Raw genomic sequence first — 277,106 nt, 5'->3', positions numbered from 1 at the left:
GTAAGAGCCCAGGTCGCTGCTGTTGTCCCTTCCATTTCTCAAAAAGACTTGGGGGGTTTGAGTCCCCGTCAGAGCAAGCTCTGAATGGATCGTGAGGACAGAACCCCAGGGTCGTAGCACCTGAGCGGGCTGCTTCGTCTCCTTTTTCTGGACCTCCTTCTGGGGTTTCTCCCTCCCCATCTTTAAGCTCCTGCCAGCACCAGGAAGGGGAGGCCGGGCGGTGTGGAGTGGGGGTTGTGGCTTCGCTGGAGAGGAGTGGCGGCCCAGGCACGTTGGGTCCAGTGAGGGTGGAGAGCCTGGGAGCCCGCGGCTGTGAAATTACGAGGTGGCAGCGTGATGCACCTTCAGGAGTCCTTGTTAAATAACCGTTCTAATTCGGAAAATACAGAATTGGGTAAAATGGTTATAAAAGTATGAATTAGAATCATTTGACAACAGTGTGGTGGAGTTTATACGAGTTAGTAATCTCTTTGAGTCTGGTGGAAATCACCCTTTAAATGTGTCAGGAACCTCAGTTTCCCTCTGGCTTCTTGAAATTGATCCAGTTTTGACATCTATAAAGGAATTATTAGGGACATTTACAGGAAGATGATCAAAAAGAATTTCATTTTCCAGTTTCTAGTCCTACTGTCCCCTAAAGTTTGGGCTGTTACTGGCGACAGTGTGGGTTCATTGCTAAGCCCAGCTTGCTGTCTGCAGTGTTTCCTCTTGATGATTCGTCATGGTGTGGTCAGATCTGCTATCCAGGTAAAACGAGGCAAGGAAAAATGCATAATCCAAGAGAGTGACTAAAACACCCGTCAATCTATTGGCTTGGAAGTCTGTTTTCCTATTGGCTAAGACTGTTGCTTTTGCACTTCATGGCCCTCTTGGGAGCCCCAGTTTAGGAAAGGCATGTTGGGAAGTGATGGGGTGAGTCAGCCATGGGGGCTGATGCTGATCACATGTGCGGCACTGCGGGCACACAGCCCTCTCTTCCACAGCCTGCATTCTGGTTCAGGGGATAAAATGAACCCACTTAAACAAGGCAAAGATAATTTAGTACTAAAATGTAAGGAATCAAGTTCAGTGGAAGTTAAACAAAGGCCATCATTATGAACTGGAGTTCGGTAAAGCAGAACTTCTGTACAAAGAACCCTGTCATTTTCAGAGTAGAGCTACTACCATGCCTTTCTCAAATTAGGATCAGAGGTTTATGTTCTAACAAAAAAATGCACCTTAATAATTCTAACATGTGATATGAAAAACCATGTTTTGCTCATAGTAAGCGCTCGAATTATTGAGCTCTGATCTATTGGATTTGGTTGCCTTGAAGTCAGATGTGTATTGTGACTTACATATGGATTATTAAAGGGAGTCTGGTTGTTGTGGGGGAAGGGCTACTTAGCAGCATCGAAGCTGCCAGGTGTTGCCCAGGTTGTGGGATCAAGGAGCCGACCTGCAACAGTGATTTTCTGACTGTATCCCTCTGACTGGGTACATCAGTGTCACCGGAAACTTGTTAGAAACGCACATTTGTGGGATCCTTGCGTCACACATTTGTGAGTGAGGCCTGGAAACTTGTGTTCACATGAACCCTCCAGGTGACTCTGATGCACACCAAAGTTGGGGAACCACTGCTCTAAGAAGGCCAGCCAAAAGCTTCATGGATGTTACAAAAAAGAGAACATACATTAGAGGAAAAACAGGCCAGTGTTCCTGAAGCCAGGAATAGGGTGAGCCGGAAACCAAACAGGTGTGTCTTCTGTGAGCTTTACTCTTTGAAATGCGAGGCCATGGCGCTGGCAGCGGCGAGATGAAGATGGCACCGGCAGGCGCTGAGCAGCACTGCTGGGGTTGCCGGTGCAGCGCTATCTCAACTCTTCGGCGTCTCTGGGTCTCTGGAGCAGTTAAACCAGCACTCCAGTTCTGGACATGGTGACCCTCCGTCTGGTGAAAGCCGGGGTAGCTAATTTTATAAACACTAGATGATTCCAGAGCTCAGCTAGGAGTGAGAATCATGACTTGGTTTAGAAATCAGCAGCCAAGGATGAGGGGGAAAGGAGTTGGATGTGTTCTGGCTGTGAAAAATCAGACACGGGAGGCGGAGAGTGGCGAGCGCTTCACTTGAGCAGAGCACACACGGGGAAGGCGGCGGGGGCCTGCGCGTGCACATTCTGGGGTGAGTCCATTTTGTAAAGACCTCAGACTGCAGAAAGAACCTCCCTAATTGGGCTCGTTCTAAATTGTATCCCCTCCGATTCATAGCATTTCCTACAGCTAGAGTGAGGCCGGTGTCGGGGGAAAGAGAAAGTTCATGATTTGGCTTAAAAATAGGAATTTCAGGTTGAATGAGAAGTCAAAAGGAAAATGATGTGGTAAGGTGATGGCCTGATGGGTAGCTTTTTCCTCTGTATTTCATGAATTTTTGGATGATGCATTCTTACTAATTTTATGAAAAAAAGTTGTATTTTTCGTAAAGGCTCAAAGGATAAATAAACCCAGGGTCGTCACATTAACCAGTTAGGTGCAGCTGCAAGAGAACTTGGAGGTGAAACTGACTATCGTGAGGTCGCGCGGGGCGGGGGGGGGGGGGGAGCGCGGAGTACAGATGTACCTTCAGACAATGGAATGTAGACAGGGCAGTGTTGGAACAGGAGACGATGTAGTCTTATATGCTGTTATCTCTTCCTTGGCTGTTACTTAGAATATCCTCAGTTGTGACCTATGATAATGTCTTAATTTGGAGGGATGTATAAAGCAAATACGCTATGAATTCAAGGTAATGCGCTTTGAGAGAAAGTTTTTCTGCAGGAGGTTTAACAGGAGTTCTCTGGTGGAATATATGAATCCAGGATTACGTTATACTCTCTTAAAGACGAGAGGCCTAAGAGGCTTGCCAAAAGTTCAGTGAGTCGGTGACACCAAATATGTTTATATAGACAGTGTTTTCAAAGTTCTGAACCAAGTTAGAGGGACAACGTAAGAACAGAAAGTCTATTATTATAGTTTTGTGACTCACTGTTTCCACATGAGCGCTCATTTCCATCTCGGTGATTCTACTTCTCAGGAAGTGTTCCTTCTCAGGTTTTCTTCTACTGGGCAAGTTTTGTTTGGTTCTACAAAAGGATATATAGACCTCATAATGTACATATTTTACACTGCAAAACATAGAGTAACATAGGTGATGTGTAGGACATAGAAATGAGGCTTGATAAATTTTCTTTTAAAGTTTAAAATTTCTCCTAATTCATATACTTCTAAAAGGTCTGAAATTCAACAAAAAGAGTAAATCTCATGAACATAACAGAATGAGTATCAAGTAGAAGATAACTGTGGCCAATATCTTAGGGCCCTTAACCATGGACCAGGCACTGCTTGAAGCACTTTATCTGCATCGTCTCATTTAATCCTTATTACTTCCTACGAGGTGTGAACTTCTCTTGTCCAAACTAGTAAAAAGCTGAGCTGGAAATTGAACCCAAAGTCTGAATCCAGAGACCTGTTCTTTTTTATTTTTTTTACTTAAAAATTTAAAATATATACAGTAGTAGAGAACATAATAATGACCTGTTCTAACAGTTCACATTGGCTAATCCTGTTTCATTTCATTCGCACCTCCAGTGCCCCCACGGAATTACTTTAATCAATTCTGTGTGTTGGATGTAATACTGCAGTACACATCTAAGATAGAATCGTGTGTATGTGGGTTTGTAGACAACCTGAAATCCTTAACAAGTAATGATCCTGGAACATCCTCTGCCCTGCACTGAATGTGTGTTACCCACTGCCACCCTGCCCCATTCTTACGTTGAACTCTAACCCTCAGTGGGCTATTAGGAGGTGGGGTCTTTGGGAGGTCATGAAGGTGGAGTCCTCATAAATGGAATCAGTGTCTTTATAAAAGAGACCCAGAGAGCTTCGTTAATTGTTTCCACCACTTGAGGACACGACAAGATGACGACCGTCTATCTGTGAACCAGGAAGCAGACGTTCACCAGACACCAGATCTGCCAGTGCCGTGATCTTGGACTTCCCAGCCTCCAGGACTGGGAGAAATAAAGTTCTGTTTAGGAGTCACTCAGTCTGTGTTGTTTTTGTTACAGCAGCCTGAATGGACTCAGAAATCATCGAATAAGATCCAGCAAGTGTTCAAATGTCCCCGAGTTTACGTAAATTTCTTTTTAATATTGATCCATTTGAATCAGGTTTTAAAGTCCACATGTTGCCTTGACTCCTCTGTCTCTTAAATGTTTTTTAACCTGTGCGGGGCCTCCCTCTCTCTATACGTACTTATTTATTTGGGAAAACTGGTAATTCTTCCAGTCTTGTCTTCTAGATTTTGGATTTCATTTCCATGTTAACAATTTCCTCTATTTTCCGTATTTCTTGAAGACTAGGTGCATCTGAGGCTTGATCAGATTCAGGTTCACTTTTTTCCCCATAAAAACACTTTATAGATGGTTCTGTGTATTTCCTACTGAATCTGACTGGAAGGCATGTAAGTGTCTTGGTGAAATGAAGGTGTTTTTTTTTTTTAAGTTTTTATTTATGTATTTGAAAGAGCGAGCATGGAGGGGAGAAGCAGAGGGGGAAGCAGGCTCCCTGCTGAGCAGGGAGCCCAACATAGGGCTCAGTCCCAGGACCCTGAGATCATGACCCGATCCAAAGGCAGATGCTTAACTGACTGAGCCACTAAGGTGCCCCGATTGGCGTTCTTAATGTAGGCATGACCCAGCCATCATAAAGTCCCCACCAACCTTTCATCTGGTGTCTTAGTGACTCCTAAGCCCCGGTTCCAAGATGCCTTATTTCATTAAGGTCTGAAAAATGAGATTTTCCTACCACTTTCTTTTGTATTTATTAGCAAGCATTCTTTATAAAGAAACACTTCCATCAATTGTTTGATTAGGACAGCAGAAGCAGAATAAATGCTTGAATGTTTCCTTTCACCAGTTTCCAGAATAATGTGCTCTGCCCCGGCAGTCTTCAAAGGTGGCCAGTGAAGTCCTGCCTAATCCTGAATATTATTATGAGCTCAGTGATTCTTCAAAGCTATGTTTGATGTGTTTCCATCCATTACAGACATTATTAGTTTTGGCTGATGAACCCCTCCGATTTGGCTCCTGTGTCCCTTCTGACATAACTCTAGTATTCCTTTGTAGCTTCTTTGCCATCTGATGTGGCAAAATGTCTCAGGATCAACTTGAACATTTCCAGACCTACCCTAGACAAATTTTTTTTAATACAGTTTAGATATTTTATACAATATATTTATTAACTAATGTATTGTGACACATTTACTTTTTTCACTTTATTTTCATTTTCACTTGCAATGAAAATTTAGATTTTTAAATCCAAACTTGTGTGATGAAGTCTGCACTCTAGGACCACAGGGCTGAGATCTCATTCTAGAAAGATCCAGTCCTCTGAGTTGAAAGTGTAAATAATGACTGAAGTCAGGGGATGCGCCAGGAGTCAGTCTCTGGGAACCATGGGATCCACACTCTTCTCTCCATGTTCCCAGACTCTGTGATTCAACCTAGTGCAGTGGACAATTGCTGCAGACTTCAAAATGAGACTGTAAGCACTTTCAAGAGAGAGGTACTCAGTGGTGCCCACACTGGAAAGAAGTCCAGCTTGCCAAAGGAAGCCATTTCTCTAAGAAGCTTTGTTCCTTATGGTATTTAGATGCTAAAATCTGGACACTAGGAATCTTTATTGCTAGAGGTTTTAGGCCTTTTTAGAGGACTGAGCTTGAAAATACATCTTGTTTTTGAAAAAAAAAAAAAATGATGCAAGTTTATACTGGTTAATTCCAGTTTTTAAAAATAAGATACTTCTTTGGGTCTATGTTTATGACTCTTTTTGTCCTAAGCTGAAAATCTTGGTTCCTAATGATCAATGTAATTGTTTATTTTCCAAGATTTTATTTATTTGAGAGAGGGGGGTTGTTTGGAGGAGAGGCAGAGGGAGAAGCAGACTCTCTGCTGAGCAGGGAGCCTGATGATGTGGGGCTCAATCCCAGGACCCTGAGATCATGACCTGAATCGAAGGCAGATGCTTAACCTACTGAGCCACCCAGGTGTCTCTGTAATTATTTATGTTTAGAATATTACCGTGATGGTTAATTTTGTGTGTCAACTTGGCTGGACCATGGTGCTCAGGTATTTTGTCAAGGATTATTCTGGATGTTTCTATGGGGGTCTTTTGGGTAAGTTTAACATTCAAATTGTTGGGTTTTGAATAATGCAGATTAGTCTTCACTGTGTAGATGGGCCTTGTCCAATCAGTTGAAGACATTAGTAAAACAAAGACTGACTTCTCTTGGACAAGAAGGATTTCTTGTCTTAACAGATGGCCTTTGAACTTGAATTGCAATATTGGCTCTTCCCTGGGTCTCCAGCCTGCTGGACTACCCTACAGATTTTAGCCTTAACCCGTCCTCACAGGAGTTAATTCCTTAAAGTAAATTTCTACATACGCACATCCTTTTGGTTCTGTTTCTCTGGAGTTTAAGAGAAACTTACTGGAACTTCCATTTCTAATGAAGGATGGAATAAACAGACTAGATTTGCTGCTCCCATCTGGAACAACTGATAAACCAGATAAAATAAATGAAACAGTGGTACTGAAGACATCAGACATCAGGCAATGAAGGTCTGTGATCCCTGGAAGACAGGGTACAAATGGAGTAAGCCCTGTGGTTGTCGTGAGTTGCTTCCTGTAGAGAATTTTTAGGTCATACCGCAACACAGAGGAACCAGGAAATATTTGGCAGTCTCCTTGTGTTGAGAGGATGGAGTTTGGGGAAGCCAAGGTGGCTAGAATTCTTAGGGTATCATAGTAGAGGAGAGAAGTGCTTGAAAAGGCTGGAGGTCTCCAAAAGCACCCCTTAGAATATTCAGTTGAATATGAACTACATATATGTGTGTAAAGAAACTATTTGATTCCACATACAAGTAAAATCATGTGACATTTGTCTTTTTCTGTCTGAATTGTTGAATGACTAAATGGTGCACCTAAAAATGGGATATTGTGTGTCAGCTCTACTTCAATATAAAAACAGAAAATAAATGGTGAAAAGCAAAACACTTGAGGCTGAAGAAAGAACTGTCTGAAAAGACTGAATAGTGTCGGGAGTGGAAAGCCTCATAATTCCCAGGTGTTGGATTAGAGTACCAAGAAGGGACCTGCCTAGACTAAATGCAATTCCTGTCTGACCTAGCGAAGCCTAAGAACAAGACCTGAAAGGATCAAACGGTTTCTGTGTAATTTAATGGTGTCTGTATTATTATTAATATTTTTATTGCTACATACTACACATTTATTTTCTTATGGTTTCTAGGGATTAGTAATCCATGGAATGCTTTAGCTGGATGGTTGTGGCTCAAACTCTCCTGAGGCTGCAAGAACGCAGAAGATTCAGTGCTGTTCAGATGTAAATTCTCCCCAAATGATCTGTAGATTCAACTTAATCCCAATCATTGTCCATCCTAGCAGCCTTTTTTTTTTTTTTTTCCAGAAATGAACAAGATTTTCTTTTTATAAGATTTTATTTATTGGGGCGCCTGGGTGGCTCAGTGGATTAATGCCTCTGCCTTCGGCTCAGGTCATGATCCCAGGGTCCTGGGATCGAGCCCCACATCGGGCTCTCTGCTAGGCAGGGAGCCTGCTTCCCTTCCTCTCTCTGCCTCTCTCTGCCTACCTGTGATCTCTGTCTGTCAAATGAATAAATAAAATCTTTTTTAAAAAGTATAAAAAAAAAGATTTTATTTATTTATTTGACAGAGAGATCACAAGTAGGCAGAGAGGCAGGCAGAGAGAGGGGGGAAAACAGGCTCCTTGCTGAGCAGAGAGCCTGATGTAGGACTCGATCCCAGGACCCTGAGATCATGACCTGAGCCGAAGGCAGAGGCTTAACCCACTAAGCCACCCAGGCGCCCTGAACAAGAAGATTTTAAAGTATATACGGAAATATAAAACCTCAACAACTTTGAAGAGGAAGAATAAAGGTGGAGAATGGGTAACTGACTCTAAGACTTACTCTAAAGCTACAGTAATCAAGACAGTATGGTAATGACGACAAGGTAGACAAATAGTCAATAGGACAGAATAAAGTCTAGAAATAGACTTCATATATAGTCAGTCGATTTCCAATGAAGTGCTGAGGCATTTCAATGGAGAAAGAATAGTCATTTTTTAATAAATCATCCTGGAAAAATTAGTATCCATAAGTCAAAAAGGTGAACTTTCATCTATTCTTCATCCTATATATTAAAATCAACTCAAAATGGATCATAGATCTAAATATAACACCCCAAATTATGAAACTTCTAGAAGAAAACAGAAGGAAATCTTGTGATCTCTGGTTAGACCAAAATTCCTTAGCTATAGTACCAAAAGCATAGTCCATAGAAGAAAAAGATAAAAATTTATTAAAACTAAGAACTTGTGTTCTTTGACAGGCAGAGAATGAAAACACAAACCATAGATCATTAGAGAAGGTTTGCAAGTCACATATCTGGCAAGAACTTGTTCCCAGAATACATAAAGAACTCTCAAAACTCAATAAGAAAACAGCCTAATTTTAAAAATGATAAAAAGCTTGAACAGATACTACTCTAAGATATATTATTGATAGCAAACAAGCACATGAAAAGGTGCTGCGCATCATTAGTTATTAGGCAAGTGGAAATGAAAACCATAATGGGGGCCCATGACACATCTATTAGAATGAGAAGAACTGACCATACCACCAGTTGGCAAGGATGTGGAACCCTTCTACGCTGCTGGTGCCAATATAAATGGTGCCACCATGTTGGAAAACAGTTAAGTAGGTTCTTAAAAATCTACACATAAATTAAGCCTATTGCCTAGGAATAATGTTGGAAGAAAGAAGTCAGACCCAAAGGGTATGCACTATACTGTTCCATTTACCTATGATGATCAAGAATTAGCAAAATTAGTGTGATGAAGAGGGTCAGAAGAGTATTATCTACAGAAGGGATATCTGTTGAGTTAAGAGTACAAGGGAGCCTACTGAGTGCTGGAAATGCTCTATATTTTGACAAGTGGTGGTTATAGATGGGCATGTATTTATAAGAATTCAAGCCGAACCCTTAAGATGTGTTCATTTCACTCTTTGAATTTATACATCAAGAAGAAAAATATTTTTCAAGAAGAAAAATAGGAGAATTTTATTCTCCTGTATATTTTGAAGTTTTAAAATACATTTAAAAATACTCCACTGATCAAAGAGAAAGTTTAAATAACTTCCCTGTGACTCCATAACTTAGTAGGTGGCACAGTAGGGATTAAAATCCCAACTCAATCTGACTCTAAAATCCAGACTTTCACTTACTATGCTCTGCTTCCTGGCCCTCCTCCTCCGGACCACAACAACATTCTGAAAAATGCCGTATCCGCCAGCTATAGCTTTTGAAGGAGAAGAGGAATGACATGGTCGTGTGCTGCGTGTGCTGCGTCTTCCGCTCTTAGGACGGAGGAGGAATGGAAACAGCTGATAGAACAAAGGGGGAGCAGTTGCTTTCAGTGAACTTCACTATTAGCAATTCAAGTGAAAGGCAACTTGGTAGGAGATTGGTTGGGCCGGCAGCCCCAAAGGAGGAAGGGTCATAAGCACCGAGAGAGAGAGAGAAAGAGAGAGAGAGAGAGAGAGAGAGAGAGAGATTGAGCGCCGATGATGATCAGGACCAGATGGTTGTCACCAGGGCCATGCTCAAGGCAGTGTGAGACAAGGGGAATCACAACAAGGTTATGCAACACCAACCCCAAATCAGTCCATGTTCTTGAGCCTATGCTACATTTCCTCTTTATTTATAGGAATGTGTGTGTGTGTGTGTGTGTGTTTGCAGGGAATACCAGAGCAATTCTGGGAATAACTAATCAACAGTTGAATTGGGCTATATTTAGATAAGCATAATTGTTTCAGTGGAAAACTTTTTCTCATACAGTTCTCCCTCCCTGTACTGTGTTCTCAGCACACATCTGTCCACTGTTCATAAAACACAAACTGAGGGCCAGTGCATCTGGCAGGCCGCATTTGGCACTGGTCAGTCCTGGCAGAGAAGGGCCCCGAGGACACTAAATTCTGTTCAATCCCGTTTATTGAGCTGTTGGGAAATGGGGTGGGAATCTTGATAACTTGTCTCTGGGGACTGAAAAGAAAAAGGCACAACCATCGATCTGTGCCTTGGGTGGCAGGTGGGAGTTGAAAACTCCACCGCTGCAGAGAATCAAGCTGTAAGACCAACTGCTGGGCTGGGCGGTCTGTTCTCAGAGAGAGGACAGTATCTGAACCGCGATCAAACGCAAAGACCTGTAGTACTTGGCTCACTTAGCTTCTGCTGGAAAGAGCCGTTTTTTGCCTCACCCTTCTATCCTTGTATCCATACAGTGGCACTCCAGGGGACTTCTTTCTGGAGCCTACTGGAGTCCTTTGGAATGTGGCAGCAGCCCTTGGCCGCCCCGAGCGTCCTACCTTAATCTGCCCTGCTGTCAGGGGGGCTGGGTGAGCAGGACTTGACAGGAACCATGAGGTCATATCTGAAGCCCTGAAGCAGAATGTATTTGCTTAAGCAGATTTTTAGGGCTTGATTTCTCACTTAGTTTCTGAGTGCAGTATAGCTAGTTCCTGTGAGTCAGCTGCCTCCCTGGGGGGCTGTCCTGGCCCGGCTGTAGTTGCTGGAGGCCTTGGTAGCCGCCCTGGTACGCTTATTTCTGTACAGCAGAGGGCAGCAATTTCAAATGCTCAGGCATTCAGACTAAACGGGGAACTGGAGGTTCTAGAATGTTGGGATATGTATGTTTATCCCCGAATGCCAGCTAGAAGGCTCTGTGAGCCCTCTTCCCACTCCAGGTCAACTTTCCCGGGGCGGTCTTGCCTCAACTTAGCCCACACAAACGTGTCTGTGTTGTCATCACCTCCACGTGCAGAAGGCCTCTGCCATCACTTTGCCTGAGCAATTTCAGTTTACAGATGAGGTCGCCGAGGGCCAGAGGGGACTGTCTCAAAGTAAGTCACAGTGCTAGTTAGTAACAAAGGTCAGACTAGATTCTAGGTCGGAGCTGGAGTTAGAATTTAGGGGTCCTTCATTTACTGAGAGTAATTAAAGGTCTAGGTGTGGATAAAATGGTACAGGCCGTAGAGTAAGGTAAGGATGGACAGGGTAGAGCAGGACCCCGGACCACATCCTAGAAATATTGCCAACAGCATGGATTATAGAAATTAGTGAAACTTTCTTCATGTATGTGTGTGTGTGTGTATACCATACACAGTCTTCAGATTTCACACCAACAAAAGCTTTTTAGAAAACAGTGTCTGATAAATTCATTAGTACTAAAATGTTACTTGACGGATTTAATCTTGACCTTGCTTGATGTGTTTAGAAAATTAAGTGATACCCAAAGGATTATTTTTAAAAAATAACAATCCTCAGCCCCACCCATACTCAACCTCTTCCTAGTCCTGTTCTCTGGAAGTGACCACTTCATTTTTATTTATTTATCTGAGAGAGAGAGAGAATGTGCTCACACACGTTGGGTGGGGTCAGGGGTACAGAGAGAGAGAGAGAGAGAAAATCCCAGTCAGGCTCCATGCTCAGAGCAGAGCCCATCATGGGGCCCCATCTCATGACCCCGAGATGGTGACCTGAGCCAAAATCAGGAGTTGGATGCTTAACTGACTGAGCCACCCAAGAACCCCCGAAGTAGCCACTTTAAATTCTTGAAGCTTTTTGAGCGTCACCTTTGGCTCAGATCGTGATCCCAGGCAGGGTCCGGGGCTGGGATCCCGAGATCCGCGACTCCTTTTTCAGCAGGGAACCTGCTTCTCCCTCCCCTGCCCTTCACCCCGTTTGTGCTCTCGCTCTCGCTCTCTCTCTCTCTTTCGGACGGATAAAAAAAATAAAACCTTTAAAGTCTTGTAGCTTCTTCTGGTATCTATTTCCATATTTTCATATATATGTATTTCTATATATAGATACAGTCTTTGATTTATTTGTCAGTTGTAGGCATTGTTAACTTTCTGTATGGCTGTAAGGGATTCGAATACCTTCCCTTACAGTCTCCCTCTGCCCTTCTGATAACCTCTCAGTGTGATTATAGCACAATAGTTCATCACATCAATACTGGCATTTGCAGTATTTTCGTATATAAATACACCCCACAATTGCTTCAGACAGTGAACTATGATTAGGCTTTCTTTGATATACAACTCTCTGGTTTAAATTAGAGTTAATTTCCTCATTTTTTTCTCCTTGCTTAGCTTTCTGTTTACCTGCTGCTATTTTGTGCAAATGCTCCAAAGGATCTGTCAGATGCACAGCAATTGTGTTTTCAAGATGTTTGAACACATCAGACATCCCTTCCAGCCTCGCACACGGACTGGGTCTCTAATCCTGCTTCGTGGCTTTTGTTCGGTTTTGTCTCTGATGGCTTTACTATGTTGATTCTCTGCAGGTCTTCTCTGCCGGCTTACTCCCTTGCAATGACGGAGCGCACACGCCGGGACTTTTGGAAATAAGGGTGCGTGACACATAAATTTATCGAGCCCTTGCATACTTTAAAATATTTCTATTTACCACCACACTTGATAGATGGTTTCGTTGGGTACAGTCTTCTAGGTCGAAAAAGATTTTCCTGCAGATTGGGAAGGCATTGATTTCGTTTTCTAACTTCCCATATGGCTGTTGAGAAACCCAATGCAAGGTGGATCTCTGCGTGTACTGTTTCCTCTCTATAAGCTTTGAGGTTCTTTTATCTCTATTCTGATTTCATGAAAAAATTCTGTAATATGAGACAGTTTTCATTAATTTTTTTGGCTTCTAGGGGATGATATCAAACTTGGGATTCATGTATTTTAACTCTGGGAAATCCTTCATGTTCTTTATTTGATAAATTCCTCCCCTTCATTCTTCTTGCTCTTTTTTTTTTTTTTTTTTTTTTTTTTTGAAAGTCTGGTGAGGTATTGGACCTGTAGAATTTATCCTCTACTATCTAATAAGGTGTACTCCAATATCTAATATCCTCTAATACCTAATTTTTAAAAGAATTTTTATTTATTTTTCAGAGAGGGAGAGAGAGCACAAGCAGGGGGAGCAGCAGGCAGAGGGAGAAGCAGACCTCCTGCTGAGCAGAGAGCCCAGTGCGGGACTCGATCCCAGGATGCTGGGATCCTGACCTGAACCAAAGGCAGCTGCTTACCGACTGAGCCACCCAGGTGTCCCTTATCCTCTAATTTCTTATGTTTCCCAATTTCTTTTTTTCTTTTTATTCTCCTTGCTGGAGGATTTCCTTATATTTAATTTATAACCCCCTTTTCCTGAAGGTTTTTTTTTTTAATCTTGTCTATCACATTTGTAGGAACTCTTCCTTAACCAATTATGTTTCTTTTTAAAATATAGCATCCAGTTCTGACTTTAGGTCTAGTGTCACTCTTCAGCTCTCTTCCACAACAAGAAAATTGATCTTGAGGGTTTTGTGTGTCGTGCAGGAGCCTTTTGTCTCATCCCTGCCTGTCTGGCTCCACAGGGCTTGTTGGTCCTACTTGACGGCCCCATGGGGACAGTGTGGTCCACTTCTCATCCATCTTTCCTGTGCAGGCACTTTATGAAATGAAATTTCATTATGAAATGAAACTTTTGCCCTGCTAAATGAGTTAACAATCCGCAATCTAATTTATCTCGCTAAAGTTTATTGAAATCCTTGTTCACTGTGCTTCCTTTCCCGTGCGGTCAATCCGGCACATTTAATCAGGAAGCATTGTGTTTAATATTTTAGCAGTGGACGGAACTTTAAGTCAGAGAAAGAATTCTTAATCACGCATTTTCAGAAATAATAAGATTTGTGTGTGGGTGGGTGGGTGTGGGGAGTCTGCAAAGAAATATTTATTGAAAACACAAGACAACATAGAACACTTTTGTTTGCTATCTCTTAGTAGTTTAGAAAGAAAAAGAGCATCTTTTCAGAAAAACCAGATGGATGAGTGAGGGCAGTTTGACTCAGAGAGGAATTGGGAATGAATTACATATGAATAATGTCATATGCCACCTTTCTAAGAAAAAAAAAAAACTAAGTACAAACAAAATTTCTTTGTAGAGAAACAGTAAGGGGTAGCAGCTAGTCATAACATTTGAGAAGAAAAGTTAATATTTACACTCATTGGAAAATAGAAAGATATTTAAAAATAGCTTCTCAGTAGCAACTGCAAAGAGCTTGAGGTTGCTATAAGATCTTGAGTGGTCCCAGAATTGAGACAAAGATTAGAGTCTTTTTAAAGCTGTAAAGAAAGCAAATATGTAGGTACATAAAACTTATAAAAGTATAGAAGACCCAGTAGTAATAAGCACACCCAGTTCCCCGATCTTGGTTTCCAAATACGATTTTCTAGGGTTCCTTGGAGCCCCAGGTGCTGTGGCTGGGGCAAGGGAAACAGGAATGAGCCTGAAACATCTTGTGGTACCAGAACGTAAGGAAGTGCCCGACCAACCAAAAGGAGGGGGGCGTATCAAAGGAACAGGAAAGTCAACTTGGAATAATCTGAGTACCTAAATACTGCAGTATTGTATTATAACCTCAGATATGAAATGACAATACATGAGTTCATAGTGATATAAACAAATGAGTAAAGAAATATATAAGTAAGTAAAAAAATGGGGAGAAGAGACAATCTTCCTTGGAGAAGAATTTCAAGTAAAATATATCGATATTCCCTCTTCCGGGAAGTGAAGCTTAATTACCACCCACCTCCTCTTGAATTCCTCGCTCTGTCTTTCCAGACCGTCTTTTAGTTAGATGTTTTCCCTTCTGGACTTTGACTTAAGTATTTATTTATCTTATGTCTCTGCCTTTTGGCTCTGTGTTCACAGTTTCCTTAACTTTAGTATCTATAGTGTTCTCCTACTGAAATATATTTTTAATTTATAAAAGATTTATTCTCATCTCCTTGCCCACTCCTTTCTGCTGTAATATCTATACAAATTATATTGTTATAGACTATAAGTCCCTCAGCACATTTTTGTAATTCTTACTTTATACAGTTGTGTAAATCAGGAAAAGAGAAGTGTTAAAAATAGAAATACATTTATACTGTTTTCATAGATACTTGTGTAGTTAGTTTTACCACTGCTTTTTATTTCTTCATATGGATTCAAGTTTTTATCTAGAGTCCTTTCATTTGAGCATGAAGGACTCCCATCACTATTTCTGGCAGAGAACGTCTGCTAGAAATGAATTTTTTTGTTTAAAAAAAATTTGGCAGTGTCTTAATTTTTTCCTTCATTTTTGCAGGATGGTTTTGCAGGACATAAAATTCTTGGTTGCATTCCCTTTGTTTCAGCACATTAAAGATGTTATCCCACTACCTACTGCCATCTATGGTATCTAGTGGGAAGTCAACATTTAATCTTAATTTAGATCTCTTTTTTAATGTTGGGTCATTATTCTCTTGATGCTTTCAAGATTCTGTTTTAAAAGTCTTAGGCATTCAGTAGTTTGACTGTAATGGAGCCATGTGTAGGTATTTTATGGTTTTTCTCCTTGGAGTTCTTATTTGTCATCAAATTTGGCATCTTTGGGGGCATTATTTGTGCATTTTTCTTTTTGGTCTTTTCTCCCTCCTTTTCTTCCAAGACTGCCATAATGCGTATGCTAGTTCACTTGATAGTGTCCTACAGGTCTGAGGCTTGGTTGCTTTTTCTTTTTGTTTCTCAGACTGGGTTTCACAGTTGATCTATTTTCAAGTTCACCAGTTTTTACGTCTGCCAGCTCTTATCTTCTGTTTAGCCCTTCTAGTGATTTTTTTAATTTCAGTTATTGTACTTTATTTTAACTCCAGAATTTCTACTTCGTTCTTTTTTTTTTTTTTTTTTAATAACTTCTACCTCTTTATTTATATTCTCTGTTTGGGAAGACATTATTCTCATACTTTTAATTCTTTGGGTATGATTTTTTTTTTTTAGTTATTAGAATATATTTATAATAGCTGATTTAAAGTCTTTGTCTAGTAAGTTCAGCATATGGTTTTTCTCAGGGATTGTTTTTATTGCCTGCTTTTTTTCCTTGTGCAAGCTATACTCTCCTGGTTATATGTATGTGTCTTTTTATTTTTTAAAATGGACAACTAATGCAATGTTCCAATCTCAAAATCAGGGTCCTCTCTCCTCCAGGGGCTTGTTGTTGTTTTTTGTTGTTGCTGTTTGTTTGCTTAGTGGTTTTTCTCGACTAATTCTGCAGTCTGTATTCTTTGCATGTATGGCAACTGGAGTCTCTGCTGTATTAACTTAGTGGTCCGTTAATGGTCAGAGAGAGATTTTTAAAAAGTGCAGGGCTTTGTCTTGGGGCAAAGACAAAGCCCTGCACTTTGTTCAATGTTCAATGCATTGCTCGGAGTTTACAAGTCTTCCTAGTCCTCACTTCCTAATTGCTCGGAACTTCAAGATTGGCCATAAGTGAGAGCTTAAATCTTCCTCAGCTCTTTGCTGAGCTTACTTACAGATATGTGTGTGGCCTTCTACATCCCTTGGAACACACTGGGCTTTCCAAAGTCCCCTATTTGCATAGCATACCCCAGTTTTCCTTTTAAGTTTTTTGGCCAGCCTTTTTTTTTGTCCCAGCCGTCATTACTGCTTTATATCACTGCAGCATTAAACCATTGCCATTGATTGTTTTTGACAATTTTCTTAGGAATAGGTGTTTTTTTTTTTTTTTTTTTTTTTCCTGAGTGAGATCTGAGATAAAAGCCTGTGAGTGGACCTTTTTAGAGATTTATCAGATAGGTAAGAATAGCAGCAGTTTTCTGGGGATGTGGCTTGTTGGGAAGCTCTAAACCCCTCTGTCTTATATCATGGTTTTGAAGCTGCTCATTTTATTATTATTTTTTAAAAGTTTATTTAAGTAATCTCTACACCCAATGTGGGCCTCAAACTCACAACCTGAGATCAAGAGTCACATGCTCCTTCAGCAAAGCCAGCCTGGCACCCCAAGGCTATTCGTATTAAAGGCTACTGTAGAGCTCGGCAGAAGAGGATGAGACTAGAGCAAGTTAAAATTCCACAAAGCCCACTTAGTTTCTTACCTAGTTTTAGCTATTTTTCTTCAACAAACACTCTTCAGATGGTTATAAGCCTTTGCTTAATTTCCAGAGTTTTGAGAAAGTTGATTTTGACTATTTTCCCAGTGTTCTTTTGATTTTATGGAAGAGCAGACTTTTGGAGGTGCTAATGATTACTCCACAGGAGAAAGTTTCTCCTTTTGCTAACATTGCCATACAAGCTCAGGTAGAAAGAGATGACGTGCATGTAAATATGTCATCTTGAAACGGCTAAATTGGTTTTTAAAATATTGGCTCTCCACATTACTATTCCTCCTGGCCATAACACATCACAACACATCTCACACAGGCAAATTATTTTATAATTATGTCTCAAGGTTTATGAACATAACCTCAAAATCTGGTTTTAGCTTTAAAAAGAACACATCCCATGACTGATCCAGAGACTTTGATTTTTAGAGAGAATACAAACTAGTGGATGGCGATACCATTTAGAAGATACAAATATATTTCTGCATTGACAGCTCCTTAAACATATACAGACACTGTTTTTACAGGATGCTATTTTTTATTGGTAAAACTGAAGTATCAAATTTCATGGTTCAGGCCAGAATAATTTATAACCAATAGCTAAGGATCATGATTCTTTGAGCCTGTGTTCATCTTAGTTGATTTAGGTGAATGAACCAAAAAAAGGATTTAATGAGTAGTGAAGTTGGACACAGAACTTTGCTTTACTCTATGGGAATGGAAGAGATGAGACCCAGAGGCCCCAATCTCTGCATGTCATTTAAAAATTTCCCATACTCTCTAGAAGATTCTCTGTAGGAAAAAACAAAGCAAAACTATTTAACTCATGGAGCAAAACTTGGCCTAGTATTTACAAATAGACCTTTGACTGAAAGCATAATGAAAATATCAATTTTCAGTTGGCAGGCCAAATAAGAGTTCTATTTTAGACATTTTTTCCTTATTTTTTTAAAATGTGCAATTGAAATGATGATGATAGTTTCACATTTCTATAATCCCTTTCTTTTTTTATATTGGGCTGTTTAGGTCCCCAAACCCAGAACACCAATTTTATTTTGATTTGATTCTTCTTTTCTCTGAAAACTACAAATTAAGTCCCTTTATATTATTCTAAAAACGGACTTCCTTTCTTTTTTCCATCCCTGGTTTCTCAAATAATTGCTCCTTTGTGAAGAACCGAACAATAGCAAACCACTGGTAATCTGTTGCTGGTTTAAGTCCTATATTTAACCAGCAAGTTGTTTAATCAGAAACATAATCTGACATATTGGGTTACCAAATTTTGTTTAATATATCTGAGAATGATTTATCCCAATCTCTGAGACAGTCTCATCTAGCTTTCCATAGACAACAGAGACTTTAGTACAAAATAGGACACACTGAAATCATATCATTTGATGAAATTTGAAAGTGGAAAATTAAAAGCTTAGCTAATATTTTATTTTATTTTTATAATTCCACAGTGAGTGTGGTTTCTTTTTTAACTTTTTTTTTTTCATTTTCTTTGAGACATTATTTCCAAATGTACATTTTAGGATATGATCATGATTATACAATATTGTATTTCAGATTTGGGTACTTTGTCAGTGGTTTCTAGAGACAGTGTCTTTTTTTTTTTGGTAAAGATTTTATTTATTTATTTGACAGACAAAGATCACAAGTAGGCGGAGAGGCAGGCAGAGAGAGAGAGAGAAGAGGAAGCAGGCTCCCTGCCTAGCAGTGAGCCCGATGTGGGGCTTGATCCTGGGACCCTGAGATCATAACTTGAGCCGAAGGCAGAGGCTTAACCCACTGAGCCACCCAGGTGCCCCCTAGAGACAGTGTCTTTAATCCAATTTCAAAACAGAAATAAAAATGCTGGAGAACTGAGACAGAGAGTTCAGTGCAGTTGGTCCTCAAGAAGTTTCACCCCTTAACTTCTCTGGGTCTCCCTCTTATTCTTTTGATAAATCACTTCAGATTTTGATCAGATGGTTGGGTCAACTTTACAGCATTTTTTATGAGATGGTTTTCTTCCCCGAATTGGGTCCTCATTCTGTCTTGTTATTGACAAGAGTAACTTGGGACCAGACTACTTATTCTTTCTGAATCTCAGGTTTCCTCCTCTATAGATTGGAACAGTGTGTGAGTGTGTGTGTGTGTGTGTGTGTGTGTGTGTGTGTGTGTAGGGGGGAAGATATTGAGCTCAATGAATTTCAGGTATATTTTTGTATAACTCAAAAGAGAAATATTTATGGTTTTGCAATAAGTCTTAATTGTGCAGTGCTTTTTTTTTTTTTTAAGATTTTTATTTATTTATTTGACAGACAGAGATCACAAGTAGGCACAGAAGCAGGCAGAGAGAGAGGAGGGGAAGCAGGCTCCCTGCAGGTGGAGAGCCCAATGTAGGGCTCGATCCCAGAACCCTGAGACCATGACCCGAGCCGAAGGCAGAGGTTTTAATCCACTGAGCCACCCAGGTGCTCCTATGCAGTGCTTTTGACTTTTCCTAGTTTTCTTGATAGTCAGTCATTTTCTATGTATAGGTGTGCTCTACCTGAGAGCATTCCTATGAAATCTTCTTCAAATTGAAGTGGTGTAAAGTGAAGAGGCAAACGCCATCAATTTATATGAAAAAAATTTCGAGCATTCTCAGATGCAAAAAATAACCTCTCTTTGGCTTTTCCGATACCTTAGTACACATCTTGCCAATGAACGCAGAAGATAACTTGACGTAAAGCACAAATGCTCACACACACACATTTCCAAGCTATGGCTGTTTGATGCTGAGATCCTAAGTAATTCTGGGGGAAAGGGCTTGGCCATGCCACTCTTGCTGCTCAGGGTGTGTACTTCTCTGTAGTGCCCTCCTGCATGACAAGTGCTGATTGCTATTTTCACTTATTATTATTATTTTTTTTTTTTTTGTAAAAGCAAAAATCCTTTTTGGATTTTTTTCAGTTAGCAAAAATAGGTATTAATTTAGATCTTTCTTAAAAGTGAAGTGGTATAATGGAAACTTTTGAAGCAGAGGATACCTGTATTTCCATACATATACATGGAATAGAATATATATGAAAAAAATATATATATATATTACACTCATATGCACATGTTCAGTCTTCTATATTCTAGCTAGTTAACATTTATTGAGTTCGTTAGTATAAGCTAGATACTGTTGTAACCGCTTTACATTTCTTAGCTCATTTATTCCTCACTACAACCATCTGAGTGAGCTACATATTAAGGAAATGGGGCACAGAGAGGTTAAATAAGTTGTTCAAGATCACTCTGATAGCAAGTAGTTGAAGTAAGATTAAACTCTAGCAGCCAGATACCAGGGTCAGACACCACACTAAACCATTTCTGTGTAAAAATTCTATATTCCAACGTAATAGAACCTTAAGCTACTATCATTTTATTCTTTGCTTCTCACTGCAAAATTGTATAAAACATTCTTTATTCACCATTTTACTTTTTTCTGTATACTTATTCCTCAACACCTTGCAAACTGACTCTTCATTCCCATCTTTAAGTACTGTAGCACCTACGGGTGCCTGGGTGGCTCAGTCAGTTAGGTGTTTTCCTTCAGCCCAGGTCATGATCCTCGGGTCCTGGGCTCAAGCCCTGTGTCAGGCTCTCTGCTCAGCATTGAGTCTGCCTCTTCCTCTCCCTCTGTGATGTCTCTCACTTTCGATCTCTCTCAAATAAATAAAATCTTGAGAGAGAGAGAGAATTGTAGCACCTAGCTCAATATCTCTCTCTTCCACCTCCTCCTATTATCTTCTCTGATCACAGGGAGATCTCTGGTTCTTACTTTTGCCCTGCCTTACCAACTATAATTGGCTTTCTCTCTGTTCTGTTTCAGATGCACACAGGTACCAACATTTGGGATCCTGTCACCTTTTCTTTACCCTTCTAGGATGTGGTATTCATTTTCTGGCCTTGATACATTTGCTGGCTTGGTTCTAAGTTCCTAGAATTCCAAATTGTATTAGTTCTCCAAGACCTTGAAAAATGCTGTTTTTTTCCATGGAGCCTTTGTGATCCATCCAACAGGATGTCCTCTTTCCCCTAGAATATTATAACATTTGTTCTAGACCTTACTGATGGCATATATTTTCTACCATGTACTATATAATTTTGCTGTCATGGATTTAATTCTGCTGGCATATATAGGATGTTCTATCCAACAGCAGCAGAATATAGATTCTTCTCAAGTCACACAGATCAGTCTCTATGAATGAGCTCTCCTTCTCTGAGCTGAAGACACTGGAGCTGCAAAAATGGCTAGGGCATAATACCAACTTTCAAGAGGTTTTAAGGCTGGTGGAGGAGATACTCACGTGAATATTCAGTGTGGAGAGGTGGGAGGAAGGGGGCAGGAACTATGTTAGTCAGAGGCACTGGAACAAGCTTCACTGTAAATGTACCTCTGTGGGAGGGTTTCCTGGAGAGACTGGTGGATTCCAGTTAGTCATCATGCTCTGTGACTGTACAGAAGGCCTCTCTTTTCTTTCTTGAGAAATTTCTGGAAGAGGCACTTGAGGCTTATTGGAAAGTAATTGTTAATAGTTTCCAGGTGGGAGCAGTTAACACTTGGGAGAGAATTAAGACACTCTGATGAACTTAGATATGTGTAGGACTGAAATAAATGGTAGATGGGAGCCTGGAGTGAGCAGAGAGACCACTTAAGGGAATTGGTCAAGCCTGCACTCAAGAATAGTAATTATAAAGGTAACATATAATGGCATAATTATGATGATAATGATGGCTAATGGTGAGGAATACCAACACAATTATAAACTCTTAAAGTATACTGACTCATATATTCTTATTAATGTTTCACAGGATAGATACTATTAACATATCCATTTTACAGATGAGAAAACCGAGGCACCAAAAGTCTAGGTCATTGGTGGAATGGCTTCTTCTTAAGTTACGTTGCATGGGATCCTAGAATGGAAACTCGCCTTGCTTATTGTGAGAATTTTGATAAAATTCTTGTCCAAATGTCATGGTTAGTATGTGACAGAGTGCGGAGGAGGAAATAGGTCAAGGAGAACAAAATTTCAATAATGTAAGATTTGAGTTCTGGAGATCTAATTTATAGTAATGTGAATATAGTTAACAATACTGTATAATATAGTTCAGATTTGCTAAAGCATATATCCTAATTGTCTCATGGCGTACATACACAGAAGTAACTATGTGAGGTGATGGATATGTTAATTAGCTTGATTGTGGTATTTTCTAATGCGTATATGTATCAACACATACATCATATATCTAAATATATACATTTCAAAAATTTATCAATTATACCTCAATAAAGTTTGAGGGGAAATGGCAGAAATCAGATTTAAACTATGGAGGTGAAGAATGCAGTGACTTCAGTAGAGAGTTTGAACAGCAGACTTAATCATGCCAAAGAAAGAATCAGCAAATTTGAAGACTAGTTATTTGAAATTATCCAGCTGGGGGAACATACAGAAAAAAAGAGTAGAAAAGAGAAGAAAGCCTACATGACTTATGAGACACCATCAAAAGAACTAATCTATGCATTATGGGAATCCCAGAAGGAGCAGGGAATGAGAAAGGTACAGAAAGCTTATTTAAATCAATAGTGTCAGAGAAATAACAAATGTTGGCAAGGATATAGAGAAAGAAGGAATCCTCATGCACTCTTGGTGGGGATATAAATTGGGTAACCACTGTGGAAACAGAATGGAGTTTCCTTAAAAAAATTGGAAACAGCAATACCATATGATCTAGTATTTCCACTACTGGCTATTTACCCAAAGAAAATCAAAACACTAATTTGGAAAGATATATGCACCCCATGTTTATTGCATTATTTAGAAGTGTCAAGATATAGAAGCAATCTAAGTGTCCACTGGCGAACAGATAAAAAAGACGTGATATGTATATTAATATATGTATTATGGAATATTATGGAGTATATATCTTCCATAATATTCCATAACACATATATTAAAAAACAATGAGATTGTGTCATTTGTGACAACATTGTTGGACCTAGAGTGGACCTAGAGGGTATTATGCTAAGTGAAATAAGTCAGAGAAATACAACTACTATATGATTTCACTTATTTGTAGAATTTAAAGAACAAAACAAACAAATAAAAAAAAGTAGAAACAAATCCATACATAAAGAGAACAAACTGTTTTACCAGAGGGGAATGGGTAAGGGGATGGGCAAAGTGGGTAAAAGGTGTGGGAGGTACAGGTTCCCAGTTGTGAAATGAATAAGTCACAGGTATGAAAGGTACAGTATAGGGAATATAGTCAATGGTATTGTAAAAACATTGTGTGGTGACAGATGGTAGCTACATTTGTGGTGAGCATAGCATAATGTTTAGACATGTTGAATCACCATGTACTCCTGAGCCAAAGGCAGTCGTCCAACCAACTGAGCCACCCAGGCGCCCCCAGAATCACCATGTACTCCTGAAACTAATGTAACATTGTGTGTCAAATATACTTCAATAAAAGAAAGAAGGAAGAAAGAAAGAAGGAAAGAAAAAAAGAAAGAAATGAAACAAAAAGAAAAGAAAAGAAGAAAACTTCCCAGATCTGAAGAGAGAAATGGCTCATGATGTTCAAAGAACCCAAAATAGACTGGCCATCAAGAAGTCTTCATTGAGATATTTTGTAATTAAATTGTCAAAAGTCAAAGACAAAGAGAATATTGAAAGCAACAAGAGAAAAGCAACTTATCACATAGAAGGGAACCCCATAAGACTATCAGTGGATTTCTCAGCAGAAACCTTGCAAGATAGGAGAGAGTAAGATGATATGGTCAAAGGGCTGGGAAAAAAAAAAAAGTCCACCAAGAATAATATTCCTAGCAAACCTGGCTTTCAGAAATGAAAGGGAGATAAAGAGTTTCCCATTCAAACAAAAGTGGAGGAAGTTCATTCCCTCTAGATCTGGTAGGAATAAAAGTAGGAATAAAAGGACCCTAATTAGCAACATGAACACATATGAAAGTATAAAACTCACTGGTAAAGGAAAGTATATAGTTAGATTCAGAATATCATCATACTGTAATTGTGATGTGTAAATCAATTTTATCACTAGTATAAAGATTAAAAGACAAGAGCATTAAAATAATTATAGCTAAGTTGGGTACGCATCTGCTTTTGGCTCAGGTCATGAAACCAGGGTCCTGGGACTGAGTCTCATGTCGGGCCTTCTGCTCAGCAGGGTGCCTGCTTCTCCCTCTCCTCCCCACCTGTGCTCTTTCTCACTATCTCTGTCTCTCCCTCTTTCAAATAAATAAAATCTTTAAAAAAATAAAGTAATTATAGCTACAGTAATTTATTAATGGATACACAATATAAAAGGTGTAAATTGTGACATAAATTATGTAAAAATATGGAAGGGAGAGAAGTAAAAGTATAGAGTTTTTTTATGCTTATATTAAAATTAAGTTGCTACCAACTTAAAATAGACTGTTATAAATAGATGTATCATGGAAGCTTCATATGGTAATCACAAAGAAAAATATCTGTAGTACATATACAAAAGAGAAAGATAAAGGAATCAAAGAAAACTACAAAATTATCAAATCACAAAGGAAAACAAATTAAGAAAAGAGCAGAGGAACTACAAAAGAGTCAGAAAACAAAACAATGACAGTAATTCCTTAACTGTCAGTAATGATTTTAAATGTAAGTGTATTAAATTCTCAAATCAAAATACAGAGTGACCGATGGGTAAAAAAACAAGACCCAGCTATATGTTGTCTACAAGAAACTCACCTAGCTGAAAGTGAAGGGATGAAAAAAGATATTTCATGCAAACTGTAACCAAAAAAGAGCATGGGTGGCTGTATTTATATCAGACAAAGTAGACTTTAAGTCAAAACTGTCACAAGAGACAAATGAGTTTCAAAGAATGATGAAAGGTTATAAATACCCTAAATAGATATTAACAGAAAAGAAAGGAGAAATCCATAGAATTACAATAGTACTAGGAAACACTAACACCCCATTTTCAACAATGGCTAGATCATCCAGACAGAAAATCAATATGAAAACGGCAGACTTGAACACCATCATGGACTAAATGGGCCTATCAGGCATGTATAAGACATTTCATCCAATAGCGGGAGGATATACATTCTTCTTAGAGTCATACAGATCATTCTCCAGGATAGATCATATGTTAGGTTACAAAACAAGTCTTAATGATATAAGAAGATCAAAGTTGTGTCAAGTATCTTCCCTGATTGAAATAAATGGAACTAGAAATCAGTAACAAGAGGAGAATTGGAAAATGCACAAACATGTGGAAATTAAATAACATATTCTTGAACAATAAATAATGGCTCAAAGAAGAAACCAAGAATGAAAGAAGTATCCTGAGACAAACAAAAATGGAAATATAACATACCAAAATTTTATGGGATACAGCAAAAGCAGTTCTAAGAGGGAAGTTTATAGTAATAAATACCTTCATTAAGAAAAAAGAAAGATCTCAAATAAACAACCAAACTTTGTACTTCAAAGAACTAGAAAAAAAAAAAGAGAACAAACTAAACAGGAGGAATGATATAACAAAAATCAGAGCATAAAATAAGAGAAATAATGAATAGGAAAGCAATTAAAAAGTTAAATGAAACTAAGAAAAATTTTGAAAAGTTAAAATTGACAAACCAACTAGACTAAGAAAAGAGGCAAATAAAATTATAAATGAAAGTGAAGACATTCCAACTGATACTATGGAAATAAGACAGAAATGAGTCTATGATGAATGAATCATGAAGATACAGAAAATTTGAACAAATTAATAACAAGAAAGGACATTGAATCCGTGCTCAAGGCCTCCCTTCCCCTATGTTCATCTGTTTTTTTTTTTCTTAAATTTCAATTCTCAAATGAGTGAAATCGCATGATATTTGTCTTTCTCTGACTGACTTATTTCACTTAGCGTAATACCCTCTAGTTCCACCCACATCATTGCAAATGGCAAGATTTCATTCTTTTTGAGGGCTGAGTAGTATTCCTGTGTGTGTGTGTGTGTGTGTGTGTGTGTGTGTGTGTGTGTGTGTGTACCACATCTTCTTTTTCCATTTGTCTGGTTCTTTCCATATTTTGGTTATTGTGGACATTTTGCTGTTATTATTTCTGATTAGTCAGCCATCCAAAACCTGTGGAACCAGTTCCTTACATTAAATCTCCCCATTGAAGTACCTAGTGTGGGTTCTGTTTTCCTGACTGGATCCTAGACGGATATAAGAGTAGATCTCAGCACACAGAACTTGAGAGGGAACTATTACTCAGGAATCCGGGCAAGGAAGTAGTCGGTTAAGAGATAGCTACAGTTACTGCGCATGTCTGAGTCTCTGAGCTGGTTTCCTTGTCTGTTGTAATTGGAATAAGGATAACTACTTCCTGTTAATTTACCAGAAGAAGAACCTGTACAGAACCCTGAAAGGAGTGTGATTTCAAGTTACAGAAGCCCACCTGACATAGTTTAAAGAAAACATGGGAACACATTAGAAGGATGCAGAGTGTCTTATGGGATCCAAAAAGAGGCATGGTGACCTTGGGAAGACCTTAGGATTGGGAACTAGAAAACGGTCAGGATTCTCACTTGCTTTTGCATTTTCTGGATGTCACATTGACTTCATTCTTTTCTTCCACAGACCAGTTTTCCTTGCACTGATGGTCCATGTTATGCAGAGAAATCACCCCTTACTGTTTTAGAGTCTATAGCTCCTCTTTCCATGAAACTAGCCTACACTGGACTTGCAACCCTTTGCTCCAATTTCAAATGTTATGAAACAGTTTCTTGCAATCTATGAAGTAGAATTCAAAAAAAACTTGAATCAGCTGTCTAATCCTGGTCCCTTCAATGATGGCCATGGAAGTGGAGATTATGTAATATAAACACAGATTCTGGTAGTTCCAACCCTTTAAGGGAGGGGCCATACTGAGGTCATTGTGGGTTGAGCAGACCTATAAGTATTTACTACCTTGGGCCTTGGGAGTGTTGATAAAACTTGGCATGGGGGCCATGACCAGATGTAAGTCTTTAATCCTAGACAGACTAGCCAGATCCTCCCACCTCTGGCTGGGATTGATTCTAACAGGGTGGGGGAGGGGAGTGAGACTGAGTTGGCAGGTGAGGATCCAGGGGCCTCCACTGGAGGGAGTGGGAAGGATGCAGACTCAAGACCCATTTCTCCATCCTCCTTTGCCAGATGTCAAGTATATTCCAGCTTTCTCATGCAGGGAAAAAATTCTACCTCTAACCCTCATTCTTTTGAAGAAATGGTCATCCCTGTAGGCTAAGTGAAGAATGAGAGGTTGGAAGGACTTGATCTGCATTCTCAGAGCCAGCTGACATCCCACGGGGTGATCTTCTGCACGCTCCATTACCAGCTGGCCACTCCCCGAACCCTCTGTTGGTTTGGGGATGCTTTGCCTATTTTTTCCCGTTTATTTTGTTGGCCTCAAATCTCTTAAATATTTAAAATAAAAAGCATTTAGTGCAACTGCATGACCTTTGGGGAAGACCAATGGATAGAGGCTCAAGAGAGATGGGTTTGATGCGTGCTTTCCCTTCCTGTGTTGTGTGACCTCAGACAAGTCACTTAATGGTGTTGAGACTGAGCCATCAGACCAGGGAGCTGGGCTGGTTGACCTCCACAGCTCCTTGCAGCTTACAATGCACCTGAGGTCAGGGTAGAAGGACTTGCCCTTGCATTCTGTTGCACGGGTCCCCAAACTGAAGCTTGCCCCACTGGCCGTGAGGACGCTGGCCAGAGGCCACTGCAGGATTCTGATGGAGCCTGGCTTGGTACTAGTGGTTCCTCTTGAGGCGTGAAGGTCCCTGGAGAATGCAGACTCCATCCAGAAGACTAGCATCTGAGCCTTTCCAGAAGCACACAAGGATTACATTGAATCAGGATCTGGTCTTTATCTTGAAAGGCAATTTGAACACTGCTGGACGTTCCAAACTGGAATTGTACATGGAAAAATAACATTGGCGCTATAAATTCCTTTCTGCTTTGAAATATGTTGTGTATTAGAAACAGAGAGGTGGTGTTTATGGTGTAACTCAGGGCAATGGGATACAGTTATGCATTGAGAGCTGAATGATAGGACATGAAGCAAACAAAGTCTCTAAAGTGAGATGTTTTAGAAGATAAAATAATATTTAATAATCACATAGTGGCTCCTTCCCAAGAGGAGCTCACAGATATTAACCCTTCAGACTTCCCAATGCCCTCGAGACACATAAGGAAAGGAGGATGAATCCCTAAAAGCAAGACACACATAACCAAAAATCCTTTGATTTTCCAAGTTTCTTGGATCCATAACAGGACAGGCCATGCAGATTATGTTGTTTCTCTCCCAGACGCTGGAAAAGCCCCAGCCCGGAAGTGAGGCAGCTGAGGGTCTTCTGATTTCACGAGGCCGGTTATCATTATGTATGGGATGGTTGCTCCAAACTGGATCTTAGCGTGAAAGCATCGCCCTGCTGATCCAAGTCCACTGCGTCTGAAGCAGTGCAGGTTCGTGTATGGGCGGGCGGTGTTTTCACGCAGGGCCAGCAGGGCTGTGGTACCAGGGGGAGCAGGCGGGATGCAGGGCAGACACAAAGCAGAACTTCCGACACCATGTGTTGATACACACTCGGGCTGTCGAGAGATCCTGCTCCCTGGGGGCACTTGAAAGCAGGTTGCTTTCTTGTCTGACAAGCACAGTTTAGGTGTCCAGGCTCTAGCCTGGAGGAGCGTCCCAGTCCAAGGAGGAGGCTGTGAGCGTCCTTGTTTTAGACGCCCTTCTGGTGGCCCTGACTCTCCTCGGGGAATGGAAGCCGGGCTACGCTTCTGAGTTTTCTCTCCATGCATCTCAGAATTTCTGCCCCGGCGAGGGTTTGCGGCTCTTGCTCCGCGGTGCAGAAGGAACTGGAAGAACCACGAGGCGGACAGGGAGAGCAGATAACCTAGTTCACTAGAGGCGGCGCCCAGCGAGTGTAGAAGCTCCGAGGTCTGTCGCTGTGCCAAGTGGACGGAAAGAGCAGCGAGACGCGGCAGACGTGGGTTCAAACTCGGGTTCTGCCGTTCACCAGCAAAAACCCTCAAGGAAATGACTCCTTCCCCGAGCTTGGTTCTCCTTATTTGTAAAATGAGGATATTCATATCCGCACTGAGTACATACTAGGGCTGTCTGCGGACCAGATGAAGTCATGTCTGTTGCTCCAACCGTGAACGATGATGTGCGGCATCGTTAACAACACAGGCAGGGAAGAGCCTGCCTTTGGCCGTTAACCTCAACTTCCTCTTCACTGGACGAGGCAGAGTGATTTTGGTTTTTTTAAATTTCTCCTTTCTTTCCTCGTGGCTACGCTAAGAAACAGTGACACAAAGGTGGGCTTCAGGGGATAAAGGATGGGAAGGAAAATGACGTAGGTGACCCCCCTGGTGGATAACAAGACTTCCGGCCCCGAAAACCTGAGAACTGACTCCTTCTTCCTTCCTTCCTTCCAGAGAGAGCATGAGCGGGGGTGGGGTGGGGAGGGGCAGGGGGAGAGAGAATCTTAAGCAGACTCCATGCTCAGCTCAGAACCTGACGCGGGGCTCGCTCTCACAACCCCGAAATCCTGACCTGAGTGGAAATCAAGAGTTGGACACTCTACCGGCTGATCCACCCAGGCGCCCCGAGAGAACCCACTCTTGTCCCCACTCGCGTCTGACAATGCACACACGTCTTCTGGCGCCCCCTGCTATGACCTTGGGCACATTAACTTTTTTGTGCCTCAGTTTCCTTGTAAAGAAATTATAGTACAGGGGCGCCTGGGTGGCTCAGTCGGTTAAAGCCTCTGCCTTCGGCTCAGGTCATGATCCCAGGGTCCTGGGATCGAGCCCCGCATCGGGCTCTCTGCTCAGTATGGAGCCTGCTTCCCCCTATCTCTGCCTGCCTCTCTGTCTACTTGTGATCTCTCTCTGTCAAATAAATAAATAAAATCTTAAAAAAAAAAAAAGAAAGAAATCACAATACACCCCCCACCCCCGCCACTGCCACTTCATAAAGTTCTCATGAGAAATGAAAAGGGAAAGTTCTTAGAAGAGTACCTGGCTTATAGTAAAAAGGCAACAAATTATTCTCCCCCGTTTTCATTTGATCCTGACGACCCTGCGAGTTGTCAGTGGTGTCATTCCCCATCTCACAGAAGGAAGGATTAATGATTTGTCCCAGGTCAGGCGTTTGAACTTGGATCATCGTTTACTAATGTCTGTCGCAGAAGAGCAGCGTCTGGTATAGATGGGTTAAGATGGTCTTTGAAAGACCTTCAAATCACTCACCAAGACAGTATTCATGCTTCTGTGGACGCAGCTTCATAGGATAAATCTTAAGCACAATTAAGATTTTCAAATAATGACCTAAACTTAGGGGGGAAAAAAGGAAACTGTATATGCAGCTGTCCGGACATTCAGACCGTTCTGCTTTAAAGAAAACCAAAGTATTTCTATTGCCCCCAAGATTTCTACCGTATCGACTTAAAAAATTAAGCTTTTATACCTTCATATATGGCAGTGGGTTGGTCTATTGGGCACAGATTAACCAGTAATAAGACATCTCATTTTAAGGATTAGGTTCTAAAATTGGTACTTAAATACCATGTGACTCCATTGTATATAGTGTTCTCTGGTATTGGTTGATGAGGTACAATACTTTAAACCCAGGGATTGTCAGGCTTTGTTAATTACTGATGCTGCAGATACTTTGACTTGTCTACTAACATATGTCACCCTTTTTCTGAGAACTGACCCCCTTGTGAGCGGGATGGAGCGATATTCATATGTCATGACCCATGGCCCTCCAGCTTAGAAATAGTGTGAGTGCAAGAAGCACACCTGACCAACCATATTCGTCCTCTCAAGGTTCTGGATCTGGGCTTTAATAAAACAGTCATTCTCTCCTATTCACTTAAAATAAAGAGCTATACGGGCACCTGGGTGGCTCAGTGGGTTAAGCTTCTGCCTTCGGCTCAGGGCATGATCTCAGGGTCTTGGGATTGAGTCCTGCATCAGGCTCCCTGCTCAGGGGAGAGACTGCCTCTCCCTCTCCCTCTGCCCTTCCCTCCTACTTGTGCTCTGTCGCTCTCTCAAATAAATAAATAAATAAAATCTTATAAAAATAAAGTAAGGAGCTATGCATTTGAGAGCTAAGGCATCATTTTAGGGTAACCATCTTCAATAGCATGTGAAAAGAATCAGAAAACCCTGATCTGCTGAAAAAAAAAAAAAAGTTAAAGGAAGATGTATACAGATAAGCAGGAGAGAGAAAGGTGAGGAGAGAAAGCGGTTAACTAGGAACGAGGTTGCAGGGGGCTAACTTGTTGCTTTTAATTCCTTGTGAAATTTAAATGTACCAGTTGGGTTTGGTTTCTGTTAATACTCCTACAGTCTTGTAAGGTGTGTGTGTGTACGTGTGTGTGTGTGTGTACGTGTGTGCCTTTAAACTAAACCAGTGACACTCCTTACTTACATCTTCTATTTTATTTTCTAAGGCAACACACAGGTGTCCAACCCTTGGCCATTTGGAAGCAGGAATACCATAGTTATTTCAATTTTTAACACTTCTATTTACTTGAACCTTGGCTTGTAGACTAGAAAAGATCTTGAAAAGTCCTCTTGTGCATTTCCTTACTTCTAATTAATACTGCATCTTGCCCATTCCAGATAGATCTCTCCTATTTTTAGTAAAGTCCAGGTAGCGGAATTCTATACTGTCTGGCAGTAATTCATTTTTAGTGTAAAACAGCCCCCATAACTAAGATGCATGACCTTCCCGTGCAACATAAGTAATTCTGATTGCAATGACTCATGCTTCCCCAGCCAAACCAGGGGGCAAAATCTGTTCACACAAGAGTAAAAAAATGGTATTTCTGCACATCTGTTCCCACAATTTTAAGAATTTCAGCTTTACTTAAAACTCTATCAAATAGTTCTGAGAGTCTCCAAGAATTTTTTTTCTGTGTATTCCATGAATTACCCCTCTCAGCTTTGAAGTGGCCTGTGTCTTTGCCTTCCTTCAGCTGTGACTTCCGGTAGCGATGGCTGTCAGGCTTGAGGAAACACACCCTTCTCCCCCAACCTGAAGGCAATCCTCCAGAAAAGGAGGCTTCAATCTGATAATTCCTCTTAGTGCTTTAAATGTCCCCCAAATATTTTGGTAAAACATCACTTTCAGCCCCCCCCCCCTTTTCTTTTTGGTAACATCTTAGAGTTCAAGGTTAGAGCCCAGATTTGGCTGAGAATAACCCGAGTGATAGACATGCTATTTTCCTTAGAGCTCCTCCTTACTTTTGACACAGCTCTGTAGCATTTGGGACTTTCGTCCCTCTGTGCTCTCTTCACTCAGAGTATTAATTCTTCCCAGGAGTCTGCTTGGCCCGCAGGCCAATAGACACTTGACAGAGCTGCCCGTCCTTCCTCAACACAGACGGCTATGTGTCTGGGTTCTGGAATCAACGTCACTGGCTCAAGCTAGAATCCTAGTTAGACACACATGGACAAAAAATCCTGCCAAGTACCTTAGACACTGGTGATTGGGGATATATCCTTATAGGTAGTTCTTCTTTATTAGGGTCCCGGTTTATGAAATTATTACACTGTTTTCCACATTTGACCTGTGGTCTCACCACATCTGTGAAATTATAGATCATCGTATGGGTGCGTTCTTTACAGTAATGCCAAAGACGGAAGGTACTATAGACAGAGTTATTTGGGGAGGATTCTAGGACCATTTCTATAACCAGATGTCTGGAGTTGTCTCAGTCAAGCACCCAGCCAAGGGTCGGTAAATGCTCAGTATACATTTACTGAGTTGAGCCGAGTGTCCTGGCCTGAGTCACCCTCAGACCTGATCTCAGATTTTCAAAGTTAACTGAAGAGCTTCCTTACGAGGTTGACCTTGCCTCTTTGTAAAATAGCCCTGGTTCTAGTTTTTTCTCTTAGGTCTTGTTTTCTGCCCTTGGCCCTCTCTGTGGCTGCCCTCTGAGTCACCTCCAGCTTCTCCATGTCCTTTTCTATGTGAGGCACAGCCACGAACAGCCACCTTCTGACTGAGCATAGTAGCGTGGTGAGGACCTACCATGGACAGCTTGGCTCTTCCTGGCCATCCCGGCGGAGGTCTTCTCCATCCCCATCCCTCTTATGAATTATCTGCAGCTCCACGCTTACTGGGGGAATGTCCTTCCACAGTTGCCCTCCCCTCTCCTTTTCCTGGGCGCCTTTCTTCTCGCTCATCTTGGGGGCTATGCAATCCCAGAGTGGCTGCCTATGTGCCGGCAGACAAGAGATGGTCATAGCTTGAGAGCCCAGAGGAAGGCAGTCTCTCTGCGAGGGGGCCGTCTCTCAAGGGTGGATTAGGTCTACATCACCTCTCTGTTGCCACCTTCCTTCCTCCACGGATCTCCCAACCTTGAGTCTCTGCTTTGCTCACAGACAACCAGGATCTCCAGGATGGCCCAAGCCTGGGTTTGGTCAGAAGTGATCCAGGCTCAGAAGGGTTAAGGACAGGAGCCTTGATGGATGGAGAAGATTCTTAGGTATCAATGAGAGAGCCGAGGAAGGGCTTTTCCTTGTGGCCTACAGTCCCCTTTCACATGATCTCTGGCTCTGGCCACTGACAGGAGAGGGGGGAAAAAAAGAGGAAAAAGGTAAAAAAAAAAAAAAAAGTTTTCAAAATAATTTTGAAAGTCCTTTTACATGCTTGTGTTTTCATCCAGCAGCACAAATCCCAGACAGCAGTAGACCCTCAGAGGCAACAACCCATTGGGAATTTGAATGGAAAAGTAGGAATCCTAGACCCCCAAACTGTCCAGTTTGTTTGGTGGGAGAGGGAGTGAGGGGAGGGATTGAGTCCAATCTTTTTGGGGGAGAGCTCAGCTCTGGGCTTTCATGGATAAAACACTGAAGATCAACTCCATGTGTGTGACCCGACTGTCCTGGAAACTTCAACTGGAAGAGAATCCAAACCTTAAGTTGTGCTTATAACTTCAGCCCAAGTAAGAAAAACGAGGTTGGGGGGGGCACAGGGTGGGGACCAAGTCTTGGGTGGTGGGGGAGGGCTTGGGGATGGATGCGGTGGGGACAAGGCGGAAGAGAGCTATGTCTTTAATTCTGTCCTATGGTTATACATATTTTTTCTTCTATGAATGGGTTTTGCTGTAAATTATAGCTTTGCCCGTGGTCCCTTGGGTCAAAAGAAATAGTCTCTAAACAGAAAACAGCTCTGATTGGTGCCTTTCCTTCTTCCCTCCCCAACCCCCTTCCTAATTGAAACCAAATGTGCAATATATTGGATCCCTGGCGCTGCCCCAGGAATCCTCAGAATGTGAGGTTTCTCTCAAAGCATCTTGCATCAGCCTGTGGATGTATGCCTACCGCCGGGCTCCTTCACCGGCAAAGTGGAAAAAGAAGCGTTTCACAACAAATTCTTTTTTTGGGGGGGAGGGTTGGGGGGAACGTAGTGGATTATAACTCTGTTCTTCTTTCCAAATCTGTGTACTCCTGGATGCACGTAAGTAATGTTTTTGTTTTTCTTTCCTTTTTCTTCTTTTCTGAAAACGAAAGCTCTGAATATGCTTCTGATGTCTCGAGAAAAGTTTTAAAAAGGAGGCAGAAGGGGGTTTCAAGGCAGCGCAGAAGAGAAGGAAATGGGGCACCATAGACTTGAGAAATCGAAGATCTCTCGTTTTTTGGGGGGGGTGGGAGAGCGTCCTGGACTTAACACTTACGGAAGGAAGAATAAACACTAAACCCAAGAAGACAGGAGCAAAACAGGAATCCGTACAGCTGTGAGATCCAAGAAACAGCGTTAGCAGGGTCGGAACCGTTGGCAGGCGGGACAGGCCGATTGCAGAGAAAGCGGAGCGGGGGAGCTGGGGGTCTAGGTGTTTAGTAGTGGTGTTGGAGGGTCCCGAGGCTTGGAGAGGACAATTTCTGTACTTTCGTTTTCTCGCGGTGTCGCAAACTTCCTTGTGAGAAGGGCATCTTGGGGCGGAGGGTGCCTTCCCCGTGAGGTTTGGGGTGGCTGTGAGGGGCCCTGTGTGGAGGGGGCACTTCCCACCCTGCCTGGCTGGCCTGGGGAGCCTTTCCCTTTGTTATCCAACGACTTGGGACCGTTTGCAGTTGGGACCTCTGCGTCCTGGCTGAGGTTCAAGAGTCCCATCCAGGGAGAAAGAGAATTTTTCCGAGTGGCTGAAACTCTGGCCGGCCGGTGGTTTGAGGCGGGAGCTTGCACCCTTTCAAGCCGGCGGGGAGGGGGTCAGCACCATTTTGCCGACTGTTTTCTGCGTCCACTCCCTAGGGGAACAGGGAGTTGGAGCCCCGGGAAGAGCCTGAGAGATCCATCTGGCCCTTCATTCCGCAGATGTCGGAAATGGTAGCAAAGAGTTGACATGATCAGGGACGCAGAGCGTGATGGTGAGGCTCCAGAGGCCGGGCTGGGAATGAAACTGGGGCTTGCTTTGCTGCGAACCAAGTGCTCCTTCCACTCCCTGCCTCTACTATCTTGTTCATTTCGCGGCTGAGATCAGGGAGACACTGAAATGAACAAGTCCCCGCAAGGACCTTGGTTACCAGAGGGGAGGATGGGAATGGTGGCCCGTCAGCTCACGGCATCTCTGGTCGAACAGTGGAACTTGGAACTACGGGGCTCGGGGCGCCGAGCCCTCTGCAGACAAAAATTCACGCATAACTTTTGACTCCCCCAAAACTTAACTACGAAGAGCCCGCTGTGGACCAGAGACCTTGCCAATAACAAGTAGTCAATTAGCACATAGGTTGTGTGTTACGTGTATGGGTGTGTGTACATTAATGCTGTATTCCTACAATAGAGGAAGCTGGAGAGAAAAAAATTTTATCAAGAAAATCATAAGGAGGAGAAAAAAAACATTAGCAGTGTTGTACTGTAGTTATTAGGGAAAAATCCAAATTAGCAGACCCACGCAGTTCAAATCCGTGTTTTTTCGAGGGTCAACTCTCTCTGGTTGAGTGTGTGTGGAAATTAAAGCGGCAGACCTCTGAGTACATGCTGTGCACCAGGCTCCACGTTCAGGGTCTCTATGCAATGTTTGATGAGTGGTCCCAGTTCTGGAAGACAGCTCGACTTTTATAAGGGAGAATATTACGGTTTAGCAGAGTGGAGTGAGTTACTCAAGGAAATGCAGCTAATCAGCTTGAAATTCATGTGCGCCCGACTCTAAAACCTGCCCCCCCCCCTTTTAAAGTCATTTGTATTTTATTTTTTTAAATTGAGGCCTACAGCATAATGCCTGGGTATTTGTATACATGGCCAAGCGATTAGCACACGGAGTTGGGTCACCGTCTGTCTCCTCACATGGTTACACAAGACCATCGTCTCCTTGCGATGAGAGTAAAATCCGTTGCTTCCGGCTTGGGGCTGTCGTGCTCCCCTCGCTCCTCCACACATGCACTTGGTTATTTCCCAAGTCCATTTCCATGTCTCCCTCCATGAGCAGGAGGTGAGAGTGGCGGGTTAGGGGTGGGGTAGCTCCAAAGAGTGTCCTGCCGGGACCACGTCTGTGCACATGGTTGAGTATCTGGGTCCCAGAAGGGGGCTGCTGCGAGTGGGCACCTCTGTGGGCTGATTTCTGCGCCCCTGGAAATGCTTCCCTCTGTTACACAAGGAGCCTGGGATTTAGCGTCCGAAGAACCAGGTTCCGCTTTTCTGGCTCTGCGTTTTACTACCTGGCAGTGTGGCTTTCCCCTCCTGCACCTTGGCCTCTGTATTTATTACATGGGAATAATGGCAATACTCTCCAGCATCCTTGTTTGCAGAGATACTGGACACGAATGTGTTCTGGAGGCTGCGAAAGGCTGAGCCCATACCGTGGGGATAATGACGATCATCCCGAACACGGGGACGCAGCGGCTATGCGGGCCAGAGCTGGTGCCGGCAGGAGGGCGGCTGCATTGGCTGTGTACACAGCTCTGAAATGGGAGGCCCCAGTCCCCGCGCCCATCTCCTTTGGATGGAAGCCATCCCTCGTCCCGGGGACTATTTCCAGGGTTTCTCTCTGGAGCTCCCCTCTGGTGGCCTGGCTTGGTCGTCGCCCCTCACCCGAGGAAAGCAGCGGGGGCTGGAGGACCCCACGTTGGTTGGCGTCCCCTGCTTCGGTCCCAGCCTCTCTGACCAAGAGGGGTGTGCAGTCAGGAACCGTCCCTTGGTTTCTCCTCGAAGGAGATGGGCTTTTGAGGAGCTTCGCGTCTCGCTGAGAGTAGATCCTTGACCCAAAACTTTCTTGTCCTGGGTAGGCCCACCTCACCCTGTCTTTTACCTCACGTTCCCCCTTCTGTGCCTTTGGTCAGAAGGAAAGCAGCTGCTCCTGGGGCTGGGGCTGGGCTGGCAGGCCGGCGGGCGGCGGGGAGGCCCCTGCCTCTGCTTCGGGTTCAGATCTGTTTGCTTTATAAACACCAAAGGTAAGGGAAGCAGGGGAAGGTATTTTCAGAATCTTGGACTAAGAATCCTCAAACTGAAACTCCCAGCAGCATCTGCCTCTGTGAGATAATAGAAAATATATGGACTGGTCTCTGCCCCCGGGTCTTGGCACAGGATTCGTAAAATCCTCCTCGTTTTCTAAGTGATAGGAGCCCTGGGGACATTTTCATTCCCGTCTTTGGTCTCTGACTCTGGTTCCTGACACAGAATTCCTTAACCCCTCAGAATTTCCTGGGTGATGGGAGTGTCCTTTGTTCTGGAAAGTTGACTCCAGGTGGGCTCCTGAAGGGGGCCGGTCACCAGAAAGACTGAGCCCTGATTAGAAGCCTGGAATTTTCAGGAAAGGGGGAAAGCCTGCTGTCTTCCAGGAAAGGGGGAAAAGCTGGAGGGTGAGTTAATGACCCATCATGCCTACGTGGTGAGGCTTCCATGAAGATCCCCGAAGTGTGTGGTCTGCGGAGCTTCCGGGTCAGTGAACTCGTCTATGTACTGGGAGGCTGGCACACCGCAGTCCCACAGGGACAGAGGCTCCCGTTCTCGGGTCCCTCCCAGACCTCACCTCTGTGTCTCTTCTTCCGGCTGTTCATCTGTACCTCTTTTCATGTCCTTCCTTATATAATAAACTGTTAAGTGTAAGTAAGCATTTCCCTGAGTTCTGGGAGCTGTTCGAACAAATGATCAAATTCAAGGAGGGGCTGGTGGGAACCTCTGATCTGTAGCCAAGTCAGACCAACATTGCTGACCTACTGTTTGCAATTGATGTCTGCATCAGGAGGGGGCGGTCCTGTGGGACTGAGCCCTTCACCTGTGGGATCTGCACCAACTCCAGGTGGTTTGTGTTGGAGTTTCTGGGTGTGGAAAACACACAGAGTTGGTGTCAGGAGGATTGTGAGTGCACACGTGGTGGGAACTGAGTTTTTCCTTGACGACGTCTGAGCACAGACCGGGAGCATCTTCTAAAGGAGCCCCATCACCCCCTGATCTCCTCCAGCCTCTCTGTGAGCTGTCTTCTTCTGCACTCCCTCCCTAGACTTTAAGTCGGATGAATTACCCATCACACATAAAGAAGATAGTTCAGACCTTTCCATATGATTGCATTTCTAAAAGACACACTTAGAAATGAGAGTGGTCGCCCCCCCCTTTGGTTAACGTCACACCATTTTAAAATTAGCATTCATTCTCAGACATACTTCCCAAGCTCCTTTATGAGATCCACTGTCAGGAACTTTACATCACCCACACCTCAAACACGCAACCCAAACACATGTCTCACTGGCATCCAGAAAGCTCACCCCCATCTAAAAATGGACCTCCACAGCCATGCTGAAGTCCCGTGCCAACTCACATAAATGGTGACCATCCGAGCGCAGACACACTGGGTTCTTTATGTCCCTCACCCTGTTGGAAGCCGTGCACCATATGACTCGACTCTCTCCCAGCGATGACGACTCAGTCCAGAAATGTGCCCAACGTCCCCAGGCATCCAAGAGCATCTCTGAGTTCAGCAACCATCCACGGGAAGGGCTGCTTCCCAGTAAATTAGAAACCTCAGAGGATGGGCGCCTGGGTGGCTCAGTGGGTTAAGCCGCTGCCTTCGGCTCAGGTCATGATCTCAGGGTCCTGGGATCGAGGCCCGCATCGGGCTCTCTGCTCAGCAGGGAACCTGCTTCCCTCTCTCTCTCTCTGCCTGCCTCTCCATCTACTTGTGATCTCTCTCTCTGTCAAATAAATAAATAAAATATTTAAAAAAAAAAAAAAAAAAAAAAAAGAAACCTCAGAGGAACTCACAGACCTCCAGACCTATTCTGTCAGAATATCTCCCAGTGGGGACTGGGAACCAGTACTTTGAAGTGTTCCCAAAGTGGTTCTACTGTGAACCTTTGGTAAAGATCCACATCTGTCACCTCAGCCACTCCTCAGCATGGACGAAGGGCAGGCTGGGGAGAGAAATCAGCCTGGACCACATCCCCTTTGGCCGTGGTCCTATGAAGAATCTAACTCTTAGTGCTTTCCTTCTCTGGTTGGCACACCTCCCTCCTGTCGCCTCCTGTGAGCTTCCTGCAGACCTCCTCATGATGTCTATAGCCTTGCTTTTCCCCTGAGGTGGAATCTTGTCCAGGCCTCCACTCTCTCCAGTGTGAAGTCACACAGACCTGACTTCCAATCCCAGTCCGAGCCCACCCACTCTGGGACCCTGCACAAACTGCTCAAAGCCCCAAAGTCTCAGTTTCCCACTCATTGAAATCAGGGTTATCATTCCCATTTAACGGCCATTACTGACGCCACCTGGGTGCACTCGGCATGGTGTTGCACATGTAGTCACTAGACGAGGTCTATGTGGATGATTTATATTAACGGTTCAGTGTGGCTGCTTGGTCCTCCTTGTTTTTCCATGACCCATTCCTCAATGAACAGTGTTCACCTGCCCAAGTCCACTTCTGCCAGCAATACCACCCGAAGTGCTCTCTCAGTGCACAGGACATGGGTTCAAGTTCTGGCTTGGCCACCACTTATTAGCTGTGTCACCAGGACAAGATCTCCTTTTTCTCATCTCTTGGGTTTTTAGGAAAAACAGGGGCCGTTAGATAGGCAGAGAGGCCAGCGCAAAGCCTCACAGCCTCCGAAAAAGTGAATGTTCAGTAAATGATGCCTCTCTTACTTGTTTTGACATGATCATCGGGTCCTCACGGGCTACAGGCCCACCATGTGTGGACCTTGGGGACCTCTATCTTGGATTGATTCCTTTCATTTGAACACCTTGGTAAGATCATGGATGTGATTTGCTAGAAATTGGCCTTTTTGGATTTGAAATAACAGCCAGCATGACATCTCCTCACCCCTGACCTTCCCTCCCCCACTGTACCTTTACCGTTACCCAACCTTTCGCCTAATACTCGAGACACACCTGTACCCAATACCATCTTGTTACAGAGAACTGATCACAAGAGTGGATTACTTGGCTGAGGGTCTACACGACACCAGAAGAGAAAAGAATGGGCAGTTTGGGGCAGGTAGGGAAGAAGGGATACTAGATGTTATCCATTGGGCAAGTTAATCCCATTATAGTGAAATGGTTTAGATGCCATTTCAAGGAAAAGAGAATCCCACTACAGTGAGAAGTATGAGTCACAGTGAGGACTGCTGTTGTAACTGAACACCAAAGGCATTCAGGAAAGGGAGGGATGAGCTAACAAAAGAGAAATTCATGTTTTGTGCTTCTCTGGAATCATCCAATGACGGATTGGTCCCACCAAGGGTTCCAAGCTGGAGGGACCATGGTGGGGCGGGGGAGGGAGGCAAACTGGCCTTGGCTTGTTCATGTTCATCTGTTTTCCCCTCCTTCTCCTCACATCCAAGTCTCATCCTCCCTTCTCCATCTGGCTACACTTCTCAGAAATTTCATATTGTTTCTCTCTGATTCTGGGTTCCCTCGGCAATTCCATTTTATTTTATTTGGTTTTATTCTATTCTGTGAGCATTTATTCACTGCCTATTAGTGTAAGACACTCTGTTTAACATTTTTAAATAACCGTAGCTTTATAAGGGAATTAAGATGTCTAGATGCCTCTCTGGGGACATTCACCAGAACACCCATAATCTAATGGCTAAAGTGATGGTCTCTCTCAACTTTCTCTGTCTCTTTTCATTTCATGTGTATGCCTTTGGATTTGTTGTGATTGAGCCTGTGTTATTCAGACATGACTTGGTTGAAAGTAATTCTCTTCTTATTTTGATTTCCTTTCTTATTTTTGCTTTCTGTCCTTTCTGTTTTGCATGGAACTATTTGATGTTTCCAAGTTTCTGTAATTATCCAACCAATGGAGAATCCCAGCTTTTGGCAGGTCATATACTTGGAATCTCTCTGGAATCTCACCTTGGCCTCCCAGCACTGAGAAAGATCAGGTCTGACCCAGCCCAAGAGTCCATGAGTCCTGGAGGAGCAATGAAAAGCCAAAGAAGTTCTAAAATTGGCTAGGCTCACTCCAAAGCCCCTATGTTCAGCTGGGCTTCTCCTCAGCAAGGTCTGCGGTAGGTCACTGATTTGTGGGTTGCGTTTCATTCCTAGACAGACACCAACGAAATGTCGAAGGAGTCCCTTGGACCTACTGCTCAGAGATTAATGCTACCTCATTGTGGTGTGTGGGTTGACGGGGAGAGCGTGTGAAGAATAGAACCTCATGTGCAAAAGGTAGTGAGGGAGAAGAAAATGTTGTAAGGTTTGGGTCCCAGCACCATCATTTTCCAGATTTTTGACCTCGGACCTCATCTGTCTCCCTCATGAGTTTTTATCCCCTCCTTTTTAGGTTCAGATAAAATAATGTGTAAGAAACTTTTTATATACTGGGAAGCGCCATGCCTATGAAGATGGTAGGTGGCATGCCCCTTGGGATGCATTTCATGGGTAGCTAATCCAGCAGAATTTACCGGATGCAAGATTACCTTTAGGGTCTTCATGGCTTAGGCAGCCAAAAGTAAATTGAGATGGGAGATGGGTTAAAAAGAAGAACGAAGAGTATGTGAAAGAGAGTTAATGCCTACAATTTGAAAGTAAAGGAGTAGTAAGGGGGGGGGATTGCTATTTTTCTAAATAAACATGTGAGTATATATAACTTCAATAAAAATATGTCCTAAATACAAAATAATTCTTTTGCCATATATACATGTGTGTGTAAATTTAAAGTTTATTGCTTGTATCTTGATTATAAATTTTTATGTAGTCATTAAAAAAAGGTGGGCAAGTAAATTTTTTTTCATTTCTTCTTTTAAAAATTTGAACACTGAATGAATTCAGAATAATCAAACAACAATTAAAATCTTGGCGAGCTCTCATATCAAAGAGAAACAGTTTCTCACTGATGTAATGTCTTTACTCCAATGGAGCTGATTTTTCAAAAAAATCAGATTTTTTATCCATGATCAGTTTTACAGCATTCTGGGAAGCTCTGTTATAACTCTGTTTTTGCTGAATTCATTTATTTATTTCTTAGCAAATAGTTATTATGTGTTGGCTCTCTGCTAGGTGCTATTCTAGGTTTTAGTGATCAAGAAGATCAATAAGATTTTAGATGTTTACAATCATTCATTACCTTAGACAATCACTCCTTTACAGTCTATGGAGCAATAGTATGAATTCAGACTAAATTCAACTTGGAAAATTGGTATCCAGGATTGGGTTAATAAGATTTTACTGTTTAAATTTTCACTGTAATTCAAAAATAGTTCTTGTGCCGGGGGTATCAGCAGAACCAAATGTTATAAAAAAAATAAGGTACAAAGTTTGATATTTTATTTTTCTTATTTTCTTTTTTTAATTAATAGGCTTTCTGTTTTAGAGCAGTTTTAGCTTTACAGAAAAATGAGAAGAAAGCACAGAGTTCTCACACACTCCCTCTCCCTTTGCACATAGCTTCCCTATTAACATCTTGTATTAGTATTACATTTCACTTTTCAATCAATCACTCAATAAGTATTTATTAAACACCCACTATATGTTCTGTGCTAGTTATGATGGAGGTAGAAAAGAGTAAATCATATTTATACCCCTCAAGTTGTTTATAATGTTGTATATCTACAGATTGGAGTCCCTCATTCATTAAAAAATTTTTCATCGTGCAATTAGTGCCTGCCTGATTCAGGCTAAGGTTTAGTATAACGCTTGGACATAGTAGACATCAATAATTATCTGTTGAATATATGAAAAATGAGAATGAAGGATCTAGAAGTAGAAGACATTGTTCCTATCCTTAGGAGCCTGGGGAACAACTGACACTTATGACAGAGACTAGTGAAAATTTCAAAAATAGGTAGATAGTACTGGATCTCTAGTAAAAGTGACATTGGTGTCGGCAAATAAGACATAAGCCGGTCAGCGACAGTCCCAGCTTCTTTACTGGGATTGTCTTCCTAACCAGAGGCATACAGAGCTTAAGAGGAGTGGTGAAGGTTACTAGGTTGCTGCCCTTGTCCTTGAGGACATACCCTCTTGAGATTCTGGGGAACAAGCTGATCTGAAGAAGAGAGCAGCAGGAGTTATGTACACTCAAGAGCAGATAGTTGTTCCTAGGACAACTATCTAGGACAACTATCGTAGGACAGAGGTAGTTCTTCTTTAAGGATGTTTACATTGTGTAGAGTTTGTGAGGGAGAGAATATTAAAATAACATCACAGGAAATGAAATCGAAATCCTAATCCTAGTAAATCCCAGCAAGTTATTTTGTGGATATGGACAAACTGATACTAAAGTTTATATAGAGAGGCAGGAGACCCGGAACAGCCAGCTCAATACTGAAGGAAAAGAACAAAGACAATGGACAGCCCATTTCCAGGCTTACTCTGTTACCATATCTTATAATACCAGTTTCAGGTGTGCATTATAATGCTTAACACTTCCATACATTGCCCGGTGCTCATCACAACAAATGTGCTCCTTCATCCCCGTCACCTATCAAAGATGTGATTCTTGAAAGAATTGATAACCTGCGCTTCATTAAAATGAGAAACTGCTGCTTTGTGAAAGACAATGTCTAGACAATGAGAATACAAAACACAGACTGGCAGCAAATATTTGCAAAAAACAACATCTGATAAGGAATGGTTATCCAAAATATGAAGAGAACTCTTAAAATTCAGTGATAAGAAAAGGAACAATCTGATTAAAAAATGGGCAAAAGACATGAACAGACATCTCACTAAAGAAGAACACAGATAGTAAATAAACATACAAAAAGATGTTCAATATGATGTCATTAGAAAATTTCAAATTCAAATTGGGATCATGATCTGAGCCAAAGGCAGACACTTAATGGACTGAGCCATCAGGTGCCCCATGATAAGCATTTCTATTTAAAAATTATTATTATTTAAAAATTGTTTTCATTTTTCAGATAACTATTGCTATTGTACCCTAACTTTAGTCACATCTTATTTATTAAAGATAATAGGGGCAAAATCCTGGCTATCAATTGTTAAAGTGATTGATAAAGACTAATTTAACAGGTTGATAGCAGATATTTGGGAAATCTATTTGTCACATCATTCAAATTATAATAACTATCACCTGGAAGGATAGTCATTTGTTTTAACTAATGTAACATACAAATATTCTCACTTAAAATTATGGTGATAGAAAGAGTGAGATAGAAAGAGTGAGTTAAAAGAGTAGTAAGTTTTTCTTTTTTTAAAGATTTTATTTATTTGTTGGAGAGAAAGCTAGTGACAGAGAGAAATTGCAGGCTCGTGCGTGTGCATGAACGTGGGAGGGGAGGGGCAGAGGTAGAAGCAGATGCCCTGCTGAGTAGGGAACCCCATGCGGGGCTTGATCCCAGGACTCCAGAGTCATGATCTAAGCCAAAGGCAGATGATTAACTGACTGAGCCACCTAGGTGCCCCAAGAGTAAGCCTTTTTTTAAAAAAAGTTTTAATTTAAATTCCAGTTAACAAACAGTGTAATATTAAATTCAGGTGTACACTATAGTGACTCAGAACTTCCACACAGCTCCCAGTGCCCTCCTTAATCCCCATCACCTGTCTTACCCATCCCTCCCACCCCCACCCCCTCTGGTGACCAGTAGTGTGTTCTCTGTAGTACAGAGTCTGTTTCTTGGTTTTTCTTTCCCTCTCTTCCTCTTTTACAACCACCCCCCTCACCAGCTTATTTGTTTTGTTTCTTAAATTCCACATCTGAGTGAAATCATGTGTATTTGTCTTTTTCTGACTGACTTATTTCACCTAGCATTGTACTTTCTAGTTCTATCCACGTCATTGTAAATGGAAAGATTTCATTCTTTTTCATAGCTGAGAAGAATTCCATTGTATACATATACCACATCTTCTTTATTCATTTCAGCAATCAATGGATATTTGGGCTGATTCAATAGTTTGGCCACTGTAGACAATGCTGCTATAAACATCAGGGTGCATGTGTCCCCTTGAATTAGTATTTTTGTATTCTTTGGGTAAATACTAGTAGTGCAATCTCTGGGTTGTAGGGTAGCTCTAGTTTTAACTCTGTGAGGAACCTCCATACTGTTTTCCAGAGTGGCCACACCAGTTTGCATTCCCATCAACAGCACGCAAGGGTTCCCTTTTCCCCATCCTCGCTAACACGTTTCTTGTGTTGTTGATTTTAGCCATCCTGACAGGCGTGAGGCGATACCTTGTTGTGGATTTGATTTGCATATCCCTGATGATGAGTGATGTTGAGCATCTTATCGTATCTGTTGGCCATCTGCATGTCTATTCATGTCTCCTGCCCATTTTTAAATTGGGTTATTCATTTTTGGGGTGTTGTATTTTTAATTTTAATTGCTGCCTATTAGCACTCGGACTTTGCGCAAGTATATTTTTCAAACCTATCTGTATTTCAATGTTCTCTATAAGGGGCAATATGAAATTTCCCTTCCTTCTAGTTCAATTATGTTGCTGTCCATACCTGCACCCAATCCCCCAGTTTCAGCTTTATAGCTAAGTCTTCAATCACTACAGTGTCCCTGTGGTTCTCACCCAAACGCATGTGCTCTGAATATCTTCCTCTGTCCTCTCATGTGTGCTCAATTCTGCCCTTCTCTAAAGGCCAGCTTGGGTTTCAGATCCTCTGGCCAACTCAGATCTTGCTTCTTGGAATCCCAGTTCTTTTGGTCACAATCACATCTAGCAAGGAACATGAATTAGGCAATCTCTATAACTCACCTCGTAGCATAATCTGTAAGTATTTGCTGAGTTCTCCATATGTAGTCTATTAAGGTCTTATGATTTGCCTAGCACGGTGTTATTTGTTGCTGGGAAATTCTTCAAGAACTGTAATTGAAGCCTCATCTACTGTAGTCTTTGAGGGTGTAAAGGAGCTCAGTAGATTTCACTTATTTTGTTATTCTGTAAGATCAGGATGACCAGAGGGCCAGGTTATAAAGAAATGCTGTAAGCACTGGGCTTGTCATCAGTAGTACTGGGCTCAGTTTCTGCTTCTCATTAGCTGTGAAAACTGAAGAAATGAACTAGTTAATGTCTTCATGAGTACAGACGAGGAGGAATAAACTCACATGTGAACACTTGGTACCCTGGGCATATGATGTACACAGGGATAATTTTTATAAAAGAGCATTAAGTAGAGAATGGTTATTCCCAGAGACTCATCAGGTTTCAGGATACGGCACCAGGTTAGGCTTCTCCTGGCTTGATGATGGGCAGAGCTGGTGTCTTTGTTCTGACCATGCTGCTTCTTCTCTCATGGGTTTGCTCAGACCTCTGGGAATAGAAGCGCTTACCTTTCACCTTCCCCTGGCGTACTAATGCTCAGTCTTCCCTGAAACCCCTTTCATTTAAAAACTTATTTAAAAATTCTCATTTGAACATTTAGTGTCATATAAACAGCAAATTAACTCTTGCTTATTATCATGTTTGGAGGTGAAAAAAATTTTAAACATTTTGTTCAGCCATTCATTATCAAAGGGACGTCAAGCTAGGATATACATTCTAGACTTATGTGGGCCCCTCAAAGGAGTGTGAAAAGTTACTTTCGAATCCCTTTGCTGTGCTTTTGGTGATAAAATTTGTTTTTGCAGGAGAGAAGGTGGTCAATGGTCTTCCTATGATCTCTTCACAATTTTCTTCAGCCCCTCTAACCAGGTCTATAGGCACTCCACTTTCTCCAGAAAAAAGGGGGGGGGGGTCCTTCTGTGCTGTATGCTTAGCTACAGGAAGTTCCAGCTCCAGGATCCCAGGTCTCCTGACTTTCATTTTCTATTTGATCATGCAGTTGCCAGCATTACGATAGATAATCAAAGACGGGGTGTCTAAAGTTACCCTGTGAATCATACACAAACTTGAAATGATTGTACATCTCTGGATGATCCTATTCCTGGGAGCTTTGGGCCTTGAGCAGATAATCTGGGAGACAACAGGAGCCTTGAAATAGGCAGAAAGTCTCATTTCCAGGTCCAGCTTCCCAAGTAGTATGGATCTTATAAGGAATTTCAGTGTTTAAGATCTAAGTCTTCTTTTGAGTTGGTCAGGGCAAGGAAAAGTCTGGTGAAGAGTCTGACACTTTACAAATGACCTCACACTGGTCATCTGCAGACTATGCGTAACACACGAGTCCTGGTTTTGAGGGAGACGGTGCATGTGAAAAATCTAGATACACTCACGATGTTACTTTGCACAAAGGTGATTAAGGCTCGAACTGCCAGTTTCTTTTGAAAATAAGCTGATATTCTGTTTTCCAAAGAAGTATTGAAAAAGTCATAATGAAGAAAATGGAAACTTTATTGAATGTTCTTACACTTAATGCTATATTTTAGTGGTGTTTTTTGTAACAAAGTACTTGCTGGGGGGAGTGGGGAAGGTGCTATGACTTCAGTGTTTGAAGCCTCTAAAGGTTCTTAATCGGCTCCGTTTGCAGGAACATAAGCCGTAACAGTCCCCCCGGATTTGTCTCAAATTTACCCAGCCACAGTCCTCAGGGCTGTTGGAGAAGTGCTTATGGAACTGTTCAAAAATACATCCAGGAGCGCCTGGGTGGCTCAGTCAGTTAAGCATCTGCCTTCGGCTCAGGTCATGACCCCAAGGTCCTGGGATTGAGCCCGGGATCAGATTGGGCTCCCTGCTCAGCAGGGGGGTTGCTTCTCCCTCTCCCTCTGCCCCTCCCCCTGCTTGCTCACTTTCTCTCTGTCTCTCAAATAAATAAATAAATAAATAATCTTAAAAACAACAGCAACAACATAACCCAAACGCGCATTCACATCCAGCCCTATGATGAGGTAATTCTAGTTTCCACTGAGCGATCCGGCAACAAGCATTAGGGAAGCACATCCACTCCCCTGATCGTGGGGTCTTAAAACACTTTCTTTTGAATAAATGAGGGTTGGATGACGGTGGTGACAAAGCATGGTGACACCTAGACCCACGTCCCTTGCTTTGATCAGAATTCAGCAATTCCCAGCCCTACCAGTAGCCACAACTCTTAGGGCCAGGCAAGTGGCTTCCAGTGTGAGGTGAACTGTGTTCTGTTTTCAAAGACTTATTCTCTTGGCCACCCCTCCCCCACCCCCCCCACCCCCACGTAATAACTTTGCTGATGCTGATGTAAGGGCTTTGGGAAGTTAAAGAAATGGTACTGAAGGCGGTATGCAACAGACATCCTGCAGGGGTGGCTTTGGTTGTGGGTTTCCGAAGGAGCAGAGTCTCTGCTGTTTACCTTGGTGAAAAAGCGGAAGCAGTCCTCACAGGAGGCAGGAGCTGCAGGATAGACTCAGCATCTTCCCCGGGGCTTATCTGGTCTGATGTTACTCAAACCTGAACAGGAGGTAGACATATTTTATACAAAAAATTTTTTTCAGCTCCTCAGGGTAATTGATCATTTAGATGTTCTTAAAATATGTACAAACCTAAAACAAACATAACTATAAACTCGATTAAATAAATTAAAAACATCATTTTACTGCGTTAAATGATGTGGTCTGTTGAGACTAACCACTAGTGTGGAGGGTAAAGATTGAGTGGAGCCGTGTGGTCTCAGGGCCTGGTCCGTGTCTCATCTGGGTCTGTTATGTAAATGTAATTAATGTGCATGCAGAAAACGGCCTGTTGGTGTCTGTATGTTAAGCAGATTGCTAATAAGGGCCTCAAGGGTTTATCAGTTCAGGAAAATCAAATTTCATACTTAACCAAACTCTGTAAGCAGGAAATGGTCAAATGGCAGTTTTTATTTATTTAATAATTTATCTCAGAGAGAGAGAGAGAGCATGCAAGTGAGGGGGGAGGGCAGAGCAGAGAGAGAGAGGGACAAGCAGACTCCGCTGAGTGCAGAGCCTGATGTGGGGCTCCATCCTAGCACCCTGAGATCATGACCTGAGCTGAAATCAGCATCATGATCAGACGCTTAATTGACCAAGATACCGAGGTGTCTCCAAAAGACAGTTTTAATGAGGTATCATTTGGATAAGTTGTTAAATATTCTCTTCTCTTGAAGGTCAGATTAGCCTGGTGGTGATTTGAAATTGCTACAAAGAAGTATCTCTTGCAGTTGCTAATAAGATTAGAGACAGAAGCATTCTGCTTTGTGTATTTATGCCTCGGGTTTCTGCTTATAAATCGGTAGGTGTTGGTATGTAAGAAGAGTCCACATCACGCGTCTGCTGGCAGCATGAACTGGTGGCCATGGTCTATGGCCAGCAGACTGAACTGCCCCATGCCGTCGGGTGACTCTGCTGTCCCGCCGTGTCCTGTTTGTGGATTGGCTCTTGACTTGATGTGGCTCTCACTTGGCATTTGTACAGTCGTGAACACAAGTGAAAAGGCAGGCATTGAGATTGCACGACAGCGCTTGGCTCCCACCCATATTAGGAGTTTCAGACTGGGGCGCCTGGGTGGCTCAGTCAGTTAAAAATCTGTCATGATCCCAGGGTCCTGGGATTGAGCCCCACGTCGGGCTTCCCACTCAGCAGAGACCCTCCTTCTCTCTCTCTGCCGCTCTGACTGCTTGTGCACTCTCTGTCAAATAAACAAACAAAATCTTAAAAGAAGAAGGGTTTCCAACTATAGAATCATAGTTATAAAATTTCAGAAATTCTAGAAATTTTATAGGTGTCAAGAACACTTCTACACTCGAGGGTGTTGCTTTTAAACTGAATTCCGACTCCGCTGCTTCTGAGGAAAGACTTTCTGATCTCCCCGCTCTCTTCTAAATGTTTTCATAACTAAAAATAACAATCGTGATGAATTCAGAGTGATGTGTTTATTGTGCACCAAGATTTGGGTGTAGCCCTCTGGATACATAATCTCACCGAAGTCTTGTGAGAGTTGTGTGAGGCGGGTGTTTTTCTTGTTTTGTGTAGGCGGACACAGCACAAATCACACAGCGGTTTGCACACGGGTCTCCCTCATGGTCACACCTGACTTCTCCCCACTGCATAGTTGTTCTCCATGCGTGAAATTCCATTCTGCATCGGGAACTAACCTTGTGCTGGAAGCAGGCCCCACTGTTCTATAACGATCTCCTTAGAAGCCTGCCTTTTCTGCTGGCCAGTGAATCACTCACCTGAGTACAGTCAGGATCACCTGGAGGGATTAAAAAAAAAATTATTTATGTATTTATTTGTCAGAGAGAGAGAGAGAGAACGCAGAAGCAGGGGAAGCAGCAGGCAGAGAGAGAAGCAGGCTCCCTGTTGAGCAAGGAGCCCTAGGTGGGACTCAATCCCAGGACCCTGGGATCATGACTCAGCCTAAGGCAGACGCTTAACCCACTGAGCCACCCACCTGGAGGGATTTTTAAAAATGCAGCTCCCAGGCTCTACCACAGGCTTGACTGAATAAGGCATTTTCTGCACAGCGTCCAGGGACCCCGCATTTTTCTTTTAAATAGCCCCCCCCCCCCCCCCCCGCTGATTTTGTGGCAGGTGTTCCTCAGATGCACTCTGAGTAAAAGTATGTCTGACCGTGCTTGTCTTCTAACCCCCGCTGCAACCCCGGGACTTGCTCACTCAATGTTTGTTGAATAATTCAGAGAATGAATGAAGAAACGATTGTCCAGAGAAAATACGTTCTTGAGAAGAGCACCCTTCTAGCCAGACCTTTGGGAAAATGTAGAGATATGTGTGCAAATGTCACGTAATGTACTCAGGCTAGACGTCCCCCTGGAGGCCACACGTGAAGTGGCCTGCAAGAAGTGGCGGGAAGCACAGCTCTGTCTTCCAGAAGAAAGAACAAAAACTCGCCGGGACCTTCAGCATGGGATAGAATCTGTCTTCCTCCCTTTTAATAAAGCCAAGATCAATTGAACTAGAAAAACTTGAATGCCTGTGAAGCCTAGGAAGAGGTTCATGTCCCTAGTGTTTTATAGACGTGAAGTTTTCTGCTGGGCGTATGGTTCTGAGATCAGTGTGGATTGATCCCTTTATTCAGCAAGGGTGGTTTTGAACACTTAGTAAGTGCTTTGAATGTAATAAGGCATGGTCCTTTTTCTTCCCGAGTTTATGACCCATCAGAAGATTGAGGAAACAGTAAAGCCACATGAGTGCTTGAGGGGCTAGGGGCTCAGGGTCTTCAGGTGCAAGAACTCATGGAAGGGCTGGTATAGCCGGGACCCTGGAGCTGGGGGTTGCATGAGGCTGGTTAGTATCAGAGAGGCAGGAGGGGAAGAGCAGGCCAAGGGGGGCCTTGGCCGTCAGTCAGCTATGGACAGTTCAGTTAACAGCAAGCATGCACGCCTGGGGCTGTAGAAATTTGCACTGGGGAGCACAGAGACCTACCAGTGCACAGATGTGTTTTCTTACATTAAGGGTTGCTGATGTTGTGGAGTCTGGAACATTCTTTTTTTATCTTGAAGCAGGTGAACAGTTGTTTTAAGAAGATTCATATGACCGTAGCCTGGAAGGTGTGTGGCAGGGGAGAAGGGGCTGAGTCAGGAGACTCATTAAAAGGCTGCTCTTGGTCATCCAGATGTGGTTGGGTTTGGGGACGTAGCGTGAGCAAGGGAAAGCCCGACTGGCTGTGGGAGATACTCAAAGGACACGAGGAGAGAGGATTGCTGGTAAGGGTGTTGGCAGAGCTGACATATCAGAGGACGCTGGGACAGTCTGCCATTTCGCTCTCCTTCTCTGCCTCCCGTTGCTTCCTTGCCTGGTTCCCGCACTGAGGACCTCTCAGTCCTGACACTTACTTCTACGTGGGACCTTCTCAGGAATCTGGCTAATTAGACAAAAGTGGCATCTCCCAAAATACAATCCTTGGAAACCTGTGGGTTTTTAAATAGACAACAGCAGGGGTACGGGCAAGGGCCAGAGTTCTGTGGTCAAACAAATTTGGGAAATATTCTTCGAGAATGACCCACGTTTCTTCCCTGCAGGACCTGCCAAGGTCTTTAATACGGTAATAAGCATTTTGGCTGTCCAAGAGAGGGGTAGCTTATAGCACTCCACAAACCTTTTGGACCATGGAACTCTTTTCTTCAAGAAGCGTCTTCAGGGGAGAGAGCTTCGTAACATACATTTGGAGAAATCAGAGACTAGAGAGCTTGTCTTTAGAGCAAGTCTTTTGAGGGACGCCTTGAGGGTGGCTCAGTTGGTTAAGCATCAGACTCCTGATTTCGGCTCAGACCATGACCTCAGGGTCCTGGGTTTAGGCTTCGTGCTCAGCCCAGAGTTTGTTGAAGATTCTATCTCTCCAAAAAAAACAAAAACAAAAACAAAAACTACTAAAAAAAAAAAGTAAGTCTTGAATCAAATTAAATTCACTTCCCATTCATTAAATAAAAAAAAATATTCTCTCTCTCCCTCTGCCCTCCCCCGACTCTCTCTCTCTCTCTCCTTCCCTCCCTCCTAATAAATAAGTAAATAAATAAGTAAATCTTTAAGACTAAGTCTCTTTCAAGGAAGGTTGGTGGTGACATGGAAAGAAAGGAGACTGGAATTTCGGTCTGGGTTCTACTATTAACTGCTTATCTGGTCACTGGACTTCCCTGGGTCTGTTTCCACAGAGGCTACACTAATACGGGTCTTTCAACTCCAGAAGTCCATGATCATGTGCACTATCAGAAGAACATCATTGGTGATTTTCTACTCTGTAATAACACTGGTGGCAGAGACAGTGGTGGAGAAAGTTGAGGGCAGAGGGGCCGTGACAACAAGATGAGTAAGATGTGGTTTGAACCCTGAGCTGATAATGTGGTCGGGCACAGTTACAGGGCTGGACTGATGTAGCAGAGATAAAAGAAGTTTCCAGTTTTTGCTCAGGCCTCCCTGAATCCAGCCGTGTCAGCTGGTGCACACAGAAGACCCAGTCGCCAAGGCAGTGCTAATTCCCAGTGGTCACTCAACCATCTAGTTGCAGTTTTGCAGCTGTGAGGCCTTAGATAAGTTACTTGGTCCTCTAGACCTGAAGGAGATGACTTCTTCATCTGTGAGGTAAGGGAGTTGGGTTAGATCAGAGGCTTCTGATGTTTTAGGAGGAGGAACTGTTTTGAGTCGTTCTGGTTCTTACCTGGGATGTTCATCTTCTTCCACCCACTCAAGGCAGATGGGTCCGGAGGTTTTGTCTTCATTTTTCTTCTCTCAGATCATTTTATCTGCCTTAGACTTCACTTACTGCTTTTATGTATTTGATGTTCAAATATGTGTCTCTAACCCCGAACTCTCTCTTGAATGCCAGGCTCTCTTCTGTGCTCAAGAGTTTACCTGTTTCCATCTTAAGAAAACAATCTTTTTTTTTTTTTTTACTGGGCAGGGGATGGGAAAGGTGGAGAGAGAGAGGGAGAGAATCTTAAGCAGACTCCACACCCAGCGCGGAGCCCGACGTGGGACTCTATCCCACAACCTTGAGATCATGACCTGATCTCACAGCCGAAATCAAGAGTCAGACACTTAACTGACTGAGACACCCAGGAGCCCCTTAAGGAACCCAATTCTTTATGTTCAGAACCAAACTCACCATCTTCCCTTACATACCAGTTTTCCCAGGGTTTGTTAATAATGACGTGTTCCTGGTCATGTGCAGGTTGGAAACCCACGCTTCTCTGATTCCTCCTTTCTTCCCTGCTGTAGCCAGTTACTGGTCAACCCTCAGTTCTCTCCGCATTATCATTTCTTTCTTTTCCCTTCCTGATGTCGTTATTCTAGATCAGGATCTGGTGGGTCCCTCTGCCCCTTGGCAGGATCCCCCTCTGCAGCATCCCCCATGCCAGGTTAAGCCTGTAGCTTAAGCCTGGAGTCTCTAGAGCTACCTGCCTCTCTTCCAAGGCTGACAAAATCTGATTTCTACTTCAAGAGGCAGCTGCGCGATGCCTCCTCACTCCTTCAGACCTTCCCTGAACACCCCACTGGCCACATTTCTCCTTTTAGCACCTTATTCTTGTCTACCTTATTACCCCCGAACCCTATATGTATATGTTTATATCCTTTATATCTTATGATATATGTTATATACCTTCTTGGAGGCCAAGAGACATGTTTCTTTAATCTGCACACCTGACATGCACTAGGAGCTAGAATTGTCTTTAGAGAAATTAATATTACATTATTTACCCATTATTCAAAATAATCGTCTGTAATTGAAGCCACCCATTCTTCTTAATAACAACCCTAATCAAACACTGATTAAATAAATAATCTCTAAATCCCAAACTAACTAAATCTTGGCTTTGGTGTCCTGCCATTCTTTCTTTTCTGTCTAGCATAGCGATGATTTTCTGAAGAATTTTGATTTTGATTACAGTCACGGTATTGGGTTAGTAAAATCATTAATTTACAGCTAAAGATAACGTATCTCTCTTGTGAGACCATTGCTAGGAGGCCCCCGGCTTTGCGGTTTCATTCCCCCCAGGGCTGCTTTCCTTTCTAGCTGAACATCACATGATGGTGCAGTTCAGTGCCTGGGCTTTGGAGTAGGACAGACCTGGTTCTGAATTCTGACTCTGACTTTGCTCGCTGTGCTGCCCTGGCAGTTACTCCTGGGCATGTTCAGGAGCAAACCTCCTGAAGAACCAGCCCAGTCCAGGACATAGGATCGGTCTCATGTTATTTCTGTTCATAGAACAACAAAGGAAGGAGGCTACCAACTGCCAAGCATTGAACACTTGCTATGTGGTCAGCAGAGCTTATAGATTATTACGATTACTCTTTTTTTTTTTAAGATTTTATTTATTTGAGAGAGAGAGAGAGAGGGTGTCTGAGTGAATGGTGGGGGGAGAGGGAGTGAGAATCTCAAGCAGATTTGGCCCTGAGTGTGGAGCTGAGGGGGGCCTGGTTGGGGAGGGACACAGGAAATGACTCGATCTCATGACCCTGAGATCATGACCTGAGCCACTGACTGAGCCACGAGGTGCCCCTAGTTAATTACAATTATTCTTAACAACTTCACGAGATAGGTATCATTACTTCCACTGCTAAGATTCTATAGCTAGTAAATCTCGGAGAGAGGCAGTGAACCCTCATTGGTCAGCATCATTTTGAGTATTCAAAACCTGCAGTGTAATGTGACCAGATTACCCCACCGAGGGGAGGGTTTCCTGCAGGTGAGGGGCATTCTGTTTCCACATCCGGCAAATTGTGACCCAAGAGGGTTAATCTCGGTTCACTTGGTCACAGGGAAATAGTTTTCAGGAATACTTTCTGGGGATGCTGGGACGCTGATCCTGCCTTCTGGCCTCACGATGACAGTGAATGTGTTTCCAGACAGGTTGTTTGCAAACATTCCTATAAAAATAGGCACAGAGATTGTTAACATAAGTCTTTCTGGTACAGTGAGGTAAGTCCCAAGCATAACACTGGGTGAGCCCCCAGTAGTATGGCAAAAAATTGGGTTATCTTCTCAAATTTTGAATACTTGGGCCACATGCCTTCTTAGGGAAACAGAAGCAGGAGGAAAGCTGTACTAATATGTGTGACATCTGTTCTTGCTCCGTGTGGCCCCTTTATTCCCATGAAGCCCTGTGTCCTTCCCTGAAGAAAGTGGCAAGTCCCACGCTGTTGAGCAGCCCGCCTTTGTACTGTGGTGCTGTGCGGACCTGGGTGGTGTTATATCCCACCAGGATATCCGTAAGGATAGGACAAGGAGGACAAGATATCCGCAGAAATGACGTAACCACACGCTCAAATGCAACGCCGCCCAACACGTGTGACAGAAAACCTGAGGAGAATGTATAGAGTGCTCATACGTGATTGTTAAAAATTGATACAAACTCTACATCCCTATGTTTTCATTTATGTGCAGAAGGTTCTAGAAGACTGCTCAGGTAACTGATAACTTGCGGTGTCAAAGGAAGACAGCGATATTGCATAGAATGGTGGGTCCAGGGCTCAGGATATCCCAGGGGATCAAGAAGAACAAGACCATTTTCACAATAATCCTAAAATGTTTTGCTTGGTTTTTTTGTTTTTGTTTTTGTTTGTTTGTTTGTTTGTTTTTTACTCTCAGTCTCCCACGATTACATGGTGGAGTTTTTGAGAGGTTAAGTGATAGGTGATATTGCAACAGACCGAATTCAGAAGCAGATGCAAGAATCTGTGTTGGATCAAGCCAGATACCAAAGGGATTCTTTAAAATGTGAAATAATGCCACTCTTCTCATTATTTTTTGAAAATAGCTATTTTTATTAAAATATCATGATTTAAGCTGACACATAATCATCACAATAATTTAATAATAATGTGTAAGAAATTAAACATGAATTATAAAATTTTATAATTATTTTAAATAAATACTAAACTTAAATTCTGCTTTAGTTTCTTTTTTTAAAAAGATTTTATTTATTTATTTGACAGAGAGAGAGATCACAAGTAGGCAGAGAGGCAGGCAGATAGCAGGAGAGGGGGAAGCAGGCTCCCCGCTGAGTAGAGAACCCAATGCAGGGCTCAATCCCAGGACCCCGAGATCATGACCTGAGCCGAAGGCAGAGGCTTAACCCACTGAGCCACCCAGTGCCCCTCTGTATTAGTTTCTAAACTGATAAATATCAGCAGGTATAAGAACCCTCAGAAACAAAATGTCTTGGAGATCCTTTTGGTACCCTGGGCACTTGGGGGGGTTTCTGTTTGTTAGTCACATGCCCTAATGTCAAGTAGGAAAGAAAATGTGAAGGAAGCAAACATCTGTAACATGATACTGCTTTCCCTTTCTTCCTCCCCCATAAAGGGATATCTACAAGTGGTCTGGAGTTCCATGCTCTAGAAAGTTCCAAGGCTTGTGGCTTGCAGCGAGGACGCTGTGACAGTTGAAGAGACGCAGAGGCCAGCTGTCGTGGAGGATCCTGCTGTCGGAGAATGTTCTGCACCCATGGATGTAAGTAGGGCCCGTTGCTGAAGCTGTCACCCCATGAGCCGGGGGGGGGGGGCGGTGACGACAGGACCTGTACCCTGAAGCCGTTCACTCACCTGGCTGGTGTCACAGGGACCATCAAGCGCACGCGTTCTGTGCTGAGAGCTGGTATCGGAGGAGATCGTGTGTTTGACTGTAGGGAAAGCCGATGTTGAACGTCAGCTCACACTTGACTGAGCCTGGTCAGGGGCCGATCCCGCGGTGTCCTGGCTCAGGGCTTCCTCCCTGACTCTGAGTGGCCCAGGCTATCTCGACCTTCCCTGTCCCTACAGAACCCACTGGAATCTCAGGGTTCCCACATTGATCTGGATCTGTCCTAATCTCATTCGTTTATTTATTTATTTAAGTTGCCTTCTTGCAATAATTTGAGGTGGCTTAGAGAAAAATCATAATTCACAGTACTACTGAAACCAGGGTCCTTGTAGCTGAGTGTCGTGATAAGGTTTGGAGGACTTACCCGTACCAGAGAACCGAGCTGGAGGTTCTCACTTAGTCCCGGGCCTCCAGGTAGTAAGAAGCGCGTGGTGCATCTCAGCGTCTGCAGGTTAGCCAGGAAGCGTTTGCCCGTGTCGAGGTGCTCTGCTCTGGGTGCATTTTGGTCTCGAGGGGACTTTCGGTTCATCCTTCAGCAGACTCAGATCCCGCTAACGAGTCTAGAATGGTAGTCATGCACCTGTCTGCCTGGGGCTTGCAGAAGGCAGAAACCGTGTGTCCTTCATGCCTGTAGAGCCGGCTTCCAGCTCGGGTCTGACGGGCACCAGGTGACCCGGGGGAGCCCGCGGATTTGACCGAGACTAGCTCTCCTCATGGCTTCGACTTTCCTCACTGCTTCGTCGAACTTGCGAAGGAATGGGCGGCGGAGCGAGTAACGTGGCCCCTGCGTCCTGGGGAGGGTCGCCGCCTCCCAGAGATCTCCTCTCCGGGCCGGGATGCTCAGCGGGTCGTACGCGCCGCCGGTTGGTTGTCTGCGCATTTCTCCTTCACCTCCTTGTGGTGATAAAGCACCCTGGGTCCCTTTCTTCCCGCAGCTTGCCTTGGAACGAATTTATTTCCCTCCTCCCTCGCTCGCTTCCTTCCAGTCGGCTCCCAAGAGACTCCTGATACTGGAGACTGGACAGGTCTTAACCAGGCCCCTCACGGGGCGCCGTTACCAGTGAATAATTCAGGGCTACGCTTAACCACCAACCAGAAGCTGCTGCAGATTTTCTCTATTACACGAGATTCCTCCAACATGATTTCTCTGTGGCTCCCACTGCTTTATTTTCCAGAAATGGTCCCTGCAGACCTCTCTTCCCCCGCCACCCAAGCCAGAGTGACTATGTCCAGAAATCAGTATTTCAGCACCCCGGGCGTGTGCCGCATATCGATGGCCTTGTCCTGTGAAGCCTCCTCGGCGCCTCTCCCTGCCTCCACGGTCCCCCCGAGAGCTCCCTCAGGCACTTCTGCCCCCAGGGAAGATGCCTTCTGCTCTCTCCTGGTTGCCAGTCCGGGCTTCCTCCTCTTCGGAGAATGACCCCACTATTTCCTTCTGTTCAGAGACTCGTCTCCATTTCCTGTGTCTCCTCTTCATAGGAGGACCAAGCTATTTAGCATCTGAACGGGAAGCCACGTGAGGGAAGGGGGTATTAAGAACAGACGTTCTGGCACGCGGGGCTCACCGGATTGCGGGGTCCCCTGCTTCTCAGAGCTCCGGCTTCACTCACCGATACTGAGAGCAGAGGCTACCGAGGGCCTTTGGAGAGAGATGCTGCCGGTTCTGTTTGGTTGTTGGTTTGCCCCCCGCCCCAACCCCAACCCCAACCTCTGGTGTAGATTCCACTCAGGGGAGAGCTTGTCCCCTCTGGGAGGTTAGAGCTCCCAGGGACACTGTCACGCTTGTCCCCGAACGGGTAGTCTGTGGGCGAGCCGGCAGAGCCGAGGGCCTGTCTTCTCGGCCTTTTCTTTCCTCTTCGACCCCCCTCTGCCCTCCCCCTGCTGTTCCTCTGTGGGTCTTCCCTTTCCCACTCCGCCGCCCACCTGCCTCTCCCTCGTGCCTCCTTCCTCTCGGCTTTGCTCGCTCTTCTCCTGTCCACTTGTCATTCACACTGTCTTCCTTTCCCTCTCTCTCCCCAGATGGCTCTTCCAGAGGCACTGGAGTGCGGCTGCCAACGTTAGCTTCTCCTTTAAAGGAAAAGTTTGTATTTCCAACTGGAATTTGACTGTCCTTCATGAGCGAGACGCTGTCTTTTTCCCGTTCCCATTGCCTAGGCCTGGTCTGTTTCACAGGAGTATCTCGGATGGGAGGTCGGGCTGTCCTGTGTCCTGGAGGACAAGTGTCTTGGGGACGGCACAGCCTGGGTGTTGGAGGTGGGGGTGGCGGTGGGGAGGGGTGGCATTTGGAGCTGTGACCAGAACACCCGTGGTCGAACGCAGAGTGTGTTACGGTGGAGATGACTGAGGCGCTGAGACCACATGGCTGCCTAGGCCTCGAGGTCTGAGACTTTGGAACATGGCGGTGCCAGGATTATTTTAGAAAAGGCAAGATCAGGGTCAGAGTCTAACTAATGAGAGAGCCACGGCTAGTGTGCCACGCAGGAGAGGATACACCAGTTAGAAACCGAGGAACCAAGCCTGCCTAGGGGAAGGGAGGTCAGGGGAGCCAGAGGCTGGCTTAGATGTTTCTGGATGAACTGGGCTCCAGCAACATTCTGAAAAGAGAACCATGCTCAGTGTGGAGGTGGCGGGGGGGGGGGGGGGGGGCGGGCAGGAAGGGAGGCGCCCCGGAGGTGGTCTGGTGATGAGTGGTGATGGAGGAGACGAGCACTTGTGGCTGGGTGGTCCTCCACTGTGGGGGGGGGGGTGAGGCTGGGGCCCAGCCTGGGGGCCCGGGCAGCAGTGCAGTATGCAGAGGGGGTGAGATGGGGTCGGTCATTATTGGTGGAGCTGACCTCAGCAGCAAAGCCACAGAGTGACCAGTGAACGAGGGCTGCCCTGGACGCAGGGTCAGGGCTTGGGGGGAGGGAGCAAGGGCAATCTACGGGGGCAGCGGGTTGAGGACGGGTGGAAGAGAGAGCTGGAAAGGAAGGCGGCTGCCAGATTGGGGAGAGCTCTGACCGCTGGCTGGGCTGTGACATCTGGACGCCGTCTCAGCGTGGGCCTGGTCCGTGCCCCTCTTGCCGAGTGTGAGTGCAGCTCTGAAGCAGGTTTAAGGGGGAACTAGTCAGGGCTCTAAAAATAGACATGCATGAAACCCTCAGAGCCAGCGTTTTCTATGGTGTCAGCCTCTTGTTTTTGCTTTGATCTTCATAGTTTATAAGACTGGATTGAAGGGTCAGCCACAGACCACATCACCCAACCTAGGGCTGCTAGCAAGAATCTTATTTCCATTGTTTCAAGGTTCATTGCCTTCTAATTTCTCATATTATGTTAATGACCTTAGCCTGAGACTGTGGGCTGCAGGAATGATGTTAAGTTTCCCAACAGGCAGCATTTGCTGAATTTCCTTCTGCACTTGAACCTACTCAAAATTCCTGCTTCGTGATATGCGGAGCCCCTGGTTCCTCCTTCTGTGGTGGATGAGAGGGGTGGCGTGACCCTTCTAGACATTCAAGCGTTGGTCAGGATTTTCTCGCTGATGTCTCCTTGTCTTAGAAATTCCTATGACCTCCTATACTGATTTTTTTCAATGTGTATGAGCTCCCCTCTCTCACTTTCCACACTCCTCCACCGCCCCCCTTGATAAAGAGATTGTAAGAACCTCTTAGCCAAGGTCTGAGTTTCCATGAGGAATTTTTGCGTTTATTTACCAACCAGCCTAGTACAACACATGCATTCTCTGTTTGGGAGTAGAGAAACTGGGTAGGTGGGGGTGAGGTGGGAGCAGGACCCACCTGCTCCCCTGTTTCACCCTGGAACTGGGTTTTGTGGAGGATATTCCCAAAGAGATCTTGCTTAATTGAAGCGCCACCCATGGACCACCTCCATGTCATCAGGAGCTGTCAGAAGTACAGAGTCTCAGGCCTCAGAACTCAGAGTCTGTAATTTGACTGGTGTTTGAGACACGCTGGTCTCCAGATTAATGGATACAGACCACCTGGGGATCATGTTAAAAAATGCCATTTCTGAAATTATTTGAGGTTACTTAGGTAATGGTAGAACAAGGAGGTCTCAAAGTTTTCTTGTACCAAAGCAGCAACTTCCTTTCTAAGGGTGTCAGTGAATATCATTCTTCCTCACACTGACACTCCTGCACAGAACAGTTTATGTCAGGGGTTCGCAGACTATAGCCTGTGGTCCAAATGTAGCCTGCTGCTTATTTTTGTCAATAAAGTTTTATTAGCACAAAGCGCTGCTCATGTATTTACACATTGCCTGTGGCTTCTTTTGAGTCATACAGCCCAAGTCGAATAGTTCTGACAGAGACCTTTTGGCCCACAAAGCCTAAAATATTGACTTTCTGGGCCTTTACAGGAAAAAAAAAAAAAAAAAGGAGAAGAAGAAGTTACTGGTGCTGGCTTATGCGATGAACCCAAAATATTTCCTTGAAGTAAAGGAAATAGCTATCATCATTTGCCCCAGCTCCAAAATTTGCAAGCCCTTAATCCATCATGGAGAGCCAGAATCATAAAATGTAATTCCCAGGTGGGCAATGAAGTATCTCGAGTCCCAAATCGATCCAGATAATGGTACCAAAGAGTCTGTGACTTGCCAAGACCCCTTTCATAACAACCTCCTTAAAAAAATGATTTTGTTGAACTGACTCCTTCCTCCACAAATTGATTCCATTAATTGTTCAAAGTAAGCTTGACTTTCCTCAGGAAGTAGGAGGAGCCTAGAGGACATTCTGAGTCGATGTGTTTGGGACCAAGGAATCAAAGAGTATGGAAAGGATTGGGTAGAACCTCCTGAAACAGTGGCCTCAGCCCAGCTCCACCTCTGGGCTGTTCCCTGGGCAGCCAGACTCAGACGGTGTGGGCTTAGAGTCCGTCTTTAAATTCTCTGGGAGAATCCCACCACCTGTCTCTTATTTGGGGTTTTTGAATTGTGAAATGATGGCACACTCCAGCTCTAAGCTTGCTGCGTGCATACGCCAAGCCTACAGAGACAGGAGGCAGAGGCTTGGGCCGGGGAACAGGAAGTATGGAAAAGGTTTGCTGGTGGAGGGCATCTGCTCTGCAAACCCAGAGGAGCAGGGAGGTGTGGGCGGACAGAGGCAATCCGTGGGATGGCTGGAGGATGTGGGCCCCCTGCTCTGATCTTTAAGTCTCAGAAATCCTGGCTCTCCTCCTGCCAGAGCAGAATTTCAGGGGAGGTGGGTGTAGGAGAATTACGATCTTTTTCCTTGTCCAGAGAGACCTGGGGCAGGCGTGGTTTAGTACAGGCTTCTGTGGGAGGGGTGGGGGAGAGGCTCTTGGCTATAGTTCTGGGTGCTTTAGGCTTACCAAGTTTCTCTTCCCCTTGTCTGCATTGCCTGGGACACCAGCAGGGTTTTTCTGAGGAAGTGGAGTGGATGAAAAATAGGGAGTCCCCCCCCATTAATTCCGGACTATCTTAGCTTGAGTCAGTTCCATAAGGTCGTAGGAGCGAATTAGCCCCTCCTATGCTGACAGGGGGGCTCTGCCCTGTTGCAGGAATTCCCTGAGGTTCATCAGCTGATTAGCTCAGCTGGTCGGAACGTGGGGGGTTTCAAAGCCAAAGTTACTATTAGGGCATTTCTTCTTTCATTCAGTGACCATCCACTGAAAGCCTACCAGGTAACAAGATGGCGGGAACGTGGGCTGGAGAGTCAGACGAACCTGGGTTCAAATTCTAGTTGCCCCACTATGAAACGACTGCTCCTCACTCATGTTCCAGTTGGCAGGTTTCCCTCATTCTCAAGCTACTTCTCCTGTACCTCCCTGAATCTGCATTTGGGCTGGATGATCCCTTCTCATGGCATTGGCTGCAATGCCTGCACGGTCTGGCCATACACCATATTATGTGGCAATGATCTGTTTCGGGTCAGTCTCCCCCCCACCCACTGGTTATAAAGTCATCAATGGTGGGGTATTATACCCATGGGTATTATGGTCGTTCTGAAATCTGCATCAGTTGGGGTTCGGTAGAAGACAAGCACAGGAGAATCATGAAAATACGTGGGGGTATCCTAGTCCACTTTTCTGGAAGTGAATGGTTGAGCTGGAGGTGGCTCTGGAGACCCAGGCTTGGGAGGCACAGTTTGGGTAAACGAGTTGGCAGTGGACAGGAAGCTCTGTCTCCCTCACTATGTTCCATGCTCATGACAGTGGGGGCACGTCTGATTAGTTTTTGTGCCCTTTATTCTTAAGCACAAGTGAGGAAGTGAATAAATAGATAAGTAGATTTTGATCCGCACTACAAGTCCAAGATCTGCCCTCAAATCTCCCCATTATTCCCAGGCTCCTGTGGGGCTCAGTCAGTGAAGTGTCTGCCTTTGGCTCAGGTCGTGATCCCAGAGTCCTGGGATCAAATCTCACATCAGGCTCCCTGCTCAACGGAAAATCTGCTTCTCCATCTCCCACTGCCCTACCCCCACCGTGCTCTCTTTCTCCCTCAAATAAATAAAATCTTAAAAAACAAAAAAACCAACAAAAAACAAACCTCCCCATATTCCTGACATGGATCTCTCTTGTCTTCAGAGCCTGGATAGTGGAACCATTGTACAAAGAGCATAGATCTGGGGAGAAGAGAGCAAGTTAGTCAGAAACATGTCAAGTGTGAGCCCTTCCTGTCGCACAGGCAAGACTGGAGAACTGGAGGGAGATGGGGACCAGAGCCCTGTGACTTCTCATGTGTCTGTGTTAGCTCCCTGAGCTAGACACAGAGCTCATGGTAGAGCCCCTGTGGTGCTTAATGGCCCCGTGAAAGGGCCCATGGTACATGTTTATTGATCCATTCCAAAATAGTGGACTTCCCATGTAAGTAACAGAGATCTGCTGTGGAGCCTCGAGCAGGGCTGTAAGACGATACGAAGTTTGCTCCAGGAAGGCCTGGTTTTGCTGTGGTCTACGAGGAGGACTGTAAGGGGAATGAGGCGGGCGTGGGGGAGCTCGTTCGGGGGCCAGCACAGGGGCAGCTGGGGCGTGAAGGCGTCTGAGCAGAGCCGTGCCGAGCGGAAGACAGAAGAGGGGGTTTTGACTGCATGAGAGCCTGGTGGCTTTGCTCGCCCCACGGCATTAGCTCTAGAGAAGTCTTCCTTGCTCTGGGAGGAGCAGGGACCGGCCTTGTGTGGCTTTGGAACAAAAGCGGACGACTGCATCCAAGGGAAGATAATGAGAAACACACAGGCCGGGAAGATCAGGAAAGCACCATCCATCTTTTCATTGCAAACTGTACTTTCCAAAGCGCTGGGCAAGGGTGCCGACGCCTCTGTGTGTGGACTTGGGCCCTTTACTAGGAAATTCAAGACGGAATCATCCCCCTTAATCAACCCAGAACAGACAACATCCCAGAATCTGAGAGGCTGGGAGGAGAGGATGGGGTAGGTAGTGAGGAAGTCTTCTTCCTGGAGAAGACAGGAGAAAGCCCATGTGGTCCAGGGTGCGTGGACATTAAATTCCGGGGAAGCTGTATCCTCCCCCACCCCACCACGGTCTAATTTTATGGGGTATTTTTTTCTTCTTCAAATATGAAATACTTTTGTAATTAAAGACAAGCCATCCAAACAAAGAAACTGCTTTCATTCAACAAAAACTCTAGTTTTTTTAGTTATTTGTTGTATGTATTAAGAACCCCTCCACCCCCGAATTATAAATCAATATGACGAGGTGTGTGAATGACCTTAAAAACCGTCCATACTATTGACTGTAGGAATTTCACTTTTGTGAGTTTACTCCAAGGAAGTACTCTGAAGGGGACAAACACTACCCACAACAACTTAGCGTTTAGGGAGGAGAAAGGAAAGACCTGAATGGCTCCTGGAGGGTGTGGTTAAGGACACAGATCATATGCCTGTAAAATGGTGGTTTTGAGACTCTTTGATGACATTAAAAGGTATTTATGGTTTTATATTAAGTGAAATTCGAAATTATAAAGTTATGGGGCTTCTGGGTGACTCAGTCGCTGAAACATCTGCCTTCGGCTCAGATCATGGTCTTGGGGTCCTGGGATCGAGCCCACCATCGGGCTCCTTGCTCAATGGGGAGTCAGCTTCTCCCTCTCCCTCTGCCCCTCCCCCGGCTCGGGCCGTCTCTCGCTCTCTCTCTGTGTCAAATAAATAAATAAAATCTTAAAAAAATAAGTTCTAAAGTTATATAGTTATATAGTGGTATTTAATATAAATATTAATTATTAAATTTAAAAAATTAAATTTAAAAATATTAAATATTTTTTAGTTCCTTGGATATTATTTTTTATATTATATTTTGTTCCTTGGATTTTACATACTAAAAAATATTAAATATTTTTTAGTATGCAAAATCCAAAGAACAAAATCTCTGATGAAAAGTCATGAAATCAGAACATTGACGGGGTTTGATTTTTGGTGAGGAGACTGTGGGAGCCATTTTGGTTCTTCATCACGTTGGAAGTTCACAAATGGGCATGCGTGGCTTTTATATTAGAAAAGAAAAGACATTGTGTAATTTTTTTTTGTAAAAAAGTACTGTTATAAAGGAGTATTTGTAGCTTTCAGAGAGAAAATATGAGAAATCTCGGTGAGCTTTTTCCTTCCTGGAACTCTGAAGGTCTTGCGTCTCCCCCAGTCAGATGTCCTCACACGTTGCTGGGGACGAAAAGCAGTGTGCCGTCTGAGCTCTGCTCCAGCGCACATGTAGTTCCCTGTCTTCTACATGGACAAAGGACCCAAACCCGTGGGTCTCGTATTGAACGCCTTTCAGAAGCAAATCCCAACCAATCTCTCCTCCTTCTCTTCCCCTCAGTTCCCTACGTGTATTTTCTCCTCAAGTCAGAGTCCTGTTCCCTGCCTCAGACTTGCTATTTCTTGTACGTGTCGCAGCTTCCTGTTTCAGAATGCCTGCTCTTCCTGGGGACAGCACGTTCAGGGAGCGAGGCCAGGGGATGGGTCGTGCTACGTGGTCTTGGCAGCCATGTCCCTCTCTGGTTCTCAAACGGCTCACCTCTGACATGCAGAAGGTAACAGATGGTGGCCAAGTGTCCTTGCAGCTTCAAAGCTGGGGGAGCCGTGTTCCTTCAGAGTCTTAGCTGGGCTTACTCCTCTGTCCCTTGCCCCACATGCACCTGCTGCCTTAAGTGTCCCTCCCTCCCCTCCTGTCCACCTGTCCGAGTCGGTGCTTCCTAGCTCCCGTTCCTTTTCCTTCATGATGTGTCCCTCAAGGTTCCAGTGACGATGACTGCATGTGTCCGTCCTTTGGCTACTCATGCATACCGCCTCTTGCCAAATTCATGGCTCATGCTGAGGATACAACAGATACTCCCATCTGAATAAGAATTCAACTCCACGGGGGAAAAAAAAAACAAATTGCGTGAACTTTTGAGAGGAAGGTGCACACTTCCCTACACCCTTTGTTTCTGGTCCAGACAGAGCCCAGCCTGTGATCCCCACAGAATTCAGGGGAGAGGGGCAGTTAGACTTTTAACAGTATTCCCCCAAATCCTAAGAACAATCACACAAGGGCCCACAGCAAGTCTGTGCTTATTTTGAGTCAGAAGAATTATTTTCTTCTTTGGCCAGCATACAAATGTGAACTTCACAGCTCCGTTCTGCCAACCACGGGTTTGACCTCCTGTCCCCGTGTGGCCCCCACCATGACCACGGGCCCTCCCTTCCTTCGGATTTCTGTAAATGCCTTACTCCCCTCCTTTCTCTCCATACCCATACCCACTCACGCCAGGCAAAATGAAGAGGGGGGTTGGGCAGACTGAGGTGTACCAAAACGCACAGGGCATCTTTGCCACGTTCCACTCACGAAGAAGGGGCTCAGAGTCATCCTCTGACTCAGCCTCATTAAGAGTAGCCAGAGCGGCTGGGCCGTCCCCAGTTCTTACTGTCTCTGCCCATAGAGCATTCTGTTTCCTTCTGTTTCTTATTAACAGCACAAGAGACTGTGAGCTGCTTAAGGGCAGAAATCTTGCCTTATTCATCTTTGCAGCTCTTTCTAGAGCCAAGTATGGTGCTAAACACAGGACAGGCCTTAGTATTAGTGGACTGAACGAATGAGCATAGGAAGGACAGACATACTCTAATGGCACAGGCCAGTGTGAACTATGGACAGCCGAATGGACCATGGGTCCTTGCTCTGACTTAGTGGTTCTGGAACCCTGGGCACGTCTTTTTAGTACCGTGGGATTAGCTCCCCACCGCTGTTGAAAAAGTAAGTGTGTGTGTGTGTGTGTGTGTGTGTGTGTGTGTGTGAGAAGCGGCAAATGATTAAAAAGTTTACCTTAAGGAGAGTGCACATAAAATCACCCGGCACAGGGTTGCAGTTGAAGAGGGGATTTATATAACACTGCTTTCCCTAAATATTCATAAAATTAAAAAAACCTGAAAATCACTGCATGAAAATCACCCATAATCCCAACATTTAAAAATGATATAAAATGAGAAGTAAAATTACCCTCCTGGCCATCTCTTTTAACTCTCCAGAGACAACTGCTTTCTTTAAGACCTAAGGGCTTGATGTTTATTCCTCCTGATGTGTTTCCAAAGTTGCACAGGCCTACGTATGTGCACACACACCCACATTTTCCAAAGGGAGCCAGTCGCGTCTATCTGTCCATCAATTATCTACCTATCTACACACCTATCTACCATCTCTGAGTCGATTATTTTTTGAATGTTTACAGAATTATCCATCATGGCATATCCTGTAATGCACCCTAGTCCCACAGTTCCAGGGTTTTCTGATTACAGACAGCACCGCCTCTCACATACGCATTGGTAAGCTTTCGCACAGCTCTTACTTCAGCCACACCAAACGCCTCACCATCTACCATTGTCCCGACTCATAACCACCATGACAAGGAAGGACGGATATTGTTAGCCCATTTTACAGCTGGAGAAACAGAGGGTGTGAGGGAACAAGTGCTTTGCTGGAGACCCACAGCAGGACCGCGACGGAGCTGGGGTTTGCCAGTGCTTACATTCTGGTGCCCAGCCCACTTAGCGCGGTAGCCAAGTGCGATATGGAGCTTAAATAAGACACTGGACTGAGGGGCGCCCGCGGAGTGCATTCGGTTAAGCGTCTACCTCTTGGTTTTGGCTCAGTTTGTGATCTTGGGGTCATGGCATGGAGCCCCCCCACTGAGCCCTGTGTGGAGCCCCATGATGGGGTCTGTGCTCCGCAGGGCATCTGCTGGAGAGATTCTCTCTCTCTCCCTCTCCCACTTGCGCTTGCGTGCTCTCTCTCTCAAAAAAAAAAAAAAAAAAAAAAAGAGTGGATCATAAGCAGGCAGCTGTATTATTGTATTTAGAAAAACCCCAGAAGGATACAAAAAAGAAAAACAATTCTACAAAAAACTCAAGGCCAAACACATTTAAAAGCCGTTGTATGGAAGAAATGCACCAGGAACTAGGGAAGGGCGGCCCAAAGGTGAGTCATTTTGATCTAGCTGCCACCTCTTTCAAAGGCGGAGGCTGGCTCAGGCGGCGTGAGTGTGGCAGGAGAATTACCAAGGCCACCGCAACCGTCCCAACCGTGACACGGACTCCCCCAGGCCATCACAGGGCAGCGTCTGGTAGGGGCCTGTCGGCATCGGGTTAAGAGTGGCCTTAACTGACATCTTCCTCAATTATCTGCAGGAAATCATCAACTTTTGGTAAAATATGAAAAGAAATAAAAATAACAACAGGTGCCACTTGGGGCAGAGTCTCTGGAGACCAGGAGTTACTGCACAGGCATCGGAGAGGGCCTGGCCGGAAGGAGAGCAATTCGGCCTGGAAAGATGCGGACTAATGAAGAGAGCGCAGAAAGTCTGAGAGAAACAGGGCCAGGCCTGGGCTGAGACAGGGAGGCACATGCCTCCAGTGGAAACTGTACAGGGACACCCAAAGACCCAGTAATCAAGATCAATAAAACTCTTTCTGGGTGGCTCAGTCGGTTCAGTGACTGCCTTCAGCTCAGGTCATGATCCCAGGGTCCTGGGATCGAGCCCCATGTTGGGCTCTCTGCTCAGCAGGGAATCTGCTTTCCCCTTTCCCCCACCCTACCCCCTGCTTGAGAACTCTCTCTCAAATGCATAAATACAATCTTTTTTTAAAAGATGAATAAAACTCTAATGTAATATTAAAATAGTCAACTTGGCAAACTATACCCCATGGGCTGGTGGCCCATTTATAAAAAACAGTTTTGTTGGAAAGCCACTGGAAGTGAACCCAGGACAGCAAGGGGACTCCAGGCTGTTTCTGACCTGTGGAAACCCAGGTTGAACATGAGACTGCTGGTGACACATCAGACCTTACTTCGTCTGTGATTTATGGGGCAGATCCTTCCAATGAAGAAGAGTGAATGGATTTTAGTATTTTTATTACTTACCTAGGGTCACCTTCACAAATTCTCACAAACTGGCTGGCTCAAGACAAGAGAAACGCACTGTCTCACCGTTCTGGAGACTGGAAGGCCCAAATCACTATGTTGGCAGGGTCAGACTCCCTTGCAAGTTTCCAGGAAGCATCCTTCCTCACCTGTTCTCCCTCCAGGGGCTCCTGTGGTCATTCCAACCCCTGCTTCTCTTGTCCCGGAGCTTTCTTCCCTGTGTGTGTGTCTCTGGGTCTCTGTGTCCCTGAAGGCAGGGAGTCAGATGCTGTGGGAATATCTCCTGACAAAGCTGGAGGTCTGGCACTGGCGTCACGAGGCGGCAGCTCCCCACCTGTCTTTGTTCTACTCTCTTTCATCTCCGCCATCTAGAACAGCAAACACTCCAGTAGTTACTGACTGGATGCATGCTTCCAGGGGCCGTCCTGTGTTGTCTCATTCAGGGTCCAACCAGAGAAGCAGAACCGGCAGGAGATATAGGTCAAGAGGGTGATCACGAGGACTTGGCATAGGCGACCACGGGGGCTGTGTCGGCAAGTCCCCAGCCCTCAGGGTCACTGGAGATGGCAACCTGGGGGTCTTGGGGATGGGCCAAAGCTGTTGTCCCCAGTGGAACTTCTGCAGGGGAGTCTCAGCTCGCTTTTGTGGCCTTCAATGGATGGAGTTGGTTCCGTCCAGATTATCCAGGATAGTCTCTTCTGTAGAGTCAACGGAGTATGGGTTGTAGTCCCACCTACAAAACCCGTTCCCAGGAACACCCGGATTAGGGTTTGAATGGCTGGGGACTAGCGCCTTGCCAAGCTGACAGATCAAAGACTACGGCCCCCATGATTAAAGAAACTGCCGCCCCGCTAGTGTCCTCCTGGGCATTGACCATGACGCTAATATCAGCCCCAACTCTTTTGATGATACTGACTGAACTCAGCTCTGCAGCCAACCCCGAGCTGCATCTGTCGGCTGATGATACTTGAGGGCTCAGGCCGTGTGGAAGGGCAAGTGTCTCCTCTTGGATTTGCCAGAAGCAAGTGGTTATGTTAGCTGAGGAGCTGGAACATTCATTTCATAGATTTGACTCTGGTACAAGTTCTGTGGGACCAGAGGCTGGGGTGATGCTTTTCCCCTTTGGCCCTGGTAAACATCCTATGCTTGTTACGCTGGTTGGTATGCTGGATTTGATGTTTTCTTCTCGAGCCAGGAGGTTCACAGTAAATTAGGGGTGTGGTCTGCTGGGGGAGAGTGGCTGTGGCCTGGCCTCTGCTTGCTGTCAGCACACACAAGCTCCAGGACATGTGAAGGCATCTTGTGGGGGCGGCCCCGAGAGACTGCGGCCGGTGGTCTGGCGGAAGGGGAGGTGCTGGGGCGCTGGACAGACAGCGCTGGACCGGGAATGAGTTTCTTCTACTGACTTCTCACCAGGGGAGTCCCGCCAGACCCCTGTCCCGCTCCTCCTTACTCAGGACGTAGTTTAGTCAGTGCCAGGCTAAGCAGGAGGCTTTTAGGACTGAGCGGCGTGCAGGACTGACGCTCTCCCTGACCCTTCAGGCTTCCTGTTGAGTCATTTCAAAGAGCAATAATGATCAGATCTTGGTTTGTTTTTTTAACTCAAAAATAGCCCACATGCAACGCAATGTGAGTTTCGGGTGTGTAACACAGGGATTCGACGATTCTGCGCGTTCCGCCCTGCTCACGGCACGTGGGCCGCCATCGGCCGCATGCAGCAGTCTCCAGTGTCAGTGTGTTCCGGGGGCTGCGCCTTTCCTCCCTGTGGCTTACCCCGTCCCCAGCTGGAAGAACGGCCGTGTCTTTAGCGCTTCCTGAAGGTTGTCGTTTCCCAAGGAGGTGGGGGTCGCAGATGCAGAAGTAGGGGGTTGTTGTAGGTCAGGGCCGGGGAGCCTCTGGTAGCCGAGGATTGATTATTAACGCCTTTCCTGCTGGGAGTCAAGCCTTTTTTTCTGACCCTCTTTTCCTCTCCTGTGAATCCCCTCTCTTGGATCTCAGGAGGTCCCCTGGTCTGGGTCTCCCCTCCTCAGAGACCTCTCTCCAGTGAGCCTCTCCAGCCTGACCTTTTCTCCAAGCTCTTGTCTTGACTCTCCAACTGCCTGATGGACACCTCCTCCTGGAGAGCCTCGAGGCTTTTCAAAAGCATAGCGTCTGGTAAGAATTTAATGTTTCCATTATATTCTTCCTTCCCTTTCTTATCTCTGGTAATTTTATCACAATCTTTCCTTCCTTCCTTCCTTCCTTTACTGCATTTAGGTTAAAAACTTAGTCATTTTTAGTCATCTTTGATCTACCTTTCTTTTTTTATTTTATTTTATTTTTTTTTAAGATTTTTTTTTTATTCATTTATTTGACAGACAGAAATCACAAGTAGGCAGAGAGGCAGGCAGAGAGAGAGAGAGGAGGAAGCAGGCTCCCTGCTGAGCAGAGAGCCCTATGTGGGGCTTGATCCCAGAACCCTGGGATCATGACCTGAGCCAAAGGCAGAGGCTTCAGCCCACTGAGTCCCCCGGGCGCCCCTGATCTACCTTTCTGATCATACCTGTTGGTCCCATGGCCCCGCCCTCTGTGTTCCCTTATATCTCTTCCCTCTGTTTATTTGCCACCCCCAATGCCCAGTCAGACTGTCTGGACCACTTTCCCCTACAGCCTCTCTACTGCAGCTTTCCCCCTGTGTTGGTCTATCCTTTCCGGAGTAACCAGAGCACATGATCTTGATAGTCCTTGTGAGGTCGCTTTGCTGCTTGGAAGCCTTCAGTGGATCCCTGCTGGGCTCTGCATCCAGATGCCGGGGTTCTACCCCGATTCTGCAAGTTAGGGGAAGGACTACCCACCCTGTGCTGTAGCTACGTCATCTGCAGAAGAGTCGGGCCCATCTCACTCGATTGTGATGCAGCTTCTGTGAGCACGCCGGTGCGTGCTTGTGGAAGTCCCTGACACTGTATTGGCATTCCATGCCGGTAGACCCTCTGGCCTCTTGTTTCGCCATGTTTCCTCTCTTGTACCTTGACTTTGCTTTTCTAACTCATTGTCTGTTATGTTCCTGAATCTTTGTTTGCCAAGTAGTCCACATAACTGGCCGGACCTCTATGGAATGCGCGATAGAGGATGTATTTGTCTCTCTTCAGTTCCCCTAAAAACTGTATGTGTGTGGGCGCGCGTGTGTGTGTGTGTCTGCACTAAACTATACACATGTATAGATACACACATATGCATAATATACTAAACTGTGTAAACACACACATAAACATATAGATTCACATACACTCTCTTCTTGTTTCTTAACTGACTCAATGTTCCCATGATGCTTCCAAATTGAAAACACTTAGGCAAATCCCTACCTTTCACGTGATGGTGAAAGAGTAATTTTTTAGAACTATCCAGAGGACAGCTTCCCATCACCCTAATCATGAGTGAGATCTATTTTCCAGTGTACCAGTCTTTCTGATAAGGGTGCACTGTGCTGGCTGGTCTCCGGGAAGGGTACCCAGAAACACACTCAGGGACCCTCCATCCCTGTGGAAGAGATCCACGTAGAGACACTGAAAACCTCTGAGATGAGCTCATGTAGATGGTTTCTGTGATGAAAATAGCAGTGTGAGGCAGTGCCAGGGATGTCAGGTTCCCAGAGTATAATTAGGATTTTTCCCGACTCATTGCACACTGTAATTTCATCGTTATGTGCATCCTTTAATTATGGGCTCTAATTGTCCATTTTAGTTCTGTAATTAGATATAAAGATGTTAATTTTGTAGATATTATAATCAACTCTGATATACTTCCAGATTCTTTCCCTTACCCTACCTTTCAAAGAAAATTAATACATCATTAAAAAGTTTGTACACGGAAGGAGCCTCTCAGAGGGCACCTTTTGGGAACCGGTAGTCCCTGGTTCAGGAAGGCTATGGGAGCGCTATCCTCCCTACACTCCCCACAGACTGCATGACTTCATGTCCTAGAGATAGTACTGGGTCCAGAACACTGAAGACCTCCTTTGACTCATCTCGAAAAAATGTCTCTTGACTAGAAAATTTAAAGGAGACGCCAATGCTTTGTGAATCTTCAGAGAAGAAAGAACTAATGTTAGGGCAACTCTGACTTTTTGTCTCTCTCGTGACGTATTAAAGATGAAAATATGAGTCATTTTAGATTCATGGAGTTTGTATTTTTATTTATGTATGGGCAGCAGATTATCTATCTGTCTGTCTGTCTGTCTCTCATCTACCATTGTCAGGGAGAGAGAGAGGGAGAAGGGGGTTGCTTTACTTAAAAAAAAAAAAAACAACCCACAAGCCTTAATTAAATTAGAATTCGTTTTACAAGTATTCTCAATAATTCAGATCTCTCTTCATTTTTTCCTCTATAACACTCAAAGGAAAAAAAAAAAAGACAAACTCTGAGGTTTTAACCAAGGGACTATGCCGTGCCCATTTCATCTTATGTATTCTATATATATCATAGAAATTCTGCAGATTTACCTTCTTTCTGCCCCCATTGATAAATCCAAGCAAAAGAGACAGTATAGTAGAAGGGGCCTCACTCAGTCTTCCTCTTCTGCATTATGCAAATACACTGTGTGATTCTGCTCATCTCAGACTTCACGGGCTGCCTTTATGCTTCTGTCTCTCAAATTTGTCTCCAGTTCCACCTCTCCCCTGAGCTCCAGATGCAGATAACAATCAGAACTCTTGATATTTCCTCTTGAGTGACTCATAGGTATTTTAAGCTTGGTGTGTCCCAGACTGAACTGACTTTTCCTCCAAAGCCTTTGCTCTTTTCTTCCCAAACTTGATCAATGGTGACATGTCCACTCGGCCAGCCAAGCCAGAATGCTCAGCCATCCTTGATGGTTCCTCTTTCCACCTGTGAGCCATCGGCAAGGCATGTTTTGCACTTCAGGGCACACCCCAGATCTGCCCAGCAACTACCCTCGCCAGGGCCATTGTCCTAGCTCAGGCTGCCATCATGAACTGCCTTGTGACTGCAACCCATATAGCTTCTTGCTGCCCTCCACCCCCCACCTTGGTTGTCCTTCCCCACCTTTCTCCCCAATGCCAACAAACACAAAGGCCATAAAAAAAGTATATTAGTTGATGTCACTCCCTTGTTTAAACTTTTTCACTGATTTCCATTATATAAAACTCAAACCTCTTACCATGGTGTATGTGTCAGCTTGGGCTGCTGTAACAAATATGCCATAGACTACATGGCTTACACGACTGAAGTTTACTTCCTCATACTTCTGAAAGCTAGAGGGTCCAAGATTGAGGTCCTGCAGGGTCTGGCTTCTGGAGAAAGCTGGCTTCCTGGCTGGTCTCCTTCTTGCAATGTCCCCATGTGGCACACGGGGAGAGCAAGTGAGCTCTCTGGTTTCTCTTCTTTTAAGAACACTAATCTTATAGGATCTGGCCCCCACCCTATGACCTCATTTAACCTTAATTACCTCTTTATAAACCCTGTCTCCGGATACAGTCACGATAGAGGTTAAGGCTTTAACCTATGAATTGTGTGTGTGGGGGGGGGGCAGAGGGCAGTGGAGCCCAATTCAGTCCATAGCACATAGTTGTGAAGCTCTGTGGGGTGTGGGGCTCTTCCCACTGGCTCTGGTCGTCTCCAGTCTGGCCATTTGGAGTTCTTTTTGGTTTGAACCAGTCAAACTCTTTCCTGCTTAGGACTTTCTCTCAGACTATTTTATTTGCTGGGAGCACCCAACAACTTTTCTCCTGGTGACTCATCCTTCTGGTCTGGGCTGTCACCTTCTCCCTGATTCTGCAGGCCCCCACCTGCAGAGACCATTCTCATTCTCAGTCGCTGTGTTCTGGCTGTTTCTGTCATGGGACTCAGTGTGCTCCAATAATTTAGAGACCCTTGATTCACCAATAGGGTATCCAGCATTTAACATGGAACTTGGAACATGTTAGATGCTCAGTAATAGACCCTGAAGAATGAATGAAGGAGAAATAGGGATGTGTCTGATAGGAATTAACAATTCAGAGCAGGACTGACACACTTTCATATGAAATCGATGAATAAGATAAAGGGCGACGTTTATCTTTCGGTGAAAACGGACTCTCCCTTTGCTGTACTGTTTCATCAACAAATCTCCCCTTTCTCCTCCATTTTTTTTTTTTTAATTTTTTTTTTTTTTTTTTTTTTTTTTTTTATTTATCAGAGAGAGAGAGGGGGAGAGAGCAAGCACAGGCAGACAGAATGGCAGGCAGAGGCAGAGGGAGAAGCAGGCTCCCTGCTGAGCAAAGAGCCCGATGTGGGACTCGATCCCAGGACGCTGGGATCATGACCTGAGCCGAAGGCAGCTGCTTAACCAACTGAGCCACCCAGGCGTCCCCATTTTTTTTTTTTTTAATCATGGTAAAATCCATGTAAAATTTTGTGTTAACCATTTTTAAGGATATCGTTTAGTTATATTAAATATAGAGTTGACCCTTGAGCAATACAAGGGCTAGGGACATTGACCCCTTGTGCAGTCAAAAATCTGTGTATAGCTTTTGATGCCCCAAAATCTTAACTACTAATAGCCTTCTGTTGACCAGAAGCCCTAACATATGGGTCAGTTAACGTATTTTGTACGTTATATGTATCACATACTATACGTTTACAATAAAGTCAGCTAGAGAAGAGGATTTGTTATTATTCTTAATAACAAATAATGAAGAGAAAATACATTTTACAGTATTATGCCATCTTCATGGAAAACCATCCATATAAAAGTGGACCCATGCAGTTCAAACCCATGTTGTTCAAGGGTTAACTGTATTCATGATAGGCAGCTATTACCACCATCTTTCTCCATAGTTCTTTTCATCTTGGAAAGCTGAAACTCTACACGCATCAAGCAGGAGCTCTCCATTCCCCCCCTGCCCAGCCCTTGGCTGCCAACTTTGTACTTTCTGTCTCTGTCAGGAATGCTTTCTATGAATACTCATCTACTTGGCCTAAAGGCTCATGAAGCACTCCTTATCCCTTCTGTCCTGAACACAGAGTTCAGTCGGAAGTCTGAGTCTGAGTGGTGCAGTACACTGTATAAAACTTATTTTACCATTTGCTAATTACATTGTAATTGTTGATAAAGCTAATACCAACATTGGAGACCCTCGTAGAGCTTCCTTTCTAGAACTGCTTGCTCGGGGAAGAATAAAGGATGCAAACCATTTTCACAATTGGGAACCACGCAGCAACATGGCTTCACTCTGCATGCCTCTCCTGAGAGCTTCTCATGGTCCAGGGACATGGAAGTGCCTGGTACAGAGCTCACCGGATAGTGGGTGTGGGGCAGGTGGACAAGGACTGGAAGGAAGAGGCACTGTCGCTGGTACAGCTCCCACCACAGTTTGGGTGGGACCCCAGAGGCCTGCAGTCAGTTCTGTAGGGCAATGAATATGGGAAGGGGAAAGCTGGTAATCGTGTCACTTTCATGGTTCGCTGACTTGTTAGAATGTACTGACCAATGGGCAAAGGCCTGGAGAATAGGGAAAGTCTGGGGGCATTTAGGGAGCAGAAAATCTGGGGGCATTTCTGATGCAGAAATTTCAAAGAGAATGTGCTTGGCCCAAAGGCTTGCACACAGTAGGCACTGTGTGGGTAACAGGGGCATGGGTGGTGGGACTAGAGAATTCAAGAAAGAGGCAAGATGACAGAGGGCCTTGTGTTCTGTGCTGGGACCACGATGGGGTGGAAAGGTAGCCCTTGGGGTTTTATCTAAGCAGTACAGAGGGAGAAATAGGCAGGGGAAAGGCCACCATTTGGGCACTGATTGGAATGTGTGAGTATGATTAAGTGGCAAGTATGTGTTGGATAAAGTTGGGAAGTGTGGGGGGGGGGGCACATGAGTTGGAATATGTATGTGTATGTTTGTGTGATTGAGTTGGAATGTAGGTGTGTGAGTGTGTATGTGTGGTATGTTGGAATGCTATATATTCTAGTGCATTGGAATGTGTGTGTGTGTGTGTGTGTGTGTGTGTGTGTACAAACTTCCCTAAGTGCAAGTGAGCAGAGTCAGGAATGCTTTCAAATACTCATTTATTCAGCCTGAAGGCATGTGAAGTACTCCCTATGCCTTACTCCTGATCACATGGTCCAACTCACAAGCAGAAATGGGCAGAAGAGCTCAGACCAGTACTTCCGTCCTGACTCATCCGAAGCTGCTTTCAGCCAAGTTCATTAATTGCTCCTTCCTCATTGCTCACACAGCATTTTCCTCTATAACAGTTATCACACCACTATTCTTAAGAGTTTATATAATAGTTTCCTTGCTAGCCTGTGAAATCCTTAAGGCTGGGAAAGTGTATCATTTATCTCTCTTGTCCCCAGAGCCTAACTTACTCAGAAATATAGTAGGTTCTCAGCTAATGTTTGTTGAATAAACTAAAGGACAACTTATTTAGCCAAAATTGGCTGGTTACATAGAAAATCTCATTGTTGCCTCCTGTGTTTTGGAAACAACAGTAATAATGGTTACTAATTTTTAAGAACCTACTATGTGCTAAGTACAATACCAAGTATATTATGTGCAATGTTTTTTTAAAGTCCCTGGAGTTTCAAAAATACTAGGCGGTCAGTATCATCAACTGCCTTCTACAGATGACAGGAGGAGGCCCAGTAGGATTAAGTCACTTGCAAGGTCACAGCTGGAAAGCAGAGAGCTATGACTGGAACCAAAGCCTATGCCCTTGACTCATGTGTTCTCAATCCCGCCATTCCCCGTGGTGCCCTATCCCCAGCTCTCTCTTTCCTGCACAGTGGGAAAAGTCACTGCTTTCCTGTGAGAAATAAAAGGGTTTAATTTGGTCAAAAGGAAGCAGTGTTTCCTCTGTGCTTAAGGGGGCTTGGCCAATCACAGAAAGGGAACCAAAAACAATATTATCCCAGAGACACGGCCAGTTTGGGTGAGATCCAGTTCTGGATGCTATGAGCTGGTTCCCAGGAGTACAGGAAGAATGATAATCATTCAGTTGAGAGCCAAGCTCATGGTGGGTTGGGGATAGAGATTCCCCTTCCCTCAAATGTTTGCCTTTTTCTTTTCTTTCCCAAGGATCCAGGCAGGACGCTGTCTACCCGCTGGGGAGCCACTTCCCAATTCTACTGTTACTGGGGTGAAAACTTCTAATTTATTGTGGGTTTTCTTTGTCCAACTCTTTGTTGGTTACTGTGGTAGATTTAAACAAAATGACAAGGACTTTCTATCTCCAGATTTCCTTGCATATATAGTTGGTATTCTATTAATATTCTATTTGTTGATGGCTTCTCATTGTCTGGTAACTCTTTGCAAGGCTCCATTCATGGATAAATTGCGGTTGATCTTTGCAGGCTCTTCAGCTCTTTTCCCAGTGGGTTTCCTCATTGTCATGGGCAACCCAGTGAAATGGAGTGAGCACAGAGGAGCTTCCTACAGGGACAGGTGGGAATATCCCAGGGACGTCTTATAGCTCTTTCTTCCTTCCTGACTTTTCCATACTCTCCAGCTTGGATGATTCATCCACACAGTTCTTTCTATTTAACATCTTTGGGCTGAACAGCACCTCCCAGGCAGCCTTCCACCATGAGAACCAGGCAGAAGTGAACATGGGGGTTATGAATTTTGGGGAAGTCAATGATTTCAGCACTCCAAGAAGGTGTCCTTCTTCTGAAAACCACTTCGTGGATATTATCTTTATTCTCTCAGCTTTAGGCTTACATCTGTAGATATGCTGTTCCTCACCTCTCTCATTTCACATTATTTATACTTGTGTTCTGGGGCATGGGCAAAGGTTTTTTTTGTTTTTTTTTTTTTTTTTTTTTTTTTTTTTATCTTTTAAAAATATTTAGAAGGGAGATGATGAAGAGTTTGGTCAACCTGCAGGGATGGGGGAATGAATTTGGTTTGACCTGAAGTTAGTAAAGTCCACTCACTGGGGAAACACTCAGTTCTGTAGACAGATCTTTCCATGCAGAATAGCCCTTAAACACATGGTTCTGACGCCAAACCAACTGAGTTCATGAATCAACTCTGCTACCTACTAGTTGTTGACCTTGGCAGGTTAATTAGTTTCTCTGAGCCTTAGTTTACTCGGGCACAAATTGGTGATAAGAATCATTCATACCTCATGGAGTTGTTGTGGGCATTAAATGGAGCAGTATACATAGAACCCTAAAAATAGTACATGACACATAGTAAACACTCATTAAAAAGCTATTATTAATGTTTAGTGGCTAAAGGCCTGTCCTACTTGGTGTGTCAACCTCTCTCAAATAAACAAACCCTCTGTGATTTAGTATTAGGAACCTAGGCTTAGAGAACGTTAGGATGGGGAGGAACCTTAGAGATTGTCCAACCTGAACACCAAACAGGAATGGAGGGCCTGGGGTCACAGACTGAGTGACTGAGGCATGAGAAAAGAGTGTCCAGACTGCTGCCCAGAACACGTTCCCCACAAAGCTGTCTGCTTTCCCGGTGTGTCCTCTCATCTCCTTGTAAATCCATCTCCCATCAAGCACTGGTACAATTTCTGCGAGAGTCTCTCAGATAACCATTGGTTATGTTCAAAGACCAGTGAAGTGAAGAAACTGTTGGTCTCCAACTTGGCTTTGGTGAGGGGAGCTCTGTGGAGTCTGAGAATCCTGCAGACCCTTGAGTAAAGGAGAGGTCCTGGGGTAATTTGACTTGGAATGAGAAATATACAAATTCTCAAAGACACATATGAACATCCTATTTTTAATTCAAAGACTTGGGTAAACTGTTGTCATGATGCTCAGGTGTGCTCTTAACAAAAGCAACACTTCCTAGCTAGTTTCTTTCTTGCCAAAGGCTTCAGTTCATTGGCCTCAGACATCATTACAATGACATTGGGGAAAATGGACTCCTTTGGGAAAAAGTGTAAAAATAATACAACCCAGCCTTAAAGAAGGTTCCCTTTCTGGGGGAGAGAACTTGACTCATCCATTCAGCTTGAATACACCCCAATCTTCTTCTGTCAACACAAAATTTTATTAAAATTATAGAGTTAGACATTTCTGAGAAAACTCTAGTCCTGTCCTTGGTTCAGTCAGGGAGTTGCTGACTATTCTCTGAGAAGTCAGTCTGGCTTCTTTTGTGGGAGGAGTGTTGCATCCCTACAAATGTGAGCATTGGAATCTACTTCTGTAGATGAAGAAGATTGGGATTCTGTAGATTGGAATTCTACTTCTGTGATGGAGTATGGTAGAATGGAGAGAACATCACGCTGAAGCCAACAGGTCTGGCTAGAAACCAGACTTTAAGACTGAACTCTGCTTACCCATGTACTGGATGACCTTGAAGAAGTGTCTTAACCTTTCTGGATCAATTTTCTAGCTTTTTTAAAATAGATTACTGCCACACAGCAGTAGCATAGGCTGTTTAATGTGCACTGTGCTCAGCCTTGATGAAGGCAGAAGATTTCTAGGGGCCCAAGCTAAAATCACATCTATATGGTCTTTAATAACTGCAGTTTGGTTGATTGATTTATATAGTTTACAGTTGTTGATTGATTGAGAGTCTTTGTTGTTTCTCTTTATGCTGGTTCCTCAGGTCTTCTCCTCTCTGTGGTGACAGGGGTCACTTACCAGATCACTTTATCCTACTTTTATTTATCAAGTCATTGGAGCCCACCCAGATCCCAGGAGACCGTGTGTAGATGATGGGGGTGGTAGGAGTGTGAATGTTCCTGGCCCAGGGATGTTCACAGCTGAAGGAAGCCATGACTTGTGTGCAGAGCTCTGCTTCTCTGCGCTGAGTCATCCCATTAGCTGCTTCATTTCAAGGGAGAAAAGTTAATTTTGGGTCCTCTCTGGAACATTCAGGGAACTCTTGCCATATTCAGAATAGCCTCGAGCTATAACCTCATGCGGTCCCTGATGTGTCTTTGTGTCTTCTTTGGATCAAACCCAAGGTGCTGCCCTGTATTTTATCCACAGTGAGGGTGGAGGGTGGGGAAGGTCAATGTTTATCTTGTGGGCCTCACTTAAGCTGGACACTGCTGCTTTGTTGGCTCAGGCTGAAGTATGCTTCTCCTCTTTTAATTGCTTAGGGACTCTCCCCAGGCAATTGGTCTGCCAATGATTTTGGCCCCTGCATCTCAGGCCCTCTGGGATCATAAGGAGAGCACTATTTACCCCTGCCTGCCCCAACCCTGCAGCACTCAGTTATGAGGGGCATGCGCGGTTGCAAGAACTATCAGACCAAACATCTAGCCCATGAACTGGAGTTATACATCTCACCTTAATGAGCAGGTGGACCTGTTAGAACATTTACAGCCCATGCCAAACAACTCCAGGGGCAAGAATCAGGCAGCGTGCTTGCTGGCTAGCCCAGGGTGGTGAAGCATAGTGGGTTTAAGCAAGTGCACTGGAGCCAGATTGGGTTTAAATTCCAACTTCGCTGTTGCTTGGATGTGTTAATTGGGGAAAATGTATCTCAGCTTTCTAATTTGTAAAATAGGTATATATTGAAGGTTTTGAGGATATTATGTTAAAGATTAGACAAATTAATACTTTAGATTGAAACACATATTTCAAAAAACATATTTCACACATTGCTGATATTTTAACTGTTTGGAATCTAGGACATAACAAAGAACACAGAATGCTCTAAAAATATGACTCAACTATATGCTGTCTGTAAGAAATTCACATCAAATGTAATGATACAGTCATGCTGAAAGGAAAAAAAAATTATGTCATGCAAATACTGACCAAAAGGAAGCAGGAGTGGCTGCATTAATAGATATGAAAATCCTCAATAAAATTAGCAAATATAATTCAACAATGTTTAAAAACAATCATATGCTATGACCAAGTGGGATTTACTCCAGGTAGGCAAGTGTGGTTCAATGTGAAAAATCATATGGTCATATTAATTGATATAGAAATAGCAAAAACCCCTCATGATAAGACCTCTTAACAGTTTAGGAGTAGAAGGGACTAATGTCAACTTGATTCAAAGCATTTATAAAAAGTCTACAGCTAACAGTACACTCAACAGTGAAAGACCAAATAGTGAAAGATAATGCCATTTCTAATAACTCAAAAACACTAAAGTGTAAATTGAATAAAGCTTGCACAGAACTTGTATGCTAAAATTTATAAAGCACGAGGAAAGAAATCAAAAGAAGAGTTAAATAAATGGAGAGACATACTATGTTCATGAATTAAAAACTCAATATAGCCAAGATTCCAATTCTTCCCAAAGGACATACAGGTTTAACACAACTTCTATCAAAATTTTAACAGTTTTTAAAAGTCAAGGTAGACTAGATTATCCTAAAATTTAGATGAAAAGAGCAAGAAACAATAATAACTAGAATAATTTTGAAAAAGAAAAATGAAGTGGGAGAAATCAGTCTGTCTTATTTGAAGAGATATATATAACTATAGTAATCAAGACTGACTGGTACTGGCAGAAGAGTGGGCACATAATTCAAAGGAACACAACAGAGAATATAGAAATAAACCACAAAATAGGCCTCTGTGTAGCTTTATTTTGCAAAAAAGCTCTAGGCTCAGAGTCAGGAGGCCCATGTTTGGGTACCAGGACTAGTATTCACCCGCAGCATGGCCTTTGGTGAATGACTTCTTCCAGTGGTAAGTCTTTGATTCTGAGTCTACATCACTTTACTTTTTTTGTTTCAGTTTCCTGTTCTATTTAATAGGGAGAATCTGCCCTCTCTTGCTTCCAGCTTTCTGTTTGACAAGAGATGACAAAATACTTCCCAATTTTTACTTGTATAAAGAACTCTATAAGCAAAAGAACTGCTACATTGACTGTTGTAAACAGTACATCTCAATGAGATCTCTACTATATGAAGCCAAATACCAAGCCATTTAATGTGTAATATGTCGATGTGGTTTTTTTCCTTCCCACCTAACACCATCTGCTCTTCATTTGGACTTATTAAGGAGCACAAGGAACAGGGCTCACACTCGAGGAGGTGTGATTAGAGTTCTCTAAGGCCCAAAGTTCTGATTTGGTAATGTGAACCTCTGAGAGTGTCTGTGAATAAGAGATTTTATAGCAGTTATGAGAGCTTCAGAGGGGCACCTAGCTGACTCAGTCAGTTAAGCCTCTGACTCTTAATCTCAGGGTCATGAGTTCAAGCCCTGCACTGGGCTCCATGATGGGTGTGGAGCCTACTTAAAAAAAAGAAGAAGGAGAAGACAAGGAGGGGGAAGGAGAGAAAGAAAGGTGTTCAGGGATAGATGATATGTTTCCCAGTAAACTGCTTTTGCTTATGGGGACAGAACAGTCTTGAAATGATTCACCAAACCAACAATCAACCACCCAAAGAGGATTATATGTAAATTCGTGTTGTGTGGGTACTGGGAGGTTTGCAAGCCACGTATGTGGAATAAAGACACACAGATACACACACATACTCTCAAACACACAGACTAATAGCATCCATAGTACCAATGCTACCTTATGTGATTATTGTCATAAATATTCATGGTTAAAAGCAAGCAATAAAATTTAAGACACATATGATGTTAATAACAACCAAATTGAACTGGGCCACAGAACTTTTCCCTCTCAAACTAAATACATTGAGAATAGAATGAAGCAGAAATAGTTGGGTTCTTTCACATAATATATAATAACAGTGGGACAATGGGGGTCCACCTCCTTAAAATAATTTCTCCTTGTATCTTGTCATGGTGTGGTCACTATGATACTCTTATCAACAATACATTTCTTTGTTTGAGTCACTAAAAAACAAATATGTTCTGAGGAGGGTCAACAGAATTATGTATAAACCACCTTCTTAGACTGGGAGGCAGTTTGCAGACCTGGGGGAAGGGTCTGACTCAAGGCTTATTCTTACTTGTATGACTTGTATGCTGAGGAAGCCGAAATGTGTGTATGATTTCTGCAGTCCTTTCCAGATTTTATATCTGAAGAGACAGGATGGTCTGTAGAGGAAGAGACTGTCTTCTCAAAATCAATACTGTGGAATTCTACAGGGGTCATTTTTCTTAGCCTTCAACCCTTGCAGCCATCCTATAAAAGAAGGCTTTAGTAATGCCCCCATTTAGGGAGAAAGATTTTGTTTATTTATTTGAGAGAAAGAGCAGTGAAAGGGAGAGAGCATGAGCTGGAGTGGAGGGAAAGGGGCAGAGGGAGAAGCAGACTCTCTGGTGAGCAGGGAGCCTGATGTGGGACTTGATCCCAGGACTCTGGGATTATGACCTGAGCTGAAGGCAGACACTCAACTGACTGAGCCATCCAGGTGCCCCTATAACCCTTGTTTTTCAGATAAAGAAACTGAAGCAGAGAGATGCTATGACTTGCCCAGGGTCACATGGCTATAAAGTGGCACAGCTGGGTTTCATGTCCCTATAGTGTAGGGCACACATCACAGACATTCATTTCAGTCCCAGGAATTCTGGACAAGCAAAAAAGAAAGAGAGGCCAGGTATTCCTCATCCTCTTCGCCCCACAGAGCCGTAAGAGCGCCTAGAGCTTTGTACAGGTCCTCAGTAAACATCCATCACTCTTGTTGATGATGACATGTTTGTGGGGTTGTGTTCATTTCAGCCTCCTGGGTTGCTGCGAGTGTAGCAAAGCTGACCATGTTCAGCTTCATTTTTTGTTGTTGTTGAAATTATCCACACAAAGTGAAGGTTCTGGTTAAGGGCACAGGGAGGCTCCTGGCAGGGTAGAAAGTGGGAATACCCAGAGCAAGAGGAAGACAATGAGATTGCCAGGCCTTGAGCTAGTCTGTCCTCTCTTCTGCCTGCCATTGTCTTCATTCCCTGACTGGTAAAGTGGTCCTGCTGGGTTCCTGTGAGACCGAGTTGTACCTCTCTCATGTCCCTCCAAGGCGCTCGCTGTGAATGTGGTAGAAGGAAGAGGAGACAAGTCATTACCTAGACCAGGAATACTGACAATGGTTTGCTTGATTCCTGTTTGACTAGTACACTTGTCTCAAGCCTAAGAACGAGTGTGGCCACCAAGGCCATAAAATGGCACCACTGTTTGACTCGCTTTCCCTCCCGTTGGTACGTTGGCAGCTAATGACTCCCTAGCAATGTTGAAAGCTCATTTATTATTTCCCAATGTGACCATGATAGAATAGCATTGTTGCTTTGCTTTGAACTTCTACTTGAGTTTTGTTTTATTCATTTTATTTTAGTTTTTTAGTTATGCGTATTGTTGAAAGGATATAATCTTTAGAGGTGTTTTCCCAGCTGTCTTAGGAAAAGAGCTCTGATGTTGGAGCCAGTAGACCTGGGTGTTCTAGTCTCAGTTTTAGTTTTAACTGACTGTCATCCTCTAATCATACTCTGACCTGTGTTCTCTTGTGACCCAGATTTCTGGTGTGGATAGAGGAAATGCCAGATGCACTGAGGCAGAGGACATGCTATCTGCGCCATGGAGGGGTTGGGGAGAGGTTGAATTCTAAGACCTCGACCTTGTTAATTCTGGCCAAATTGCAGTTACACACCTTATCCCACAATGAATAATGAGTATTCGAGATACACATGCCAAGCATTCGTGGGATAGGAAGGTGGATCCTTTTTGTGGGTACCCTTTAATATTTTGATACAATCAGAGAAGCAAAACATGATGTAGGTAAGCATCTGGTGTTTTCACTCACAGCTTTTTGAAACTGCAACCCAATCTAGTAAAAGTTTCCAGGCTGACTCAGTGCAAAGGTGATTGTTTTGGAAAATTTGAATGAGATTGGTTTGGGCAACTTCAGTGTTATGCAAGTAAAGGGATGGGGGCACTTGAAAGGATCTTTGCTTTGGACTCAAGCAATGGGAATATTTGAGCTTTGGACTCAAGCAATGGGAATATTTGAGCATGGGTCAAGAGGGAGGTAAGGGAGATGAACATATTTCTCCAGTGCAAGCACCAGCACATGCAAATGGGCACAGTCTTTTGTTCTGTTCAGTGTGAGACTTCTTTTTAAATCCTTCCCCCACTTTGCACAGATACCTTTACTGCCTAGCGTAAGTGGTGTGTTAATCATAGCTAACTGTGTATGTTGCTTCCTAGTCATCAGATAAATTACCCATGTTCTCTCGTTTAGTCTCACGGAAGCCATGTGCGGGAGATATCATTGTTATATTGTACTGATAAGGCAACTGAGGCACAGAGAGGTCAAGTGTCTCACTCAGGGTAAATGAGTGGGTCAGCTGAGATTTGAACTCAGGTAGGGCCAGTCTGTAGAGACTAACCTCATAAATACAGCGCTACACTAGCTCTATAAAATACACACGTTTATTGATTTTCAGCCCTGTTCGTTGAAAAGTGTTTATACACCACCCCTATTAAAAATCTGAGCTGTGTGTTATGAATCTGTCCGTAAGAAAGACTCTGCCATGACTCACAAAGGAGGGGCGTCTGGGGGGTGCGTCAGGAGACACTATCATCCGAAAGCTGTCCTGGGTTGAACTGAGCCATTGGGGCTGCCAGAACACTGGCTGGAGAAGGTCCAGGGAAGTGCAAAGCGGTGGAAGGTAACTCGAGAGTGCTCAGCTCCCAGCGTGTTCCTGGCACCCAGCACCTGTGGCTCTGCTGATTCTGGCTGAGAACCAGCCTGGTGGTGTGGGCTCTCCTCAGACTTTTGCCGGTGGATGGGTACCTTGGTGGCTTTGTGTCCACCCATGATGGAGACCCAGACCCTTGGGTCCATTCACAGTGTTCTGCCAGAAAATTGCCTCCATTCTTGTTGAGTGACCCAAGTCTTTAAAATCAGTCCAGTTGACTGGGCTTTGTTCCAGTCATCAGTGCTGAATTTATGTGCTGTTCTGTGCATCTCTTTAGGCTGGTGTCAGGGCCGGACCGTGGGCTGGGACCATGGCTCTGGGGCCACTTGCAATGCAGTTAAGTGCTGCAAGGATAGTCAATGGAAAGATAACAATACATGGTCATTTCGCCAAGTCCATGACTTTGCACATCTATTCACGTGGGCACCCACCACACATGGTGATGGCCAACATTTGCAGTGCCGTCCAAGTGCCCTGTTGGGGGGTGCAGTCACTAAACTCATTGCTGGGCACCTGGGAGGTTCAGTCAGTTATGCAACTGCCTTCTGCTCAGATCATGATCTCAGGGTCCTGGGACTGAGTCCCGCATCGGGCTCCCTGCTCAGCCTGCTTCTCCCTCTCCCTCTGCTCCTCCCCTCAGCTCAGGGTGTCTCTCTCTTTCACAAAAATAAATAAATAAAATCTTTAAAAAAAACAAAAAAACAAAATTCATTGTAAATTGAAGAAGTGTAGGCATAGAGAGTAAATAAATTATCCCAGGTCATCCAGTAAACAAGCGGAGGAAGGAGGATTGAAATCTCAGCCGCTAAGACCCAGCATCTGTGCTCTCTGGCCACCAGGCTATCCCACCTCACTTCCACTTGGCTTTCTATGGGATAAAGTGATAAATAACAGAGGACCTTCCCTCAAAGACTGTCTCACTGACTTGGGTTTTTGGTGGTCTTTGAGTAGACTTTAAGTTGATGGACTTCTGGAAAAGATGTGAAGTGTCATTTATAAGTAAAGCTTCAGGTATGGCCTCAGGTTCATTTTCCAAAGAGCTTACTGACCATGAACACAGTTGATGATGCTGAGCCATTAGGCAGCAAGGTCATTTAGACCCATCTCATCATTTGTGGTGTAATAATAGCGGCCCCTGCAGAGCGGACACGTCCTGTGAGCCGGGCACTTGCAAAAACCTTCACATTTTCTTCCTTGCTTGCTCCTGATTGCCCCTGGGGAGTGGACCCTGATTATCCCCACTTTGTGGAGGAGGAAACTGAGTTCCAGGAATGGTATATAACCTACCCAAGGTCCCACCATTAGTAACTGGTAAGGCTGGCTCAGGCTCCCAAGCAGTCTGATTCCAAAGCCCCATGTTCTTAATTAGCCACTGCTCCAGGGTAGAAAGATTGCTGGGTTTGGGGTTAGGACACTCACAGTGGCCCTGCCAAAATGTCGACATGCCCAATGCTGACCAAGTCACATCTTTTCTTTGGTTCTCATTCATTCATTCATTCATTCAACAATTACTTCCAGCTTACCTACTGGTATGTCCCAGTGAGTAAGACAGACTTGGTCCACGCTCATGTAGAGCTTAGGGTGAAATGTTCAGTTTTCTTATCTGTAAAAGGTGAGAATTAAAATATGTTAAAATAGTTCTCATCCCTTTGAAATCCCATGCCTCTTTTTATAAAACATTATTCCTTCCTTCGTGTTCTTTGAAATTTCTGAGTAAGTGAATTACCATGACTAAAAATAAGTTAAATCAATTATAATCTTGAGTAATTTTTGTTTGAATCGCGCTGGTCATCATCCCTACCCCAAGGGTGACTCTGATACACTGCCGACCCTCTGCCGACCCTCTGCCGACCCTCTGCCGACCCTCTGCCCCCCGCCACCCTCCAAGCCTGGGCAGTCTTTCAGGGAAGAATCATGGGGATGGTATTTTCACTTTAACAACAAAGGGATCTACAGTTAATTTTTTAATTGCTTGGAAATGCCGAGGGTTGTGTCTTTTTTATTTGTTTTCATTCTTTTGCTAGGTTTTGGCCCTTGGGTGTGCGCAGCAAATGAAACTTCACTCATTCCTTTTACTGAAAACCCCCTTACCCCCACCAGGCATTGTTGTGAGTCATGAATTGTCTCACCAACGGACATTTCCTCATCCTGTTTGTAGGAGGAACACGAAGGGACGTGCCCGTGCGTCTGACACGGGGACCCACAAGCTCCTCCTCATTTGGGGGCCTTGTGAGGGAGATGAACTTTTGGCTCTGCAAAGTGTCTGGGCAGTTTTTACTGAGATTTGCGTAGGAGGCCATACTTCACAGACCTCTTAGGAGCTCCATCTGGCTCAGAATGCCTCCCGAGGCTGGGCTTCTCCAGCACCCCTCCTCGCCCTTGACTATACACAAACCATGTGTTGTTCTCTTGTCATTTCATGGACGCGTAAGCTCCTGGGGACAGTGTCACCACACAGAGTAAATGAGCACCACATACTTGCTAGCTGGACTGAGGAGTGGAGAGCAGGATTCTTTAAAAAGCTTTTTTATTTTGGTAAGAACACGTAACATGAGAACCACCCTCTTAAAAATTTTTAGTGTACAGTACGTTATTATGTACAGTACACAGTGCTGGACAGCAGATCATTAAAGAGTGTTCATCCTACTTAACTGAAGCATTATGCCTGTTGATTAGTAACTCCCCCTTCCCCTCCTTGCCTGGCTTCCAACAACCACCATTCCAGGCTCTGATTTTACGGATTTGACTGTTTTAGATTCCTCCTGTAAATGGATTCATGCCGTACTTGTGTTTCTGCTTTGGGCTTATTTCATGTAGCATGATGTTATTTATAACGGGAAGAGTTCATTTACTTATGTTCTCAAAGGAGTGATAGGTATGAAAAAAATGCAGTTTAATTCAACAGCCATTGGTGTGGGCATGAGATTCAGCGCTGTCGTCTAGAGACGGAGACCCGTGTCTAGCAATGTGCAGGCAGGTGTTTAATGGGGGGGGGGGGGGCTCTGTGGGGCTCTGTAGCCTTGCTGATTTCCATAGCATGAAAAACATCTCACCGTGGTTAATTTCCCACCGCCCACATGATGTCAGACTGGCTCGCAGAGTTCTCCAATGTGTAAGAGTTCTCCTGAGGCCCTACAGTCTCGTCCTGCCCCTACCACCACTGTTTTCAAAAAGTTGTCAGTTTAGACTCTGACATAGGTAAGAGGCAGGTGCAGCGTGATAAGGCAGAGGAGGGGCAGAATGTACCAGGTAGGTAGGAAAGCATCAGGAGGACAGAGATTCCATTTTGTGGTGGAGACATCCACGCGGAGAGCTGCAGGGACAGGAAGGATGTGTGGAAAGGCCCACAGGTAGGTGGGGCTGGGGACCTTCAGGGCCCCTCCACTGGGATCAGGTCAAGGGGAAGTGCCTTGGAGGTCCCTCATGACCTAGGTTCACCTCACCGGGCTCACTTTTCTCCCATGTTGAGCGGCACAAACTTGTTCCTCCAGCCGGTCCAGCCCAGGCTTAGGAACACAGCCGTGCCTTGGCTCACACTGGTCTTCCCATCTGGAAAGCAGTTTCCCATCATCCCCATCTCCTGACTTTCCTCCTGCTCCTTTACCACTCTTCCAGATTACAGAAAACTCCAACCAGCAGGGAAAAGGCGTAGAAAGTGGCTTCCATCAAACTTAGGAATTTATGTTCTCCAACAGTCACTGGGAGAAGGTGAAAGGCAGACAACAGAGGCAGAAAAAAATATTTGCAGCCTTTGTAAGCACTGACGGGCTTTTACTAGAACGGGGAGGCAATGCAGGAAGAGAAAGACAGAAAGCAGGGGCGAGGCGGGAGCTCACAAGAGTGGGTGTCCCAGTGGCACGGATGAGAAGGTGCTCGTCTGTATGAGTTAGTCCCTAGCAGGTGAGACACCACAACACACCCACCCAAATGGCCAAAACGAATTAAGCCTGCACTGCCTAATGTCGTGGAGGATTTGGACACGTGGAAAGTAACGTATATTGCAGCTGAGAGTTGTATTTGCTACAATCATTTCAAAAACTTTTGGGCTGTGTTTACTAACATTGAACATATGCGTACCCTGTGACCCAGCAATGAGTGTTCTAGATATATAGCCAAAATCCACACACATAGCTCACCCGCAGGCAGGTACTGGAAGGTTGATAGAGAATATCAGTAGCAACGGCTCCCAGTGGGGAATACCCAGATGCTATCAAGAGTAGAAAGTAATGGGGCACCTAGGTGGCTCAGTGGGTTAAAGCCTCTGCCTTCGGCTCGGGTCATGATCTCAGGGTCCTGGGATCGAGCCTCGCATCAGGCTCTCTGCTCCGCGGGGAGCCTGCTTCCTCCTCTCTCTCTCTGCCTGCCTCTCTGCCTACTTGTGATCTCTGTCTGTCAAATAAATAAATAAAATCTTTAAAAACAAAAACAAAAACAGTAGAAAGTAAGTTATGATTCCACTCCCACGGCGGAATCCTATACAGCCACAAAAAAGAATGAAGTGTTGTTTGAACAACAGTGGAGATGAAACTCACAAACCTAATCTGAATGAAAGGGGCCAGACACGAGAGGATACAAATGGAATTATTCTGTTTTATAGAAAGTTCAAAACCAGGCAAAACTCTTTATGGAGTTAGAAGTCAGTCTCCTGGGAACTCGGGGGAAGAGTAAGGTGGGTGGTGTCTGGGAGGGTCAAGTTGGAAGACTTTGATGGTGTTTTATTTCTGGCCCTTAGCTACCTGCATAGGGTTTGTGTACCTCTCTGTATATCTTACATTTTCATTAACTGAAAAAAAAAGGAGCTGCTGAATGGAAGTGTTAGAAATAGAGGGCAGTGTGTGTTTTTCTAGACTGCTTCTGTGTTTTCTCTTTTAGCATTTTCTATTTTTACAAATTTAATCTTTAGACAAAATATATTGAGAATGACTCCGTGCCAGGAACTATGTGAGATACCGAGGATAAAAAAGGGAACAAAATAGAAGAAAAAAAACCAAAACTGCTGCTCTCAGGGAGCTCCCATTCCCATGGGGCCAGGAAGGCAATTGAATAAACAAATCATAAAATGTGAGGTGGTGATGAGTGCTACGAACTAATATGGGGGATAAGGGGATAGGGAGTCATGAGCTGCGGTGAGGATTTGGGCACCAATTAGGTATCGTTTCATATCCAGTAGATGAAGACACTGTGATAGGGCAGCATTTGAGCAGGGACCTGAATGTGGTGACAGAAGGAGCCCAACAGGAATGTGGGGAAAGAGCACTGTGGGCAGAGAGAACAGCAAGTGCAAAGGCCCTGTGGTGGGATCCCTGGCTTCCCCCATCAGAAAACTGGGTCCCACTTTTGTCTTCTCTCTTTCCTCTGGCCCCATATTCAAACCAGAACACTAATCCATTTGCTTCCCTACCTAAATATCTCTTAATTTTTCCACTTTTTCTCCATCTTCACTGTTGTTGCCTGTTTGGGGAATAGTTTCTTAACTCTGTCTTCCATTCTCCCACTTTTTTTTTTTTTTTTTTTGGTTTGAAAGTAGAAAGGGCTCCCCTTTATACTTATACTTACTCCCCTATATACTTATACTTACTGCCCTTTATACTTAGATTAAATGCCCTACTTTCCTCTCTGGTGTCCTTTCTTGCTGCTCATGCCTTGCTGCCCACGCTCAAGTCATGCCAAAACGATAACCTTCCTCAGCTTCCCGTTGAGCCCTCTGGACTCTGAGCCTTTCCCTCTTGAGAATGCCTCTGCTTATAGCAATCCTTCCCCTCCTCACCTGCTCATTCCGAGTTTTGCCCATCAGACACATCTTAACTTAGATGTTATTGATGCTGGGACTTTTTCCTGCCCCTTAACCCTGGCCACGTGTCCATCCCACTGGTGTCTCCCCATCATGGCTGGCTTAGATCATTCTGTACCTGCCTTTATTTTCCTGAACTTCCCACTAAACTCCATGACACAGGAGGGAGGGAACTCTACTTTGTATCTCACTGCTTAGCATAGGTCCTGACCTTTAGACATTGTTCAATAAATGTTAAATGAATGAATGCATGTTGACGTAGATCCCTATGATACTAAACAAGTCTTGTAGTACTTTTATGGTAATCGATGAAACGGTTTTACAGTTAACACAATCTTTGTCAAGACACAAAAGCCAGACCTGCTGGGTTTAGATTCTTATTCCTGGTAATTCTGTGTTCCATAATTTCCCAAACACAGAAATATTATCCATCAACTTTTAACGTTACCTTATTTCACTCAGTCATACGTAAAACATCAATTCAGAGAACTTTGAATCTGTGAAAACATTCAAATGCAGAGACCCAAATGTGTTTCTCCGGCAGCAAAGCAATATGATTATTGTGACTTATTTCTAGAGCTGAAACTTAATTTCTAGAAAACAAAATCAGGGTTAGACTTTATTAGTCTTGTCGGGTTTGGGGCATTCTAGGTGGAGTTCTTTCCAATATATCACAGCTCCTTCATATGGAAATGAAAGCTTTTAACATGAAGAGAGAGTGGGAGGCACAAGAAGGATTGAGTAGCCCTTTTTATACCCACATCTCACCCACGTGAGAGGGGATGCTCTTGATTGCTCTTGGCATGAGGGTCAGAAGAGAGCTGAGCAAGGACTTCAGCTGGGCTTGGGGCACTGAGCCAGAGTCTCTCAAACTGACTTTTAAAAATTGTATCAACAGGATGATTTAGAGAATTATAAATGTTTAAGCATCAGATACATCTGTAGCTCCTGTCTGTTAAGCACTTGCTGTGTTCCAGGCCCTGTAATTGTTTCAAAAAGACCATCTTATTTAATTTTAATCCAGTCATATGGGATCAATACCATTTATTCCCATCCTGCAGATGAGGAAAGTAGGTCTAGAGAGACTGAGTGATTTGCCCTAGGTCACACAACAGATCGGTGGTAGTACTGAACTATGAACCCATTCCTTATTTTATTTTATTTTATTATTTATTTTAAATTCAGTATAGCTAACATACAGTGTCATATAAGTTTCAGTTGTGCAATGTAGTGATACGACCATTCTGTACATCACCCAGCTGCTCATCACAAGTGCCCACCTTCAACCCCATCACCTGTTTTCACCCATTCCCCCACCACCTCCCTTCTGGTGACCTTCAGTTTGTTCTCAATAGTTAAGAATCTGCTTCCTGGGGCACCTGCCACCTGGGTGGCTCAGTGGATTAAGCATCTGCCTTTGGCACAGGTCATGATCTCAGGGTCCTAGGATTGAGACCTGCGTTGGGCTCCCTGCTCAGCAAGGAGCCTGCTTCCTTCTCTCTTTCTGCCCGCTTCTCTGCCTAGTTGTGATCTCTCTCTCTCTCTCTCTCTCTCTGTCAGATAAATAAATAAAATCTTAAAAAAAAAAAAAAAAAAGAATCTGCTTCTTGGCTTGTTCCTCTTTCTCTTTTTCCCTTTGGTTGTTTTTTTCATTTGTTGCTTTGTTTCTTAAATTCCACATATGAGTGAAATCATGTGGTGTTTGTCTTTTTCTGACTGACTTATTGTACTTAGCATTACACACTCTAGCTCCATTCACGTCATTGCAAATGGCAGTATTTTATTCTTTTTATGGTTCAATAATATTCCGTTGTGTACACATCTCATCTTCATCCGTTCATCAGTGGATGGACACTTGTGCTGCTTCTCTATCTTGGCTGTTATAAAAAAAATGAAGTTATAAACATGAATTCATGTTTTTGTATTTTTGGGGTAAAAAATACAGTAGTATGATTACTAGATCATAGAGTTGTTCAAGTTTTAACTTTGTGAGGAGGCTCCATACTGTTTTCCAGAGTGGCTGCATCAGTTTGCATTCCCACTAGCAGTGTAAGAGGGTTCCCTTTTCCCCACATCCTCACCAACACCTGTTGTTTCTTGTGTTGTTGATTTTAGGCAACAGGGGTGAGATGGTATCTCATTATAGTTTTGATCTGCACTTCCTTGATGCTGAATGATGTTGAGTATCTTCTCATGTGTCCATTGGCCATCTAGGCATTTTCTTTAGAGAAATATCTGTTTATTTCTTCTGCCCATTTTCATTTATTTATTTATTTTAAATATTTTTATTTATTTATTTGAGAGAGAGAGAGAGAGAATGAGAGAACATGAGAGGGGAGAGGTCAGAAGAAGAAGCAAGCAGACTCCCCTCTGAGCAGGGACCCCCCCCTCCTTGTGGGACTCTATCCCAGGACTCCAGGATCATGACTTGATCCAAAGGCAGTTGCTTAACCAACTGAGCCACCCAGGTGCCCACTTCTGCCCATTTTTAAATTGGACCATTTGGTTTTTGTTGTTGAGTTGTATTAGCTCTTTATATATTTTGGATACCAACCCTTTATCAGATATGTCATTTGCAGATATCTCCTCTAATGCCATAGGTCGCCTTTTAGTTTTGTTGATTGTTTCCTTTGCTGTGCAGAGGCTTTTTATCTTGTTGAAGTCCCAGTAGTCTATTTTTGCTTTTGTTTCCCTTTCCTCCGGAGACATATCTAGAAAAATATTGCTGTGGCCAATGTCAGAGACCTGACTGCCTGTGTCCTTTTCTAGGATTTTTATGATTTCAGGTCTCATGTTTAGGTCATCGATTTTGAGGGTTTTTGTGTGTGTGGTGAAAGAAAGTGGTCCAGCTTCATTCTTTTGCATGGAGCTGCCTGGTTCCCCCAACACTATTTCTTAAAGAGACCCTTCCCCGTTTCCTGCTTTGTTGAAGATGAACGGACTGTATAATTGCCGGTTTATTTCTCTATTTTCTATTCCATTCCATTGATCTATGTGTCTATTTTTATGCCAGTGCCATACTCTTTTGATTACCACAGCTTTATAGTATAACTTGAAATCTGGGATTGTGATGCCTACAGTTTTGCTTTTCTTTTTGAAGATTCCTTTGGCTATTTGGGGATCTTTTGTGGTTCCATACAAATTTTTGAATTGTTTGTTCTAGTTCTGTGAAAAATGCTGTTGGTATTTTGATAAGGATTGCATTAAATGTGTAGATTCCTTTTGGTGCTATAGACTTTTTTTTTTCAAGATTTTATTTATTTATTTGATAGATAGAGCAACTGTGAGAGAGAGAACACAAGCAGGGGGGAATGAGAGAGGAAGAAGCAGACTTTCCACCAAGCAGGGAGCCCCATGCAGGGCTCGATCCCGGGACGCTGGGATCTTGACGTGAGATGAAGGCAGATGCTTAACCACTGAGCCACCCAGGTGCCCTGGTGCTATAGACATTTTAACAATATTTGTTCTTCTGATCCATGAACATGGAATGACTTTCCATTTCTTTGTGTGGTCTTCAATTTCTTTCACCATTTCCTCTTTCTAATCATTAGGTTGCATGGCCTCCCATATTGAAAAATAAACCAACTAATTCTAGAGATAAATACATCTGATTTTAGGGTGTCTGTTGCTGTGGATTATTCATGGCCTAATCCACATGTTATGCTCCAGTACTGGTTAAAAGATAAGAGAGTCGTGATAGCAAATTCCCTGCAAATGTGGGCATCTGACCTACAGAAGACACTTTTTCACCACGTAGCTCCAAAATAAGCTTCACTCAGCAAGGGTTCATAACAGAAGATCCTTCAATTGTGGGCAGGGTGGGTAAGTGTAATCTTTGAACAAAAAGAGTCTCCGCTCTGGAGAAATTGTGATCCTGGAGAGAAGGAGGGAGCGAGTAGCTGGCCCTCCTTCCCTCTCTGGCCCCTGGGCTCCGCTCTGGCCAAGGGTGTGTTTGTTTGGCTGTGATTCTTTTCCTTCAGTCTCCCTCTCTAGGTGTCATGTTTCATGAGCTCCAGGCTCCCGCCTGTGTCCGCCTCAGCCTCTGGCTTTAATCGCTGCTCCTTGGCCAAAGCTGAGTGAGGGTCTGCAAACCGACACTGATTGGATGCATATTTGCTGGGGGCGATTGCTGGACGCGCACCTCACCAATCCCTAGCCCCCAGTAGCACTGACAGCGACAGCCTCCTGGTTGGAGCCCAAAGCACTGCCTTATTAAGAGAGGCCCCTTTCCTCTCTGCTGCCCCCCCCACACCCTTGCTGCTGGCCCACGCTTCCTGCGGCAGTCAGAGGTAGGCCTTGCCCCTCACAGCTTTCTTCCCGGCCCTGCTCTCCACCCGCAGCCAGTCTCCTTGCACAGAAAGTACCAGAGGTTCCAGAATTCACTTCCCTACCTCTGGGCCTTGGGTTCCCGTCCTCAGCAGGTCAGAATCTGCACTGCCTGCTGAGGTTTCCCTCGAACCGGTGCCCCCTTCCTTCTTTGGAGTCTCCTGTCCCCAGTCTGGCTGTGGGGTGGGGTGGGAGGACAGGTACATCTGATTCTGGTTATCGTGTCAGGCGGAGAACATAAGGGAGAAGTAATGACCTGTTAATAAGCGACTCTCTTGGTTCCCTTGTTTGTCGAGGTCATAGGGTTCGTGGATCAGGAATTTGGTGAGAGTGTATGCCTCTTACAAGAGATGGAATTAAAGACAGGTTTTTTAAAAAGGGTTTTATTTATTTATTTATCTGTTTAGTTAGAGGGTGAGAGCAGGGGGAGGGGAAAGGGAAGAGGGAGAATCCCAAGCAGACCCCGTGCCCTGCATGGAGCCCAACACGAGGCTTGATCTCAGGAATCCCAAGATCATGACCTGAGCCGAGATCAAGGGTTGTACGTTTAACCAGCTAAGCTACCCAGGGACTCCTTAAAGATGGTTTTTAAGAAGAATCAAGGACTGCCTCCCGGAAGGGCACAAAACAGCTCCCCGACTGGACCGAAAGTAGCGTCCTAGGTAGGTCGTCAAATCCAGATCCGAAGAACCTCCTGGCAAGGAGAAATTGAGACTGCAGAATCTCACAAATGTGCTGAATGCAAAGAATCCCCCCAAAGTTTACGACTCAGACAGCATCAGGATGTATGCAGAGGAACGTGTTCTGGGGAGAGATGGGCTCTGACAATGTTGCGTGCTAACCCAGACTGCCTCTTGTTGGAGTGAGGGAGAGGGGCTCTTTGTTTTGGGGATGTTTGGTTTTGCTGCCAAGGTCTTGTCATGTCATGAGTGTTTAATTTATATGAGCCCAAGCCAGGTACTATGGGGAGTCAAATATCTTTACTGCGAAATGAGACAAACTCCAATTCTTTAAACAGTGCCAGTTGTAATAGTAAGACTTGAGGCTAGACACTGTTCTACATATTAACTTGTTTCTCTTTCCTGATGCTCCTCTGGGACGGTATTGTGCTTAGCGTCCAGTTCTTAGATAAGGAAACTGAGGCACGAGCGCTCTGTGACTCACTTAAACTCACCCAGCTAGTAAAGGTCCGCGTTGAGATTTAAAGCCGTGCTGGGCTGCCTGCTCAGGATGTTGAAGGGGGAGATGGTAGCATCGATCAGGCTTGGGTTATCTGTTCCCAATCCCAAGAATCTCCACTTCCTAATAATAAAGACAACAGCCAGCTACAGAGACCCTATTGAGAATAGAACCTACTAATTTGTTGGTGACCGATATTTACAGTTTATCTTGTCTATGTGCACGAGAACTGTCACAGGGCACTGTTCTGAATGAAAATTGACCACTGTGGGGGTGTGTGGGGGGGGGACTGAGAAGCAGGGGGGACAGCTGGGAGTCAGGGAGATGGGACAAATGGCAAAGCTCTGTGGGGTACTGTGGCCAGGGATCTGGTTCTCAGAAGCTGTCCAGCTAGACACTCTGCTTATCAGAGGGGATCAACCCCTGGCCATGAACATGCTTGTTCAAAACGTTGGGAGAGGCACGGTCTGAGACTCATACAAGATGCCTAACCCCCTGCTCCCTTAGGCCTGCCTGGTACAGAGAATATATTTAATCCACCCTTCCTTGTCCTTCACTCTAGTTGTGCCATGGGGTTTGTTTTCCGGGGGAGAGGGAGGAATAGCGCCTCCCAAGGTGGGTTGAGATCCAGCCCTATGATAGGGTCAAGCTGTCCTCTGCCTGCTTCTCTCCTGCCTCCTGCCATGTGGACATGGCTCCTTCACAGCTGGGAGAAGGTCATGGCTATGAACGTTCCCACCTGCCGAAGCTGGGATCTGGGAAGCTCGTAGGTACTCTGACACTCACAACGCCTTTCCAGACTGTAAAGGAGCTCTGAGGGGTCGGTGAGAGGTTCCTCCCTGATTGTCCCTTTGCTAGTTTTGGAGGGCTTCTCTTACCATTTGAGGCCTTGAAGAACATGCTTCATCTCTAAAGGCCATCCTGAGGGTTTTCAGAGGAGAAGGAGGAGAGATTAGATTTCCCCAAGCCTGGAATTGCTCTGTTTGATTTATAGGGTGAGGAGTTTTCAATCTGTAATGCTTTCGGGGTTTTCTGTGCTGCAAGAATATCCCCTGGGGCTTTCCAGACCCTTATTTAACCCAGATTAACTGCCATAGGATGCGCTCAGGGCAGGCCGTGCTGCAGGAGGCCAGCATGGCCTGCTGACTTACATCACTGCGCCGTGACGCAGTGACACAAACATGGCGGGTGGGAAGGAGATTTCAAGAACCCATTAGAGGCATTTGGAGTTTTCAGTGCCTCCTCAAAAACTGTGCGCAGAACTGAATTGAAACCTGTCATGTTAGCATTATAATTCTAAACGCTGGCCTAGCTGGGCCAGAATGATTTAATAGTTGCCTTCATGAGATCTGTACTGGTTCCACTCACATTCTTTTATATCCCATTGTTCTGTTTCTGCGTTCGCTCTGGATGCTTCTCCCCCTTCCCCACTATTCCTCATTGGCTTTATCTCGCGCTGCACATTCAGATTTTTGTAAAAAAAATGGACTGTAGTGGTTGCTGTAATTTGGGGTCGCTCCCTTCTATGAACATTGGCTTTAGAGCATGGAGAATGGTTTGCGGCTAGATGTGGTTATGTCGTCTGGTCCCTCCAGGCCGCCCAGCTGGTGGCTGGACCCTGTGGTGCCATTCTCTGTTCCTTGTTTGGTTTGTTCAGAGCATGAGCAAATAAAAGCAAAATGTAGAATTTTTCAATGTATTCAACGTAAGTTTGTTTTCATTTCCTTTCTGTAGGAATCGCTCATTATTTCTACAAATGCCCTCAGTTTTATCCAAGTGAAAACTCAGTGTTAGCTCCATAACACTATGGATAGAAGCTCAATTGCTGAGGCTCCCTGGGAACATTCTTAGGCATAAAATGCCAAGATTTTTGGATGTGCAAACAAATAGTTTAGATAATGCTCAGAAAGATCTCTGCATCTTTATTAGCTTCTTTTCTCACCTGCCCTGTTTTATGAGCTGGGATGGGGCTGAATTAGTTAGGGAAGCGATAGCCCACACATGCCCTGACTATAACCATAAGCATCTTTGAACAAGTGTTGTTACTTCTGAGAGAGCTTCTTTAAACTACTGCGGACCATATAGAGGTGTGTGTCCCGCACTTTCACAGTGACTATGACTTTACCCAGAGATTCTTCACCATGTTTCTTGTTTCCAGGATTGCAGGATTCTGGCCTTGGGATTTGCTTTCCTGTTTTCAACCTTAGCTCACCCCATACTTGATGTTCAGCAGCAATATCCTGGCTTCCCCTGGCAACACTATATTCTGCCACTTCGGGTAAATGTGCTCCTGTCTTTTCAGCCCTGGACTTTATACGCAGGCTTGGGACCCTGTGAATGCTATGCCTCGGGCTTTGGTGGACTCCACGGCCATGACCTAGGTACTTTTGTATGTCATGACCCTTCTCAGGGAGCTCAGCCAAGGATCTCATGTAACATATTTGAACACCATATTGTAGATTCACACCCAGGGGACTGTTTTGTCCCTGGGAAGCCTGAGACTTCGGGACTCCAGGATTGCAGGAGTGGTGCTGATCTTTCGGGATTTTTATCACATGCTGTCAGCTTTGGGATCCTGGTGTCCGTGCAGACTGCTACACAACAGGAAGTACTTGAGTAGAGGGATGAGCATGCTTAGGTTGGGTCATTCTTTTACTAAATGGACAATAAATATATGTCTGTTAAAACGTACATTCAAACCAAAATTTTGGAAACCCTGGGGCTGTAGGACTCTGATATTGAGATTTGAGGCTATGACAAGCTGTTAGAGGAGATGGTTCTGAAGGGCTGTGGGCTATGAGATGTTGATCAGTCATTAGTCATCTGCAGGGCATTGGGGGGACATGCAGAGTCCAGACCCCCAAACAGCTTAGAGCTACTGAGACAGAAAAGGAAACCGTATACACTGTGTGATCCTAACCCGTGTTTTCTTTCCTATAGTCTCTCTTCTATGTGTGTTGTGGTGAAACCAAGTAAGACAAACACTGAGAGTATTGGCTTTCACTTCTGTGGTATTCAAGACCCTGATAAATAATTTAGGGTTTGGGGAGATCAGGACACAAGAAGTGGAACTGAAAAACAGAGGTAATTTACTAACGTATGTTTATAGATTCAAACACTTCAATAACTGGGATTTTATGACTGAGCCCAGTAGATCTAATTATTCTTTCTAACTGTTAAGTGGCCTTAAATAAGTTTACCACATTTTCTTGGAAAAGTGACCAATACTACTCTCCAGATCTCACTTCTGACTGAAGCTCAAGTTTACTTTAAACGATTTAGCTGTAGCAGAGCAAGGTCCTGATATGTCACTTTTGCCACAGAATCTGGGCCAGGTAGCCGATGATGGAAGGTGACAAGGACCAGCTGCGGTGTCTGCTTGTAGAGGCGGTGTGAGCATGCGAGGGTTCACATGTCTACAAATCAGATATTTCTTGGGCCATAAGTTATCATTATGTGTGAAGCTTCACATCTCCATTGGCGTGAAGAAGGAGTTCTTTCATGGTCCTCTGTGTTGGACTGGTGTCCGCTTACCCAGTTGTGGTCTCTAACGAACGGACACATTGATTATTAAAAATAGGAAGGGTTTTAGAAGTTAGCTGGCCCAGTCTTTTGCACAGAGAAGGATTCTTCCCTACAGTCTTCTAAATCAGATGATTATCCAGCCTCTACTTGAACACTTCCTGTAACAGGGGGCTTGTACCCCCACACAGAAACATACCCCAGTTTTGGATGCCTCTAATTCTTAGGATGTTCCCCACCCCCCTTATGTTCAGTTGAGATCTGCCCCTCTGGAACTTCCTTAATTTAGGACTCTGAAGCTCTGTTGTGTGATCTGAATGTCTCTACTTCAGGAGAGTGTGTCAATCACATATTTGAAGAACATCAACTTCTAGTGGAATCTTTTTTTTTTTCCTTCGGACAGGTGAAACATTCCAAGGTCCTTCAATGAATTCTCTTGTTTTCTTTATAGGGAAGCCACGCCTCCCCTTTTCCCACTTGAACCTGTGGACTCTGGAGACTCGGCTCCCTTGTCACAGGGTTCACTACCCCCTGCCTGAGGAAAGTCTCATTCTTCTTATGGCTCTGGGGGTATAGTTTGGAGTTCTTCTTTCTCCTCTTTTCTGAGTTTCTTCCCAGCATGCTTGCCCCAGGCATCATTGGGCACAAAGTATTGAATCACATTCCTTGCTTTTGCTTTTTTGCCAACATGGTCACCCTTCCTTCCTTCCTTGTTGGATGACTTCTGCCATTTTCCTTTGAAAATTTTTAATGTCTCCCATCGGCCGGGACAAAGAGATACACTCTATTACGTTCTTTTCTTTCTCCTCCAACTAGAATACCAGATTGTATTTATAGCTCACGGAACCGGTGAGTTCAAAAAGGCCAAGAACAATATAAAGCCTTATATTCACTCTTGTTTTGTGTAGAAGTTGGGTGCCCAGCTGGACTCACAGGTGTCACTTTAAGTATAGCCCAGTCACTGAAAGTCCATTGCTACTGAAGTCTCTGGGTATGGGCTTTGTTGATGTGGTCTTAAAAGTGGCTGCTTCTGGTTACAGAATCATTTTTTTCTAGGTCTGTCTCCTCGGGCAGTAGGTGAAGGGGATCGACAAGTACAAACTTCAGTTCTAAGACAAGTCACAGGGATGAAAAGTGCAGCCCAGGGAATAGAATCAATGATGCTGTATTAACGTTGCTCAGTGACAGATGGTGACTGCGTTTATTGTGGTGAACACTGAGTAATGTACAGAATTGTCGAGTCATACATAACCTTGTACACCTAAAACTGATACACACTGTGTGTTAATTATAATTTAAAAAGTAGCTGCTTAGATTTTATCTCCAAACTATTTCAATCTTGTGCCTCTCACTCTCCTCTCAATAGCTACAGCTTTTTAAAAATGATTTATTTACTTGAGAGGGAGAACAAGTTGGGGGAGGGACAGAGGGAGCGAGAAAGGGGAAGCGGACTCCTTGCTGAGCAGGGAGCCCAACGCGGGACTCGATCCCAGGACCCTGAGATCATGACCTGAGCAAAACCAAGAGTCAGACACTCAGTCAACTGAGCCATCCAGGTGCCCCAGCTTTGGCTCTTTTATTTTCCACTATAGACTGTGGTCACATGCACTTTGCAACCACTCACCACCCACCAGGAACAGAGTAGGAGAGAGGGAACGTCCTTTGTTTTACAGACTGAGAGACGGAATCTCAGGGAGAATACTGGTCTCTCCAAGGCTACACCGTTAGTTGAGGAGCCAGTTCGGGCACCATTTCTCTTGAACCACTCAGCTGGCTCACTCTCTTGGCTTTTGTAGAAAAAGAGGCTTAACCAGAGGCATTTCTGGTCTATGCTCTGTGTGTGTGTGTGTGTGTGTGTGTGTGTGTGTGTGTGTGTACACACAGGCACACCTCACTTCATTGTTCTTTGCTTTTATCGCTCTTGGTAGATACATACTGTTTTTTAACAGATGGAAGGCTTGTGGCACCCCTGCATCGAGCAAGTGTATTGATGCCATTTTCCCAACAGGTTTTGCTCACTTCATGTCTCTGGGCCACATTTTAGTAATTCTCACAGTATTTCAAACTTTCTCATTGTTACCATATTTGTCGTGGAGATCCGGGCTCAGTGATCGTGACCCCTGAAAGCTCAGATAGTGGTTAGCATTTCTTAGCAATAAGTTATTTCTAGTTAAGATCTGTACTTTTTTAGGGCACAGTGCAATCGCACACTTAACAGACTACAATACAATGTAAACAACTTCTATGCCCTTGGAAATCAGTGAATTCATTTGACTCACCTTATTGTGATGTTAGCTTTATTGTGGTGATCTCTAAGACCTACAATATCTCTAAGATATGCCTCTGTATAGCTTTCCCTCTTTCCCACACAGCACACTGTGTGGTATGTGATAAGCATCCATAAATGCTGGTTAAGGAAAGTTTGGAGCCTTTTATCCTTTTAAAAGTTGGGATTACATTTAAGGGAAAAGGCTCAGGGGGAACCATGAGGAATACAGTATACCTGAGGAAGTCTGGGCTTTGGAGACAGTCGGCAAAGTTTGGAAATTTAAAGCATGGTGCAGAGTGCCATGGTGTGTACCACAGATCTATAACTTAGTCCCTGATCTCAGTGAGTTTACAATCAGGTAATATAGCCAGCCCTATACAAATGGGATAAAAACTGTGACAAGACTGAATCATATGAAAAAAATGAACTTCCAGTCCAAGACAGAAGGTCATCAGCGTCAGCGAGGAGTTCAGGGAGGGGAAGGGAATGGAGAGCTCGCTGTCGTGTTCCTGTTCTTGGTGGAAGGGAGATGGTGGGGGAGGGCCAGGGGAGGCCAGAGGGAAAGGAGGAACAGGGAGGTGTGCTCTAGGACGGTCTTGTCCACTTAGTACCAGCCACAAGTGGCAAAAGGGCCACAGATCCGTAGTCCACTTAAGTTCCTGAGAGTAACTGAGAAGGAAAGGCAAGAAATGCTTATGGACACCGACTGTGCGTTTGGTCAACAAGTATGTCCTGAGAGTCTGCTCCATGACAGGAACTGTGTTTGGTGTTGGGGTTTCAACAGTGGCCAACAGAGAAAGGCTTCCCCTCATGGAGCCTAAATTCACATGCAGGCTGGGCCATGTGGTCCAAACCAGACACTCCAGTTCCTGGAGTGTCTGGTTTTCATAGTTCAATGGATTTTTTTTTAGCAGTTTCCACAAGCCCAGCCCCCAACCCCAGCCTTTTCTGAAGACTAACTTCCACTGGCCTGACTCTGTCCTCTGTGAGCACGTGGGGATCCCCATCAGATTGGTGATGCCCTTTCTGGCAGGAGCTGCGGGGCAGGCTCCAGGGGAAAGGACCTCCATCCTTCGCTGGACTTCAGACCTTCCACTTGCCTTTAAAGATGTCTGACTGACATGACTTGCCCATGGGTGTCTGCTTTCAAACACAAATTACTGGCAAATCTCCTTTCAACTTCCTTTTCTGGTGGAGGCACCACCTGTTGGGGTCAGGTGGTCTGGACTGGCATGGTGACGAAAGAGCATCTGTCTGCCCCTAGCCCCTACCTGTCCTGACAATATGTGTCCACTACTTTCCCTAATCACTAGGGGGCGCCTTGGAGCAGCAGAGTCAGCCAGCCAGAGAGAGGACAGGGAGAAGGAGCCAGGTTTGTGGGCTGAGGGTCTGCGTATGGCCCTGCTCGTTGCCTATGTGCAGGATTGCTCAGTGTGCAAGCCCTTCATCCTGACTTGGTCCATTCCAACACCAAATAACTATATGATAAGGCCTCTGAACCACCACAGGGCATTTTACAGAATATGAACTTAGTAGGGCCCCTGTGTGGTGAGCTGAACAGCAGAGCTCTTGCTTCTAGATCCTCTAGGGTCTGCCAGATCCCCTTGTGGCTTTGGGGAAGTCCAGAGGGACAAAGAATCCGGCTCCAGGCCTCTCCACATTGCCCACCGGCTCCTTCCCAACTGATGAATGCTTATTGTTCTGCTTTGTGGGCGCCTCCTGGGACCTGGGGGAGGCTCGCCTCATTTCTGTGGAGACCTTTGGCTGGACTTCTCTGCCTCTCCCAGAGGTGAGAGACCGCGGTTCCGACAGCCTCAGGCTTGGCACCAACTCCTCTCTGGTGGATCCAGGACCCAGGCTCCGATCTCACTACGGCTAGGGCCTCTTTGTCCCAGAGTGACCTCGCGGGCTCTCCCTCTGACTGGCCCTTCACAGCCCCTGCTATTGGTGATTTTCATTCCAGATACGAGCCAATGGATTCCTGAAAGGGATTCTGCGGGCTTCTCTCGCCATCTCTGCTCTGGCCTCGGTCTGGCGGCGCTCTCCTCTGTGGTCTGGACAGGGGATGATGATGGACGCAGGCTGCCCGTTGTTTTTGTTTTGTGATATTTAAAGCAACCAAAGCTCTCATTACTGTAATACAGTATGTGCCCGGGCTGGAGGGAGGAGCAGAATCCCTCCTGGACCAGGGGCCGGTTGTGTTAGGTTGTGCTGAGCCTGGGGATGTGTCTGGCATCATGCCTGAGAGAATTCAGTGTGTCAGGGCTGAGCGGGGCCTCCGAGCAGCTCCACTCTTCCTCAGGAACTCGGATCCTGAGGCGCATTTGCCGTCAGATAGTGACGTTTCTGCGCCTGCCCCTCCTCACTTGTTCTGAGGCCTCCTTCCGAGGCCCTGCACCTAATTTCGTATTGGTAGTTTGAGTGTGAGGGGAATAGGCAGGTGTGAACCCTGAACTGTCCTGGTGTTGGGATGCCAGACCCAGCTCGGAGGTGCAGTACCTGAGAGGCTCCTGCTGGTCAGTGGGAAACAGCGAGCACCATGGCGGAGTCAGGTGGGAATTCCCTCAAGCCAGAGTCACACACTGGCAGTTTGATGGAAACCTTGCAGATAGAGCAGAGGTGGCCACACCTTTGTGCCTGATGAGAACGTCCTGTCGGACTGGTGGTAGGGCTGGTGGGGGAAAACATGGCGGGCACCACTGCAGAACCATGGAACCATCCCATAAGTGATGGGAGATCAAAGGCCATTGCGTTTGCTACCTGGGTGATCTCGGGCACATTATCTCTTCTCAGTCTTTCCATCAGTACCTTGAGGATAATAATAGTAATAACCTCAGAGAGCTACTACGGGGGCCGAGTGGGGAAGTTCAGGTAAAACGTAGCATGTTGCCTGGTATAGAATCTGTGCTCCATAAATGTCATCATGCTCTCAAAAGCCCTGACAGTTTGCAAAATATATTTTCCCTGTAGGAGCTCATAGTCTTATTGAGGAGACAAGATGTTCACGCCATGTTTAAGCACAATTAGGGAGCGGTAGAAACCCCTCTATGGCATCTGCTAAGTTATGGGGTCTTGATATCATGGAGGTGAGTCAAGGGAAGAGACTCCTTTAGGCTTGGAAGGAGTGCTGAACAGGAGTAGGGACTAGAGGAGAAAGCCTGTGTACTCATCTTCTCAGCCATGAGCAGGCCAACAGGCACTCCTAGACATTCCAGGATACTGCGGACCCCGCCAGTCCCCCATTCATCCTGCCAGCACCTTCCCTGCCCATCTCCAGACTCTGCTCTGCACTGAGGGTTGAAAGAAGCCCTTGACAAGGTCCCTCCCTTGGGGGAGGAACTCACTGCCTCACTTGTATAGACCTACTTGGTGAAAACGGACAGCTCAAAAGCCATGAGCTTTTGTCCAAGGGAGCTGGTGGGTGTGAGCCTTCTGCTGAAGGAGTGGGGTTGCTTGCTTTGAAGAAGAGCGTTATCTGACTACATGGAGAAGTCTCCAAGGCCAGGATGGGGGCAGGCCCTTGGTTCCACACTCAGCCCTGGTGATGTGGCGTCTTTGAGCCAGGCTGGGAAGTGCGGGGAGTGGACCTGCTGGAGTGGGGAGGGGCTTTTTAGATGTCAGGGGTAAATGCAAGGCATTGGTGACTCAATAGGGAAGTACTGAAGGCAGATGGAGTCTGCAGATGTCTTGTACTCTTAAATCAACTTGTATTTTCTGCACCTTTTGCTTCAGAGGCTGCCAGCTAAAGTAGCAGAGGAGGGAGGGTCTAGTGAACCACGTGAAGGAAGCCTGAAATGGAAAGTGTGAGAAGCGGAACTCTTCTTGGTGTGCGCCAGGAGGGTTTTGGCAAGTACTGCAGAAGCTGCAGGCACCGAGGGCGTGACTTGTTGAAGGAAGGCCTGGGGACCAGCAAAGGAGCCCCAGACACTTGGTTCAAACCCAGCTGCTGAATGAGGCCTTCGGGCTCTGTGATTTGGGCCAAACTCCTGGCCCATGTTTGGCCAAGGTGGCGGGCCCATGAGCTTTGGTGTCTTTGTGTCCCTGGGCCCCCGGTTGTGTAACACCCCGGGTTTCACATTGCCCCGCCAGCCCGAGAGTCAGGGCAAGATGGGGGCTCACTCCCCCGCTATCTGTTTGTTTTTCCACACATTTCTGGGCACCAGGCGTGTGCACCATTCTCCTCCTAATCCCACCACAAAATAATAACTAAATGTTAAAAAGCACCTACCATCTCCCAGGCACTGTGCTGGGACCCCTTTACAGGCCTCAGCCCGTCTCATGGTCACAGTGACATCATTTTCAACTCGTACCCATATCTCGTACTTCCTGATCTCCAGGAGATGCCTTTCAACCGAGAGCTGAATTGGCATTTGGTTGTTTAAACAGTCTGACCTGGGGGACCTAGCTGGCTCAGTTGGGAGAGCATGTGACTCTTGAGGTTAGGGTCATGAGTTCAAACCTCACCCTGGGTGTGGAGCCTACTTAAAAAAATAAAATAAATACATGGTCTGACCTCTATTATGGCTGAAGTTTTCACCATGAAATATGGTTGCGAGGGCCTAGTAGGTGAAATCCTCCCTGCCCGGGTCCTTCGGAGGACGGTCTCAGGAAAGGAGAGGAGGCCCTGAGGGTGTGAAGGGAAAGACACTTGGATTACTTTGCTGAAAGGGGAGGTACCGGCTGGTGTCTGGGAGAGAGGATCCACGTCTCTCTATGGAGAGACTCCGGCTGAACAGAAAGCAGGGTTCGCTAGTGTCACACGAATCTCTTCCAGGGTTCCGCAGAGTCCCCTCTGGCTGGATGAGATGGGAGCTCCTCACGGCCTGGAGATGCTGCAAGCCCATGTAGATGGGGCCCCTGTAGACGGGGCCCATGCAGGGGCCAAGCAGCCCGAGAGCTCTGCCTTATTCAGGGGCCAGCACGACCAAGGACCCCAAGAGTGGGGCACAACCAGCACAAGTTCTCAGCCTTGAGGCTTTGCGTGGCCTGTTGGAAGCTGTTGAGACATGGGTGCGATCCCACACAGGGATAGACCAGCCTTCCCCCGAGCAGCGTCCACGTCACTGTCCCCATAGAGGTGGCCACCGCTCAGCCCTCCTCAGCCCCAGGCTGGTTCACGTTAAGCACGTGGGTCTGTTGTGACTTTCAAATGACTGCAGAGAAATGCCCAAGTCATTGCTCCAGAAGCAGCATCCCCCCGCCCCCCCCCCCCCCCCCCAGGCAAGGCACGGAGTCTGTGGTGTGGTGGTCGCCTGTTTTATTACCCTGAGATGACCCGTCAGTCGCGCCGCAGTGTTCTCCGAGCACCCACCATGGAGCTGTCAGCCGATTCCAAAAATAAAGGCATGGAAGAGGGAAATGTGCTTCTTGCCTCTAACTTGCAAGTTTACTGAGGAGACAGCGCAGAGGCACAGTTAAAGTAAAACAAAACACAAATACACATGAGCATTTTGGATCTGGGCAGTGTTCTCAGCACTTCCCCGCTGCTCCCAGATGCACCGTCGTGCCCTCCCCGGGAAAGGCGTCTCATAGGTAGACCCTGTCTTTAAGGCCGCTCCTGGGATTCGGGAGGGATTGGCCTCTCCTCCTCCCCATCATTCATCACGTTACCCCTTTACTATGTGGCCTACATCTTCTTTCGGGGCATTTGAGGTGATGGGAAGATTGGCCATAAGGAAAAACGAGGCGACATTTAAAAACCAAAACTTACGTTTGTGGGAGGCCAGGCCTCACTCAAGGAGGTTTTTCCCTGTTCCTTCGTGCTGTGTAGTCACCTCACAACGTAAAGTAAGCCCTGCACCACTGTCACCATCCCTCGTGCTCCTGAGGGCACTGGGCTCAGCGAGGTCGTGCTTGCAGCAGAGGGCCCCGGGGGCCTCCAAGTCACCAGTGAGCCCTCCTCGCTCACGGCGGGAGAGCAGTCTGCGCTCTTGGGGACCTCAGCAAGGACCGTGGGCCCCAACACCTGCAGGCTGTGGCTTCCCATGGGGCCTGGGTCCCCTCACGGCCTCGCAGCTGGGTTCCCCTGGCTATTCGGAGAGAGAGAGAGAGAGCCAAGTGGAGGTCTATCTCCTTCCGGGACCCAGCTCTGAAGTTCCATGACCATCAGGTTTCCTGCAATTCTTTCGTTAGGGGCAAGTCACTCCCTCGAGCCTGTTGGAGAGGAGGGAAGTGAGGTACCAGCCCTCGCTGGGAGAGGGAGACAAAAATCTGTGGATGCACTGGCAAACCACCGCAGAGATTTTCCAACTAACCTCACTCTGGTTCAAAGAAATCGGTTATCCCAGACAGGGCCCAAGGAAGGCGTGCATGCTCTGAGTCTGGGAAGGAAAAAGAAGAGGTAAGGCTGGGACAGGCAGGGCTGACTGGAGAGCAAAGCTGGAGAGAGAGTCTGGACGATCAGGGGCCGGGGCCCTGCCTCTGACCTGTGGTTGTTTGTGACCAGGCCTCCCTGCTTCTGGAGCAGCCCTACTTTCCTCACCTTTAACCAGGGGGGATCGAGACAGGTGAGTTCTCGGGTCTCCTGAGCTCCCACTGCTGTGGGTCCATCATTCGGGGACTAGTCTCTTTTTTTTTGTAACCTCCAACCCCCTTGGACCCTAGTCCCTCATGCCAACCTTCCTGTGCCCAGCAACACAGGCAGACAGCCCTCTGCTCCCCAGCACGCACACTGGGGGTGTGCAGAGCCCGGGACAGAGCGGGAGATGGGGGAAGGCATGGAGGCTGGGTGGGGAAATGCTCAGGGTCGGCTGGTGGAAGTCAGGGTGGCAGGGACCTATCTAAACGAAGAACCAGGGATTGCCGGAGCTCAGTGAGGCCAGGTGAGCTGCCCAAGGACTCAGCAGGCCCAGGGGTACTGGGTCACAGGTCTTTCTGCGTCTGGAAAAGGCTTTGCCTTCACTATGTATTTCTTCTCCTTCTTCCTCCTGCTAATCGCGTGAAGGCATTAGATCGGATGTCCTGAGCGCTTCTGATCTAGACCGTGACACAGATGATGCCGCACAGTCAGGGTTCTTTGCTCTATTCTGTCCCTGGGGAGGGGGGAGTGTCTTCGATGGCAGGGACATCATTCAGCATCGTCTCCCCTCCAGAGAGCGACAGCTACCTGGCTTTCTCCTCACTTCAGGGACAGAGGTTGTCCTGTTGTTTCCAATTTATAACCCGGGGAGTGAGGAGTAGGTGGGGAGCGACGTGTGCTTCTAACCAAGGCAGGGGGACCCGGGCTCGCTGTCTCGCCGCCTCTGGGCTGGGAGGGTCACCTCGGGTCCTGCATGTGACTGCTCACAGATGTGGCCATTCGGGGCCTCTGGCTGAGCACTGCTGGCTGCACTTTGAGAAGCACGAGCCTGGGCTTCCCAGGGGCAGGATGCGAGTGAGGAAGACTTCAGTAAATCTTTGGGACCCAGACAACCGGGGCTGGCTGGTGTGTCAGTGGACACGGGCATACGCGCACGCGTGTGTGTGTGTGTGTGTGTGTGTGTGTGTGTGTGTGTTTGGGGGCCCATCTCTTGCCAAAACCAGGCTCATTTCTGCATATTTGTTTGCTGAGTATTAAACACTCCGAAGATTACTCTTGCGATTTGTTGAATCTGAAATGAAAATGAGTCAGCACAGAGGAAAAACAAGCCCGAAGACCCCGAATGGCCCCTGAATGAAAATACACAGCCCTGAAGCGAGTGGGTTTCTCCCCCCTGCCCCCCTCCCCGCCCCCAGGTCGGAATCTTACACACACAGATGCCAGTACCAGGCACAGCTGTGTGCACCAGGCCCCCTGCGTCTGCTCCGGCCTGACCTGGGGACTTGATCTCTGTGCCCTTCCCACCCCTGCCTGTCCGAGCCCCTCCCTTTCCTGCAGGAAAGGCCTGTCCTTAGGTGGAGGGGCGCAGGCTGGAGGCTCTAGATAATTTTCTGGGAGGGCAGGCACTTCCTCTCAGACCTTATCACAGGCTCAGCAGGAAGATGTCCGCAGGAAATCTGTGACTTTTTATTCCTCCCGCCGCTCCAAGGGGTGGTCATCTCACATTGCCTCTAGCTTTTGGATCTGGGAAGACAGTATCTGGGGAGAGGCCCGTCTGCCAAAGCAGATGCTCCTCGCTTCCGACCCAGGCCCTGTTCCCGCAAACTCTGTTATGAACTGGATTGAAGTTGTACGGAATCATGTTTTGAATGTACCAGAGGGATTTGCCGTTCAAGGGAACCCAGCCTTGTGGAAAGTGGAGAGCTATTCTGTAACGTGGAGCCTCAGCCAGCGATTTATGAGCTCAGTAAGTAGTCGGAACATTGCTGTGCGCTGAATGTTAGCTTCATCCTACGCGGTGGAAACTTGTTATTCAAAGGTATAACAGTGTGGTGCAAAGAATTATTCTGTAATGTGGATAACATTTCATGACTGATGAGCTTGGCAAGTTTAGGCACTTCTTAAAGTGGGGTGTACCTCTAGTGCTGCTTCAGAGAAAAAGATGGTTTGTGCTAATATTCAGACTTGGGGGAAGAAGGTAGCTTGACTGTCTGAAAGTTAGGGTCCCTCCAAAGGCGCTTGGAAGGAAAGAGGCGCTCAAAGTTTCCATCCAGTTCAGGCAAGAGGTCCCAAGGGTTGCCTGCTCTCACTACCTTGCCACAGAGTGGAAATGATGGTGCTTCCCCCTCCCCCCAATATATGAAGTTACCTATGCTAGCTACATTTCTAAAATTATTTCTCTTTATGTCTCAATATGTGTCATATCTATCTATCACCTATCTATCATCTATCATGTGTATTGAATTCCATAGTAAAAGAAGGGACAAGCCATAGGGCTCATGTTTCAGAGCCCTGAAAGGCTGTTGCTTGATCTGTATGGAGTAAGAGACTTGACCTTACCACTCACCCTTCCTCACTCAGCAGCCCAAAGGCATTTCAGACCCCTCTCCTCTGTGCTCTCTCCTCGCATACCACCATGTTTGGACCCTAGAATAGAGCCTGTTACTAGGGATACAGTCTGACCTTTCAAGGTGGCTGGAGAAGAGGACTGTGTTTGTCCCTAGGTGTGTCTGACCCGGAGCTGTGGGTGAGCTGGGACTGACCAGCGGCAAGCCCTCCCTGGGAGCACAAACTCTCTGTGGGACAGGATCGTGTCAGGCAGAATGTGCTGAAGACTTGCTTTTTCACCATGATGTGACCCTGACTATGTTTCAGGAAGAGACTTTTGGAAATTCATGCAATTAGTGAGATAGCTTGTAAGAAGTTTGACCTTCTAGATTCTTGTGTGTTTTATTCTTGCTGATTTCTAGTCATGGCTGCTATACTTCCATTCACCTTCCACTTACTTCCGGGTTGTCCTGATGGCTTTTGCCCACAGCCTGTGCAGATTCAGGTGTGGGCAGACCTGACACGGAGAGCCAACGGTCTCCCATCAGGCCTGGGGAGTCCTGAGCCATGGCTCCCTCTGGAGGCAGTCTGGAGTGTTCATCCCACTTGGCTAGGGGAGGGGGTTTTGACTGGGAGGAGGAAGTGGGTTCTTCATTAGAAGGGACACATTCTCTCTGAGCTACATATCCATTGATATCTTTTGGAAAATACTGGGCCATGAGCGGGTCAAGTGACTCAGGTCCTTACTTTCCTACTTTATAAAGGGAGATGGTAATCTTTCTCCACAGGGTTATTGTAAGGCTCAGTAATAATGATGCATTTATTAGCACCTATTGAAGTGCAAGAGTTCTAAAAACACCAAGTAAGGTATAAGCAGCAATTCTCAACAGGTTTTTTTTTGCTTCTACTTTATTCATGTGCAAGATATACTGATCAAGAATTCTGCTCCTTGCTACAAATGATTGGTCAGACACAAGATGATTTCCCCACCTACCTCGGACCTCCAGGATATACATGGTTTGGTTGGAAAGCACCCTCCAAATTCTGATAGACTGCCCCCGGGAAATTGCTTTTTGTCAGAAAAAACAATATATAAGACATTAAAAAGGAGCATATTTTCCATGTTAAGAATCAAAACGTGACCAAAAAGGCTAGAGTTTCCTTTTGATCACCATTCCCAGTCTCCTCTGCCAAGATATCCAGTCATTGAGAGACTTACTGTTATCAGTACTGTCTCCTGAGGGGCCTCACTCTGTCTCTAGTTACCTCTTACTTGAGCACTGGAGTGAGCACAAGAGTGAAGCTTGTTATTAGCATGAGGTTTATCCTTCTAGAGCTTCTGTGTATATATAAATGTGTATGAGTGTGTATGTGTGCGCTTACCCATAAAGATACACAGTGTGCTTTATGTAAATCTTGTAACCTGTTGGTTCATCCAAAAACATGTCGTGAACACATAACCATGTAATTACTGCCTATATTCTTTAGGATTTTGATAGAATTCTGTCTCACGTTGAGGTCTTTAATCCATTTCGAGTTTATCTTTGTGTATGGTATAAGAGAATGGTTGAGTTTCATTCTTCTACACATAGCTGTCCAATTTTCCCAGCACCATTTATTAAAGAGACTGTCTTTTTTCCAGTGTACGTTCTTTCCTGCTTTGTCGAAGATGAGTTGACCATAGAGTTGAGGGTCCATATCTGGGCTCTCTACTGTGTTCCAATGGTCTATGTGTCTGTTTCTGTGCCAGTACCATGCTGTCTTGGTGATCAAAGCTTTGTAGTAAAGCTTGAAATCAGGCAATGTGATGCCCCCAGTTTTGTTTTTCTTTTCAACATTTCCTTAGCAATCTGGGGTCTTTTCTGGTTCCATACAAATGTTAGGATTGTTTGTTCCAGCTCTTTGAAAAATGCTGGTGAAATTTTGATTGGGATGACATTGAAAGTATAGATGGTATAGGCAGTATAGACATTTTAACAATGTTTATTCTTCCAATCCATGAGCATGGAATGGTCTTTCATCTTTTTGTGTCTTCTTCAATTTCTTTCAGAGTGTTCTGTAGTTCCTCGAGTACAGATCCTTTACCTCTTTGGTTAGGTTTATTCCCAGGTATCTTATGGTTCTTGATGCTATAGTAAATGAAATCAATTCTCTAATTTCCCTTTCTGTATTTTCATTGTTAGTGTGTTAAGAAGCAACTGATTTCTGTACATTGATTTTGTATCCTGCCACATTACTGAATTGCTATATGAGTTCTAGTAGTTTGGGGGTGGAGTCTTTTGGATTTTCCATATAAAGTATCATGTCATCTGGGAAGAGAGAGAGTTTGACTTCTTTTCCAATTTGAACACCTTTTATTTCTTTTTGTTGTCTGATTGCTGTTGCTAGGACTTCTACTACTATGTTGAAAAACAGTGGCAAGAGTGGACATCCTTTGGAAATAGAGGGTATCATGCTTAGCGAAATAAGTCAATGGGAGAAAGACAACTATCATATGATCTCTTTGATATGGGGAATTGGAGATGTAACGTGGGAGGTTTGGGGAGTAGGAAAAGAATAAATGAAACAAGATGGGATCGGGAGGGAGACAAATCATAAGAGACTCTTAATCTCACAAAACAAACTGAGGGTTGCCGGGGTGGGAGTGGTAGGGAGAGGGTGGTGGGGTTATGGTCATTGGGGAGGGTATGTGCTATGATGAGTGCTGTGAAGTGTGTAAACCTAATGATTCATAGACCTGTACCCCTGGGACTAATAATATATTATATGTTTTAAAAAATTAAAAAATTATTAAAAAAAAAAAAAAAGAATGGACATCCTTGTCATGTTCCTGATCTCAAAGGGAAGGCTGTCAGCTTTTCCCTATTGAGGATGATATTTGCTGGTTTTTCATGGATAGATTTTATGAAGTTGAGGAGTGTCCCCTCTATCCCTATACTTTGAATTGTTTTAATCAGGAATGGATGTTGTATTTTGTCAAATGCTTTTTCTGCATCAATTGAGAGGACCATATAGTTCTTTTCTCTTCTCTTATTGATTTGTTCTATCACATTGATGAATGTGGATGCCAAGATTCTCAACAAGATCCTAGCTAATAGGATCCAACAGTACATTAAAAAGAGTATCCACCATGACCAGGTTATTCATGGGATGCAAGGGTGGTTCAACATTCACTAACCATGAAATTATACAGATCATGCTTTTAGAGTCTCAGATAGTATTTCACAGTAGAAATATATCATAGTCTCTAGTATTCTCCTATTCATAGAAATTTCCCCAAGTTTTTGTTATTTAAAAAAAAATTGTGTCAACGTTGTCTTCACATCCTTGAGAACACATTTCTCTCTCTCTCTCTCTCTCTCTTTGATACTAGCCCTCCTGACAGGTGTGGAATGATACCTCATTGTGGTTTTTTATTTGTATTTCCCTGGTGATTAGTGATGTTATACTTTTTTTTTCTTTTGGTCATATAGCTGTTGGCCATTTGTCTTCTTTGCAGAGATGTCTACTCAAGTCCTTAACCCATTTTAAAATTTGGTTATTAATCCCTTACCAGATGTATGGTTTAAAAATATTTTCTTCCATTGTAAAGGTTGCCTTTCACTCCATTGAAGGTTTCCTTTGCTGCGCAGAAGCTTCTTAGTTTGGTGTACTCTTGCTTGCTTATTTTTGTTGTTGTTGCCTGTGCTTTTGGTGTCATATCTGTGAATCATTGCCAAGACCAATGTCATGAAGCTTTTCTTCCCATGTTTTCTCCCATGTTCAGAGCTTACCTTCAACTCTTCAATCCATTTTGAGTTGATCTTTGTGTGTGGTGTAAGATAATGGCCCAATTCCAGTCCTTTACATGTGGGTATCTGCTTTTCTTAATACCATTTTTTGAAGACACTATCCTTTCCCCAGTGTGTATTCATGGCACCCTTCTTGAAGATAAGTTGTCTACAGCCATTATGGAAACCAGTATGGAATTTCCTTTAAAAATTTAAAAATAGAACTACCGTATAATTCAGCAATCCTACTTCTGGCTATTTTTTCAGAAGAATTGAAATCATGATCTTGAAGAGGCATTAGCAATCCCACACTCATTGTGGTACTGTTCACAATAGCTAAGATGTGGAGACAATCTAGGTATCTACCCATACATGAGTGAATAAAAAATGTGGCATAAACACACAATGGAATATCATTCAACCTTTAAAAAGGACATTCTTTATTATGCAACAACACTGATAAACCTTTAGGACATTAGGCTAAATGAAATAAACCAGTCACAGAAGGACAAATACTGCATAATTCTACTATAGTAAGGATCTAAAATAGTCAAATTTGGGACACCTGGGTGGCTCAGTTGGTTGGGCGGCTGCCTTCGGCTTGGGTCATGATCCCGGTGTCCTGGGATTGGGTCCCGCATCGGGCTCCTTGCTCGACGGGGAGACTGCTTCTCTCTCTGTCTCTGCTTGCCACTCTGCATGTGCGTGCTATCACTCTCTCTCTCTCTGACAAATAAATAAATTAAAAAATATATTAAAAAAATAAAATAGAATAGTCACATTTATCTAATGGAAGAGTGGAATGGTGGCTACCAGGGAAATGGGGAGCTACTAATCAATAGGCATAAAATTAAGATTAAACAAGATGAATAAATTCTAGAAATCTGATGTACAACTTCGTACCTACACTCAAAATAATATATTGAATACTAAAAGCTTTTAAGAATAGATCTCATGTTTAGTATTCTTACCACAATGAAATAAAGTAAAATTTAAAAAATATTGCAAAGCACTTCTTTGTGCATACCTCATTGTGCAGATACATAAGTCTTTCTCTAGGGTAACTAATAATAAGTGGAATATATGGATCATAGGATATTACTTTGTTACAAAATGTCAAATATCTATGTTAGCCTGTTGCTTGTCTCTTAAGCATATGATGCTTTTGGTCTCAAAGACCTGTAGCATTTTGATGGAGATTTTTGTCTTTCTTTTTTTGTTTTTGGATTTTGTTTTCTGTCTCATTTGTGCAGGCCTTCCTTACAAATGTTTCTAACAAATGTTCCTATACTTTCTTGAACTACTTTAAGAGTTCTACTTCTACATTATGGGCTTTCTCTTTTCTGTATGAGTTATGGATATATTTTTACTTGTTTCTGAGTTAAAATGAACTGTTCCACTGATTTTAAATACCCCTTGTATAGTAGGTTCCCATTTACATGTGAGTCTTTTCTGGGTCCCTATTCTCTTTGTTGTTCTCTTTATGTATTTCTGTGCCAACCCCATACTCAGGGCTTTCCCAGCCACCTTATCTGAAGTAGCCCTCATTCACTCTCTACCACCTAACCCCACTGTATTTTCTTCATGGCACATACATCTCTTTAGAATTCTTATTTATTTACTTGTTTGCTTGTAGATTACATGCTCCATGAGGACAGCTCCAAACTGCCTTTTTTAGCATGTGGAGTAGCACCCATAGACATTTAGAGAATAGTTACTGGAGGAGGAATGAAAGAACACCTTCGACTAGGGATATTTGCAGTTTGAGCTTTATTTTCAAAACTTCAATAAATTGTCAAAGGAATTTGTACTATTGACCAAAAAAAATGGATACAGAAGGGCCTTTCTACCTCCCTGAAGTTCTTCCATGTATGTTTGTGGGTTTTGTTCACATGTCATATGGTTTAAATATGGAACCCTTGGAAAAACTCACTCAAGGGGGCAGAAAAGGGTGATGTATGCTTATCGTAAACCTTGGGTGCACTTCTTTTTAGAGAATGGAATTTAGTATGGCTGGATGTAGTCACTGAATAACATGGTTCAAGGCAATCATTAATTCACGCTGCAAATATTTATCCAGCACCCTGGTGGGTGTTGAAAAAGCAATGGCGAGTAGAATAAACATGGAACTTATGGCAGGAGGGGGTGGAGAAGACCCTAATGAGACATGACAGCAATGAACACATAATTAGAGGCTAGGATCATTTCTATGCAGAAAAATAATAAGATTTTAGTGCATGTAACAAGAGGGCCAGAGAGGCCATGGAGGAAGTGACTATTGAACAGAGGTTTGATCCAGATGAAGAGAGCGTGAAGCGTTTTGGCAGAGGTCCTGCGGCATGTAGCTCTGGTGATGTTGGCAGAGGCCAGATCAAAGGAGAGTGCAGTATGATGACAAAGACAAAACAAACAACAGAACCTGTGTGGATATGGGAGTAATACAAACCCTGGGTTCACATGAGTTTTGGCACCTGTCAACTGTGTAACCAGTTTTAACCTCGTCCTCCTCAGTTACCTTGCTGATGAAAACTAACCTCATTGGGTCACCTGCATATTACATGAGAGTCTTAGGCACAGGTTAGAGATCTGTGGTGTGGTTAGAGCACTTTGTTCTTCTGTGTTTGTTAGCTGCCAACACCTCACTTTACAGCAAGCAAAGCAGAAATGATCACTTGCTTTGTAGATTCACAGCCTGAAACCAAGGAACAGTTTCCAAAAGGAAATTCAGTCTAATTTTTTTGAGCATCCCATGAGTTCTGCTTCATTCAGTTAAAAACCATTTTTGAGTCCCTGCTTTGTACAAAATAGAAAGTACTCTTTTGGAGATAGAAGAATGAGCTGTTTTGAAGGTAATGACTCCATGGATCACTTTGTAACTGTGTTATAGAGGACGTAATAGAGGCAAAATTGGTGTGTATTTTAGTGAAGGGAGTGAGGTGTAAGAGACAGTCCTCGTAGAAGGAAATCCTGGGGAAGGTTCTAAAGGGGAGGAAACTTATGGCCCACAACTCCTGAGAAAGGTGCCATAAGAGAGAATTATAGGACTCCTCTACAAAGGGAGAAGGTGGTTAGCTAAGGCAGGGTTTGCACGGCCAAATGGTTGCATGTAAGGAGCTTGGGTCCTTGTGGAAGGACATCATGGATCATGGCATGGGCAGTGCTGGTTTACAGCCATGACCAATGTCTCCAAGATCTGCCCATTCTTTGGGCATATTAGTCTGGGGACTCATTTATGGAAACACAGTGTTCCTGCTGCTGACAGTGATGCAGCACACCAAGACACATATTTTAGCCCATCCAAATCATGCCATGAAACCATGCTTATCATCCTTCTGAGGTCTGTGGATCACCCACCCCTTATCTTCACCATTAGCCGACTTTGATCTTGTGTGTTTGATTAGTTTTTGTTCAATCCTTTTTGGGCATCTGAACATCTGCCTTTTTTTTTTTTTTTACCACTTTTTTTGAGGAGAGCAGGTCTGAGTTCTGCCTAGAAAACATCATAGAAAGCTTCTGTTTCACCGAAAGGCGTCTTGGCTCCATTAGCAGATTATTTACTCTATTCCCGTTACAGCCCATTATAATCCTACTCAGCCTTCAAGACCCTGATCAGATCAGATTTCTCCATGAAATCAACCCAGTTGAATGGAATTTTGTCTCCCTTTATAATTATGCATTATTTATAATAGTAGATCCAATGTTTGGTTGATGATTAGTGTTACCTGGTGGAAACTTTTGAATAAAATTTTTATTCTAGAACAGTTTTATACTTACAGAATCAATACAAAGATAGTGCCGAGAATTCCTGTCTACCCAATACCAAGTTTCTCCTATTATTAACATCTTACATTAGTACAGTACCTTTGCTACAGTGAAAGAGCCAATGTTGATATACTATTATTAACTTTTTTTTTTTTAAAGATTTTATTCATTCACTTGACAGACAGAAATCACAAGTAGGCAGAGAGAGCGAGGAGGAAGCAGGCTCCCCGCTGAGCAGAGAGCCCGACGCGGGGCTCGATCCCAGGACCCTGGGACCATGACCCGAGCTGAAGGCAGAGGCTTTAACCCACTGAGTCACCCAGGCGCCCCTTAACTTTTTTTTTTTTTTGTCAGAGAGAGTGAGCACAGGCAGACAGAGGGGCAGGCAGTGGGAGAGGGAGAAGCAGGCTTCTTGCTGAGCAAGGAGCCCAATGTGGGACTCGATCCCAGGATGCTGGGATCATGACCTGAGCCAAAGGCAGCCACTTAACCACTGAGCCACTCAGGTGTCCCTATTATTAACTATTATTAACTAAAATCTATACTTCATTCACATGTCCTCAGTTTTCCCCTGATGTCCTTTATCTGTTCAATGATCATCACCCAAGATGCCCTTACATGTGGTTGTTATGTCTCCTTAGGCTCCCTTAGCTGGGGCAGTTTCTTGGGACTTTCTTGTCTCTTGTGATCTTGACAGGTTGGGGGATGACTCAATAGGAATTCTGTAGAGTGTCCCTAAATTGGGATGGGTCTGATGTTTTTCTCATGATTATACAGAGGTAATGAGTTTTTAGCAGGAAGACCATGGAGGCTAAGTGCCATTCTCATCATATCATATCATATCATATCAAGGAGATGTAGTATCAATATGACTTATCAAAGGTGAGATTAACCTCAATCACCTGGCTTGAGGTAGTGTTCATCAAGTTTCTCTACTGAAAAATTCACTGAAAAGGCCACTGTGTGCCATTCACCCTAAGGGGTGAGGTTATTTGCCGCCTCTTTAAGAGCAGAGTGTCTGCATAAATCATTTAGAATTCTTTTGAATGGGAAATTTTTCTTTTCTCCCCCATTTGTTTATTCAATCACTTATTTATATAAACATGGACTTGCAGATATTTATCTTATTATACCTTGAGTTATAGTCCAATGGTACTTGGTTTATTTTGTCACATTATTTCAGCTTTGGCCACTGGGAACTCTTTCAAGTGTTTCCTGTGTCCCTTTGGTACATCCCAATCATTTTTGGGGTATATACTTTCTCAATTTCTGTCACTAAAAGATTCTGTATGTGTTATGACCCAGGGGTCAGATCAGCCACTTCTCCAGGGAGCTTTGATTCCATTTACTGGAAAATAGTATTCAAAACCAAGGTGGCGGCACCAGACTTATTTGTTGCTATTGTGGTATCTGGCTTCTAGCCCCTCTAGAGACACATGTGTATATACTAACCTGTAATTATGCTATATCTTTAAATGCTCCATATGTAACTGTATGTATCTCTATTAAGCCGAACTTGAGTTCAAACTAATGTCTCAACTCTAAGCCCTTACCACATAGGTCATTTGGGGAAATTTAAAGATAGAGAATCCCAGGCACCTCCCACTCCAGAGCCAGTATATCAGGATAAATACTTACCTTAGATCTTTTGAAAGGCAAACACATTAAGATCACTGACTATTTTTCTTGGTTTAATATTGGAATGAGTATCAAAGTTATGAAAACTTCATGAATTTAAGTTTTAGTTTATCACCATTCACAATTTGGATAAGTATGTATCTTAGCAAAACTTTGTTACCTGCCTATAATTTTTATAATTTTAATTCCATGATCTAATAAGAGTTTGGAAATTCTTACATTATGTGATCATTGAATGTCCCACCTGATTCTCAGGCTATGATTTGAAGTCCCAGATACAGAAATAAAGACTCTAAGAACAACAAATATAATCATGCAAATTGTATTCATCAATGTTGATAGTATTTATCTCACTCATTTCCTCTCCTTTCTCTTGTTTTCTCACCTTTTTTGGTGGGCTCCAGGCTCCAGTTCCAGCACCATCTTCTGAGCTGACCCCCGTTCCCAGGATGCCCTTGGTGCTGCTCCTGCTGCTGCCCCTCTTGAGTTCTGCGAAAGCTCAGGTTAATCCAGGTAAGACAGCCATTGCTCAGCCACATGCTAGAAGACCAGCTGGATATTCAAGTCAATCAGTGTTCATCTTGGGAAAGGCCCTGCCAAGGGTATCCACAGGGATTTTTTTTCCCCTCCCCTTTCTTTCATCTCTTCTCTTTTCTTTTCTTTTCTTTCTTTCTTTCTTTCTTTCTTTCTTTCTTTCTTTCTTTCTTTCTTTCTTCTTCTCTCTCTCTTTCCTTCCTTCCTTTCTTTCTTTCTCTCTTTCCTCCCCCTTTCCTTTCCTTCTTTTTCCTTCCTTCCTTCCTCTCTCTCCCTCCCTTCCTTCCCTTTCCTTCCTTCCCTCGTGTCTTTCTTTTCTTTTCCTTCCTTCCTTCCCTTTTTCCCTTCCTTCCTCCATCCCTCCCTTCCTCCTTTACTCCCTTCCTTCCTTTTACTTTCAAGATGAAACATGTCCAAAGCAGAATCAGAAACCAAAGTCCTGTATCTGTATAACATCTTAACTATTGTGAAAGGGCTCCTGATATCAAGTAGAGTGGAGTGAATGGGAATTTAAAAAAAAAAAAAAAAAAAAGGAAATGGAAGAAGTAGCCATTTGCTTCTGCATCTTCTAGGAAATAGAAGGAGAGAACTTCATAGGTGCCTTCTAGAACCTCTGTAGGTTGGGTTTCCAGTTATTTTTCGCTGGTTCAGGCCTGTGTTTTATTGGATGTCATGTTGTGCTTTTGGGACCCTGGTCTTGCAGGATCTTGGCAGTCTCTCCTAGCCAGTGTGGCCATACTCAAAAATAGATGTGTGAAGAGAAATCTTTTTGTTTTCCCCAATTTTTAAAAATTAGATGTCTATTTTAACTTTACATTGATGTAAGTGATTTTATCACTTGTCTATTACACAACAGTGCCTCTTAACAACCTGTGTAGTGCTGGTGATTTAGTCTGGGCTTGGTTGAACTATTGTTCTGATCTCTGGGTTCATGCACATATCTGGGAATCGGCTGGTTATTGGTTCATCTAGGATGCCCTTGGCTCCGACGACTGGGCACATTGGCAGTGCTCTTCTCGAGCAGACTAGCGTGGGTATGTTTTCATGGAAATTGCACAGGAACAAGAGCGGAAGCAGAAACATGTGGCATTTTTCAGGATTACATTGGCGTGGCCACGCCCAGAGTCAGAGTGGGCAGGCGTAAAGAGTTACCTGGGGAAGATCTGGGTATAGGGAAGGGGGATGGACTGCTGTCCATTTTTCATGTACACACAAATGTAAATATAGGAAAATACCCATAGTGTAAGTGCTCAGTGGGATGAATTTTACAAATGGAATACATCCATCAGCAGGATCCAGGTTAAGAAACAGAATTTCACCAGACTTCAGAGGCTCTCCTCCTTTCTAGCCACTTCTCCCCACCCTCACCCCAAGCTAATTGTTATCCTGCTTTCTAACAATATAGGTTAATTTTGTCTGTTTTTGTACTTTGTGTAAGTGGAAGCAGATGATGCCTAAATGTGCTTTTGTGTCTGTCTTCCTTCATTCAGTGTGGTGTTGGTGATGGTCTTCTGTAGGGTTGCTTAGAATTGGCAGCTGTGGTGTTGGTGATGGTCTTCTGTAGGGTTGCATGGAGTCGGCAGCTGTTTGTTTTCATTATATAACATTACTTTGTGTGACTATTTTATTTATCCAGTCTTCTGTGGTTGGGAATTGGGATCGTTTCCAGTTTGCATTCATTATGAGTAAATCTGCCATAATCATTCTCGTAAAGGTCTTTGGTTGAAGTATGTGCGCAGCCTTTTGGGGGTAGACCCCTAGAAGTGGAATTGCTGGGTTATATGTCACATGCAATATGCTTTTCTACATACTGCCAAAGAGTTTTCCATAGGGCTTTCACCCATTTGCCCCTCCACAGTCGTGTTGGAGAGTTCCACTCACTGCGTGCTATATTTGGATTTTTTAGAACGTTTTATTTTGTCCTTTTCCTATAACTTGAGGGTACATTGTGAACATTCTCATCTCTTCCCCTCACAAGAATTCCCTCTTCATGGGATATTATTCATACCTGAAAAGGAAGATCAAAGATTTATTGGTTTAATAAACGCACTCTCTTACTACTTTCTTGTAATGATCTTTCTTGGTACATCTGAACTCAGATCTGAACTCGGCCTTACCATTCTTTCATTTTTCACCTCTGTGTTCCTTTGTGCCCTGTTGAAGTGTGGTTGCCTCCTGCTCCATGTAACAAGCCCAATGTCACCTGCCTGATTGGCTGTCCAAGGAAGAATCACTATATGAGCGCATAATGGTAGAAAGTTTTGGTGCCAGACACATTCACAGAGACTGGAATGACATGAGGGCATTTCCATGGATACACCTAAAGAGATAGCCATCTGTTTGGAGAACACTGCTGTAGCCCTCTGACAGGAAATGAGCTGTTTGAAGACAGCAAACAGTTATCTTTAGAGCATTTTCTTCCTATGCCTGCTTTCAACTATTTCTGTTGGCTCTTTCTGCCACAGAAAAAAGAAATAAAGTTCTTGACTTGCAAAGCTCTTTATAGAAATATAACATGTTTGAGTTGAAGAACTAATCCTTCTCTTGTCCATGCCTTCTATTTTATCAAGGTAAGCTGGAGACACGCAGTGGGAAAATGTAATCCATGTTAAAGGCTATGGTCACAAGGCTTGAGGTTCATGGAGTCCTAGGGCATGCACACTGATGAACACAGGGTAGGTAGGTATATAATAATACGTGTGTTTATGGATTTCTGGATGACTTTCTAGAAGTCCTTATTGATGTCTCTTCAAAGATGGAAATTCTTGGCCAGCTAAGTTTTCTCCATAGGTTGGTCACATGGTATAAGTAGATGGCAACTTGGACTTAAGTCAGGAGAACTAGGTCATAAAGAGATCTGCTATAGAGCCAATTGTTAAAATATTGACATATATTTTGATAGATTATTTTATATAAAATATTGGCTGGCAAATAGTAACTGGATTAAGCATCAGACTTAACCAATAATATAATTAATCTCAAACAAGCTCATTCATTTAAGCCCACTTTGGAGACTTCATCATGACTGCTGGCATCACCCTGGAGGAGTGGTGCTAGGGTGATAATGGGTAGTAGGTTGTGACATGATGGCGGGGGGCTGTCAGCCTCCTGCTGTACAGCACCAGAGCTCTGACAATGGCAGCAAAGTAGGTGATGGGGCAGGTGGCCATGGTGGCATTTCTGGTAGTGGCAGTGTTGAAGGTACCATTGTAGGCAGTAGAAGCTGGGTCCCCATGGGAAATGCTGAGCTGTAGGCCTACAACCCGGTTCTAAAGTGTGGGCAGTGTGCTGAGCCATCTTCTAGTTCTAACAGTGCAGCAGGAACCAGGTCCCAATGACTATTGATTCCATTGGGAAGCCACTGAAAAAGTCCGAGGCAGTTTCCTCTGTCAAAATCCTGGCTCAGGTGTATCAGTTAGCTGTGGCATCTCAACCATGACAAACAATCATACCAACACTTTCTGAAAAGCATTTCTACAAATCAACAGATGACTTGGATGTTATTAGGACATTCTGGTGAATGATTTGCAGCTCACTTAGAAAATACTATTTAATGCACTTAATAAGCTATTTTGAGGAAAAACCTGGTTAGGATCCTGGCTTGGTCTTAAATCAGCTATATGACACATAGCATACCATTGTACTTCTCTTCACACTTCCTTAATCCTTTCACCTGTAATGAGATAAAGTTGGATTAGAGGATCTGTGAGAGCCTTTCTGTCAGAAACTTACCATGCTTTTATTGTGTGGGAGCTTTAGTGCCTGTATTAAAATATAAACTGTAATATTTATATTAATAATATTTGTATTATTTATATTATAATTATGCTAATTATAATATAATATATTATGTTTATATTAAAACCCTCATGACAGGTTGGGTACAGAAAACCTGCCCCAGTCTACCCTGCAGGAGTTTCATAGTACTAGAAACCTTTTGCAGGGCTTTTATTCTCTGGAGGTGGGTCCAAGAAGAAGTCTTTCAAGAAGAGGGAATAGCATACACAGTGGCTGGAAGGCAAGGAGAGGTACACATGGGCTGCCTAGTGGAGGGTACTGAGTGAGGGACCCAAAGGGCAGCTTTTCTATTCTCTTGCAGGTCCTTGGGTCAAGTTTCCCCTCCTTCCCAGCTTGGGCTGGGCTACAGGACTTAAGTGGAGAGCTTGGGAGTACCTCCAGGAGATAGGGAAGTCTTTGGCCCTTCACAATGAAGCATAATACTCTGGGCTGGAGTGGTTGTTTGATCAGCCACCAAGGTCAGACTCCTCCAGGCTTCTCCTTCTCCTTTGATGATCAGAATCTTGTGGATTTCTAGGTAGGAGGGTGAGTAGAAGTGACCTGATTGCCTTGGACACAGAGCCCGTGGGTCTGAGGTCCTAAAGACCCACCCTACCAACCAGATAATTGCTATATGTGAAGAGCACAGAGGTGATTGGTCCCAACCTCTGACTTGGCCTGTGACAACTGCTTTTACTTGGAAATGGGAGAAACAGCTCTTTTCCCTAACAGGCCACCCTGGCACTAGGGCTCCATGGTGTGGAGCCAGGGCAGGGCAGAGCTGGGGCTTCCTGTTTCCATTCCACACTTTCCCCTCATAAGAAGCAGGCAACTTACTAGAAGTTCAGAGCCCTGGGGTAGGAGAATCCTCCTTTGGTGTCTAGAATGTTCTACTTTCAGGGGAGGGGCAAAGACTTTAGCGGGTTGGGATTTTGGGAGCAGGAATTCTTCTCCTATAGATTCCACATTTGTTTTAGGTTCATCACTGTGGTTTTATTATTTCCAGCATCCCTCCTACCTTGCAGTGAGTTCTTCAGGTCCAGGCAACTAGCACCCTAGGCTATTTGTATTGCAATAGACCATAATAATATCCAAGTCCCTCTTCCTCATTTTATAGGTAAAGGAAGTTGTGTCAAAGGGGGTGAGTGGTTTGTCCATGAGCACACATCTAGCTAATTGTAAAGCAGGAACCCATGACTCCCGTCTCCTGGCCCCAAGTTCGTTCCACTAAAACCACCCAGCCCCATGAGGGAACCAGTAAGGAAAGGACCTTTCATGGTTTCCTTTTTGTGATTGCCAGTGTGTGTTCATGGGGGTGAGAGGTTACTGGCGTTGGAGGCACCACCTGAAGTGGAAGAATGGAAGAAGACTAACAGGATCATACAGGGCGTCTGGGAGTCTTGGTCTCATTCACATGCCCGACAAGCAAGGCTGGAGCTAGAAGCCCTTCAGGACTAACTCAGCTTCAAAAAGAAACTGAAGCACTAGAAATGCACTGGCTCCCTTCTGCACAGGTTCTCCCCTTCTCCTCACCCTCTTGTCTCCCACCAAAGCTGATACATGTTAAGTTATGTACACACATTTCCAAATTGGAGAATCATTTTTGCTTCCTTGGGTTCTCATCATTCATGTCCCCAGAGACATGTGAGAGGGTTTGTGGGGCCTCATCTAATGAGACTGTAGTACTAGTTTCAGGTTTCTGAAACCAGACCTGAGGTACTAGTGCTGTGCCTGTGTGTGGGGGTGTGTGTATGTGTGTGTGTGTGTGTGTGTGTGTGAGAGAGAGAGAGAGAGAGAGAGATTGGTTGCTTGCTTTATTCTGCTTGAGCAGAGCCCTAGAGGGAGATAAAAAGGCTAGGAAGAGACCTCCCTGCTTGCATTTCTCTTAAGCAAGCAATGCCTGATGCTGCCCAGATTGGCTCTTTCTTGCTTGTGTGTTTGTTTGTCAAGTCTAGCTTAAGGGTGGCCTTTGATATCCTTCCTGCCAGTAAAAGGATCTTTCTCTGGGGACAACAGAGACTCATCTGCCCCTCAAATATCCTTGGTTGTGCCAAATAGGAAAAAGAGAACACAGAGTCCAAAGGAGAGTAACAACTAATATCCAGTGAGCACTTACTGTAGTCCTGGTGCCATTCTAAGTGGGTGTCAGCAAATTTAATCTTCATAATAATTTATGGGATATAATCTTAGGTAGTATTATTGTTCCAGTTTTAGAAAGGAGAAACTGAGGCCCAGATACGTTAGGTAACTCATTCAAGATTACAGAGCTAGCTAAGGGGCAGAGCGTACTCTTGACCTCTGTGCTTTACTGCCTCCTGGAGTGTCAGACTTCACAGAATGTTCATACGCTACCCAACTAGGTCAGGTCTCCAGTGTCCTGTTGGTTGAAATACTGAAGGTGTGAGCATGAGCTGGACATGAAGGCATTTGTGAGGCTAGGTGAAAAGAGGAAAGGAGAACATTTGAGCTTAAGGAAAGGCACAGAGCACAAATAGAAAAGTAAGAATATGGAGATGTTTGTCATCGAGTACTCATGAGGGCAAAAGTGAGGTTAGGGTGGTACCCAGAGCAGCAACCACATAATTGTGGCATCCTCAGTATGTGACAGGTGCTTTCTGATTACAGGCTTTGTCTTTACCCTGTGATAACAAAATGCTATGCCATGTCCGTCCTCCCAGGATGCAGGTTCTTTCCACTACCCGCCCCCAACAGTTAGATTCCTTATTTTACTTTTTAATAAATTTATATCCCCTTTACCGATTTCTCCCACCCTCTACCCCATGCCTCAGGCAACCATCAATCTGTTCTCTATATCCGTGAGCTTGTTTTTTTTGTTTTTTTGTTTTTTGTTTTTTTTTAGATTCTGCATATAAGAGATCATAGAGTATTTGTCTCTCTCTGTCTGACTTATTTCACTTTGTGTAATGCCCTCTAGTTTTATTCATGTTGTCACAAATGGCAGAATTTCCTTCTTTCTCATGACTATGATTCTGTTGTGTGATATATCATAATTTCTTCATCCATTCACCCATTGATAGACACTTTGGTTGTTTCTGTATCTCTTATAAATAATGCCACAGTAAACATGGGGGTGCATACTCACTAGTTCAAAAAGATTTTTGAATTAGTGTTTTCACTGTCTTCAGATTGTCCAAAAGTAGAATTTCTGGGTCACATGGTACTCCTTTTTTTTTTTTAAGATTTTATTTATTTATTTGAGAGAAAGAGTGCTTGCGTGAGAAAGCAAGCAGGAGGCAGTGCAGGGTTACATGAGGAGAGAGCAGAGGGAGAGGGAGAAGCAGGTGCCCCTCTGAGGGGGGAGCCTGACCTGGGGCTTGATCCTAGGACCCTGGGATCATGACATGAGCTGAAGGAAGATACTTAACTAACTGAGCACCAGGAGCTCCCATGGTAGTTCTTTTTTTTTTTTTTTTTTAAAGATTTTATTTATTTATTTGACAGAGAGAAATTACAAGTACACTGAGAGGCAGGCAGAGAGAGAGAGAGAAGGAAGCAGGCTCCCCGCTGAGCAGAGAGCCCGATGCGGGACTCGATCCCAGGACCCTGAGATCATGACCTGAGCCGAAGGCAGCGGCTTAACCCACTGAGCCACCCAGGCGCCCCCTTTTTTTTTTTTTTAAGATTTTATTTACTTTTTTGAGAGAGCATGAGGAAGCATGGGGAACAACAGAGGGAGAGGGAGAAATAGATTTCCCAGAGAGCAGGAAGCTGGATGCAGTGCTCAGTCCCAGGACCCTGAGATCATAACCTGAGCTGAAGGCAGATGCTTAACAGACTGAACTACCCTGGTGTCCCCATAGCAGTTCTATTCTTAATCTTTTGAGGGAACTCCACATTTGGTTCCTTTGTTGTAAATTAACTGACCATGTATATGTGGATCTATTTCTAAGCTCTTTATTCCATTGATCTATATGTCTTTTTATGCCAATACTGTTTTAATTACTATAGCTACAATTTGTAATGTATCTTGCAGATGAGGAGCATGATGCCTTCAGCTTTGTTCTTTTTTTTCAAGGTCACTTTGACTATTCAGAGCCTTTTGTGGTTTCATACAAGTCTTAGGATTATTTATTCTATCTCTTTGAAAAGCAAAGGGGATTTGGGATTTTGATAGGGATTGCATTGAATCTGTAGATTTCTTTGGGTAATATGGACATTTCAACAATATTGATTCTTTCATCCAAAAGCATGGAATATATTTCTATTTATTTGTATCTTCTTTGATTTCTTTTATTAATGTCTTATAGTTTTTGGTATACAGGTCTCTCACCTGCTTGTTTAAATGGTTTCTAGGTATTTTATTATTTTTATATAATTATAAAGGGATTATTTTCTTTATTTCTCTTTCTGATACTTCATTTTTAGTGTATAGAAATGCAATGGATTTTTTTATGTATTGATTTTATATCCTGTAACCAGGAAGAAGATTCCTGTTGCTATCATGTTTTTTTAAAGGCTTTATTTACTTATTTGAAAGAGAGAGAGCATGAGCACAAGGAAGGACAGAGAGCGAAGATCTCAAGCAGACTCTGTATTGAGCATGGAGCCCAACATGGGCTTGATCTCACAACTCTGAGATCATGCATGACCTGAGCTGAAATCAAGAGTTAGATGCTTAACCAACTGAGCCACTCAGGTGCCCCTTGCTATGGTATTTCAACAAATCTGAGACCAAGATGTTCTAAGACATAGATGGGCAGTAAGCCCTCCTGAGTCCTCTGTCTAGATTGTTCCCCAGATTGGTGGCTCCTCTTGACCCTAAGGTTTCATGACAGATAGTGTGCAGAGTGAGTGCTGACATAGAGTGTTATGCTGATGTGGTTGATGAATAGACCATGGCAATGGAAATCAGGAGACCTAGAGTCTGGGTCCAGCTCTGTCACTATCTAGTTTTGTGACTTCAGGTGAAACTCTGTATCTCACTTTGCTCACTTATAAAACGGGCAGAATTAACTCCACTCTCTACACTTCACATGGCTACTCTAGGGGGCCCAAATGAGATAAGTGAAGTTAATGGGCTCTGGAAAGTTATATGCAAATATTGAGGGTTGTGATTTGTTACTTTTGGAAGAAAAGGAAAATAAAATAAACCAAATACCATAAAACAATGGCTTCTATTTAGCAGATGCTGGGGGAGGAAAGAGAAAAAGAGTTCATTAGTGACCATTATGGTCCATTGTGGTTTCCAAGAAAGACTCAAGTTACCTTTGGGAATTGGGGATTCTAACAACCCTGAATTCTGGCCATCAAACTCCAAGGGAACACAGGGCCCTGTACCCAGCCGAGCTTATCCATGGCAGTGTATTTTTCTGGGGGAGAATAGTGCGATTGTTGACTTAGCTTTTGGTCCTAGCCAGCAGGCCTCTGAAGAGCATGGATGTGGCAAGATAGGCCTCCCAGCAATTTTTGTGGTTTGGATGCGTACACAGTAAAGTAAAGTAAAAGTTAAGACATTCAAAACAGTGAGGTTGGGGCGCCTGGGTGGCTCAGTCATTAAGTTTCTGCCTTTGGCTCAGGTCATGATCCCAGGTTCCTGGGATCCATTCCCACATCAGGCCCCCTGCTCAGCAGGAAGCCTGCTTCTCCCTCTCCCTCTCCCCCTGCTTGTGTTCCTCCTCTCACTGTCTCTCTCTCTCTCTCTCTCTGTCAAATAAATAAAATCTTAAAACAAAATAAAACAAAACAAACAACAACAACAACAACAAAAATCAACGAGGTTTTGGGGGGCTTTAGGAGGTGGTGATGAGTTGTTTAAAAATATGCAATTCCCCCCCCCACCCCTGCGTGTCACAGATGTTATGACTTTGGTCTTCGTTTTATTTGGGATGGCAATGATCTCTTACGTATTCACAAGCAACACCTATCACAGTCCTTGGCTTATGCAGGCAATCAACAGAAACTTGAGGAGTAAGGAGAAGGCGGGAAGGAAGTAAGTCAAGGGTACCCCAGGCTTTTCTCTATTTTTCTGCAAAAAAAAAAAAAAGTCCAAATTATGCCATTTGAGACTTGATTTCACAAAGATATGAGGAACCTGAGAAGGAGTTCATTGGAAGATCATCTCTTTGAAGGATAGGGATGCTAAGTACAGAGAGAGTGAGCCAGAGGTAGGATGAGGGACCAAAGTTCTAGCTATAGCTGCTAGGGGTCAGCCTCCTGGTAGTAGAGGTCCAGCCTCTGGTATCAGGGGTCCAGCCTTCTGGTATCTGAGGGCCGGGGGAGCTACAGCCTATGCAGAGAGAGAGCAGCCCCTATGCCTTTCCCCAAATGCTAACAGTGTCCCTGCTTTGGCCTAGCAGCAGAGCATTTTAGTGCTTGTAAATGGAGGGAAACATGCTTTAATTTACCCAAATATGTGTAAAGCTCTTACTTTTGGCATTATGGGAGAGGAATTCAGTCTTTTGGGTGCCATAGCCTTTTTTCAAGATATCAGGCCAAGCAATGAATTATATTTTCTATGGATAAAGCCTGGTTAATGTAAGAAATGATTCATCCTGGCATTGGAGAAGCCCTGGCTATCGGGGTAGGGCAGATCTACCTTGGGAAAGCGGTCATTTAAATTCATTTGGCTTTCAGTAGGTTAGACCAATATTTAGGACTTTGTTGGGGCTTTTCTTATTGAGAAACTTGCTCACTAGTGATAGATAGCTATGCTTTTGGCATATGTGCTCAGGAAGAAAAATGCTGTTAGCTAGTGAGATCCCTGGTCTTGTTCAAGGGCTCTGGGATTTTGCTCCCTGGGAACATTCCGCCTGTGCAAAGCCCAGAGCCAGCCCTCTATCCCTGCTCCAAACTGAGGACTGGCTAAATGTGGCTGCAGGAGTTACAGGGCCTCTCAGATTCGCCCTTCTCTGAAGTCCTAGTCCCCTGTGCTCACAATCTCTTTGGAAAAACAGCTGCTTTTATATTCTGCTCATTTTTAACTTTTTTAACCTCAGGCAGCCAGCAGGTGCTTTCAAATAGATGCTTTATGAATTTTATCTATGTCTTCCAGATATGCTCAGGGGGAGCACTGGCTACTGCAAGCTACTCCATCCCACCTGGAAACAGAACAAAAAAGTTCCGTTGCCATTGTGATTCATGTTAACTCATTATCTTGTGCTCTTTGCGTTGGCTCCTGGGAAGTTCAGAGCCAAGTTTGAGAGGCCCATCACCAGCAAAGGTCTAGATCCACATGTAATATATTTCTGATATTCACCTTGGCTCTCTGGCTTATCTTATTGTCGCTATCCTCTTTCCCATTAGCATACCTTTGATCGTTGGTTTGTTTGTTTATTATCTTACACAATTTCGGAAGCCAATTCCAATCTTTGTTTTAGAAGGAGTCAGAGTCAAAATACCTAAAAAATACATCACATCCAACCTTTGTTATTACTGGTCTAAGCTTTACTCTAAACCATACAAAGTACTTGATATATGTTAACTCCTATTTCCTGACAGCATTCCTATAAACAAATATTATTATTACCATTAAGCTGAGAGGTTGAAAGTGAAGTAATCCTCCTAAGACCATAAAACCTCGAAATTGCTTAAGAAGAGTGAATGTAATGTTTAAAACAAATAATCCCCTCTCTTCCTCTTTCTGGATGTCGTTCCTGGAGCCCGATTCTATTTCATGAAGCCCTTTGTATTCATTGTGTTAAATCTCTGTAACAACCGTCTTGGTCATATTATTAATGATGAGGAGATTCGGGTTCAGAGAGGTTTAGTAACTTGTCTTGGAGTCCCATGATCTGGAAGCAGTGGACTCCAGTTTTCAGCTTCCAGACCATGTCCTGGTTTTCTTCTCAATTCCTGGCCTTCATGGCAACCCTGCTATCCCTTCAACTCACCTCCTCGTGGGAGAGAGGGACATACGATTTCACTGTGAAGCCTTCACTGACTTTGTGAGCCTGGATGAAGAATATTTCTCGGCAGACTCTCACTTTATTACCCTGGAGTCCCATACAGCCTGGGGACCCCTCTTCTGCAATAACTGTTTCTGGGAAGTATTTTGGGCTTCTAGGAAAGCTGCAATTTGAAAGGACTAATCCTAAGGGGAATTTCAACTTCAGCAAAAAGGGTGTTGGCAAAATAGCCCCCTGTATCTTGAAGAACCCAGATAATCTTCCTTGAGTCCTAGCAGCATCCCATTGTGCAGATTTACCTGAATAGTGAGCCAGTCTGCAGTAGCCTCCAGTGTGGAGCTTGTGGCGAGCTTGTGGCGAGCATCTTGTCCTTTCTGGAATTGGAAGAATTCTATCAAGGTAGCCACGGGTTGAAGAAAGAGGAACCAGGGATCAGGAGACCTGAATGTCAGTCCTCATTACACTCTTAGCAGTACATCCTTGAGTAAGTCAGTTCACTTTGGTGGGTAGGGGGCTCAGAGTTTCTCATATTTAACATGGAGCCATTGGAAGGGTTAGTTCCTGAAATTCCTTCCTGGGTTTAAAGTTTATGATTGCAGATGTTTTTTTAGACCATAGATTGCCTTGGGTCCCCTGGTTGACCCCAGTAACCCTGCTCCCAGTCAGTCTCATCTTCCCAGTGTCCAGCGAGGCCCAGGTGTCAGCTCACCATGCCCCAGGCCTCACATGTGCTCTGTGTGTGTGTGTGTGTGTGTGTGTTCCTGGAAGCGGCATATAGGACACTCATTGATGGGTAAGCCCGTGGTCTGGAGCTAGCAGTGAGATGGTAAACATCACGGAACAAGCAGCCCTTTCAGGCTTTCCACCTTGGCAGCATGGTGTGAAAATAATTCTTGGGAAGCTGGGGCCAGTGGCAGCTGCATCTCCTCAGCCTGCCTGCCAGGCACTACCAGCACTCAGGACAGATCGAGCTCTGCCTGGGCATGTGGGCAGCTGGTGCTGGTAGTTTTCCACTCTGGGAAACTGGAAAGTGAATTGGCTTCTCTGGCCAGGAGATTGGCAGGTAGTGGAAGCATCAAGAACCACCAAGACAACTCAGCAGGCAAAATCAGGACACATTTCTGTGCTGCTGGATCTCTTGCTTCTCTTACTGTTCTCTGCCTTTTCATGCTCCCCTGTCTTTCATAATGTGGAGTACAGAGACAGATGGAGGGGCTCTGATAAAAAATGAAGTGGGCTTGGGGAAAGGCAAGGGGGACTGACATTTAGGACTTGGCATTCTGTGTCTTTGCTATTGGCTGGGATCCCTTCCACAGAAGGAGTTTACCAAAAATAGGCATACTCAATAGGAAAACCACAGTGGTACTGCTGAGAAGTGCCACGTTGGTTGCTCTGGGCCAAGGCTTATCCCGGTTCCAAAGACCCACTAGGATGCGAAAGGCCATCCAAGATCAGCTTGTCTATTTTCCTATGCCCTTTCTCTGAGGCCCCTGGGGATACTGATTCACCAAGAAACTTTGCCTAATGGCTGCTTTTCTAGCTCTTATCTCTGAATTCTCTATCCTTATCCTTATATTCTTTGGTCCCAACATCTAGACCTCCAGGCCCACTGCCATTGCCTAAAGAAGGTTTATGACACCAGTGGCTCAGAGCCTTGTTCTGGCATTGAGCTGGGGATCCTCATCAAGGCATATGGTGGGATTCCCACCTCTTTTCCTCATCTTCTGTGCTTCTTGTCACCAACACTTGGGATCCCTCCTTAGTACAGCTTGTTGGACAGTTATCCAGTGTCCATTGACTAATATCCTTGCCAGAGCTGCTCTTCCTCTCATGCAAATGGCCACAAAGCCCTTGAAACAGCATCCTTACTGCTTGCTGTTGTTTGGAGATGGTTGAGAAAGAATCATTTCTGGAGACATGAACCAGTCACAGCAGCTGTCCTCTAGAGTTCAACCCATGTGAATTCTCCTTCGTTCAGTCTTGCATCCATCCATCCACCCATCCATCCATCCACCCATCCATCCACCCATCCACCCATCCATCCACCCATCCATCCATCCACCCACCCACCCATCCACCCATCCATCCATCCAACCATCTCTCCATCCCTCTACATTTTTGCTTACCTATTTATTTGCCAAATATGTATTGAGCATCTAATGGGCACCATGTGCTGGCAGTTGCTAAGGAGGAAAAGGAAGAGTCTGACCTGGCTACTATTCTCAAAATTGCTTACAGCTTCAATAAGAAGGTAAACAGGCACTAGGGAACTAGAAAATATCTGGTGAGGATTACCTCAAAGAACACACTGACCGTCTCTGTTAAACCCTGTCATATTTTAGTGTTTTTCCATAGTTCTGTCATACCGTCTGAAATAGTACCTACTGATAAAAGCTGTGGTCAAATAGACAATTTGACAATAAGCAGGAACTTATTTGTTCAGTAAATTCATGAACACTAAATAAATTTACACTAAATACATACATTCATTAAATTAATATGTGAACGAAAAGATGGGTTGCCATAGATACGTAATGACCCCCCAAACCAAGGAAGTCTTATATGTCTACTGGCTAGTTAAAGATCACTGTTCAAGGCTACCTTCTGATCTCCCAGGTCTCTGTTTTTAAGCCCTATAATTATGAATAACAGAAAACTCCTCCTTTATTGCTTTTTTTTTTTAAGCAGATATTTACCAAGCCCTCAGTTAATGCCAGACACCCTGCTAGAAATTAGGGAAACAAGAGAGAGAAAGAAAGACAGGCTCCCTGGCCATATGCCACTTAACTGTTTAGTGGAGAGAACCAAACTAACCAAATAACTATTTGTATTACAAGTGTGAGGAACACTAAGAAGGGAACCAGTGCGTTTTAAGAGTATGTACTTTCCCCAAGGGCTCAGAGGAATTCCCTGAGAGCTGGAGGATGAGAGGGAGTCAGCAGATAAGGGAGGGGAGGGGAAGCACATTCCAGATAAAGGAAACAGGACACACAGAGAGACCTTGAGGTCGGAAGGTACTTCGGGCATTTATGAAGTAGGGATGAGACCAGTGTGCTGGGATCTAGAGAGTGGAGATGTGGGGAGAGCCCAGGGTGAGGCTGGGGAGGTAGGCAGAGGTCCGATCCTGCAGACCTCATGGGCCACACGGTCCCAGAAAGTCCCTAAGGCTGTTGGAAGGTTCTTATCAGAATAAGGTTTTAGGAAGCTCTCATGGGCTGCCATGTGGACACGGGCTGGCGGAGGAGGCAGGAAGAAGAGCTAGATGGCATGAGAGAGGTTCAGCTGCGAGAAGACAAACAGGAGGACTCCCGAAATTTGCAGGAAGTAGGATTGTGGGATCTGCTAATAGACCTGATGACAGACTCCCAAAGGACAGGTTTACTTCTCACTCCTTGGCTGCCTCCTCCCAGGAATAAATGTGTTGTCTGTCCTTCCTGTCCTGGTCCCCAGGTGTGCTGTGTCTCGGGGAGACCTGCCAGTTTTTGTCCTGGCGTTGCCACTGCTGTCTACCCGTGCTTGGGTGAGGGAAGGCCTGGAGGGGATAAGAAGTCGGACACGCCGACAGAGTTAAAATTGTGGTGGGTTTTTTATTTTTTTTCCCATGTGGAGAACTAAAGTCTCCTTTTGTACCCCAGTCCTTCTAGTTATGAAACTGGGGCCGCGTCTGAGTCCTTGGAGGGCTGGTGACCGCATAGTTGGTTAGGCTCCCCCTCAGAGTGATTCTGTTAGGCTGGGGTGGGGAATGAGGCTTTGCATTTATAGCAAATTCCCAGGTGGGGGTGGGGCTGCTGGTCCCCGAGCAACTTGGAGGCTAGGCCCGAACACAGTCATAGATAAGGGAGCAAAGAGCCTTGGGACAGGGGTGAGGGACGGAGGGGGAGGGCAGGGGAAGTGGTACACCTCTGACACCGAACAGGTGGGATCTCTGTCCCTCTTTCTCTTCCTTTCTTTGTTAACTATGGAAAGTACCTACATAGTTACAGTCAGAACACAAAATAGACAGGATTCCTGAACCCAGGAAGCATCGACACACGTTTCGTAATGATGGCTCAGCTACAAGCAGCTCTGTTAAAACTCCCTGGTTGCTGTTCCCAGGATAAGCAGTACTTGGTGGAGAAGTTATTTGCAACAATATCATGACTCACCCCACGCGACCCTCTTTCCCCATTTCTGGTTTACTTTAGATGTTCCGAGAAACAGAAGTTCTTACTACACTTGTGGCCCAGGGACTGGAGATGCATGAGAGTCAGGAGTGAGAGCCCAGTGGGACTGTGAATGTGGATGTCTCTGGACTTCGGAGTGACCCCAGAAAGTCACCATGTGTCCAGGCTGGAAGGGACTTAGGAGCAGTGATTCCTTAGCCTGAATGCACAGCAGGATCACCTGGGAAATTTTTTAGATCTGCAGGTTCCTGGGCAGTTTCAGATGTCCCGAAGTCTCTAAGATGGGGTTCTTACCGGATGTTCTACAACCTTCCCAAGCAAGTCTAGAGCTAGTGATTGGTCCATGGACCAGCTTTTGGGAACCCCTGCCTTGGAAAACATCTGATGCAGCCCTTGCTTTTCACATGAAAAAACTGAGGCCCAGAAAAGATGTGAACTTTGCTCAGATCCTGGAGTGGATTTGAAATCTTCTTTATTTTCAGAGGTTGTATAACCGAGAGGGCTGTCTTTAGAGTCAGATTCTAAAAGTGACTTAGTATCTACTCAATGAATGGACTTGGGCAGGTTTTTAAAAAGATTTATTTATTTATTTTGGAGGGGGAGCATGAGCAGGAGGAGCAAGGAAGAGGGAGAGAGAATTCCAAGCAGACTCTACGCTCAGCACGGACCCTACATGGGGCTTGATCTCATGACCCTGGGATCACGACCTGAGCCGAAACTAAAAGTTGGTCTCTTAACCAACTGTGCCACGCAGGCACCCCCTTGGGCTATTGTTTAAACTCTTACCCAGGGGCGCCTGGGTGGCTCAGTGGGTTAAGCTGCTGCCTTCGGCTCAGGTCATGATCTCAGGGTCCTGGGATCGAGTCCCACATCGGGCTCTCTGCTCGGCAGGGAGCCTGCTTCCTTCTCTCTCTCTCTCTGCCTGCCTCTCAGTGTACTTGTAATTTCTCTCTGTCAAATAAATAAATAAAATCTTTAAAAAAAAAAATAAAAAAAAAAATAAATAAACTCTTACCCATAGCTGGGTAATTGGTGAGAAATATGAAGTAATAAGTGAGAAAATACCACACTGTTTGACACTTGACGAATGCTTTTATTTTATCTTATTTTATTTAAATTCAGTTAATTAACATATAAGGTATTATTGGTTTCAGAGGTAGAGGCCAGTGATTCATCAGTCTTACATAACACCCAGTGCTCATTACATCGTGTGTCCTCCTAGACGCCCATCCCCCCAGTTACCCCCTCCCCCTTTCCCCCACGAATGCTTTTAAATGGATGCTATTATTACTGTACTTCATCAAATGTAAGACACTCCTGACTGTACCATGCCTCACTGTTTTGTGTAGCTCTAAGAAAAAAACCCCAGACAGTTGAGCTCTGACTCACCATTTGCTTGTAAGATGCATTCCGATTTCGGATATGTTAACGTGAAAAATAACAGGAAATGCAGTCTTTCACTTCTCTTTCCTCAACCTGTACAGATTATTCCCATCACTAAATTAAATACTTTGATGCGGGAAAGAGAAGCATACTTAGTGTGTTTGCGGAACAGCAAGGAAGCTAGAGTGGCTAGACAGCGGTGATGGGTGTGCTGGATGGGGGTCCAGGACAGCTGAAGACCAACTCTGCAGATTCCTGGAGACCACACATGGCATTTTAAATATCATTTTGAGTGAAGTGGGAAATTCCTGGAGGGTGATGAGCAGAAGAGTTACATGGTCTGACTTACATTTTCACAGATACATTAGGCAAGGTGGAGAAAAGGAAGTCTGGCAGGGTGGGGAGATTGTTGTTCTTTTCCTGTTGATAAGAGGTAGTGGTTTGACCTAGAGTGGTAGCAGCGTAAGTGGGAAGTAAATGGGCTATGGGAACTTTTTAGGGTGGCTAACAGGATTTCTCATCAGCTGATGGGGTGGATAGGGAGTATGAAAAGAGTCAAGGGTGGCCTCAAGATTTTTGGCTCAAGTAATTGGCAGAATGGAGTTGTTTGAAATGGAATAGTCTGGGGGGGGGGTAAGGTTTGCAGGGAGACATATTTTACTCAATTTTATCCTTATTCCTAATCCATATTATCTCTTTTTTTCAATCAATATTATGAGCATCTTTTGTCTCCCCAGATGTGCAGTGAGAAATAAAGTTGAAGAAGATATTATCCCCCTTTTTCCCTCCAAGAAGTTTGCCATCTGAGGGGGACATCAGACTTTCACACAAATAATTATATGACAAAGTACTATGTACCTAAGGCTACAAAACAGATATTAAAAATGTTGGAAATTGGAGGAAGGAGAATTTAACCAAAATTGGTACTATTCTTTCCCAAAACCATTTGGTTTAGCTTTGTCCAAGTTTGTTACAGGGCAATGGGACAATGCTGGATAATAATTTAAGCTAGTCTATCCACTTCGGATGTGTGACCTCTGTGCTGATCTGAAACAACCAAGAAGACCTTTTTCTTGTTTTCCTGTCCCTTTTCCATGAAGCATCCGCCCTCTAAGAGTCACTGGGCTCACTGTCTTCCTCCACTCAGGCCTCTGCTCAAAGTACCTCATCTGAGAGACCTTCCTTATCTCTTTATAGGAAAGTGCACTTATTTCCTTTCCACACTTGTTTTTCTTCACAGCACTTACCATCTTCTCTCATCTTACATTTGCCTGTTGTCTGTTTCCCTACACTAGAATGCAAACTCTGACACAAGGCACTTGTTTTGTTTATGGCTATATCCCCATAGTGGTCCAAAAAATCACTGAATGAATGAATGAATGAATAAATGAATGAATGAGAATAGGAACTCAAGGATTGCATGGACTCGAAACGTAATAAGCAAATATGCAGAATGTCATGCTGGGGATGGAGATAGGACTGGATTCATGAACAAAGCTTTGGTTTCAGAAAGGAGGGACAAATGCTCTTACTAATCTGCAAGACTCTGCCTCGGCTTGACGTGTTGGGAGGAAAGGCCTGCATCATGCTGCGGCTGTGGTAAAAGCAGAGCGGGAGATGGACCACAAGAGACTATGGACTCTGAAAAACAATCTGAGGGTTTTGAAGGGGCAGGGGATGGGAGGTTAGGTGAGCCTGGTGGTGGGTATTATGGAGGGCACGTATTGCATGGAGCACTGGGTGTGGTGCATAAACAAAGAATTCTGGTATACTGAAAAGAAATTAAAAAAATAAAAATTTAAAAAAGCAGAGGGGGACTGTCTAGTACATTGGGACTCATTTTGGATTTGGACTGCTTAATAGGTGTGGGACTTTAACTGTTTGTTTCCTCGTGTAAAATCTGAGAATAATAACACAGACCCTGTCTACCATGTAGGGTTATTGTAGGGGTCAACAGGTAGAAATAATGGGATACAACTTTGAAAACTGTGAAGAGCTGTATTTTAGGAGTCAAGATAGCAATTGGGGGCACCAGGACATGAATGATAGCCAAAGGAGCAGGGGTTTCCTGCCTTGGCTAGCCAAGCTCCCTCCCCAGAAAGTCCTTGAGGGAATTATACACATAGAGAACAATAACAAAGGGAAAGCAAAGGTCTAGTTTATTAGTAGCTGGCTTGTGTCCCAAATGCCAATGTAAGTGTTCTGGCAAACTGGACTGGGTCACGTGGCATGTGGGATAAAGGTGTCGAGAAACTTCTCCTTGCCATTAAGTCACTGATACTAAGAGGCACTAAGTACCAGGGTTAAAACACTTAGCATAGGCTTTGAATCAGGGTATGGCCTTCACGGCATGGAGGGGTGGACCACAAGAGAGGGCACACCCTGTGAGTGATTTCTGAAATGTTCATTGACCTCACTCACTGGTAATTTGGGCCTCACTGGTGTCCTGTATCAATATTTCGTCATCCTTACTCCTCCCTTCAATTTCACATTCCAGAGGGTTTAGAATTTGAGAATTTGATGCTTCATTCCTGAACAGCCCAGAATTACACTTGAGATTCAGGCATAATTATTATTTGTAGAACCTGTCACCTCAGATGGAGAAATTATACATCTGACCAGATTAGACAAAATGATACTAGATCCCACGTTCCTCCCTTGACTCAAATTTGACTTGGAAAATGCAGTGGTCAGGAACCCTAGAAGTGTTTCAGTGGGTAGATGGTCATGACTCTTGCCAAAGCAGCTGTATATGGTTTTGCTTCATCATACTGTTTCTGAAAGTATCAAATGACATCATGGATGTTGTACATTGTCAAAGGCTCTTTCTGCATCTGTTGAAATGATCAGATGGTTTTTATCCTTTCTCTTATTGATGCAATATAGCATGTTGATTGTATTGTGGGTATTAAACCACCCTTGCATCCTGGGAATAAATCCCATATGATTGTGGTGTGTGATTTTTAAAAGTATATTGTTGGATTACATTTGCTAATATTTTGTTGGGGATTTTGCATCTATGTTCATGAGAGAGTATATTCATGAGAAATATTGGTCTGTAGTTCTCTTTTTTTGTGGTGTCCTTATCCAGTTTTGGTGTCAGGATGATTCCTTCCTCTTGTGTTTTTTGAAGTGGTTTAAGAAGAATATGTATTAATTCTTCTTTAAATGTTTGGTGGAATTTTCCTGTGAAACTGTCTTTTGTACTCATTGGACTTCGTTGCTGGTGATTGGTCTGTTCAAATTTTCTGTTTCTTCCTGCTTTACTTTTGGTAGTTTACATCTTTCTAGGAATTTATCCATTTCTTCTAAGTTGTTCTATTTTTTTTCTAAGTTCATTTTTTTGGCATATGGCTTTTTATAATCTGTTACATGTGTTTGTATTGAGGAAGTTCCTTTCTTTCTTTTTTTTTTTTTTAAAGAGCAAGCAAGCGAGAGACAACAGGGGAGTGGGAGCAGAGGGAGAGAGAGAGAGAAAGAGAGAGAGAGACTCTTTTTAAAAAAAAATTATTTATTTATTTGATAGAGAGAGAGAGAACACAAGTAAGCAAAAGGAAGGCAGAGAAAGAGGGGGACACAGGCTCCCTGCTGAGCAATGTGGGGCTCAATTCCAGGACCCTGAGATCATGACCTGAGCCAAAGGCAGTGGCTTAACCCACTGAGCCACCTAGACACCCCGAGAGAGAGAGAGAGACTTAAGAAAACTCCATACTTAGCGTGGAGTCTAACTCGGGGCTGGATCTCACAACCCTGAGCCCATGACCTGAGCCAAAATCAAGACTCAGATGCTTAATGACTGAGCCATCCAGGTACCCTGAGGAAGTTCCTTTCTATTTCTAGTTTGCTGACAGGGTTTATCAGGAAAGGATGTTTGATTTTATCAAATGCTTTTCTGTACCTATTGAAGTGATGCTACAGTTTCACTTTTTAGGTTTGTGATGAATTTCACTGAAAGATTTGTGAACGTCAAACCAGCCTTGCATTCCTAGAATAAACTCCACTTCGTCATGATGTATTATCCTTTCTATATATTTTTGACTCAATTTACTAAAAGTTTGTTTTTGCATCTATGTTGATAACGGTTATTAATCTATAGTTTTCTTATAATGTTTCTGTTTGGTTTTTATATAAGAGTAATGCTGATTTCATAGAATGAATGAGGAAATATCCTCTCTGATTTTCTGGAAGAGTTTGTTAGTGCTTGCTATTTTTTTCTTTCTGAAATATTTGGTTGAATTCAAGAGTAAAATCATCTTGTGCTAGAGGGTTTTTTTGTAGGAAGGTTATTGACCATATATTTAATTTTTTTAGAACATACAGGGATATTCTGGTTATCTATTTCCTTATAAGTGAGATTTGGTAGTTTGTATTTTCTTTTTTTTTAAGATTTTATTTATTTATTTGACAGACAGAGATCACGAGTAGGCAGAGAGGCAGGCAGAGAGAGAGGAAGGGAAGTAGGCTCCCTGCTGAGTGGAGAGCCCTACTCGGGGCTTGATCCCAGGACCCTGGGATCATGACCTGAGCTGAAGGCAGAGGCCTTAACCCACTGAGCCACCCAGAGGCCCCGGTAGTTTGTATTTTCAAGAAATTTGACTATTTTATCTAAGTTGTTAAAATTGTTGGCATAAAACTGCTTACAGTTTTAACTGTATATTTTCAACATCTATAGTATCTGTTCCTCGGTAACTTCTCACATTCTCTATATTTGTAGTGTATTCTTTTTTCTTTCCCAATCAGTCTGGCTTGAAATTCTTTTTTGCTTTTTCTTTTTAAATCTTGTCAAAGAACCAACTTTTGGTTTTAAGGAACTTTTCTGTTTTCTATTTCATTGATTTCTACTAATATATCTATTATTTTCTTTTTGTAATTACTTTGTATTTTTTTGTTGTTGTTCTACTTTTTCTAGTTTCTAATGGTGAAAACTGAGGTCATAGTTTCAAGATCTTTCTTCCTTTCTAATGTAGGCTTTTACTCTGGTAATTTTCCCCATAAGTACTTCTCAAGTGGTATCCACAAATTTTGTTATGTTCTTTTTTCTTTATCTTATAGTACAGAATACTTTCTAGTTTCCCATTTGGTTTCTCATTTGACCCATGGCGTATTCAGAAGAGTTCTATTTAGTTTGCAAATATTTGGGGATTTTCCAGATACTTTTCCATTATTTATTTTTCTAAATAGTAATTACTTTGTGACAGAGAACATACTTTGTATGACTTGAATATTTAAAATTTATTGCAGCTTGTTTTATGATTCAGAATATGGTCTATCTTGGTAAATATTGCATATGCACTTTAAAAGAATGTATTCTCTGTTGTTGGGTAGAGTTCTATAAATGTCAGTTATATAAAACTAGTGGATAATGTTGTTCCAATCTTCAATATCCTTACTGATTTTTCTGTTCACTTATTTTCCAATTATCGAGATGTAAGTATTGAAATCTCCATATATAATTGTGGTTTTGTTCAATTTTCCCTGCAGTCTTTTTTTTTTTTTTTCTTGCTTCATTTGTTGTAAAGTTCTGTTATGTGCATATTTAGGACTGTCATGTGTTCTTGATGAACTAACACCATTATCATTGTGAAATACCATCTTTATTTATTCTGTTAAAATCTGCTATGTCTGGTATTAATATATGACAACTCAAGCTTTTTTTTTAAATAAAGTTTTTATGGTATATCTTTTTCATCCTTTTACTTGTAATTTGTCTGTGGTTTTCTGCTTTCTTTTAATGAATTGTATTTTTTTATTCCATTTTATCTCTTGTTGATTTACTAGCTATAAATCTTTTTGAAAACATTATTTTAGGAGCACCTGGGTGGCTCACTTGGTTAAGCATCTGCATTTGGCTCAGGCCATAATCTGGGGATCCTGGGATTGAGCCCCACATCAGGCTTCATGCTCAGCAGAGAACCTGCTTCTCTCTTTCCATCTGCCTGCTGCTCTCCCTGCTTATGCACTCTCCCTCACTCAGTCAAATAAATAAAAATCTTAAAAAAAAAAAGAAAATGCTATTTTCCACTTGCTTTTGGATTTGTCATATACATCTTTAATTAAATAAAGTCTATCTTTAAGTGATATTATATCCCTTCATATAGTATAAAAATCTTCCAACAAGATAACGTCCATTTTTCCCTTTTCAGCCCTATGCTATTGTTTACATGCATTTTATTTTTGTATATATTGTAAACCCCACAGTATATTGTTACTGTTTCTGTTTAAATAGTCAATTACCACTTAAAGATATGTAAATAACATGAAAACCCATCTTATATGTTTACTATATAATTACTGTTTCCCGTGGGACATTTGCTGTCATTTTTATCTTTGGTCCTCTTTTCATAACATGTTCTTTTATTCTGGCTGCTTAAAAACTTTTCTCCTTATCACCTGTTTTAAGCAGTTGGATTATGATGTACTCTAGTGTAATTTTCTTCATGTTTCTCATGCTTCAGGTCATTGAACATCTTGGGTTTACACTTTCATCAAATTTGAAAAAAATTTCCACCATGTTTTATTTAAATACTTTGTTTTCCTTTCTCCTCTTCTTTAAGAGGTCCATTTACATGTGTATGAGGATATTTGAAATTGTTCCAGAACTTACTAACGTTCTGGTTTTTTGTTGCTTGATTGATTATTTGATTGATTTCTGTCATTGTTTCATTTTGGATAATTTCTATATCTGTCTTTAAGTTCACCAATCTTTTCTTTAATGTGTGATCTTCCTTTCATGTTATCCAGTGTCTTTTCTCACACAGTCAAGTTTCTTCTCTAGAAATTTGGTTTATATCCTTTCTATATCACCTATAGCTTTCTTTATTTTTGTTGTTGTTGTTATTTTTATTTAAGTATAATTAACATTCAGTGTTATATTAGTTTCAGGTGTGCAATATAATGATCAAATAGTTCGACATTTCTCAGTTTTCAAGATTAACTGTACTCTTGATTCTCTTTATCTGTTTCACCCATCTTCACCATGTACCTTCCCTCTGGCAACCACCACTTTGTTCTCTGTATTTAAGAGACTGGGTTTTTTTTGTTTCTTTCTCTCTTTCTCTGTTTTTGTTGTTTGTTCATTTGTTTTGTTTCTTAAACTCCACATGTGAGTGAAATTATATCGTATTTGCCTTTTCCCTGACTTATTTCTCTTAGCACTATACACTGTAGGTCCATCCATGTTGCTGCAAGTGGCAAGATCTTCTTATTTCACGACTGACCAATATTCCGTGTGTGTGTGTGTGTACCACTTCTTCCTTATCCATTCTTCTGTCGTTAGGCACTTTGGCTGCTTTCATATCTTTTCTGTAAGTAATGCTGCAATAAACATACGTATGCATATATCTCTTCAAATTAGCATTTGTGTATTCTTTTGGTAAATACCTAGTAGTGGGTCATATGGTAATTCTTTTTAAAATTTTTTAAGGAACCTCCAAACTGTTTCCCACGGTGGCTGACCTTGTATTTTTGGACATGTACAATATAGTTATAACTGTTTGAATAGTCTTCTTCTTAAACTCTAACTTTTATATAAATTCTGAATCAGTTTCAGTTGATTGATTTTTTTCTCATTAAAAGTTCTATTTTTCTGCTTCTATACATGCCTGCTATTTTTAAAATTGCATCGTACATATTTACACTAAAAATGATTCGTTATTTATCTGAAATTTAAGTTTAGCTAGGAATCCTGTATTTCCCTGGCAGCCCTAGATCCCTGTGGCCTCTCCAAACTCTTCTCTTTGTCTCCTTGATTTGGGGAATCCTCTAGACTGTGCCTGAGTTCTCACTTACTGTGCTGCAACCTGACTCTGTCACAGCAGCAAGCTGGTGCCACTGTAGGACTCATGTTCTTTGTCCCCAGTCTCTCAGGGATGTCGTTGTATTGAAACCCAGTCTTTTGTATACTTTGTCCATTTTTTTGGTTGTTTCACCCAGGAGAGTAAGTCTGATTCCTGTTACTCTGTCTTGGCTGAAGGTAGAAGTCTCTCTCCAGAGGTTATTATTATTAGCCAGAGGCCAAAACATGGTGCTGATGAGGGCCAAAGCTGTGTGTTTAGTCCCTTCATAGGAGAGTTTGTTGGCTTCACACCATAATTTTGTGCTATCAGCTACCTAGGAAAAGAGAATGCTTTGGATCACAAGTGGTACCTAGTGACTGTGAAGATGATTCAGCACAGTTGGGAAACTGGTTAGAAGTGCACATCTTCTAATAGGGAAATGGGGGGGGGGGCATGAGCTTATTACCAAATAAAAGCATAAATCAGCACACTGAATTATGTTACATTACTTGTCAGATTTTGAACCAAAAGATAGGTCAGTGCTCAAGGGATTGGATGCTAATAAGTTTGGAGGCAGGGTCAGGGAGAAAAGCCTGAGAGAGTCAGGGTAATCAAACTGGGGTCATAGAAAGGCTGTGAAAAATCTAAGCCCCCTGTTTCCCTGTCCGGCAATCAATTATGTTATTCCTAAAAGGGGCAGGGGATCTTCAGAAATAAGAAGAAAAGTATTTCCTCTCTTTTTTTCTTTGGTTTCTCTTGGTCTAGCCATATGCCGCTATCCTCTGGGCATGTCAGGAGGCCACATTCCAGATGAGGACATCACAGCTTCCAGTCAGTGGTCAGAATCCACAGCTGCCAAATATGGAAGGTGAGGATGGATACCCCAAGAAAGCCTAAATCCTGAGTTGGGTACATTTTCTGACTCAAGGGACTCGGGAAGAAGGGTGGTATTTAATGGGACCTGGGAGGTGTGAGAGAAGAACATCAAGTGGGCCTGTCCTGTTCTGTATGTTTTCAGAAAGAGAATTCAGGGCTGGGTGCCATGTGCTGGTCTGGCAACCCCATCCTAGTCACAGGGCCTTGCATGGCACTACCCACAACAGATGGGTTCATTGATATGCAGTGGATTTGCTTTACTCACCTTCTCACTGTGAGCAACTGCAGGAAGCTGGTGACAGTGGTAGGTAGGGGAAAATGAAGATGAGATGGGACACTGGGAACTAGGAGACTCAGTCCTCCTCTCAGTGGGTGTCTGTGAAACATCACTCACAGTGCAAAACATGAAGGCTTTCAGCATATGATGAGGCCTCCAATAAATTCTTCCCTTCTCTTAAGGGAAGAATTGGCCCTTATAGAAGGGCCATCCTCATCCATAAAGATTATGGTGGGTTCCTAGTGGCCTAAGCAGGGGTCCTCTAAAGCAATGAACTCCCTTGTCAAAAACTAGTCTGCTTGTTAGGGCATAATCCTCCTCTTCCTGGAATCTAATTCTTTTGGTGTAAAGTGTTGATTTCTGTTAAAATGGAATTACCCATAAGAAAAGCAACCTCAATAAACCTTCCCCATAATTTCTTGGTATGTGAAAGAGGAGAGTGATGGTTGGTGGGGTTGGAAGAGAACAGTAATGAGTAGGTGACATCTGTGAGAAAAGGGACATTTTAGGGAAGAGGGAAAGTGGTAAGAGGCTCCCAAAATAAACCTTATACTGATTTCACAATTTTGTTCACTGGTAGCTCAGCTTGGAGGTAATAAAATGAAAGCAAATTATTTACTGCTCCCCTGACACACTCCTGCCCCTCACTCTCATCATGGGTTCCCATGGCTTTTTGCTGGGCTGCCGTGCCCATCCCGTTGGTTAAAATTCCACTGCATTACATAACCCACACTGGGGATCTTATGATCCCTCCCTCCTCCTTCCTATAACTTGATATCCAAGCAAGGAGTGGCCACCCTTGTTATGCTGGGACTGAAAGTGGAAGGGGGTGGTAAAATGACTCATGGGGGAGTATAGGGTAGAAAGGGTTTCATTTCCCTTGAGGTCTTTAAATCAGGATGAGAAATAAAGACTAAATCTGATCTGAAGGCCTCTAGGCCCTGATGGTAAGCGTCTTTCTCAGTTTCATAGTGCCCCAGGGCCAGGGGACTGACCACAGGTGGTAGCAGTCAGGCTTGAGGGGAGACCCGAAGAATCTTTTTAAAGTGGGGCTGCAGCCTTTTCTCTCCCCTCAGGACAGGGCAGCTGCTTGCTGTGGATTGGTAAACAACCCTGGTTTCATGGTTTCTCTTTGTCTTCCCTACCCTGTGTCTCAAGGCTGGACTCAGAAGAAGGGGATGGAGCCTGGTGCCCTGAGATTCCGGTGGAACCCGATGACCTGAAGGAGTTCCTACAGATTGACTTGCACACCCTGCACTTTATTACTCTGGTGGGGACCCAAGGGCGCCATGCCGGGGGCCATGGCATTGAATTTGCCCCCATGTACAAGATCAATTACAGTCGGGATGGCACTCGCTGGATCTCTTGGCGGAATCGGCATGGGAAACAGGTAGGAAGAAGAGACATCCAGACCCTGAGATGTCCAGGACCATATTTTGACTTAGGCTAGAAGAGGAAGTACACAGGCTGTCTTGTAGGTATGTGCACACACAGACCTGGCATGCCCTTGTCCATGTGGGACCGAGGATGAGGGAGGGCAAGGTGGGAGGACCAGGAGGAATATCACGGTTGCTGAGAAAACTGAAAGGACACATTCTGCTCCTTCAGTTCAAAAGAGAGGGTCCCTGAAAGGGTTGATGAGGGAGAGTCAGCATAACCTGATAGCATTTTCCCCCCCTTTCTCTTCTCTTTCCTCAGGTGCTGGATGGGAATAGTAACCCCTATGACATTTTCCTAAAGGACTTGGAGCCACCCATCGTGGCTAGATTTGTCCGCTTCATTCCAGTCACTGACCACTCCATGAATGTGTGCATGCGGGTGGAGCTCTATGGCTGTGTCTGGCTAGGTAGGTTTCCAGAGAGAGAGAAAGCTTATAGATCTTATTAAAAACCCCAACCCCTAGAAAATAAAGGCAAACAAGTCAGAAAGGTATGGGATTAGTCATCTCTGGAGTGAAGTGATTCCTCTAGGCTCGAGCCAAGAAAGGACATTGTTCCTTCACCAGCGTCCGGTGCTCTATACATTAAATGATGCAATCTGAGTCATTTCAGTGACTGCCACTGAGGAGTGCTCCTTGGCAGTGCTCCCTTTGTGCCCAGATTGAGTTCTGTGCAGATGCATTGAACAAGATTTCACCCATGAAGTCTTGTGTAGCTCCCTGGGATAGTTGGTCTAAGCAGTGGGTGCCTTTCCTTCCTAAGGCACTGACACACCTGTTTCCTTGGCAGATGGCTTGGTGTCTTACAGTGCTCCAGCGGGACAGCAGTTCGTACTCCCTGGAGGCTCCATCATTTACCTCAATGATTCTGTCTATGATGGAGCTGTTGGGTACAGGTAAATTCTGGGAAACTTTGGTTATCAGAATGGAAAAGTGGCCACTAGAAGAGAATAGCATTTTATTATGGTTTTGGATTAATAATTAATCAACTGGTCAACCAGCTGGTGTTTATTTAGACTCTGTATTAGGCATTGTGAGATAATTTAGATGAAGTAAAATAGGGACTCTTTATTTGCAAGGAACTGAGGTCTTAGTTTGGGAAGACAGGGGAAACAACAAATTACACAAAGTGAGAACTGAAATTGTGGTATAGTTCTAAGAATGGATATATATATATATATCTCCTTAAAACAGGACATATGGTCTGACACAAATAATGGCCTACTTATAGAGATGAAAGACCAGAAGAACTGAAGTTATAAGTATACTAAATTGGACAGGTCAAGAGGTTCAAGAAGACTGTACCCCATAAATGGAAATGCTTTGGAAGTCATGAAAAGGAGACTCGTAAGGCTTATGATAGACAAGGAGAGTTTCTAGGATGATGTGATTTAGAGCAGAGGACGTGGGCAGAAAAGTGCAGAGGAAGGGGAACAAGGCTGAGGACAGAAATGGTCTGACTGCAGCAGAAGCTCGAGCTGGGAGCAGTGAAGACGGCCAGTGTAGTCCTGAAATGGGCCTAGGGAGGGCCATGGTGGAGGAGTCGGACACAGTAATAGGGTTGGATGAGAGATGTTCCTCCTATATCACTTCACTCTGAGCCTTGCCACTCTTATTCTAGTCCACTTTGGCACTTTTCTCTCTCTTAGCTTGGTCTTTGTCTGCAAAGATTGCGCCTGGAAGAGAGATTAAGTCCAGACTAGAGAATGGAGATTTCTAGTGGTTGAGAGAGGAAGAAATTAGTCTCTGGAAGGGGAGTGAGGGATTCCAGGACGTCCATTGTTTAAGGTGTGAAGAATAAACTCCTGTCCTCCATGCCTCCCCCTACCCCCCGCAGCGCCCCGGCAACTGCCATCCCCTCAGTGAAGAACTGACTCACCCAGTATTTGATTTCCAGCTACTTCCTTTCCATCTGCTTAGTCACTGTTGTTTTCTGTTCACTTAAACTGTATGGGCATCATTTCATTCAGCCACTCCCCAACTGACATTTACTCAAGGTATAGAGGACATTGAGATCAATTGAATCCATTTTAGATTCCTAAATCTTTGCTAATCCACTCTTGCTACCTACAACGAATTTGGCCAGACTTGGTAGGGATTCAAAAATATAAGGAAGTCCTGGATCCTACCTTAAAGAAGCTCCCAGTTAGGAATGGGGACTAGGGCAGGAAAGTACAGCACTAGGAGTGAAAATACCTGGATTCATGGCATGAAAGTTATTTCCATTTGCTTAAGTTATAAAAATGTATAAGAAAAGCATTTTTTAAAGGTAAAGTGCTAAATACATGTAAATTTTATCTGATTTGGAAAACCAGCAAAGATATGATGGAATTGCTGAAACTAAAGTGGGTCCCAAAGGATGGGTAGAACTTTCATAGGTAAAGAATCTTGAAATGGCATTTGAGGCAGAGTGCATAGCATAGGAACAAAAGAATCACACTTAAAGTTTGGGGAAATGTCGGCTAAAGATCAATCATTAAGTTAATCATCAGCGATACTTATATAGCAAAATAATAGATGAGAAGCATGACTGGGCAGATGATGTCGTATTTTGGAGGAACTTTAATGTCAGGGCCAGGAAGAGAGGAGGGGGGGGGGAGTTGGTTTTTCTTCATAAATATAACTATCGACAGGACAAGTCATTGAAGATTTTTAAAGCTGGAGAAGGACAAGATTGGAACTGTGCTTTAAACAGATTAATCAAGCAGCTCACAAAGGTTAGATTTGAGTCAAAAGAGGAGGTGATGGGGGACATTTTCTAATTGTGAACTCTGTCCAATGAAAAGAATGAAGGACTAAGGCCAAAATGGTGACTGTGGGAATGGGAGGAGGAGACATTCACATAGGGACCATTTGCAATCTGACTGGGTTTAAGTGTGAGACAGTTGGGTGAGGAAAAGAGGTAGATGAAACCTTGGGTGGGCATTTATTCATCAACAGTCATACTTTGGTACATATGGTCTCCTAGGCACTTTCACTGAGCCATTGGGTGTGAACGATTATAATGGGCAGAAATGGGAAACTTAGGTGAAAGATTTAGTTTAGAAAGGGGTGGTGATGGATCTAGTTTGGGATATAAATTTAAGGGAATAGCAGGACATTCAAATGGATAAATAAGGCACTGTTAACAGGGAAGGTAAAGAGGAACTGCAGAGATTTCAACACAGTCACTTTCCACTTGTTAACTGAGATAGTGAGGTTATCTCTATGGAGTGTGCCTGGGTGATGAGGTGTAAGCTACCTGATTCAGAATCTCGGGAATAGATAGTTTTAATAGTAAAAGTTACCTTTTTACAGAAGTAATACATGCTTGTTGTAGGAATTCTAACAATCTAAAGGATATGAAGTAAACCGGGAAAGTTTCTTTCCTTACCCATCCCCATTTGATTTAATTTTGACTAAAAGAAATTAATTTTTCATTTGTGGTGCTTTTCTTAAGTTTCATGGGGATTTTTTATTATGGGGACAATGGGAAATATATTTATTGCAAGTAAACTTATGTTCTCCTAGCCTTCTGATCTGTAGAGAGAAGAAAAAGATGGCAAATCCTTGGAAGGGAGATCCAGGCTCTGGTCACTGTGGATAAGGCCAGTCAAATTTTATAATTTGCCCAACATTTTTCAATGAATAAATAAATTTAAAAGTGCATCTGTAAGGCTGGCATAATCACTCAATTTTTCTTTTGTGAATCCACAACTTATACATAAACTCAAGGGGCACATGTATTATTGCTTGAGGGTGAGTATCCCAATCTCTTCATTTGAGAGACTCCTGACTTAACCGTTTGAACTTGGCAATGCAGAGCATGAGGACAGTGAAGTCACAGTGGATGAGTTCTTGCTCTGTCTCTCCATAAAAAGAAGGCCAAATAGAAACAGAAAGCTAAAAATAATAGCCAAATTAACATAAATACACAATCATCCCACATACCAATCAAGCAGAGCCTTACAATCAGAAGTGGAAAGCATGCCAATCTAGAAAACAAGACTAAATCCAATGCCTTAAACCCTCATGTAATTCATGTGTTCTATTCTATGAATCTGTATCCTACCAATTTAATTAAAATTACATATAAATTAGTATTTAAGTTTGGCATTGATGACTTTTCCCCCCTTTAGTTTGACATCAAATTGGAATGTTGGATGTGGGGTAGAAGAGGGCATGGATGGCTTCTGTGGAATTGATTCACTGAAAAATGACAACATACAGTCAAAGGAGAGTCAGAAAAATTTCCAACAAGCTCTGGGACTATTTATTGAGTGATGGTCAAGTGCTACTACCTACTGTCGTGTTCATTCTATGCATCTATCCATCCATTCACTCATTTACTTGTTAATGGATTAATTAATCAAATGCATTTGATAATACTGAGTTAGTATATAAAAACATTACATTCAGTCTACAAGAATAGGTAAGGATGCAATAGGTTATAGAAAGCTTTTCTTATAAAATGATAAAATATTGTTTAAAGCTTGGTTACTAAAGCAGTAAGCATTAAGTATTTTGTAAAATTCATTTATATGAAATTCTTTGTTCTCCATTGATGCAGGATAAATGCATTAATGCTATAAAATATACTGGATTTTTCATAATTCTTCAACCTTCAAGATAATCAACTCTTACAAAACCCAGGGTGAAGAAGCTGGGTATAAAAGCTCTTCCATGAATATGCAATTAATTCCAGGTTCCTCTCTCCCTTTCCCTTCTCTTCCTTTGGCTTGAGCAGCATGACTGAAGGGTTGGGCCAGCTGACAGATGGGGTATCTGGCTTGGATGACTTCACTCAGACCCACGAATACCACGTGTGGCCGGGCTATGACTACGTGGGCTGGAGGAATGAAAGTGCTCCCAGTGGTTACATTGAGATCATGTTTGAATTTGACCGAATCAGGAATTTCACGACCATGAAGGTCAGTGGTGTTAGGTATGGTGGAACGTGTACAAAGAAGCAAAGATAATGGTGTAGTGAAAAGGCATGCTAGAAAGAACCTTGGGTGGTGTCAGCAGAACTGGATTCAAATTGTTATTTTGCCACTAATGAGCTACATGCATTTCCAAATCACTTCATCTCTGGGCTTCTTGCTTCATTTATTAATAAGGGGGTTAGACTGGGTCACTATTGCTCAATGTTTTCTGTTATTGTTCCAACATCAACGTCTACATACCATTAGGCACAGTGGGTCTAGTGTCTAGAGCCCACAATACTTTGAAGGCCTATGGAAATGTTTTAACTTCTTTTAATGTCAGGGGGAAAAAAAGAGCTTTTAGGGTCAAACATAATTTTCATCTGTTTTAACGACACAATTTCAAAATACAATTTTAATTTTTTATGGAGGGAGGGGCTCACAAAAGCAAAAGTAAATAGAACCCATGGAAATCATTTTATGGCCCTGCCCAGTGCTCCTGAGGGACATGCTTTTATCAGTAAGGATGGCTCATTGCCACTCTAATTTTCAGTGGAAGAATTGAGTATTTTGTATCTTGTCCTTGAAATGACTTTCCACATCTACCCTGTTTCTTCTATTCCGTGGTCACTGAGACGTCATGACAGAAGGCTCCACACTCTTCTGTTTCCAGAGTTCTTTGTTTCCTATCTCTTGCAACAGCATATCTTCTGTCTGGTTGTCCTACCAGATTTCATGCTCCTCCAACCGGAACTCTAAGCTTGAGGAAAACTGGGGCTTAACAGTGGAAAGTCCTTTTGTTGAGTGTAAGGGAGACCCCTGAAGCTTTTGTGGTCCATGTATAACTCTTACTGGTTTATTGAGGAGCATGAGAGGACACCAGGATAAGGCCCAAGAGAGTGGGCATGTGAATTTGACCTCACACATGGACCCCTGTTCATCTGTTATTTCCCCTCTTCATAGACGGGTACAGAATATTAATGGCCAACAGATTGGTGATGCTGCCTCTGACTAAATCCTCTTGGGATGATTTGCCATTCAGTGGGGGGAAGACACCATTTATTTGCAAATGGAGATATGTAGGATGAGATGAGGACCCAGAAGAAGCAAATCTTTGATATCATTAAAATTTGTTACTCTTGGCACAAACTTGGAGTCAAAGAGGAAATCCATGTCTGTTATATTACCCTCATATGTTAATGTGATAATATCTCCTAACTGGTTTAATAGCTATTAGTTAAATGAGCAAACGTTTAGGTTGAGAACAGAAGGATCAACACGAGCCCATCTACCCTTATATTGTTCAAGGATGGCTTCTTAGCAGTTGTAAAAATGTAAGTGTGTGCAGTTGTGTGTCTAACACTTATCCTTCAGAGGGTTTTCTGGAGGGTGGAGGGGAATATACATAGTGTTAAATATCTAGCTCCAGGGAAAATTTATTTCTATCGCTGAATAGTGAGATACCCACATGCATCTAAGAACAAATGTATCAATTCACAAAAATATATCATTGGGGTAATTTTTAGTCTCACAAATAATAAAATGTATTTTAAACTCTCCACAAAGTTTTAATATTTAGTCAATAGACCTTGATCTCCTGAGTCCCCTGTAGCTCTGTCTAATTAGTTTATCACAGGTCAGAATTATTCAAAAGCGTATTCTGCAGTAAGCAGGTACCAGAATCTTCTCTATCTTAGAGTCTGTCCTCTTGAAGCCAAACAAGTCTCTAGTGTATTTTAATTTTTCTGAGACAAATAAAATACAAAAAATGACTTACAGGTTGCTAACATCTTCTAGAAAGTAGTTATTGGTTTCTAGGCAAATTACTGTCATTTCCCGTGCCCCTTAAATACAGTCAAAATATTCTATTGAAGTATATTACTGTCCTTTTAAAATGTATCATATTTATTAAATAAATGTGTTAAGTCCACAGGGGAATGAAATTCTATACTATTTATTTGCATTCCAGGAGAATTCCCAAAACATCTGTAGGAGAGATTATTACCTCCCCGACAGGCTACTTATCCAACATTTTGCAGATTGCAAAAAAATCTGAAAAATCTATTGAAGCTGTAGATGGTATTTTTTTAAGATTCTTTTTTCTTAGCTTTGCTCCATTGACTTGCGCTCAGTAAACTGGAACAGCTAATTCATCCCAAGGAAGATACTAACAGATGTTTTCATCGTTAAAACATTTACAGGAAAATCCAAATGGAGAAGTTAAGGTGACTTGTTCCATTTCTGTGTGGTGTGGTATTGGTGAGGGCAATGGACTAGGAGTCTAGGGTTCTAGACTCCACTCTGTTTTTGACTGGCCACAGGCAGGTCATACCTACCTGAGCACTAGCTCATTAAGAAATAGAGAGTCTGAGTAGGTGATTTTATTCTATTCTTTCAGAGTATCTCTGCTCATTTCTTCAATCATAACATTTCTACAATCTTTGCTGCTGTTTCTTTAGCTAAACATAAATTCTGAATGGTAGTCCTCCAGTTGCCCTCCAGAACACAGTCGAAGGCTTACAATGCAGGCAGGGCCTAACCAAGACATTAAAATGCAAATAGCAAATATCTTCCCAGAATGGCAATGAGACATTTCCAGCCTATGAAGTCTTTTAATTCAGGGGTTTGAGATCAGCACAGCTCCATTTTCCATGTACAACTGAGCCAGAGGAAATGTCAGTGAACAACCACGAGGGACCTGACCTAGTTACAAATATGCACATTCCATTTCTGAAGGATGTTGGGCACACCAAGGTGCTCCAGAGGAACTGTTGTGGGATCTTTGTTTCTTAGGACCCTTTTACAAGCCATACAGATATCCTGGTGAAAGTGTCAGGGCAGCGGGGAAGAGAATGCAAGCTACTTTCTGTAAGACCTTCTTTTATCATCTCAGAAAATATCCCTGAGGAAGCTTCCATGTCCTCATCAGAATGGCATTACCTAAACTGAACTTCGTCAAGACAGATTATGAAGTCTTGCGTCTCTGGCTGAAAAATGCTAATACGCGGCCCTTGACATGAGATTTTTAAAGAGAGAGATGAAATCATTTTTGGAATGTGTACTATTTCAGGTGTCTCAGTTAAACCTGTTGGAAGGAGTGGACTGGTTTAGAATGTACCTGGGAAGAAGAAAGTTGGAGGGTGTCCCCTTACCTCAGTTCAGAACAGTGTGTTTCTGAGTGAACAGCCAGTAAGTGCTAGGGAGGGTTAGAGACTTGGGAGTGTTAAGGGCAAGGAAGGCCCCTGAGAAGATGCTGGTCTGACCCTCACTTAACAGATGAGGTGACAGGAAATGAGGTGGCTGGGGGCACACAGTTGCAGAAAGGTGACTGGGGAAGCCACACCATTTTTAGGGGGCCAGACCAACGTCTCACAACTGCTGTGAAGAGGATGGAAGAGCAAGTCCGAGAGACTGCAGAGCTAGTCACCAAGAGCGGAGCTCAGAGAAACGGGCAGATGGAGGATTTTACCAGATTAGGTTGCCCTGTGTCCCTGCACCACTTGTTGGTGTCAGCCTATCCCTCACATGCCTCCTTCTCTGCCAGGTCCACTGCAACAACATGTTTGCCAAAGGTGTGAAGATTTTTAAGGAGGTGCAGTGTTACTTCCGCTCAGAGGCCAACGAGTGGGAACCGAACGCTGTGTCCTTCCCCCTCGTCCTGGACGACGTCAACCCCAGTGCTCGCTTCGTCACGGTGCCCCTCCACCACCGCATGGCCAGCGCCATCAAGTGCCAATACCATTTTGCTGATACCTGGATGATGTTCAGTGAGATCACCTTCCAATCAGGTTGGGAGCTGGGGGGCCTCCTGCGGAGGTGGGAGTGGGGTGGCGTGGTGAAGGAGGCAGGTGCACCCTGGAGCTGCCCAGTGGGTGGGTGTCTGAAGAAGAGGGTTGCACAGTGGCTTCTCACTGGTGAATAGAGAAATCTGCATGACTAGAATATTTACTGGGCTCTCACATATTTATTTAAAAGGCATGTAAATTAAAGGATGAAAACATGAGAGCACAATGAGTTAAAACTGTATAAATTAAGCCAGTTAAGGGGAATCACACTATTAAAATATTTAAATGAAAATTTCCAAATATACACAAAAGTAGAGAACAATGAGCCTTACCAACCACTCTCAGCTTTCCAACTACTGATGTTGTGACTGTCTTTCATTATTTCTCCATTTTCACTATAATATTTTAAACAAATTTGAGACATTATTTGAGTTTATTACTAAAAATTTGAGAATACATCAAAGAAAATAGCATCTTCTTCATAAGCATCATGCCTTGCAAGCATAAAGCAATATAAAATCTAACAACATTTATTAATAATTAATTCCTTAATATTATCTAATAGGCTGTTCATGTTCAAGTATCCCTGATTGTCTAATATCCAAAGAGTTGGCTTGATCAAATTCAGATCCAAATAAGACCCTCTTTGGGGATTTCCTTTATTATATTCCTAAGTGTCTCTTTTAATATAAGACAGTCCTTTAAAAAAAACCAATCTGTTCTGGTTTGGCTGATTGCTTTTTGTGATGTCATTTTTTAGAGCTTGTATCTTTTGTCATTCCTGTAGATGGGCAGTTATATCTACATGCTAACTTGATTCAAGTTCAATACTTATTTCTGTAAAGAATTTTCATAGATAATGCTGTATCCTTTAAAAAAAATTTTTAACATATTTAATTTAGCTGTGTCCTTTGAACATCATCATAGATAATGCTATTGAACCTCATCGTGGGGATGTAGTGTTATATCCTCTCACCTTTTGTGATGCTAAGATTGATTTCTGGGCTCAGGTTATCACCACAAACTGGTGACAACTGCTTGAGTTATTTATTTTATTAGGGCTTGCTAAATAGTGATTTTCTAGCTCTTGCATTCCTTCTGCATTTATCAGCTGAATTTCTTCTGACTAGTAGAACTGTTCCTCATGCACTTGCTTACTCTGAGATAGAGTTCACATCGGAAGGGCAGGATACATGATTAAATTTTTTCTCTTCATCGATTTTCAGAGTTGATGCCCTAGCAATCTTCAGTAATGTCTAAAGAGGTTTTTCGTGTGTTTGCTTTTCATACTTGTTTTGCTTTTTAGTATCATTATGGACTCATTGCTTTTAAAAAAAAATTCTGTATGTTTAATCAGTTGCAATTATTAATTCTTTCTGGTGCTCACACTGTCTTACATTTGATCAGAACACACACCTTTAAGTTGGCTCTGTGTTCTTTGGATCTGATCCTATAAGCCTTTGATGAATATTTTATTTTCTGGAAGAACAAAATTACCCAAGTTCTTTTTGAACGTTTGTGTTCCAGAAATGAAGCCAACCATTTCCTTAAGAAGTCGTGGTTCCTTTTAGCAGAGAATGGTCCTTAGAGACCACAAATTTGGCAGTAAGGATTATATTGATTGCTGTAAAGTTAAAAGGCATTTGGGGCATTGTCTATACCATTGCAGTGTAGATGGGGTACAAAACCCACACAATGATTTTTAGAAAGATGCTCAAAGTGATACCAACAATAAGTGACCAAGAAAGAGGTCAGTAGAGAGTGGCTTTTTAACAATCAAAAGAGTGAGCCTTGCACTGGACCTGGGCAAAAGTATAGGTGAAAAAAAATGCAAAAGAGACTAGTATAAAGATAAAGCAGAAGACCCCATGTTTCCGATTTAACTTTTATTTTTTTTAATTTTTATTTATGTATTTGTTTATTTATGAGAGAGAGAGGAAGATAAGCAGAGGGTAGAGAACAAGCAGACTCCATGCTCAGTGTGGAGCCCAATATGGGGCTCGATCCCTGACTCTGAGGTTATGACCTGAGCTGAAACCAAGAGTCATATGCTCAACTGACTAAGCCACCCAGGCGCTCCTGATTTAATTTCTAAAAGAAGAAAATTTAAATATGGTTTGCTCATAACATGTCCTGACAAGGAAATAGAACATCAGTTTAGAAAAACATGTTTGCTGCCTCAGTGTCTTCTGTTATAAAGATTTAATTTAAGAATAAATGGATTGATTATTTTATATGGAGCATTTATTAAGATCAGAGATTTAGATGTTCAAAATCAGTGTCATTACATTGTCTTAACCAGAAGACCACAGATTCTCATCCAGTCTCAGGGATCCTATTCCCTTGGCAGAGTAATTAGTATACTTACCTCGTTATATCCAATTGCCACTATGGACTACAGTTCTTGACTCCTTGGATCTCTTGAGTTTTAAATCTGATGTCATGATAATGTTCATTTCCACTGGAGCCTGAGAACCCAACACAGAAAATTACATGTGGATGTAAGCTACCTCCCAATCTGCATAATTTAGTTCTAAGAAGAAGAAAAACTAGGACTTATGGAGAACATGCCCCTTAAAGGGAAATGCATATTCTAATTCTTGACCTCCTTGGTTACACAAATCAAAGGGTGAAATGAGTTGCCAACGTCAATATAGCAAATACATTTTGGGGGTCTAGTTTTAGAACATGTATCAATAATCTACCTATAAGGGTGAAGTCTTGGTTTATAAATTAAAGGGCTGGGTCAATGAGCATAGTGAAAACAACTTAATTTCCTTGAAGGAAAGAACCTCTTAGCACTATGTCTGTCCCATGCCTGCATACCCATCATGTTCTCTCCATTTTACATGTCTGACTTCCTGTGTATGTTTTATGCTAATGTGTGGTCCCAGCCCATTGAACCACCATTTCTTAAACTTTCTTATACCATCCCACCTTGTACCATTTAAACAAATACTTTACAGAAGAAGAATTGCCCTTACTGTCTAGATGAAGGGTGATTTTTTTTTTTTTTTTTTTGTATTTAGAATATTCTATGAGTTCATTTTTAAGAAAGGCTGATGGCAACCCACTAGATTGATTTCACAGTGTTCTGGGTCACAATCTATGACCAGAAAAGCAATACTTAGTTGTCTTCTCCCCAGCTCTGACTCATGCTTGTTTTACAACAGATGCTGCAATGTACAACAACTCTGGAGCCCTGCCCACCTCACCTGTGGCACCCACAACCTATGGTATGTGTGATATCTAGTTATAGAAGTTAAAATTGAAGGGACCTTCTACAGGATGAAAAAAAGTGGGGATTTTGCAAGGATCCGACTGTGTGGGAGGCTTTATACCAGGTGGCTTTGGATAAAGGGTGGTTCTGGAAAGGTAGGCTTCAAAGTAAACGGCCCAAACTCACTCTCCTTACTGCCGGCTCATGTGATTCTTCAGCTAAAGCAGAGTCTGGAGTTGTTCCAATTGTTTCATGGAATTTAGGCAGCTTAGAATGGAAACAAGGAAAGGGACATTTTCTAGGTAAGACCCATAGTGGGGATCTCAATGAATGGATGGAAGCCCATTAAATGAAATGGTATTCTCTCTAATTGGAGATATATGCAGAAGTGTACCCTGTACTTCAGATGGTCACTGGCCATATGAGTCAGCAATCTGGGAAACACACAATATTAAGTGTCTCCAAAGGAGATTCCTCACCTATTTATCATGAGGTGTGATTGTGAGCCAGTAGCCCTAGGCTGTGGAATAAAGGAGCAAAATTTGGGCATGAATGGAAAACCTCTCCATTATCCAGTCTGATACACGAGGAGAAGGAGGCATGTACAGTGGAGGAGCAAAGGCATACAAGAGTAGCAAGACCGAAACTAAGCAGAAGTATTAAGGTGGCATCTTGTGGAATTATCTTGGAAGGAAAATGTTCTACCTTTCTGTCTCTAGTCCAGTCTGTCATGCTTTCCTTGCCTCATGAGATGATGGTGTTCTCCCTCTTTCTTTTCCTGGTCACAGATCCAATGCTTAAAGTCGATGACAGCAACACACGGATCCTGATTGGCTGCTTGGTGGCCATCATCTTCATCCTCCTGGCCATCATTGTCATCATCCTCTGGAGGCAGTTCTGGCAGAAAATGCTGGAGAAGGTGAGGAAGTGCAGAACAGTCATGGTATAGGAAGCCGCTTCACCCTTGCCTAAGCTACTGTTACCCAAGGAGAAAAAGGCAAATATAAGACCTTGTAAATACTTAGAGTGTTAACTGAGGCCACCAAGAAGCATGGGAGTGGTGAAGCTTGGTGCTAAAGGGAGTCAGAATAGAATAAGCTAAGCCCATTTTCTCATGTTTAGAATGGGGATTTTGGAAGCTCCCTAGAAAACTCAGAAAACTATTCCTAATCCATTCAATCTCAACTCAAACATCTCGCTTGAAGGTTTTGATCCACTTTGGAGGATCAAAGTTCATCTTTGCACTTTGGAGGGGAGTACATGCATCTGTTTTTTTTTTTTGTTTTTTTTTTTCCTGTTTGCCATTGAATTTTATTTTGTCTACATTATTTGGAAAACCCCAAGCTAAGAAATTTTTATAAAAAGCTATTTTCTGAGTGTCCTGGCAGAAGCAAACATAAAACTGGTATGATGGGATGACCCCTTAATCTGGATCTCTCAGGATTCCTACATATAAATACCTGCTGAACATGAGCTCTTGACACATAGTTGCAAAATACACAAGAAAGCAATCTACCACGAGTGCACATTAATAGACATAAAAAAAGGACATTAGAATTATACGGTTTCCAGTAATTTAAAATAGTAGAGTTTTGTTTTTGTTTTTGTTTTTGTTTTTTAATTTTTTATTTTTTATAAACATATATTTTTATCCCCAGGGGTACAGGTCTGTGAATTACCAGGTTTACACACTTCACAGCACTCACCAAAGCACATACCCTCCCCAATGTCCATAATCCCACCCCGTTCTCCCAAACCCCCTCCCCCCAGCAACCCTCAGTTTGTTTTGTGAGATTAAGAGTCACTTATGGTTTGTCTCCCTCCCAATCCCATCTTGTTTCATTGATTCTTCTCCTACCCACTTAAGCCCCCATGTTGCATCACCACTTCCTCATATCAGGGAGATCATATGATAGTTGTCTTTCTCTGCTTGACTTATTTCGCTAAGCATGATACGCTCTAGTTCCATCCATGTTGTCGCAAATGGCAAGATTTCATTTCTTTTGATGGCTGCATAGTATTCCATTGTGTATATATACCACATCTTCTTGATCCATTCATCTGTTGATGGACATCTAGGTTCTTTCCATAATTTGGCTATTGTGGACATTGCTGCTATAAACATTTGGGTGCATGTGTCCCTTTGGATCACTACATTTGTATCTTTAGGGTAAATACCCAATAGTGCAATTGCTGGGTCATAGGGCAGTTCTATTTTCAACATTTTGAGGAACCTCCATGCTGTTTTCCAGAGTGGCTGCACCAGCTTGCATTCCCACCAACAGTGTAGGAGGGTTCCCCTTTCTCCGCATCGTCGCCAGCATCTGTCATTTCCTGACTTGTTGATTTTAGCCATTCTGATTGGTGTGAGGTGATATCGCATTGTGGTTTTGATTTGTATTTCCCTGATGCATCTGTATTTTTTGAAAAAATTAACAGATGAACAACTCATACATATCTGATAATGCTGTTCCTTCTCTTCTGTTACTATTTGCGTGTGTGTGTGTGTGTGTGTGTGTGCGCACACACGCACAGAAAAACATTCAACCTCATCAATATCCAAGCCAACTTTTTCATAGTCCTATTTCTACTTCTTTATGTATTTGGAGTTATGATTATGCATCTTTCTGGGCCCCTCCTCAGATTTGCTTTGTCCAGTCTAACTTACCTGAGTAATATTTACACATTTGTCTAACATTTGACAACCTGCAAGGCCTTTTTTCACATGTATTATTTTACTTGGACCGTATTGAATAACAGTGAGCTGGGCCCAGTGGTTGTATTTAATGCTTTTTCTGTTGAGAAAATGTCATTTGTGCAAGGTCATACAACTGGTATCCTATTTTCTATGCTCATTCCAATTGTCAGTCTTGAAATTTGTAAACTTTTTTTCCTTCCAATATATATCTATTCCACCAAAGATAGAGTATGTATGACTTTTCTTGGCTTCTTAAGCTAGATAGCAATTCTCTGGGCACTTCTGCTAAGTATCTGATGATTTGGGGTCTGCTGATGGTTGAGTGTTTCTAGAGTTGACCATGGAGATCTGCACTGATCGATGAGTTCAAATGGATGTGGGACTGAGAGGTTTTAGAAACTCTGAACTGTGAGGCTGTTCAAAACCTTTCTTCTAGAATGCTGGAGCACACTGGGTATCTAAATTCAGGGTGAGGGACAACGAAGAGTGCTGGTGGTAGTAGAAGCTGGTGGACTGAAGGTTCATGGGATGGCTTGAAGCTGATGTGTGTCTTACTGAGTATCTTGTTATGACTCCATTTTAATTGGGAAGAGGGAATCTGTGTTATTTATTCTACGACTGTTTTTCTCTTCATTGGAGCCAGAATTTGCCATACTTCTCTGGGTCTTTCTTCAGAGTCTGATTAGAATATTTCCATGGGCTGGAAGAGGAGTGTTGGATTGGAGACCCTTCAAATAAAAGGGAGGGCAACAATTTTGCCTTGAAATACTTAACTTGGTCCTTCAAGAAATTCTTTCTACCCTGCATATCCTAGTAATAAAACTCCAGATGCTCTGGAATGGCACAAGATTTTTTCCCCAGGGACAGATGTGTGTGTGTGTGTGTGTGTGTGTGTGTGTGTAAAACCCTTAAGCGTATCTATATATTTCAAGAAACATTACTCAGAATAGCTTTAGAGTAATCAATATTTGTAGGATCATTTTGGTAGTGTCCTTAACATTTTTCCTTTGCGAGAGTTAACCCATATTTATTGAGTACCTACAATGTGCTGGGTTCCATGCTCAGTATTGGGGGTATTACTGCAACAAAGGACTTTTCAGTCCAGAGAACAAAGTAGATATCTAGGTCTCTCCATTGAGCATTCAAAGTGTGTTTGTTGGAGTGGGATATTTTACACGTTCAAATCCAAGTAGTCACATGTATTCAGATTCTGGCATTTTCCTCTGGAAGGAGCAGGTATGTCACATTGGATAGGATGCCAGAACAATTTGTTATTTTATTCTTTTTCTTCCTTTATTAGGAATAATTCACCTCATTATTTCCAGGGATTTCCTTTCCCATTTTTATAGCCATTTTATTTTTGATTAGTAAAAATGCTGGATCGAGGGCATATTACCCTAACCTGCAGTGCCAGACTATTGATCCACCATGTAACAGTGAATTTGTTGAATGAATGAGCATTTTAATGTGTCTACACAAGATCAAACCAATTAAGGGATAAGTCTGCCAAAGCCTATTATTTAATAGAACGTTGAAAACTCTGCAAGATTGAGAAGATCTTTCATTGGTAACTGATAGGTTCTCATAGTGTCAGGTAAATAATGCTTATATTGCTTCAATAAAAGTTAATGAATATTGGCAACATGGAAGTTAGGGGCGTCAATTTCTGCCTTGAAGCAATCAATGAAGGATTATTCTAAGTTTCTATGACCCAGGCATTTGGGGAGCCAGACTACACCCCTGTCACTCGCGACACTTGCCGAGTTGAAGAGTAATAGAGAGGCATTCCACCCAAGTGGAAGGCCTGGGTCTCAGAAGAGGAGGAAACCCCATCCCCTTTGTGCCAATATGCCTTCCCCATCCTTCTCATTCAGGCTTCCCGGAGGATGCTAGATGATGAAATGACAGTCAGCCTCTCCCTGCCCAGCGAGTCCAGCATGTTCAACAATAACCGCTCCTCGTCGCCAAGTGAGCAGGAGTCCAATTCCACTTATGATCGCATCTTTCCCCTTCGCCCTGACTACCAGGAGCCATCGCGGTTGATACGAAAACTCCCAGAGTTTGCTCCAGGGGAAGAAGAGTCAGGTGAGGATGACATCGTGGCAGAGAATGAGGGAGATGTCTTGACAGGCATTATGAAGGCGTGACACTTGACTCCTACTCAACCAAATCTGGTTTTTGTCACGAGCAGTCCACGTTTCCCTGAGAAGTCCACGCTCTCTTTCTAGATTGATCTGCTATTGCTCCTACCTCAATCTGAGTGCTAAGGTGTTTAATCACATAGTCGGTGTTTAAAGGGACTCTCAGGTCAGAAGAGAAAGAAAATAAATAAAGGGTGTCACTAAAGTGCTATGCCAGACTGGTCCAGCTAGTCTGGTATCCTCATTGTCCATAAGAAGAAGCTGAGGAGGCCCAGATAGGCCACTCACCCAATACCAAACATCATTAGTGGTAGATTCAGGACTAGCATTTCACCTGGAGAAAAGAAACTAATGAAGCTAAAGACATCCTAGAATTCCCAATTTTCTGGCCCTCAAGAGTTTATCTAATTTTTGTTTATTTCTCTTTGGTGGAAATTTATTTGACTAATACAAGATCTCTTACAACAGCAAATATTTCTTGCCTTTCTTCAGGAAAAGTACTGCTTTGGTAAAACAGGGACAACTGATTCACTTCCAGTGGTTTTCTTTTTCTTTTTTTTTTTTTTTTTTAACGTGCTGCAGAATGACATCAGAAGGGATTCTGGGGTCATCACTGAGGCTCAGAGCAGCTTTTCCATAAGGTCAGCAACTGACGAGTGATGCAAGTCAGTAAAAGAACTTGTGTTCAGGGGAGAGCCAGTTGGAGGAGCAGACAGGACAGACTGGGAGCGCATAAGCTTTTCAAGGGGTCTTTCCAAAGGAAGCGAGGAAGCTCACATGTATTCATGGCTCAGTGGAAAGCAAACATTGAAGAAGCACACTGAACTCAGGGAGTTGTAGGAAGATAGCAAGATAGCAAGAATAAACTAATTTATTTTAGGCTAGACTAAAGTAATTTACCTGTTTTCTAAAGTCTTAAAACATCTCCCCCCTCATATTTTAATTTTTTGTAAGGAAAGGTGTGCTTTAAACTAGATCGTCAGAACGTTGTCTAATCTCTAAAGTAGGTTGTTAAACCAATGATAGTATCTTAAAGAAACATGAGATGAAGTCTTCCAACTTTAATACTACTGCCCTTATGTAACACGAACTGTCCTCTAGTTTCACCATGATCCCCTCAAATTAGTCAAGGAGGTGGTTAATGATCACACAGTTTGAGAAGAAGAGAGAAAATGATGTTCCACATTCTGAAGGCCACAAGAAAGAGTCTCTAGGGGAACCCTTCTCTGAGTGAGAATGGCGTGGAGTAGCATAGGCTGTCTTTGGGGCATGTCCTAGCCTTCCTCTCAGATTTTCTTCCTGGAAGGATCTCCAAAGATGGCCCTTGGAGTCAGACTCACTGCAGGTGTCTTCCCAGGCTGCAGTGGCATTGTGAAGCCTGCCCAGCCCAGCGGGCCGGAGGGAGCGCCCCACTACGCAGAGGCTGACATCGTGAACCTGCAGGGGGTGACCGGAGGCAACACCTACTCAGTGCCTGCTGTCACCATGGACCTGCTTTCAGGGAAGGATGTGGCCGTGGAAGAGTTCCCCAGGAAACTCCTGACATTCAAGGAGAAGCTGGGAGAAGGCCAGTTCGGGGAGGTAAGTTGAATCTCCTCGTGGGGTCTTTAGTTCTTGGTATCCCAAAGATAGTAGTTGAATAAAAATGGCCAGGAGAGCAGGAAAGTACCCCTTCCAAAGTGGATTTGTACCAGAATGTCTCCTTCCCTCATCTGTCCTTGCCTTGTCCTCTAGAAGGCTGGGACTGGGTCCACCTCGCTCTTGTGAAAGAACTCACAAAGGTTCCTGGGTCTTCTGACTTCTGTATAGGAGTTTTTAAAGCCAGCAAGTCACTAGACTTCAGATATCATGAAAAACACTCAGTATTTTCAATTTTTTTTTTTTACAATAAGTTACAGAGAGGGTGGGGACGAGTAAGATGTGATCATCTTTGATAAACTGTCCAAGAACATCCCGCTACTTGATAGCCACTTTGTTTTCCTCCTTTCCATGGGAGTTACGTGTAAAGTGGTCAAAAACAACCTCGCCCCTGACTTGAGTCCCAGACTCAGCCACGAGGGGATGAATTGCCAATTGAGATAAGGAGGAGCACTCTTCCCGGTCACCCTCTGAGCGATGCATGTCATAGTGACTTTGCACTCTTACGTCAGTCACGTGAACCTTCTGAGAATCCAAAGCCATGATTTAAGTGGCAACAGGAGCCCTTCAACGGTGCCATCTGAACTCCAGATGAAATAGAAGAACGTGTTCTCGGTTTTCAGTGTGGGTGGCACGCTTTGCCCTTGCATGGGTTTGGTGTTGGTGGAAGGGTTCATGGCATCTTTTCGTGATGTCATTCCGTTCCCGGGGTTGAAAACACATGCTCATTATTCTGTTACTCATACGTAGGGGTTACTTGTAGTCCTAACGCCACACTAAGGGACTACCTTAGAGAAGAAATTGCCATCTGTTTCATATGAACCACTAACTAAACTTCCTTGAATCAAAATGGGAGCATTTATGCTGAGCAACATTTTATAGTGGACTCTACTGGAATAAAACGCTATGTTGTAGATTTGTTCACATATTTAATGTTCCAATCAATGTATATATCTTTTATAAAGTAGTAACATGTCATACTAGCTGGGTTTTACCCCCTGTTTGTCTCGGCTATTTGAAGTAAAGGTATGCTATATGTATCTTAACAGTTTTTGATGATTTTGCTTGAGTTGTAAGAGTTAGTTTATCTCCCGAAAATGCCCAGCAAGAGTACTGAGCCATCTTCAGGAGAAACGATGATGCTGAGACTAGATGACTTTTGTCTAGGTTCATCTCTGTGAAGTGGAGGGGATGGAAAAATTCAAAGACAAAGATTTTGCCCTAGATGTCAGTGCCAACCAGCCTGTCCTGGTGGCCGTGAAAATGCTCCGAGCAGATGCCAACAAGAATGCCAGGTCTGTGGTCCGCATTTTGAATTTTCCTTTATGTATTTCACCTTCAGGATCAGGAACAGTCCTGGAAACCTGTGAGCAACTTTTTTCTTTTGAGATGGGAAGGTCTGTGAGCTGCCTCACCTTTCGCTCTTGTGCTCTCATTTTCTGATGGGCCTGTAGTCCTCATCTGTCTTCACTATCTCTGGCAAACGCAGATGTCCGCTTTCCATTGAATTAGCTACATGTTGACTTCCAAATTCCCTTTGTACAGAGCTGTACTTCCCAACACACACAACAGCCCGAATATGTGCTCCTTTGACCATGACACACAGACGTTCTCCTGAATGTCTTTACCGCCTCCTGGCTGACTTCCTTGTTCACACACAACTTTCTTGCTAAGTCTCCTCTGTTCTCCTTTATTTGCGTCTCTATTTACTTTCTTATTCCTTTTTTTTTTTTTCTCTTTTGCTCTTATGCTCCTTTTCCTCAATGCCCAGCAACCCCCAAAATGAAGCTACCTCTACTTGGCAAAGTATCCATGGACCTCAAAGCAAAAGGATCCTACAGTCTTTTAGCAGTGCCCCAAACTGGCTAATAGTCTCTTGGATCCTTTACTACGTAAATTGCAGTTTCCAGCCACACTCTGTTGTCTAACAGCCTTTCCATTCCAGTAATGGTGAGTTAATCCTCACCCAGAGAAGCATGCTGGTTGAAAGCTGGTTGTCTCTGTCTCAGAAAAGTTTGTACATTGGGGTAACTTATGTATTTCCCCATTTGTGTTTACTTGATTTGTCTCACTGATATTCAGAGTGAAAGAAAGCTTACTATCCCTCTTCCCCAAATTATTGGAAATTCCAAGAATGGTGGTAGTTTCCACTGTCTTGCAGAGGACAGGATGTGGAATGAAGAAGAAAGAAAGTTGAGAGAACAGAACTGGAATTTTAACTGTGAGAACCTCAATCTTAAAGACTTTAGTATGCATGAAAAATGACGTCCTCTGACTCCTTTAGAGAGTGGACACAGAATTGAAGAGAGTGGCAAGAAGAGAAAACATAGGATATAACAAAGCCTTTGCCCATTATTTTGGTTGGTGAAGTTTGGTGTCACTTCACCTATGCTTACTGCAATTTAGCTGTGAAGGATGACCTAGACTCTGGGCTCCCAAAACTGTGGAAATCCCTGATTTTGAGTAGAGGGGGGAATGAAAGAGGGGGCATATCACATCAGGAATGCATTGATTTCAAGGGTTTTATATTGATACAGTATGACTCCCAGTTCAGGGTTGCTAGAAAACTCACAGGAGATTACTAACTGATCTGCTCTGATAGTTTTAAGAATGTGGGCTAGTGGTCTTACTTACAAATATTGTTCTTGGGAAGGTGAGAGCCCATTTTTTTGACTGAAGGGAGTGGTCACTAGGTACTCAAATGGCTCCAGTCTTGGCCAAGTGAGTACTGTTTTTGAAATGATACCATACTGCCACCGTGAGCTTTGAAAAGCTCTGCTTTGACCAGACTGCTCAGAGTGTGTTGTGATGGACTGCTGGTATGTCCTGTACTATGAACAGTCAGTATGAGAAAAATAAAGATGCATGAGATAAGGGGCCCCTGGGTGGCTCAGTGGACTAAAGCCTCTGCCTTCGGCTCAGGTCCTGATCCCAGGGTGCTGGGATAGAGCCCCGCATTGGGCTCTCTGCTCAGCAGGGAGCCTACTTCCTACTTTCTCTCTGCCTGCCTCTGCCTACTTGTGATCTCTATCTGTCAAATAAATTTTTAAAATATCTTAAAAAAAAGGATGCACCAGATAAAACCAGAGGATGATTATTCACTTTATAAAAGATTTATTTGCTCTATTAGTAGAGAGGAGTCCATGGCTTTTAAAAAGGTAAATACCCCAGTGCACTTAAGATAGCATATCCAGGGAAAAGTTTCATTTTGCAGACTTGTTTTTAGCAGCATATATTTGATTCAGCAAATGGTAATCACTTTCTATATGGTGGTCCTTTTGTTGGATTCTAGGGATGCATATGTGAGCAGGTCATGGTTCATGTTCTCAAAAAGATTGCAGTTGAATAAGGGTGCATCCTATTCCAGGGTATGTAGAATAAGATAGTTTCTAGGTACCAACTTCTCTGTCCTCTCAAAGGTTATCCAAAGGGAAACAAGCCTCGGGATAATGGGTAGGACTAGGCTTTGCTGTGTCTTCTTCCCCCTCTTTTCTCTAACCCTGGCAACCTCTGGGTTTACCTATGTCTGTGTCCTTTAAGGAATGATTTTCTTAAGGAGATAAAGATCATGTCCCGGCTCAAGGACCCAAACATTATCCGCCTCTTAGCCGTCTGCATCACCGACGACCCTCTATGCATGATCACTGAGTACATGGAGAATGGAGATCTCAATCAGTTTCTTTCCCGCCACGAGCCCCCCAGTTCTGCCTCCAGCAATGCACCCACTGTCAGGTAAATATGCCAAGTCTCCTAGCTCTACCCTGTGTTTGTGGCACTAAACTGGGCTTTGAAGACAGGGAGCCTCAAACATTCAAGTTTGTCAGTATTCTGGCCTGGTGGGGAATAATGGCACCACTGTCCTCTGGGGGAAAGCACAAAGATTCACTGAGAACAGAGAAGGGATGTTGAGGTCAAAACTCCAGTTCATTGGTACCACCTGTAGAACGTATGCCTCTCATGGCTTTCTCTTCCCATAGGCCACTTTCCTCTTTTTTATTCCTCAGTTATGCCAACCTAAAGTTTATGGCTACACAGATTGCCTCCGGCATGAAGTACCTTTCCTCCCTTAATTTTGTCCACCGAGATCTGGCCACACGAAACTGCTTAGTGGGTAAGAACTATACCATCAAGATAGCTGACTTTGGAATGAGCAGAAACCTGTACAGCGGTGATTACTACCGAATCCAGGGCCGGGCAGTGCTCCCCATCCGCTGGATGTCTTGGGAGAGTATCTTGCTGGTGAGTCCATCACTTTTTTTTTTTAAGATTTTATTAATTTATTTGAGAGAAAGAGCAGAACTAGAGAGAGGAAGCATGAGTTGGGGGGAGGGGAAGAAGGAGAGGGAGATGCAGACTCCCTGCTGAGCAGGGAGCCGGACACGGGGCTTGATCACAGGACCCTGAGGTCATGACCTCAGCCAAAGGCAGACGCCTAACCGACTGAGCCACCCAGGTGTCCTAGAGTTCCTCACATTTTTAAGCACTACCTCAGCAACTGACATGTAGGCTGGTGCACGTGGCACATAGAGACAAATGTGAGACAGTAGGAAGCAAAGAATACACGTTGATACTTTCTGACTTGAGATGATTCACTTTGGTGAGTTAATTACTATTTCTTTTTTTAATTACTATTTCTTAACACTTGCCTATTTCTGCTGATAAAATGTAACATGCTTACTATAGAAAATTTGGGGAAAAGATTAAAAACATACCTATCATCATAAGGGATTTAGTATCATTTTTTTCTCTATATATCTTTTTGACATACCAATTGGTCTTCATTAATTTATTAAAAAAACCTTATCACTTAAAGAAATATTATCCACAAAAAATATTTTTCTTCTGTATTAACTTCATAACTATATTTCTAATGAATTATTTAGACTGATGTCTATGTGTTTATTTTAATCAGTATTACTATTTATTTTTTATTTTAAGTTCATCATTCTTTCCTTTATAATTATTATTCAACTCTTGGTATTCTGGACCAAGAGTGCATGATTTTTTTCCAGATGTCTCTCTTGGAGGTATTTTTTCTGACCTTGCATATTTGAGACACTTTATTGTTGGTTTTATACCACTTAGCTGATTTGTGGAATTATTAGACTTTAAACATTTACTTCCTACAATGACGTGTACCTGTAATTTTGTCTTTTGTCATTTAACATGGCAGAGAAAAGCCCAAGAGCAATCTAGCTTTGTTCATTTATAGTTAATCTGTGTATTTCTTGTTCATATTCTTAAGGGATTCATTAATTAACAAAGTGAAAAAATATATATAGTTATCCCCTTTCTCTCAGTAAGATAACCATTATTAATATTTTGGCATATTTCCTTTGTGGGTTGTTTTCTATACATATGTTTGTGTGTGTGTGTATATGTCTATGTATGTGTGCATATGTACATACATGTATGTGTGTGTATATGTGTATATGTGTGTGTTTATGTGTGTATATACAGTAGTCTCCCCCTTATTTGTGGGGGATATGTTCCAGGACCCCCAGTGGACACCTGAAACTGAAGACTTTTTTCCCCATATATACATATCTATGATAAAGGTGTAATATATATATTTTAATGTTTTAATATAGAAATCAGGCGCAGCAAGGGATTAAAAACAGTAGCTAGTAATAAAATAGAACAATTATAACATAATGTCCAAAGTTACATAAATATGGTTTCTCTCTCCAAAATATTGTCGTGTACTCACCCTTCCTCTTGTGACACTGTAAGATGACTCAATGCCCACGTGACGAGATAAAGTGGGTGCATTGTGCAGATGTCGTGATGGGGGGTGAAGCTACTGCTGACCTTCTGATGGCACATCAAGAGGACACTGCTCTGCTTCTGGATTGCTGTTGAATGTGGGGGACCGAAATCATGGAAAGGGGAACTGCAGATACGGAGGACTGCTGGGCACCAACAATTACGTTACAGAACTGGGACAGCACTGTGCGCATATAATTCTATATCGTTAGTATTTCCTATGTCATTAAATTTCTTCAAAACACATGATTTTAGTGGCCGCATCATATCCCATTGGGTGGCCCTGCCCAGTAATTTATTAACGTCTCTGTAATTTGATACATAAGCGCATTCCAGTTTCCCACTGTTACGCCTGATGCTGTGATATATCCCAGTTTACGTGAGTCCTCACAAGGATCTTTATCATCTGTGTATGTGAATCAGTACTTCACCCATTTCTAATGTCATCAGTGGGCATTGCTCCCTTTAGAGATATTCTATAGTGTTGGAAAAGCAGATCAACATGAGAGCCATAGGATCCTGTTCCAAATCTTAGTTTTTCCGTTACTCATGGCCTTGTTCTCGAGATTTTAGTAAACCTCCCTTGTCTCACTTTCCTGATCTGAAAAACTAAGGATAAGTAACATCATGAACTTGAGCATTGTATTTATGGAACAGGAAACGTGCACGATTTTACACGTGCTGATGGCACCTGACTCCCATTGCTGTCACGTGTGGGTCTCCCCTTCAAGATGGTGACTTTTACTGATCTGGGGAGCCAGAGCCCTGGATTCTTCAAGAGACCTCTCCCAGCCCTTAAACTAGGTTCCTCTGTCTCTAACATAAAAATGATTGATTTCCCATTCATCTATTGCCATTCCCACAGGCATTTTCCCATGGGCATTGAAGTTTGAGCTTCTGACACTCAGTGGGAGAGTCAGATAGCTTACGGCTGCACCTCTGGGGTCTCATCTGCAGGAGAAGCAGACCTAAGAGACCAGGAGGGCAAGAGAGCGGCCTCCATAGCTTGATGTCAAAACAATTTGACTTTGTCCTTTTAGATTCTCCATATACATCATGGCAGTTTCAGTGTTCTGTGACCCGGGTAGTGGACGGGGTACCCAGGTCCTACGGATCTTACCTGCTGTTGTCACGTACACGCCACTCCTGTGCCCTCTCCTTTTCCTTGTGTAAACAGGGCAAATTCACAACAGCGAGCGACGTGTGGGCCTTTGGGGTGACTCTGTGGGAGACGTTCACCTTTTGCCAGGAGCAGCCCTATTCCCAGCTGTCAGATGAGCAGGTCATCGAGAATACTGGAGAGTTCTTCCGGGACCAAGGGAGGCAGGTGAGAACTGCTGGGGTTGGCCAGGTATGGGTTTGGGTGCTCTGGAAGGTGAGAGGAAGAAAGCCCTGCCTTAGCAGGTTAGCCTAAGTTGGAAGGTAAGTCACCTGGGTGGCAGCCTTTGGTCACTAATGATCCAGATGATGCGAAAGACTGAGAATTACCCCTGCCCCTGCCCCACCAGCCATACACTCAACCTTATCCACACAGCAACCCATGATCATTGGACAACACAAGGGGTTAGTTACGCCAGGTTCTTTCCCAGCTCCAAGATAGCAGGAAATAAGATTCTCTTTCTCACGTTTGCTCTGTTTCTTGATCTAGACTGTGCAGTTTTCCCTCCTATAAGTTTAAAAGTGAATAAGGGATTTATTTACTGGCAGGCGTTAACAATTCGGTTTGGACTAAATATTTAGCCACGTTTCTAGACGTATATGCCCAGAGACCATCAGGTGCCTGGACCGTGGCTTCTCAGAACTTGGGAAAAGCTAGATTCGCACGCTGACAAGGATACCATTTCCCGGCCAGGATACTCTACGATTTCTTTGGCTGGCTTGGTTTGTAAGATCCCTGTGAGATGCAGGACCTAAGGCTAGCTGATGCAGTTGGAGCACTGAATCTCCCCAGAGTGGCCTGGCCACAGCACCCTCAAGCACGGCAGCTCAATCTAATGGCCAGGGATGGGGAGAAGGCTCTTGTGCAAAATAAAATTTTGATTCTCTGAAGGCTTAAATACATCAAAGCAAGCAACAGATAAGGGAGTGACAAGCGGTAAGACAATATGCAGGTTGGAAATAAGAGGAAGAGATCCTGGAATTTCATTTTATCTTGACACTCTAGAGATTTTGGGAAGAGGGGATCCAAATGATCTTTGTTAGTTATAAAAATAATTGCTTTCTTACCATGACAAAGGGCAAATTTACTCCTGTGTGCAGAGATAAGTGAGTGGACTGAGGGATAAGATGGTTTTTTCGCTGGACAAACCTGTCATGACCCCAGGTTGACCTAGTTTTGTTTTAATTTCTAACAATCTCCAGTATTTTATGTTTCTTATTTAGTTTTGAATACTCAGCTTAAAAGGGCCCACTGTTTTATCTTCACTAAACACTAGTAGTGAACCAAATATATTTTCACCGACCACCAAACGGTCGAATAGCAAAGTTAAGTATTTGATTGAGGCCTCCATCAAAATCAAGTATTACCATTATATGCTGAGTAAACTTCTCACCTATAGGTGTAAGTTTAAATTGTCAATAAAAATTTATTAAACTGAATACATTAATTATGAAACATAATTTATCAAATTTATACTTGATTACCTTTTACAACATTTAATTACTTTTTAAGTTTTATTACTAACATTTCAGGATTCACATTTTGAACGTTTGACATTTTGAACGTTTGACAGGGACAGTCATTTCTCAATCCTATCAGCTGCGAGGTGGGCTCTGTGGTCAGCAGACTCCTCTCCACGGTCCGGTCTGGGGGAGGGGGTCACAGAGAACATGACAGTAGGAGCGACACAGGTACATCCCAGGACCTGGATACACTGCAGTGTCTGTGTCTGGCCGGGGTCCTCTTCCAGGGGAGGAGCTGAGACAACCAACACACTTGCCACCCCCACCCCACCATGACTGGCTCGGCCAAGATCAACCTCCACACGCGTGGGTCATAAGCAGAGGGTTTCATAGTCTAACCACATGCTTTCCAGCCTGAGTCCTCATTCTGCTTCAGGTTCATCTTTGGCATGATGGTCGGGACCTCAGAGTGGTCCATCAGGAGATCCTGGTCCAGACAATGAGGCACAAGGGAAGGGGACAGGGACCCAGCTGGGAGTGGGAAAGACAGACATCACACCTGTTTCAGTGATCAAGCTCAAGCACTGGGGGAGGCAGATAACACCACCGTGCAGCTACACTTCCTTTTTGCCCTTCTTAACACTCTGGGGTTTTGTGGACTTTTGTTTTCCAAGACGTACCTCCCGCAGCCTGCCGTGTGCCCAGACTCTGTGTACAAGCTGATGCTCAGCTGCTGGAGAAGAGATACCAAGCACCGTCCGTCGTTCCAGGAAATCCACCTTCTGCTCCTTCAGCAAGGGGACGAATGATGCGCTCACTGCCTGGCCACATCCCGATGGCCCGGGTCCTTCTCGCGAGACCTGCCACTCGCTCACCCACGCCTAAGCCACTCCATCTGGACATTGAATGGGCTCGGGAGATGGAGGCTTGTTGGCTTCTCTCTCTCTGTCCCTGGGCTCCCTTCACTCCACTCCCTCACTCTCTACCCCTGACCCATATTTACTCTTTTTTTTTTTTTACATTAAAAAACTAAAAAAAGAAAAAAAAAGCCTAGGGCAGATAAAATCTAGTAAAGAAATCTTACTTAATATACCAAAGTGTTGGATAGCGGGCTAGACAATTTAGATAATTTATAAAGGTTAAATATGCTATGTTTATAAATGTGCAGATGCTACAGTGTTTTTCCCATGTCACCTTTTAAAACGTATTTTCAGAATGAAAAACTTGAAGAATACTAATGTCTTAGGAAACATGATGAGGCTTAGGGAAAACACTCGGTAAGAGTGGAGAATCGGATGGAATGGTTGGTATTCAGCAACTGGTCATGGATTTCTTGGTTTCCTAATTTGGCCCTCTGGACATGTCTACCCTCTGCGTTTCTCTCCCTGTCAAAGCAGATGATATGTGCTTGAAAAACCCCTGCTTCTCGGAGTGGGTGTTTTGTTTACTCATGGACAGGGGTCAAGGGTAAGGTCTATGTGGTCTATTTGCGAAGACAATACAAAGGATGTGCATAAGAGAGAATGTCCGTCCAAGGCTGTATGAAGGGGAATTGTCACTTGCCAAAAAAGTACCTCATGCACGGAAGGATTCTTGAACAGAGAATGGACATGGGAAAAGAGGTCTGTGGGGGACAGGCAATAGGTATACTATTCACCTGTGATTTCTGCAGAAGGTCCTCTTCTCGTTCAGATGTTTCCAGGTGTGTGTTTCGCTGAAACCCTGGTTTTGAATCCATAAAGCCTGGTGTTTTGATGTCTGAATCACGGGCCCTTAGGTTCATCTTCTGTAAGTCTTCCAGCTCTTTTGGCAGATGTATCCCCTAGAGGACCCCTCTCTGAAGGCCACGTATTGTAGGGAGTAGATCTGCGTGTTTGCAGAATGTTGACCAAAGAGGGCCGAGGAGGGAAAGTTACAAGCAGATGGACTTCCACTCCTTATTCGAGAAAGCCTAGTCCTCAGAACACACAGGGCAGTCGGGCCACCTCCAGAGGGCGGGGGACGGGGATGGGAGAGTCCTTTGTCCCTGAAGAGCTTCAGATGTAGGCTTTCAAACACAAGGTCATATGAGATGGTATTTAATGTCTTTGTCTCCCTAAGAGTCCTTGATTTTAGAGAGACACGGGGTGAGCACAATAGAGAAGTCATTCCCTGTTCCTGCTTCGTACACACTCGGGGTTGGTGTGGACAGGAGAAGAGAATCGTGAAAGTCTGGGTTCAGAACTCGTGGAGACTGATACGTTGTCGAATGAGTTCCCTCAGAACAGATTGGGAGCTCTGTGCTCCACAACGGCTCAGATTTTAATGGGAAGCCAGAAAGGAGGCCTCTCCGCTCCTGCTGAGGAGAAATCAGAAAAACTTACAGAATAAACTTCCCCAGCTCAGAAGAAGTAGTCTTGAGTTGTCCTTCCTTGGGTCTGCTGCTGGAGCCCTCACCTGGTCCCCCTTGTGCACAGTTGCTCAGGGACTTGACTATTCTCCCTTGGTCAGCCTTCAGCAGCGCTCCAGGCTACCGCAGAAGTGAACTTCCCAAATCTGCAGATGCTCTTGTGACCCTGGCATATACCCTATCGCTGTCCTTTGACTCTGGGCTTCAGCCTCTCCCAGGACTAATTCTGTGGAGATTGTAGGTTTGGGAGTCAGGAGAGCGTTAGTTTGGAAATTGGTCCTACTCTGCCCCAGGCCAAGTGTGTCACCTTGGATAAGTCACTTCACCTTTCTGGATGCCCATTTCCCTCGCTGTAAAATGAGGACATTGGATTAGAGGGTCTTAAAGCCTCTCCCATCCTGAAATGTGCAGGGGTGGTTGGATAACTGGATGGACAGTTGATACGGATTCCCTTATCTGGTCCTCTCCTGCTCTGAAAATCGTGGTCAGCGGAAGGAGTCGTGCAGGGAACTTACTATAGCAGTAACGGTCATGGCTGCCACGGGTACAGTGCTCTGAAGTGTCATCAGGTGTTTCCACAGACCCAGTCTCAGTTCATATGTGCGGGGCCAGACATCTCCTTATCCCCTCTGTTCTGACCAGGACAACTTCATGTATTAGAGAGCTCTCTAAAGAAACAGAACCAATAGGATATCTATACCTAGATATACAGAATTTATTATAAGGGACTGGCCCACATGGTTATGGGGCTTCAGGGTCTCACCATCTGCCTCCTGCAAGCTGGAGACCCGGGAAAGGTTTTGAGAAACAGAGGGCAGGAGATGTTCTAGCTCAGCGGTCAGGCAGAGAGCATGAATTCCCCCTTCCTCCATCTTTTTTCATCTACTTCCCCCTGCTCTCAGAAGATTTGATGAGCCCCCCGCAACACACACACACATGCACGCATGCACACACGCACGCACTGGCACGCGCGGGAGAGGGCAATGTGTTTCACTCAGTGCACCCATTCAAATGCTAACATCGTCTGGGAACACCCTCACCGACCCATCCAGAAGTAGTGTTTCATCTGGGCACCCCCTGCCCCTGTCCCAGAGACACATAAACATAATCATCTCACTGCAGTAGAATCAAAGGGCCTTGAAATCAGGACTGGCAGCCTATTCTCCATCCTCCTGCTTCTGGGAGGGCTCCATGAACACGGTGCCCACGATGTCATGTGTGGCAAGAGAAGACAACACCATTTCCCCATCTTTGCCTCATCTCTCTGCTTCTTTCTTTTTCCCTTTCTGCCTCAACTCACCGCATTCCATCATCCCGTTTAAAAAAAAAAAAAATCATATTGAAAATCAACTTAGTGTGTCTGGATTTTCCTGGCCTTGAGTCACAGAGTGATCTGTTTCAAGTGGCTGGCAAGGAAGTGTTGTCCCGTACAGTGACCCTCTCCTGGGAAGAGGGCGCACATTTTCCGGCTTTGAGCCTCCTCTGTCACAGACACAGGTCTTGCGTCTAGCCTGGTCAGACCCACAGAGCCTCGCTGCACAGACCCAAGAGACCCAACAGAGGACACGGTGAAGGATTAGTACCTTGAATTTAGAAGTAGCTCCAACCTCGACGAGAAGAATGTAGCTGGGAAGCTTTAGAAAGGGACACAGAAAAAGGGACAGCCAACCTCGGGGCCCTGCTACTGTGTAGTGAGTTGTCCTCTTCATGACACACGTGAAATAGTTTATGTCCAGATTGTGTTTGTGGAATGGCGGATTTAAATTTATACTTTTGCGGTGAATGGGCTGACCACTAGGTCCACATCTTGATGTGCCGTCTGGACACAGATGTGATTAGGCGAGATCTGGAGTGGGAAGGGGCACTGGGTAGAGAATGTGGTTTTTGTGCTGTGGAAAGGTCACTTGCAAGTGCAAGAGACAGTGTAACAATGAGCATTGTATGGACGTGGCGTCAAAAATGAAGCAGTGAAAGTGCACGTGGCTGAGTGGGGGAGGCGGGGGGAGGGTGACCAGAGAGGAGGCAACACAAAAAGAGGTAAGGGAGGGTACGGGACACAGGGCAGGGCAGGGCAGGGCAGGGAGGAGCAGGTGGCACAGGCAGGAGTCTGCGCTGAAGCAGGAGCGCGCATCTCTGAAGAGAGGTCCGAGGGAGGGCAGAAAAGCAAGTGTCTTGAAGATAAAGGGTAACTACAATAGAGAAAGGAATTCTGGATGATAGAGATTATGGAAGTATTTATTAAGAAATGAAAAGGCAGGTGCCGCGTATGGAAAGGAAGGGAGCTTTTCAGAGTCTTCAGGAAGAGCAAGTCCTAACAGAAACACGTAAGCAACCATCAGGGAAGGGTCTTCTAGGTTTGGAGGGGGTCCCAGGCTGAAGTTAGGCAAGACTAAGTCTTGTTTGATATCTGTGCAAAGAGGTACGTGCCACGTTGGAACCATGTGTTTTTCTAGTCCCATCCAGACTTCCCACAAGAAAGCCATGATGTGGGGCTAAGCCATGTGTTTTGAGTAATGGGGAACAGAAGAAGGGGTGTGTCGGCAAGAGGGAGAGAGGAAGATGTTCCAAGGAAATATTCTAAAATGGAACAGCATCTGTTTTGCCCAAAACCGAAAAAAAAAAATGAAGAAACTTACAGTTAGGGCTTAGATTACTCCAACATATGGCTATTAATCTTTGATCCGAGCTTGAATTTATATACCTGCCATCTTGTTCTCTTCAGCAAGACCTCTGACTTCTGGCTGAGCATATGGTAGGTCTCTAAATATTTCTGGAAGTTGCAGATCCTGATCTATGCTGGGAAATCCTTCTGAATTGAAATTTAACATTTTTATAGAAACAGACGAATGTCTTTTCCACTTGGTAAGTGTCTTGGAATGCTGAATCAACATGGAAAGAGACCAGAATGGTTAACGGTGATCGGATTGCTGGCATTTTGAGTTCCCTGACACAATTAGCTGTATTGCTTGGTGGCAGACAAGTGGTGGGTAATTATTTACTTGCCATATCTTCCTTTTTTTAATTTGTTATTTTGAAATACTTTTAAGACTCACAAGAAGTTGGGAAAATAGAGTAGTTTTATCCTAACACCAGGCTTTCCCCCATTGATAACATCTTCCATAACCATTGTCTATTTTCAAACCCAGAAGGTTCACATTTGTAATGCTATTAGCCAGACTACAGACCTTATGCAGATTTCACTGTTCTTTTTTTTTTTTTTTTTTTTTAACATGTATTTATTTAGTTTCTGGACACTTCATCCCTTTCTGATTTGGAACCTGGCCTTGCTTGGATGCATCAGGAAAAACACTATCTGGATACGATTCTACAAAATTCTAAAGAGAATATAACAAATTGTCTGTAACTTTATCACCAAGCAATATCCTGCCTAGACTGCTTCCACATTTTCTGACTAGTTTGGCTATTTAGCAACTGGAACAATCCAGGAACAACTTAGAAGGATTTGGAAACACAGGGGCAATGAGATCTGCATGGATCTTGCTGACAAGAGAATCAGATGGTTCTCTGCGGTTCCTATAAGTGAGTAGGGTTTGTAATGGTGTCAGGCAGGGGACTTAGGGTTAAAACCAGTATTTTGGTCAAGAGCTGGGTGGCACTTAGTTAATGGCATCAGGGCCGGCTTGTGGAAGGAATAGATACAATGGCATAGAGTCCTTTAGTGTGTGATGAGACACAAAGGTCAGAATGGTAGAGACGTTTCATTTGCCTGAATATCAGTTCTTAAGTGGAATAACAGCTATATTGGACCAAATTAAATGTAAACACAGAAATGACCTGAGGGTAGGGACTTGAAACAGCTGTGAGTTTTGTGATGGTATCTTTCACCTGCCCTATTTGTGGGTCACAGGACGGTTACTGGGTTCACACTGCTTTCTGCATGTCCTGTCAAGTTCCAAGCACGTAGTGAGCACTCAACAAATATTCATGGAGTGTTGTTTTTGGAATAAATAAAAGAAACTGAAACTTGTCACCCAACATAACTGGGGTGAATTTAGGGAGAACTGCTTTGCTATAATGCAGAGAGTTTATTTTTCAATGAAGAAGGAGAGAAAAGTTGCCAGGCTCGTACCTGGTGCAGTACATACTTCATTCGTGTATTTTCTGAGGATGAAATAGATCTATGGAGATCTGTATCATTCTTTGGAGTTGTTAGATCTGTATCATTCTTTGGAGTCCTTAGGCAGCAGCAAGGCAGTTCTCTCAAGGCACCCCATCAAGAGCAGGGAGGGACTCTGGCCCCAAACACAGCCCATTTTGAAACAAGCTTTCTGGTTTCTTGAGCAAACACCTGTCAAGAACCCTTAAAGGGGAAGGATCAGAGTCCCAAGCCAGCTTAACCCACATCTCCAAAAGCATATGAGGGAGGAATTTGCAAAGAGACTCAAGGGAAAGCACAATGCAATGAGGCAATCACCTGTTTTCTTGAAAAGAGGCTTAGAAATGGTTGGAATTGGGTAGGATTCCTGCAAACACACCCAAGAGTTTGTAACCCAGCCTATTCATTTTATGTCCTTTACTACTCATGATATCCTGTTCTTCTACCCTGTTGTCTGCTATCTTTTTCTGAGGACTGAGTTTCTGAACCAGCATGGCTCACTCTTCCTGTGAGGAAGGAATCTCTGGGCCTTGTTTTGTAGGCTTTTGGAGGACAATGTGTCTTATCAAGGGGTAGAGCAAACCGATTGATCTCTGCTTGAAACTATCATAGTCATCCCAAAATAGAATACGTAAAAGTTCTCTGTATTAGAAAAAGAAACAAGATACCCATTGTATATTTTCTTTTCTTTATTTATTCTCTGTACGTCTGTCAGATGATAAATTGTAAATAACAATGATTAAAGAAATATGCTACTGATGGGTCCTTCTTTCTGTATCAACAGCACCAGTTCTGGGCTTGGTTATCTTACAGTCTTTCTGGACACCTGAAGGGGCCCCGGGACAGAGCCAGAGAAGTGTGCTGTGTGCGTGTTGGGCATGCCTGTTTGTGGGGGGACATCCGACAGAGGGTTACATACACAGCCCTCTTGCAATTGCTTGACTGTCTATTGGAGGAAAAGCATCTTGGTCTCTGGCACATCCAAACATACTAGAGATTGGGATTCTGGGTTGTCACATTAGTTCTGGAGAAGCCAGTCCAGAATTAATTGCAGATGCTTTATTGTTGTTGCTACGAAGTGGTCTTGTTTGACACATAGAAATCCCTTCTAAATCCACATGTCATCTGGCTCGAGACCACACAAGCATACAAAAAGCAACAAGAACTCTGAACAGCCAGAATACAGACTTGGTCTTCATAAAAGAAATTCAGATGAACCACCCTCTTCCCCAAAGAAAAAAGAACGTGTTTCTTACTTGGTCTCTGAAGAATATATTTATACTTTTATTTTTCTGAATGATTACATATTTTTTCAGCAACAGCTAGGATAGATAAGAGAATGGATACAAATTCTCAGAGAATACTCAGAGGGCAAAAATAATTCACGAAGGCACACTCTGATCCGCAGAGTGTTTGGTTTGATTCTGGGGCTAAGGGCCAGGGATTCACATATCCATGCGATGGGAGTGGGGTTGGAGGCAAAGAAGAAAAAAGTAAACAGGAACAGCAGAGATACTCAGAGATACAATTATATTGTCAACACTGTTGTCAAGCTTTAAAGGAAGGTATGTGTGATATGTATTCGTACACCATATGGCATCTATAGGCTATGCATTTATCTGAGCATATAATTTGTTACTGATTTATTGCTACTTAGAATTTTATGTTCATTTTGTATTTGAAAAAGAAGTATACACACTTACCTTCCGGTCCTTGAGAGGCACCCAGTAACTCCTTATGTATAAGCAACATATCTTTCTCTTCCTATTGAGTGAAATGAGTAAAATTCCTCTGTCAGAGTAGGTTTGGGCCAGACTGAAGGACTAGTGATTTGAAGAGGAGAAGGATGAAAGATACCCACGAGAAAAGCTACGTGGCCCCTTGGCAGCTGTTCTTTTGCCCCTGTTTTTAAACCAGAGACAAGTCCATTCTGGAGAAGTTTCTAAAGATGCCGAGTAGAGCTCTGTCCCAGGTGTTAAAGCTACCTTTGCTCATCTCTGTCTACCTAAGGACTGTTTCAGACACCAGCAAAGGAACCAGAGATGGGTTTCTGCATTTCGAGTAGAGGCAAACTTACTTTATAAGGTAATAAGTAGTCAAAGGTAGGAGTGCTCCATTTACGATTCTGTTCTAGGGGCCAAGGTTTACTGGAGATAAATGGAATGTCGCGTACTAGGTTCTTCTGGTTTCCAGGAAAACAGCCCATGAACAGTATAAACTCAAGATGACTAGTTTGATTTGATGAAAGCCATACTTACTCACCTATCACTGAACTATATATTATAACCATTACTGAGGTGTCCTACATCTGATTAGATATTTTTAAAATATAAAATGTAATGCCAACTGTTTTAATAGATTTCTGTTCTCCTGGTTTCTCTGGCACCTCTAGTGGTTCACCCATCCTGAGAAGGTTACAGAAACTTGAAAGGTCCAACTGAATAGAAAGAGGGAAGCAAGGAACAAGGCTTTCTAACTTGGACTGGATGGATATCACACTAGTAGGAGATGGAAGCTCTGGTCGTCCTGTCTTCACTTAACTCACAGTGGGTCCTGTACTGGCTGGCATCCCCAAATTGTGGGGATGCTGAATCTCCAGAGCCTGGGCCCTCCCCCTTCTCTGGAGGAATGAGTTTTTCACAGGACAACCCCACAACTCTATTCCTTCTACATGCCACTTCTGAGCCCTAGGACATCTTAAAAGGAAACTTTGGGTCTAAACTTAAAGATTGGGGTTAATTTTATTCTAGGACTCCCAGAAAATATTGTTAAAATATGGTCTCTTTAGAATATTTGAAAATAGCAGAAGGGTAGGAGCTGAGTTCCACCCAGAGAACAATATAGATGTTTGAATGATTTAGGAATCTAATATTCAAACAATTGGATTTATTTTTTGGATATAATTTTATTGGTATAAGATAAAGTATTACTAAACTAGTTGATATTGTTCCTGGACAGAGAACCAGTTTTGAACTCAGCTTCGGCTGCTTGCCCCTGGAAATCAACACTCGAGAGACAAGTGATGGTGGGAAAGCAAAGGAAGCTTTATTCAGGAAGCTGGCAACCTGGGAAGGCAGTGGAGTAGCTTCTCAAAGACCATCTTCCCCAATTGGGTCAAGGTGGAAAGTTTTAAAGAAGGCATGGGATAAGGGGGTGGGGTGGCTGCATGGGGGAGAAGCAGGTGCCCAGGTGCTTAGTCGTCTGTTGACATGACCCTGAACAGACATGCTGGCTGGTATCTGTGGTAGCTGTTTCTAAATGTAGTCAGACCTTATATTCTGGGAAAGTTTGCTTCTTCACTCCTTAAGGCCAGTGGTCTGCAAACCTAAGGAAAGTAGGTTATTCTGTTGCAAACCAAGGGTGCAAGCAAGGAGAGCATAAACTTGAAGCAAGTTGGAGTGCCCTTACAGTATCAATTAACCAAGACCTCTATGATTTCAAAAGCCAGTATAAATTATATCAGTCTCACATTGCTCATGGATCATTGCTGTGCATAAATAATTGAAACTTTGAAAGAGGCCAGGAAGTAGATTAAAGCATGTTCCCCAGAGTTAGGCACATGAGGTGTGGAGTTACTTAGTGTGAACCTAGACTAGTGATGGTCACCTTGTTACCAATACAAGGTACATACAGAAAGCTAGAGTAAGCCTCAGAAACTTTCATAGCAGTTTGGCAGAATATTCTTTTATGTGTTGTATCTAATAATAAATATTGAGGACTTGTATTTTGTATACTTCGCTTTTTATTTCATTTTTCTAAAATGCATTGTTACTGTATTTTCCAAAAGTACCCATCTGGGATGTCTTGGAAAAACAAAACGGGTCCTTTACCACCACTGAGTTGGAGGAACACTGAAGTAGGAGCTTACAGTATGCGGCTCACAATGTCCTATGAAGTTCTTAGATACTCTGATTCATACCACACTCCAAATTTTGAAAATTGGTATTTCATGCAAGATTCTACATAAAATTTTTAATGAAAGCAATGTTCATTTCTCCAAAGATGATTTTTTTAAGGAGAAAGAGCAGGTCTGGGATCAGAAGCTGGTCTGTAAAGGGGCACAGTGCCTGCAGCTACACTTCCTAAAAGAAGCGAAAAGCAAAGTAGATGATAATACCCAAACTTGAATTCCTAGACCCAAAACTTGCCGCTAAAATTAAGGCGTTCTTGCGCAACTATCCTGAGGCCTTCCTGCAACAGAGTGGCAGGCTGATAGCCCCTGCGTGTCACGACTCTACACCCAAGTCCTTCTTCGGGGGACCCCGCGGGTCTGAAGGAGCGTGGCCGGTCCTCCCGCACTCGGGCGCCGCCTAGGGACGAGAAGAGTCCGGATTGGCTCGGGCCCGACTCCGCCCCTCGGCCTACCTCACCCCACCCTCGGCCCCCCGCTCTCCGGGAGCGCACCGCGTGCTGCGATTGGAGGGCCCGGCGCGGAGTCGATGACGCAAGGAGGCGGGTCCGCCGGGCTCTGATTGGGCCGCGGCGGCGTGGGCGTGGCCGCGGCGGACGGCCGGATTGCTCCGCTCGGGCGGCGGTGGCGGTTCCCGGCGGCGCGGCGCGGCGGTGGGAGGGAGACCATGCGGAAGGTGGTGCTGGTCACCGGGGCCAGCAGGTGAGGCGACTTCGGCGGCCGCGGCGGCGGGTCGGGGGTCGCGGGGAGCAGGAAGAGCAGGGCCGGACCACCGCCGGCGCCCGTCCCCGGGAGGGCGCGTCCCCGGCCTTGCCCCGCGGGGCCTCGCGCGAGCCCCGGTCCCTGTGTCCCCGGGTTCCCGCCGCGCCCGATGCGGGCGTCCGGCGGCCCGAGCCGCTCAGTGGCCCGAGCCGCTCAGTGACCCGTGCTGGAATTACACGTGACGGCGGAAAGGCAAGCGGGAGCGTCGCGGGGGTCCCGCTGGGATCCGGGACCAGGGCGCTTCCCACGCGGACCCCGCCTCCGCCGGCTGGTCGGTGTGGACCTCAGTGCCCCGCGCTTAGCGTCGCGGCCACGCTGTGCTCCGGGCGCCGTATCTGTGCAGGACTTTGCGCCCCGGACAAGTTTCAACACCCAGGAGCGGTGGGGCGGGCTGGGGGTGGGGGGCGGAGTTGTCCACCCAGGACGCAGCTAGACACCCAGACTCGCTCTTAAAAAGTCACCCTCTACCTGGCGAGACGTGGCAGGAGCGCAGACAGCCGTTCCCCCGTTCCTAGTTATTCCAGGGCTGCCCCTGTGGACCTTTGGCCTCTTCTGTCCCCTGCTCTGACTTCTCATCTGCACTTCTCTTTCGTTCTTGCTTTTTTTTTTTTTTAAAGATTTTGTTTATTTATTTGGCAGACAGAGATCACAAGTAGGCAGAGAGAGAGAGAGAGAGAGAGGAGGAAGCAGGCTCCCCGCTGAGCAGAGAGCCCGATGTGGGGCTCGATCCCAGGACCCCGAGACCATGACCTGAGCCGAAAGCGGAGGCTTTAACCCACTGAGCCACCCAGGCGCCCCTCATCCGCACTTCTTGAAGAGTGGGGAGGATGACACCAACCAGGCCTCTCTTCTGCCTGTTGCAGTGGGCGGTTTTGAGGGATGAAGGCAGAAGACATGTCAAACGTCATCTAAAATCGCCCCCTTTCAGTGACCTAGTCACATCTGTCTTAGCCCAGCCAGTGTGGCAGGGGTATGTGAGTGCCCTCACTGGTCGACAAGGTACTTCCTAAGCTGGACTCTTGTCAACGAGTCACATATGGTGATATTATGCACTTGGATATTTATTGGAAAGACCTGCTATTATCCAGTGAGAAAGCATAAATGTAAATACTTTTGGTGCTGTGCCGGCAAGGCCCAGGCTTTGGTTGCACTCAGCCCCGCCTATCGGAGTGGTGTCCTCACTTACTGTGCAGTTTCGCAAGTAGTTTATCTGTCTTTGACTTGTGCCCTCATCCTCCTGCTCTTTCCTGGGGCCCATCTCATGTTTCCTCTTCTTACCTGCTGCTTAGTCATGTGAAGTTTGTTCTCTTCCTGCGGGTTATTCGATCATAGTGGTTGAGAGGGACTTGGCTCATGCTGTGTTACTGAAAGATCCATCTGTTCCTTATTGGGAAGTTTGCAAGCTCTGGATGGTGGCAGTGATGCCAATGGGTAGTAGAGCCCTTGTCCTTGAGGGACAGAGACAGCAAAGCAAAACAGGCACACGGGAAACGGCTAGAGCTAGAACTAGCTCTTCTCAGCTCTTGCTGGTGATATACTGACTCCCTTTCACCAGTGTCCTAGCCAGTACAGAATGCAAACCGCCGGATGAAAAGTCAGCTCCCATGTGCAGTGTGCTTAATTGTGTGTTCGAGCTTTTGCAAAATAGGAGAAAGGCAAACTGGGCAGCATCCTGAGCGAGTAACTGACTATTCAGGTTTGGGGTGGGGGGGCGGGTGTCCCTTCTTCTTTGCAATTTTTGAGTCTTTTTTCCTCTGCTGGGGCTCCTCATGGGAGCTTATCTGGGTAGAGGCAGTTTTCTGAACCAGAGAGCAATGCCTCCTATGTGGCACCATCTGAACGAACGCATGTTCGGTCTCCAAATTGTCCTGGCAGTGGCGTTGGCCTCGCACTCTGCAAGCGGCTGCTGGAGGAGGACGATGAGCTGCACGTGTGTCTGGCGTGCAGGAACGTGGGCAAGGCGGAGGCTGTCCGCGGGGCGCTGCTGGCCTCTCACCCCGCCGCCGAGGTCAGCGTCGTGCAGGTGGATGTCTGCAGCCTCCAGTCAGTCCTCCGGGCCACCGGGGAGCTCAAGCAAAGGTACGCTTCTGGGTGACAGGTTTTCTCGCGTGATTGCATGAGACGGCCGTGAACAGAATGAGAAGGAAGAAAACCTAAAAAGGCACAGGTGCAGTGTAAGACATTATGCTGGCGAGATCCGTACAGAGTGACCTGTGGTGTCTCAGGAGCACATTTTCAGGCTCAGTCATAATCGTGATTATTTCATGAGGATGAATTTGAGTACACCTTGATGTATGGCTAGTTGTGTGGACATTCTGGTAACTCCTTTCTCAATACAGTTTCTGCATCTCTCCTCCATGTAACAACTTCGTTAAGTTGGACAGGTGCCTAAGAATGTTATAGGACTTGATGTTGGTTGAGTTGGTCTGAGAACCCACATCTGCACCCTGTTTCTTCAGAGATTTCCATACCCACCCCCCAGGCCCATAAAGATTTGTTCACATCTACATGATAATTGGCATGTAATAGGCGGTTGAGAAATACTTGGTATAGGAAGGAATAGAGTCCTTGGATGTACAACTCCGTGGAAAGTGTACACAGAATTGCATATAGGTGCAGAATGCATTTTTTTTTCCTGGGAAAAGAGGGCATGCTTTATTTTTATTTATAAATTCTAGGAGGAATTTATGATCCAAAAAGGTGGGGAGCCCCATACTAGTCCATATTCAGCCTTAAAGATATGCAGAATAATTGATTTTTAAACTTTTTTAAAAAATATTTTGTTTATTTATTTGAGAGACAGAGAGAGCATGAGGGGGAGAGGGTCAGAGGGAGAAGCATATCCCTGCAGAGCAGGCAACCCAATGTGGGACTCAGTCCTGGGATTCCAGGATCATGACCCGAGCTGAAGGCAGTCGCCCAACCAACTGAGCCACCCAGGTACCCCTTCAAACATTTTTGTCATTGAGGTCCTTAAGAAAGGAGAGCTGCTTTATTTCCTTGGACAGTAAAAGGAAGTACAGTAGAAACACAGAAGGCCTTTTTGGTAAAGGCATTTGCTGAAGACTACGGCTCTGTGTTTTATGTTTGGGGGTTGCCAGCCCGTTTGCATTTCCCTGTTGCGAATGCACAAGTTACAGAGTGAAGGTAAAGCTGGTTTTCTTTATCCTGCTCTTCTAGTAACCTCTTGTGAAATGTCCTTTCTCCTAGAATTTTCTGCCACAACATCTTTCTGAAAAACTGAGGAGGTTTTCTGGTTCCATATGCCCTGCTCTTCCATAACCTTGAGTTTTCAAGCCTTTGAAGCTGCAAAAGAAATATCCTTACTGAGTTAGAGACCCTGGAGTCAGTACAGCAGTTTTGGGCTCAAAATCAGGCTTCGGGCATTCCTTTCCCCAAACCTTCTCGACCAGTTCTTTGCTTTGTAAGGATTTAGCTATATTTCCTCATTTAGCAGGAAAGAACCTTTCATCCTCAGTGAAGATAGCTCATTCCAGGCCTACAGACAAATGAAAAAATGTTCCACGTCCCTCGGCATCAGGGAGATACAAATGAAAATCTCAGTGAGAGCCCACCCCACAATGTCAGAATGGCTAAAATCAACAGTCAGGAAAAGACGGGTGTTGACGAGGATGAGGAGGAAAAAAATCTCCACTGTTGATGGGAATGCAAGTTGGTGCAGCCCCTCTGGAAAACAGTACAGAGGTTCCTCAAAGAGTTGACAATACGACCCAGGATAGCACTACTGGGTATTTACCCCAAAGATACCACTGCAGTGATCCAAAGGGGCACGTGCACCCCAGTTATCATCATGCACTGAAAGTTCTCAGACAAGGATCTAAGGGAATGTGCAGGACTGCCGCTGGGAGAGAGAGCAGCCGCTGGCTTCTGTGCTTGGCTTTTGTTCTGTTTTTTATTAAAACAGCAAGGACAGATGTGGCACCCTCTGAACGAATGCATGTTCTGTCTCCGAAGTGTGGGAAAGGGGTGGAAAGGAGCAGCGGTCATCCTGAAGATGCAAAGGACGCCCGCACCTTTCCCTGCACGTAGGCACGCAGGGAGGCAGGCATGGGGAAGGGGCAGCAGGATGTTTGCGCTAGCTCTCTCCGGAGGCAGCAAGGGATTGAGGTTAATGGTGTTTCATAGCTCATGACCTGTGTCCTGCCCCAGGAGATCATGGGATCCTGGTCATACCGGGCTGTTGAGTTCAGTAGCCCAAGACCAGCAATGGCCCTGATGGCTTCAGTTGCTTCCACAGTCACCCCTGAAGGCTGAGAATACATTTTCTAAGAATAATTCCACACGAATGTTTATAGCAGTGATGTCTGCAATAGCCGAACTTGGAAAGAGCCCAGATGTCCACTGACAGATGAATTGATAAAGAGGACGTGTGCATGTATAGATCTACACACACGCGCGTGCGCGCACGCACACACACACACACACACACACACACGCAGGAATACTATTCAGCCATCAAAAAGAATGAAATCTTGCCATCTGCAATGGTGTGGATGAAGCCAGAGGGTATTATGTGAGCAAAATACATCAGAGAAAGACAAGTACCTTATGATCTCACTCATATGCGGAATTTAAGAAACAAAATAGTGTCATGGGGAAGGGAGGAAAACACAAAACAAGATGAAATCGGAGAGAGGGAGGCAAACTGGACGAGACTCAACAGAAGGAACAATCTGAGGGTTGCTGGAGGGGTGGAGGGACGGGGTAACTGGGTGATGGACATTAAGGAGGGCACGGGATGGACCACGCAGTGTTATATAAGACTGAGGAATCACTGACTTCTGCTTCTGCAACTAAGAATACACTACATGTTAATTAATTAAATTAAAAAAAGAAAAAAAGAAGAGCCCTTTCCAGTACAACGACTTTCAAGATTTTTGGTTGTAACATTCATAGTATTAACTCTTCTCAGTTGCCTTCAAAGTTCCAAGATATTTATCATCACAAACTTAGTAACTTTGTATTTAGTATATTAGGTCACTTAGCAGGGACTTGAGGCAGCAGGGCTGTGACGTGGGAGGGCGCACGGAGGTGCGGGGCCCCTGCTGGAAGGAGCTTTGATTTAACTTCAAAACCCATTGCAGTTCCCCAGATTCTGTTTGAAGCCACTGTCAAGGAAAGAGTACTCAAATATTTACTGTGGCTGGAGAAACACCATTGAGAAAGAAGTGGTGTGACCCTCATGTGTTATGTGTCCCCTCCGGAAAGCATCTTCTGTCCTTCGTGGGTTTTCTTTGTTTCATTTGCTCTAGAGAAGATGAACAATCTTGTCTTGGTGTTTTCCTTGCAGGTTTCAGAGATTAGACTATGTCTATCTGAATGCTGGGATCATGCCCAACCCACAGCTAAACATCAAAGCACTTTTCTCCAGCCTCTTTTCAAGGTAATGTCCATTTTCTAGATGAACCGAGTGGAAGAAATCAGTGGTTTTGCCCTTGGTAGGTGAGGTGAAGGGACTGAGGGCCGGTGGAGAAGACACAGACAGGAAGTATTGCATCCGTGTTGTGTTGGAGGGGTGCCGCAGGTCCTGGGTCTCAGGTCGCTCTAGGTCTCCAGGACATCCCAAGTGGCCAGATGCCTCGGAAGGTCCATGTCTGATCTGCCGGGACGTGACCAGTAACAGGAACATTTCAGAGCTGGGCAGAGTTGTCAGTGAGATTGTTGGAGCAGTCGGCTTGTCCAGCTCTGCAGCAGGGGCGCTGGCCCACAGGTGGGGACAGTGCGCAGAACTGAAGGTCTCCCCTGGGAGGTTCTCAAGTAACACAGTAACACAATAACAGTGTTCTCACACAGTATTGTGTTCTCACACAGTAACACAGTGACTGCCAAGAATGTCTGCCCACAACCTACAGTGAGAAATAAATCTTATCTTCACCTTAGTATACATAGATATTTGCTCTCTTCCTACGGTGCTACTTTTGTTCCATTACACCCCCCCCCCCCCCCCACACACACACAGATCTTGACCGACTCAGTGGATCTCAGGACAAATCACAAGTTTATGTGTTGTGTTTGGTGCTTTAAGAATTCCCAGTAAAAAAAAAAAAAAAAAAAACAACCTGTGTGACCTGGGCAGCTAACCATCCGTTTGCACAGAGTCTGGTGTGGCTATTACTTCCCCAGAGCAGTTCACCTGCAACCTGATGCCGAGAAAAGGTGAAGCGAGTTTTAGCAGCAGGTTTTTTTGAGTCAGGGCCCAGTGGGTGCTGTGAGTTACAACGTAAGCACTTCCCTGAATTGGGGGAAAGGAAGAGTTTTTGGTTTTTGCATCTTATTTATATCCGCACGTGAACACAGTCTGAGAAATGGGTGTTTTTGTAGGAGCAAGGAAATGCAGTTTCGGGGCAGGGCAGGGCAGCAGGGAGTGTTTTCCAGTATCTTCAGTTAAAGATGCTTTTAAAAGGCATACAACTGTCTTCTCCTGTTTCAGAAAAGTGATTCATATATTCTCCACAGCTGAAGGACTGCTGACCCAGGAGGACAGAGTCACTGCCGACGGGCTCCAAGAGGTGTTCGAAACCAACGTCTTTGGCCACTTTATTCTGGTAAAAAGACTTTGGGCTCAAGATGCTCTCGTTATTACTATAATCCTAAAAGCTTGCGTGGCCACATCCCAGGCCTGTTTGTTAAGCCCATCGATCATGGCTCGCATAAAATCCTGGAGTATTGAAATAGGGTTGTTACGGCACTCTATGAAAACATGGCTTCCGTGCTCGCTTCGGCAGCACATATACTAAAATTGGAACGATACAGAGAAGATTAGCATGGCCCCTGCGCAAGGATGACACGCAAATTCGTGAAGCGTTCCATATTTTTGTATTTGACCAGAGTGCACTTTCAACCGAGGCTAAAGAAGAAATGTACAAACTGTATCCTAATGCCCGGAGGGCTCACCTTAAAACAGGAGGCAATTTCCCATACCTGTGCAGAAGTGCAGAGGTGAATCTTTATGTACAGATCCATTTGCTGCAATTCCACGGAACCAAATACGCAGCCATTGACCCGTCAATGGTCAGCGCCGAGGAACTGGAGGTGCAGAAAGGCAGCCTTAGCCTCAGTCAGGAGGAGCAGTAGCTGCGGCGTCACCTGTTGATGACGAGCGGTCCAGAGAGTTCTTGTACAATCAGCGGTGTGAGTGCCTGCTGGGCAGCCACCCCGTTCCGTGGTCAGGTTCGCCGGTGATCACTGTGTTTGGAAGTAGGACTGTTTGTCATCTTTGTGACAGGCGGCAGCTCTTCTGAGCCAGTGTAACTGTTTTGTTTTTTTTAGCTTTTGAATTTGAGGAAGTACTTTTGAAGACTCCCATTTTAAGAATTGTGAAAATTTTGCTACCAAAAGTCTTCTCACCACCATGTTCTTAAGGGAATGTTAATTTCTGAGGTTTGGGGTTTTGTGAGGTTATTTTTTTTCTTTTTCCTTTTACTTTCTTTCCTCCTCTCTTTTTATGTTATTTGCTGTAAATGCTGCAGATTGTGTATTGGAAGGACATTGGTTATTTTTATGCTTTCTTGGTCATAACCATTATCACAAGTGCCAAGGCTCTCTGTCACCCTACCGTTTGCTCTCCTGCAAAATCAACTACTTCTAATTTCCGGTTAAGCAGATCATTTTCAGTTTTATCTGTTGTCTTTCTAGCCATTACAGTCATTTGGAATAAAAATTCAATTTCAAAAAAAAAAAAAAAAAAAAGAAAACATGGCTTCCCTAAAGCATTCGATTGATATATCATCTTTCTTTTGACATCAACTTAGAGAGCAGAGACAAAGTGAGAAAGAAACACACAGGGGCCTTCAGAAACAATGTACAGAAGTGAGGAAGTGTGCCGGTCCTGTTCGGAACGTTCTTTGAAACTGGGCTTGGTGCTAGATAGGATAGGGGGTGGGCAGGCCTCTATTAAGCAAGAATCCACAATTCGTCTCTTACTGTTTTGATCTCTGATTCTTCAGCATCTGTACCGTGTGTTATAGTTCTAGGCACACGTGTAAATGTGAGTGAGAGATGTGACACTTGTTCTCGCCTGTTCTGCACTCTTGCTCGGGCATAATCCCCAAGGACAGCTCTACTGTCTAGAGGAAGTAGTGCCCAACTGTGTCGCTGGTGGCCTGTCATTCCCTGGTGTTGGGGGAACTCCGAGGCTGGGTGTGTCTGGTGCCTGCCTCTTCACCCCCATTCTTCTTCACCTTCAGCCTCATTCCCCTCGGTGCTGGAACTCTTCGAGCTCTCACCTGTATTTACGGTAAATGAAGATGTAGGCAAATGTTGGGATATTATGGACCCACGAAAAGAAATGAGATAAATGTTTTGCACTTACGTGGAACAGCCTCTTGTATTTTATTATGAAGAAGGAATAGCAGGGTGCTGTATGTGTAGCATGATCTCATTTGCGGAAACAGAAGATCTGTCTTCACGTAGTGTGTGTAAATGTACATAATATTTCTAGAATGTTATAGATGAAATGAGGAGCACTGGTTGACTTGATGAAGTAGGTTCCAGGATATCAGGGATGAGGGGGAGCTTTGCGTGTCGTTCTACAACCATTAGTGCTATTTATTTAGTGTGACATGGTGTCACTTTTTCAATGACAAAAGTTCATTAAAATGTAGAGTTAAAATGGGATTGAATTCTTGTCTGGTCTTTATACCTTTACACAGATCCATTATCTAATATTGCCTCTATCTTTTTATAATACTCATTCTTTGCCTTCTTTTTGAATTATTCATTGTTAATACTAGAAGATCATTATAGTCTATTAATTTTGTGACAACCTAGTGTTTAAAAATTAAGTTGTTCAGAAAAAAAAAAATTAAGTTGTTTAGAAGATCAGGTGTTTGAGTCATCTGGGTTGGGGGAATAGCAGAGGAGAGCCATGGCCATGGGCACAACGATCGCAGGTGTCCTGATGACATGGCCTATCCTTGTGTATCCTTGTAGAAGGAGGCATATCAGCAGGGGTTTTGGAATGGATTTATCAAGTAAAATCATCAGAAGGCTTAGAATGCTTCCCACTGTCTTCATATTAGGTTTAAGAATCTTACCACTTCCTATGGAACACAAGCTTAGATTCTAGGTTCAGGTTTAAATGCATTGGATAAACAGATCATCCCTCCCCAATTTGGTTACGTGTAACATGACCAAACTTTGAGGGCTGTTATAAAGAGTAGAGGTGGTTTTGTGATGTTCTAAGCGCAGTGTAGTATTATAGTCCAGGAACCAGGTAACTGCTTTAATCTCATGTGTATCAGTTATATCTTGATTGCATTTGACTGACTTGTTCACTGCAAATGTGGAGCACATCTGGGAACTTTCCTAGATTTTTCTTTAATACAGTTTTTGTTTTAGCATAGCTTTAGATTGACAGAATTTTGGCAAAGCTAGTACAGAGAGCTCTGTGTTCCCCCCCACCCCCATTCTCTCTACCACACTATTTATGGCAGTCGGAGAACCAACACTGATACTTATTCATGGAAGTCCGAACTTTATTCAGCTTTCTTCCGTTCTGCCTGATGTCCCCTTGTCAGTTCTATGACCCCTCCTGGGATACCGCAGTACACACAGTGGTGATCTCCTCAGGCTGCCCTTGGCTGGGACGGTTTCTCAGACTTCCCTTGTTTCTCATGATCTTGATGGTTTAGAGGATTCTGGCTGAGCTCTTTGTCCTCAGTTGGGATTTGTCCAAAATGCTTCTCAGGGTGAGACTTGAGTGTTCTGTTTGCGGGAGGAGGACCACGAGGTGATGTACCGTTCTGGTCACCTCACAGTCCCGGTGTGAGCTGTCACTGTGACGTTCTCTTTGATCACCTGGTGAGGTAGTGTTTGTCAGGTTTTTCATCGTAGTCTCTCTTTTTGTTTTTCTCTCCCTTAACTTATTGTATTCTTTGGAAGAGATGGACTATGTGTAGCTCTCCCTGAAGGGGTTGTGTTTGATGCCCTGAAGGGTTGATTAGCTGCATAAATTATTTAGAATTTTCCTGCAAGAGAGATTGTCTGTTCTCCATCTACGGCTTTACCCCACCATTTCTTGGTCAAGTATACCTCAATACAGCAGCAAAAATCACGTATTTTATTCCTCTGGGCTTGTGGATGTGTATTTTCTACTTTGAGATGGAAATACTACTTTATTTTCTTGCCCAGAATATTTCAGTTTGCCATTGGGCCTCTTTGTGATGGATCCTGCATATCTCTGTTGATAGCCTCATTGGTGTGCTTTTCTGTTTTGAGCGTATCCTTTCTGGCACTAGAAGATGGTTCAGAGTCATTGGATATATTCCTGCTCCAGTCATAGAATCAACTATCTCCCTAAGGAGATCTGGTTCTGCTTTTTTTTTTTTTCTTTTTTCTTTAAGATATATTTATTTTAGGGAGAGAGAGAGCTTGAACGGGGGAGGAAAAGAGGGAGAGAATCCTCAAGCAGACTCCCTGCCAAGCGTGGAACCTGACGTGGGGCTCCATCCCAGGACCTGAGGTCACAACCTGAGCCTAAATCAAGGGTCAGACACTTAACTGACTGAGCCACGCAGGCGCTCCAAGATCTGGCTCCTCTTACTAGACAATGATGTTAGAAACCAAGATCTGGTGCTTGCTGCTGATGCTGGAGCAGTGGCTTCCGGCCTGACAGAGCAGGGGGATACACGTGCATGGTAACCCACGGGCACCTGAGTACCTGTACGTATTTTTATATGTGACCATTTGTATCTTCATGAAGCTAAACGTCCGTTCATACTGTCTCTAACTGGTCTCTACGGGGGTGGCTGTAGCCTCCCCTGTCGTGTGTCTGGAGTCGCCCCTCCAGCAGTGACACTCCCGGTCACAGTGGTGTCCCAGCTGTCCTGCTGTGCTCCTCCAGTAGACCTCAATCCGTTTGGTGGTTCCTTTTTATCTCACTCAGATTCGGGAACTGGAACCCCTCCTCTGTCACAGCGACCATCCTTCCCGGCTCATCTGGACGTCATCTCGCAATGCAAGGAGGTCTAATTTCCACCTTGAGGACATCCAGCACCGCCGAGGCCAGGAGCCCTACAGCTCCTCCAAGTACGCCATTGACCTGTTGAGTGTGGCGCTGAACCGGAACTTCAACCCGCGGGTGAGGCCCGGCTCGGTGAGACGGGGGCAGCCGGGCGGTGGTTTCCCAAGTACGGCTGACTTCCTGTAACAGGGCTGGTGTTCTGTAAAGTGTTGTCCTTTAGAAGATGTGGTGTCGTTTCTTGAGCAGCAAGATTTCTTCTTGCTGTGCGGACAAGAGAAGACGTGTAATCACAGTTGGTGTGCATAAAAGTTTTTGGGCAGAGATAATTAGCTCCTGACCTTTAGGTACATGGGGGTTCCTTCACCATTCTGTATCTCTTCAAGAGCTATAACTTATGGACAACACCACCAACAATGCCAGTACTTACTGTTAAGCACATACTATGTCTGAGGGGCTGTACCCCTTACGTGTGTGTCATTCAGTGCCTTTCCTGTTACGGTGAGTGTAGGTCTGAGTATTCCTATTTTCATGTGGAGACACCACACTTTGGAGAGGTTGGGTGGCTTACCCAGAGGTCACACAACTAGGTAATGGTGAGTTGAGCCCGCGACTGTCTGACCGTGGCTTGGAATCTTCCCCCTAAACCATACTGTGTCCCACTGTTTGTCACAGACTGTCAGTCGTTACAAAGCCCTCTGGATAGTGGCAATCTTTGGTGAGATGCAGAGCTCTCTCTGAGGACTCCGGGTGTCGGGGGTCTGTCTTTGGAGAAGGCAGCCCTTGCAGGTCATGCCAGCTTCCTGTGGCCTCTGGTCTGGAGCCTGCTGTTCTCTGGATGTCTCTCTTGCTCAGGTCTGAGACCTTCACTGAAAATCTCCAGTCTTTCTTACCGCATATTCCTTTGTTGCTTTAACTCTGCTGTTTGAGTGTGGGACTGGAGAAATTTAATTCCACTAATATTTACCAAAGAGCTACCATGTTTAGGGCACTGGGCCAGGCTTAGGACTGAGGAGAAAGGAGAAAAAAAAAGATGACCAAGAAGCTGTCTGCCCTTGCGGGAACTTCTCTGGTGATATGTCAGACGCAGAGCCTCCTGTGATGGTCCTGACTGGGTTTATCCTGGAGTGGACGTCTTACCAGATAGAACTCTCTCTCCTGGAACCCTGTCTCTTAGGGGAGAGGATGGCCTAAGAACAGAAGCTGAGAGCATCTCCTAGAACTGGATTTGAATCCTTGGACAGATTATTTCATCTCCCAATGCCTCAGTTTCCTCATCTGAAAAATAGGGATAAAAATAGTGCCTGCTTCACAGATTTGTTGGGAGGGTTGAAGAGGGAGATGGTGTGAAGCACTCACAGTAGCTCTCAGCGGCAGAATGTGTTGTGTGTGTGTGCGCGTGCGCGCGTGTTCGCACGCACATATGTGTGCATATGTGAGTGAATGAGTGGGGGGAGTGTCTGGACGTGGCACATGTTGGGTTGTGGGTGTGCATGTGGTATGTGCATGTGTGTGGGTGTCTTGTGTGGACGGAAGGTGTGTGGTCTATGCTGTGCCTGTGTGTGTTTATGTTGGCTGTCGTTGTTGTTATGTTTATTATTACTATTATTGTTTTTATTTGAGTTCAGTGTGTTGGTCCAGTGGTCAGCCTCCTTCTGAGGTTCTTGAGATGTTTCAAAAGTTGTCACAACTGCTTGTTCTCTGGAAGTTTCCTTTTGGGGACAAGGTCAGAGTGGATTAGCATCTCTTCTCATAAAATGCTTTGGGATTTCACTTAGGTTTTTAATTGTCAGAAGCTTTGGGACTTCATCTTTTACAAAAAAAAAAAAAAGAGATTTAGCTAATACTGCTGCTTCCTAAAATCTGTATGATTGGTTTTCAGCCCACGGCTTTTTCTCCTCGGCTTTTAGGAAGAGAGAACCACGTTCTCTTGAAGTGAAGGCTTGTGTCCCTGGAAATGCTGCCGGTGCATGCGGGCCACCTGCTAGAGTTTAATCAGCGCCCCTCGTCCACGTCTCATAGCAGCGCTCCGGTTGCCTGTAACCGCTGAGCCTTGTGACGTGTGGGGGGACCGGGTTCTCAGATGAGGCTGCCTCCTTGTTTATTTCTTGTGTCGCTCAACATCAGGATGTCACAGGTGTCAGAGACCCTGGATTTCAGGTCACAGATGTCTTCACTTAGGATTGCAGAGTCCCTGACTTCCTAGCTGGCCCCAGAATAAGCAAGTCCCCGGAGCTGTCACTGGGGGAAAATGTGCTACTCCCTTGGGGAGAAGTTTTGGTCTCTAATGAGTCCAGGCTCTTAACTCTTTTCAGGGGACCTTTGGTAAATCAAGGGGACCCCCTGGGATTGGGTAATCTGTCAGGTTCTACGGCACCTCTGCAGCACTAGATAAAAGAGAAATGCTCCAGCTTCCGCTCAGGGTGCTCTCTGCCCACTGAACTGCTGTGTTGCACTGGGGCACAGTGAAAAAGAAAATTGAAAGTAATAAAAAGCAGAGTTAAAATGGTCAATGGCTACATAAGGTAAAAGGTAGTAAAAACTGAATTAAGTCAACTAGTAGAACCAATCCCTGTGCTCCCAGGTCGAGTAAAGCCCACCCAGGCCCCTCCTGGCAGCACAGGCTCTGTGTTAACTGGGCTCTCTTTCAAGGGCAGATCTTTCTAGATTGGCAGGTCCTGGGCTAAGGTCCTGATGCAGAACTGCAGGTGTGGGGGAGGGGCTTCGTGGAACCACACGCAGCCCTTCATTCACCTCTCCTGGCAGGAGTGTGCGGTTTCTGTACCTGCAGGGGAGCAGACACAAGCTTTAGGTTTAGCTGTCTGTTCCCTACCAGACCAGAAACTTCTGGAAGGCAGAGACTGTATCGTGGATGTCTTTTTTTATCTGAAGTGCTTATCATGACCGATGAGCTGCTCTTCAATTAAGCCAATCCCCGGCAAACTCCGGTAACCAGATGCGCCTTTCCTCCTCCAGCCTGAAGCTGGGTTGCTCTTTATTCTGTGAGTTTCTGGAGAGCAGAGACCGCGTCTTACTCATCGTTGCATCCTGTGCGCCCTCCTCCCGAGTCCTCCAGACATGAATCCTCTGAAACGGTTTGCCCAGATTCAGGGGCAGCTCAGAGCATCAGTCTCCGTGTCCCAGCTTCCCGGCTCGTTTGCAGATCTCCCTTACTCGCAAGGCCCTGGACGGGCTGCGTCCGTAGTCGCTGAATCTGAATCTTACTCCGCTCCTCCCTGTGCTGCCAGGGTCTGTATTCCAGCGTGGTGTGCCCAGGGACAATGGTGACCAATTTGACCTGTGGAATCCTCCCTCCCTTTTTGTGGACTCTGCTGCTGCCCATCATATGGCTGGTAAGTGACAACACTTTGTCTACTTCAGCTCTTTGATGGGGACCAAACAGATGGGCTTAAGGGTTGGGAAATGACTTAAGAATTAGTTGAACCATCTATACTATGGAGTGTGATGCCTTGTCAGCAAGGATGAATACCCAACTTTTGTATCAACATGGACGGGACTGGGGGAGACGATGCTGAGTGAAATAAGTCAAGCAGAGAGAGTCAATTATCATATGGTTTCACTTACTTGTGGAGCATAAGGAATAACACAGAGGACACGGGGAGATGGAGAGGAGAAGGGAGTTGGGGGAAATTGGAGGGGAGACGAACCATGAGGGACTGTGGACTCTGAGAAACAAACTGAAGATTTCGAAAGGGCGGGGGGTGGGAGGTTGGGTGAGCCACGCGGTGGGTATCATGGAGGGCACGGATTGCATGGAGCACTGGGTGTGGTGCATAAACAGTGAATTCTGGAACACTGGAAAGAAATTTTAAAAAAAAGAAATTTTTAAAAATTAATTAATTAATTTTTTTAAAAAAAGAATTAGTTGAACCAGAAGGTGGCAGAGTTTCATTTCATTTGAGGTTTTTGACGCTCCTCAGTGTGTAAGCTCTGCTTCAAACAACCTCAGTCCTCACTGCCTCACTGTCCGAGTGTCTTCTTCTCTGCAGGGGCCTGTGTCTCTGATCACGCCCTGAAGCTCCCGAGAGTTCTAGGGTGACGTCACTTTGAGAAACCCGGGTTACGTGATATTAAACTGGATTTCTCCGAGCTCTCAATGTGGTCAGATGTGTTAAAAGTCCCCAGGAAGGGGATGGTTGTGCATTGTGTGGCCACGGAACTGTGTTCTTGCGTGTTTATGTTGCATTTCTTGGAGGACCAGTATCCCTTCAGCACATCTTAGGAAATGCTGCTTGTAGGAAATGTTTCTCTCTTGCCCTGGGGAGCCCTGGGGGGAAAAATGCCCCTCCATTCTGACAGGTGTAAGTAAAAGAGGAGAAGGAATTATGCCTTCACGTTAAAAAGTGGTTGGCTCAGAGTGGTGGAGATTAAGTGATACTTCTTTTTTAGACTTTTTTCTCTACTTTCAGTACTTAAAAAATGTCCTGTGATAAGAAATGCAGGTTATCTTTTTTAATATATAAATGAATAATGCTTCTGTTCTACCCTGCCACAGAATGACGCTTCTTTTCTTTTCCTTAGATTCGCTTTTTTGCAAATGCTTTCACTTTGACGCCAGAGAATGGAACGGAAGCCCTGGTACGTTGGCTAGAGCTGCCGTCACTTGTACGGTTGCTTAGCGGATGTGAACTGAAGTTCACTGGGAGTGGAAGCTGACTCAACAGAGGAGACCAGCTCTGTAATAATCAAGGTCCTGTTCTGGACTACAGGGGACCAGGAGCCCAAGGACAGAGTATGAGGAGTGAAATTTAAAAGTAGTATGTATCATAGTGCTGGATACCGTGTGGTATGGACAGCATTTCTGCCAAAGCTAGATGCACATCAGCTAAGCACAGAGCCCCTACTGCAGGCAAAGCAAGATGGTAGCCAGGCCAGCGGTTCCTATGGAGAAGGTGCATCTTGTAGGCCAAGAAGACAGGTGACACAGTCCAACTCCATTTCCTTATATGAAGATTTCTCTTTCCTCTGTTTATATATTAGAGAATCAAGCTGTTACTTTATTAGAAAGGCAGTGCATGTTCTTAAGTCCCACGTGGCAAACAGATTACATGGGTTTCCTCATTAGTGGCAGACATTACTAATTATGCAAACGATGTCTCTGATGATTCGTCAACCCAGGGCCCCAAAGTCACCTTCTGCTCATGGATCAGAATTGTCACATCAGAGGAAACTTATTTGTCCTGTGTCACTCTAGTGCTTATACGGAGTAGGCTCTTAAATCTTGGCTGAATTGAAATTAACCAAGGAAAACATTGAGGGAATCGGTTGGCACTCTTATTTTGGTAAACGTTGCAGAAATAAATGTGTTTGTCATAGGAACACAAATGGATTGTCAAAGCAAGTACTTTTAAACGTTTTAATTAGTCCTTCATGTATTTGCCAAAGCATTAGAAATAGCACGTGTCCTTCAGAGATTATGGACTCGAACATCTCAGATACTGAAAACCAGGTGTGGCGGTCAAGTATGTATTGAGTACTGGTGGTGTGACGAGGAGTTATTAGAAGACAAGATCTCCAGTTACTAAGGAGCGTAGGGTCATGTTTCGGGGGGAAAATAAAAAGGAATGTAGAAGGTAGGCAAGAAAATAAGTCATTTTGTCATCGGGTGGTGAGTAGTCGGAGTGATCCGAAAGGAGGACCACTGGAAGCCGAGCTGGTGGGAGCAGGCTTTGCTCACTAAGTAGGCCTTGATCTGGGCTCTCAAGGATGAACCGGATCTGGATGGGACAGCATGACCCATGTCACAGTTTAAAAAATTTGTGACCCTGCTGTAAGCTCCTAAAATGTGGATGAATGCCTCCGACTGCCACTTAGTAATGGTTGTAGACCCTGGAAGATATGGACCCATGAGGGTTTGGGCCTAGCGCACATGTGGTAGGAAGCCTCTGCGGCCCTGGTCCTCAGGCTCTTTCTGTGGACTCGGCTGTGGACAAGGCACCGAGGTTCAGCATGTGGACTCTGGAGCTGGACTGGTTCTCTTCAAATCCCACTTCTCCAGCTTCCGGCTATGAAGTACTTGTTTAAGCCTGTTATTATCTGTAAAACAGGAATTATGGTAAAACATTAGAGGAGGCTTACCATAAAGGATTTTGTGTATTTCAGAATTTAAAATTTTAAAGAAAACGATGTAAATGAAAGCAGTATAGTGCTGGCATGTGACTCGACAGATGAGTGGAACAGAAGAGAAAGTTCAGGACAGGCCCGCAGCACACAGGGGTCTGGTGTAAGATAGTGCTGGCCTTCCGGATTAGTGGGGAGAGGGCTACTCAGCAAATGCTGCTGAAAAAGAGAAGAGGATCTTTCTTTAGATCACACACCCAAATAAAATTCTAGATAAATTAAAAGATTTACACATAAAAGTTAAAATATACAATGACTAGAAGGAAACATGGGGACATGTTTAAATAGTTTAAGAACGTGGGTGCTTAGCTACTCCCAGAACTGCAAGAAAAAATACTGAATATATTTTTTAAAGATTTTATTTATTTACTTATTTTTAAAGATTTTATTTATTTATTTGACACGGAGAGAGAGATCACAAGTAGGCGGAGAGGCAGGCAGAGAGAGAGGAGGAAGCAAGCTCCCCACTGAGCAGAGAGCCCGATGTGGGTCTTGATCCCAGGACCCTGGGATCATGACCTGAGCCCAAGGCAGAGGCTTTAACCCACTGAGCCACCCAGGCACCCCTTTAAGATTTTACTTATTAGAGAGAGAGAGAGAGCACGCATAAGCAGGGTAAGGGGGTAGGCAGAGAGGGAGGGAGAAGCAGTCTCCCCACTGAGCAGGGAGCCCGACCTAGGACTGTATCCCAGGACCCTGAGATCATGACTTGAGCCAAAAGCAGACTCTTAACTGACTGAGTCACCTATGTGGCCCTGAACATTTTGATTACATGAAGATAATAAAATTTTGCATGACCAGAATCCTCACTATATAAATACACTCCAAAGACTAACCATGATGTGGAAGAAGAGTAGCTGCCACTCGTATCCTAGGAAAGGGTTCGTTTTCATACGAGTTAAGGAGCTTCAGCTAATCGAGAAAAACAGCCTTTCGGAACAGTGGGCAAAGGGTATGAACAGAGAGTCTTTAAAAAAAGGCACTCAACCTCACTCATGCTAAGAGACATGGAAATCAAAACTGTAACGAAAGACTGTTTTTCAGCTGTTTAGCAGAGATGAGGAGGTTCGGCACACAGGGTTGTGGCAGGACCGTTGGGAGCGAGCATTCTCCTGCACTGCCTCGGGGAGGGTGGACTGATGTAGCCTGTGTCTGGGACCATTTAGCGATGTCATTCAAGGTGACACGTGCCCAGCCCCTTGACCCAGCATTTCCATCTTTGGTGTTTGTCTTATAGATGTAGTCAGATTCACATGAGGTGACGGATGGATGCATCATTTACTGCAGTGTGGTTTGTGAAAGCAAAGACTAGAAACAACTTGTATGTCCGTCATTGGAAATTGATTGCATAAATGATGGTCCATCCACAAGATGCAGTATACTGGGCTTCTTTAGCAATGAGTGAAACAGCCCTCTATTTGCTGACTCGAACCTATCTTGAAGGTCCTCTTGTTCAAGAGAAAAATGCAAAGTATGCAATAATGTGTATATTTTGCTGCCATTTGAGTAGGAGAAGAGGACATACATGTTTTTAAAGACACAGATTTTCTTCAGAAGAATATGTTAAGATACCAGCAAGAGTGCTTGCTTCCGGAGAGGACCGGTGGGTGGCTGGAACATCGGGGCGACAGGGAGACTCGCCTTTTTCCGCGTACGTCCTCTGAACAGGGCGTGTTCAGGCTTACCTAATCAAATGAAAGATTATGTCAGTGACCTGTACTTACTGTGGCGTGGACCAAGCAGCAGCTCTGAAAAAGCTAGTCAGTGCTGTGCACTCTGATTTGGGGATTAAGGGAAGAGAGCTTAAACATGAGGGTTTTTCTGCTTTAAATAAGCGTTCAAAGGGTACTACGAAGCAGGTTGCCCTGGTGGTTCACGAAGACGTCAGCGATAGCTGGTGCTGGTCAGGAGAATGTGTAGAGCTCGGTAAGGTGCTGGTCGGCGGTCCCCCCAGCCTCACTCACCTGGGGCTGAAGAAGAGAAAATCATTGACATCGTCTTCCTTTCCAGGTATGGCTTTTCCACCAAAAGCCGGAGTCTCTCAACCCTCTGACCAAGTATCTGAGCGCCACCACTGGCTTTGGAAGCAATTACGTAACGACCCAGAAGGTAAGCGTGTTTGCACGATCGCGTGGAGGCGGTTCACTGCTCTGCCGCTGAACTGGTCCCCGGGTCCCGGCTGCCCTCTCTGGTCTCCCTCTGGTCGCTGCCATCACACCAGCCTGTTTTCAACCTGGTCTGCTCTGTCCTACCTCCGCGCCGCGCGTGTCTTCTGTCCACCCGAACGGCTCTGACCCTTCTGCTTTCTACCCGCTGATTGCTTCCTGGGCCTCAGACGTCCGCTTGTATCCCGGCCTTCTGTGACCCGTCAGGCCGTCCGGAGCCTCCATCGTAGGCTTTCTTGACATCTCGTAACTCTTCTGTGTAGGATTCACTCAGTGTTGGACTCCTGTGTCCGAGTATAAGCTCTATGAGGGGGAGGATTTTACCCCTTCCCTTGTGCGTTGCCTCGCACACGGTGGGTGCACAAGAAGCGGGTTGCCAAGTGGATGACGTAGGAAGTGTCTTTCTGGGTGAAGTTCACATCCCTTTGAGTGTTCATTTCTGCTTGTGACGATTATTAGCTCCAATCGATTGGTATTTTCAAGAGACAAGGGATGAAGTATGGAAAAATGAATCCTTGGTGCTGTGGTTTTTAGACTCAGTATAGCCTTCTTAAAAGAAGCTAAATGTGGAGTTACATATAAGAAAATGAGAAAGTTTATTTGGAACTTATAAAGCTATATTTCTTGTATTTTTGTCATGAGTTAAGATTTATTTCAGCCTCCTGTTTTCCATTGCCTAGTTTATGTGGGAGACATTGCCATAAAATAAAATTAGATTGAGACAAATAAATTCTCTCAATGTCAGGTAATCAGCAGTGGTCTTGTCTGTGTCAGTAGCTTGAGGTCTAAGGGGAACAATTATCTTGCTTCCCATGGTGTCTCTTTACTAAAAAGGAACCTATGAACCTCCAGTGTTCTCCAGAATATGTTCTGTGAGATTCTGGTTCCTTGAGAAGATTGGCAAAGAGCTGTTTATTGGCCAAGTAAATTTGAGAAATGCTTCATATTTGACTCCCCATTTTCAGAGACTTCACAAAACACATTTGTTCCCAGAAAGCTCTGAGAAGGTGCCGTAGTTCACGGTGTGAGCGTGCGTGCATGTGTGCAGTCTCATCCTACCATTTTCAATTTTTTCTTCACTACATGATTTTTTTCCCTTCACATTTTTTGTAATACTGAATAACAACGCAGAGAACACACCTTGGGAACTCTGTTATAAATTAATAAGCTTCCTTTTAAAAGGGCCCTCAGAGTTTGTTGAACATACTGTCAATTAATCTCAAGAGACTGACTTGTTTATCATAGGAAGAAAACGCTTCATTCTATAAACTAAAATATTGCATTAGCATTTTATGGAAATGGGTTGAAGAAAGCATTTTAAAAACTTTGATTCATTTGGGCAAGTCACCTTTCTCTTCTGTTCCAAGGTGGGGTTGAACGAGATTTCTAATATCTCCTCCAGTCCCAGTATGGGAATATTCTGATGAGATTTATAATAAACCTAAGTGTCAGTTAAAAATGCTAAAAAAAATCTTAATTTTCAGCCTTTCAGCCTTGTGAAGAAGAGCTTTTTTTTTTTTTATTTTTTTTTTTTTTTACGTTTAGGCTCTGTTGACCAGAAAAGAGATACTGCTTTTTTTATAGGGCTTGAGAGTTTGCATTTACATACAGTGTGTGAGTTAAAATTAGATTTTCTACATGAAACAGAAGGGTGTGAACTAGCAGCAGACTAAACTGGATGGGAGCTCAGGTTTCCTGAGGGTAAAAACAGTTTGAAGAGAGGTCGCCTCAGGCTGGTGGGACAGCTCCCCAAGTTGCCAGGCACCAGGGTCCTTCAGTCACCCCTCTTCCTCCCTGGCGTGTGAGCCTCATTCTGGTGCCTCAGGAGAGCAGGATGGAAGGAGAGGAAAGAAGAGGGTGCCCAGGCCTTCCAAGCGGACTCGTGGCAGGACCACCCACTTCCACGCAGATCTCACTGGCCAGAGCAGAGTAACTTCCCGTGGAGCCTGGCAACGTGGGCTTTAATCTGGAGGCGGGTGAACCTGGCTAACGCTTGGCTCTTTATGAAAGAAGGTGGCCATTAAGTGGACGGCAGTTCAATTTCAAAAAAACTTTTTTCCCTTTGGTCCTTACATCTCAGTGGGCTGGGGTCCCCTGTGCCTGGACACGCAGGTGTCAGGGGAGAGAGCGAAGCCCGCAGTCTTCCAGGCTTGCCGTGTAAGGGCAGCCTGCAGAGCTTTGCCGAGGCGGGAGTTTGGACTGAACACGTCCTCGGGATCTGAGGCAGGGACCCAGCCTGACCTACCAGGCCTGTTCGTTTTCTTTTCTTACTTGTTTTTTTCGTTCTCTCATGTACGTTGAGTGCCTTTGTTTTACACAAATGCCATTTGTTTTATTTTTTGCTTTCTGTTCATCCCTATCTTTGCTTCTTTTCCAGATGGACCTAGATGAAGACACTGCTGAAAAATTTTACCAAAACTTACTGGAACTGGAAAAGCAAGTTAGGGTCACCATTCAAAAAAACAAATAATCAGAGCTGACGATGGCACCCCCTGAAACACCGCATACCTACCGTGAGCTCTGGGTTTCCGTTGAGTTGGGTGATGTGTCTGTGTGGCAATCGCTGAGCTGTTTCAGGATTATCTCTAAGGCTGTTTATGTGTGCACGTGTGTGTATACATGAGGAAAAGATTGATAAGTAAAATAGGAGTTAGATGTTCTCCAAAATGGTGTCACATCAAACTTGTGCTCGAGTCACCCAACCAAGCAACCGACTAGAGCCCAAGCTCCGCTTGGTGGGATGAGATGTGGTCTCGAGTGGTTGTGACAGAGGCACTCACCGGTCCGCCTTTTGGCCTTCCCGAGCAGGAGGAAGTACTGTCCACTCCCTGAGAGGTCATCTGAGCTTTGTTTCTTTTCTTATGGACAGTTTTCTTACATCTTATACCTAATTTCTTCTTCCATGTGCTGCTTCTAGAAATCCTGAGATTGTGGGGCATCTGGGTGGTTCAGTCAGTTAGGCATCCGACTCTTGATTTCAGCTCAGGCCATGATCTCAGGGTGAGAGATTGAGCCCTGAATTGGCCTCCATGCTCAGTGTGGGGTCTGCTTGGGATTCTCTCTCACCCTCTCTCCCTCCCGCACTCACATACACATGCTCTGTCTCTCTCACTTAGATAAGTAAAATTTTTTAAAATCTGAGATTGTTAGAATCCTAACAGTCCTAATACGGATACCCATGTAGTTAATTGCAGGAACAAAAGTGTGTGTGTTTGGGCACTTGAATTATTTCTTCTCTTGGAAGTGTCTTTCATGGGTGTCGAGGTAGTCTGTGTTAATATTGGGCCTGACCTTTAACACTGTTGACAGATTTGTTCATTGCTAACCAACCTGTTTTTCATGATTATATTTTAATGTGTGCAAACATGCAGCAAAAAATTATTTAATCAGATTTTTCAAAAAACTTTTTCTAATTGAATAATTGCAGGTGGGATATTTGCTGGTATCAACAATGGTTGCAAGTGGTTTGCATATGAAGACAAAAATGCTAAAATGTCCACAGACGTTTTTACCCTACCTATAACCACTATCCCTGGAAGATAGTAAAGTGAGCAAAATTTTGAATGACTAATAAAAATGAAAATTTATACAAAAATATAGTTTCTACACATTCTAAATATGAATTTTTGGTTACTGTTTCTCTTATTTTGTTCGTAAAGATATTTTTAATAAAGTTAAGCATCCTGTATGTGAACACGAGGGCTAACGCTTCTGCACACTCCCCGCTGTCTCTAAGAAGGAAGAGTAGGGCTGGAGAGCCGAGAGCAGTGCTCTTGGGATCGCTCACACTGCGATTGTGCGAGAAGTGCATACTTGTGAATCTCAGGTTCCTCCTCTGTGAAGTGAAGTGGTTCTCTTTGTGCTTCCTCCGCTCGGGGGTGTGGAGGAACGTTAAAGGCAATAATATGTATAGTGCATAACGAGCATCTTTGAGGATGATGACGATACAGTTCTTCTCGGAGATGGAGAAGCCAAAATGTTGTGGTTCCGATGATGGGGTATAAGGCGCTTGGCGACACTGACCTAATCTGACTGAAAGCGGGTTCGATTTTCTGAGTATAGGATCTGCACTGAGGAGGCAGCATCTGGACAAGCAAGAAGGCACCAGGGACAAGTGAGGGCACTGGGATGGGGAGGACACTGGATAAATCTGGGTCTCGTTATTAACTAACTTGATAACTTATGGCAAATTACTTCAATTTGTCCCTTGATTTAGTTACAAAAATACTGCGACCAGTGCTCATCTTGAAGATCTGTAAGACTGTGTTCTAGTAGATATGTAGTCAGTACAAACTTAATTACTTCTGTTCTGTACTAAGTGCGCAAAAGGAGACTTGAAGAGGGAACTAAATCCTGGTATCGTGCCATTTGTGATGTCAGGTTGGTGCTCTGTGTATTTTCTGACCCATTTTATCAAATTTCCTTGAAATGGAGAACAAATCACAGTCGCCCATCCCTTTGCCCCTCCCAAAGTACGTACACCAAGTGGCATATGTCAACAGTTGGTTCTTGTCATTAAATCATCCCAAGTTCCAGTTTTTATACCTGAATTTGGCTACTAGGTTGAAGATTCGCCTACTAGGAGTTGGGCTCCAGGAGATGCCCGAGTTTTGTCTTATAAATGGCTAATCTGATTTCTTTGGGCTGCTGCACATATTCTTTTTTTTTTTTTTTAAGATTTTATTTATTTATTGGACAGAGAGAGAGATCACAAGTAGGCAGAGAGGCAGGCAAAGAGAGAGGGGAAAGCGGCTCCCTACTGAGCAGAGAGCCCAATGTGGGACTTGATCCCAGGACTCCAGGATCGTGACCTGAGCCGAAGGCAGACCCTTAACCCACTGAGCCACCCAGGTGCCACATGCTGCACGTATTCTTATTTCCATGATGGATTTAGTGTAAGTCATTCATTCTACAGATATGTTTCAGGCACTGGCTCTAAGCCCAGCACTCTCGGATTTTGAGGATAGAGAGTGGACATGTTAAGATAGAATGGGATGTTTCAAAGTGCATTTATTAGGTGTTCCAGAAAGAAGGAATTGAGAAATGTGAAAAAGGCATGATTTGAAGAGATAAAACCGAGCATTTGTCGGTGTCGATGGCAGCCGTGATCATCAGGTTGAGGAAACATGACAAGTCTCAAACACAAGCTCAGATATGGGGAAACTGCAGAGAGCCCGAGAAGCTGACTTGCCAGTCAGAGGAAAGAGATCACTAATGGGAGTTCTTGAGACTAACTGCAGGTTTCTTCCTGTGTTACCTTTGAGAAGACAAGAAAAAAGTAAGTGTAGAGTGAAGTCGAACCCATCTGAGCCGTAACTTCAGAGTGAAGCTGAAATAAACTTTTGAGACAAAGTTCCAAGTTTATCTCTAACCCTCACTGACAGAGGTTACCTCTAACATTCCTTTTTTGAAAAAGATTCCTTGGGGGTGCCTGGGTGGCTTTGTGGGGTAAAACCTCTGCCTTCGGCTCAGGTCATGATCCCAGGATCCTGGGATGGAGCCCCACATTGGGCTCTCTGCTCAGCAGGGAGCCTGCTTCCTCCTCTCTCTCTACCTGCCTCTCTGCCTACTTTTGATCGTTAAATGAATAAATAAAATCTTAAAATAATAATAATAATAAGAAGAAAACTGGAAGAGATATTTGAATAAGAAAATTGAAACCTGCAAGGGAGGAGTGAGATACAAAAGGAATAAGGACCAAAGATATTTGCAAATATGTAGATAAGCCTTAAACTCTGACTTTATAAAATAATAATAAAAACGGCTGGTTTCAGAAGGAGAAAAGGCAAAGTGTCAGCAGGTAAGCTGGGGGAGTTGACTAAAGATATTCAAGACTCAGGGTGCCTGGGTGGCTCAGTCGGTTAGGCAGCTGCCTCTTGGTTTTGGCTCAGGTCATGATCTCAGGGTCCTGGGATCGAGCCCCGCATCAGGCTCCCTGCTCAGCGGGGGGGCCCGCCTGAGATTCTCTCCCCATCGTCTCTTCCCCTTCCCCTACTCATGCACGCTCTTTCTCTGTCTCTCAAAGAATCAACAAATAAATCTTTAAAAAGGATATTCAAGATAACACTCAGAAGAAAAAGATTTTGGTGAACTTTTTTTTTTTAAGATTTTATTTATTTGAGAGAGAGAGAGTGAGCACAAACAAGGAGACGGAGAAACGGACCCCCCGCTGAGCAGGGAGCCTGACTCAGTTTTGATCCTAGGACTCTGATATCATGATGTGAGCCAAAGGCAGATGATTAACCATCTGAGCCAGGCGCCCCTTTGGTAAACTTTAGGCGTTAATATGTTTAAGGTACCTATTAGACTTTTAACGGCAACCTTATGGTACACAAATAGGATATACAATTTCCAAATCAAAAGCGGTTTTAAAAAAAGGAATAAACAAGGTATCTAAAAAGAATGGAATAGGGGAGAAGGGGAAGATACTCAGAAAAAAGAATTAGCAAATTAGATCTTTAAAATATAAACAGGTCAAAATGAATATAATTGGGATAAACATTGAAGATATTAAAAGATATTAAAAGATTAATTACCAGAGTGGGTTGAAAAAATTTTTTTTACAATGACAACTTCTAAAACATGAGAGTATATAAGGTTGAAAGTAGGAAGTTGAGAGCATGTATGCCCAGCAAATCTAATGAAAGCTAGTGAGGCATTTGCATAGGGATACAAATACCAGAAAAATAAGACTTTGAAGTGAAAGCATTTTTAAGGACTAAGTGAGTTCTTGCCAAATGATGAGATAAAGCACCATGAAGGTATTGTAATTATAAAACTGTGTGTGCCTTTAATGCTTCAAATGTAAAAGGCAGAAGTTTACAGAATTACAGGAGAAGTTGGTAATTTCACAATTTTAATAACTTCCATAGACCTCACTTAATGGGTTTTTAATCATACAAAAATTTCAGTAGGCATATAGAAGGTAAGAACACAGTGAACTTGTTCTGATGAATATGTATAAGGAACTCACCATTGCAGAGAACCTTATTATTTTCAAATCCACATGGGACAGTATAAGAACTAATCAAATATTAAGACGTCAAAGTAAGTCTCCACAAATATTCAAAAATGTATATTATACGGACCGTGTTCTGTAATCACAGTGCATTGATAAGGTAACAAAAAAAGAATAAAGAAACCCGCTTTAGGGGCGCCTGGGTGGCTCAGTGGGTTAAGCCGCTGCCTTCGGCTCAGGTCATGATCTCGGGGTCCTGGGATCGAGTCCCGCATCGGGCTCTCTCTGCTCAGCAGGGAGCCTGCTTCCTCCTCTCTCTCTCTGCCTCTCTGCCCACTTGTGATTTCTCTCTGTCAAATAAATAAATAAAATCTTTAAAAAAAAAAAAAAAAGAAAGAAACCCGCTTTAAAACTCATGGGTCAAGGAAGAATTCATATTGGAATTTAGAAAATATGTGATTAAACAATGAAAATTCTACATGCTGATGAATAAAACTCATCTAAGAATTACTAAGAGAGAGACTTATAGATGAATAGGTTATAAAAAGACTGAAAATTAATGACTTCATTCTTAAGAAGTTAGAGGGGAAATACACAAATTGTAAGAAAGCAGAAGGAAGGAAAAGATAAAAGCAGAAGATAATGAATTAACAATACAGTGAAGAAGAATAATTAAATGAGAGTTGATTCTTTGAAAAGAAAAATAGGGAAATTTCTGATGAGATGACTATATGAAAAGAGAATAGGTACTAATAAAAATGTAGGACCAGAAGGGGGACATCACTACAGAAGTAGAGATTTTTTAAATGGGAGCAAATTAAGAAACTGTTCATACCTTTTTGGCAAAACGTTTATGAGAAAACAAATGTACTTTACCAAAATGGACACAAGCAGAAGCGGAAAACCTGAGTGACTTCCAACCATTGAAGAAATAGCATTAAGAACATGCTTTTCTTCTTTGCGGTTACAAGAGGACTGTCCAAAGATCCTTGTGATTATGGGACTGTCTGTATCTTGGTGGTGGTAGCAGATACACAAACCTGTAAGTGTGATAAATTGTATAGAACAAAATAAACACAAACTTACAAAGATGTGCAAGAAAACTGAGGAAATCTGGAGAAGATTTATCACTGTTGCTGGCCTCCTGATGGTCACTTTGTGTTATAGTTTGGCAAAATGTTACCCATGGAGGAAGCTAGAGAAAAGGCACATGGAATCTTTCTGATTTCTTACTCCTGTGTGTGAATCTACAATAATTTCAGTAAAAATTTCAATGAAAAAATATGCATCATCCCCCCATGCCAGATAGGATTACTGACAAATTCCTCCAAATATCAAAAAAACAAATCTCAGTTGTATACAGACTCTTCCAGATCTTTGAAAAGGAGGGCCTATTATGAAGATCATCTTATGAAGCCAGCATCTTTACTAAAACCAGATAAACACAAGACCTTAAAGGAAAATTGTGAACTAAATTCACTTGACATAGATACAAAGATGTTGTAACTAAATGTAGCGATATGTTAATAAACAAAACTAAGCATGACCAAGCTGTGTTTATTCTAGGACTACAGGTCAGCACCAGAAGAGCCAATGATGTTATTCACCAGAGAGAGCTTGAGCGGAGGGAGGGGAAGATGGAGAGGGAGAGAATCGCCAAGCAGACTCCCCGCTGAACACAGAGCCCCCCGCGGGCTCCATCCCAGGATATTGAGATCATGACCTGAATCGAAACCAAGAGTTGGACACTTAACCCATTACAGGCACCCCTGTAATTCATTATGTTAAAAGAATAAGAAGGAAAAGTAATATGCTTCTCTTGGTAGATCCAGAAATAGATTTAATAACTCTCAACACTCATGCTATGATAAAAACATCTCAAGTAATCCATGATACAAGGGAAGTTCTGTAACTGGATACAGCTAGCAAATACCGTATTACCACAGTCAGTGAAGATTGAGAGCATTTTTTTAAGACAGTCACAAAGTGTGTATGTCTCCTATTCCTGTTTCTTTTCAACAATGTACTAGAAGTTTGAACCAGAGGATAAAACAAGACAAAGAAATACTGTGTAAGGATCAGAGAACAAGAAACAGAATAGCTATTATTTGCAGATGAGGGAAATGTGTAAAGGATCAACCAAAGAGAGATACAAGTTAATTTAAAAAAAAAAAAAAGTCAATTGCATTCCTGTACTTCAAAAAGAAATAGTTAAATGACCATTAACAAGAGAATAGATGGTTCTACAATAAAGTACTGTAGAGTAATTTAAAACTAATGACCTAGAGATATTTTTATCAATAGGGATAAATCTAAAAATATAGAATATTGAATAAAGGCAAACTTCAGAAAGATGTATGCAGTTTGGTTCCGCTCATAAGTTAGGAATACATTCATATGTATGAAGAGTAAACATTACGTCAACTTAAGGATGCTGGTCACTCCTGAATGGGAGGCAAGAGAAAGCAGTGGATGAACAACCCGTGGGGTTCTGCCTTGGTTTCTGTAACATTTTATTTCCCAAGCTAGGTTGTGTGCACGTACATATAGTTCAACTTAGATAGTGTGTTTTGTTGGTCTCTCTTGTTCCTGTGGGGTTGTGCGGGGTAGAGAGGGTAATTGAAATTGTTAGTTGATGTGTTTGCTTATTTTGTATTTTACCTTCCCAGGGGGCTCCTTTCCAATCTCCTCATCTAGAATTTCATCACGCCTATCGGGTTTCCTCATCTCCCCCCCTTTTTTTTCTTTTTTTACCACTCAACTACCATCTTTAGTATGCATTTAACTTGTCTTGTTTATTTCTTTTTAACACCATCAAAATGTAAGCTTCAAAAGGGGTGGAACATTGGGAGATTTTTTTATTCTTGTTCATTACTGCATCTCCAACACTAAATCAATGCCGGGCACATAGTAGCCTCTTGATAAATACTCGTTGCTTACATATATGTATGAACAATTGATTGAACAAAAGTTAATTTGAATAAAAATATCTTGCTCTTTGAAAGTTCTCTAGGATGAAAGTTTTATAGCCTTAATCAACCCTTTTATTGTAGCCATATTAAAAAGGAAGCAGCAGCTAGATGACAGTGCACACTCTGGTTTGGAATGGTGTTGGGAGTACCAGGCCAGAGTTAATTGGCTGAGGCTCTGTCTGCTGTTACTATTCTCTTAGAAATCGCCTTGCGCTAATACAGATAATTACTTCTCAAGGAAAAGACTTAAAAAGTACTAAGAACAACCTGAATGTAGAATGAGTCTTATTCCTAGTAATGAAACTCCACCAAAAAAAAAAAAAAAAAAAAAATTCCATGTTTTTTATTTGGCACCTGAAAACCTGAGTTATTTCCATTATCTGATGTCACATGTTTTTATAGTTATGAAATAGAGACAAGGGTTGGTTGATGATGGAAAGTAACATACTGGATTAGAGTGAGCCTGTCTCACCATTCCTTGGGGTTATTGCTTGCTATCTAATTTGACTCCGGCTTCAAGGACAGTGATTCTGGGAGGTTTTATGGAGGATTTGCAGTGGGAAAGAAAAGTCCCAGAGACTCAAGAAACACATATTTTTGTTACTGTTTTTGTTGTTGTTAGTGATTCATAAACAGCTTTAATGTGGATAGGTGTCCTAGGTTCAGCTTTAGATAGAGGCGGTGCATAAATTTCTTTCTTCCTTCGGCCAGGAAGTACTTCTCTCCCATTCTTTTCTACTTAACAACTGGAACGATGCTATATTTTCTATGTCTTTGGTTGCAAAATGATTTCCATTTGTAACTACCATTTACATTCTGTTGTTGAAAAGAAAGCATATTAGCAAGCACACGTTTTCTCACTTCTGAGATTTTTAGAAAGGAAAAATGATTTTTTTTTTTTTTAATTTGTGGCCCATGAGTAAGAATATAAAGTATTTTAAAAAAAACAATAAATAAAAAATAATACCAACAATCCTATCACACGCATTAGTTCTGAGCCAGGCTGCATGTATGAGGACTTGAAAAGGACAGACAGGAGAGATGGGGGATAGGGATAGACAGGGTAGGAGGGAAGAAAAGGAGAAGAGACAGTAGTTGATTTCAAGGCTGTACTTCTTCCCCTCCCCTGCTTACTACTGGAGGTTAAGCTCATTCCAGAGAGATTTACAGAGAAGGGGATATTCTCTGTTATAAAGAGCTAAGGAGAAGTCATTTTATTCTTAGCCACCTACGACAATTCAGGCACTTGAAGGGAATCAGAGCTAGATTTTATTTTATTTTTTTAAAAAGATTTAGTTTATTTTTTTGACAGAGAGAGAGAGAGAGAGAGATCACAAGTAGGCAGAGAGGCAGGCAGAGAGGGAGGAGGAAGCAGGCTCCCTGCTGAGCAGAGGGCCTGATGCGGGGCTCGATCCCAGGACCCTGAGACCATGACCTGAGCTGAAGGCAGAGGCTTAACCCACTGAGCCACCCAGGCGCCCCTCAGAGCTAGATTTTAAAGCTCCTAGTAGAAATGGCTGAGAAAAACAGCACATCACCAGCCAGAGACAGCTGGCAGATGAAGTCGTAAGGAACTGGATCAAACATTGTACAGGCATCGGGTTATCCTGACCAAGCTGTTCTTCTGAGTGTCCAGAAACTTAAATATCTACAACAATGAAACAAAAATCAAGATGAAAACACTGGAGTTGTTGAAAGCACAACAGAGACCTGGACAAAAGGATAATATTATGACAACTATGCTTTATGTCATGCAACAATTTAATGGCATAAATAAATGACATTGCAATCATCCCAAGTTCTGTCCTGGCTCCTCTGCCACTTTCAAGTTGAAGTTGAAGCCAAGTCTCTGGAAATACAAGCAACTAGGTCTTTCTTACCTGGCATGGGTGGGCATATGATGGGAGGGAGAAGCTGCTGACTGGGGTCCAAAACCCTGAGGCTTCCTGGAGCTCAGTTTTCTCTGGCTGTCATCCCCATAGTATTATGAGCATCGAACCTACAAGATCCATACCCTTCCCTCCACTGTACAGGGTTGAGCTCTTCAGGGAACAGCCACACCCCCGAGTTGTACTCTTTCTTCCCTCACATGGCACCACTGAGTCCTGGACCTTTCATATCAAGTCTATGGGACTGGCCCCCGAATGGGACTATTCTGATTTCCAGAATTTTTAGAGCTGTCAAATACAAATCTCTTACCCCCAGAGGAGTTGAATGGCAGAAAGGTAGGGGCTGAGTTCCACTCATCTCTGAATGGTCCAGCGATCCGAATTTCAAACAACCAAACAAATTGGTATCAGTGGTTTATTCAAATTAATTTTGGGACAACCTGCTAGTAACCAAAAGAAGTTGGAGTCTTCCTTACTTCCTTCGTGGGCAGAATTCATATGTGCCCCGTGATCTTTGCCTGGAGTTTCTCTCATGTTTGTGTTGTCTTTGTGACACAGTTGACCTTAAGATAGGAAGATTATCCCAGATTTTTGAAATGGGCCCAGTGTAATCACATGAGCCTTTAAAAGCAGAAGAGAGATAGCAGAGCGCAGGTCAGAGAAATTTGAAGCTGCAGTAGATGCTGTCTTGTGGCCTTTCAAGAAACAAGTCACTATACTGTGGAAAGGCCATGTGACCAGAGAGGATGGGGGTCCTCTAGACGCTGACAAACAGCAAGGAAACAGGGAGCTCTCATCTACTGTGCAAGGACCTGGAATCCTGCCTGGCCAATACCTTCATTTTACCCCAGTGAGACTCTGAGCAGCGGATCTAATTAGGCTGTGCTGGACGTACAACACACACAACCTAGAGAATACATTTGTATTGTTTTAAATCACGATGTTTGTGACAGCTTGTTATGGCATGCAGACAATTCCTTCCATCAAAATAAATTCCAGATGGATCAAAGAGGAACGAATATAATTACAAAAGAATTAAAACTTCTGTTCTATAAATTATAAATAAAGCCAAAACAAAATACAAACAACAAGCTGGGAAAAAATATCTGGAACACAGGTTAATTACCTAATACTTAAAGAATGCACATAAATCAGTGGTAAATTCTAAAGATGCTTAATCTCACCTGTAAACAAATGAATTCAAAACTACATGGATTATCACCTTTCACTGATCACATTAGCAAACATCAAAAAGTTTTGTTTGCATGTGAAAGAACAGGCGAACAGGCATTTTTAAAATAAAGATTGTGTTTATTTATTAGTGAGAGAGAGAGCGCACGAGTGCCTGGGGTGGGGGTAGGGCGGGCAGAGGGAAAGGGACAAGCAGATTCCTCGCCGAGCAGGGAGCTGATGTGGGGCTGGATCCCAGAGGTTCTGGGAGCATGACCTGAGTTGAAGGTAGACACTTAACCAACTGAGCCACACAGGTGCCCCAGAACAAGCATTTTTATTTAATATTGCTTGTGATATAAATCGTTTACCCCTTTGAAAAGCAATTTGACAGTATCTGTCAAAGTTTAACATGAACATTTTTATTAGCAACTCTACTCTTCCAAATTTATCCTAAAGTACAACTCATAACTATGTACAAAGTTATCTATCCAGGGCTCCCATCACTGCGCTAAAACCATTAGTGCTGAATGTGCTTCAGAACTTAAAATTGCATGCAGTTTAGAAAGATAAGTCCTTGCATACAACACAGTATTTTTTGTTAACAACTCTAGTGGGAGTTGTGATAACAACCCGAAATCAAACCCAGTAATATGTCAGCAAAAAGATATATGAATTCACATTAAGTAGTATAAAGACTATAAATAGCTTCACATTCGTTCCGCTACAGTTTAGCTGCCAAATGACTGTGCCAAAAATTTGAAAAGACTTTCAGTTTTTAAAGCTGTTTGAGCTTTAGAATTTCAGACAAGGGATTTTAGACAAGAACATTTATTGCAGGGTTTTTTTTTTTTTTTTTTTGGTCCTGCAACCGCAAAAGAGTACAAAGGACTTAAACATCTTTATCCAGCTGCAGGAGTACTGGATAAAGAACGACGTCATAGACATAAAAATGTTAGAAAAATATTTAAAGTCATAAATAAAAAATTTATTTATTAAAAAGAATTAAATAAAAAGAATGTAAGTAGGTACATGTGGGTTGAAGTTATTAAGTGAATAAAAACAAGATGCTGTGGAGTATGTCTGGTTTTGTTTCATTTGTGTCACACACACACACACACACACACACACACACACAGAGAATCTCCAAGCACCTAAACAAAGCGAGGTTTTACCACAGTAACGGGTTGTTCTGGGAAGCTGAAATAGACAAGGGCTTTCCTCTGTATTTCTCTTGCTCTGAATTTGGAGTTTATATATTTTATTTTATTTTTAATTGTCAGCATGCGTTACTCAAAAAAAAAAAAAAAAAAATCTCTAGGACATTAAAATGGTTCGTTCAGATTGCGCAGCCTCCAGGCGTCCGACCTCCGCGTGGCCGCCTCCTCTGGCGCGGGATATTTGGGAAGACGGCCCTGCAAAGCCCAGAAACAGGGACAGGGGATGTGGGGAAATGGACTGAAATGTTTTCTAGAGGTTCCGTGTCAGCTGCGCGCTGTGGAAGTGGATCACCTCTTCTACACCATGAAATTATATTTCGTGTTACGGTAGGTGCCACGGCACACAGTTCCTTACCGAAACCCAGATTACCTCCCGCTTCAGCCTGGCAACACAGAAACCCAGACAAATGGAGGCCGACTGCGATTAGGAGGGTCGTGGCCACGGAGGGAAGGCGGAGGAGATGCGCGACTGGAACGTGAACCCGAAAGTGCCACTGGCGGGCTGGACGTGTCCATGCAGCACGGAGCGGGAGAACACGTGGAATAAGGAAGGATTCAACCTGTTACTCGTGGGAACGCGGGCGGTGGGACGCGCGGAGGCCGCGGGAGGCTCTGGGCACCCGGGTCAGACTCGGGCGCCCCGTGGCAGGAGGGGCCCCCCCGCGGCGCGTCTGGGCCAGCAGGGGTCGCCCTCCCGCCGGGGGCGGCGCGGGGCGCGTGGGGCGCGTGGGGCGCAGGTGCGGGAGGCGGGGAGGACCCCGGGCTGCGCAGTGGGCGGGGCCGCAGGGCCGTCGAGGTGGAAATGAACTCCGGGAAACCGCACCGTGGGGTCCTGCCGCTGCGCGCTCGCTCGCTCTTCCCGCCCCGCCGATGAGGAGATCTGGGTCACGGGGCGAGCCGGTGAGCCCTCCCCGCGGGCCCCACCGGAGGCACCTGCGGGTTGCACCCCGGACGGCTGCCAACCGGCCCCCTAGCGCGGCCTCCCCCGACGGCGCCCCCCTTGGGGGTTCAGGGAGCGCGCAGCCCAGTCGAGCCCGATGCAGCCGCTGCCCGAGCGCCGCCACCGCGCGGATCCGAGCCGTGATCGGGTGTGACCGGCGAGCGGCCACCCTCTCTGACTGCGCTCGGAGCGCGAGCCCGTGGGCCTGACCCCCGAGGTCGGGTGATGGCTTCCGCTGGGGGCGGTGTGTGTGCGGCTTCTCTCCCAACTGGGTCTCATTATCAAGCGGGATAGGAGCTGGGGGAGCGTGTGCGGAGCGCTCGGTGGTACTCGTCCGCTCTTGTTCCATGGCTAACCCGCCGGAGGGAAGAACCCTTCACCTTTTCAGTAGGGACTGGGTCAAAGACAACCAGCCCGCCAGTGCCTCGTCCTGCTGGCTGTTCCCGGACGTTTCTCCTACTGGCCTTTCCAGCGCAGGGGCCTGCGGAGAAGGGGATTTAGACACCAAACAATACATTCTGCAACTTTGGAAATCTGCGCTTTACCGTCTCCGCGGGCGCTAGATTTAAAGGGTTCCAGAGCCATCACACATCACTGATGGGATTTCCCTACACTCCGTATTCCCTGGAACAGCTCGTTGTGCACAAGAGCGCCTGAGTCACGCCCGGTGAACCATCGACCTTCCCTCCTGTCCCACGTGCCCCCCAACTCCTGTCACATTGCCTTCCTCCCAGCAGCACCAGAACCGCCTGCTCTAAGTGTGTGATGCATGCTTGTGTTGTGATTTTAATGCTGTGGGGCAGGCACATCGTGGTCCTCGCTTTACCCATGAGGCAAAGAGTCCCCTGCCCAAGGTCCAGCGCTAGTAAGCCATAGAGTCAGGGGTCAAACCCAGCCGTCTAGTTCCAGATACTGTAGTCCTAACGAGGACACTCAGAAATCTTTTCTCATGACAGCATAATATGTGCAGTTGATCCACGTGCGCGCGCGCGCGCGCGCGTGTCTGTGAATGAATGGGAAAGAAAGGCGTTGGCCTGGGGGCTTGCTACATAGTTGCTGAAGGGTTTTGTAGGAGCCTATGTAGCCAGAGCGACTCCATCTCCGTTAAACAGCCATTTTGTTGTTTATGCAGTAAAAAAACTGACACTGCCCCCTCGCCCCCCCAGGGGAACTTACTAAGTCTGGGAAACCAGTAAAATATGGTCAACCAGTCCCTGATAACAGAACCCAAATAAAAGAAGGGGTCAGGTCAGGTGGAGATAACAGAGCCCAGAAGACGAGTCAGGCCAGGTGGAGACATCCAATCAGTAAAGCACACATGCTATCTCCCCGACCACCAAAGAATGTAAACCCCGCCTTTTGGGTGCCAAACTAGTGTACCAGTTCTGACCAGAGTGATAGGCTAGTTCAAACAGCTACTGTAGGGTAAATTGTAATTCGATTGGTCACCCGTGTCTGACCTAGCGTAACCATGCAACTTTCTCTGTGTGTTACAATCTCATTGGCCAGGCTCAACCACATGGCTTTTGCTCTATAAAAGTTAGTCTGTGAGGCTGGGGGTTGTTGCTCTCTCTGTAAGAGATGGCTCTGGCTGGTCGGTTTGATTCTCGGTGCTGGCGTGAAATAAAGCTTTGCTGGACCTTCACTTTGTGTCAGTCTCGCTCCTTTGATCACAGACCCCATCAGGTTTGTTTGACAGCATGTGTCAGAACACGTTTAAACATTTGTCACCGTGTGGGAGCGAGAAGCAGAAAATATATTTAACTAGTCATGGCTATTGTCATTTAAACACACAGTCCAGTTTGCACCCTCTGGGAGCCTGTATCCTTGGGCACGCACTCTTCCTGGTGTCTCCTTCCTGGTCCCTATTTTGTATTTCCTTCATCCTTCCTTCAATAATTCCAATAGGTTCAAAGAAAATAGAGTGTCACAAAGCCAAGTATACACTTAATTGCACTGAGCTCCTCTTCTGAACATCAGCTGTTTGCTCATACTGACAGAAATGAACTCGTTTTCCGTGCAGAAAACGTAGCTTGTTCCCTCCTGTCATTACACTTAGTTATGATACTAAACTTGCCCCTAAAGGACTCCAAAACTGCTTGAGAAAATAAAAAGCAGGTAACGTGATTCAGGAGGCTGCTCTCTTTACCCCTACGATTGATGGGTTTAACACCCTCGGTTATCTGTTCTCCGTTCTCAGTTCTGGGTTCTCAGTTGCACAACGAGTGCAAGAGGAGAACTTGCCTCAGGATAAACTCCATGAGAAATGGGACCAGAAGAGAACTCAATATCCCAAGGAGATGCTTATTAGAGTCTGGGCTCCTGCCTGCCTTTCCCTAACGGATTTCTCATTCGGCTTAACTCTCTCATTCGGCTCCTCAGTGGAGCCCAAATGGTCAAAGTCAGGCTTTAAACCTGAGAAAAATGCCCCTACCTGACACCAACCGGAAGTGAGGGTGTAAAAAGTCAGGCGGGGCGGAGGGGTGAGTCCGGGGGAGGAGTCAGGGCGAGGGAGTAGCAAGGGCCCGTACCAGGAAGGTGGTAACCTCAAGATTGATGGGAAGTCCTCAAGGGTCTTCCCTTCCAGAAAGGTCCCTGCAACAGGTTGTTGCAAATGCATCTAGACGGAAGGTAGATTGTGGAACCTGGAAGGTAGATTGTGGAACCTGCCGATCCTGGGCACCACCTGTTTTGGCCATCTTCTGAAAAGAACCATGCTTCTCCCTCGTTAGGGAGGGGGACATAATCTTGTCTTTTCTAGTTGGAGCTGTCGATACCACACACCATGTCAGTGTTTTATCTACAACTTGGAGATTACACAAGATACATCTCAATGCTGGAATTTGCTTAATCCTCCACTAAACCCGAAAGCATTTTTTTCTGATCTTTTCTCAAAGTAACTCTGATATTCTAGATGTTTTCATTGGCGTGAAGTCCGCCCGTTCTGCTTAAGTTTTGTCTTTGAAGTATGAAATAGTGGTGGCAAAACACAAGGGGACACGGAATAGGATGAATAGGTAGAAACTGGAATTGCATATTATGAAAGGAAATTTTCTATCATGAGAAATGCTGCTGGGTGTGGAGGTTTTAATAGGATTCAGAGTCTCTGGGATGCTACAGAAATTGGATTGTTTTCAAGATGGAATAGGAAATTAGTCAGACTTGAAATGAATGAATGTGTCAGGGTCTTCCTTCTCTACAAAAATCAGTCAAACAAACAAACAAAAAAACTCTATTACTCCATTGCCCCAAGCCATGGGCTATTATGGTGTTTTGCTCTGCTCTGTAGCAAAACTCTGAAGATCTGTCTTGAGCATCTGTCTTCAATGATCCTCCTCTCTTCCTCTCTTAAATCCACTGCAATCGGACTTTTGCTCTCACCTGTGCACTAGAACAGCTCTAGGAATCACAACAAAGACCTTCACTGCTATTTGGAATATCTTCACCTTAATTGAGCCATCAGTAGCAGCTGACACTGTGGGTCCCTTCTACCTTATTGAAACGTGTTCTCACATAGCTTCCTGCTTGGCCTCCTAACTTTCCAGGCATTCCTTCTCAAGCTGCTTTCCCCCTTGACATCCAGATTACAGTGGTTGTGGTCTAAGTGTTGGGTTCTCTGGGGTCCAATCCTTGGTCCTTGTGGTTTGTGTACACCTCTAGATCCACTCTGCAGAGGGCTGGAGACACTGTCATTATCAATGATCAAGCACACTCCCCTGCCATCTTGACTTCTAGTTGGTTTTAGCCATTGGAAGGAGGAGGTAGATATGGCAAGATGGGAGCAAAGGTAGGTTGGAGTATTTCCTTCCTGGGTCCCTCCCTGCTGGGCCAAAGTTTGGAAGAAGGCTGCAGTGCTAGCCAGGGACTCGCTTAGAATTATAGCTGCAATGTTGGAGGCCACCGCACAGTTGGAGTCGTGGATCAAACCAGGTCCTGACTTGTGTCTCCTTTAAAGTCCAGACGCCTTGATTAGGGGTTAAGGACAGGAAAGTTGAGTAACCCTGATAAAGGGTCTGTGCTATGTGCCGTGTGCTCGCCTACATGACTTCCCATACGCTCTCCCTATCGAAGGGAACAACTGTGGTCAGGGTCCTGAATTCTTTGTTGGTCCTTGTTGTTCCTGTACTTCCCATAACCCATTCCCTGGTTGATTGTAATTCTTGTATCAATAGTAGCTAATGGTATTAGCCATGATTACCTGGCATCATGAGCTTTGTTTGTAGTTAATGTAAAATTTGTTATAGGAACTTGCAGTTATCTGACTAGATACGGATGCATTACTCCTTCTCTTGTGGTCTGCCTTATAAATGCTTGTAAGATGTGGAGTAAAATCAGCACTGTTGGACATCCTCCTCAGGGCTCCTCCTGCCCCCATCTCTCTGCTTCTCGAGTTCTTTTCTTCATCCTCTTACCCTCACGTTCCTGGTCGATTTGTTGCGCTGGTTGTGACACTGCAACCATGTCTCTCTCTCTCTCTCTAGATTCTGTTATTTATTCTTGCCTTTTATTTAGGAAATTCTGAGGACTTTAGCTCTGTGCCAAGAGTGGGGGATGAAGGGCAAATGTGTATGTCTTATTATTAATCACAGTATCACCTTACTATGTCCACAAATGAGCTGGTTTTCAAGATCCAGTTTTGTTTGTTGTGTGTCCTCGGTTCAAGAGCTGGGACATGTCCTCTGTGACCCTGACCATCCATCTCACCTCACCCGGACATCATCCTGCGGCACCTTGAAATCTCACTTCCATCTTGGGGATCTCCCGCACAGCCAAGGCCACGAAGGAGCCTTACAGCTCTTCCACACACGCCGCTGACTGAGTGTGGCTTTCAACAAGGACTTGGGCCAAGAGGTGTAGCCTGTTTTGGTGATACAGAAATGGCAGGGAGAGTCTCTTTATTACTGTTGAATTCCTGATTATGAGACCGACCACCTGATAATCACCCTGGTTTCAGAAAGAACATTACAGACACTGGAGCAGAATTGCTGTGAGGACTGGGTAGAATCCAAGTGTGTCTAGTTGGCCCAAAGGAACTTTCTGGAGCAGTGAATAGTTCATGGGTCTCTGCTTACATGGAACTCATTTTTGGGCATTCCAAAGCTCTTCAGGGCATCTCATTTATCTAATGGTGACAAAGCAGGCTCTCTGTGATGGCACTGTTCTGGATTCTTCCTCTGTAATTAGCTCGTAAGCCGGCGAGGCCAGTTTTGACTATCTCGGACCAAGGTGCGGAGAGGACACCACTAACCTAAGGTCACACGTTGGGGTCTGATGCATAAATCAGCCACTGCACACGTTGGGATCTGATGCATACATCAGCCACTGCACACGTTGGGGTCTGATGCATAAATCAGCCACTGCACACGTTGGGGTCTGATGCATAAATCAGCCACTGCACACGTTGGGGTCTGATGCATAAATCAGCCACTGCACACGTTGGGGTCTGATGCATAAATCAGCCACTGCTCACCTTCCCTTGCAGTTCATGCCTTGTTTGAGTAACAGGCACACGGAGATTCCCAGATTAATTTTATTTCTGGCAAAACTGGATCTGAGGCTAAAAGTAGCTGTTCGGAGTCCTTTCTCTGGGAACTAAGGTTACCCTATGTGGATGCGGGTCTTCAGCCTTGCCCCGGTGGCAGAGCCTGCCTTACAGATGCGCGCAGGAACGAGAACAATTCATCCTTCCTGTGGGCAAGCGAGCTCTGAAGGAGCCGAATATCGCCCTCGCCCCGCAAGGACGACAAGAACCCTGGTTCGGATGCATCTTCTCTCTCTTCTCTCCCTTTATTTCCGCAAGTCTACACACTTATATATGCTTACATGACCCATCAGCGAGCAGGGTACAGGAGGGAGCGAATCAGGCTGTGCACCTAAATGAACAACTTCGCTAGCAACCAATGCTGTTTACTTCCTCTTTAGGCGTTCTGCTTAGTCTCACGAGGCAATCCTAACCTGGCAACTAGCCAGGCGCCATCTTTTAATGGCGGAGGCCGCCCTGGCCAGGGGCCTGCCTCCGACAGCCGAACACACCTGCTCATTCCCTTTGCTTGGTCTCACCTAGGAGTCACCCCTCCTTCCACAGGGAGGGCTGCTGGAGGCGGCCAGAGGTCTGGAAACTTCTGAGCAATGTCATGGAGACTTTGGAAACTTTGGGTACACACGTGCGAGAGAAAAGAGTGGAAAAGGCCATAATGTATTCCTATGGAAATAGTTTTGACCTCTGAGGCTCTGTGAATGAGTTTCCCGAATCAACAGAGTAATTGTTCCATTCCTTCAAGAACCGTTGTTCTATCACCAACTATTCCTTCTCGGTGTTTTCCCTAGGTTCACCAGGGAAACTTTTGCTCCCAGAAAGTTCTGGACGAGGTCAGAACAGTGGGTGTAATTAAATTATAATGAGGGGCCCAACGAGGTTGGGACATCCCGCTTCGTTCTTTTTCATCCAATATTGACTGATCTGTTGGAGATCCTGAGTTTTAGTTCTGAGATTTCCTCACCTGGGGACTTCGTGTGTTAGTTCTAAAAATAAGAGAGAAACACAGCCCTCTCAGCTCTTCTGAGAGCTCCTTGAGATAGGGCTCATTACTCTTTTGGGGGGAAGTTCTGGGTCAATATTTATAAAATGCTTAGGACAGTATCCAGCATCCCATAACTACTGCGGTATTAGTGCTTATTAAAATAAGTAATAAATAAATAATGAGTGCCAAGGGCCATGATGTTGAGCAGGCTATCTACCTGATCTTCCCCAGAGGATATTATGGGCTGCTTACTTAACCACATAAGGAGCTCACTAGGACTTGCGCTGTAAGGGATAAAGGACTTCTTTCTGTCCTGCTGACCGGGGTAAGAAAGGCAGTAGGCCTCTTTTATTTGGGGCGTGAGCCAAACATGGGGTCCTTTCCCTACATTGGCATTTTCTAGTTCTCGTTTAAATGAATAAAATTAAGATAAAAAAAATAAGATGAAAATCATTCATTATTGAAAATAATTATTGTAAGTTTACATATAATTAATAATGTAATTGTGTAGAATCCTATAACATATTAGTCTATAACAAGATTATCCTAATTGTTAAAAATTAAGATTAAGTTTTAACAGAAATTAAAATTAAGACTGCAAGTAATTAAGGATTCTTAAGAGAGATTATCCATAGTTAAAATAAATCACCAAAAGTTAAACCAGATAAAATTGCAAAACAGTTCTGCTGTAAGTAACAGTCATGGAAGATCAAGCAGTACCTTCATATGAAATAAAGTAAGTAGAAGCCAGCGTAAATTTTGTGCAGACCGAGATGCTCATCACAGGGGCAGAATTTTCTGGAGTGAAGGTGAAGAGGGAACAGAAGGCTGGCCGAGGACAAAGCAAAAGCTGACACCCTCCAACCTTCCCCCACGGCCACTCCTGAGAGGACATCCCCTCTGGGACAGTCTTTAGGAATCTCCCAACCATCTTAATGTTAACACCTTGCTAATGGGGAAAAAAACTTTACAAAGACAAGGTCTCAATGCCTCGGGTATCTCGAAGGTCCTCTTTAGCATAAGAAAGCTCTTTTAAAACCTCCCTTTTTCCTTACCCCCAACCAAGACTTCCCAGCACAAGGCTTGTCTGGAGCGGGAAGCTCCTACCTCAAGCTAGAGGTGACTCCAATCCCTCTGGGTCCTAGTGATGAAGTTCCAGAACAGAGGTGAGGTTCAGTGGGGTGAGGTCTGGAGCTGATGACCAAGAAAGAATTCTTGAGACGTCTTTGGTGCAAGATGGTGGTTTATTAAAGCACAAGGACAGGACCCGTGGGCAGAAAGAGCTGCTGCCCCGGGGCTGTGAGGGGTGGCTGTTCCTGTACCTTGGGGAGTGGGGGAAGGAAAAGGGAGGTTTCAATAGAACTTTCATATGCTAAAGAGGACCCAGAGACCTTGCCGTTGTCAAGGTCACTTTTCCCTCTAGCAAGGTGTTAACATTAAGATGGTTGGGAGATTCCTAAAGAATGTCCCACAGGGCACATCCCCCTCAGGAGTGGGGGGGGGGGATTGGAGGGTGTCAGCTTTTGCTTTGTCCTCGGCCAGCCTCTTCTGTTCCTCATCCCTAGGGCCTGTCTTACCCCGCAGTCTGCCCAGGGGACAGCGACACCCAACCTGACATTTGGGATTCTGCCTCCTTTCAAGTGGATGTTGCCGGAGCCTATCATACCGTGGGCGGTAAGAGCTACGTCTTAATCCTAAAAAGACATTCACTTTGGATCATAGAAGACGCATTTCAGTTCTAGGAAAGGAAGAAAGTAGATCTTTATGGAAATTGAAAGTTTCAAGAGTTTTCCAAGTCTATTGGTTTTTCACTTTGACTTTATCCTACCAATTCCAGTGGGTGCTGCCTGGCAGGGATCTTACTGCGCGGGGTTTCTATCTTGTGCGGCCCCCGGGGGATTTTCTGAGGCCGTGTTCCAGAGGCCTGCCAGCATCTTAGCAGTTCTGTCTTAGGAGCTAGGCCTGCTTGGCTCTGGGAAGACTATAAATGTGGGAATGGGGAAGGTCCACGGAGGAACTATTTCCCAGGTGTGTTCCATCGGGATGTGACTCTGCCGCCGGACGCTAGTTGGTAGTAAAAGCAAGTGAGCAGGACAGAGGATGGAGAGCGGAGAGGGGGGAAGGGAGAGGGTGGGAGCAAGGGAAGAAGCCGGAAAGGGAGAAAAAGGAGAATTTTCGCAGGAATTTGTTTGTTTACTGTGGAACCTCCCAAGGTCTTTGTTATGCTAATAGAGTCACCGCGGTCCCCCCCTGGCCCCAGGACACAGGTGTATCCCAAATGCACTTAAACACAGATACTTTTTTGAGAGCATCTTGTGGCCAGAATGACCTGTGGCTACACCTTGGGACCTGTTGTCCATCCTTGAACAGAAACCAGAAGGTAGCTGGCTTCTCTGCATTTTTATTGTTGTTGTAATTTTCTCCTTTCTGACAATGCTTAGAAAAAAAATTTGGAAAGAAATATGCTACTATGTTAACAGTGTTGCCTCTTCCTGGTGGCTGGGTATGTAACTTAATACCCTCCCAGCACCGCCCCCCCCCACCGCAGTAAACATTTTTTTTTTGTATTTTGTAAAAATCTACAGTTAACATACATGATTCAACCACAAAATGATTAAATAAAAACGAGGCCTTTATGACCTGGGCTAAACCACCCAAATATGGCAAGTTGTTCGTGAGTGACTTACCTCTCTCTGCTTAGCTGTGCATTTTGTGAATTTCTTCCCAGTGACACGTTCTGGCGGTACAGATGGCGTTGGTAACCGCTAGGACCTCAGAAACCTTCTTAACACTGTCATCCAAAAGCAGCTGTATTACGGCCCATGAAAAAAGAACGTACTTGCCAAGGCTTTCCTGTGTCACGTGAGAACACAACGGTGCATCCAGCTTGAGTGTTGGTGTGTCTGTCCCCTGCCACAGGCTCCCTGGGAGCAGCCCCAGGCCCCCATCGGGCACAGGGTGAGTGCTATGCGAGTTTGAAATCATACACTGATTTTCTTTCTTTCTTACTTTCTTTCTTTCTTTTTAAAGATTTTTTTGTTGTTGTTGTTTATTTGAGACAGATCACAAGTAGGCAGAGAGAGAGAGGAGGAAGCAGGCTCCCTGCTGAGCAGAGAGGACCTTGGGATCATGACCTGAGCCGAAGGCAGAGGCTTAACCCACCAAGTCACCCAGGTGCCCCCATACACTGATTTTCTTATGAGGCTTTCTCTCCTTTTGGAAATTGCCGGGAATACTAATAAGCATCCTATTGGGAATGCTCACATTTTGCATTTTAGAGCACTGGGAGAGTAAGTCAAGAGCATGGGTATAATGGTCGTGCTTGCGGAAGCTGGGGTGGGGGTGGGGGATGGTAGATAGAAATCCTGGTCCCCAGCGACCCCCTCTCTCACACACACACTAAAGGGACTTTTATCCTGAAACTCCACTGAAATACAGAAATGGTGACAGGTGAAAACGAGGCTTTCTGTATTGAGTTTCGGATGGCGGCGTACAGGGCAGGTGTTCTAGCGGTGATGGGAAGGGAGATCAGTACGGAAAGGCTTCATGTGTCCCGTGGGACTTCAGCAGGAATAAAGGGATTTCAGCATAATCTAAGTGTGTAGCTAATGTGCTCTTTTCCTGATTTCTTATGATTCGAGCACCAGGAGACTATCAGCCCTTATTGGATTCTACCGTGATGTTTGGTTGTTTGCAGGTGACAGACATGAGAAAAAGTAGGTGTGTGCCACGCACACAGTATACACCCTCAGATAACCTTGTTTCTTCCGTTCTAAAATTTACATTTTCATATTTAAACTTCTTTGAAATTGTGATGCATCTTCTAGTCGACAGCATGTCAGTTTAATTGGCAGCATGTTTTTCTTTCTTACTAGAAAATAATGGTGCGTGTCATAAAATATGGTATCCCGGGTCAGATGAAATATGGTAATGAATATTCATGTGCCCATTTCCATATGTATAAACGTACACGCTTGCGCATATGTTTGTCGTACTCGCATCAGTGTTTGAGCTTGTGTGAGAGGTGCAGATGAGCTGCTCTAGTGGGCATGAAGCTTAGCCCTTTGTTGTCTGTCTAACCCGGGTTTGGATGTGTCTGGTCTCCAGTTTTATTAGGAAAACTAGATGAAGAATAATTCTGTGCCAAACGATGTCTAGAACACATGTTGAATTACTGTGGTTGAGGAGTCTGTTCAGATCCATGTCTTACCAACCCCTGTTCAAGTCCCAGGAGATTGGGGACTTGGATCTTGGGTTGACACAGGGCGTGCTAAGTTAAACTCCATAAAGCCTCAGGAAGGAGATCGATGTAATGGAACTTTGTTTCATTGAAATAATTTGCAAGGACACTGCTCATCCGTGCGTCCTACTTCCTTCCTCTGGCTTCCTTTTCAGGTCATGCAGTCCCTGGAGGAATAACAAATAGAAGAATAAGGGACTTGTAAGGTTGTTCAGTGTCCACGAAGAGTGCCACAGCCTCCCTCGGCTTGGTAGGTTTGAGCCACACACATTCCTCTTCCTCCTCCTCCTCTTGTGCCTGTTCCAGGGAAAGCTGCAGAGTCTCCTGGTCCACTCACCAACATCACAGCACTATTGCAGGCCTTTGAAACAATGATATCAACCCCCCAGGAGTACCATTGACCCTTGAACAAACAATACGTGGTTAGGGGCATCGACCGACCCCCATCTTGCCCCGAGCTGTCGAAAATCTGTAACTTTGGACTCCCCCACAATGTGACTTCCAATACCTACGGCAGACAGAAAGCCCTACCCATAACTGAAACATGCGATGAACACATATTTGGTATGTTCTGTGTATTATATACTGCATTCTTACAATAAAGTAAGCTAGAGAAAAGAAAATGTTAAGAATATCATAAGGAAGAGAAAATCCATTTATAGTATTTTTTTTTTTTTTTTAAGAAAATCCCCTTGTAAGGGAACCCAGGCAGTTCAAACCTGTGCTGTTCAAGGATCAGCTGTAAGTTTTGTGAACACTGTTCAACTGAAAACTCTTAGTAGCAAAGCCCCTGCCTCTTCTACAGGCCTTCCTGGGCCTTTCTCTGCCTCTTCTCTCTCAGCTCCAGCCACACCCCTCCTCCTTCAGGACCCCCGAGCCCTGGGCTTCCTCTCGTCTAAGGACCTCTGCTCAGGCCCGTCTTCCTGCCAGAAGCTCACCTCACCCCTCCCCTTTCACCTTGCTGATGTCTCCTTTGCCCTCAGGTCTCTGCTTAACCGGTGGCCCTCTGGCACGCCTCCCTGTCTCTTCAGACGAGGTCAGACTCTCTGTTCTAGGCTTTCTCAGCCCTTGGAAGGTGGTAGCACTCATTATTGCGATTCAAAAATTAATTGAATAATTATTTTCTTATTGTTTGGCTCCCCTGATAAAGTAAAAATGCTCCAAGAGGGAGGGTTATATATGCGTGCTTTCTGCGTTCCCAACACCTGGGACAGGAACTTTATATCGAGTAGACAATAAATACACATGGAATGAATGCCAAATGAGGAGAGCTCTGATCAGCTGCAAGTGCTTTTCCCTTAAGAGGTGAACTACTTTTGTCCTTTTTTTTTTAAAGAGGTGAACTACTTTTGAAGTCATCCTAAAGCTGTTCTGACTTTGAACACCACTAGCTCTAGCTGTTTGGAATAGACGCTGTGGGTTTGAAGGCACCGAAGATGGGGTCCAGCAAGAGGGAAGGTCGTCTTAGACTCAGAACTCAAAAATGTTCTATAATAAGAAAGAACTCACTGTTAGCCTGCAAAACCTGTGTGTTATTTTATTGTGGTCCTACTCATGGCTCACATCAGTTAGCGTCTTCATATTTTGCTCTTTTTGGCTCTCGTAAGGTATGCGGCGAGGTCATGGATTTGGAAGGGAAATTTTGGGAGGAGAGAGAGAGTGGTGTGTTTTCCGGACAAACAGTCCCCCATCTGATGTCTTTATTGGATTAGATTCATAGGCATCGACAAATGGCCTGGAAGTCGGCGGTGCACGCACTGACCATGCCTGGTGTCCTCTTCTTTTGTAAGAAGGGATGGACCTAACATCATGGCGCTCAGGAGGGATCTTTGTTAGATGAATGAATTACTGAATTCTCAAGCAATAGGGCAAGGGGTGTTTCGTCCCCTGGACAGCAACCACCCCCTTGCATCTATTATCTTGGCTGGATGTTGGAATGCTTCCTAAATGTCAGTCCCCCTAGTTGTATTAACACTGGTAAGATCACAAGGAGGGAGAATGAGGGAGAGAGGTGGCTTCTTGGGAGAAAGAGAACGATTGGGCGGGAGCCACAGCATGGCTGTGATCTAAAATCCAGGCACGGGGCCAGGCTTTGTCTCCTTGATGTGTCCTGGGCCACGGACTCATGGCAGTATGTTACTCAATCTTTTCTTGTTGATGGTCTGATAGATGAGGGATTCTCTTCCCTCAAATTTTTCTCTCTTTCTTAAAATTTGCCAGAATAAACAATCCCCTCCACCCCTAATTTCCTACCAACAATTCCCATCAAGATGCCGTCTCACCCATAAGCATATTCAGTGAGTCCAACTGAGCTCAGTCTCCCCCGGGCTTCAGATATTGGTCACCTGGGCTTTTCCCAGGGTGAGGTGAGGTCTGTACCCTTTGTGCTGCCCCAGTCCTGGGAAGTCGCACCATCTTTTTTTTTTTTTTTTTTTTAACTTAATTTTTTAAAAAAGATTTTATTTACCTGAGAGAGAGAATGAGAGAGAGCATGAGAGGGGAGAGGGTCAGAGGGAGAAGCATATCCCTGCCGAGCAGGGAGCCCGATGTGGGACTTGATCCCAGGACTCCAGGATTATGACCTGAGCTGAAGGCAGTCGCTTAACCAACTGAGCCGCCCAGGCACCCAGGTGGCACCACCTTTCGTGTATATGTCCAAGCCAGAAACTGGTGTCCATCTCAGTCCTGTCTCGCTTCCTCCCCGCACACCTACTCAGCCACCAGGTTCTCCTCTTTTCCTCCTAAACATTTTGCATCCTCTTCATCTCTACAACCTTGGCTCAGCCAGTTCTTTAACCTCTCTCATATGGACCATGCCTCCAGTTTTATCCCAGTTCTCGTCCTGTCCTGTGAACCTCTTCTTGCCACTGTGGCCAGAAAGGCGTATCTAAGCTGCTGATGGGCTACAGCATTTCTCTCCTTCAAAGTCGTGAAGTGGGGGGACTCAGGCAAAGCCCATACTCTTTAGCATGGGATGTAAGAAGATCTCCATTTTGTGTCTGTTAACTCAACATATGCATTAGTAGCATCCCCTCTTGTTCTCAGAAGCGCTCCAGGTTGGAGGGTAGTTTACCTAGTCACCCCAAACACAAAGCCGTTAATGACCTCCCCTCTACCTACTTCTCCAGCTCTGCCTCCAGCTCCTCACTGCCCGGGCTTCCTCCTCAGTCTGCAGCAGGATTATTACAGGTCAGGGAAGCGCAGGTAGATAGGACAGTGTCTAAAAGATGACTGCAACCATTTTCTCTGTGTTGATTTCTTGGGAATGGGAAGCCCTGCCCTGGAGATCCTTGGTTGACTTCTCATGTCTGCTTGTCAACTGCTGAGGCAGATGCCCTTTCCTGAATGAGTTCCTGGAAGGTGGAATAGAATTACTGGGACTAGTTTTATTTGACCGTTTGGGGTAGAATAGATGTTAGAGAATAGACAGCCTTTAATTTAATTTTATTGATTTATTTTAGAGAGGGGTGGAGAGGAGCAGAGGGAGAGGGAGAGAGAAACTTAACCAGACTCCATGCTGAACATGGGGCTTGATCCCACGACCCCGTGATCACAACCCAAGCTAAAACCAAGAAAGTTGGACGTTCAATCAACTGCATCCCCAGGCGCCCCTACAACGTCAACTTGAACTGAGTTCATCCTTGGCTCTGTTTCTTCCCCTCAATAGCAAACCCCTTGAGATGAGAGCCCGCGCTGGAGCCCTTTGCCCAGTGCTTGGCGTTGGCAATTTTTGTTGTTGTTGAACTTTTTGGATGAAAGTAAGCAGGGTGTGTGATGTGGAGCAAGGAGGGGCTTTGGAGGTAGACAGAAGTAGGCTTGATCCCAGCTCTGTATTTATTGCCTCTGTAGGATCCGTCTGGACTTCTGAATGCAGATTTCTCTTCTGTGAGATGAGGCACAGATTACCTCCCAGCACATGTAACCTATTTAAAGTGGCTGAAAGAGCCACAAACATTACCTCACCTTTTACCATTTTTGTCAATTTGCCCTGAGAAAATTTTTGAATGAGGCTGTTGTCATGTGTGGGGAGTGGGGGGGGGGGGGGGGTGCATGTGGGAACCCTTAATAGGAAAATGAGGAAAATATTCTCTATGAAAAGTGTCTTCCTGCTATTGCCATCTGGAATTTGTAAGATCTTTTCTGACTATTTGACCTACATGAGGAAAAAAAAAAAAACCTTTTCCTACTCTAGTTTTTATTCCAAGACAGTGTTTCTAAGGTGTATGATTAGTGAATTATCATAGCTTCTGAAGATGATTCCTGTGCAAAAATGTCATGGTCACATCATTTAGGGGAATTCAGCATGACATAATTTCTCCCCAGACATTCGTCATAAACTTAGTGTATTAAACATTTAGAGAGTCCCCAGGAGAGAGATTAGTTTTCCTATTTAACCCATGTTTCCCCAAACTTATTATTTTTTTATTATTATTAAATTCAATGTAGTTAACATATAGTGAGTTATTAGTTTCAGGGGTAGAATTTATGATTCATCAGTCTTATATCACACCCCGTGCCCGTTATATCACGTGCCTTCCTTAATGCCCATCCCCCAGTTACCCATCCCCCCAAACTTCTCCCCTCTGACAACAGCCTATGATTAAGAATCTCTTATGGTTTGCCTCCTTCTCTATTTCCATCTCTTTTTTTAAAGGTTTTATTTATTTATTTGACAGACAAAGATCACAAGTAGGCAGAGAGGCAGGCAGAAAGAGAGAGGGGGAAGCAGGCTCCCCGCTGAGCAGAGAGCCCGAGCTGGGGCTTGATCCCAGGACTCTGGGATCATGACCTGAGCTGAAGGCAGAGACTTTAACCCACTGAGCCACCCAGGTGTCCCTCTGTTTTCATCTTATTTTATTTTTTCTTCCCTTCCCCTATGTTGATCCGTTTTGTTTCTTAAATTCCACATAGAAGTGATATCATGTGGTTGGTATTTGTCTTTCTCTGACTAACTTATTTCGCTCAGCATAAATACCCTCTGGCTCCATCCGCATCACTGCAGATGGCAAGATTTCATTCTTTTTGACGGCTGAATGGTGTTCCATGTATATGTGACACCAGTAGCTACCTTCTGCCCAAGGACAGGGGCTCTGTGGGCAGCAAGGCTCAGCTCTGTCAGCTTTTCCACTTATGAGGGTCCCAGTTGGCTTAGTAAGGGACAGAGTTGGGACCATGAGATCCCATGTCTTCAAGTTGCCAGTAATTCCTAGGGGAGCCCTAGCTTGCTGGTCTCCTATCCGTAGCTTTTCACTCTCTTCCTATACATGTTAAATGCCTTCCTTTTTAACCCCAATTTTATGAATCTCCTTTTCCTTCAAGACCCAAGTTTTACCTACCTTTGCTTTCATTTCTCCTATAAATCTCAGGTGGGCCGCAGCCGCCTCTGAGACAGGATGTATAATCAGCACCCGGATTCCTCGTAAGGGATGTTTCCCAGCACGATGCTTCTTCACATAGATCCGACTGAGAAACGCCAGCTCCGTGAGATGTAACCACAGGATGGAGGCTTTTCTCCGAGGAACTGCCACCAACTTGGCTTAATACTCTCTCAGTCTGAGCCCACAGCTTCTGGTCCCTTCTGTTTTACCAGTTTTATTTCTGGTAGATGTTCTTCAACTGCATCTGGTATTATTATGCAGGGTTCCTGTCCAGTTTAAAGTCCTTCTTCCCCACCCCAGTGAAGCTTGGGCTCCCGATCTCCCTCCTCCTGCCCTCCAGGTCCAAACATCTATGCAGGGCTGGGCTCAGGCTGGGGTCCCACGTCTCTGGCTTCTCGTTGTTCCACGGCAGCTCCTGCTGTGCTGGCTGGGGTTGGTGGTGTAGGCTGTTGACTTCTGCTTGGTTGGGATGGAGGATCCTCTGTCCAAAGTTCTTGGCGTGCGGGCCAAGTCCTCCAGGTTCTCCTCCCTCTGCCTTGCCTTCACCCTCAGAGGGGCTGTTGTTCTGGAGTTACTGGAAGCACCTTACCCGATCACTGAGGGTTGTTGGAATCTTTGGGGTCCCTCGCAGCAGCCTGTACAACCTTGGGACTCTGGATGGGAAGCTGAGTGACTGACCACCTCAGAGTTTCCAGATCCCTCTGTCTCCAGGTGAAACACAGATTCCCTGACAGCTGGAGGGTTTCAGGTAATAAGGTGAAAGTCCTCTTTCCCTTCCCAGGGTAAATGGAGAAGACATTCTCCTTAATACATCTTTGCTCCTCATTCACATTGCGGTATGGAGACAGTCATTTTGCTTATCATGAACCTCAATTTTCTTTTCTGCAAAGTGGAGACTACTATCTCACCGATTTCCTACACTTTGGAGGCTTTTTGTCAAGATGTAATGCAGTGGTATATAGATTGAGGTCTTTTCATCTCCTTACCTGGCTTGTGACAACCAAAATTCTCTATGGACACTGCCCAGTGTCTTTTGGGGAGCACACTTATCCCCAGGTGAGAGCAGAGTAGGAATGAATGACGTTAAGCTGACTGGCTGAGTTCCATCCTGGAGCTCTGAATGCCGTGTGAAGACCAGGGCTTCGAACTGTCCTTTAGAAAGTAATGAGTTAGGCCAGCCAAGTCCCCCACAGCAGCTTTCCGCTTGACTGTGTTGAGTTGTGCCAATGAAAGTATTGCGTCTATTGTATCAAAGAAGGAAAATCTATTGGACTCAATGATGAGAATATGAAATCTGTGTGGCTAGATTTGTAAACCCACAGTTTTGTGGAAAGGGAGGCCATGTCATTGGAGATAGAGTGTATAAAATGTTGGAGTAGGGAGCACAGGCCGATCTGGGCCTGTCTGATGTATGAAGACACAAGCGTAATACGGACAAGGACCTGCTGAATGATTATTTCTCAAGTTCATAAGACTGGGGTGTATGTGGTGTGGGGGGGTTGATGGCATGTGTGGAGCGCGGGTCCATGCTGAGGCCACGCTCCCTGCTGCCTTAGTGATGGTCGCAACCTCCAGGGGTGGCCCAGAGAAAAGGCCCGTGGAGAAGTGGGACAAATCATTTTGGAAACTCATCCTTGGTGTGTGATTGTAATGGAGACAGATGCAGTTTAAATGGCAGACAAGGAGGAAGGACATATAATAAAAGGCTGGGGCAGTCTGCAGCAGCTTCTCTATAGTGGGGGACCCTGTTCCTGTTAGCCCGGCGGTCATGGGCCAGGGCGAATAAATTGTCCATGAAACAGTTTGGTTGCCCCAGCCTGCCTTCCTCAGTTGCTTTGCTTCTTGGAGGGTTATGTTAGAGGAAATGATGAAATTGTTTGGAATGCCTGGGTGGCTTGGTGGGTTAAGACTCTGCCTTCGGCTCCGGTCATGATCTCAGGGTCCTGGGATCGAGTCCCACACTGGGCTCTCTGCTCAGCAGGGAGCCTGATTCCCCCTCTCTCTCTTCCTGCCTCTTTACCTACATGTGATCTCTCTATCAAAAAAATAAATAAATAAGATCTTTAAAATAAAAAGAAGAAATTGTTTATTTTTCTTTTATTAGGATCCAAAAAGTGTGATATGAGCAGGTGGAAAGCAGGAATGAGGAAACTAAAGTGGAGCCCCCTGGGAAGGAAGGAAAGGAGGGAAGGAGGAGTGGGGGAGGGATGAAGGAAATGGAAGAACGACTTTGGTGGGCGAGCAGGTTTTATGGAATCTATGAGGATACTTGTTTCCAACCACGTTCCTGTTCCCACTGTGTTGCAGGCGAACTGAGACAGAAGAGCTACGTCCTTTTGCCAGCAGGTGGCGCCATTAGAACCTCCTATAGTAAAAGGGGGCGGAACGTAAGCAGGACCCGTGGTATTTTCCTTTCAGGAAAAGTCTAGTCGTCAGTGTCGTTTCCTAGCTTCGCTGACATCAGCAACATGTGCGCACCCCTTAAAGAGTTTTCAGAAGATTCATCTCTCCCCTCATTTTTCGTATACTTGTATTGCTCATTCAGTGAAAGATTATATCCCCATAAAAGGAAAAAAAAAAAAGAAAAACCTGAGGGTTTAAAACAAACAGACAATATATATATAATATTATATATATATAATATATATTGACATGTGTATTATATATCTTAATTACTGCAGTTACGTGAGGCACACATCTCTGTAGTGGTTATGATAGATGTTCTTGTGAGGTTATGCTAGATGGTTAGAGACGAAAGGAGCCTGCCCTGTTCTCACACTCCTGTCCTCCTCTGGGCTGGAAGGATTCCTTGTGGCCGAATATCTCCCCAATACTAAGCAGTTTCTCAGACTCGGGGGGAACCCTGTGTCGGAGGTAGTGGGCATTTCTGACCTTCACAAACAGCTCTAAGAAGGTAGGTGTTACGGACTTGTCTTTCAAATACCCTGCGCATTCCCTGGGATTCAGAGGACTTTGTCTGCCAGCGTTGGGGTCTGGCCGTAGGCTGGCATCCTTTGATCCGGCCTCGTCAATGTGTGCTTTTCCACTCTCACCAGCTGGGCTGGAACCAGGGCCTTGGTCTAGGGTGTTGATGGAGACATCTTGATCTTGACACAGAACAGAGATGCCCTTGTTGGAGTCTTTGCCCTTTGGGGGGCTTTGACAATCTTTCTCACGGGCTCGTGGCTTCTCTGCTGTAAAGTGGGAAGCTCTGTAATTTTGAGATAGTGACTCTTCTTTGCTTTTCATGGAGTCCTTTAGGGCAGTGTGATGGAAAGGAGGCATCTGGGATTTGGTTTTATGTATTTCTTGGGTCGTGTTGGTGACCAATGCTCTGGGGAAAGAGTAAAAAGAAGAAAAATCTCTGAAAAACAATAAAAAGGCCCATATTTTGAATTTCCCAGGTGTTAGACCATGTTCCCTTTCAGTGTGGTGTCAGCTGAGGTGATGGTGGTTGAGAAGGGGGTGGTGTCGATAGCGGGAAGTATTTCGTTGCTTCAGGAGGAAAGGCAGCATTTTCTCAGGGAGAGGATGACGTAGGGTGGTCAGTTGGGAAGAGGAATTCAATGGTGTCTCAAAGAGTTTAGTAAGCATTTTCTTACCTAACTTTATTAACCTGTGGAACTCGGTGCTTCTGTCCTCTTGTTGATGAGGGTGGAAGAACATCTTTTGGTTTCTTCTGAATTCCATTCCCCAAATAAGAGGAGAGCTTTTTCTTGATAATATCTGCTTTGAGTTAATGAATAAGTGTTATGGGTTGAATTCTGTCTTCCACAAATGACATATGTTGAAGTCTTCACCCCATAGCATCTCAGAATGTGACCTTAATTGGAGATAGGGCCTTTACAGAGATAGGCAAGTTAGGAGGAGGTCGTTAGGGGAGCCCTAATCCATGAGTAGTGTCCTTATAAAAAAAAACAGGAAATTTGGACACAGAGACACAGACAGAGGGGAGACAACGTGAAGGAAGGTAGGGAAAAGATAGCCATTGACACTCTGAGAGAGGCCTGAAGGTAGTTCTTCCCTCACAGCCTCAGAACAAATCAACGATCCACACACCTTGATCTTAGACTTGTAGCTTCCAGAACTGTAGGGCAAAAAATAAGCCACCTAGTTCGTGGTTCTCTCTTATGGAAGCCCCCAAAACTAATCTAGTCAGAGAAGGGAAAGGATGCTGGATCACCCATGGGTTTTCTGGGCAGAGAACCAACACGTGAACACACTCAGACCGCAGCAGGCTGATTTGGCATGCTCGATGGAGGCAGAAGGACTCACAGCAGTTCCCCAGGGTTGACCTAGACCATGTTAACAAGGATTTAGAAACACTGAGATCAGAGGTTTAAACTGGCTGGAGGCCCATGGAGGTTTTGTTTGAATGTTGTATTTGGCAAACATGGTGTTTTCAAGACAAAATAACTGGGTGTGAGCGATACACAGAGGTGGCGCCCTATTGTTTCCTTTACCTCAATTATGTTCCCTCCTACTGGTCTCAACCATGAGTTGCAACTGCCGGCTAGGATGAAGTGGGTTTTTCACCCTTTGAGTAAATGTTTCAGCATCTTGTAGTCATGGCTGCTGTTGATGACCTACTTAGTTTTCAAGACACCTCACGAATGGGTCACTTGGGTGTGAAAGTCCTGCACTGGCTTGGGAGTGAGCTCCCCGGATCTGCACTGGGGTTAGCAGGCAGCAGGCAGAGGGAATATGACCAGATAGGGGGACTAGAAATCACATTCACCTCCTAGTATCATTTCATCTCGTCACTTCTTTGCGAGACAGTCAAGACAAAAGACCATCTTTGGTGAGCCCTTTTTCCTCTGTTAGTTCCTTGAGTCTGTGTGTGTGTGTGTGTGTGTGTGTGTGTGTGTCTCATCCATGTAAGACCTTCAACTGTTTGCTATAAATTGAGAGATTCTAAGATACCTCTTCCAGATAGGCCAGTCTTCTGAAGTCTAGACTTGTTGAGTCAGCAGGCTCGGAAATGAACATAATTTTCCTCTGAAACGTGATCTTTCTCCCATGTTCCCTTGTGAAGGTGTGTGTACCTGTAGCCATCCAACTCTCCAACTCAACAAGGATGCTTGAATGCCTCCTCTGTACCGGGCAATACACTCTTGACTCTGGTTTTATTTCCCCCGGAGATATCATTAATCACAAAGTTCTGACAATTCTACTTTCTAAATATCTTAAAATACTAATTTTTATTTCCTTGGCCAATTCCCTAGTTTAGGTCTGAACTTTAGGAATTTTCTTCAACATTGCCGCCAGAGTGAACATGCCATCACCCTACTCCCAGACCCTATAGGGTGAAACCTAAAGTCTTTTGCATGACCTACAAAACCCTTCATGATCAAGGCCCCGCCTCCCCCCCACTTTGCCTCCACATTGTGCCTCACCTTCTCCTCACCCCTTACCCTCCTCAGTACTGGGCTGTCTGAAGCAACTTATGCCCGTGCATGCACCTTTGTACATGCTGTTCCTTCTGCCAGGAGGGACCTCATTCCATGTGTCCTCATGACAAACTGCACTCCTCCCCCCCGCCCCCTGCATTCTCCTCTAAGATTCTGCCCACACAGTGCCTCTCCTGGAAGATCTTACCTGGGGCCCATAGGAATCTTCTTATATCCCTGCCCTCCTTTGTAAACAACTCTAATTTAGCGATTAGCATTTTCTATTATAATTTTTCAAAAGCACAGATACCTTCCAATTTAAACGTGAGCATCTAGAAGACACAGACCGTGTTTTCTCATGTTTATGTTCCTGCATCTATCGGAGTAGCTATAATGTCCCATAATAATCTGTCTCAGTATTACCTCAGTTAAAATGTGGGTTTTTGAGCTCAATTCCCAACCTGCTGATCCAAATCTCTACGGTGAGGACATCTCTAAGATGAGGACAGGGGTTATGCATTTCGGACAATCTACCAACTGGCATGTGGCTGAATCTCAGTTACAATTTCAGTAAATGAATCATGGGAAAATGTTGCCTAGTACAGTGCCTGATAAATACCAAGACACAATACATATTATTTCTTCCCCTTTTCCTTAATTTCCCCCCTTTCCCTTAATTTTACTGTCAAGAAATTCGAGGCTTAGAAAGAATATGACTATCCAAAGGACATAGAGGCCGAGGCCCCTGAATCAGTTTTTTGCCTCCTGGTCCAGACTCTTCCTGCGCCACCTGTCCCTGAGGCAGACACTACTCAGCCAGGACCACCACCTGTCTCAGCCTGGCCTTCTGCATACCTTCCCTGCCCCCTTCTGTGAAAGTAGATATATGGTCTTCTGTGTCTTTTTGAGAGTAGAAGTGGGATTCAACCAGATGGCTTTTAAGGTTCTTTTCCAGTCTGTGAGCTCTCATTCCCGTTTGTTTTAACCATTTATTATAGACAGGGAAATGGAAAGCAGAGAAGTTCAGCTACTTGCTCAGAGTCCTCTCTTAGGCCCAAATCTGCAGGTTAGAAATAATTCCCAGGCCAGCTGTTTGGACATCACTCTTTGTTCTTATGTCCATGTATTAGCCGTGTAGACCTAAACAAGTCGACACTGAATCATGACACCTGGATTTCCTCTGGAGCTTGCTCTAGCATTTTCAGAACTTCTGAGTGCCAGCACCTGCTTTTAGTGAGAAGGGGCTATAGTTTTGCAGAACGCGGGTGGATCCTTTCTATGCTGAATTTTGAAGTCATATAAAAATCAAATTATTTTAATGATGGATGTCATTTCTGCAAAGCATACAATTACAGCAGTTTTAACAAAGCAGTAGGAAAGTTTTAGTCCTGAAACCATCTTTTCTTGATGGCTCGATCAATCGCTTAAGTGATAAGAGTAAACACTTATGTAAACTTACTTCGTGTTTAGGTCCTAAGTGCTTGCTGAATCCTCAACTAACTTCACGGGGTGGGGAATATCATTTCCATGTTACATTGGAAGAAAGTGAGGCACAGACAGGTCCAGTAAGCCCCCCAAGGCCTCACAGCTGGTAAACAGGAGTCAGGATTTCAACCCTGACAGTCTGGGTCTGGAGTCCGTGTTCTTAGCCGCCATGTTTTAATGGGGTCATTGAGTAGGGAGAGTTTTCTTTCCCAGTTTTTATTGAATGGTATAGACAGCACTGGAGGATCTGAGATTCCGGACACCACGTGTAGCCCTTGGCTGTGTGATGATCAGTAGCTACTAACTAGAAACTAGTTTTTGAGGTTAGTTCCATTATTCTTATTATCACTACTTTACTACATATACCTGTTAACTGGATAGTCTTCTAAGTGATATATACATTTGGAAAGGGTTATTCTTTGGAGACAGGGGGTTCTAGGGAAGAGCATTGTGGTAAAGGCTATGAGCACATGGCTTATGGATAAAGAAGCCTCTTTGGGAAAACAACAGAAATATTGGCCCTTTGACTTACAGAGTCAAAGAAAACACAGTTCCGATATGCCACAATTACTTCTTTGAAATTTTCTCATCTAAGCAAACCCTGCAGGCTCTCGTATGGACACACATGAAAGTACAAGGAGGCTGAGCAGTTCGTATCAGAGTCGGTCTCATCGGTGAGCGCCGAAAACAGCCAAATGCCCCCTGCTCAGCCCCATCAGAGGGCCGCTCTCCACACAGAGGATATTGTTCTGTGGTCACTAAGCCCGGGGGTTTTGTTTTCTTTTTTTTGACTTCCCCTTCATAACGTGACTTGCACACTGAACCATCGCTCAATCAATGGCTGTTGACCAGGTGCAGAGATGAAACCACACCAACCCAGACATAGTGAGAAGAAAGCAGAATGAAAAATAAAATACGAAGAAAACAAAGGACTTAGTAAGAGAGAGCTCACTTGAAACACTGAAGTGACTGGAAGCCAGAGAAGTATTAGCTGAAAAAGGCTTTCTGATGAGCTGCTCTCGGGGACTGTGCACTCCAGGGAGAGAGGGAGGCAGGAGGGCGGAGGCAGGAGGGCAGGCAGCCTAAAATCCAGGTCCGGGTTCAGTTCTTGTTTCCTTGGGATCCAGGTCTCTGAAAGAGCCCTTGTCCTGAGGAGGGGGTGTCACTCTGGCCTCAGTCAGGCAGTGGCCTGCCGCCCTGCCCTGCCTCTCCCCCATCCCCGAGGCCTTACCTTGTTGCAACCGCTGCAGTTCTTTCTGGAGCTGTCTCTGCTCCCAGGTCAGCAGCTTCATCTGGTACAGGCAGATGTACTCCAGTGTGTGCAGTCTTTGGCGGAGTCTGGCTTCAGCCCGCCTGGCATTCTTCCTCTCCAAATCGAAGTGCTTATACACAGGACCCGTGACCATGTGCCTCTCCATCCTCTTCATGGTCTAGAGACAATCATACAGGATTCTGACAGGCCCCACGACGAACCTGATAGAGCAAGGCAGGGATGGGGGGTGAGGGAGACACCCTGACCCCTGGCTTTTAATCAGGTTTCGAGGTTTGAATCCTGTGTGTTTCTGAAACGGCAGCTGCCCAGTCATACCATTGGGAACTTTTGCCCCATACTAATGAATTCCTAGAATGACACAGAAGATGGAAGGGAAAATTGTTCTCTGAGGCTCAGTGTCCTTGCCAATAAAATAGTGATGGATGATAGGCTCCCCACACAGCCCCAGTCAGATTGCCATGAAGACAGAGCATACAAACACCTCTTTGGGAAAAAAAAAACAGAGAAACACTTTACATAAAGCATTATTCACCCAATAAGAGAGTCTCTTCCACTATTCTTCAAGAGCTTCCAAAAAGTCTGCTGAAGGGTCTGGAGAGGATGTGGGACGTAGGGCAGAGCCATTCTCTGGGACCCCTTTTGGTTCACTCATTCACATATGAATGGGTCCACGCAGCCTCTAGTCTACCAGGTGCCAGGTGCTATGCTAAGTGCTGAAGGTAGTGATGACTGAGTCATAGTTCCCGCTCCTAAGAGGCTTTCAGATTTGTGACTGTGGAGTCTAATAATAACACACCAGATCTGAAGAGTAGGACTCTCCCAGTCACAGAACAGTGCAGGCATCCTAGACCAGAAGTCTGGGCAGCAGTGGAGAGAATACTTGGGTTGGATGTCCCCACCCATTTTCTCAGAGCTCTGGTCCTCTCTACCCTTCTCGTACCCTGATGACCAAGCCACACTGGCTTCCTCCTCCTGAGAACCCTATCACATGCGTAGGCAGGGCACACCTTCCTCTTCTTTGAGTTTACCATACTTACTTCAGAGCTAAGATCATAATATATGCCCAGGATACAAATGGATTGCTCTAGATGGAACTTTGATGATAATAATTCAGGAAAAAGCTTAGTGTTGAAAGGGAGGATAAGGTCAAGACCAGAAAAGACATTTTAAGACAGCTTACTTTATAGTCTAAAGTTTAGACTAAACTTTAACTAAAGGACAGGTGAGTAGCACTTACCTACAAAGCCAGAGTTCTCACCATGTGAATGCTGCTTGTATCTTTTGCTATGTCAGGCTGAGTCTGGGTTAATGAGCTTGTTTTTCTTCAGGAAATCTTGGAGTTTGGTCTTGGAGTGGGGGGCGGGGAGAGGCTGTGGGGAAGATTGTTGAATACACTTGAAAGCTCTCTCCTGTGCCACCTCCCCTGGGCAGGAATGCTAACTCCCTGGACGTGGGCACCAATCCCAGAGCTCTAAATAGCTCTGCGAGTTAAGGAAGCCTGCCAGCTTCCAGCTGTCTCCTAGTGGGGCCCGCAGTACTCCTTCTGGGCTGTGTCCATGGGAGCCAAGAATGAAAGCAAGAAGTGTTTTACTGTGTTCTCAGTCTCCTTCCCCACCTCACCCCCCTTCTCTTTTTCCACTTCATTTGTCATACCTTCCCTCCCCCCCATGCTCATTCCAACTTCTTGGAAATCAGATCAGGGCCCTAAAGAAGGCATTGTTTCTAGATTTTTGATTTTTGGGTTTTTGGGGGGGATCAGATGGTGTATATTTTGTGTAGGAAAGTAGTTAATTTTTTTTAAATCATTTTTGCACGTCATACTGACTTTCTTTGGGCTTCTGTCCATATTGTGTACTTCAGAGCTTATTAAGGTTTTCTGTTGTGGCATCAGAATTAGGTAAAGTGAACTTTAAATCGACTTGTGTGATCACAGTTTGGGCAGCTGCAATAGAAGACCAGCTGAACTATTGGTTATAGAACAGGCTACTAAGCAGGATTTGTACTGTTGCCTGGGGCTTCATGGGAAAACAAGAGCCACTCGGTGCCACAGTCTAAAGAACCGTCAGCATGAGGGCCTAGTAATCCCCCCAGAGTTTACTGAGTTCAGCGGAAAAGGCTCTACTACTCAGAGTCATCCAGTCATCCACCCGCAAACACGCTATTATAAGGAGATTACTGGGGAGAGCAAGAGGACAAGCCATTATTCATTCTCTCAGTAGGAGGTAATTCCTTTCCCAGCCCTCCCATCAGGTAATTCTCTCACTTCCAGTATTTAAATGAGCAGGGTGGGGTTCTAAGAACACCATCCAAGAGAAAGGAGTGCCTACAGAGGCGAGATGGGCAACTCACTCCCCAGGGGGACTTGATGACCCCCAGAACCACCAAAGAGCTTCCATCCCAGTCCTTTGCTGCCACAGGGGTGATGATGGTGAGGGATTTCTTAGAAAAACTAGTTACTCCATGTCATCTTGAGAGAGAGCTGAGAAGGGAGGCTTGCAGAAAAAACCCAAGGCTGGAAGACAGGAATGAGCCGTAGTGTGATGAGTGTGCAAGGGAATGGTGGCCAAACCCATCCTAGTCCCCCTTGGCCCTTTGAGAGTGCCAAAGAGAATCTCAGCACTTTCCTGGCTCGTGAAGGAGCAGAGGGCTTGTGTAAGGAAGCAGAAGCCATGGAAGACTCTAGGTCAAATAAGGTAATACATCACCAGAGTGGGCATAGAACCATAGGCAGGGCCAGGGGGAGAAGGGACTTAGAGATCTCATTGAAGGGGAACTTCCTCATGAAAATGATTATTTCCTTCCTTCCTTCCTTCCTTCCTTCCTTCCTTCGTTTCTTTTTTTGAGAGGGAGAGAGGGGGTGGTGCACAAACACCAGTGCAGGGAGAGGCAGAGGGAGAAGCAGACTCCTTGCTGACCAGGGAGCCTGATGGCACTAGACTCAATCCCAGGACCCTGAGATCATGACCTGAGCCAAAGACAGACACTTAACTAGCTGGGCCACCCAGGTGGCCTAGAAACAACACATCTTAAGAGCAGAGGACAGCAGGAAAGCATGGAACATCACTGGACAAGGAAAGACGAGCAATGTTCACACAAGCACCAGTTACATAGGAAAAGCTCTGCCTCTTCTATTTCCCTTTGATCCCACAACCTCAGAGGGATTAGATATTGAGAAGTCAGGGAGGGGAGGTGTACAAAACAAGACCACATTCCCCATTCCTCCCCAAAGGGTTGGAGAAGGAAGAATGATAAAGCAGTTTGTTCCCTCCCTCTCCAGGTCCCTTGGAGTCTAGTGAGGGAAGGGTTTAAATTGTATATGAGATTGGAATTTCAAAGTGGACTGGCCTTTTTATAACCAAAGTGGCTGGAAATGTGGAGAATCTGTCCATTAAGGGACACTAATCTACCCATAAGGGACAAGAAAAGAAAAGAAACAAAAATAGTGATTAGAAATGTAAAATTGTCATTCCCACACTGTGTCCTGCTATCACTACTAGGGAAAGGGGAAGTTTCTACAGATCAAAGCAGTTATTAAAGCAGTTATGATTAAAATTAATTTTACAGAATAGATTTTATTTATTTGCACTCATGAACTTTCCTATCTCTCTTTTATCTGGAGGTAGCATCCTTGTGTAGTCAAATACATCTGAGATCAAGTAATTTTGTTATTTAATAGGACATATAACTTTATTTATTAATTTGTCAAAGCCATAGTTTCCTTATCTGTAAAAAGGGTTAATAGTATCTTTAGCACAGGACTTCTATAGAATAGAATGAAAGGATAAGTGAAGTGTTTGCACATAGAAGATGCATAATAAAAGTTAGTGCCTGGTTTCTAGCAAAGATGTTGTAACAGGAACTAGATTTACTTTTCTATATGAAACAATTTAAAAATCAGACAAAATTTATGAAATTATTATTATTATTATTATTATTGGTTACATTGGACATCAGGCAGAGAGGATGAAAGAACAGAAACATACCAGGTGATCCCTATTATTGTCACAGCTAGTACTGCCCAGGAAGAGGTTTCCCTGAATTACAGGGAGGGGCAGCCAGGCATGTATTCCTTGAGTTGAGGAGACAGAGCTAGAAGTCCAGAAAAGCAAGGCAGCTAGCATCAGCAGGGCAGAGTACCAGATCCAAGAAGCTCAATGAATCCCAAGCAAAAGAAACATGAATAAAATGACTCCAAGGGATACAAAGTCTAACTGCTAAAAAAAAGGAACAAAGAAACAAAGATGACAATTGCCAATTTCAGAAATAAGAGAGGGACATCACTACAGATTCGACAGATATAAAGAGCTAATAAGAGAATATTGTAAACAGGTTTATATCAATAATTTGGCAAATTAGATGAAAAAGAAATTCTTTGAAAGACATAAAATGCCAAAGATCATTTAAAAAGAAATAGATCAACTAAATACCTTTATATAGATGAAAGAAACTGAATTTGTAGTTAAAACCTTCCCACAGGGACACCTGGGTGGCTCAGTGGGTTAAGCTTCTGCCTTCGGCTCCGGTCATGGTCTCAGGGTCCTGGGATCAAGCTCCAGATTGGGCTCTCTGCTCAGCGGGGAACCTGCTTCCCCCTGTCCCTCTGCCTGCCTCTCTGCCTACTTGTGATCTCTCTCTCTCTATCAAATAAATAAATAAAATCGAAAACAACAACAACAACAACAACAACAAAACCTTCCCACAAAGTAAACTGGGTGATTCTACCAAACATTTAAGGAAGAAATAATACCGATTTTACAGAAATTCTCCCAGAAAATTAAGAGGAGAAATTACTTTCCAATTTTTTTTATGAGGCTAGTATAATCCCAATACCATAACCAGAAAAAGACATTACAAGAAATTGATACTATAAAACAACATTATTCATGATCATAAATACAAAGGTTTTTAAGCATGGTCTATCATATAAAATATATAGAATATGTAAAAAAGATAATTCATTGTGACCAAATGTGGTTATCCCAAGAATGCAAGGGTGATTTAACACGAAAAATAAATCAATGTGGATCATAATATTAATGTGGATCATAATTAATGTACAATCACTTTGGAAAATAGTTTGGCAATTTCTCATAAAACTGAACATATACTTACATATGACCCAGAAATTCTACTCCTAGATATTCAACCAAGAGAAATGAAAGTATCAACAAAAAAACCCCAAAACATCAACACACACAATGGCATGAGAACATCTTACAGACATGATACTGGTAAACGAAGCCAAATACAAAAGAGAAACTGATTCTGTATATTTGAAATGTTAGGACAGATGTAATTACTCTGTAGTGACAGAGATTAGATAAGTGGTTGCCCAGGTTGAGAGGTGTGGTTGAAGACTGATTGCCAAAAGGAATGAGGAACTTTCTGGGAGAGACAGAGGTGGTGATTATATGTTGCGTACATCTGTCAAAGCCAACAACCTGTAGACGTCAACGGTGAATTTTAAAATATATAAATTATACCTCAGTAAAGTTGACTGGAAAAAAAACACCTAATTTCTTCTTGTCAAAAAGATGCAGGAGACTTCGGCTTCCACCATAAAAGATTGACTTCTATGGGACTTGCCCTTCTCCCTTCAAAACCTGGAGAACTAGGCAAAATATAACTGTTATCAAATATTGGAAAATGGGCAATGCAGGTGTGCGATCCCCTTCAAATAAGATGCAAATAAGATGACCTCTGTCACTGCCCCACATTAGTACCTAGAAGCAGGTTTCAGGCTGCAGTGTATGAAGTGGCAACCAAAACAGAATCCAACTGTCTCTTTGAGTCGAGCATCCAGAGAATGGAGTTTGGACAGGCTGGGGTGGCTGGTTATGCAGAACAGAGTACCAGACAAGAGAGAAGTACCTGGTGTGGGGAAGCTGGTCCAGTGATCTACAGAGGGGTCCCTTTGAGTCTTTGGCTGATCGACTCCTACAAGAATGAAATGCCCAACCAAACTGCGGATAAATAAATAAAATGGGGCATATTTATGTAATAAAAAACTACTTATCAATAGAAAAAAAAAAACCTACCAGTATATGAAACAACGTGGATTACTCTCAAAAGCATGCTAGGGGCACCTGGGTGGCTCAGTCCATTAAGCGTCTGCCTTCGGCCCAGGTCATGATCCCAGAGTCCTGGGATTGAGCCCCCATCAGGCTCCCTGCTCAGTGGGGAGCCTGCTTCTCCCTCTCCCTCTGCCTACCACTCTGCCTACGTGTGCTCTATTAAGTAAATAAAATCTTAAAAAAAAAAAAAAAGCATTGTGCTAAGTGAACAGTGCCCATACAAATGACTAAATCTGTGTCATTTCATGTATAGCGAATTTTAGAAAAGGTCAACAAAGTGATAGAAAGCAGACGGAGGCTGCTGGAGCCCAGGGGTAGAGGAGTGGGGGAGCACTGAAGGACTTGAAAGGACAAGAGAAAAGTTTTTGGAGGGTCCTGGAGATGTTCTAATCTTCATTGTGTTGGATTTACATAAATGTTCTCATTTGTCAGAACTCGTCAAACGATATACTCAAGGGTAACCCTGTCAGGTCCCCTCCCTCCTCGGGAGCTTTGTACTATCACTTTGCTCTCACTCAATAAAACCTTGCTTTGCTAACCACCCACCAAAAAACCCCAAACAAACAAACAAACAAAAAACCCCAAACTGTGCACCCAATATGGGTGAATTTTATTGGATGAACATTAAACCTCAATAAAGCTGATTAAAAAAAAAAAAGGTATAAGAGACACCCCAAGATGGCAGAGGAGGAGGAGACCTGAGTTTCGTCTTGGTCCCTGGAACGTAGCTAGGTAGCTCGAAATCATTTTGAACACCCGTAAACTCAACCGAGAGCTAATAAAAGAATTCTGTAGTTCTACAAAGAGAAAAGTGACCACTTCCTGCAAGAATGACAAGATGGAAAAACTCCCCTCAGAAAAGAGAACAGGCAGTACTGACTGCCAGGGACCGAATCAGTAGGGATATAGATAAGAACTATAGTTCAGAATAACAATTATAAAGATACCTGGGCTCAAGAAAAGCATAGAAGACACTAGAAATCATCTTTTTCTGGAGAAATAAAAGAACTAAAATCTAATCAAGTTAGATTTTAAAAACACTATTAATGAGATACAATTAAGAAATGGGGGCTCTAACTGCTGGGATAAATGGGGCAGGCGAGAGAAGGGAAGCCGGGGCAAAAATGAACTGTTGGGACTTTATCAAGATAAAAAAGCTTCTGCACAGCAAAGGAAACAGTCAATAAAACCAAAGGACAACCGACAGGCTGGGAGAAGATGTTTGAAAATTTCTTATCAGGTAAAGGGCTTGTATCCAAAATCTATAAAGAACTTACCAACCTAACAGCCAAAGAATAAATAATCCAATCAAGAAATGGGCAGAAGACCTGAACAGATATTTCTCCAAAGAAGACAAACAAATGGCCAACGTGGCACATGAAAAAATTCTCAACATCACTCAGGATCAAGGAAATACAAATCAAAACCACAATGAGATACCGCCTCACACCAGTCAGAATGGCTAAAATTAACAAGTCAGAAAATGAAAGATGTTGGTGAGGATGTGGAGAAAGGGGAACTCTCCTACACCGTTGTGGGAATGCAAGCTGGTGCAGCCACTCTGGAAAACAGTATGGAGGTTCCTCAAAAAGTTGAAAATAGAGCTACCCTATGACCCAGTAATCACACTACTAGGTATCTACCCCAAAGATACAAATGTAGTGATCTGAAGGGGTCCCTGTACATCAACATTTAAAGCAACAGTGTCCACAATAGCCAAACTATGGAAATGTCCATGGACAGATAAATCAATAAAGAAGATGTAGTACATATACATATATATGTATATGTACACACTCACACAATGGAATACTACTCAGCCATCAAAAAGAATGAAATCGTGTCATTTGCAATGACATGGGTGGAGAGAAAGATCATCAGAGAAAGGTAATTATCATATGATCTCACTCATGTGGAATTTAAGAAAATAAAACAGGATCATAGGGGAAGGGAGGTAAAAATAAAACAAGACAAAATCAGGGAGACAAACCATAAGAGACTAATTTTTAAAAAAAGATTTTATTTATTTGTGTGTGTGTGAGAGAGAGAGAGCACAAGCGCGGGGAGAGGGAGAAGCAGACTCCCTGCAGATCAGGGAGCCCAATGCAGGGCTCAGTCCCAAGAACCAAATGTGAAAAGCACCTTTGGGATAAGTGGGAAGTTTGAGTAGAAAATGAGTATTTGAAGATCTCAGGTTTTGTTAATTTTACTGGTTGGGATGATGGCAGGTGCTTTTGTTAATGAAGTCCTTATCCATTAGAGGTACATACTGAAGTGTTTGCAGATGAAAAGACATGAGCTAGTATTTCGTATGTGTTCTAAAATACTGTAGTAAAAGTGTAATAAAATCCTAAAACAAGTGCATCCGTGTCTCTGTGTGTGGGGAGAAATGACACAAAAGTGGCAAAATGTTGAAGCTGGGATGGGGGCACAAGAGTGTTTACTAGATGAGCCTTTCTATTTAGGAACATGTTCTAAATTCCCCATAGCAAGCAGTTAAAAATTTTTGTTTGAGGCAGCCAGATTGGGGGAAAGACATTATATTCAAAGGAGCGTTCAGTACATTTTTAGCTGGGTTTTTAAAAAGGAATAATGGAAACCAGAAAATAGGGGAATATCTTCAATATTCTCAAAGAAAGCAAATGTCAATATAAAATTCGATACACGGTAAAATAAAGACAACTTCAGACAAATAAACACAAAAGAGATTTTGTTCTGCCCTAAGTAAAATTCTAAAGGATGTACTTGAGGGAGAAAGAAATGTTCCTAGATGTAGGACCTAGATGTAGGAAGGAATGAAGTCTGAGAAAGTAGTAGATATGTGGGCGCATATCTAAATCAAGACAGGCTGCATAAAACTGAGATTTGGAAAATAAAGTATTTAGTGCACTGTAATAAAGCCCTGAGCTTTCAAAGAGGTAGGACGGCGAAGGGTTCTGAGGTTCTTTTATAGCCCAAGGAAAGGGTAAAGATTCCAATTAACATGATATACCCAGACATTAAGATGCATGTCATCATATCTGGGATAACTGTAAAAGGATTATAGAGGAGAGGATGGTTTACAAGCCAGCACAGGAGAAGAATCAAAATGGAAAAAACAATGAATCTAAAAAGGGAGAGAGAAAGATGGAGAAAGCAGAAAGTACAAAATAAGATGGAAATGTAAGTACAAAACGATCAGAAATTGTATACATAAATGACTAACGGCTCTAATTAAAAGTCAAGAATTGTCAGATTGGATTTCTTTTTTTTTAAAGAGTGCTACTTGGCACTAAAAGGATTATAAATATAAATGCAAATGGAAATGAGGAAATCATGTGAAATTTCCCTATTAAATGGTGGTTACTGAGATGACCCAAATCTTGCAGGATTTTCCCCCAAACATAAATGATATTTATAAGGTGAAACTTGAAAGAAGAAGAAAACAGACATCCAGAATTACAGTGGGAAATGTTAATTCACCCCTCTCAGTCATTAATGGAATCCGTTAAGAATCAAGAAGGATGTGGGACATTTGAACAACACAGTGGCAGACTTAACCTTATGGACATGTAGAGAAGATCACCTTGCTTTTAAGAAAGGTTCCTGGAAGCTGCCAGAAGATACTTCTGCTTACAATTCATTGACTTAAACTTGAGCTGGCTTCAAGCAAGACTGGGCAATGTTGTTTGCTTTTTTGTTTTTCTTTTTCTGAATAGCTATGTGCCCACCTAAGTTTTGGGGGTTTCATTGCTTTGGAAGAAGAAGAAACTTATGTTAGAAGACAACCAGGAGTCTCTGCCACAGACACTATGACACAGAAACAAACAGCTAAGGGTTACTGAGTGTTCACCCCTCTTAATATGTGACAGGGTACAATCAAATAAGCACTAATTGGTACAAACCTTATTATAATTGCAAATGCAGAGTCTAAAATCACTGGCAGTGCTCTCCTATAAGGTGGTTTATCCAGATGGTCAGAATATGTTAATATAATTTTTTAGATTATATTTGAAACAAAGCATAAGCACATGCATGCATGCTTTCTTTGTTTTTTAAAGATTTTATTTATTTGTTTGTCAGAGACAAGCAGGCAGAGCTTGCAGGCAGAGGGAGAAGGAGGCTCCCCGCTGACAAGGAGCCCCATGAGGGGCTCAATCCAAGGACCCTGGGATCATGACAGGAGTGGAAGGCAGACACTTAACCAACTGAGACCCCCAGGCATCCTGCGTACATGCTTTCTTGCAGAGAAGTTCATGATCCCCCCCCATTGTGTGTGCGCACACCAGTTTGAAAACACGTGGCTCCGAGAATGAGGCTTACACACACACATTTTCAAGACACAGCCCTGGCCTTGTCTCTTACTCTCCCACATCTCCCTTGGGCTGTTTGCATTTCTGCAAAGACACCATGAATTCTTAAGGTGCTAGTTTTTAGCACAGACTGTTTCTTCTCTCGCTGGCCCCTTCTCCCTCTCTTGGCTCTTTGTCCCCCTTGGAGGAGTAGGAGCGTGCCAACAGGATAGGTAGGTGCCCTTATCTTTCCAGAGGGAGCTGAAAAAGTTTCTGTCCTCTCCTTCAGTGCATGTAAAACATATAATTCATTCAACATTATTACTACTACTACTATTGTTATTGTTAACCCTCCAACAGGAACCATTGTTACACCACAGTTTTCAAAAATGTCAGTATCCTTTTAATGATTTATTTGTTTCTTTCTCCCACTGGTGTGCATACTCCTTGAGAGAGGGTCTTGGAAAAATTCTTGGAATTCTTGGAAAAATTCTTCAGCATGCAGCATAGTGCCTGACTCATGAGAGTGTTCAGTACATGTTTGCTGAATTAAAACTTAATTAGGAAAAAATATCAAGTTAAATAATCTCCCCTGAAAACATATGTAACTCAGACTTTTAATTTTCTTATTAATTAATAACCAAGAGGACTTCGGTGCTTCTCTTATCAAATTGAAAAGGTGATTTTTAAGATAATGTCAAATGTCTTACTAATATTTTGAGCTGGGAAAACCATAGCCTATAAGGGTATATGTATGCTTACAGTGCTTATCCCATATTAGTTGTAAGTTGACCCATTTCCCCCTTTCATTCGATTTATAGCTGAACTGCTGTCTTTCTATTTTATATTAAAGCAAACATTTTGTGAGCTTGTTGGGTTTCCAAAACCCAACAGCCTTTACCAGAGAGGAAGCGGTGTAGTGAGGTGCACAGGATGTGTTTCTTTTGTGGGGCTGGCATGGCTAAGGAACGTGGGCTGGCTAATCCCTCCTTATTTCTGGTAATGAGACTTCAGCCTTCACCACATAGTGGGAAAGTAACAGTCGTGGCCACCCTTATCAGGGAAAGCACACAGTGTTATTGAGCTAATACATTCCTAATCTCCCCATCTGTCTAATGGGGATTGGACACACGGTGTGTGGGTCTCCATAGTGACCGAGTCCCCATCATACCCACTCCGCCTACAAAACCAAACACCTGCCTCTCCTCTCTCGCTGAGTGCTCAAGAGGGACTGTGTTAGCTTTCCTGGGCTGTCATAACCAAGTGGGCAGTTTAGAACAACAGAAATATATTCTCACAGCTCAGGAGGCTGGAGGTCTGAAATCAAGCTGTTGACAGGACCATGTTCTGTCCTGAGCCCCTGGAGGAGGCATCTCCCAGCTTCTGGTAGCTTTAGACACTCATTGGCTGGTGGTGGTGGACCACCAAGCCTTGTGTCCATGCTGTCACGGCTCTCGACCCTCCGTGTTTGTTTTTGTGTCTCTTCTTGTCTTATAAGGACTCTGGTCACATTGGATGAGGGCCCACCTAATTCAGTCTGAGCTCATCTTAAACTGATTACATCTCCAAAGACCCCATCTGGAAGTAAGGTCACATTCATAGGGCCGCGGGGTAAGACTGACATCATTTTGGCAGCCATGGTTCAACCCATGATGGGGACTTTTTTAAAGAAGCCCCGTGGAGCCCTTTTGGGTCAACGTTACTCAATTTTTTATTTTAATTTTTATAAGTAGGTAATTTGTATATTTTTAAAAAATAAATCGCTGTAATTTTAATGTTTACTATATTCATTACTGGGAGTTACACTATTTTAACTCCCAGTTTAACATATATCCTGTTAGTCTATTTTAGAACTTCCAGTAACATGACATGTGTCTTGATCTACTATCTTCACCATTTCATTTACTTATTTCTCTTGCCAGTTCTCTAATTTTTCCAGCTGCTTAGCCTTGTCGCCATCATTGATTCCTTCCTCCCCTTGACCATTACTGAACCCTCTGAACCTGTCTGCTGGAATATCCCTTGCTTCCAGTTCTTTCTTAACATGCACTGGCGTCAGGCTTTTGATTCCTTATGCCTAAACCATGATAACCAGCTTCTCTCTGATCTCCTGACCTTGGTCTCTCCTCACACCACCAGATTAGCATTCATGGGACCCCACTGTTTAAAACCTTTCTAGGATATGTCTTTGTTCGATAAATAAAAGAAATGCTTTAGCCTGGGAGAATCAGAAGCTTGACAGGGAAACAACCTACAGCGTCCAGGATGCACAATATTTACCGCAATGAGCCCAGTGATCTCCAAAACGCCCAATCATCGAAGAAATGTAAAATTTTGGCACTCGCTGCTTACAAGGGTAAAAAATAGAATCAGTATAACTTAAAAGGATATTGAATAAATATTGATATAAAAGATCTTTGTGTGTTAGAGAGGATGTGGAGAAAGGGGAACCCTCTTATATTGTTGGTGGGAATGCAAGTTGGTGCAGCCACTTTGGAGAACAGTGTGGAGACTCCTCAGGAAATTAAAAATAGAACTTCCCTATGACTCTGCAATTGCTCTACTGGATATTTACCCCAAAGAAACAGATGTAGTGAAAAGAAGGGCCATCTGTGCCCCAACGTTTATAGCAGCCATGGTCGCCAAACTGTGGAAAGAACCAAGATGCCCTTCAACGGACCAATGGATAAGGAAGATGTGGTCCATATACACTATGGAGTATGATGCCTCCATCAGAAAGGATGAATACCCAACTTTTGTAGCAACATGGACCGGACTGGAAGAGATTGTGCTGAGTGAAATAAGTCAAGCAGAGAGAGTCAATTATCATATGGTTTTACTTATTTTGTGGAGCATAACAAATAGCATGGAGGACATGGGGAGATAGAGAGGAGAAGGGAGTTGAGGGAAATTGGAAGGGGAGATGAACCATGAGAGACTGTGGACTCTGAAAAACAACCTGCAGGTTTTGAAGGGAGTGGGGGGTGGGAGGTTGGGGGAACCCGGTGGTGGGTATTAAGGAGGGCACGGATTGCATGGAGCACTGGGTGTGGTGCAAAAACAATGAATACTGTTATGCTGAAAAGAAATAAAAAAATCTAATTTGAAATGTGAGAAACAAACAAGCAAAAAAGATCTTTGTAATGACGTTTAATGTTGGTAGGTATGACATTTAGATCTGCTTCATACAGTGCATTTGGAAAATATGGAAAAGTGTAGGTAAGAGTGAAAAAATGACCTGTGGTCTTATCAGCCTATTAACATTTTGAAATGCTTCCGTCTAGTCTTGAAGGAGGAAAACTGTCGAATGAAATTATTTTCTATCCAAGCCACCAAACCTCCTACCCCTTTTATTATCTCTACCTCTGTAGTCTCAGACTATTTTAGCTTAGCCTGTACATGCCTATTCCATGCTCGGTGTTTCCCATCATTTATTTTCTTATGTCTAGGGGCTGAGTTGAGGGGCTGAAGCTTCCTCCCCCTAAACCAATCTTCAGAGGAACTGGGATCTGGAAGATTTTCCAAACCATCTTGAGTCTTATTGCGCCACCTGCTGGAGAGCGAGAAAGGGAGATTACAAACCAGCAGCTCCTGTGAACCTTCCAGAAGAGAGTGGGAGGCAACATCATGAGAGAAGAGGGTCGTGGCCCCTCTCCATCGAGACCCACAGTCCTCCCCAAGCATTCCGACCTTCCTTCTTGCTCCTTGGGAGGTGAGTTCAACTTTGAACTCAACTACTGTGTGCAGAGAAGCTGATGTCCCTCTTCTTAGGATCCCATCTGACCCAGTCCCAGAAATGGACAAATTAAAGATTTCCTTGACGTCAAAGCTCCGTTCAACCTTCCCTCTAATAATAAGAGAAGCCTGGGAATGGCTTCAGGGATGCAAACAACTGAACTTGGAGGCTCGGGGCGGGGGTAGGGGGGTCGCAGTGGAAGCAACCAGGGCAGATTGCATACCGGATTTCCCTTCCACGCAGAAGATGGACAGACGCACTTCAGGCTCTTTCCTGCCCGTTTCTCCCTCAGCTTCCATCTCTTCCTCATTCCCTCCATCTTTGCACTGGGGCAGCAGCTCACAGGCTGTAAACGCCTGCATCATTTATCGAAGAGGTTGCTATTTGAGAAGTTACAGTCCTTTCTTAAGATTTTGCACTTCTTGCCCGCCCGTCTGCTCACTTCCTTCTTAAAAATAATTTCTTTGAGAGAGAGAGAGAGAGCGAGAGCGTGAACACGAGTTGAGAATAGGAAAGGAGGAGGGAGAAAGAACTTGAAGCGGACTCCACACTCAGCGCAGAGCCTGGGGCGCCATCCCTCGACTGCGAGATCATGACTTGAGATGAAACCAAGAGCTGGACGCTTAGCCAACTGGGCCACCCAGGGTCCCCACATCTCTTCACTTCATAAGGAGCCCAGAGTCAGGGATTTGCTTCTGCCCGCCTATTCCGGAATTCTGTCGCTGCCTCTGTCAAGAAGTTTCTCCCACATCAACTGCTATTCTTTCTGGGTTAATTCAACATAGGTGTATCCAGCAGAACCCTGGGCTCAGTGGCAGGAGAGCCATGGAGAAAGGTAAAAATAATCTTTGCCTTAAGGAAGTGAACATCAAGTTGAGGGCAGTAGCAGGCAGAAAGATGAAGAGACTCCAGAATTAATTTTGTTCACCTCTTTAACATATTCTCCATACCAGGATCATGGAACAAAACAGGTCACATGTTTGGGAAAATTAACACCAGAGAGAAATGACTTGTGAACACATGGAAATCAGCAGAAGTATCTGCGTAAATGTGGGGACCCTTTATAATTAAAACCCAGGAGTCAGATTTAACACAAGAAGGTCAGGGCTACTATTTTTGCAAGTAGAGCTGAAAGACTTTATGTTTGTTTGTTGGCTTTTACAAGGAATATCTAGGTTGGTCTACAGGGTCACTGAAAGAGAATTAATTCTAAGGCACCAGCCATGTTAACATTTTAGGTGAATTAGGAAGGAAAGATGGGGGAGAGGTGCTTTGGCCTTAAAGCACCTGCTTTTTCTCCGACCTCTACCTGCCCACCTACGTGCCCTGAACCATCTTTCGCTTCCTTTCTCCCTCCCTAGGACCAAGATGATCCTTTCCTGATTCTAAATTCAGCAAGATTTGCACCAAAGAGAATACCTTGGAGATTCAATTGAGTCTGAAGTGGCAGAATTTTCTTTTCTTCTCTTGTCTTTTTAAGATGTAATTTTTTTTTTTTTTAAGATACAGAAAGAGAGAGAGCGTGTGAGTGGGGGGAGGGGCCGAGGCAGAGGGAGAGAGAGAATCTCAAGCCGGTTGCCTGCTCAGCAGAGAGCCTGACACAGGGCTCCATCCCATGACCTGGGATCAGGACCTGGGCCGGAACCAAGAGGCAGTTGCTGAACCAGCTGAGCCACGCAGGTGCCCGGCGCGCCAGGCAGCAGAATTCTCAAGACGCAAGAAGAGTTTGGGGGAAGTTTGTTATTCTCTGAGGTGCAGTGTGTGAAGGTGGGGAGGGTTTGAAGCAAGACTCAAGGGCGTGGGCACAGTGGGTAAGAGAGAGCTTCTCCTTTGAAACACCCGAATCCTTAGGCCACGTGTGTGCGTGTGCGGTCAAGGGAGTCCTTACTCTCACTGATGAGGACGATGACGATGATGATGAGGATGAGGGTGATGGAGATGATGGTGATGATGGAGATGATGGAGATGATGGAGATGATGGAGATGATGGTGATGATGGAGATGATGGAGATGATGGTGATGATATGCGGGTCCCTTTTCTGCTTTCAGACAGTTTTTGGAATCATCTTATACAGAGCTCTTTTTTTAAAAAAATATTTTATTTATTTATTTGTCAGAGGTAGAGGGGGAGAGAGCGAGTGAGCACAGGCAGACAGAGAGGCAGGCAGAGGCAGAGGGAGAAGCAGGCTCCCTGCTGAGCAAGGAGCCCGATATGGGACTCGATCCCAGGGCGCTGGGATCATGACCTGAGCCGAAGGCAGATGCTTAACCACCTGAGCCACCCAGGCGTCCCTTTATACAGAGCTCTTAAAGGTGTTTTGGAATTAGGTTGCATGGGCTCCAGAAATTAACATAGGTAAGAAATTAGTTTACGGGGTGCCTGGGTGGCTCAGTGGGTTAAGCCGCTGCCTTCGGCTCAGGTCATGATCTCAGGGTCCTGGGATCGAGCCCCACATCGGGCTCTCTGCTCAGCGGGGAGCCTGCTTCCTCCTCTCTCTCTGCCTGCCTCTCTGCCTACTTGTGATCTCACCCTCTGTCAAATAAATAAATAAAATCTTAAAAAAAAAAAGAAAAGAAATTAGTTTACGGCTGGAATTTCAGGTCGACGCCTCTAGTTAAAGCTTGTCACGTGAAAACCCTTTGTGTCTGTGCCTTCCGAGTCTGACACAGGGTGGCGCTCTTAAACCACGCTCTGGGCACTCAGGCCTCTGCCAGGCGCTGGGAAAGCCCGGGGAAGTGAGGGCTGGGCCGGAGCGCCGGTTCCCACCAACGAGCGGCCCTCCCTTCACCTTTCTCCAATGTGGCACACTTGCTGGTCCTCGAGTCCTCCAGATCCTGTTTTGCTAAGTGGGGCTTTCATTTTCTAATGTGATTCATGCCGCAGCAATTTTTTTCATGACAGAAGTGGGGATCCATTAAAAGAATACTTTTTTTTAAAGGATAGAACGATGCCACATGATTTCATTTTCTCCTCTTTGATGTTAGAGTGAAAACATGACTTTTCTGTATCAACCAAAGATTTACTTCTGCAGGGCCCTGACCAGAGGCCCACGCCAGCTCTTCATTCTGAACCTCGTAAACGGTTTCGAAGCTAAGTTCATAAAATAACAGAATGAAAGGACTTTTTAAAAAACCATAAAATGATGATCGTCACGATAAAATTTGCCTGGGCAAGAGGCTTGAGTTCTTTTAAGTTGCTAAGGACTTTCCTGCAATCTTTTCACCCATTTTGGTCTTCATTTCCCTCTTGATGAAGTTTGTCCCCAGTTCCTAACTGGCCGATGCTGGTCCTCACTGGGTAGAGGGGAGCAAACACCAGCAGAACTGTTCAGCCTCCTCGTCGTCAGCCCAGACAGAGCCCCTCTTGAGCCATGGTTCCCTCTTTTCTATTTTCCGGACATTGAATGAGCACTTGTCAGAGAAGAGCCTCCTTGGCTCCTTTAGCATTTGGCTCCTGCCCTGCGAGGCTTGCTTCACGCGTTTGCCTTTCTGACACCGGTCTTCCCAGTCCCAGGCCGTAGTGGATGCAGGCTGAGCTCTTTCCCTGTCCCGGCTCCTTATTTTATAGTAATATATATTAATAGAATGTGCTATTCTATTAATACTTAGTACATAAAATATTAACATACTTTAGAATATATATCATAATACTAATAATTAATAAAATATATAATATATAGACATATAAGTGATAAATATATATATCGAGAGAGAGGCGTCCGTATCTGTGTATGTATTATTGCATATATAAAATAGAGAACAGCCCATTCATCTGCTTTGGTTTGTTTTGTGCTGATCCCCTTATTCCTTACTTTTTTATTATTTTTTAGGAAATTTCACTCTTTTTAGACCTATGTCTGATTATGTATTTCATTTTTCTGGCCTTAAGTCTGCCTTCCTGAGAGCTCTGTTGGCCACACAGAATCACCTTTTTTGTGTGACTCCAGGCTGACAGTTCTTCTCCTACATCTCTCTCTCTCCATAGAGGACCAATATTTGTCTGTTTCTTCTTCTCCAGTTCTTTTGACTTAAGCCCTCAAAGTTTCATTGGTAGTAACACTTTCCCCTCATGCTTCTGAAAGTCAGACTTGTGAGCTACGAGAACACGGGAGACGGAATGTAAAGAAACAACTCATTCATATGAATGAACTTCTCAGCAACATGGCCAGCAGGTAGACGGCACCAACTGAGTGAGAGGCGTTATTAGCAGTTGTCTGGCCAGCTTAATCCAAGACACTTCAAATTGTTACCTTTCTATACTGGATAGGAGTGGCCAAGCTGGGATTTGAACCCAGATCTTCCCCAGATCTCAGAGGTGGTCTTGACCTCTCTCCTGCTTCTAGCATGTTGTAGAGGTGGGCTAGATCAGGAAGACCTTCCAGGAAGAGGGGACAGTCTGTGCTAGTCATGGCAGCAAGAAGACATGTGGGGTTTTCACAAAAGCCCGGTTAGCCGTGACCAGACAGAGCCAGTCATGGGAAGACGGGGCTGGGGACACTCAGGACTTCTTACGACCTTTGCCCTAATATTCTCTTTCAGACATCGGGAGGGAACCCTGACCCATCCTGGAGAAGGGAGGCACATTTAGGCACCATGCCACCAGAGCAGAGGGGGATAGAATTTGTTCCTGTGTGTCCCGTCCTCAATATAGCTGTCGGCCTTTCCAATACCACATATGGCCCTGTATGGGTTCAAGGAAAAAGGGCCATGGATGGAAGCACAGTGTTTTCTCTGCACACCCCAGCTGAGGGTCTCAGCAGCCCCCAGAGTGAGCTCTTCTCATCCAGGGCCTGGGCAGTCTGTGGATGTGACTATTCCCAGTGTAGGCGGCTTTCTGCTTGGATTACAGTCCTGGACGTTCTGGTATCTCTCATCTAGTCCTGCTTTACACCATGCTCTAAGTGCAGCCGTGTCCCTGAGAGGGTGATTTCGGTAATATGTGTGTGTCCATGCTCTGTAAGGAGCATGGACGAGAGAGGGTAATAGAGCAGGGGCAGGATGGCAAGAAGGGGCCTGCACGCCTTGCCCAGAACCTGCTTCAGCCACTAGTCTGTGTGCCTGTGTCCATGTCCCCACATTCTTCTCCTCTGTCGATCCCCATGGGAGCGGTGTCTCGTGTCCCAAGCAGATGCTTCCTAAGTGTGTGATTTCCAGCTCGAGACACGCAGGCTGGGAGAGGCCGCCGTTGATAACTAGATTCAGCTGCCTGTTACGGCTATAATGGGCTCTGAAGTCCAGATGGCTGCCCCTTGGGCCAGCCCGCATCTGGCTGGGAATGCTGTGAAGCACGTAGCAGCTCCGGGTGTGGGCCTGGCCCTCGGGAGGGTGTGAAGGAGGAAAGAACGCTCTCCCTCTGTCTGGAGGGCTTTTTCCCTGCTGTCCTCCTGCCCCCATCCCCACCTCTGACCCCAGTGCATGAAGACCAAAGCCAAAACCAGACATCTGGTTCCCTGCCTCTGATTTCTGCTTCCCTGCCTGTGATGGCAGGGTACAGGGGCTTTCCTTAGGGAAAACTTGAAAAACTTCCAGTTAGACTTGGCCAACGAAAGCCCTCCAAGGCTGGCATCAGTCTCTTCGTAGGGTTGCCCTTTGGTTGCATGAACAACCTGAAAAATCAGATTTACTTCCCATTGACCACAGAGACCTTGAAAACGTCTGGAAGATCGCCAGCCACAGGGAGCCCGTAATAGGCAGGTGCCCTCTGCAGTCTGACACGACAAATCAATCTTCAGGGATGGATTTTGGGGAATGTTGCCGCTGTGCAGAGCCAGGGGGGTTTAGAGTCTGGATGTGCTTTCACCCTCAGATGGCATTCCCATGCCTCACTTGCCTCACTGTCCAGAAAAGGATCTGAGAGGCAGAAGGATAAAAGAACGTGCCCAAAGCTGCATAGTTAGTTAGAAACGGAGCTAGGATCCAAATCCAGATTTCCTAGGGGAGAGCTTGGTGTTTTCTACCCAACGCACGCCTAGACTTCACCTTCCACACTCCAGCGACTGTGATAGATTTGTTTCTGGCAGAGTGAGGGCCGGCCGTGGTGGATGCACCCTGGCCCCTGAGAGAGAGAGTTAGGTAGTCCCAACCACGGATGATTCTGAAACACTATTCATTCCATAATGTGGGATGGAATGCCTACTGTGTGCAGTCCCCTGCTGCACTGGCAGTCGGGGCTTGGGAACGTGGTTCTCTGCAGTCACCTTGTCCTGGTGTAAGCCCCGTTTTGGTTTCAAACAGAATCGGTATCAAGGACATTTGTACTGTCAACATCCGTGTCTTCTTGCTGTTCAGTGTTTGCCTTTGTTCTGCTTCTAAGTTCTTGACCTGCTTATTCTGTCTGCTGATGCCTGTCTTCCCACCCGTGGCTTGATCTTCTATAATTTAGCCTAGAATTTGGATCCCTGGCTCGTATCAGTGGTTGGTGCCGTGTTCTTGCCTGGGCTCTGGTCCCGGTGTCCTTGCTCTGGTGTTGGCCGTTGTGCTCCCACTCATCCCATCACCCTCTCTGCCCCTCGGACCATCCTCACGGTTTCCATTTTGCTGCTACCCACGGCCAAGCGGGGCATCCCTTTCTTGAACTCGAGGCATAGAATCTATGGGCTGAGTTGCCTCTGACTGAAGCAAAGAACACAAGTGTCCTCGGGCGTAAGCAATCAAGGGTTACTCTCAGGCTGAGCTACCCGAAGTCAAAGTTAAATTACTGAGACGGCTTTTGATGCTAAAATGATACGGGATGAGTTGATAAAAGAAGAGTGAAATATTGGTAAGAAAGTGACTATTTCGTTCCAAAGACTTTTTTTTTTTTAAAGATTTTATTTATTTATTTGACAGACAGAGATCACAAGTAGGCAGAGAGGCAGGCAGAGAGAGAGTGAGGAGGAAGCAGGCTCCCTGCTGAGCAGAGAGCCCAATGCGGGGGCTTGATCCCAGGACCCTGAGAACATGACCTGAGCCGAAGGAAGAGGCTTTAACCCAATGAGCCACCCAGGAGCCCCTCATACCAAAGACTTTTAAACGTTGTTCTGAAGTATTGCTTTTAAAACTGACGATTGTTTAATATTGATTTTATATGGTTTGATAAATATATGTATTTTTTTGTTTGTTTTTTATTTTGTTGTTTGTTTGTTTTGAGAGAGTGTGCTAGTGAGCTTGGGTGGGGGGTGCATGAGAAAGGGCAGAAGGAGAGGGAGAGAGAGAATCCCAAACAGGCTCCCCATTCAGCAGAGAGCCCGATGAGGGGCTTGATCTCAAAACCCTGAGATCATGACATGAGCTGAAACCAAGAGTCAGCCGCTTAACTGACTGAGCCACCCAGGTGCCCCAATATATTTTTATTTTTAAAAAAGGAATAGCAAATTCACGGTAACCTACCGCAGGGTTTGAGCACAGTGTCCCCCAGCTCCCCCCAACTCAGTGAGCAAGAATGTGTCCAGGAACATGGGCCCAGAGCCCAGGGCTCTCACCTGGCAGCGGCCAATCTGTTTGAGTTTTCCCATCAATTTTTTTTTTTTAAGATTATTTATTTATTTATTTGACAGACAGAGATCACAAGTAGGCAGAGAGGTAGGCAGAGAGAGAGGGGGAAGCAGGCTCCCTGCTGAGCAGAAAGCCTGATGCAGGGCTCGATCCCAGGACCCTGAGATCATGACCTGAGCCGAAGGCAGAGGCTTTAACCACTGAGCCACCCAGGAGCCCCTCCCATCAATGTTTTGAGAGGCAAGTAACTCCTTGAAAATTTGTTCCTCAGAGTTGAAGTGGCTGCAAATGCCGGGCACAAAGGAATTCTGAGACTGTGTAGAGATCGGTTACTGACTCCTAGCCCGGTGGTTTCCCCACTTCACTGCACTTTGGGATCCCCTGGGGAGCTTCTAAAAATCCCGATCACACCCTCTACCAGTGAAATTGAATCTCCTTAGGGATGAGGGGAGGCATCTCCAGAGGGCTTGTTAAAACACAGATTGCTGGGTCTCATCCTTGGAATTTCTAGTTCAGTGGGTTTGGATTTGCATTTCTGACAAGTTCTCAGATGATCCTGATGCTGATCTGGGGGCCACACTTTGAGGACCATTGGGTTCCTCTGTACATCAAAAGCAATGGCCCTTATCATTTGTAACACTGCTGATGAAGGAGTTCTGCCTTGAATAGGTGTTTATCCCTATACCTTTTGCGTGGTGAATATTTTTGCAAAACCAAAGCCGTTGAGTCCTACCTCCTACCCATTCTGTGTCTGTGAGGCAGTGACATATCTACCTGCCCCTTAAAGGAAAATCCTTACATTCAAACACTTAGAATCCAGCTTTTCTTTTGGGGGTGCATTTTCCCCTAGAGGCGAGAGATCTGTCCGGTCGCAGTGTCATGGGCTGCGTTTCCAACATCCGGTTTATTGCCCCTTAGACAACAGTGATGCGTTTGTGCCGAGGAAAAGGCTCTTGTTTTCTAAAACTTGTTGTCTTGTTATGTTTTCAAGGAATCTTGATAGAGCTCTCTTTTCGGGGAGTCAATGGCTGGATTTTCACTCAGTGGGAGCTGTTTTGCTCTCTCAGTGCTTGTCGGGGGAGCGAGACATCCATAAGGTCTAACAGAAGCTTATCCACAACAATCCTGTCCGGATGCCCCAAGCACGCGGGGGAGGGGAGGGATTCCAGTTCAACCCGACCTTACTCCTTTCTTGTTTCTATTTTGGTATTTCTTGGAAACAGACTAGATCAGACTGATGCCATCCAACCTCCAGTCGTGGTTTGCTAGGGAGAGGAATGCTCCAGCCCCAAATGTACGGGGCGGGTCTGCGCTCTTCTTCAACAGGCCAGAACTGGGTTCTCCTGGGCAGCTGCCCTCTGTGGGTTCAAACCAGGAGGGTTTCTGGAAGCAGGCAGCGGCTGGGCGAGGCTAACCGTTTTGATCAATAGAGCCTCTCCTGGTTAGGGGTTTATAGAGATGAAGGAGGGGTTGCTGGGTCTCGGTCTTGTTACTTGTTGCTTGTGCTCTGTGGAGCACATCATTCTGTTGGTTAACGCCCTCTGACCTTATAAGTCAGGCCTCAGGAAAGCAGAGTGTGGGAAGCAGGTGGCTGAGGGAGATGGCTGCCTTCTCTGGCCCCTGCTCCCCACGGGATAGTCCTGGCTGGTTTGTTGGTACTTCTTGCTAGGAAGTCCTTCAGCTGGGAAGAAGGAAGGATAGGCCAGGGTCCCCAGCGTGAGGAGCTTCCTCCTGACAAAGTAGGCAGATGGGCCCCTCCACCCCCAGTGCAGATTTTCTCTGACGTTCCTGAAGGCTCTGAAGATTCGGCCTCCGTCCTGCATCCAAAATCACAGATAAGCAACGAAGTCCAGTTGTTCCAAAGAGGGGCAGGTGGCCTGACCTGACTCGGGACAGTCACAGAAAGTGGCACATTTTCCATTCACAAATAACTCCGGACCATCCCCCCCGACCCCAACACACACCTGGCACCATGCTCAGTGGTGAAATTATACACATGCGGGTTCTCACAAGGCTCCTAGCTTTCTATTATTACCATGTTTATCTCTGCACTCAAAATAAATTTCCAGAGAATTCTGTGAAGCCAGTGGAGGAAAACCCCCACATGCCTCCCCGTGTTGTCATGGTCGGTGTCCTCACTCTCTGCCCACGTTTATCCCACACCACGTGTGTTTCAACCCTGGGCCACGCCCTGGAGATTAGGAGATGTGCAAGCCGCGTTTCCTGCTATTGAGGGACACATGGTTCGACCCACAGGTGAAACTTAGAACCATATCCTTTTTTTTTTTTTTTTTAAAGATTTTATTTATTTATTTGACAGAGAGAAATTACAAGTACACTGAGAGGCAGGCAGAGAGAGAGAGAAGGAAGCAGGCTCCCTGCTGAGCAGAGAGCCCGATGTAGGACTCGATCCCAGGACCCTGAGATCATGACCTGAGCCAAAGGCAGCGGCTTAATCCACTGAGCCACCCAGGCGCCCCAGAACCACATCCTCTTTAGGATGATTAGGACTTTACCTGTTTTGTAGGTAGAATCTGGGAACTTCCTTTTTGGAGAGATAGCCACTGTCTGCCAGGAAGAGCAACTACTTATGTCGAGTGACCAACGTCTCTACTGTTGCTCTCGGCTACGGACACTTCTCACTCCTTCCGCCAACCCCTTTCTGCCCGACTCACACGGCAGACCTGTAGGAAATAGAAGGCTGGTCAAAAGGTACGGGAAAGGTAGATCATGCCAGTGGCCGCTTTATCTTATCAGAAACCTCCGCACCATTCTGTAAGACCATTCCAAGCATCCTGTGGAGTTATTTGTCTCTGGATGGCCGATTAATAGTACTTACCTCCTGGGTGAATGGGAAGAAGTGAGAAGAGATGGTTTGGTTTGAGTTACAACTCTTTTGGAAAAGCCCAAGTTTCCTTAGAAACCTCTCCATGTGTCCCCGCCTCTTAGGGTTGGCTACATTTGCAGATGGGGGTGTCCCTTGTGGCAGCAGAAATCATCACCTACGAGGAAGCACCGGGAAGTCAGGTGAAATGAGACTTTACCCTACCCTGGTATTCATAGCCCTCACTTTCATCAGAATGTTCCTGAACGATATTTCTTCTCATTGTTTCCAGTTGTGTGGCAAATCAAGACCGTCTGTGGGTCACGGGTCTGCTTACCGTTATTATCGCCATAAAGGGACCCTGAAAGGATGGAGACCTGTAGGACCACTTCTTGGAATTTAATAATATGGTATGTAAAGCCCTGTGGTGTAACATGATTTCATACTGGCACAGTATCTATTATAAGTGATCACAGATAACACCAAGACCCCTGGCTTGTTGGGGTCACGGAGTCTCACCGTATTTCTGTAGAGGAAATGGGGTTTTTCTGAGAGGTGGTTGGTTTCCCATGGCCAGTCATCCTACAAAGTGTTGGGGCTCACTACATAATTTGCCCACCCAATGCAGAATGAAAATGGGGGTCCTGGGCAAGGATGGGAAATCAGCCTGCTCTTTCCATGGCCCACTGCCCTGAACCCTTGTGGACAGGCAGACGTCAAGGGACTGCAACCTCGGTGCAGGGACTTGGCAAGATTTCCCTGCCAGCCCCATGCCTGTCACTCCTGCTTGTCTGCCAACTGCTCTTTGGCTTTGCCCGCCCGGTGTGGAGGGACGGCTGCCCCCCTGGCATGGCCCAGACACCCGCCCCTACTCTTCTGTCCTACCTAGGTTCTGTCCCCCCAACCCATTCAGATGATGGGAGTAGTCACTTTGGGCAGAGGACAACAGCCATCATGGGGCAGGGGTGAGGAGAGGGAGCCCAAGCGTCTGCCCCACAGAGCTGGGGAGCTGACAGCACCCGCTTCACTGTCCCGTTGGACTTCGCTTACAGACATAAATTCAAAGTGAAAATTATTAAGAAATTCAAGATGGTCGCCACAGAGTCTTAAGCCCCAAGTGCAGAGCGCTTCTGCCTCGATCACATCTGGTGAAGGCAGCCCTGGTGGGGCTTCGTCTTGGGGAAGAAACAGGCAGGCTGGGCGTCCCCCTCTGTCTGGGCCGGAATGAGACAAGCTCATGTTCCGGGGCACCCAGCGCATGGTTGGCCGACAAGGACAGGGACAGGCCGACATCGGCTCGGGGACTCTCAGGTGGGTTTCAGCTCAGGCGACAGTTGTCCCCGCTTGTCTGGCTCTCGCTTTCCTCTGTTACACCTGGTCAACCGCTGTCCCCAAGCGGAGACCACCCCTCCGGTGTAGCGTCGGGAGGTCCATAGTAGCACAGCGCTGCGTCACTGCCTGTGACCTGCGCCTCACTCCTCCCATCACGCGGGCGTTTCATCATCTCACATCCTCACAAGGGGAAGGGGGACGCCAGGACAGTAACGTAGGGAGAGAGAGGCACGGCGGGGGGACCACATTCACAGAACGTCTCTTGTGGTATATTGTCAGAATTGTTCTATTTCATAATTAGTTATTGTTCATCTCCCACTGTGCCCAATTTATAAATTAAACTCAATCCCAAGGAGGCATGTATAGGACAGAACATAGCATATATGGGGTTTGGTATTATCCGCAGGTTCAGGCATTCACTGGGGGTCTCGGAATGGGTCCCCCATGGATAAGGGAGGGCATGGTAGCGAGCTGAGTCCAGGCTATGCTCCGGATGGTGCGGTGCAGAGGGAGCCGTGTCCGCTCCCTTGCTGTCAGAAGGCATGGAGTGGGCGGTTCAGAGAGGCCCCCGGCGAGGGGCAGCATGAAGCGTCTGATTTGGGCAGCAGCTCTTGCAGCAAACCCAGAGCGGAGACATTTTTTCCAGAATCTGGGGCAGCTTTGCTGCCTTCTACAGCCCCCGAGCACCGCATGAGCATCTTGGCTCTATGCACGAGCTGGGAGAGGAGTCGGGAATGATCTTCTTCCATTGACCACTAAGCGCACAAGGAGATTTGGGAATGCAACAGGGAAGGGGAGCTCTGGGGAGAGACTGGACCTCTTGTTAATCTGGGCCCATTAAGAATGATAGCTAACGCTTCTGGGTGCTCGTTATGTGCCAGATCCCGTCTGAAGAATGTTTTATGCCTTCATTGAGTTCTACGGGACAGGACTGTTGTTCTCTCCGTATTCCTGGTGGGCAAACTGAGAGAGACGTAGCTTTCCCAAAGGCCACGCAGTTGGCAGGTAAGTACTAGAATCAGAATCTGGCCCAGGCAATCAGGTCCAAAGCATGCACTCGTCACTGCTCTCCTGTAGTGGCCTCTCTTGGTGAGGCATAGGGCTAGGGGCGCTGTGTACACATTAGGGGTTTTATTGTGATGGGTGGGTTTGCGTTCCCATTGTTTCCTTCCAAGAAAGGACAACTCGACCTACTGATGATGCACTTTATAGTCACAGGTTCTAGTTTTCACCAATGTAATCTCATTGCGTCCTTCCACTGATTCATGAGACGGGTAACAAGTCTGCTATAAAGCATTGGCTCTGTCATGTTGTGCTCTGTGACGCTGTGCAAACTACTTCACTTCTCTGAGAGTCTATTTACTTCGTTTTCCCTCCGCCTTGCAGGTCAATAGGCTACTTCTATTTGCATTTTTGAAATGCACAAAAAATAAGTTTAGGAAACTCCATTCTTATCTTGGAGGACCCCTTAAACGTTGGGGTCCCAAATGGGGTGCATCGATCAGTTTCAAGCTATAGCAGCAATCTTTTACCCTTTCTAAAGAGTTTCCTTATTGCTCCTGCCTTACAACCTGGGGGACACCATAGAGCTCCCACAGCTGCCACTGCCCGTCGTCCCGAAGATCCTGGATTGTGAGGGGTGAAGTCAGGGAGGGGAGGGCACTAGAGGGGAGCTTCCTCGTGCAGAAGCACTGCACGATAGAAGACAGGAAATAATGGAATATGTTCTTAAGTATGGGTTTATTGACCATATCAAATGTAGTTCTGCTTTCTCCAAGCCCCAAATGCAGGCTGTTTTTCCTCTTCGTGCTTAATTACAAGTGTTTTTAATTAGATGAATTCCATTAATGGCCAATTAAGTTTCAATTTAGAGGTCACATACGAACACCGGCAGCCCCCTCACAGCTTGGGCTCTGTGCAAAGTGACCCAGGTCTGAGCTTCCATCTGCTTAATGTTGCTTTGCCCATTAAGGGAAGTTAATGCTTCCTAATTGTTTGCTTTGGGAGAGGAGCCAAGTTGTGCCCTTCCTCAACCGCCTGCAGTTTCCCAGCTGCGGTGGGAGTTGCTGGGCAGGGGAGGGAGGAGGAAAGGCAGGGAGAGGGGGGTCCGGGGGGCTACCAAGAAAAGAAGGGGTCCCGGAGGAGTGACATCTCAGGAGTTCGGACAGTCTGAGAGCCGGCAGGAACCGTTCGTGATGATGTGTCATGAAGACAGTGATGCTTTGGGTTCCTCGTCCAGCACCTGAAGGAGCCTTTCTTCCCCCCTCCCCCCAAGCCCCATGGTTTGCCTCGTATTAGCACACATTTCAGGTCAGTCAAGAGGCCTGGGTCCTGTGGAGAGAGAGGGTGGTCCTGGGGTGAGGGGAGGGGGGTACGTGAGCAGCAGGAGGGGTCCCAGGTTGTGGTAGAAATGGCATGTGCTGATAGGCAGGAGTTTGGGTGAAAGCCAATGAAAATTCAGTCTCAGAATTCAGTGACTTCTTGCATACGTCAGGAAAGGGCAGGTATGCTTTTGGAGGTTGGGGACGAAGATCTTCTTGTGAAAACCTGCTTGTTTATAAATGATAAGCACAGTAGTCATTAATTCCCATGCTGTGATTTCAAGGATGCTCAAGTATTAGAATCCTAGAAAACTGACGTCGCAAGGTCTTGGAAGGGGTTACTTCAAGCTTCTCCATTGGAGAAATAGAGGTCCCCAAATGCAGGGTGATTTGCCTGGAGCTGGGAGCTGAGTAGTGGTAGGGAAGCTCAATCCCAGCTTCCCTTAAGTCCAGTATTTTCCCCTTGTCAAGCCTTGTTTCCACCCGCATCCTCGAACAATGCCTGTGATCCTTCCGTGGAGAGAAAGGAAAAGCTTGTCTTCCCCCTCCCTCCGGTCTCTTTCTCAGCATTGGGGGTTGATGTAATGACAATACCACTGTCCGCAGAAAGGCCCGGGCCGATCTTGCCCTCCTCTGTTCCTGTACCTCCCGCAGCGAAGCTAAGTAGTGAACGACTTAAATACCCAGTAGCACACTGTTTAAAATTTACCTTAAATTGTAGATACCCAGTAGCTAGATCTATTGAGAATGGGCTTTGATGAGCAGAGGAAAAGACAGAGAGCGAGCGAGCGCAGGGGGCAGACGTACAGGCAGGAAGGCAGGTAGCTAAGAGGGACACCCAGCTTCCTTCCTTTGCCCTCATGAGAGTTTTCTGGTAGATCTGATTGTGGTTGCTGGAACAGACTTGCACTGTTTTTAATGGAATAGTTGATCATTGATGGAGATATGAGCATATGTAGGTAGTTAATTAAATTTAAATTTATGAGTCTTAAAAATAAGATTTCATTACCCTCTATTTATAGAGCATGCTGACTGCCTGTGATATAAATAGGTTATTGTAGGAATAAATTAAATGTTGAGTCACAGACTCTCGTGTTGTGACTGCAAACACATAAGCATCACTGCGATCAGATTTACAGATAACTTCATATGTCTTAGGTCACGAGAGGCTGTGTCTGTCTTTGATTACTTCTCATTGTGACTGTTGCTTCTTTCACATTAAGAGCAGGATGGTTCAGTTTTCAGGAGTCAAGTGCTTTGCTTATGACAGAACCAGAATTTTGTGGACCGATCATGTGCTTTGGAATAAGACACCTGCCTTTCAATCCTGGCTCTGCCGTTGACTTCCTAGATGCGTAACCATATTGAGTTTCTGGACTCAGTGCTTCAGCTTTTCACCTGTAAGATGAGAACAAAAACATCCAATAGGGTTGTTGTGAAGATCAAAGACAATCACGTGTGATATACACAGTGATTCACACACACAAAGCCATTGGTAAATGCTGTTTTTGTTACGTTCCTCCTTTCTTCTTCCCACTGGTTTACAGAGGAAGACTGAGACTGGGGGCCACTGGATGGTTTCCCCAGTAGATCCAAGCAAGAAGCCATGCACTGGAAGCCCTGGAGAGTCCCAGTGTCATGACGCCCCTCCATCCAGGCTGCTTACCCTTGCTTTTCTTCGCCACGGGCAAACCGAGCCCTCTGGATAAACTGCCACCCCCTCCATGAGACCAGCTTCAAGAATTCATGTGGAACCTGACATAAATGTCAGCCTTTGGGTTTCCTCAAAGGCATCTGGACAAATGATACCCAGGGATGAAGCCCAGCAAATGTTTTCTTCTCCTTTTCTTCGTCTCTTCCGTCTCTTTCTCTCCTTG

At 44.4% G+C, this 277,106-nt stretch overlaps 3 protein-coding genes and 1 non-coding gene across 11 annotated transcripts; 3 read left to right on the top strand and 1 right to left on the bottom strand.

Moving 5' to 3' along the window:
* The first annotated feature begins 34,478 nt into the window (after window positions 1–34,478).
* Window positions 34,479–184,562, top strand: DDR2 (discoidin domain receptor tyrosine kinase 2). Of its 3 annotated transcripts, XM_059145257.1 has the most exons (19): window positions 34,479–34,632; window positions 57,197–57,343; window positions 112,527–112,684; window positions 122,840–122,948; window positions 148,698–148,800; window positions 150,244–150,475; window positions 150,784–150,931; window positions 151,314–151,419; window positions 155,250–155,433; window positions 158,972–159,215; window positions 162,386–162,448; window positions 163,221–163,351; window positions 167,005–167,215; window positions 168,629–168,852; window positions 170,077–170,204; window positions 172,450–172,641; window positions 172,914–173,148; window positions 175,853–176,002; window positions 177,972–184,562. In XM_059145257.1, the coding sequence occupies exons 2-19, from the start codon at window positions 57,325–57,327 to the stop codon at window positions 178,104–178,106; spliced, it is 2,772 nt and encodes a 923-aa protein (XP_059001240.1). In that variant the 5' UTR covers window positions 34,479–34,632; window positions 57,197–57,324; the 3' UTR covers window positions 178,107–184,562. The 3 variants fall into 3 exon arrangements, with proteins under 3 accessions (XP_059001240.1, XP_059001241.1, XP_059001243.1); XM_059145258.1 differs by lacking the exons at window positions 34,479–34,632; window positions 112,527–112,684 and having other exon boundaries at window positions 57,206–57,343; XM_059145260.1 differs by lacking the exons at window positions 34,479–34,632; window positions 57,197–57,343; window positions 112,527–112,684 and adding an exon at window positions 90,560–90,683.
* Window positions 184,563–188,290: 3,728 nt separating this feature from the next.
* HSD17B7 (hydroxysteroid 17-beta dehydrogenase 7) lies at window positions 188,291–211,379 on the top strand. 4 transcript variants are annotated; one of them, XM_059145641.1, is made up of 10 exons: window positions 188,291–188,415; window positions 190,351–190,554; window positions 193,787–193,879; window positions 194,927–195,041; window positions 199,382–199,591; window positions 202,705–202,809; window positions 203,999–204,055; window positions 207,608–207,706; window positions 210,140–210,275; window positions 211,190–211,379. In XM_059145641.1, exons 1-9 carry the CDS (start codon window positions 188,381–188,383, stop codon window positions 210,230–210,232), a joined length of 1,011 nt encoding a protein of 336 aa, XP_059001624.1. In that variant the 5' UTR covers window positions 188,291–188,380; the 3' UTR covers window positions 210,233–210,275; window positions 211,190–211,379. The 4 variants fall into 4 exon arrangements, 3 of the variants coding, with proteins under 3 accessions (XP_059001624.1, XP_059001625.1, XP_059001623.1); XM_059145642.1 differs by having other exon boundaries at window positions 199,382–199,576; window positions 210,140–211,379; XM_059145640.1 differs by having other exon boundaries at window positions 210,140–211,379.
* On the top strand, window positions 195,206–195,312 carry LOC131815444 (U6 spliceosomal RNA). The gene has a single exon (XR_009347746.1). It is a non-coding gene; the product is annotated as a U6 spliceosomal RNA (small nuclear RNA).
* Window positions 211,380–241,119: 29,740 nt separating the features above from the next.
* CCDC190 (coiled-coil domain containing 190) lies at window positions 241,120–248,631 on the bottom strand. Of its 3 annotated transcripts, none has more exons than XM_059146592.1 (4): window positions 248,436–248,631; window positions 247,157–247,398; window positions 242,653–242,779; window positions 241,120–242,384 (listed from the first exon to the last, which is right to left on the bottom strand). In XM_059146592.1, exons 2-4 carry the CDS (start codon window positions 247,350–247,352, stop codon window positions 241,796–241,798), a joined length of 912 nt encoding a protein of 303 aa, XP_059002575.1. In that variant the 5' UTR covers window positions 247,353–247,398; window positions 248,436–248,631; the 3' UTR covers window positions 241,120–241,795. The 3 variants fall into 3 exon arrangements, with proteins under 3 accessions (XP_059002575.1, XP_059002576.1, XP_059002577.1); XM_059146593.1 differs by having other exon boundaries at window positions 247,157–247,355; XM_059146594.1 differs by having other exon boundaries at window positions 242,653–242,776; window positions 248,436–248,629.
* Window positions 248,632–277,106: the final 28,475 nt, after the last annotated feature.

The sequence above is a fragment of the Mustela lutreola genome, chromosome 14 (genome assembly GCF_030435805.1).
Source record: "Mustela lutreola isolate mMusLut2 chromosome 14, mMusLut2.pri, whole genome shotgun sequence".
Lineage (NCBI taxonomy): Eukaryota > Metazoa > Chordata > Mammalia > Carnivora > Mustelidae > Mustela > Mustela lutreola.
This window is presented reverse-complemented; position numbering and strand designations above follow the sequence as displayed.

What these genes read in the sequence shown, in the direction of transcription:
- CCDC190 (XM_059146592.1), bottom strand. Translation starts at nt 247,352, where the DNA reads ATGAAGAGGATGGAGAGGCACATGGTCACGGGTCCTGTGTATAAGCAC. An exon ending in ACTGCAGCGGTTGCAACAAG is followed by an intron (nt 242,780 to 247,156) that starts GTAAGGCCTCGG and finishes ATTAACTCAAAG; the next exon opens with CAGATATTATCAAGAAAAAG. An exon ending in CCACAGGTTAATAAAGTTAG is followed by an intron (nt 242,385 to 242,652) that starts GTAAGAAAATGC and finishes CTCTTTCCCCAG; the next exon opens with AGCATTGGTCACCAACACGA.
- HSD17B7 (XM_059145641.1), top strand. Translation starts at nt 188,381, where the DNA reads ATGCGGAAGGTGGTGCTGGTCACCGGGGCCAGCAG. An exon ending in ACCGGGGAGCTCAAGCAAAG is followed by an intron (nt 190,555 to 193,786) that starts GTACGCTTCTGG and finishes TTTTCCTTGCAG; the next exon opens with GTTTCAGAGATTAGACTATG. An exon ending in TCTTTGGCCACTTTATTCTG is followed by an intron (nt 195,042 to 199,381) that starts GTAAAAAGACTT and finishes TATCTCACTCAG; the next exon opens with ATTCGGGAACTGGAACCCCT.
- DDR2 (XM_059145257.1), top strand. An exon ending in GGAATCGGCATGGGAAACAG is followed by an intron (nt 150,476 to 150,783) that starts GTAGGAAGAAGA and finishes CTCTTTCCTCAG; the next exon opens with GTGCTGGATGGGAATAGTAA. An exon ending in CTTGGGAGAGTATCTTGCTG is followed by an intron (nt 173,149 to 175,852) that starts GTGAGTCCATCA and finishes TTGTGTAAACAG; the next exon opens with GGCAAATTCACAACAGCGAG.